This window comes from Phalacrocorax carbo, chromosome 5 (genome assembly GCF_963921805.1).
Source record: "Phalacrocorax carbo chromosome 5, bPhaCar2.1, whole genome shotgun sequence".
NCBI classification, from domain to species: domain Eukaryota; kingdom Metazoa; phylum Chordata; class Aves; order Suliformes; family Phalacrocoracidae; genus Phalacrocorax; species Phalacrocorax carbo.
The window spans coordinates 38,601,913-38,885,294 of NC_087517.1; the positions used below are offsets into that span (position 1 = coordinate 38,601,913).

Below are 283,382 nucleotides of genomic sequence, written 5' to 3' on the forward strand. Positions count from 1 at the left end.
ATCTGGTTAATTATGTCAGTGTATAGCTGAAAAGCCAATAAATTATTTAAGTAATAACTGAAAATAATAGTTGGAAACATTTGAACCATGCCTGGGGAAGTGACGTAAAAGAGCTGTTGAAAGCAAGTACTTCCACCCCAATGGACTTGTGTCTGATTAGAAAGTTGGTTAAGCGGCTAGATTTGTGTACGCACCACCGGTTTCACATCCTTTCCATCTGTTTGATACAGTATTATAGATATATATATATTTCTCTGTGGCCATTTGTGATATGCCCTCCTCATATACTTGAATATTCTACTTCTTTATCCACAGTATCTGTGTCTCTTGCACCCTTTGGTGTTGCAATTTTAGGTATGTAAAAGTAGATGTTAGCAGGGTTTTTTTTCCCTATTCGTAAGAATACATTTAAAAAAGATGAACATTTTAGCATGAAGTTGCTTTCTGTAACAACTAAAAGCCGTGACCCTGTTTTAGTGCCAGATGCAAGTCTCTTCTGTGATGCTAGAAAAAGGATTCCTTTCCTCTTCCCTTCCCTCCCTTTCTTCACAAAGGTATGATTTTTGTGGGGTCCAGACGTTTGTAAAAGGGTCTCCAAAGATGGCTGAGTTTGGATTCTGGATTTTTAAAAAATCCACGATAGTTTAGTTCTGGCTTTTTTTCTTTCTTTTTCTTTCTTTTTTTTTTTTTTTAAACTCCTGTAGTAACAGTGAATGTTAGTTTTATTTATTTTTTTTCTTTTGCTAAAGTTGAAACACATTAAAAAGTACTAAGATGTTTCCACTCCTTCAGTGATGTCTTATGTATACACTCAGGCACTCAGATAGCAGTGATAAATGCAACAGGGATGCCTGTAAATTATAGTACATGAATAAATAAAATGAGCTCCCTAGACTGGGTTGCCATAGCGATTCATCATCTTGAAATCTGAGCAAAGTGGGATTATAATGACTATAAAAAGTATAAGAAAAAGTATGCATAAAAGATAAAGGGCAGAGACGTATAAACAACCAATCTAACGGAGTGACGTGTGAGAGCTCCAATACTGTCTTATGGACACTAAGAGAACACTGAAGGTAATATGGTAGTATTACTCATCAGCAGATAATAATCTGCTGATACTATATGTACAGTAGACGTTATGAAATGACCAGTTTACATTCTTGCAGATTCTTTGATCTTTTCCTTTTGAAATCTATTAACTAAACTTTGCACTGTCGGTTGAGCTATACTTGATACATGTATTAGGTTAACATTGTGTGTTGGAAGCTTTTGATTTGTTCTCTTTCCTTAATTTGTATGTGTGCGTGTGTGTGTTGGGGTTTGATCTGAAAAGACTCATAGGGAAGATTTTTATGTTTGTGGAGAAGGATTCTAATAATAGCACAGGATTCCCCATCATTAAATTCAGGTAGTAAATGCACAGTTACTAGAGAGTAAATGTTCAGTGGACCAAAGGGGGATTTTGGCTAAGCTGTCACAGCAGTACAGAGACAAAACAAAATGGTTACATCACTAAAAATGTTACTGAAGATGAACTCCTAACAGCCCCACACATGACATTTCAGCTCTGCAGAAAGCTTTTTCACACTATAAAGTACCTAATACTGTTAGTAAGTCGGTTGTTTTATACAAAGGACAGTGAGTTTAGAACCATGCTAAGTGCATCTGGAGGATTCTGATTTCTGCCTTGTGTTTATTATACTTCTGCTTAGAGCAATCCTAAGAATTCACATGGAAACAGAGTCGAGTGAGGTGCATTAAAAGCCTCTTCCCATTTTTCCAGAAAAACAACAGACATAAAGAAAAAAAAAAAACAAACCAGTGTTTATATCATGTTGCTCTGATCATACTATCAATTAATATAAATTAGTCTTGCAGTAGGTTTTTTTTTAATGCCTTTTGCCAGTGTGGGAGAGAGTCTATGGTACTGCTGAACCTCAGCTTCTCTGAAGCTGAACACCAGCTAGTGAGAACAGTGTTAACCTGAGACTCAAGTTTTTTTATTCTGCTTTTAAAATTGAAATACTCTTGAAAATGAAGCTTAATTAATCCACCTATGAGTCCAAAGTTAGAGTAGTGTAACACACCAAGTCATTTATTTCATGCATTAAAATGAGCTTTCTTGTCTTGATTCAAGCAAAGACCTTTGTAATCATAATCTTCCTTCCATAGAAAGAACCCTAGAATGCTGTGGAGATGAATGAAAAGAAATCAAGGGTATTGTGCTGTTAAATAATAAAAAAAACCCCACAAAACAAGTTATGTTACATGACTCTAGATGTTCACTGAAAAAGCTCATATTAATCTTAACTTCTCAAGAAGAGTGTTGGTTTTAAAAACAATGGTTTTGTAAATATGTAATGCCCACTAAAGAAGATAGAGCCAGCTTCCTGGAAACTGCATCCGTTGTGTTCCTTTTCCACAGGCATGTTGAGCCAGCAGGTATGTTGGGTGCCTGAGACCCAACTCTGTAACAAAGCAGAGATAATCTAGACAAAAAGAATGGTGAAACCTTGTTTGGATAGTAGGGGAGAGCCCCGAATTAATAATCCATCATGTTGTAGAGACCAAAAAAAAAGTGCTTCTGCCCCATCTGCAGAGTTCTGTTTCCATGTAACCACAAGCAGAAAGAAATCAAAGTTGAGCAAACATCTGTCCAGCAACAATAAAGGAAAAATTAATACCGATGAGGGAAATTGTGCGCCCACAAGGGCTATGTATATTTTCACTGTACAGCAGTAAATGGTATTATTCATTCAATGCTCTGCTAAGGTACAGTAGTAACCTCATCATGACTGCTTGCAAATCTAAGTCTGCCTTATATACACGACCCAAAGGGAGTCGAAAGGCAACCTGTGTGGCCTGCCACATGTGAGCAGAAGTTTTTCCCATGCTGGGCCAAATACTGTTTGAAACCCAAGTACAAATGTCCCTTCAAAGGCAAGCGCCTTGAAGAGTAGATCACGTTTGCTATGAAAATCGACGCAGGTAGATTTCTAGCCTAGGTGTGTGTCGAGTTTACTCACTAGTCAGATTGCTAAAGCAACTCCCTCTACAACTCCAGCAATTCCCACTGCAGGAAGGTAAATTAGTTTCACACTTGGAAAAGTCAAGCGTATAAAAGCCACTTCAACTTTAGCAAAGAGAAAAAGCCAACAAATAAACATGCTGTATGCTGGGATGTCAAGGAATACAGTCTGCTGTTACAAACCTGTGTTTTTTCTGATAATTCTAGAGCCTGTTACCATAAAAGGCATTTCTTGAATGGCTGGTGGTAGGTAGTTCATGTTTTTCAATCCGATTTGCAATTGTATTTGTTGCTGTATAGTGATTGTTTTGCAAAATAAAATCGCTTGTCATCTAATTGCTTGTGTTGGTTCCCACTGTTTGTGATACAGCTCCTCCTGCATTCAACCACTGAGTATCACTGCCCTGCATGGAAAAAAAAGTATAATACATCTGCTGGTATTGCACAGTCAGGCTTGCCAGAAGTCAGAGCAGATTACATCGTATTTCTCAGCTAGTCTCTGTTACTTCTTGCCAAAAGAATCAGTTTTTACAGTTAGCGTCCTCTTCTGCAGGGTAATATTTCTCTGCTTTGTGTGAATACATTGTTCTGTCCTTCGTGCTAGGGTCCCAGCCTGGAGGTAAGGTTTAGCATCACCCCACACTGAGCAGCTGAGCCCTCCAGGCAGAGGAGGCCCACAAACGAGCCAGCTTCCCCTCTCTTGGCACAGTGTTCCCTTCGGCTGCCTTCAGCGCAGAGGCATGCCAAGGTGTCACCAAAGGCTGGAGCCATCCCTTTGTCATGAGCTGGGCCGCCAGCAGGGACTTGTCACAGTTTTGGATCACGGCTCTACCACTGGTAGAAGAGCTGCTGCCCTCGACAGGCCTGATGCCACCCCATTCCCCAGAGCATCCTTCATCAGGGAAATGGCGGCCACCACCCCCTACCCTACTGCCCAGCACGGCTCACGCAGCCCATGGCCTCCTCGCGGTGGTTTGGCATCGTGAGGTGTCGGCGCAGCACCCCCTCCCCTCACAGCCATAGGGAGCGCCCTCGCCTGCCATGAGGGACTCAGCCCAGCCAGCAGCGATGGATGACCGCGGTCAGGACCGGCTTCCTGCAGCCTGTCAATGATGGTGGGGGGTGGGGTGTGGACCAAAGGCAAAGGGAGCTGTGGGCAATGAGCTCTTGAGGTCATCCTGGAAACTGCCCAAAGTTTGAGGGATGCTTGAAGCAGTTTTTGCTTTTTTTGGATCTATTGGTGGGTGCTTAAACCCCTGCCTTAGCTCAGGTCAGGGAGAAAGTGCAGCTCTGTGTTGCAGGTGGAACGAATAAATACTCCAGAAAATGTTTGTGTGCTGGCCCAAACCACCTGTGTGGACCAGGTGCCTTCTCAGCATGGGGCTGTGGTGTGGGGAAACAGGGAAGCCTCACCTCTCAGGCTTTCCTTGCACTGTGGGCTCTGGGCCTGCTCAAGCAAGCCTTCTTCTGATGCCTCCTCCTGCTCTGATGCCTGCCCTGGAGGGGTTTCAAGCCTGTGCCATGCAAATGTAGATGCAGTGACACAGGTGAAATGAAAGCTTGAGTGTCAGCTCCTGTGTGAGCTCTGCAGAGTTGGATAGCAGCAGTGGGTCTTGCTAACAGAAGAATCCTCTGAATATGGCTGGGACCCTGAGCAGTAGGAGGGAGATACAAGTGAGCAGGCTGCCTGAAGTTTCCTAGGCCCTGAGCAAGCAGGGCTTTTCACATAATGCTGCAGTATTCATAAAAAATGCAGTCAAATTACCTGGAGGAATAATTAAGTGCTGTTAATTATCCATTAGAAGCACCCTCCTAAGGGTGCTTAGGCATAAGGCAGAACTAATGTATCACCTGCTAAAAGGAAAAGGATTAAGTGGTTGAGAACAAAAGGGTAAACCCTGACTTAAGCATTCACCGCTAGGACAATGGTTGAGGACAGCTGGTAAGAACCTGTTTCCTCCTTTCAAAGTGAACAAAGAAGAGGTGATATTTCTATGATTGTTGTGTCTTATTAGCAGTATCTGGCAGGGGATGTATTTTGTAATTTGCTAGCAGATTGTGATGTTGGAGCGCTGAGGTGAGTACATGCTGTGAATAAAACCTTGATTAACTACAGTGTTGCTGAAAGCATGGGAAGCCCAGGATCCTGCGACAATGTTTGCTAGACGTACAGAGGATCTGTCCCTCCTGTGCCTATCATAGCTCACAGGGTATTCCTTGCATTGTACAGGAATATGGTAGAAAACCAGGTGGGTGAGACAGTGAAACAGACCAGATCAGAGTGGCAGGCAGAAAGCCTCCCACCTAGAGGTGTGTGGCCATGCAGAAGTCCCAGATGCTGCTTGGAAGGTAAATGACAGTGTGGCCCTGATGGAGGGGCTCCCAAACCTGGCTTGTGTGAGTGCCCCTGTTCTGGTAGGAGAAGCATGTGGCGGAGGCAGTTCTCTGCTCTCTTCTGAGCAATGGAGAGGAAGACACGTTTGGTAACTCAGTGGAACAAGAGATCCCCACTCTCTTCTGCAGGAAGAAGGTGAAAAAGGTGTGTGGGGGAGAAGGTTTGTTATCTTTTCCCCCCAAAAGGACGCAAAAGTTTTGCAGCTACTACCAAAACAGTCACATCCCAGAGCTTGGAGAGTCCTGATCCAAGGGGTGGTGTGATACCCTGACAGTGAAAGCTGGATTTTTAATTCCCCCCCCCCACCCAGTCTTGCCCAGAGACCCCCCCATGTCATCTCTAGGATTTTGTTGCATCTCTCCCTGCCTTATCTAGTTGGAGCATAACCTGTACCTATCATGTATTTAATTGCAATTAGATAGCTCTGTGAATATGATTTGTTGCTTGAACATCATGCAAAGGCAATAACTCTCTGTGGTGACTGTGGAGGATGTGTGTTTCTGCACTGTTTCAAAATAGGATTCTCAGATGCATGAGTGCTATGCCACCCCTACTGATTCCAGCTAAACATGGCCCAAGGATTAAATATCTGATTGTCCTTATGGGATCTGATCCAGCTAGACTACAGCCTGCTCCTGCCCAAATTCATGTAGCAACAGTAGTAAATCTGGTAGTTTTAGGGGTTCATTGCATAGTTTTAGGGGCTCATTTATAATTGTTTCTGTAAGCATAGTTGTGTTGTGTTTGAGCAGCGCTGGCAAGAAGAGCTGTGAATGAGACTTCTGAAGAACTTCAGTTGAAATATTTTCATGTGGAGTTTAAAAGCCCTTAAAGAAAAAACAGAGCGTTCCTAGGTTTCTTTAACTTTTACAAAACACCTGGGAAGGAGAGAATCAGGCCTTTGTTTTAATCTCCCCTGTACTTCTATCTTGTGTAGTTCATGTTAGTGCAAAGAGGGTGCATAAGGTTGCTGTGCTGAACCAGCAGCCTTTGACCCACTCTTTACACTGATGTAAATGACAGTGTATACGATACTGCCGATGAAATAGGCCACTCTCTGCTGATGCTCTTGCTGTGTTCCAGTGTAGTTACATAAGACAGTCCAAAGACTTCCCAGGAAGAGAAATGGATAAATGAAGGAATAACTTTTGCTTCTACCTGACAGACCCATATGAGAAAGGGTAAAATGAGTGGCATCCATCAGTGCTGACTTTCTGTGGTTGTCACAAGAGAGAAAGGGTCTTCAGCATGGGTCACAGAACCATAGAATCGCTAAGGTTGGAAAAGACCCTCAAGATCATTGAGTCCAACCACCATCCCATCACTGCCAAGTCCACCACTAAACCATATCCTTAAGCACCACATCCACCCTTCTTTTAAATGCCTCCAGGGGGGAGATTCCACCACCTCCCTGGGCAGCCTGTTCCAATGCCTGACAACCCTTTCGGTGAAGAAGTTTTTCCTAATGTCCAACCTAAACTTCCCCTGGCGCAGCTTGAGGCCGTTTCCTCTCGTCCTATTGCTTGTTACTAAGGAGAAGAGACCGACCCCTGCCTCACTACAACCTCCTTTCAGGTAGTTGTAGGGAGCGATAAGGTCTCCCATCAGCCTCCTCTTCTCTGGACTAAACAACCCCAGCTCCCTCAGCCGCTCCTCCTAAGTCTTGTTCTCTAAACCCTTCACCAACTTCGTTGCCCTTCTCTGGACACACTCCAGCACCTCAGTGTCCTTTTGGCCAAGGACAAAAGCCTGCTGGCAGCTTATGGAAGACTAAGCTCTCAGAAGTGTGCCAAACAATGGCACACTGTTTACAGCTTTGCTCTTGGAAAGGCTGCTGCACAACAGAATGGCTCCAGATACTCCTGAGAGTTTGGATTCTAGTTCTTTCTGCACAAAGAGAATAACAGATAAATTAAAGGTATGAATACATAGGAGCGTGTGTGGCAGGGATTGAGGCTGAGGACTTGGAGACCATCAGCCTGAAAACAAGTACAAGATGGTGAGGCTTAGAGCAGTTCCCTCTGGGCACTCCTGTGTGGAGTGGGGCTTCGTGCTCAGGTTCTTCTCAGTGTTCCCACTCTGTGGCATACTGCCAGCTTTGACTGTTTCTGGATTAAGGCTGAATTGTACTGTGATGGATGTGTAAACACAACTGTGCGATGAATAAAGCAGTGATGAAGCAGAATCAAGTGATTTGGGGAGATGTCAGGCTGATGCTGCCTGTAGTAAGAGAAGAAATGGAAAAAGTCACAGGCATCTTTTGCACCCAAGCACTTGGGTGGGCTGGGAATTGCTGGAGTACAGCAGAACTAATGATGCCATCTGTGTTCTCCCCCACACTTGCTTCCTGAAAGCAGTGACTTCTTGCACTAGTTTTGATCTTTTTGCAGGCAGACAGACCTGTGTTTCTGTGCCAGCCCAATATGCCAGCGTTGCCTAGAGAGAACAAAGCATAAGTGAATTTTCAGGACATCTTGTTGTTGGCCTACTGTAACGACCTCCCTGAAGAGTTTGCTTGCTTCCTGTCTATCCCCTCTGTAAGGGAAAGCGGGGGACTGAGCTGGAAGATTTTAGATTTGCAGCACCCACTGCAGTGTTAGTATTTAGGTACAGTCAAAAGCTGACTGCAAATCTGAAAGCCTCTGCTTCAAGCAGAAGTTCAGTAGACCGATAAGTAATATCTTCCAGGTTGTAGAGTTCCTGCTTCTCTTACACATGCAGTTCCCAAGTTGCAAGCTGTTTCACTTATGTAAGTACAGATCACTTCAGCTTTATGTGCCCTTTGTGGTGGGTGGATATGTTGTCTCCAAAACAAGGCAAGAACAAAATTGGTCTCTAGCCACTGTCAAACTAATATAAACCATTTTTGCTACCTCCTGGGTTTAGTGCTGGTCACAGCCCGGCTGAACTGGAGAATCTGCACCTTTGTGACTGCAGTTCTTATGACAGTGCCAGCTGTTGATAATCTCTTTTTTTTGCTCTCTGATATGTTTTGCATCATAAGTTCTGTAACATCAAACCTCTGTACAAACAGAGGGATTTAGTTGTCTTTTATGCCTGCATGTTTTTGGAGAGCAATAGTCTGGACTCAAAATGGCAAGTTTGACTAGAACTGCAACTTGCAGTTACATTTTCAGTCACTACGAGGTAGTAGCTATGCAGGTTCCTCTCAGTGTCTGTTGGACTACCCAATCTCCACTTGCTAATGGCTGTGTGACAGGGCAAGGTGCTGGCTCCTCACAAAGAAAGAGTAAGGAAAATAATACTGTACATCAAAGCTATTTGTTTCTCCTAAAGAGTCCTTCAAGGATGTAACAGAAAACCAGGCAGAGGTACTAGTATATTGTCCTGCTTTCTGAGTGATAGCTGACACTGACAGACATGGAGCTAGCATGCAGTTGCCTTGTGTGTGCTCCACTCCTGCTCCTCGTCTGACTGAAGAGAGGGCATTTGGATTCCCCTTTAGATGCTCAGTGAAGGGCTCTCTAGTTCAGGGGCAGCAATGATGTTTACGTGGGTAGGTTTGAAACCAATGGATGCCATTGTTTTCCTACTACACTTGGGTTTTTTGTGGAGCTTGGTGTTCACATTTTCATCCTTGTCTTTACCCCTAAGCAGCTGCCCTCGACTGACCACACCAAGTGCCTCTGGTGTCCCTGTCAATCAGGAGAATTTGTAGGAGATTTTGGCTGTAGTCTGCAAGCAAGCTGCAGTGCTTTTTTTTCTTTTTGCTCTTGTGTTTCCTGTTGTGTAGCAGAGCATGGGAATAATAAGCTTAGGCTTAGAGCAGCAAACTGGAAGGTATTGTAAATGACTGTTTCTTGAATGCAGGAATAAGGAGAGGTACCCCTTTGAAAAAAAAGGGGGGGAAAAAAAAACAAAAACACCAAACCAACCAAAACTCAGCTCTGAACTGTGTTTACCCGTTACTGAGAGATAACAAGTGTCTTAAACTCAAACCAGTTCAATATTATAACTGACTAAAATGCCCGAGGGCACCTAACTTTGAGGGTGAGACTATACGACACTTAAAATAATATCCACATAAACCATCCCTAGCCTGCAATCCTCGTCCCCGGCTGAGGGTTAGCAACCCTCTTAACTGTGGTGAGTCTCCTAGTTCTAGTTATTCATATTGTGAATGTCCATGAGGAAGACATTGACCTTGCACTTTCTGAGGCCTTAACAGATCGGTTCAGCTAATTTTTTTCTTTAATTGCAAATAACATGAAAACTTTCCTTAGTCCTCATACTTTTCTTGGAAGAAGAGTGATTCTCCTCCTTGATAATTACTAAAACTCCAAATAAAATTAGACTTCAGATTTGGTGCTAACTGAGGTTATGCTTTATTCAATAATTTCATAGCGCGCTACAGGACTGGAAAAAACAATTCTTTAGAAATAAATTTATCACTCCTACTGCATTGTGTTTCACTCCTGACTGTCAAGAGGCATGCTGGCTGGAATTAAAATTCAAATTTGCTTTCCAAACAAGAAGACTTTGCATAAAGGGTCCTAGATCCATTGAGGAGATGTGGAGTAGGGAAACTTCTTTCATACATACCTTGCATTTAGAAGAATTTGTTTTAACCATTTTCTCTCTGTAGGTAGTTCTTATGAGATTTTAGAAATCAAGATTTTCTTTTTTCCCTGTCTGCCTCACTTAATTGAAGGAAAGAAAATAATAATTTAAAACTTTCCTGTCTGAGCAAGCTAATACTATGAATAAAAAGGCCTGACTTCTGTGCACCAGCAGAGAAAGTTACTGCTAGCGAAGAACCCAGTCAAAGAAGGCAAACAAAACCACCTAGTTTATAATTTCAGCATTCAGGTAGATTAGTGATTTTAATTATTTAAAACTTTTTGGTTGTAAGCATATTGTTTAGGTTTTATTTAACAGGTTACCTTCTAATCAACTGTCTTAATACTCCTTTCGTGCAAGAGGGGGATTTTAGCAAAATGTAGACAACACAGGGCCCTGTTCTCCATGAGTGGGGTCCAGACCAGCCTAAATCACTGCAAGGAAGAATTGGGTTGGGCATGAGAAAAAACTTTATCCCAAGTGGAAGTAAATGCAGATTATCAAATTATTGGGACTGGGTTTCCAGAGAACCTGTTTCTCAAAGTACCCATAAGGAAGGAAATAGCTGGTGCTGGTCAATTCAGCTCCTATTCCAGGAAGGAATGACCTCAGTGAGTCTTTAAGTGCCTAATATTAAGTAGGAAGACTGAAAGACAAGAAGAAATGTGGCCTTGCTTGTTGGAGCATCTGTCTTTAAACTTGCCATTTTTTATATAAGCGATGGAATATTGCAATTCTTTTGTGAAAAAGTAAGTGATAAAGGTGGTCTTGCATTCATCTTTCATTTTATTGTACTAATTATTTGCACTCATATACTGTCTTCTGATATCCTGAGGTACATAAGGAGAGCTAATCTAACAGTGACTGAGAAATATTTCCAGCAAACCTGACTCAAATATATCTTTGTACTAGGCAAATCGGTCTGGTGTCTACTTGGAAACACAAGTAAATCTGCTCTGGTATTCACCATCCTCTCCACCTGTTTGTCTCAACTCTTTCTGGGTAAGAAAAACCCATGGAATAACTGCCCCAAGCTTCCCCTCCTCCTACCACCAACCTTTACTTTCAGGGAGGGTTTGTCACTTGCTTCCCTTCTCTCCCCACTCTCGAGATAAACGAGTATCTCCCCACTTAACAGCCTTGCTCCATGCTGTATCAGACGCTGCGAGGGCTCCTGCCTTTGTAAATGCGAGGAGGGGAACTTGGCTTTATAAACCATTACCGAGCTCCTCAGCACCTCGAAAAGCTCTCTTTCAGTTCTGCTCGTCTGCCCTCGCAGGGGAGCTCGGTAAGACTCCACCCCATGTGCAGGAGCATCCTAGCTGGCCTTCTCCCCGCTGCAGGCGGGGAGGGAGGGCAAGAGACCTCCCGTCGCCCCACCGGTTCTGTGCTGCATCTTCCCTCGCTGCGGACTGGCGTGGCTTGGGCTCTTTCCCGCGGTGCGGTGCGCGCCGCAGGGAGGGGAGGCAGCAGAGACCCTGTTGCTCCGGGCCCGGCGGGAAAAGCAACCCGCGCCCCTTCCCGGGCGTGGAAGTTTTGCGGGAGGCCCGGGGGCGGGGCGGGGCGGGGCGGGGCGTGGCGGGGCGTGGCGGGGCGTGGCCTGCCGCGCCCCCCGCCGCCCTCCCCCGTCCGTCCCCGCCTGCCGGCGCGGCTCCCGGAGCTGGGAGCTGTCCACAGAGGGAGGTGCTGAAGGCAGGGAGGAAGCGGAGGGACGCGGACATCTTCGCTCCCCTAATTTCCTCCCTGCCTCCTGCAGCCATTTTGCACCAGCAAGGCTGAAGGGAGGTGTTAGAGGGGAGGGAGGGGGTGGGCTGCGGAGGATGAGGGGAAGAGGGTAAAGAGTTACGGAGAGCGAAGAGGCAGCCATGGGGGATCCCAGCTGGTACGTCTGCTAAGACTGGCTCACAGCAGCAGCTGTCATCAGCACCATGGTGAAAAGGAAAAGCTCAGAGGGCCAGGAGCAGGAAAGCGGCCGTGGCATCCCTCTGCCCATCCAGACCTTCCTATGGAGGCAAACCAGGTAAGAACAGCAAGCCCTGGCGACTTGGGATACAGCTGCAACAGGGCAGTGGGGGGGGGGGGGGGGGCAGGCCAGCTGCCCAGTGGCGGGGACGAAGCGGTTACTGCAGCTACAACATGAAGGCATGAAACAGGCTGCTCTCCTTGCACTCAATATAGAGCAATCTGTGTGTATCAGGGATGCAGGGATGGGGGAAAGACTAGAGGCAGCTTAACCTAGTGGCGGTCCCAGGCAGCCTCTTGATTTGACTTTAGAACATCCATGTGTATGCGTGTCTATGCACCTCTCCCCTCCTCCCTGTTGTCTGTTCCCCCACCCCCACTTCTAAGAGGACTCCTGGAGCCCTGGTATCATAAGCAGCATCCCTCAGTGCTGCACCAGACTTGCACCTTTGCTTGTATCTATATTTGCAGCCATTCTAGAAGTGTAATCTATGCTTTGAGAGGCCAGCATACAAACAGATATGCCAAAGCCTCACCTTATTTCATTGGATTAGGGAGTAATGATGTATGAGGGGCAGGCTGGACATATGGCTGGGACTGTATGTTCCTTGTGAAGCCTGTCTTAACAGAATTCTAACCTGAAAACATTGCAGGGGCTGTGAGGGGAGGTTGGAAGGTTTGAAGGTTGTGACTGTAATTTAAGGCCTTGTTCACAAAATCCCTTTATTCCACAGGTTCACTGTCCTTAAAAAAAAAAAAAAAAAAAAACAAAAAACAGAACACACCAAACGTGCTGTAATAAGGTGACCTGATTAATTTTTAAAATATTTAGCTCTGATCCCATTCTGGAGGCGAATGGCAGTAGGGGGTGGGTGTTTTCTACCTGCAAGGTACAGGCCTGCATTTCATCATTAGCCTTCCACATCAGCAGTTGTGGAGGAAAATACGTAATACAAAACTGGCAAATAGATCTCTGGCTTAAAATAGAGGCAAGGCACAGTTCAGTAATATTTAACACATTTTAAATGTATTCTATTCAAAATCTTTCACTGAGGTAAAACTGCTGAAAACTGTCTGATGGAAGATTTTATCCATGGGGAACAGGACTTTTCTGGAGGGTAGATCAAGTACCTCTTGGCATGTCAGTGTGGGTGCTTTTGTCTTCTGGAAAAGGTAACAGCATTTTATCAGATGTCATCAACAGGTATCCGAACATTGTTTTGGCCTTCCCTTGCGTTAAGTTTCTCAGCCTTTTGCCAGCCTTCTGACATGAGAAGTATCCTAATAATAACTAAGCAAAAGCCATACTTGAAGTACTGTGTATCTAACACTTTTTCTCCCTTCCTTCAGTGCATTTTTAAGACCTAAACTGGGGAAACAATATGAAGCTTCCTGTGTGGTATGTACATCTTTCTCTTTCTTTCTCTTTTTCAACTCTTACTAGTAACTAACTTTTCATGCAACTTCATCTGACCATGGTGGCTGATCAGCACGCTTCTCAGCTTACGCCAGAAGTGGATTTAGTCCATTCAGCTTAATTTTGTGCTTTTATCACAAGAGGGTTCGAAACCTTTTCCCATCTAGAGAATCTGGATATTATGTGCATCTAGACACAACAAAAATACATTGACTGGGGCATTAGTAATTGAACTAATTAGTAATTAAAGTTAATAATGGTATAGGCAGACTGAGATATGACAATCTGGGTCTAAACTTGCAGTTCATCATGTGTGTATGTGCGTCCAGATGAGATTGCTGTCAATTCAGTTTGCAATTACTGGAGTTTTTCCAGACTTAAAATATTGAAAATCTAAGCATTACTAACTGATTTATGAACAATACTTTTACCATGGTGTGAGATGAAAAATACATCCTCTACTGGAAAATAGAGGCAGCATGTCTTAGCAGCATAATTAAAGAGAGGCTATTATGCAGACACTAATAACTCTTATTTCTAACTGTATTTTGAATGAAACTTCAATCTACTGTCTAAAGGGAGGAGGAAGGGAAGGCATGCAGCAAGTTCAAATAAGGTTATCTAGGGAATTTCAGAATTCCTTGAACTGTTGCTGATCTTTGGATGGCTTAAAGTACATTAAGCAGTTGCAGCCAGACTTGACAGACTGGAAAAACTTGGTCTGGACATGTATCTTAATAGTTTAAAGTACTTAGGTCTCTTTGCAGCGATTTTCCGGCTTCCTTCTCACAAGATATTAAGCTGGAGAAGCCCTAGCTGCTGCTGACTAATTTTCTTCTAAGAAATCCATAAATTTTTCAAGTTATTGCTAGATACAAAATGCTGATAGAGGGCTGCTGGCTTAGAGTGTTTGTGAGTAAAATGTGTTGTAATTCTGGCACATGGACCAAAAAGCATCATCACTCGTTTATGCCATTGACTGTTCCTTGTTGTTCAGAGGCTAGAAAACGGAGCTTGTTGGCTATGTCCTTTACCAGCAGTCTCGGCAGGGTGCAGGAGCCATGCTTTAAAGCACCTATAATCTGATCCCACCTGTGAGCTAATGTCTCTTGCTGTTGCGTAGAGGCAGAGCTTCCTTCTCTGTGAATTTGCCATGAGGTACCTACCTGTCTATGGCTTCCTTGTGCTTCATGCTGTGCTGTTGGCGTCTGGTCTTCCTCTATGACCCCCAGGCTGATTCTATAGCACCTTTCTTCTGTGAGGACTTATCAGAAAAGCCAAACCAAATAAACAAACCCACTGCAAAACAACATAAATTGCACGCTTCAGCTAAGGGAAAGGGAGCTCTGGAAAAATGTATTTCATGAAGAGCCAATCTATTTCCACCCCTTGGGTGAAGGAGAACTTAATTCTTCTCCAATTCCTAACATAATCATTAAATTATGGTAGAAGGCTTTCAAAGGTGGGGCTTAGTTTTTCAGCAATTGATGGGCTACAGCCTGAGCTGCTGCATCTGCCATCTTCTTTTGCTTATCAGTTTGCAAGCCCTGCCAATGCACATGAATGTCTGCCCACATCAGCACCTTCTGTATTATCCAGCGGGGTAGCAGAGTGCTGTGTGCATGGGTCAGACAGGGTTTCTGGAACTTGACAGGCAGTTGGCTTGTCTCTGAAACATCAAGTTGACTATCTAACACCATTGCATTGACTAGTGTGCCTAAAAATACTATGCACCCGTTACATGATCTGTTCTTTTAAAATTCTCTAGCCAGACGTATTCTAGGCATGTCTATAAGCTGTTAACTGCCTGACAATTCATATGACACAACATTGTGCAGTATTCTATTATTATTATTGGCTCTAAACTTGCTGCAGTAGAATTTGCTGCATATTGTGCCTTGAGGAAGTAGATGCTAGAGGCCTAGATTTGGTGAGTACAGCATCTGGTCTGCAAGAGCAGATTGCATTGCTTCTTTGAGCTTTGCTTTATACTTTAATACTTGAGGAAAAGCCTGGCCCTTTTGTAGCCTTGTTTTCATTATGTGAACAATCACGCTGACTTCAATTGCCCTATAAATAATAGCCTTTAATCTGAAGATAGATACTCCACCCTCGGCATTGTCTTACATTGTCTAAATGCTCTTGTAGCTCAGTATGGATTTAATGTTCTTCCTTCTCCCCATTCTGAAGTAGTTCTGCCCTGACACAATGTCATTCCTAATGTGCAAAGCTGTAAATGACCTCACAGGAATGTGTGTGAGTGCTGTATAAAGCTAACACTTTTTTTAGGTGAGGGTAAGGGACTCAAGGATATGTTTTAAATTCTTTTACCTTGGATTGCATTGGGCATGGAAGAACCCAAATATTTTCTGGAGAATCCTGCAAATTAAAAGTTTACCTCTTTTCTGTTTTTTTTACTTGTTTTTGCAAATGTAGTAATACGTTTTGTTGTTATGAATGATTAAAGGATAGATATGGAACAAAGTTTTAAAAGAGGCCACCTTTATTTTATCTAGCCAATGGACATGGTAGCAGAAAGCTGAAGTTTTGAACACAGGAATTTTCTGTAAATAATGTGTTTGTCATCTGTGTTTCTTTGCTTGTCAATGGTTGTACTGTTACTATATTTAGTAAACAATAGAGCCTTACCATCCCTTGTGCTATGAACAACTTGATTAATGTTTTAGATGTTTCTAGGAACTCTTCCCTACTCAAAGGACCTTCCACAGACTGACAATACTGTCTGCCTACATTTCAAGTTCGTTCTAGTCAGTCTGAAGTGACTTCAGCAATGGTCTCTGCTTTCCACCATGATGCAGTCTGAGCTTTGGAAGAACAGGGCAGTAAGGCTCTCTCCAAGGACAGAAGCCTGGTTCAAGAAGCACTAGTAGTTTCTCTGTGTCTCTGCCAGGGTCGTCCTGTACATACACTAGGCTAAGCACTGGGCCCTGCTCTCTGAGCTTACTGCTTTTTTTTTTTTTCTTTTTCCCCCAAGTGAAATCCTCTAGGGCTACCTCCCTGGAGGAGACCTGTAGCTCATCTGGCATTCCTGAGAGGATGGCACAGTGGGGTGCTGAGCTTCCCAAGGTCCTGGCTGTCTAGTGGGGGCTAGGGACCTGGCTGAGACCTTGCTGCTTAATGCATTTCACTGCAAGTACAGCTCCCCTGGGCTTAGGACAGGGGAATTTCATGCGACTTGAGCAAAGCTGTATAGGAAACCATGGCAAAGCCCAGCCAGAATCTGCTCTGTCCTGTACTGTTTGTCTAGGCTTCTTCAGGCAGCTGCCTGTTCCCATTCCAGCAGAAAAGTGACACACAAGCTGACTGTGGTCACAAGGTATTTGACAGTCCCTTTGGTTCTTGATGGAGAAGAAGGTAAACGGAGAACAGCAGCAGTGGGAAGGCAGCCAGATGAGACTGACTGCCACTCCCTGTGAAAACAGATGGCATCACCAGGCTAAAAGGAAAAATGCTTGTGTAAGTGGCCCTGAGGGAGCTGAACTCCTACACACAGAGCACTGCTGAAAGGGGCTGCCCTTTCTCCAGCCAAGGCATAACACTGACTTCCTTCACTACCACCCTGACAGATGTTCTTTATCCTCCTTTGGCATGTGGGGTGTTGCATGGACAAGCCTGCTATAAGTATGTAACTGTTTTCTTGTCTCAGCCAAGTAGCAGCCCTGAGGCTGCAGCTTCAGACATACCCATAGCATGACAATATCTCTCTTCTGACTGACTTACAGGGAGCTTACTTCAGACATTCTCATTCAGCCTTCTCACTGAAGCATGTAACTCCTCTCAGCTGTAGCAGCAGTTGCTTAGTTCACGTAGGGTGAAAATTAGATCTTTCATCTTAATGTCTGTATATTCTCTGTAGCAGGTCCTGAGAGTAAGAGTAGAGCCATAGCAGACCAAAAGGGAGGCTCTGCAGGAGCAAATGCTAAGCCAGGGCCTTGCATCTTGAACGTCAGTTGTAGGCAAACACTGCTGTGAGCTGGACCTTTATGGAGAGCGCCAGGCAAAGTCCATGGGACCACTTGTCCAAAGAACTGCATGTTCTTGTTGGGCTGCTTATGCTTATGCTGAGAGTTATGAGTGTGGGGACTGATGCCAGCTAGGTCCTGTGCTGACAGTACAGGCACAGTGGCAATTGTGTACTAGCCAGTGCCCATAGCACACAGGGACACTCAGTGGTTTGCATACAGTAGCCTTTGTGTTAGCATTTTTCTGGCAACATATAGTACTTCTGTCTCAGATGCCTGTGATCACATATGCTGTTCCAGAAGCTAATCTTTCATTGTGGTACAGAAATATATCTAGCTTTCTGCTCAGGCCAGGAAAAAATGGAGGAATCTTGTGGCTAACCATGTAGGAAAAGCTTCATATGTCTCAGAAACCCAAAATGTTGAGGTGAATACAAGCCTAATTTAAAGACATAATTGCAGACTCCTTGGCTTCCTCTTGAGTCTCTGAATTATGCAGAATGTGGTCCAGAGCTTCCAGAAGGCAGTTGTTGGAGGACTTTCTCCCTGATGCCATTGACGTACCAATGAATGAGACCTTGACTGGTGAGCCAGAGAGACACAATGTGTCTTCCATCACATTTCAGAATAGTGTTGCTGCTCACAGTGATTTTTTTTTTACCTCCCCTTGCTCTGTAAAATTCATAGCTTTTTCACTGTACTGAAGTGTGAGCTTATGGTTTGTCTTTTCTACTGGAGATGAGGAGATCATTTCTTTTGATAAGCCTAGGTGGGCACTGGTGCTTGGCAGGCCTTTCAGTGAGCAAATTCAGCTCACTAACCTGGTAGAAACTACTTACCTCTACGCTGAGCTTCATTTTGGCTTGTGTAAAGACTTGACTTAGCTGAATGAAGGCTTCAGTGATCCCCAGAGTTGATGCACGAATAGAGGTGGGAGTGTGTGGCTGGAGCAACAAATAAGGATTAGCACTCTGTCCCCTTTTGACAAAAATAAATAAAATCTCATGTTTTACACTGGCTTTTTCAGACTTTGTGTTGTTTGTGGCCATGGATTAACCCTGCACCTCTTGTCTTGCTTCTGGGGATACTCTGCTGCTTTGTTCCCTCCTTCTGTTAGATACGAGAGAGCGGCTCACTCCCTTGGTGGATAAAGGAGGAACAATTGTTATCATCTACCTTGATTTGTGTGAGGCCTTTGACACGGTGCCACACAACATCCTTGTCTTTGAATTAGAGAGGTTTGAGAGTTTGATGGATGGATGAGGAATTGGCTGGATGGCTGCAGCCAAAGTGTTGCAGTCAATAGCTCTATGTCCAGCTGGAACAGGTTGCCTAGAGAAATTGTGGATGCCTCATGCCTAGAAGTGTTCATGGTCAGGATGGATGGTGCTTTAGGCAACTTGATCTGTGGTGAGAGGTGTCCTCTGCAGGGGGCATTGGACTAGATGATCTTTAAAGGCCCCTTCCAACCCAAACCATTCTATCATCTTATATAACCTTGTCTGGGATAATTGTTCTAGACCTCTGTTGTCTTTATACTACTGTGCTCTGGACTGCTACTGTGGTTCAATGACTTTGTAGTTCCTGAATGGAACAAAATACTCAGACCTTACAATGAGTACTTTGTTCCCCTGCCTGCCAGGGCTTTCCAAGTGTCAGCTATCTTGTCATGTTCCCCCCATTCCTGAACTGATAGGAATGAATGGCAGGAGACCGTTTCCCTTTGCAGACAATGTGGCTCCCAGCAGATCTCTGTAAGAGTGATCTGAGGTATCCTTTCCCTGGTAGACATGTTATCCTGTTCTGGTGCTAAGAAATACAGGTTCCTGACAACCTAATCCACAGCAAGTTATTTTTGACTAACGCCCAGGAAGCCAGCATTTTTGTCCACATATTACAACTAATGTCCTCCAATTTCAGCCATTGCTACATAAAGAAAGTCTGTTGAGTTTTCTGACGCGAACTTGGGGCTTTCTGGTAGGTGGGCAGTGTGACTTTCACACACTTATGTTTGTTTGCAGCTCTGATGTTTATTGTCAGTATTTCCTCAGGTTCAATTTGTGTTGCTACAGGCTTGGTCCTCTATAAGCATACTCAGTTCTGAATACACCACCCCCCCCAATATATCTGTTTAAATCATGCAGTCCATCTTCTCTTCTCTTTGTCTATGCCTGGTGCTATTGAGGAGTTTCTGTCGTAGGTTGTGAGTACAAATAGATGTGCGTTTCCCTGTCTCCATGCTGGCCAGAGTGGAGCTGTTACGAGGATGCTGCAAAACCATGACGGTGCAGCTCTATACTGGCACCAGGGCGTCCTGCCTCTCAGTGGAGGAGCTCATGTCTGGCAGATATCGCCACACCTGAGAGAACGAATGTGCACAGCTGGTGGGCTACGCAGAAGAGGGCACGTTGCCGCTGATTGACATACCACACCTGGAAGTGGCTGGTCATTTAGGAGAGCTGGGTTACCACTGCTGCCCCTTTTTACTTTTCTTCTTTGTAATTAAGTCTATTCTTATTACCACCCCCATCCTCCACCTCCCACCCAATTTTACAGGAAAAATCAGTATGACTAGTGTTGAAGGGTAAGCTTTATGAATCTGGAGTGAGGGCATCTGAAGCATCCGTTAGGTCATGAATGCCAACAGTTACTTGTTTGCCCAGAGCCCAATAAAACTGGTGAAACAGCTTGTGAACAAATAGGTAGCCAGGAGGCTAAGCTGGTATGTGGCAAGGACATGCATTACCAGTAACGTATTTCTTTGCTTTAGCAACTTCAGTGAAGGAATATAACTGCTTTTGTGACCTATAATGAGATCTTTGTGTCTGGTCAGAGGAAGGACTTATGGAAATGGTTGGAGCAACTGGCAGTAAGGAAATTCCTCGGGGATTTCAAAGGCAGATAGTCTTATTTTTTTTGCTTGAGGTGGAAATAATGAACTTGTTGCAGCCATCAGCTCTTTTAAATGTCCACAAAACCATTACATCATGGCTCAGCAAAAAATTTTGTACACTGATTATTTTTTGTGGCAGGGTGCGAAAACATTTCCTAAAGCCCATATAACGTTAATGGGTTGCCCTTTACATTACACTAATCTGAAAGAGCGTGTGTGAGAGGAATATCCAGCTCTCAGCTTCACAAATACAGGCTTCATTAGTTCCTGTGACTTCCAGCAGGGTTACTGGCATGCCAGATTAATACATAGCACAACTGTAAGTCTGGCTTGATGTCGACATTTAACTAATAAACGCAATACTAGCTTTAATTGTTTTTTATTACAGAAAATATGTTTAGTGGCCCATTCACTTCTTAGCCAAGTGTGTCCATATGTCTGGTGAGCTTTAGCTACAGTCTGCGTCTTTCAGGAAAAATATTCTAAGGTGTGCTTTAGTTATATAATGAAAACTTAAGATCACAGGTTTTTAAAAGAGAATGTTGTATGTACTAGAAGGTATGTGCAGAAATAGATATACAGTGTCTTTTTTTTCTTTGTTTTTACTTCTAGTCTTTTGAAAGAGTTTTAGTAGAGAACAAGCTGCATGGCCTTTCTCCAGCTCTCTCTGAAGCCATCCAGAGCATTTCTCGCTGGGAACTTGTCCAAGCTGCGCTCCCACATGTGCTGCACTGCACCGCAACATTGCTCTCCAATCGAAACAAGCTAGGTGAGTGCTCATGTCAGTTTGTTTTTCCATTACTGAAGTTATCAGTCAAAATACAACAGATTGATGCTCTGGGTGCCAACATATTTTAAATCCTAGTGTCCCAGCTAGTTCATTCTGTGGATTGCTTTTCTTGATCTGTTCTCATGTATAGCAGGGTACCTGTGAGAGCTTCCCCAGTGACGATAATGGTCTGATGAGCTGAAGAGTCAAAGTAGTTCAGTAATATTTTCCTAGTTATTTTCCAGAGATAATAGAACTAGCTTTAGGAAAAGCCTTACCACCCAGCAGGCATGGGCTCCTTGAGGGAATATATATTTTTTTAAAGCCATGGTGCAGTGCCCAATGGCAGTAGGTACTTTTAATATCTTCAGTTCTTGGTTGTTTTTTTTTTCTTCTTCTTTTCTTTTCATTCAGACTAATGTGTTTGATTCTCACCAGATAAGTCAATCAGATAATAAGGATAGGACCAGGACCAAATACAACTTACTTTACTAGTCTTTTACTGATTTCAGCAGGAATTTGCTTCATGAGATGTGCCATTTAATAAAGTCAAACAGACAAGACTGTCAAGCTGGCATCTTTTGGGAGCACTCAATGTTCATGCATTCAGTTGCTCCGCAACTGACATTTCAGGGACTGAACTGCAAATGCTGTGAAGTAAACGGAGAATTGTGAATTAGGTTTCAGACATAATGAAACAGAATGCTGATACTTTTAATGGTAGAATTTTAATTTTCAAATGCTTATCAGGATGTTGGATGCCCAGTTTCCTGTGCAGCTCTGAAAGTCTCAGCAGTGCCATTAAAGGAAACCCTGTGAGATACTGTGATGTATTTTTCTATCCAGGACATCAGGATAAGCTTGGAGTAGCTGAAACAAAGCTTCTTCACACTCTTCACTGGATGCTGCTGGAGGCGCCTCAGGACTGCAGCAATGACCGATTTGGAGGAGACAGAGGTTCTAGCTGGGGAGGGAGCAGTAGTGCCTTTATCCACCAGGCTGAAAACCAAGGATCACCAGGACATCCCCGGCCTAGCGCCATGAATGAGGAGGAGGAGAATAACAGAAGGAAGTTCTTCCAGAACTCCATGGCCACAGTAGAGCTCTTTGTGTTCCTTTTTGCTCCCCTTGTCCACAGGATTAAAGTAAGTGGAACACTGGTGGTGTACTTGTGTAGAGTCATCTCTGAACAGGAAAAGAATGATTCTGCCTTTGTGATTGTTAGTTAATTCAGCGTACAGTGCACACTGCGTGACCACTGAAATGTTTTAAGAAGCTGGCAGAATGCCACTGCCATCAGGAAAAAATACTTCCAGTGACATGAACATTCACCACAGCATCAGGCAGACACAAAGGGAAATAAATCAGAAGCGAGCCATTTTCAGCTTTTGGGAATGTTAAAGATTTGTGGCCCTTGTGAAGTCTTTGGGACCCATTGCTCAGAAAGGCCTTGCTAGCCTTTCAGGGATTCCACCGTGGGGCTGCCACTGGGATTTGTTGTTGTCATTACTGATCACCTGGACGCTAGTGACCGGGAATGTGCGGTAGTGGTATAGGAATGGCAGTGGCAAAGGCAATTGAACATTCCTTTGTTCTGAAGTTGGAAGCAGGCTGCAGCCTTCCTGTCTGGCGGGGTCCCTCTGTTGGCTTTGTGCTGAGTGTATCAGCTTTGCAGAGTGGTGTGATGAGGAGACATTTTCTGCATGCTCTGACTCCTGCCTCTTTTCTTTAGTCTCCCTGGGAGGGCTGCTGTTTAGCCTTTCCATTTCAAGCTAGGTCTCAGAAGAGAAACGCTCTGGAGAGTAGGTGCTTGGAAAAGGTCTATAAAGTCATGAAGTGATGGAGTCTGTTGTCTGTTCTAATCCAGCCTTGTATGCTGCAACAGTTGAAGATAAGAAAGTACAGGAGATAAAGGATAATCTTTTGGTTAAGACAGGTGAAAGCATAGATTCTTTCCTTACTTCTGCTATTGAGTTCTTGTACAGTAGTTCTCAATATATTTAGCCTGAATTTTTCATACCTGTTTACTAGTTCCATATTTTCTCTGTAAGCTACTGAGACACAACAGGAAGGAATGCTGAATTCTTCTCAGGGCTATACAGAAAAATAAGGGCTGCCCTTTAAATAAATGAAATGAGACTGGAGGTAGACCCTGGCTATTAGAGATTAGGTTTCCAACTTTTTTGTATTAATCTTTCTGGGATGTAGTTTCCCTTTTGCAAGATGGGGTTAATAACAATATCTCAGGTTTACCTTGAAAATTTCTGATATCTCCAAGACACTGTACTGATGAACATTGAAAAGCCCACGAAAACATGCATGTTTGTGTCAGCAAAGCAAAACTCAAAAAAGGTGAGCTAAATGAGGCATGTAACTGTCTCACTAAGTCAACATTGTCCCTTCTGTGTTTCACAGAGGTAGAGGTCTCAGGGGAAGAACGCTATCTGATCAGATAGATAACTAAAGTAATACCTGTGCTCATGGAAGACGATACGTGTTTGCACAGGCAGACCTAAATGATAGAATTCCTAAGTTCTGAAAGGATTGGTGTGTTTAGCAATGTGTTTTTACATGAGGCTTTTGGGGGTGAGTGGGATGCATGCAATCCTGTAACTTAACAACTGTAGATAAAAGTGTTGGCATGTCACCAAAAGCTAGCAGTGCAAAGAAAAATGCAACACATGTTACTGCTACCACTTCCAAAAGCCTTGCAAGGTGCTCCTTAGTAAAAATAGTAATTAAAAACAAGCGTAGTTTATAACAAAGCTTGTGAGCTCATTATGACAAGACAGCACTAATGAAGAGTAGGGAATAGAAGGGCTGGAGTGCTATGAGCAGTCAGCCCCTGCCATTCCAAAATTCCATTGATTTCAACCGCTAAGGCATGTGGAGCTATGTCAACAGGAGGCAGCAGTGTGTCTGTAATTATGCTGTCAAACCTGCTATTACCATGTTTGTTTGCCTTAGGGGATAGCTGGACTATACCAAAATCAGTGTTTCCTAATGTCGGAGAGGTCCTTAGGTCAAGTAAATGCATAGTTACACCTTGATCCTGCTAAGATTTATTTGTATACTAATTTACATGATTTCAACTACTTGCATATGTAAAACAATGATGACACAAGTGTAAGTAGTACCAATGTCTCTCTGTTGACATAGCTCAGGTACTAACAGTGCTAATAATAGCATTATTGTATATTGCTATTTTATAGTAATTTGTTACATTTCCTGTTTCCTGAATTTCTAAGTAATCTTTTAGTATTTAGTATTCATATTCTTTTGAGACAAGAAGTTCAAGTCTTGGAGTGTGAATCCTAAGGTGGAGATTGAACACTAAATGTGAAGTGGTTAATATGGTCAGAAGGTATGCTTTCTGTCACAGGAATAGCCTTTTCTTTTATAGCTTAATGTCCTGGAAAAAATGGGGTTCATTAACTAGAATAGAAATTTTATTTGGAAAAAAACGATGTATATTTTTGTATTGAGATTTGCCTATTATTTGTTAATAGCTATACTTGAAATGTATTAATGTCTGCTCAGTAGTGTCAGTGGCCTCTGAGTTAGCACAATCTGACCACAGAACTGCAGATGGTATCACTTGTTTCTTCCAAGATCTGTGCATCAGGGAAATGACAACCCTTTTAGACTAGAAACAGCTTTCTTTTGTATGAGCTCGTGTGACACAATCTCTGTTTGTCTCTGTAGGAGTCTGACCTGACATTTCGGTTGGCTAGTGGCCTTGTTATTTGGCAGCCTATGTGGGAACACAGGCAGCCTGAAGTTTCTGCCTTCAATGCCCTTGTAAAACCAATCAGGAACATCATTACAGGTCTGTGACTTTGCTGCGGTAATGTAGCTCCTGAGAGGTGGGAAACCTTTCCTTTGTTTGCCTGATGCCGCCTTACGTTCTGTAGCCATCATATTTTAATGAATCTGTTAATCCTGCAGGAACTAGTCAAACTTTTGAGAGTACCTTAAGGTTGTTTCCTCTCAGAGGTAACTGATGTTTCCATAATAATTAAATAAATGAGCGAGAAGTCACAAATAGGAATGAGAAACTCGGACACAGCGTGTGTGGGGACAAGAGCAAAGGTGGCAGTTTCAAACCCAGCGTACCCGCCATTTCAGCGAAGCCACCAAGGCGAAGGGTTCCGGAGCGGAGGGTCGCACTGGGGGATCCTTCCTAAAGTGGCAAAACTGTGGCAAAAGCGCAAAGGCAAAAGCGCAGGGAGAGGGAGGGTAGCCCAGCCCCAGTCTCACGCCCCCCCGAGTGGGAATGAGTGAGCTTCTGATGAGAGGCAGCTCTGACTCAGTGTGGGCCTGACGCGAGTGACGGTGGCCAAACCCCCTCACGCACAAAAGCAGCCCGCAGGGAGTGCGAGCGACCAGGGGCGCGTCGTGTCAGAAGGGTGTGGCGCGGCCGTTCGCCCAGGGAAGGCAAAGTGTCTCTTGCAGCTCAAGAGGTGAATTCAGCAAGTTCAGCTGGTGAGAGGGAGCATAGCCATGGCATCAGAAAGATGGGGAAAGAGGGTCTTTGCTCAGGAGCTTGCAGGGCTCATTGACAGGGCTTTAAACTAGAGGCAAAGAGGGAGGGGGAACACGTCACGCTTGCCTGTGACAAACTGTGGGAAGATACACAATGGTTAGAGGGATGGGCTGCTAGTACGAACCCTCAACCTGTTGCCCAGAGGCATGCTGAGGACACTGCAGCACAGTTGAAGTCTTGCGGAGATAGGCTGGGGGCTCCTGAGGAATTAGGAGCCAACAAGGAAACTCCTGTGAAACACCTTAGGGGAATCAAGGTGTGTTTTGCTAAGAAGGCGACAAGGCCCACAGACCGGATGAAATGCCTCTACATGAACGCACACAGCATGGGAAACAAACAGCAGGAGTTGGGAACTACCATGCTGGTAGAAAGCTACAACCTCGTTGCCATTACTGAAACTTGGTGGGAAGAATCCTGTGATTGGAATGTGGCTATTGATGGCTACAGGCTGTTCTGAAGGGACAGGCGAGGAAGGAGGGGTGGAAGCGTTACCCTCTACGTCAAGAAATCAATAGAGCGTGAAGAGCTGTTCCTGAAGAATAACCATGAACAGGTTGATACCTTATGGGTAAGAATCAGAGACAGAGGCAACAAAGGGAACCTTGTGGTTCATGTCTACTACAGGCCACCTGATCAAGGGGAGCCTACTGACAAAGTCTTCCTCCAACTCCAGGAGGGTTTGCACTTGCAGGCTCTTGTCCTACTGGGGGACTTCAACCACCTGGACATCTGCTGGAAAAGTAGCATGGTGAGCTGTAGGCAATCCAGGAGATTCCTAGAATGGATTGAGGATAACTTCTTGAGCCAGGTAATAGACAGCCCTACCCAAGGGGTTGCAACACTAGACCTCATGGTAACCAATATAAGTGAGCTTATTGGTGACATCAAGATTGGAGGCAGCCTGGGCTGCAGTGATCATGCATTGATGGAGTTCACAATCCTGAGGGATATGGGAAAAGTGAGGAGTATAGTCAGGACCCTAAATTTTAGGAAAGCAAAATTCCAGCTCTTCAAGGAGTTAGTCAGATGGACGCACTGGGAAATGGTCCTCAGGGGCAAGGGAACAGAAGAGAGCTGGCAGACCTTTAAGGATGCGTTCCATACAGCACAAGAGCTCTCAGTTCCAAGGTGTAAGAAATCAGGCAAGGAAGGGAAGAGACCAGCATGGCTGTGTCGAGACATGCTGGTCAAACTGAAGAGCAAGAGGGAACTGCACAGGCAGTGGAAGCAGGGACAGGTATCCTGGGAAGAGTATAGGGACACAGCCCGGTTGTGTAGGGATGGGGTCAGGAGGGCCGAGGTGCAGCTGGAGCTGAATTTGGCAAGGGATGCAAAGAATAACAAGAAGGGCTTCTACAGGTATTTCAACTAGGAAAGGTAAGTTAAAGAAAGAGTACCACCTGATGAACAAGTATGGTGGCCTAGTATCAGCATATGAGGAGAAGGCTGAGGTACTCAACAACTTTTTTCCCTCAGTCTTCACTGGTAACATCTCTCCTCACCCCTCCCAAGCCAATGGACCACAGGATAGAGACCAGGGGGATAAAGCCCCTCCCACTGTAAGGGAAGACCAGGTTTGTGACCACCTGAGGAACATGCATATACACAAATCTATGGGACCTGATGAGATGCATCCCAGAGTCCTGAGGGAATTGGCTGATGTAGTCATCAAGCCACTCTCCATGATATTTGAAAAGTTATGGCAGTCAGGTGAAGTCCCTGGGGACTGGAAAAAGGGAAACATTGTGCCCATCTTTAAAAGAGGTAGAAAGGAGGACCTGGGGAACTACCTTCCTGTCAGCCTCACCTCTGTGCCTGGGAAGATCATGGAACAGATCCTCCTAGAAGCTATGCTAAGGCACATGGAGGACAAGGAGGTGATTCGAGGCATCCAGCATGCCTTCACCAAGGCCAAGTCCTGCCTGACCAACCTAGTGGCCGTCTGTGATGGAGTGTCTACATCAGTGGACAAGGGAAGGACTATGGATGTCATCTATCTAGATTTCTGTAAGGCCTTTGACATGGTCTCCCACAGCATCCTTCTCTCTAAACTGGGGAGATATGGATTTGTTGGGTGGACTGTTCAGCAGACAAGGAACTGGCTGGATGGTTACATCCAGAGGGTAGTGGTCAATGGCATAATGTCCGGATGGAGAAGGGTGATGAGTGGTATCCCTCAAGGGTCCGTACTGGGACCAGTGCTGTTTAATATCTTCATCAATGACATAGACAGTGGGATCAAGTGCACCCTCAGCAAGTTTGCAGATGACACCAAGCTGAGCGGTGCAGTTGATGTGCCAGAAGGATGGGATGTCATCCAAAGAGACCTGGACAGGCTGGAGAGGTGGGCCTGTGAGTTTCAACAAGGCCAAGTGCAAGGTCCTGCACCCGGGTCGGGGCAACCCTCGATATCAATACAGGCTGGGGGATGAAGAGATTCAGAGCAGTCCTGTGGAGAAGGAATTGGGGCACTGGTGGATGAAAAGCTGGACATGAGATGACAATGTGCACTTGCAGCCCAGAGGCCAACCGTATCCTGGGCTGCATCAAAAGCAGCGTGGCCAGCAGGTCGAGGGAGGTGATTCTGCCCCTCTACTCCACTCTGGTGAGACCTGGAGTACTACATCCAGCTCTTGAGCCCTCAGCACAAGGACATGCAACTTTTGCAGCAGGTCCAGAGGAGGCCACAAAAATGATCCAAGGACTGGAGCAGCTCTCCTACGAGGACAGGCTGAGAGATCTGGGGTTGTTCAGACTGGAGAAGCGAAGGCTGCGGGGAGACCTTATTGCAGCCTTTCAGTACTTGAAGGGGGACTATAGGAAAGATGGGGGCAACCTCTTCAGCAAGGCCTGTTGTGACAGGATAAGGGGTAATAGTTTTAAACTAAAGTAGGGTAGATTTAGCTTGGATATAAGGAAGAAATTTTTCACAATGAGGGTGGTGAAACACTGGAACGGGTTGCCCAGAGAGGTTGTGGAGGCCCTGTCCCTAGAGACATTCAAAGTCAGGTTGGACGGGGCTCTGAGCAACCTGATCTAGCTGAAGATGTCCCTGCTCACTGCAGGGTGTTTGGACTAGATGGCCTCTGAAGGTCCCTTCCAACCCAAACCATTCTGTGATTCTATGAAATTCATCTGTAGTGTTAGCATTTCCTGTCAGCCTCAGTTTCTGTTTCACCATACCTTCCTTAGTTGCTAAGAAGGGGAAACACAGTATCTAGCAGCAGTCTGACATGGGTGGGAAGGCTTTTCCAGACTAGCGCTGGACAAAAATTAACATTGAAGAGTGCACAGTTGGCACTGTATGTTCTCCTGTCTAAAATTTGAATGTTTGAATGTTATGAAATTAAACAAAGTAGTTTCAAGAGACTCCCAAGAAGGCTTAGGTTTTGAATTCGCTTTTGCTTACTGGAAGGGGTTGTTCCTCCTTTGTACTTCAGCCATAATGAGACTAGAGTTGGGTGCTTAGGCTTCCAAGCCTTTGTGTCTGGCCTAGTTCTAAAAAAAAACCTTTTTAACGTCTATGTTTTTAGACATTAGTCTTGCATAATTTCTACAAGGTAGTGAATTGAAAGTGTTCTGGGTATATTGATGTAGCATTGCTTGTTTGTTCTCAAAAGCATGAAACTTTAATTTTCACAGTAGTGAAAATATATTTCTCTAAACCAGATTTTTCTGATGACAGGACATTTTAGATGTCCTGTTTTGTTCTGAAGGCTTTGTAGGTCTCTGGGATGGTCCAAAACTGAAAAGATTCAAGTCTTCCAAATGATTTTAAACCATCTGTGACATCTAGATCTTCCACCCTCTGCTTCAACTTCTGGAATTAAGAAATAAGATTTCAGCCCCGGAACTAACAAAAGCAATTAGTCTTAAGTTTTCTTTGACTGCTGGAATTTTTTTCCATAGGTCTGGAGTGTGGTCAGAAAATCCCTAAAGAATAACTTCAGGACTAAAGTCTGAAAGGAAAATACTCTGTTATGTTTTGAAAATGTTTTCAGCAAAACAGAAATAGAAATTGGAATAAGGCTCTTTATATCAAGGAAGATTCTGCTATCTTAGCATTGTTGTCTCAAATTGGGACAAAAAAATTTACTTAAATTTTCCTTCGAACAATAAATGAAGAAAATTCTACTGAAGAAGTTTTGCAATGTTTTGTTTGGAGTCAGTCTGATATTAAGTCACATCTGCAGCAGAGAGATCCTGCTTTGGGTTTGTTTTTGTTTTCTGGTTTATCCTTTCAGTGGTACATTTTAATATTAGATGTGATTCCTGAAATCTCCTCCTTTGACTTCTTTTCTCAGCTAAGAGAAGTTCTCCCACCAACAATCAGAGCATGACTTGTGAATCCCCTAATCTGGACAGTGGACATACTGAGGTAAGTTCTATGCTAAGGTTAGGCAAGCTTGAAAAAAGAGCTGAGAGAGGGGGGTGATTAATATTGAAAGAGCATTTGCAGTTACCACCCTAAAGTATTCCATCTCCAGAAATTACAGTTCTTCACAGTTCTTCCAAAGGCTCACAACCTTGTCTGCAGTGGAACTAAAGCAGTATAGCTGTCAGGTTCTCCTTGGTTTTATGCTATCTTATAGGGTGGAAGCCTGAGTTTATGTATTTTCTTGGGCAAGAGCCCTGTCTTATCCTTTGCCTGGACAATGCCTAGTACTGAGAAGCCCCAGGCGTAATCAGTTTCTCCATGGTATTACCATGGTATTATGGCATAAGTAATAGTCATGTCTAAGCACAAATTGCAGTAAGAAAACTAATATGGGGGAGATAAATATGTTTATATACCTATTTGCTTTTATTAAAACCATCCAAAGGGACTACAGGTGGTCTGTGAGACAAGCCAGCCAGATTCTGTACCTCCAAAGGCCACTGTTTCAGCATGTCATCGTGGAAATTCCTTGGATGGAAGCGTATCCTCCCAAACCTCTCAGGAGAGAGGTACCGCACATCCCAGGTACAGACCCCTTCAGCAGAAAGTTAGGCTGGTGTGGCTCAATGGTGGAGGTCACAGAAGTCCTTTATCTTGAATCTGCTGTTGTCCATACACGCTGAGGGTGCTGGATGTTTATCTCAAACTCTTAATTCAAAAAATCTCTGTTCTGGGTGATGAACAAGATGGTGACACTTGATATTCAATGCCACTTTCATTGGAGAAATCTCTAGCTGGCCTGTTGGGGCGGTTTCTTTGGTCTTTTCTAATACGTTGGTTTCTTATAATTAAAGACACTAACAAGTAACCTGCAGGTTCAACCCTCCATAGCTAGACTTAGCCTCAGGCAGCTGGTGTCTTTTCTGGCTTCTTTCTGATCAAATTTTCTTTGCCTTTAGCAAAGGATTTTTGCAAGCCTCTCTCCATTGCCTTCATTATGCCTTCTCTGCATCCTGCTGCTTAGCTTGCTTTAGACTATTGACCCAAAGGAACAGACTAAAAAAGAAGCATAGCCACATAAGCATCCTCCCAGCTTGCCCTGCGGAGCTCAGGCCATGGGTTTCCAGCATGGCACTGATAAATTTACTTCTTTTAATCTAGATGTGGGCAGGTAAAGATAGAACCAGATTTTCAGTAGTGCTGGACACTTTGTAGTGCCATAAAGTAAGTGAAGCTATTGAGTTTTTTCAGGGGGTGGAGAGGGAGGGAAGCCTAGCTCTATTTTTAGGTCTCTCTGGATTTAGGAGTGTGACTTAAACGCCTGAAAATTTTGGTCCTGTTGCTTCTCTATTTTGGGAAATGTCATATCCAAAACATTGCGGTGTTTTAAGAAATTGCTTCAATACAGAGACAGAAGAACTGTGGGATGGAGGGTGTTTCTGGATATAATCTAGGAATGGCTCTGATTTCTCAAAAAGGGGTTTGATGCACCCTTTCACTGGTGGAAAGGGCAAAGCTATTCTCTAGGGTTCTGATCCCATCAGGAAGCTTCCCTCGGGATTTTGTATCAAGCCTGCTGTCAGTTCTGGGTCTTTATTTTATTTCTATTAATGTGAGCCAGCAAAACTGAAGTTGGGGACAGAACTGCCTTTCTATGTATGAACACTACTGCTCAGAGAGAGTGTCATATACAAATAAGCAGCCTGTTCAGAAGACAGCATCAGATGATCAATTTGTCAGGCTGGTCTGCTGGTTGCTATGGGGATGAAGCTTCAGACAGGCTTTGAAGAAAGCATCATTATGTCTCCTCATTTGCAGGACTCATTGATCAGTTAAAACTGTACAGGGAGCTTTGGTTGCCGAGCAACAGACAACTGGGGAACAAATGTTGTTTACTCTATGTACCAACAGCCGCAGTATTCCTTTGTCCTTGGGCCGGGTTGAAGGAAGGCTGCCTTTCTACTCCCCCTGCAGTCACAGGCAACCAAGAGCTGATTATACGAACACTAGGTTTCCTTCTAAATGAAGCACAGAGTTTAATTTCTGGTTCCTCAGATACTTCTTGAGAAAATGTCTTGTTCCTCTGATCCTGGATAATTATCCTTGCTCCACTCAGTGAAATTCTCCATTTACAGACGATCATTTAACACTGAAGCAAATAATACCACAGCCCTTTATCCAGCTGCTGCCTTGCGCACACTACCTGGGAACTAGACTTTGCAGGAAGGACTTTAGTGACAAATATTTCATAAGGAGAACGTACCCCAAGCTGTGTCGTGCCTCAGGTTGGCCTATGCCACATACAGGAGAGCACGAAAGACTGTTTGGAGTCAGACACTGATCTGGGTACTGCCAAGTGACCAGGGAGCAATGCATCACCCTTTGCATTTGCCACTGAGGTGATGGGCTTTATTTCCTTTGCTGGGAAGCTTTGAGTATCCCAGCTGTACTTATGTTTTTTACAGGCTGCATCTATGTGACACAACATTGACTGTGACAACAGCAGCCTTCACTTCAGGTTTATGGGGAAAACTTGGTAGCATATTGCCATTTTTAATTATTTTCTCCTTCCTAATTCAGTTTTTCAGGTTTTTATAACAGCTCATTTTAAAGTCGTCAAACGTAACATTTTTACCTTGAATACTGCACTAGGGGAGAAGCTTTGAATCCTTAGATTGCATATAGTGACATATGCTGACACAGACAGGCTGGTCTGCAGTCACCAAGTGCCTTCAACATTGGCCTGTGGGGCTGGCAGCAAACCAGCTCCTGCAGGTTTGAGTTCTAGATGCACGCATTGCTCCAAGCCCAGCCTTGCCACCTGCCCCCCATTTCCAAGTGTGTAACATGGAGCAGGGTTCACGTGATTCCAAGTGGTGTCAACGTTTACTGCACACTTCTTCCCCCCTTGCCAGTCCTATATCTGCCTTGGATGCATAGGGCAGTTTTGTGGCACTGGGCAGCGATCCAGCAAAGCACTTTAAGCGTGCACTTCACTTTAAGCACTTAGAGGCACTGGGCAGTATTACAGCTTGTTCCCTAACGCTTTGCTGGACGCTCTGTGGCCTCAGATGCCCCTCTTCAGAATGTGGGGGTGTCCTGACAATGTTGCCTGCATGTTTTTTAGCAGAATTGATAATATAATTTTTTAAAAAAAAAAAAAGTAGGTGTTCGTGTGACAATTCCCAAATGCCTGAGAATACAGTTCATGGGAGTGCTGTTGATTTTTATAGAATCCAAAAATCACAGAAGTATTCAGTTCATGGAGGTGTGTTTCTAACACTTAGTGGAAGCATTCAAATTGTGTACTTCTGCAGGCAAAAAGGATAGACAGAGCTTCAGAGTTCCTGCCCCCACCCCCAGCATTTCACACCTTCTTTTGCCATGTGATTCTCATTCCCCTGTCTCCCTTTCACTGCTTCTTTTCTGACGGGTTGTCTCCTAACAGCTAGTGACTGTACAGAGGGTAGATCAGGACAATTGTACTCTGCTGGGAGAGAAGTCGTGTAAAAAACAAATAATAAAAAGTTGGGGCATTTTATTGCAATAAGATTGGCTCTGAAAACAGACATGAGCTGTTTGAAATCTGAAATCTCTGGAGTCTTATTTCTGAGGCTTACTACAGAGATCTTGCTTTTGCGTGCACTGAGTTCTCCAAAACTCAGGAAATTCCATACTAAAACCCATCAGGAAATGACACCACCTGAAAGGCAGGAAGAGCACAATGAAGGCTAAAAATGGCCCTTTTCTCTAGCACACCTTGGCAAAGAGTGTCCGTAAGAGTAACTTTTACTTGTATAAGAATCAATTTAATTGGCTTAAAGGGTTAACTAACTTAGCTGCTCTGCCTGCTCCTTTTTAAGTAAGGCCTGATGTGTACAAATGTAAACTGTTTCTAAATATATGTTACTAGTATCTGAACAGCAGATGCTCAAGGCTTGTCTGTTTCCAGATGAACAAATTATTCAGTTAGTGCAGGTGCTGGAGGCTTATCTTTAGACTGCAGTTTAAGAAAGCAGTACTATGCAAGAAAACACCAAACAAAGCATGTACTTGAGTCCGATAGGGAGCTGAAAGCTAAATATCCCCTTACGTGTCTTCAGTAATGCTTTCCTCATTCAGGCCCTTAGTCCCAAAGGGTCAGTGTCAAATGTCCCTGCAAGATCAAGCGCAAGCTGCATGCAAATCCTGGTGGTTTCTGCAGATGGCAGGAGAATGAGAATGGCTTACAGCTCTTAATGAACGGCTAAATTTTAGGCCCTTTAGTAGAGGCCTTGGGTCTTTTGGGGTGGACTAGCAGGTATGCTAGGACACAACTAGTCTCCAGTTATCAAAGAAAACTTTGTGGTATCGGGTGACCCCTTCAGAGCAGTTGAACATAGGGACTTGACAGACCACCATTGAGTGGTTCTTTATTTAGAGAGCTGAAGGAGGACCAAGGAGCCTGATGACTTACATTTCTACTCCTACTTTTGGAACAGGGTGTCCTTGGTGATCCCACCATGCCAGAAGTCTCGCTATGCCACATACTTTGATGTGGCGGTGCTGCGCTGCCTGCTGCAGCCGCATTGGTCCGAGGAGGGCACACAGTGGTCACTAATGTACTACCTGCAGAGGCTGAGGCATATGCTACAGGAAAAACCGGAGAAACCACCTGAGCCAGAGATCACCCCTTTACCAAGACCTCGCAGCAGCTCCATGGTGGCTGCTGCACCCTCTCTGGTGAATACCCACAAAACTCAGGTAAGCAGTTGCCATCACTTAGAAAATAGCAACTGTTGTGCTGATGCTGGGAAATGGTGGCTGGACAACTAGTGAAAAGCACAGCTCTGGGGCTGGTTAAACTGCCCAGAGGTCAGATATGTGTGTCGATTCAGAAAGAGGTCCTAAGAACGGTGAGGGTTTTGGAGGCAGAATCTGATGCAGAGTCAGAGCTGGTGACTGCTGAAAGCTTGAGGATTGATTTGGGATAATTAATCTAGGGTAAACTGTGATAACATTTTTTAATGTGAGAATATACTAATGTAGTTGTCAGAAGAAATCAGACTGTCTTTATGGTACAGTGTAATGCTTAGGACTCACTGAGTTTCTTTGGTATAACCCCTAAAAAGAGAGAAAAAGAATTGCACTCGGTACAGCACTGCATGCTCCAGGTGAACACTCAGTTAAAATATTGGAGTAGACTTTGCAAACAGTGTCAGTGAGCAAAAGTTCCCCATGTTGTTACCTCTTCTCCTGCTGTTATTGCATAACATTTACCTTTGTATTTGCCAACAAAACCTCAGTAGGCAAACTGTCCTAACAGGTGTCAAGACTTGCTCCCTGTTTTGCTGAAAAGGAACCCCAGACTCCTGACCTTGGTGCAGTAAAGATCTTTGTGTTAGAGCTTAAATGTTTTTTCTTTTGGGTAGCTCACTGTTGTTCCAGGGATAAAAAGGGGATGCTGCTGCAGTTTCAGTTAATCTCTTTGTTGATTTGTGCTACTTTTAGGTTGTGCACTCTCGTCCTGTCATGTGGGCTTTAAACAGCAAATTCTGATTTACTAAGCTAATGGAACTGCCTAACAAAATTTAACGCAGATTCTATTTTTGCAATCCAATTTTATGACACACCTCAAGTAAAAGGCCTGGTCTTCTATTAATGTTGCCATCAAATATCTTTTTTGAGTCACAACTCCCAGAGTTTTTGGTGGTTTTTTCCTAAAATCCTTGCTTTCAGTATGGTAGAGCTCTGGCAGGTTTTGACCTGTCATTTTGTAAGGGAGAAGGGTGAAATATCTTTCCTCCTGTACAGACCAGATGCTCATAAGCCAGAAGACAAGCCTAAACAATATAAATATTAGTATTGTTATTGTTATATCTCAGGATTTTATAGCCATTCTTATGATTTTTGTGAGGGCTGGTGGTTACTTGTGGTTTTAATGGATCAGCAGCAGGAGTATTGTTTAAACTGTATTATACTTCAGTGTCATTTCTATAAAATGTTGCCTGTTTCATCCCTGTAAAAGCTTGACATGTCTCCATAGAGGCCAGGTGATATGAATTACTATTCAGTCTTAATCTACATTTGCTTGGGGATTTTATAGGATTGCTGTGCATGTACAGAAAATCCTCCTTAATATCATCTCCTGGAGGGAGAACTGGAAGATACCACTGTTGGTGTGGTTCACTGTTTCGATGCATATACTGTTCCTTTGCCTTTGCTCATAACAACCTCATTATTTTGCACATTAACAAGTTCAGCTACTAGTGCAACTGGGAGTGCAGTCAGTGGTTCTCAGCATGAATGGGGTTGTCTTCCATAGTATTGTGCTGGTTCTTCTCTATACAGCGTAACACTTCTTTCACACACTTGGCTGTTTCTTGCTTTTCCAGGCTGTTTCTTGTGCAGAAGATTCCTTTGCTCAGTTGCTCTTCACTAACATTTTCCTGTTAAATCCATTTGGCAATTCCACTGGGTACTTTCTAGTTGTTAATGTGAGGACTCTGTCCAGGGCATTCTTCCCTCCAGGGCTAGGTTTGATTGCTTTTGGTAACCTCTGTGTCAGTCCTGTGTATTTTTACTGTACTTCATCAAATTGGAATCCTGTTTAAAAAGGTTTCCAATTTGTTAGCAGAACAGCTGTGGTGGAGGAGGTGAAATAGTCTTCCAGGCAGTGAAAGTTTCAGCTCCTGTCCCTCTTCTCTACAACTCTGAGGACTGAAATCTGTGCAATGCACAGGGATACCTGGGCTCTATTTCATCCCAGCTAACTGTAGGGGCTTAACTGCTGTTCTTAAATTCAGAGTCTCATCACTTAAGGCTCTCTGCTTGTCAGAGGAGAGAATGCCACCTCCAGAGGGCTAAGATTTGTCATTTCTATCCACACAAGAGGTTGTATGCTGAGACTTCACCAGCTTATCAGACACAGGGATATGCTCAAAGCCTGCTCTTTCGGTCTAGTTCTTAAATTCCTAACATAGTGTCATCATTTCTGCTCGCAGGTTGATCAATGAATTCTCAAAAGTATTGGCACTCTGTGTTTCAGTGGGATAGATTTGAAGTGGCAGGCAGAAACTGATTAAAGACCAAAAACAGATGCCTGCAAATCACATCAGGGACCAGTAGATTTTTCTGGTAAATCCACATTCTTTCTATTGTTCTGCAGTTATCAGGGTAACTTCCTGCATCTCCCTAAGCCTCAGCAAAACTCTCACACTGCCGGTTGGTTTCTGTGCGCCTGAAATCACATTTTAAGTATAAGCTTGGGTTAAAGCAGTTGGGATTGCGTGAATGTGAGAAACATCCTCCGTGTATTGCCTAGTAAACTGAAAGTAGGAAAGTAGAAAAAGATAGAATGCAGCGTGCCAGCACTCCTTGTTGCACAAGAAAAAGGTTACTGGATCGTATGTGAATAAAATGAATACTAGCTTCCTCTAGAAAGTGTCCTTAGTCTAAACATGTTTCAGGCCTGGTAACATGTGACAAAGAAAACCTGCATTGCATCTGTATGCAGTGAATTCAGTATAAGGACAGGTCCAGGAAATGAAACCTTCAGAGGCTCACAAGTCTCTACAGTCTTGCAGTAATGTTGCAGGGGCAAAGAGCCAAAGCTTAGATTAAGCATAAGACCAATGCAGCTGTGGTGCTCGCTGCAAGGCTACTATAAAGCCAGGCGTTTGAAGTGTAATATCTTGAGAGATGAGAGAACTACTAATGAGCTGGTAGCCATACAGTCAGGCAGAAGGAAGGCAATAGAAAACAGAAACAACAAAATCTAGAGTAGCAGCACCAAAACTATTTTGCTTTCTTATCCATCTTGTGCGTATCATAATTGCCACATAGCCTACCACAGAGAATAGCCACGTTTTTAATCAGTCTTCAATAGGAGTGCTAGCTTGATTCATTAAAATACATCATATACCACACTGTACATTTAAGGTGCCTGTAATTTGGTTTTCTAATGTTGTTTGCTTGATGCCTACCCTAAGCAGATTTCAGAACTGAGACTGTGTCTTTCTGTGTGTTTCTATGGCTTGTATCACGTAGACCCTGATCCTCTCGCTGTTCTTTTGGTGACCATAAGCCACCTAATAAAACACTGATTTAGTAACTAATAGACAAAGATAATGAGTCTGAAATAAATTCCTATTATGTTTTCCAGCCAGATGAGGCCAGAAAGCTGTAAAAGGTGAGAATCAAGCCACGTGAAATACTGGCCTCACTGTTGAGAGGACTTAGGGTTGAATCCTGATTTGCTGTCTATTTGATTTTACATATAACTCCTCCCCTGAATCTGTAATCATATATGCAAAATGGTTTAAAAGCATACCTTGATGGAATGTGATTCAAAGCTGTGAAGAGGAATCTTTCTGTTGTGTGTCCCCTTCATTCTTGCACTGATAAAATCAACAGGAAGGATTCAAGGGTAGTCTTTGAATAGCCTGAAAAGTCTCTGAAGAATGTGTGGTCCCCAGTAGCCCGGTACTGCAAACGCTGCAACTGGTTCTTAACACTTCAGTTGCAGATTGTCACTGGCTTCTGCTGGACTTTCACATGATGCATAAAACTGCACACTTGTGTGTGCAGAGCTCACTAGCTCTGCAGTATCCAGTCTGGCTAGCCAGACTCTAAACCGCCTATAGCATAAGAGTCACTTCATCTATCGTTGGCATGTGGCTATCTCTGGATTGAAAGCAAAAAAGTATTTTAACATGACCCAATTGTTTAGCAGAACCTAAATGGTTCTGGAAGGGAAAGCAAGGAAAAACAGCACCTCCATTGGAAACAAGCTGGTATTTAGGCAGAAGAAAATTATCCTGAGGGAATTTGGTCAGGTCAGCTGCACAAACATCTCTTAAAAAGTGGCATCAGATCTTTAATGAGAACAGATGGCCAGGAGCTTAGCTTATGCCACCTTCTGTAGCAAAGCCTTTCTTTACAGTAGGCAGCTGTAATGTGTGTGGCTCAGTGCAGAGGGGGCGTAGAGTGCCCTCTACTGAGCTGTCAGTGAGTGAGTCTTAAGGTTTTCACTGTCGTGGGGCATTCTGTGCTACAGCTACAGGGGCTTTCACAAACATGAACTATGATGGACAGATCTTGGAGCACTGTTACGACAAGTGAAGGATGCTTACTGACACAGAATTCTTAAGTTTCTTTAGTAAGTAAAGGAATTTTTACAAATTAAATCTCTTGAAGGGACAGTGCTGCTTAGTGCAGTCCAGTTCCAAAATAGATGTTCAAGGGCATATGTAATTGAGGGCATATTCTCTTAGATCTTAAATAAAACACTTCAAAAAGGGTAGCCATTGTGATTGCTCACAATGTAAACCAAAGCCTCAAGAAGACTGCCAACTACCCAGAGTCATACCTGGGATCAGAATGCGAGTATAACAGAATATGAGTCTTCCATGCTACTAGACCACACTGACAGCCACACCTGAGGCTTTCTGTGGCAGCACAATGTGCTGTACCATTTTTCTGTGGTGGCAGAAATGATAGACAAGGTCAATTATTCTAGGAGTTTCTAAATTTTGTTTGGGTTTTTTGTTTTGTTTTGTTTTTCTTTAAATATATGAATAGCGTTTTGTGTAATGAATAGAAGGTCCTTTTCCTCTACAGTGCTCCTATGACAGTTCTTGAAAGTAGCTCTCTTTTTTTTAAGCTGGTTATCCTCTATTTCATCTTGTACTTTTTGTCTTCTTTGGGGAGCTGCAGGATCTTACAATGAAATGTAATGAGGAAGAAAAATCACTAAGCACAGAGGCATTTTCCAAGGTTTCACTGACCAACTTGCGTAGACCAGCAGTTCCAGATCTCTCCACAGACCTGGGGATGAATATCTTCAAAAAGGTGAGTGGGAAAAAATTGTACTTTAATTTACCTATGATTCAGCACCTCAGTGCCCAGCTAAATAGCAGCTGAAGGTCTGCATGGATTATATATTCATGCCATATGTGAGATTGACATTTCTTTTCATTGGAACTGATTCTGTATGTTACAACATCAGTTTTTATATGCACATTCCAAATGCAATATCGAAATCTTTATACACATAACTGTCCTGCTGAAACTGCAAGAGCGGAGGGTACTCAAACAGTACTGATTTTTAAGTGCTAGTGCTCACTGTAGTTCCAGCTAATTCAGGGGCTTTTTCAATTTATTTTTTTTTTTCCATCATGAAGCTCTGGGTTTGCAACCATCCAAGATACTCAACAGAGTTTTGTGGATTCTACAAATCTAGCTCATCGTCTGAGAATGTTATAAAATTATCCAAGGGCATCCATCCCAGCCTCAGGCAAGACTGAGTTCCTTTAAATATTCACATGGTCCCAGAGTGCAGATAGTTGCTATCACGGTAAATGGTCAAGATAAAAAGCTCAGAGTGGAAGGTTACACTTGGGCTGCATATCATGTTATGTTTTTCCCTCAGATGGCAGTTTGACATGCTTCAAAGCCTCTACCTGCTCTTGTATTTGCTCCTCTTCCTCCTGCAGTTTAAGAGCCGCAAGGAGGACAGGGAGCGTGAGCGCAAAGGGTCAATTCCTTTCCACCATACTGGGAAGAAGCGGCAACGAAGGATGGGAGTGCCCTTCCTCCTCCATGAGGATCATTTGGATGTCTCGCCCACTCGCAGCACTTTCTCCTTTGGTAGTTTCTCTGGAATCGGAGAGGACCGGCGTGGCATTGAGAGAGGAGGATGGCAAACCACCATATTAGGTGAGATATTATCTCTGTCCCACGTTCTGTGTCATTCCTGTCCTAAATGTTCAGAGAACAACAGAGGCTCTTTATATCTTCATCCATCCTATTGCCACGTTATGTCCTTGGCTCTGTTTGCAGTATTACACACCTATTTATAGAAGTGGCAACTGTGGCAACTTGAACAACTTATGCTTTAGTTCACTTTTTCTCCGAAAACTACCATCTTTACTGGAATAATAGCTACTGTAGCAACATGTAGCCCTGTCTGTACCACTTCAATACACTCTCCCTGAGTGGTAGCAAGCATTGCGCAACTGCAGCTTCAAACAGATTCAAGGAATGGTCACATCCTTTTCTTTCAAAGAGAAATCTCTGGAGAGGCAGCAGTAAGGTCAGTAGGAGTATGGCAAAAATATTCGCAGACTTCCTCAAGTGGATACAAAATAAATAGGGTATTGCCTCGGATAGTGAAGACTACACTATCTGATATTGCAAAGATACAGTGTTTAAATCTAAATAGTGGCTTCTTCAGGCTTCTAAATTCACTGAACGGTATCTAGGCGTGGTTTCTGTTTCACAAATTTGCTCCCAATGTCATAGATTTTCATCCTGGCACCCTTTCTTGGACATGATAGGCAGAGAAATGACTGCCTAAGGCCATGCCAGAGCCTTCTTATTTTCACCGGCTTAGATGGTGTCATTTGGTAAGCTCTCCATTATAAACATGTCCCTCTTTGGGATATGGGACAATGAGCTTAGCCAAGCGAATTCTTAAAGATTCACATGTATTTTGTCAACGGTTAATACACGAACACCTACAGATTTGTACAAGAGTAACAAACCTAGTATCCAAATCCTCTGTTCTATATCTTCAGTAGCTCAGAAGTTTGTTATATTTTGATCTCAGGGGCTCCAGATTCTTGTCCTGGCTTAACCTACAGTTCTTTTGTTCTGATATCTCAGTGAAATAATATATTTCAGATCCAATGATCAACAGATCCTTTGCTTTAGCACTCCCCATCCCAATATATATATTTCTTTTGGATAAGGGGAGAAGAAGCCAAATTCCTATAACTTGCCCCAAAGGGTGGAGTCTTTCAGTGCTGACCATCTTGTTTTCCTGAAGTTGCGGGAGGGTGACAGCTAAATCAGTACGTGCTGAGGGGAAGAGCCTTGCAGAGAGTTTGTACATTTGGTCTTTATGAACGCCTGTGAGATTTCCCACTACAATGTTTGGTTCTGCTTCACAGGGTCCTGGAAGGCCTTGACTTTTGCTGACTCCAATCTTTCAACTGCTAACCTCAGTTGCCTCCAGGCACCTCTTGGCTGAGTAAACTAAATACCCATTTTCTTGCATCACCCTAGGAAAGTTTACCAGACGGGGGAGCTCTGACACAGCAACGGAGATGGAGAGCCTGAGCGCCAGGCATTCACACTCCCATCACACGCTGGTCTCTGATCTGCCCGACCACTCCAACAGCCATGGAGAGAACACAGTCAAAGAAGGTAAATTTAACACGTCAGGAAAGAAACGTTTCACTGAAATTTAACTCCAAGAAGCTGAGGAAGTGTTACTGTTTCCATGTATGAGTATATGACTAATCGTTTTTCCTTTTATTTTTTTCCACATCTCCTGAGTTTTTTTTTTTGTTCTGTGTAGAAAAATGTTCTAAACCTTTCATGTTTATCTGCTGCAGTTTGTAAAAAAAAAAATTGGCAGCCGTCAGCAGGGAGAAGACAGGTTTGGGGGTTTTTTCACCTTACTACAACACAGTACGGAAGTTTGGGCAGAAACTTGGTATTGCTAACTTTAGTGGTTTCATGGGGAATCATGTGGTATTTAATGCCCCTTCGCAGTCCCCAGGTTCTGGATTATGATCAGAATCACAGGGTTTTTTTCCTTAATTCCCCTGGTTCCAAATAGAAACCTGGCTTTTAAATTTCCTTGAAGTCTCCCTGGGACCCATCTGTCTTGGAGCCCTCTGCAGAAATAGCAATGCCAGGGTGACCAGATGGGAGACCCTCTGGTAGGATGAAGTCTGCTCCAGAAGGAAAAGTCTTTCTATTGGCAGGACAACACCATCTTTGTCAAACAATGTTAGCCAAGCAGAGGAAAGCCCTACAGTGTCGGCAGGGCTGTCTGCACCAAAGCACTTTGCTGGCACTGCTCCTACTGTCTAAACACAGTGAATTTTTCACCCTCATGCATAGTGCCACTGGCAAAACCTGGTCATAGAGATGGGGACCTCACTTATGGCAAGTGCAACCTTAAACCTTCATGAAGAAACAGGATACCGCATACCCCATAGAGCAGGGCATAGTCTATCCCTGCACAAGCTGCTCAGGCAGCATACCTAGGAGTCTGCAGATGAACTCACATGGTATGTGCTGTTGCCTCGGAGCTCTCAATGATCCATGCTTTTTTAGCACAGCAAATCTGAATAGTCTCAGAGAGGATGGATTTGCGTCAGTTCTAATCCAGTGTGGGCACATCTCCTTCATCTCTGCTCTGTGTCTCCTGGGCAAAGCTTTTCTCCTGGATCAATTTTGTGAAGGCTGTCTTCCGACCTCATTTGTGCTATAGGACAGTAATCCCACTCACTACACCAGCTTCCTAGCCAAATATTTCTAAAAGGCAGCTATATGCAATGCTTGCTTTTCTGATCGTACCCCAGGTACAACTGTGCAGGAACTATATAAATAATAGGACAAATCGTACTATTTCTAGTGGTAGCATATGATTTTGAATGAACTGTTTTGTAGTTAGAAAATAAGTACAAATATTACCTTTTTCTTTTGTTTTCCATGACCAACTAGATCCAAGCATAGTGATCATTCATAATTTCCCATCTGTTGTCTACTTTCCCTGGCCAGGAGGCATTTGCTAACAAACTCATTTCTTCTGACACACTGAAAAGCAGAGATAAAGAATCAGTTATGTCCTAAGTAGCTGCTCAAGAGGAGTCAGGGGCACACGGGCACATGCTGCCCCCATGCATGAATGTAAATGAAGAGTCCTTAGTCCTCCTTCCCTGCCTGTGTGAGTCCCATCCAGCAGTCAGCCCTATCAGCGATAATGAAATAAAGATACAACACAGGAAAAGTTGCTTTATGTAGGATTTTGATATAGATTTTTGTTACCTATTTCGAAGCAAACTAAGCAAAACCTCAGTGAAATAAAAAATACCTACCCTTGGATAATCATCAAACTTGGTAGCTCAGGAACAAAATTTCCTAATTCTGTCTTTATTGCTACCTTTACCATGTGAATTTCAGTGAATGCCTTTAAAAAGTCACACTTGCCAGCAAGTAATCCCATGATTACAGGCAGCTAATTCCTGCCCTGGTCATTGACCAAATTGTAGCCTAGTTCAAGGTACTGCCATCGGCCTTAGAACATTTCTCGTAATAAATAGTGCTAGTTCAGTGCTGGCGGGGTTGCACAGGCTATGAGGAAATGTAGTCACCACTCTGACGAGTTATTTGCATAATATAACCAGTCCATCACTGAGAGAGTGCTTGAAGATTCTTATCAGATGTATGCTATTTTATTCATTAGAACACATTAAATAGCCTTAGGTAGAGGTTCTTTGTTATTCCACAGTCCTGTTACCATACTGTCTTGCCAAAGGTGGTGCAGTCAACACTGTGGGACACATAGTGTCTTTCTACACTACAGGGTGTTTAAACCTACTTACAAGGCACTAAGTGTGGGACATTACTAACATCATGGCCTGGAGTTCAGCATGAGTTATAAAACTGTGGTGAATCCTTGATAAAAATTGGCCTGTGTAGGCAAAATGCTACCTGAGCTAACCAATTGAAAGTTAAGCTTGGCTACGTCATGAGGTCTCTCCTCTGAGCACTGTGAACTTTGACACCACATTGCCTTTCTCATCAGTCAGCTTTTCAGTTTGGAGATGGTTTAGACTGTCACAGGTACTGTTAGGAACACACTGCTCCATTATTTTTCAACTGGTGTGATGAAATATTTCAAACTGGTATGACTTAGAAAGCTGTTCCGAATTGGTGCCGTTGTTACCCTACCTTCACTCCTGCATCCAGCTGCAGAGTCCTTCCTCTTTCCCTTGTAGGAGCAGGGCTGCCTTTAAGACCAGGCACTGGACCAATACAGGAAGCAAAGCTAGCCAAACTCTAATCCCCCATTTTGGATTAGATTTATGATGGCTGAGGTCCCTGATCTACTTAACTGCCTAGTTGACTGAGATCAACTTAAGCTGCCATGGAACTCTTCTGCTAGAGCAAGCTTGGGGTTGTTCTAAGTTACACTGGCTTACACTGGAAGAAATAAATCTATGCTTTCACCCCTGTACCCATGGTAGGAATTAGGAACCTGTCTTGTCTTTCGGCATTACAAACTGCATTAAGAGTTGCTCCCTTCTTGTAAACAAGGACATCCTCAGTTTGCCATTTCATAACTCCAGAGACGGAAATTTACAGGTTGCCATTTCCCTCCCTGCAGTGCGGTCCCAGATCTCCACCATCACTGTGGCCACCTTCAACACTACCCTGGCCTCATTCAATGTGGGATACGCCGATTTCTTCAGTGAGCACATGAGGAAGCTTTGCAACCAGGTGCCTATCCCTGAGATGCCCCATGAGCCGCTTGCATGTGCCAACCTCCCACGGAGCCTGACAGACTCCTGCATCAATTACAGTTGCTTGGAGGATACGGATCACATTGATGGAACCAACAACTTTGTCCACAAGAACGGCATGCTGGATCTCTCGGTAATTGGCAAGGAATGAGGAAAGCCAGGTCCCTGTTCTGTCAATATAGCTGTACCATTGAGATCAGGGTTTTGATGGGCTTTTCCTCCACCTCTTTATATGACTTCTCTCAGCAGTACATAAAGGTCAGTCAGATACATTTGTGAATATCATAAAAGTCTCCTCTGAGCTACTGCAACTCCTATTACTCCTTGCAAGGAGTGCATGTGCATGTGGAATGCACACATCAAATCTTAAGTGATATTATTTAATGACTATGTTCCTGGGGCATGCACCAAGTTCCCTATAAAATAGTATAAAACTGAATAGCACCTTTCTTCTAATGGCACCTTAAAACTCACTTTTTCTGACCTGACAGCTCCTGGTGCACTGAAGCAGTGTTCTCAGGCTCACAGATGTCATCTCGTGGTTTCCTTTTCTGCCTGACTGTGCCGAGCCTGTGGTTTCTTGTCTTACACCTAGACTGTAGGCTCTTGGGGTTGAGGGTTGTGTGTACTTCATTCTGAGTCTGTACTGTGCCTGCTATGATGAGTCTCTGGTCTGTGACTAGAATTTCCAGGCACTAAATAGTACTAGAAGAGAAAATAAGTCTGACTTCAGATACGATGTTTGAATCTCCCAGGTGGTCCTGAAGGCTGTGTACTTGGTCCTGAACCATGACATCAGTTCCCGGATTTGTGATGTGGCACTGAACATTGTGGAGTGCTTACTTCAGCTTGGTGTGGTGCCCTGTGTTGAGAAGGTTCGGAGGAAGAGTGAGAACAAAGAAAATGAGGCCCCTGAAAAGAGACCAAGTGAAGGATCCTTCCAGCTCAAAGGGGCTGCTTCTGGTGGTTCAGCTTGTGGATTTGGGCCTCCCCCTGCTAGTGGAGCTGGAGATGGAGGAGAAGAAGGAGGTGGTGGAAGTGGTGGAGGAGGTGGAGGTGGAAATGATGGAGGTGGTGGAGGAGGAGGAGGGCCATATGAGAAGAATGACAAAAAACAAGAAAAGGTTTGTCTTGCTTCCCTTTCTGCAATTCCTGAATGTACTGTAAGATCTGTTAAGATTGAATATGCGTGTGTATGCAACTTCCCTTCTGTTTTCCCTCCTTTTTTTTTTTTTTTCCCTACAATCACAAATTAATGTGTTTTGATCTGGTGCTCACTTGGTGTTCCACTGAAGAAACAAGATTGGGAATTCAAGCACTGTAACTATGCCAGCAAAGCAGATGCCAAAAGCAGAGTGTGTGAGCCTTGCACGGTCATTAGTAGACAGAAAGAAAAAGGGGCTTGGATTATGGCTGGAGTAAAGAGCTGTCTGCCGTCATGAGCCAGCATCCAAGACTGTGAAAAGCATTCTATGATTTTCAATATCTTTTCAAAGTGTCTGAAAACATCAATCACAATGATGTTTTTCAGGTTTATTATTCATAATTTATAAGGAAAACCAGAACCCAGTGTGTGAGCACAGTTTGTTTTCTTTGATGGCCAGAAATCATGAATTTTTCAGTATTGCTATGAGAATTGGCCGAGAGATGCTGTTGCTGACCTCCGAAGTTGCAATTCATAGTAGCATAATACTTAGGACGTTTTTAAAAGATGCTTGTTTTTCTGCTGAAGCAAGCCAGCTCTCTGTTTCTCAGGCAGAGTTTTTTGAAGGGCTGAATGGTATTCATAGCAGCATGTAGGGGGCTTTGCACTTACAGCATGATCTTTTGAGGGGAGCTGAAAGGGAAGGGGCTGGTCCCTAAACTTGAAAAATAATTGGAGTAAACATTTCAAGAGTGACAACTCGGTAATGGAGTGTCTGAGAGGAGAAACGGACAACAATGTGTTAAAAGTAAATTGCTAACAAAATGACAGTGGTTGTGCCAGGGTTTCACACCATCTTTCCCTCTGTGACTCTCAGGATGAAGGCCCATCTATCAGCACCCATAGGCTGGCACTCACAATGCTGATCAAAATTGTGAAGTCACTGGGTTGTGCCTATGGTTGTGGAGAAGGACACCGAGGGCTCTCTGGAGATCGCCTGAGACACCAGGTATTCCGGGAGAATGTAAGAGAATTAAAGCTCATTAAAGCGTCCCCCTTGTACTTTTGACATCAGCTGCTGAGATTGCTGTCTGCCCCCTCTGTAGCTTTCTCTGTTTTGACAGTAAATGTGTTGCTCTTTGCCCCAGCTCACAGACTGTGTTGCAGCCCAGCCGTAGCATATTTTCAGTTGTTGTGTGGCTTCCTAGACCCTGGGGCTTGCTAAGAGCACACTTGAGACCCAGGGTGCTTCTGAGTACCCCAATGGATGGGTTGTCCGGGAAGGGACAAATACAGGGGAGCAAATCCCTTGTGTGAGCTGGTGTAAGTAATTTTTCACATTGACGGTACCCCAATAGAGTACACTGTTTAAAAGAGGTGCAGCTATCTTGGGTTGCATACCTGAATCCAGAAGTCTAAAGTGTAGTTATGTCCACCTTTCCTAATGGTGACTGTGACTAGTTGCTGCTGGGCTGCTTCATCAGCTCCTGATGGTTGGAGTGCACTGTGCTTGCAGGCATGTTAGTGTGCTGCAAGGAAGTAGAAGACTCATGCCCTATTGAAGGGCAGTGTGGACAGTTGCTGTTGAATCCTTACGTTTTTGGTTCTGCCCCAAGTTGAAGCAGTGGAAAGTGCCCAGGATGTAGCCCAGACATCTGACTTCGTCTAGTAGAGTTTGACTCCCTGAGATCAGTCCAATGTCCTGTCAAATGTGAGCCTTTCAAAAGCTTTCTCCAGCACACACCTCCTCCTTGCATCCTGTGCTTGCAGCAGAGAGCATTTTTGATGACTCTCATAAGAATTTACCCAGTGCCCATCCATGGGGTGGGTGGGAGCCAGGTGCTTCTCCATGGCTTTGGTTAGCCTGAGCTATGCCAACAGAGTTACTACATGGTTCTGGGATCTGAACTAGATGGCTTAGAGATGGATTGGCTGCCTCTGTATCATGCAGCATTCTTCTGTTAGCTAGGCTCCTGGGTACTGAGGAGACTGCAGCAGTAACGTCAGTTCTGGACACAATGGGACAAGATGGGGTAAAAGAGTCCCTGTGGTAACAGTAGAAAGGTTCTGCACAGAGCACTGGTTGAACATATACCATATTCATCAAGATGTCAGTTACGCTTTTAGGTTGTGTTGGAGCCGAGCCAGCAGAACATTTAGGCCTATGCATAACATTAAGCATAAATGAATAGGTCTTTTGGAGCCAAGGTTCCTATCAGACTCATTGAATTGAGGTCTTTATGGGAAGAGATTTTCCTACACGTCTAAGTCTGCTGCGTTTTCTGTGCGTTTGTCTGGCCAAACTGCTTTGCATGCACCATTTGTGTTAACTGCATGGACAATATCACGTCTAAGTTCACTGGAAAGTTAAGCACCCTAGTGTAGATAGCAAGAGAGTTCATGTTTCCCATGGAGCTGATATTTCAGATTCTCTAACTCCAACCTGCATGGGGTCCCAGTAGGATGGATAATTTTGTGAGACGAAGTTGGCAATTAATAGCTTTTAAATAAAAAGCTAATGTTTTGCATGATATAAATTGGTCACTGTTTACAGGTGCATCAAATGGGTTGGGTCTGAGCCAGAGGCTGAAAATCAGATGCCGGAGGGTAAGAACCTGTTTCACCAAGGCAATAAGCCTTGACTGAGGTGGTACATTCCTACTTCATTCATATCCAGTGAGATTTTACCTTGGGACGGGGGACAGGAGGAGAGGCCTTGAGGCAGAGCTGGCAGTGATTTTACCACCACCTCCAACCAGTGGCACCCATACTGGTGCACTGTCTCCTTGTGCTGAACTTCATGTTTGCTTCAGAGGCGAACCTGTCTTCTGTTACAGTACCTGAACCTTCTGGCTCCTAGGGGAGGTTCCTTTAGAGAGCACAGCAGACCACTGGCTAAGCAAGAACAAAAAATATCCTGCTTCTATGAGCACAACTCGAACACGTACTTTGATGTGATGTGATTTGATGGATATCGTTGCAGGCTCAGAACTGCCTCACAAAGCTGTACAAACTGGATAAAATGCAGTTCCGGCAGACCATGAGGGATTATGTGAACAGGGATTCTCTCAATAATGTGGTGGATTTCCTGCATGCTTTACTGGGATTCTGCATGGAGCCAGTCACTGACAGTAAGTATAGCTGGCATCAGAAATTGAATATTCCTAAACTGTATCATCAGAAAGAAGCCATGCCTTTTTCTTTTCCTTTAAAAAAGAACAAAATTGTGAATTACTATCCTCAGAATATACAGACCATATCTTCAGTCAGTGCAAGTCAGGGGAGTTAGATCTCTTTTGATTTGACCGCTCAGTGATCTCACCTAGTGATCTTGCATCACCCATCACTGAAATTGAAAACCTGTCTTTTGAGTCATCCTACCTGTTGTTCATGGATCTTCAGAGAAAATACTTTCATTCAGCTGTGCCTCAGGCAGGAAATTTTCTGCTTCATGACATGACCAGGCGCCAGCCTGGAATGCCCTGTTTAATCCAGGGTTTATCCTGAATGGAGATATAATTCAGCATTAAAACCCTCTGTGGTGCCTTAGGTGAGGCAGTAAATGGCAAGAACAGATTGAACAAACAAGAACATGAACACACAAATGCATATGACTGCAGTTACAAGTGTGAGTGCATGTGTGTCTATGTATATGTGTATATGGGGTTTTTTTAAGTTAGGAAAATTGTTACAGTTGCTATTAGAATGACCAAACATTTATGTTTGGTCACTGCATGCAACAACAGTTAACAATGAGTGTTCACAGAGTAGGAATAGGTGCTCTGAAGCACCCGGGGAGTCTGACTAGTCTATTAGCCTCCCTCTGATCCCAGGCATTTCAGAGGAAACATCAAAAAATATTTTATATCAGGCTTTTGTAAAGAAGATGCCCATAGGGAGTCTCCACAAGTATTCCTCAATTATTGGCTGGCTCATGCTTTGAAGCATGCAGCTCATGCAGCTTTTGAAAGTCTTTTCTCTCACCTAATGAAACTGGGATGTTTCTTGTTATACATGTAAATGTGTAATTCTTTTTTGACTGAGAGCTTGTGCACTTTTCATAAGCAGCATTCCTGTACTTCAGAAGATTTTCCTTTGATGGGTGTTGTCACTTTCCAGCTTAATCAAACATCTCTTGTCCTTTAGAACAGTAAATAGAAAAGCTGGAGGTATTATTCAAATGTTATGCCTCATTCTGTACATCTCTAAATAAAAGATGTGGATAAAAGGAAGCCAGAGTGGTCCTGATCTTTTCAATCCTTTTTCATACTACAACTATTTCTGGAAAGATTTAATCCTTCTCATTTATTTTACCCTTTCCTTCTGCTTTATTTCTGTGGGTTCGAATTGAGAAAACTGAACATAGGATGTTAGGTGGGGACTTGCCCTTGTCTCATGTATCTGAATCCCTTTATATATGTCTTTAAGCCATCTTTTTTAAACCTCTCCTAACAAGGGGGCTTGCTTGTACTTGAATTTCACAGACAAGGCTGGATTTGGTAATAACTTCACCACAGTGGACAACAAGTCTACAGCCCAGAGTGTAGAAGGTATTATTGTCAGTGCCATGTTCAAGTCGTTGATCACTCGCTGTGCTTCCACTACACATGAGCTGCACAGCCCAGAAAACCTGGTAAGCACTTGATTTCACATTAATAAAGTTACTTTTCACTTAGGTGTCACCAGTGAGACTTTACAGTGAAGAATTAATTCAGTTTAGCCAAATCTCTTGAGCATAGCAAGCTATGCAGTCACTGTTGAAATGTGATATAAATGTGATGCTCTCCTTGCACGCTGGGACCTGGGGACTCAGCCACGATAAAAGCTGTGCGCTCTGAATTGCGTTTTCCTCTCTGATCAAGAAGCTTCTGTGGGTTTTGTTGTGGTTTGGTTTTTTTGTTTTGTTTTGTTTTGTGTTGGTTTGTTTTTTCCAAACAGATTAATAGCATAGTCTGGAGCAAGGGTTTAATGAACAAGACCACAGCCAGTATAAATCAACTTTCAGCAAAGTTAAAGCCAGTTTACTTGGTTAAGAAAGTGGCCCACCCATGGCAGAGTATGTGAATTACTGAACAGCAATTTGGTAGGTCTTCCCAAGGGTTAGACAAACATTCAGTTTACCAAACGCCTGGAGGAAAGTAAGGTGCTGCTGGTTGTTGCCTATGTGCTATCTCCCCAAAGCAGTCAGTAGAATGGATGACATGAGCTCTCTTCTCCCAGATTGGTAAAGAATTTAGCAGCTAATCTCAAACCACCTCCTTTATTATCAGAAATTAGGGTTTTTCATGGAAGGCACCAAGAAGCACTTTTGTGCTCTGTCCTTACAGCAGAGCTGTAGAGGCACTGAAGTCCAGATAAAGGGCCAGTAATCCTCTGCGAGGGGAAGAGAGAGTGAGCAGGAAAAGCACAGTAACATCTTAAACCAGTAGCAGTCTGTCTATTTCCAAGTCCTCTTGTTCTTATGGATATTCCTCTTTTGGAATGTTTCTCAGCAGAGATTAAGTGGTGGGATGCAGAAAAACATGTGCCATTGCTGGACCAAGATTAGGTTCACCAAGGGTAAAATTTCCTTATAAATTGTATGTCTTTCTGGACCCTATTTTAGCTATGAAAAGGTGAAACTTATCTTTAGGTATAGCACCATTAATTTTGCCTTTATGGAGAACATAGTACGCAGAGTATATATGATGATTTCCTGTTGCATCACTCTTTGAAGTCAATCTTGAGTTCAATGTCTTAGGAAAAAGAGCCTTAATCAGTGTACAGATCCAATTACTTGTTTGTTTGGGTTTTTTGTTGAAAGCTGGCTATGCAGTTCCCAGCTAGGAGTTTTCAGAATAATCCAAGATCTTTCAGGAAAGTTCACATATCAAAAATCAGGTCCTGTAAAACTGTTCCCTCCATCCCCTTGCCCTCAGATGTAGAGATGATTTGTCACATCACAGATGTTTATGAATGCTCAAAACTAAAAAAAGCCATGAGTATAGGAGTAGGTTGGGGAATGAGTGAGTCATTCCTCCCTCTTCCCATGATGTAAAGCTCTAAAATAATTAAGAAAAATCCCAGGACACCCACTGGTTTTGAAACAAAACATGCAATTTTTTGCACTCTACCTCCCCCCCACCCCTTCATTTAGCTTTTTCAGGCCTTTTAAGATTATGGGCTAGATGAATGGGATAAAATGGGCTTTTACTCATATTTGCAGCTCCCTCATCTTGCAGCTGTTTTAGCCTCTCATACCTCTACATCTGCTTTAGCCCATTGCAGAGCATGTTCCATAACAATAATGCTCCTCATTGTCTGCTTCTTCTGAGTGCACTAAATGGAGTTTCCAGCTTTTGATCCCAGCCAGAAAACATAAGCCCTGAACATGGAGAGTATATCAGACAACAGCCAGATGAAATAATGGCCTGCTGAAGTACCTTAGAAACTATTGATCCTCACTCTGTTTTCACAGATAGCGGACTGAATTCTTTCATTTTTCTTGCTACTCAGGGCTTGTACTGCGATATCCGACAGCTGGTCCAGTTTATCAAGGAGGCTCATGGGAATGTCTTTCGGAGAGTGGCACTCAGTGCCCTCCTAGACAGCGCTGAAAAGTTAATACCAGGAAAAAAACTGGAGGAAACGGAGCAAGAGCCAAAGCCTTCTGGGAGCAAAAGGTGGGTGTCTAGGAGGGAGAAGGCAAATGACTGACTTGCATATCACTGAATGACTACATGTGCTGAACACAAATGCAGAAAGTTCAGGGGCTTGCGTGTTTTATCTTGATAGCATATGTCAGTTCCTGATGTACAGAACTGTACTGTGGCAGCAGTCTCCTGAGACAGTAATAGATTTGCAGCAAAAAGTGTTAACCCTCTCACACAAGAGGCCTAGAGAACAGTACAATGGAAACACTGGGAGGAGGAAAGGTTAAAAGGTTAAAAGAAGGAGGAAAGGTTAAAAGAAGAAGCATAGTATCAGTCCCAAAACACTGTGTGGACATATCTTTGAATGTGCTTCACATCCTTAATGTTTATCTGACAGGTAAACCCTGGTATGCAAAACAAGTCCCAGAAGAAATCTAATCCTGACATGCTGCTTCATCAAAAAGAAATTTTCTCTGGTGCTTTGAGGCTTGTCATATTAAAATATTGGGAAGAAGGATTAAGGAAGTTGAAAAACTCCTAAAAACCTTGGCTTTGCTTCTAAGAGCTGATGCTTTTTTCCTGAATGATGTATATAGAGGCAGAAAGTTGCTAAAGCTGCTTTGTTGCTCAGCAGCTCTGGTTTCCTTGTCATGTAGCTATGTGACAACCATGAGATGGGCCATCCATTCACTTTAGCTGATGATTTATATTGTCTCTATAGATCTGAGGTGGGAAGCGTCATCATTGACAAAGGCCAAGCATCAGCTGCCCCTGATGAATGCCGTAGTTACATCTCAAGCCGCCCAATGCAAACTCCAGAACAGTAAGTAAACATTGAATTGTTTCATGCGTTATTGCCAACAGCTTCCTTCTGGAGATAGTACAAATGGGCAGGACATCAAGGATTTATCTCTTTGGATGGTATAACAAACGCATTGACTGTCTGTTCAGGAGGTGCTCATAACATCCAGGTAATGCCTATTTTCAATGCTGCCAACTAGACCCACCCTGATTTTGATGGGAAACCACTAGAGATTTTCAAATGACAGTGCAGTAGATTTGTCAATATTGCATACTATCGTATCCATGAATAGAGTGTTCGTTCCTCAGAGACGTCATCACAGCTGTTCTCCATGCTTTGTACTTCTAGGGGATGCGTTGATTAATTTTCAGCTTCCAAGTTGTTGCTAAGGGTCATTAATCCTTTACTGCCTCCCAAGAGCCAGCCCACTCCTGACCTGTCTTGGGGATGTAGTCTCAGAAGATTGTTGCATTTCCCTTATCAGCTCAGGTGCCCTACCTGCTATTAGGGATTGCATGTTTGAAGTCTGCTGTCCAAATAATTCTTTCATTAAATATTGAAGTAAATTTAATCAATACTCTTAGGAATTGTAGAAAATGTTATAAATGGCCACTGGTTCCTAAGTAACTTTGGACAAGTCATTTAACTTCTCTGTGCCTCTGAATACCCAACTGTCTTTTTAAAGTGGAGTTGCACTGTACGAAGACATTGCTTGCACAAGGGTCCAGAGCTCTATATTATGCATTCTTCTGCATTAACTGAGCCTGCAAAGTCTTGTTGTTGCTGAGACTGCAAGGATACCACAAAGCCCTTTACTGCTCTGCAGAACTGCAGCAAGCTGCTCTGCTCTGAGCCCTGCCACAGTCACAGTTGTTCTCAAGAGTACAGCAAAATATGCTGTCCCCATTCCAATATGTTAATTAGAACTATGACTCCAGCAGGTTCAGAAATGGCTACCGTGATGTCCAAAAGCTCTCCAGTACACATGCTTGAGAAATCACCATGTAGTCTTATCAATATGGGTCATTTTGACCTAAAGAAGATGTGTTTTTTTTTCATGTGTAGGAACTAAAAATTGGAATGACCTGTTCAGTGGACAAGCCTCTCAGGGTAGAAAAGATGGTTATTTTGTGCCTTGAACTGTATCGAGCATGTTGTCAAACTTGAATCTGTCCCACTGAGAAGAGTACCTTTGACATTCATAATGAAACAACCTCAAAGAATACAGAGGTCAGGAGGGAAGCCTCACTCCCCTGAGCATCCAATCTGCACTGAAATGCAGCTCATGGTCTGTGTCCCTTCTCTTCCAGTGATGAGCAAATCCAAGGGGCTGTTCTGGGACGCAAGGACTTCTGGAGAAAAATGTTCAAGTCACAGAGTGCAGCAAGTGATACCAGTAGCCAGTCTGAGCAAGACACCTCTGAGTGCACCACCGCTCACTCTGGGACCACCACAGACAGGCGCTCCCGCTCCCGTTCCCGACGAATCTCCCTTCGAAAGAAACTCAAACTCCCCATAGGTAAATGTATGTCTCTTCCTGTTCTATATACATATTGCATGTGCAGAGAAACATGATAGATATGTCTGTCTTAAGAAATATTGCAACACAGTTCCTTATTGTCTAAGTACATTGTATACTCTCCCAAGGGAAGCTGGAAAATGCTGCTCTCTCCATTTTACAGATGGGGAACAGGCAAAGGCAAACATAAGCAATTTGCCAAAGATAACAGAGGGTATATGTGGCAAAACAGAATATTGATTCCACGTCTCCAAAGTAGTAGGCTAATACCTTAATGTCACAGGCATTGTCCCTCTCTGTAGAAAAGAAATATTCCAAATAGCATTTGGTAGACAAAGAATATAGCCTTTACAAGTCTCAAGACCCAACTTTGCACGGTAGTTAATGTATGTAACATGAAAAGGTTGCCTTCCCCTTTCCTCCCATTTTCCCGTACCCTGGCATGGCCACTCTGGAGAAACAGGCTGCAATTGCTAATAAATAGATTCTGCTTGGAAGCACTTTCAGAATTGTCCTGAGTGGCTTATTCTGCAACAGGGAACTGGTTGAAGCGCTCCTCCCTCTCTGGCCTGGCTGATGGGGTGGAAGATCTCCTAGATATCAGCTCTGTCGACCGCCTGTCTTTCATCAGGCAGAGTTCCAAGGTAAATCTGTCAGGTGGGATTACAGAGAGCTTGGAAGGACGGGATCTGGCTGGTTTTAGCTGTCTGTCCAGGGAAACATTCTATTCAACATGGACATTGCAGCCAATGAGACTTGGTCACAGAAGTCTTCAGAGTAGATACCATGGGAATTTGGTACTGGACTTTTGTGTCTCACAGTGAAGACTACGTTAAACCTACACTGTACTTGTCAGTCTGCCTCGGTTCACTGAGAGAGAAATGCAGGCTCTGTCAACACACTTAAGATTTAATTGTTGGTTACACTTCTTCCTTCTTTGTGCCTTTGCAGCCTCTCGTGAAAGACCAATCCTTTAAGCAGAAAGCTTAAAAGATGAAGTACTTCAGCGTATGTAAATCTGTGCAGACCCGCTTGTATTGCTATGGTGATCCACTGTGTTACAGCCCTTCTGCAGATGCTTCATGTCTAAACAACAAAGACCAAGAGACAGTTGTACGGCACAGCCTGACCTGGCCCTCTGTCTTTGCACAGGTGAAGTTTACCAGTGCAGTGAAGCTGTCAGAAGGAGGGGGGCCAGGAGGTGGCCTGGACAACGGGCGAGAAGAAGAGGAGAATTTCTTCAAGCGTCTTGGTAAATGGCGCACCTGCCGAAGACACCCATCCAAGCTTCATCACACAGAAGAAAAAGATGGTTAGAAATCAGGGTTCTCGTCTCCTTTTTTTTCTTTTTTTTCTTCTTTATTTTAATCTCTTCCTTTCTGTATTTTACCCCTTTCCCTTTTTTCCTGCTTTCTTCATAGTTTTTGTATCCATTCTAGCCTTCTCCAACTTTTTAGTCTTTGTAACTGTTTTCTTTCCCTTCCTTCTTTCTTTTGTTTTGATTTAGAAAAATACTCTAGTAAAGTTGATTTTTTTAAAAATCAAGACTAACCAAATAAATTATACAAATACAACATTTGGGCTTTTAAAATCAAATTGAATTTGATCAACACACTTGAAAAATTAATGCTTGCTTCAAAGCACTTATTCAGTTCAAAATTAGGTGGGTAAATATTTTGTTACCTAATACAACAATGGGTGTTCCATCAGGTATTTTGGTTTTTGGTTGGTTTTTTTTCCCCAATTTGTGACCATTTGACAGTTTTAGCAAAGATCAGCACCAATGAAATGGAAAACCCTGCACAAACCTTGTTATAATTATCTCTTTTCTTCTGTGTTTGCATGTCTAGTGTCTGCATACCATTCGTTAGGGATGCTGTCCCTTTTTCTTAGCACACAACGTAACAACAACACTACTTTTCCATGAAAGTATATTTAATTGCAATGCATTTTCAAAATCAGCAATGTTTGAAAAGTGCCTTTATGAATAATACAAGGTCATGATATATTCTGTTTTAAAATATCATGCAGTCATTCACATGCTCATGTCCTCAGCTCAGAGATCATTCTTGTTGTCAAGGATACAACCTCGTATCTTGAGGTTCTGTTACTGTTTTTTCAAGAAAACCCAACCCAACTCCCAAAAACACACAAAAAGTAGTAGATTTTATTTTTCACCATGATTTCTGTAGCTTTACAGTATATGACATTCTTCGGCATTATATGTTTTATTTTCTGACATTACACTTTGACACTGCGTTGTATGTATTTCACCATCATCTGTCCCAGACCTGCAGTGCAATGCATGTAAGGCATTGTTTAGGCAAGTGATACGAGCAAAGTATGAGTATATCTTGCCAGTGTAAACTGGTTATCATTCTACCACTGCAGAAACACTTCTGGTGGTTTTCAACTACCTCGTAGGTGAAAAGTATCCTTCCTTTAGAAGGAGAATGCACAAGCCAGGCAACTTCCTATAGCTTGGTACCCCCAAAACGGAAGGAACTGCCTTGTTTTCTTCATCCACTACTTTGTGCTGAAGTAGGTGTGAAATGCTTCCGCATATTTTCTCCCAGCTCTTACTGGGAACAAACAACTGAGCAGCAGTTTGATCTTCATAGACTGCCACAGCTGTTTCCACAGGGCTTATGTGAGATGTCCTTCATATTTTCTTGTTGGAAATATATTTTTTTCATCTTGCTAAGGCTGATTTTATGCCACTGTGAGTTTGCTTCTGCCTAGAGTGCCAATATTCTTGATTTAACGGCAGAGATTTAGTCTTGGCCCTGTGAGCGTCAAAAGCCTTGTTTGGTATATGGGGCACATCTTATGTCTATACAAAACCCAGATGGTATATTACTATTGGCTTTTTGAACTTTGGAAGTGTTGTCCGTACCTCAGCCTTCTGTGAGTAACACCAGAATTTATGTAATTAATGAAGAGAACTTGAAATGTCTTTTACATGCCTGTGAGAGAAGAGATATACACCATACATGCTTAGCTTTGACATATGCTTGCATTAGAAATACCATCATAAAAGTGATGCAATGGGTTAAAGACAGAGACCTTTGCATGTTAGTATGAAAGACCTGCAAATCGTCCAGTAATGTTGATGGGCAGAGTTGGGCTGTAGCCTGATCACTAACTGAAGCAAAGGGAGGGTATTTGAAGTTTATAAGGCAAAAGTTGTACATGCCTGTATGTGTATGTACTTGTATGCGCATAGTGAAATTTTTGTGAGGCCTTTTCAGAGTGGGACAGTTTATAACAGAGTAGAACAGAATGTTACAGAGGGCCTTCAAATTTCCAGTGCTTCTGTATCTTCCATAAAGATCAGCAGGTTTTATGTGCTTATGGAGAAGAGAATAAAAGCTTGTTGAGGGTGGATGGTCATACTATTAAATTCCTCAAGGCCTGACCCTAAAGCATTGTTTTGGAACCTATTTCTGCTTTCCCATTCTTGTCATTCATGATGCTATGCCATTACTTTGCTCATGCTTTTTCCATGTGGTGTTTCCTCTTGTGTTTTTGGGTTTTTTAACATAGTAACCAAATTTAAAAGAAAATGGAGAGAGAAGAAATACTTTACAGTAAAAAAATATAGAATAATTTGTCACATAGTTTATGAATTTTGATCTTCATTGTGATATGTCATCTAGACCACTGGAAATTCTGTGTTGGATGTGTATGTAAGCATATGTATGTGTGTGTGTATGTCTGCATATGTATACATATATATACACATAAATTGATGCACATTCATGCATAAAAAAATGTTTATTTTAATGATCTTTTTACCGGTACTAAGAACACAGCATATATCAGAAGTGAGTTACAGTATGTCTACATGAGACCCTTAACATTCCTTTGGGAACTTACTTGTTAGTGACCATAGAATTTGCCAGGGTGTTCAAGGCATACGGCCCAGGTGAACCACAGCACATGTTTGCTCCGAGGGGTGATCTCACATTTGCACAGGAAGCAACTGTGGGGGCAGGACCTTGGGCAGCCAGTGTCCTCCTGTGTTAGGAAATGGTCTCTGCTCTCTGGGTGAGATTTTATACAGGGATTAGTCATGTTAACATTAAGCCAGTGAGGACTCCCCTGCTTACAGCAAGGCTACTCCAGGGTGGGCGTAATGGAGGACAGTCATGAGCTGCCTCTGAAGGATTCTCTTGCAAAGCCTCAACAAAGTGCGAGGCTGGGACTGCAAAGGATGCAAAGGGCTGTAGTGATAGACTGTAGTTAGTACCACTGAGCCCAGATGGACAAAGCCTCTGCTAGATCTTTATAGTGGGGGTTAGGGAGATGGCTTAGGCATGCCTTTCCATATCAGAAAGTCAAGTTTCTGTTCTTTATCTCATATAGGCATTGCCCTAACAGGGCCCTGAATAGGAAACATTTGTTTGTACCTCAAATGAGTTAGTGTTACAACAGCCATAGTAGGAAGGCTAAGATAGTATGCTACAGGCTATATGGAAACAGGAGGAGTTGGAAGAAAAGGGGGTTTGTGCCTGCTCATTTATGTAAGTGTTCTACCTGTTCTTTCTACTTTATTTGTTTGTTTGTTCCATTTTGATGAAATATTTCCCAACATAGGAACATTTTGTTTACTGGAAAACTATGCTTCACTGGAGAGAGAAAAGCCTCAGATGTCCTAAAGAAGTCCCTTGAAATTTTATATACCTCTGTCTTCAGGGGAAAAGTGAAGATCTACATTGTTATTTTCTGTTGTGACTATTGTTTGTGGTACATAAGTGCTTTCCAAGTAACTCTGGGGAGTACAATCTCAAAGGGCCTTTCAGTTTCAGCCATTCTTCTTTCTTGAGGAAGGAAAAGTTAGAAAGTCCTGTAGAGCTGACTTTTGTCTCTTGTCTTTCAAATCCATGTTTAAAGCCAATCTTGAATCCTCTACCTGGTGTTCTCTTGTTCAGTGCTTTATCCTTCAGTGTTCTGTAAACTTTTGTACTTTCACATGTGAACAGGGACAGTATTATGGATAAAGAAAAAAAGCCCAAGAGCTGACTGTTCTTGTTTTGACTGGCCACCTTGGCCTTGAAACTACTTTTCTGATTTCTCATCTGTGTCTTTCTACTGCTCTCTTAACTCTGGCTACTGACTGCATAATGATCTTCTGCATTCAGAAGTGTTCATTCCAATCGGCAATGGGATTAAACTCTATACATGGAGTTTAAAATAGTGCATGAAAGAAGCCCTGGAGGGGGGTGGTATCTTCATTTTCAAAAGGAACTCTTGTTAGGGACCTTTGAGTCCCAAAGAGTGCAAGACACTTCAAGGGAGAGAGACTGGAATGATGATGATACCTAGGAATTGAGTCCAGTATCACTTTGGGTGTTCTGGTAATTGCAGAAGATGTATACCTAAAAAAATAGGGGGGACAGTACTTGATTTCCACATAGAACATTTCCAATATTTGCTAATGATTTTTCTGTCCTAGTACATGATATATTACTAAACTGATACATAAGGAATAAGGTTTATGCATGCGCCACTTTAAGGTAAACTTAGAGGCAATAGAAAAGTAAGATAAGAGATTATTCAGGAAAACCAGACAGTAAGCGTGACGTTCTGTGTTAAAGAGGTGGGGAAGAAGGGCCATATTCTGGTTCACCTACACTGAAGTAGATCCTGAGCTTCCACACTGAGTATGGTGGAATTGATTTGGGCAGACATCAGTATGACAAAGACCAGAATCTGGCTCACTGTACACCTGTTTCACAGAAGTCATGAATATTGTAAAAAATGCCCATTATCTTCATGACAGCACATCAAGGTGAGGAAGGCATGTAGACCAAAACTGTGTTCATCAGGGGGTTTGTACGACTTTTTTTTATTGGTGAGAGATTGTGTTCCCTTCTTCCTACCCCTCCCTGCATCCCCTCTGTACTCTCTACCTCTTTAGGTTGCCATAGCTTTGATGATCACTTGACCTCCAACCAAGAAGGAGGAAAATCCAAGAATGTTGTGAACCTGGGAGCAATCCGCCAAGGCATGAAGCGCTTTCAGTTTCTCCTGAACTGCTGTGAACCAGGCACTATCCCCGATGCCTCCATTTTGGCAGCAGCCCTAGATCTTGTAAGTCATACGTTGGTGTATTTTTACCCACTGAGTGAGAGCATGTGCATACGTGGTGGTTCATCATCATTTACTAATACTGTTCATGCCCGCATAGGAAGCAGGAAAAACCATCACAGCAATACCAGCTGGCATTGCTGTTATTAGGTAGAGTTTTAGCATCTGTGACTGAATGAGTATGCAGACAAAATGGATCCTTTTTTATTACATGGCTCCCTGTAACTAGATCATTGCCGGTGCAAAGCTTTTATTGTCAGACTTCAAATTTTGCTCACAGCCATTCTGCTTCTGCTCCTAGTGTCAATAACAACCTACAGAATAAGGACTGAAGACTGGATAACTACCTGGAGAGGCATAGTAATTCCACTCAGGAGTTCTGACAGAGTTATAAATACATTAGGCAACACTGAACTATTAGTCATCAGAGCCAGTCAGTGGGACAAAAACTTCAAATGTCAGTGTGTGCATGCTTTTAAATGCAGATATTGCTAATTTGCAGATCCAAATCACAGAAGTCCCTCCTTCCTGACATTGAGGGTCTCGTCTGTATCTTCCTCCTTCCTTTCCTTGCAGATGCTGTTTTTTTAACAGTGCCTTCCATTTCTAAAGCAGTGGCCTTCAGCCTGTGGTTCATGGGCCAGTGGGGCTCCGTGAGATGCTTATGTGCGTGACAAGTGCGTGACAAAGACAGCTATGAAAAGCCAGCCAATTATTAGTAACTTCTCTGCACAGTGCTCTTCTATTTCCTCCCATAAGTGTTTGGATGACTGCAAACTTAAAAAGATTGAAAGCCACTGCTCTCAAAGCACCCACATCCTCTCTATCCCTTTGTCTTCCTATTCCTTACCACTTGCCTCTTTGACTGTCATGCCGTTTGTGCTTATATTCAGTTTTTTTGCTCACTGCTGGAGATGTCAGGCTTATGGACTCTCCCATTCTGCTAGTGCTGCGCCCTGAGCTTTGCTGCCTTGTCTGCTCCATAGTTGTAGGGATGATACACTCTGTGCACCATGCCTCTATATGTTCTTCTTAACCTTGCCTCCTTAGGCTGCAGATTCAAGCAAGCCTGCATTAATATTGGCCCAAAGTTTCTATTGCTATCAGTTTGCACCTAGCACTACTGTTTGGACTGGTCCCTATCCATCTTCCAATAGACAAGTGACTTCTTCGCTAGGTCCCACTTTTTCTGCTGGAGATTGTTGGCCTTCTGGCTGGAAGCTATGGAAGCAGTGGCTGATAGGGATGCCTGCCTCATGCTCTCACAGTCAGAAGTGGTTCCTACCAGTCAGGGTTGCAGTGCGCTCAGAAGGAGGCTTGGGGAGATAGTCAGTCCTGTCTGCTGCACAAAGACAACTTCATTCTTTGAGGCTGCCAAGCTGCCACCCCCCGTGAATTCTAAACTAACACAGGGAAGGTAAGGTGCGTGGGCAGGGAGGAGCTCATTGCTGTCAAGTATGTCACTAAGGTCCTTATGGGGATGTGCTATTCTGTGTGCTAATCAGACGATAAAACAGGGGTTTGGCAATTACGTCCCTATTGCCTGTAAATGTCTTACTTATTTTTTAAACTTGCCAAACGCTTAAGCCACAGACCAATTTACTCTGTGCCTGTGTATGAAGTCAACTGAAAACTACTGGTCAGAGTGAACTGTTTGAAGATATCTGTTCTGACTTCCAGAGCTGGCTTTTACAAAATAGAGTTTGGCTCTGTTTCCTTTCCACTGAATGATGCAGAGTCTTTGGTATCAGAATTTCTAGAAGGTCTGCAGCTAAAAGTGAATTAAGCCTTATTCTAATTACAGACTTGTGAGACTCCTTACAAGTACCTGCTCAGCTGGCATTTTGTCTACAAAGTATTTGAGATGTATGGAAGTTAAGAAGTCACATGCACTGCAGGTTTCAAAAGCTGACAGCTTGTCATCTCACTGGACTGCTTAATGGCAATGTATCCTGTTATGGAAAATCCCCACATTTTACGTGAATAGACCACACCAAACAGAAAACATTCTGGTTTTTTAACTTCTGTTTTCAGGCTTTTGAAGTAATAGTTTGAATAAGTTTAAATGCAAATTAAAAGCTTCTTAAGTCATTTTATCCAGCCTAGTTTCTATGGCAACCTTTAAAGAATAAAAGGCAAACAGCTCCAGTCTAAGTTCTTTTATAAACTTTTTCAGTGTGCTTTTTAATGCGGATTTTCAAAATTCCATTCTTACACTGACTTCAAGATCTTTGATCAGCCTGGATGTTTATACAGGTTTGTCACAGTGATTTAAAGAAATTAGAACAATGAAATAAAGGCTGCATCCTTACGGAGGTAGAGTTATTTATATATTGAGAGTTGCCTTATTTTTAGAAAAGATGTAGTTAACATATTTTCCCAGAAGCAGCATCCATCCTAGGCTGAATTTTATAAAGCTACAAACAATTTGTGGCTTTGCAAACATTCAATGACAATTGATAATATGTTGCAGGCAGCTTCATCCTTATGTCACCAGCTTAAATCCAGACTTGGCAATAATAAAATTTATTTTCTTTCCCTTTTTAAGAAACTTTGGAAGTTGAAAGCCAAGTAGTATGATATTTCAGTCTGCGGTCAAGTTTCTGCAGAGGGTTCCAATAAACCACTGTCTAGCATTGAATAAAGATGTTACCTAAAGTGTCCTAATTAGACTAGTATAAATAACTCAGGTGGGGAAATATAAGGTTCCTTTGACCATTTTAGCAATGTGCAACACATATCACCGTTACACTTGTCCAATAAGATGTGTGAGCTGATCTGTTCGAACATGTAAATCTCATCCTTGTTGAAATGCCATAATGGCACTGCTTTATGGCAGGATTGTGTTTGAGAGGACCTACCAAGTATTGGGGGGGCAGAAGCAAAGTCTAAACTGCAGGAATTCTTGCCAGTATCCTGACTCCATGTCACCAGGGGTTTCAGGCAGGCTCTGATGTTCCCATGTCCCTGTTTCCAGTGGAGAAATATTTGTCCATAGGAGGGCATATAGCCTGGAAGGAAATCAGAGATTGCTCCAAACAAGTACCCCGAACAGATGACTAGGAACAGAAAGAGAGCGCTGAGTCACTGGTTGTACTTGACCATTTTTAGATATAATCAAAGATATTTGAACTAACATGTTCAAGGCAATTCTCCTAGACACTGGTTAATAACTTACTCACCTGTCTTCATATTCCTGCTAAGCTACTTCTCATGCCACACATATCTTGTGGCTAGACAAAGCAGAGCTATCCCTTCAGCATCTTTTGACAGTACTTGAATTTACTTTATTTACTGTAAAAGTAGATTGTTGCTATTTTGCTTATTTATTTCCTTGAAGAGACCAGTGAAAATGAATTCTTGCTCAAAGTGCCTGGCAGAGTATAAGAAAGGGTACAAGAAAATTACCACTGGTTGATTAGTCTTATAAAATTCATCGTCCTTGAAAACAAAACTGGACCTAAACACTCTGCAGTCATAAAACTCTGCAGAATCAGCTGTACTTGAACAGTAACGTGATGCTGTAAAACTCCAAATCCATTCTGTAGTTGCTCCCTCCCACCCAGGTCATTGTTTTTGCTGTTATTAGTACAAATCAGGGTATCTGTTGAAACGCTCCCGTGGGAGTACTTGAAATTTTGTTAAGAAAATGGTGCATTCTTATTCATGTCAATTTCTACAGTACAAGAACAGTTTTCAAAAGGCAAAGCAATATAATAGATCTGATGTTAAAAGTGGACTTGTAAACAGTTTCGCAGACACGGGCAGGCTTGTGAGAGTATTGCTGCTGTGTTAAGTTTTGAGAGTGACCATGGTAACTTGTGTTCTTTTCAGCTATGCATCGCCTGCCTGATTAATTTCTCTCCATTTGTGATGTGTTTCTCTGTGGTGTGAATCCATCCTTGTCCATTCTGTCACATCTTCATCTTTCTCTTGCTGCTGCTTCAGGTTTCTCTGAGCCTCAGGTAAGCAATCACAGGGAGCTTGTGCCCTGTGATGTTCAGAAAGTCCTCCTTCATGCAGGAGGTCTTTTCAGTAATTTTTAATTTGTAACTCCTGCTCCAGGACACATACCTCTTCACCCCCATCATATATATCCTCCTTTTGTTACAGTAGTTCGGTACTTTCATAACATTTACAACATGTATCTTTACAAGATTCCTATATGCTAAGAAATTGTGACTTCACCAGTGGTGAACTAAAACAGGAGGAGACTAAGGCTGCGACTTCATATTTTCATATATGTCTCCATGGTTAAGGCTTTACTCTGCCAGAATAAAAGAATAAAATCATCACCTATTCTGTGTTCTGTATTGCATGTGGGCAACAAGTAATTTGTAATGTTTTTTCCCAGGTGCTAGATATTAGGTTTTTTTCTGGTCGTCAATGACTGTCTGGCTTCAGATTTCTGCATTCCTCATCAGAACATTGGGCCAGCTTTAACATTCTTATTCAAGAGATTTGCTAAAAGATTGCTATTTTCTACCAACATTTGCATAAAATATGAGCAAAAAGCTGCAACAGGCTGTTGTGTCAGGAAGCAATTAACATGTTTTCTTCTTAATGTAGCCAAAACATAAGCACTATTGGAGGCATTATTTAATAAAATTCCACAGACCATCTTCCATGTTCTCAGGGTCAGTCTGTTATTTACAGACCACACATGAGGAGCCTCACCCTATAAGTAGATGCTGATCTGTTGAAATTATCTCATTGAAGATGTCAGCATCTAAATGTGTGTAATAAATATTTGTGCTCTGCAAAACACCTCTGTTAAGGAGCCTTTCAAAGCCGGCTTGTGAATTGTGGACATTGTTGTATTCTTAGTTTCACAACCTGCTGGCCACAGGAGTTTTTGCTTGTGAAAACTGCAGGAAGAGAGGGGGGAAATTAAATGGAAATGAGGTGACCCATTTGCTTTTAGCCACTTTCCATGTCTGTAAAGATGTTATTTTTGCAGAGTTTTAGACTGCTGGAAAGAAATCTCCTTCCTGAGTCTCAGCTACCGTTTAGGAAACAAATTACAGTGTCTATTTTTAAACACATTTGAGAGCTTCAGAAGCACTTTATAGGTCTAACATGGGTCCAGCTGGGCAATTTAATACAAACTAAGATACACTCAATATAATTTCTCCCATTAAAGAAAAGTGCTCTTCCAAGCTGGGGCCAGGAGGATTTTCCTCTGGAAAATAGTCAAGCACTTCAAAACTCAGCTGCCTGATGTTAAGTTTCAGTACTCAATTGTCTGACGCTTGCTAAGGCCATTGAAGTTAGGCCAGTGAAATTTCATTGATTTATGCGAGTAATGGATATCTGCTTGTTTTAAGTGCAAAATAGCACTCTTCCTACTTTCATCAAGCCCCCATTCATGCTTCCATCCCACGATATGTGCAAGCAGAAGTTAACATGACAAATGCTAGGATTCACGTGGCCGTGCTGCTATTTGCACTTGCAATATTTGCAGCCTTACTAATGAAGGTGAAAAGAAAACTTTACTCATTCCTCCAGTAAAAGTGTCAGATGCACCCTTCTGCTTTTTGGCAGTTACATGGTTTCTGAAAGAAAGGATTACAGGGTGGGACTGAAACAAGGTTGTTTAGAAGCTTATAATGTGGCTCTTTCCGCCCCTCTAGTGGTTGGACTAAGCATAACTGGTGAGTGTTCATACGCCTTGGTTTTATTAGCTCAAGAGGTGTGACTCAAGGCAGAGATCCTGTTTTCAGACCGGTGGAGAGATTGCTCAGTCTATGTGGCTCCGGGGCAAACTTGCAAAGCAATTGATTAAAGCACAAAATCCTCTAATGTTGAGAGAGTTTTTCTAATGTATTTGTATTTAAGGTGGGTTTTTGCAAACATTTCAGGAAGCTCCTGTAGTGGCGAGAGCAGCTCTGTTCCTCGAGTGTGCACGCTTCGTTCACCGCTGTAATCGTGGAAACTGGCCCGAGTGGATGAAGGGCCACCATGTGAACATTACTAAGAAAGGCCTGTCCCGTGGGCGTTCTCCTATCGTGGGCAACAAAAGGAACCAGAAGCTGCAGTGGAATGCAGCTAAGCTCTTCTACCAGTGGGGAGATGTAAGTGTTTGTTTCTTTTCTACTTAATTAAGAAATATACCAAAATGTAAAGGTAATTGGACCCTATGCAGAATTTCAGTTCCATAAAATGGGGACTCATCAGCCTATCTTCCAAATCGCACCTCGCAGCCTGCCAGGATCAGCTCTTCTCCTAATGGAAACGGACTTTGTTAGGATGTAACGGTTCCCCCTTTCCATCCTCTACCCCTGTCATGTTCCCTCTGAGGATCCATTTCACCCACCCTCCTGTTTCCAGCCCTTGTCATATGTGAATGTCTAAGGAAAAGTAAGAGCAGGGTGTGTGATACTACGTGCTTTTTTCTAGCTTCCAAATATTTTTAGCCCAGGGCTGCTTGAGCTAGCTCTGGTGCTGTATATTTAGTAATGGATTTCTCTTTGATGTACTTGTTCAGTCTCTCTTATTAGTTAGAGAGACTTGTTAGTCTCTCTAATGTACAAACTGTTAGCACTCATCATTCTTTGGCAAGGAATTATACGGGTCTACTACATGTCATCTGAAGAACTGTCTCTGTTTTGAGCTTGGCTCCTTCAAGGTCTATGTGACTGTGATCTCTTACCACGTATGAAGTAGGCAATTGCCCTGTCTGTCCCTGTCAGTGCCACCTGTAATTTCTTTGGAAGCCCACCAGGGTATACCTGCTGAAGGGCTGATGCTTATTGCAAGTCATTTCACACTACTCAATACAGTGGGAGAAGTTCATTTGACCTCTGTGGTGCCTGTTACATATGCATATCTGGAAGTGAGCTTTGTGCTTCTCATCTTTGTTCACAAAACCAGACATTTTTACAGTGAACATCAAACAAACAAACAAAAAAAGAGAAACAAAAAATGACATAAAATCCAAGGCTCAGGGGAACTTGAAAACCATGTATTCTGCAGTCTTGGGGTACTTACATAAGCCATGCCAAAAAAGCCTTGCTGATCCATATTCTCCTAGGTTAAACCAACACACGCTTCTCAGTGGAGCACATTGTAGGGAACCTTGAGCTAGCGCTCAGTACATTCCCACCACAAAACATAGGCCAGGGGAGAACCTAGCTTGCTTCTGAGCACCCAAGCTGATCAGCTTTGTCTCTTGGCAGGTGTCCTCCTTCCATTTCTGAAACTAATTCAGGGAATGCTACCTGGGCACCCTACTCTCTGTTAAGTCTTATACACAGGTGACTATCCTAATAACCACACAGACACCAAAGTTCCTTGAAAAAGTATATAGCGTTCCCTGAGGTCATCACCTCACCCCTTTGAGGAATCATCCCACGCAGACAACACACGATTACATAGTTCTTGTATTTTTCATGCATTGCTGACAGCCAGGACTATCCATCTCTTTGTGGACTCTATGCCTCTAGACATTCCTTTTCCTCATATTCTGACAAAATGGAAGCAGGCAAGTCAATAACCATTAGAAGCCAGTTAGAGTCCCCATCAGCTGCCATTTTTAGAAACTGAAATAGTCTGACCTGGAAAAAGTCCAGGAAAGTTTTCTTTTAGAAATGTTAAAGTACCACCATATAATGCAACGACACAAGCAGGGAGCCAGGGAAATGTGATGGCAAGCAACTTAGCACCATTCTCTTCCCCTTAACTTTAATAGCATTGTAAGGCATATCTGGATGCTTTCTCCATGCTAGGAATAGCACGGTTTCTGGCTGCTTAGGAACATCCTAGAAGGGAAAAGCATTACTGTAAGGCAGGAGAAGATTTGGAGAGTAGTCTTTACCATGCAAATTTCTTCTCTTTTTACTGCAAGGTGTCCTGCCACCCATGAATATTTCTGTTTCTTCTCACTGGAGGCTAGGACAGTATAGTTACCCGCAGCATGACTAACCCCCAAACAGACTCACGCTTTAGGATTGGTCTGCACCTAGCACTGCTGAGGTACGGTTTCTTTAAGTCCTTTACATTGAAGGCTGGGCAAGGCTGGTCCTCTGGCACTGCTTTTACCTCCTAGAAGCTGTTTCAGGTGAAGGTGGCTGCAAGCAGAAGCGGCAGCCACCAGCCAAGCCTGTAGGGCTGGGACCCTGCAAGCTGTGCTCCTTAGACAGCTGCTTTTGTTGGCTCTGACCGGATTCCAACCAGATAGGCTGAACCATGAGGAGAAACAGCTTTCTGTTGCAGTAGTACGGGCACCTGCTATAGAACACGGTGCCATTTCTGTGTGTTAACCTGCCCGTTTCACCATGGGCAATATCAGCAAGAATGGTGGAATGACTGTGCACTCACACAGCTCTTAAGCAGCTCCAGTACCAAAAGGATGGGATACCTCCCCCAGCCCATCTCTGCCTCCATGCTACTAGATCCTTGTCAACACTACAGCGCACCATTCTTGCTGCTTGGATGTATGATTACTTTAATATTAGGGCGGACAGCACAGCATAAATAATATGTAATAAACTACTGCTTTGTGGAGAGGGAAAAAAATTGTGAGAGATGTGGAGTTTATTTAGCAATGTGCAGGCTTACTGATAGCCAAGATTGGCAACTATTTGCATCAGCTTACCAACCACAACAATACCACCTTATTCTCTTCATGTAGCAGAGTCTATGCTCTTTGTTGCTGGATTTCATAGGAACTGCTTAGTAGCAAGGAAGAAGAGCCATACTAATACCTGTTTGTGACTGTTTATCTATTTCTGCTTTGCTTCAGTTGAGACAGGAAAGTTATGTAGTGCTGGCATGACCACCAGTGCTGACTTATAGAAGATTCAGAAATCCTCTGTAGTATCTTTCTCTGAAACTATCCCAAAATGAAGGACGCCAAATGGCAAAGGCTGATACTCAGTAAACTCAGTAATTAAACACATTTCCTCCTTTGCAAAGTGATGATATCACAGGGTAAAGTTTTACCTACTTGTCTGTGTTCTCTTCACCTACCTGCAGCAAAGAAAATGAAGAAAATCCTTATAGGCTCTGAAGTACCTTAGCATGAAGACATTCTTCTTGCTAACACACCCTCCTCTGTAGCTTTGCTGACAGCATCATGAGGGCTGTTTCCATGCTGATAATGATGCTGGCAAACGGCCATAAATAAACGATCAATACCTTTCTGAAGAATGTAACAGTATTCAGTAGAAATCTGCTGCTGTGTCCTCCACATGGATCCCCTCTACACCGTTACTCATTCACCTTCCCAGCTTTTATACGCATATTGTCAGCTCATTTTTGGAAAGTGCATTAGGCAGTCTCTCTTTTAAAGATGGAGGCAGGCTTGCCCATTGGAATTCAACAGTTTGGTGGAGGAAAGAGGGACTGTTACTGGATTCCTAAGTCACAGGATAGTTTCTTAACGGGAGTTTAAGTTCTTAAACAGTTTCTTAAATGTTCTCAGTATTCTCACACTTAGCAAACACCTGGCATGCATATATCAAGGGAGGGGAGAAATAAAAGTGGGAGAAATTAATAGAAAATGATGACCTAATCTTCTCCAGCCTATCATGTGCTGGTTTGGGGATTTCTTTATTATTTAACCAAATCTGCAAAATTTTTTCAGCCTGCAATTTGACTCCATTTGCAAATTTTAGTTGAAAAAAAGGGGAAAATAAATTTTGGTAAATTTTGGTAGCAATTAATCTTCTGTCATCCCTTTCCATACTGCATTTTGTAGATAATAAAAATAAAGTCAGGACATTCTGTTTTGGCTGGAACATCTCCACAGCCTGCATGGGGCAGAGCCCTTGACCACCATGAACTGGGCTGAAATTCTCACCTCCTTGTGCTTTCTCTTTCTTCCTGTCTGCAGGCAATCGGTGTCCGCCTCAATGAGCTGTGCCATGCTGAGAGTGAGAGCCCTGCCAACCTCCTGGGCCTCATTTATGATGAGGAGACCAAGAGGCGCCTGAGAAAGGAGGATGAGGAAGAAGACTTTTTAGATGACAGTAAGGAGACTCCCTTTACTACAAGAACCCCCGCTTGTAAGAACCTCTGTTTTAGGAGCACTTAATTTTTCTTCTCTTTCCATCCTCTTGCCACCCAGCTATATTTCCCGGTCCCTCACCTTCACCCCAGCTTCCTCCCCTGTTCTTTCCGTGCCTGGATGTACAACAGGACAGATGGGTAGCAGCACTGAGACACTTGGAAGGAAAAGGGGTAAAACCAGGCAGTGTGTTGCAATTCCTGTATACTGGCAACTGCAATTATAAGCAGGGTACTAATTTCTTGAGTCTTGCTGTCACCTGAGTGCCAAAAGTGGTTCAGACTCCCATTCTACCCACTTATTTCTGCCAAAATATTTGTGTCAGATCAGCTGCTTTTCTATTTCTTAACGTTGAAGAGTCATTTCCTCACCTGATGTGAATTGGCACAGCTCTACCAAAGGCTTTTAAATCTTGACTTCGGTATGTTTGCCTGATTCTCAGTGACAAATACAGCACGGTGGTATAAAAAGTATCATTAAAAACCTGTAAACAATAAGATGACTAAAACACACACATTTGTGCATGTGGGTACACAAGGGTGTGTGGGGGTGTCACAGATCACTGATTCTGAAAGTCTAGATAGGCATGCAAATTATAACACACCCTGTGAATCAAAGTAAATTAAGTCAAAACACATACTGTTGCAGGTGTAGGTGAAGGTGGTAACAAACATGTCCATTCCAGAAACCATTTGTATATACAAGTGTGCTGTAACGTACTGGTTCCTGTGTACCTGTACTGTTGTTTGCCATTGGATGTAGTGTGCTAGTACTGTTTATGTATCTTCTGTTTTCTTTTTCTGTGGTTCTGGATTTGTTCTTATCACTGCATAAAGGCCAGCTTTGGAGTAGAGAGGAGTAGGTGGGAGCACTGAAATGGCATTTGTGGGAAATGATGTCAAGAGAAGGTATTGGCCCTAAGCTAGACCTTCACATGTGCTACTGTGTGGTATGGCAGCGCTAGCATGTGGGTGGATGTTCTGCATATTTTATTGGCCCTTTAAGCGATATATCCAAAGCAGGAGAGTGGATGCAAAATTTTCCCTCTCCTGCACCCTGAATGACTTTTGAAAGGTGAACAACTGCTTTCCCATGATCAAGTGACAAAATAGTCTTTCCTGTCCCTGTTCAGCCCCTGCTAAGGCACTCATAAGGGGATGTGAAGCTGCTTTAAAAGAGTGGTCTAAGACAAGCAAACAGAGAGAATAAGTTGTAGCTAGAAAGCCATGTAAAGGCTCAAGTACTCTCCTGAAAACCTGGGTCTAAAAATAACTGATTTGCAGTCTTGTTTAAGGCAGAGATTTTTCAAAAACAGCCTTGTATGCCGTAGGGAGCAGGCTGAGGAACATAAAATATGCGTTTGGGTATTCCATTACACTGTACGCCTCATCTGTATTTGATAGTTCAGATTATTTTAGTCCCTACAAAGTCCACAATTTGTTACTGGTAATGTGTACAGAGGAATTAGCAAGCATCTCAGAATTAATCTGGTTTTATCTGATACTTGCAGCATCCTCTCTCGTACAGTTTGGACTGTTTCTTTGCAAAAAGTAATTAGATCGTACACGGAGGAAAGCAAGTGAAAACATAAATCTCTCTGAAATGGGTGTAGAAGGTAATATCAGGCATTATTTAGAAATGGGTGTGGTTAGCTGTTGTCACAACTAATTTTTTTATTTACATTTTTTGCTGTCCATTGTCCTAAATAGTTTTTTTCAAATTGATCAAGCACTGAAAGATCCTTCATACTTTTGAAGCTTTGAATGGCATTAGATGGCCAGTCAAGTGTAGTGCTTTTGAAGCTGATTGTTTAGACTCAGTTGAGACAAAACTTCAAGTATTCTGATAATCCCTCTTCCCTTTCCCACTTTGTTTTAGGTTAAGCATTTGAATGCATAATTTCACTAAGAAGTTTGATTTTTTTTTTTAATTTATTATCTCTAAATAGCACTTTGATTCTGTGCACATATAAAGAAGCCTGATTTCAAAGGAGGCTGTCTTTTCTGGTTATCAGGGTAGTAAATAATAGTAGGCACTGTACCTCTTTGCTGGCTAGTCATAACTCCATTATTTTGAGAAATTTTCCTATATTTTAAAGTTGTTCTTTTCTAGAACTGCAGAAGATTTGGCTGAATGCAAAACTCTAAAGGGGAAGAAGGGTATCTACTTACTTAACCTGTATTTACTTTAAATGAGGTGTATACAAAATGCTGTAAGATCACATCAGTTTAGTAGATACTTCACCATAATATACTATAATATATATTATAGTACAGTATAGTGTGTTAGTAGTATTGCATGTGCTGGTAAATACATGGATTGATATTGTTTGACTGTGTTCCTTTTAGTGTAGGAAGACTATAGATAGAAGTCTGTGTTTTCCTCTTTTTTAGTGCAGCTTGCATTGTGCACCATATGTGAAAAAGTCCATCACCTCTTGGCTCCAGACTTTGTATCATCTCCTTGCTCACCACTGAAATATTTTCTCCTAGGCACTGTGAATCCTACCAAATGTTGTTGTCCTTTTGCACTGAAAATGGCAGCCTGTCAGCTTCTCCTGGAGATAACCACTTTCCTTCGGGAGACCTTTCCCTACATGCCCAGGCCACGTACTGAGCCTCTTGTGGTAAGTGGACAATACCCACTGGAGAGGGAGGTACGCCCACAGAAGTCACTGGGCTCTGTGCCTGTCTGAGGAGAGGCAGGGTGAGGTAATAGTGCCAGTGGATCTCTGATGCAGGGAAAAAGAAAAGGTTGCCTAGCGAATAGAAGATGGGCAGGGCACATCAAATGGGTTGATTAAGAAGGTAAGACTGTAGAAGCACAACATGTACTGGAAGTACAACAAAGTTTCAAAATAGAGAAGAGGACAGCAGAAGTATTAAGGAAGTGAGTGTGGGGAACCTGAGAGGTGTGGGAGATGGACTGTGGGAGTTGACAGCTCACAAGCTACCTAGCTGATTAGGGAGGGCCAGTTGACAGAGAACTGAACAGAGCAGCTAGGAGAAAGGGAAGAGAACGGTTTACAGAGAATTTGCTGAAGCTTAAAAGTTCCAGATTTTTGGCTTGGGTAAGACAACAGAATTGAAGGGACTGAGGGAAGAAAGGAAGGAAAGACAGAGAGACAAAGAAGCAAGGAAAGAAATAAGCCTCCATGACACTGAGAGGGGCACAGCAAATGAATAGTAAACTAAATGAGTGATTAGATGACAACTAATTTAGTGAATAGCAGGACCCATGAAACCTGATTTCCAGTGGTATAGTCTTGTGTGGCTTCTCTTACGACTACTAATGTGGTTTAACTTCGCCTTCAGCCTGTTGTTTCACAAAATACATAGGCACTCGGTTATATTTTGTCAAATTGGGTTGAAGGTGACCGTCAGCTTCAGAGGTGGTTAACATGGAGTGAGATGGGAATTGAATGGCAGACATGCAGTTTCATCTTTTAGGCCTAATTTCTTTAGGAAATCAGAATAAAAATTATAAAGAAAGAATTAGAAGTTTCCAAGAGTACACGAAGGCTATAGCCCTACTGTTTTGGTTTTTTTGTTAATTGTAGACTGAGATCAAATTTTGCTGATGACAATTGTGCTTGACAGGCTGATTTGGCTGGGCATTGTTGTAATTAGGTTCTGAAATTGGTTTCAAAGGCTGTAGATGACCTATGCTGAAGTGACTCAGCCCCCAGGTATGCAAGAAGGGCAATTTTAAAAAGCAGGGATAAATTCAGCAGGAGTCTTCATAAACACTTTGTTGATATTTTTACTACGTAATAACTGACTGCATCCAAGAGCAGGATAATACCAGGGTTTAGAATTAATCTCAGTAAAGTAGTTAGGCTTGGAACTAAGAATATGTTGGGTAATGAAGGTCAACAGAAATTTGTGCTTTTATGCTAGATAGAAATGCAACTGATTAATAGTTTTTCAGACTTGTATATGGGAGAGAAGTAGGAGGAATTATTCTGTGATGCGTAGGCAGAAGAAACCTTAAGGTTACATTATGCAAGAGCCTGTTAAAGAAAATGGCCATAGAGTGCTTCTCTTAACTTTGTATGGGGGGGACAAAAAGAGCCAACAACACTCCAGATGAAAACATTAAGTCTCTGTTTTTATGGAGTGATGCTTCCTTTCCAAAAGAATCAGGTACATAATGTTATGGTCTATAAAGCTGAAATTCCAGTAAAGCAAATTTCACTTCCATTGGTGTTTGCAGGAGTTCCATATATATGAGCACAGACTTAGCAGCCTTGAAGAACTGAAGCATTTGCAAGTGAACTAGTTGTGGTGAACCAGTTTAACTACCTTCAGTCCAACCAGACTTTCCAGGCTTGAGGGGCATAAGAACCCTTGCCTATGTTTGCGTGAGGTAGGCAGTCCTGACTGAAGTTTCAATCAAAGCCTTTTACAGAAGCTGGTGGAGAAGATACAAGCTCACTTTGCAAATGGCTGGGAGTGATGAATACATTCTCTTGAAGCCTACTGCTGCCACAGCAGAGCCAGAGAACTGGAACCTGCCATTTGCTGTGGTGGAAAGTCATTCATTTTAGTTTAGCATTTGCTGAAGATAGAGTCAGACTCTGTGATAAAAGGATGTATTTCATTCTGTCAGTTAATTTGTGGAGGCAGCAATTTCCAATGTAAACATGTTGACAAACAGCTGGGAGGAGTAATGTGTTTATACACTCCGCAGATGGGAACTCTGACCGTGCCCTAGGAATATACCTGTACTGCTATCGTGGCTCAGTTTATGAATGCTGTTTTATGCAGCCGCTGTAATTCAGACAGATTTGATCACAGATTTTTATCCTGAAATGCTTTTGCCTTTGTTTCATACCCTGAACTGTGATAGATATGTTTTAAATTATTTACATGGAAGTTTTCAGCATTAGAGATGCTATACATCATTACTTTAGGCTCCCATCTTTTTATATCACAGGGTTTGGTATTGAGCAAAGTCAAAATATTTCCCTTATGGCAATCAACAGTTAGCTTTTCTGACAATCATTTATGATAATTTTCCCTGGAGATTCAAAGCTGACTGCAAATGGTTTGGCACCTGTGGCTGGTGTTAGATAGGCTAGTTAACCCGTTTCAGCAGAGCTCAGTCTAGAACATATGTTTGAGAGAACCTTTTTTGGTTTTTTTAAACGAACGCTTAGAGTAGCACACTTTGTAACTACCCAAGTAGGTCCCAGTAACTTCTATAGGAGTTTTGTGTCCAAGTTCCCAAATAAGTTCCCTTGAGTCTACAGAATTTTATCTGGAATAACTATTTTGGATAATTTCAGTGATGTTATTCACGTTCATCAGCCGTTTACTCACAGCAGGGAGCTTTGCATCATCTTAGATTTCAGCTAGTTACATTTTGGGTGGGGAGGTCTCAAAGCTGATGAGATCCCCGCTCAAAAGGCACAAATGACGTTCTTAAAGAGCCCAACATCTTAACTGTGTCTGCCAGCGTGGGTGTTCACAGTCTTTCTTTCACTTCTTCTAGCTGTGGTTAGAGAAGGAAGATGATAATTCATAGCCTGTGGAATCTTAGGACTTTTGCTTTTTTGGCCCAAACTGGTAGCCAGTAGGTGGCACAAATGGTGCTATTTCTGTTAATAGAAAATGATAGTGCAAACTAGATTCTGTCTGGTGCAATGCTGTTTATTTTCCAGAATTTAAGTGCAGCCATCATTTTTATTAATCCCTGTTTTCCACTGTGTCCTTTCCTGTACACAGAAAGCTTGCTCTGGGCCATGCTGTCGCAGCTGTCACACTGTCAGCAGCTTCCTCTCAGCTTTTCTGCCTCTGATGAGTACAGTGGCAACACGTTCCCTAATCAACCACCGGGAGCCTTTTGGAGTAGAGACCTAGCCATCCACCCAGCATCTTGGGCAACAGCCACCTTTTATTGCCACCTATCCATTAGGGACCATGTATGTGTTTTCCCCCCCGTGAGCGTGCAGACAGGGTGCCAATTCACTCAGCAGTGTTAACCAGACACGTGCATTAACGCTTGTTAACTCTTCCATCCGGACAGTGTGGCTCAGTGTGCTGCAAGCCCAAAAAGTACTTGGATTAGAAAGTACGAGGGTATATGGATGGTATATGGTGATTGAAATAAATTTCCATCTGAAGCAGTTCTTCCTGAAGCTTCTGTAGTTGCAGTAAAAAGCACGGGGGCTTATACTGCTTGCATATCTGTGTGGCCTACATTCTGCTACAGGATCTGGAGAGCTGCAGGCTGCGCCTGGACCCTGAGATGGACCGGCACAGGTATGAAAGAAAGATCAGCTTTGCTGGGGTTCTGGATGAAAATGAAGATTCAAAGGATTCCCTGCACAGCAGCAGCCACACCCTCAAATCTGAGGCTGGCTTCGAGGAGAAAAAAGGTTTGTCAGCAAAATAAGGCTTCTGTATTCTCAGGGCTTGTGAAGTGGCGCTTGATTTTATGTTTTCATTTGCATAGACTGTGTTAAAAAGCAGGCAGCCATGGAATCACGTGGCTTTGAATCATTTCTGAGACGCTTCTGGCCTTTAGGGTTCAATATAACAAATGTGAGAAGCAAAGATGTTAAATTTTATAAAACACTGCTATGACTGAAACCTACTGAGAACATTGCAATATTTCTAAAAAGGAGGATGCCTTGTTTGAAACTGTCTCTCAGTGGGATACTGAGAGAAGCATCACTATTTGATTCACTTTAAAAATAAAGACCAAAAGTGTTCTTGTTTGGTTTTTGTTCTGATTACAATATTTCATGTTGGGAAAACCACAGATAGGGAAGATTGGGATTTCATGTGAAAATCTGTACTGGTTTGGAAGTCATGGCATCTCACAGAATTAGTGGTCGATCAATTGATCTCTTGAATTCTTTGCTACCACATGAAAAACACACACTATGTGGCTTTTGATGGCTAGCAGATTAATGTTACCAACTTACTGTATACTGTACAAGCAAACCTCAAGCTCACTGTGTTTGCTGAGAACAGCAGATTGTTTCCATTTTTGAGCCATCTCATGCAAAACTCACATACTATCTGATGGTACAAGTGTTGCAATACAATATACAGTCATCGTGCGTATTTGCAATTAGAGGCTAAACTGCCAGACAGTTCCCTGTAAATGATTCTCCCTCTAACAAGTTTTCTAGAACTGTTTAAATTCTGTCTCATAATACCCATATAAAGGTGCAGATGTTTGAATGATACTTTTGATGATTGTTTAAAAGGGATAAATGTTTGATGATTGTTTGAAAAGGGTGGAGTCTGTGGCTGGTAATCTCTAGGAACTGTAATGTGTATTAATGATTCAGGGAGCTTTTATTGACTTCAGGGGGCTTTGGATAATTTTTTGCATTGTCTTCAGCTGTGACCCTGCCACAATTACTGGAGAAAATATTAGAACTGCTTCCAAGACTTACATGGTGTAAAATTGCCTCCAAAATTGTGTCAGGTGGGACAGTTACTCCTGTGAAGACAGCTAGGTATCCACCTAAGAAAGTTGAGCTGGAAAAATTCATGCTCAACCTCCTTTTTTGTACCTGTGGCATACTGGCAGCCCAGAGAAGCACACAGCCTTATCATCTGTCTGATAGTCTAAGATCAGTGGGATGTCTCTATTTAGATGAGGAAAAGCTTGTGTTTGGGGTTGTCTGGTTTTTTGGCTTTTTTTAAGATAGTCACGACAATTACTTGAAACCACTTTTCAGCCTCTCAGGCAGCAGTCCCATCCACTGGGATGTTACCTGAGTGGGAAAATGCCTACAAGCACGCAGTCCTGCTGGAAAATGCTGATGGCCAGTCTCTGACTATACTATTTTTCTTAGAGACAATGCTGACATAGGTCTTCCTTCATGTGTTACTGTGCTACAGGCATAATGCAGAACTGAGTTATTTTTGCAAAGACAGTATTAACTTTCTGCATCCTTTACTCTGTTAAACTATATTTTCCCTGCAGTTTCAGTGGTTTTTTTTCTATTCTCCCTTTTCCCTAAGCTGTCATGTAGTTTTCCTTTACTAAAGCTACCTCTTTACTACATTTTAGAGATGGGAAAAATGACGATGGTAGGAAGGCTGAATCCTAATATAGTAATATACTCTAGCAAAAATGTATTTGCAGTGTTTTGGAAGCTAAATCAATGCAAGATAATGTTATATTTTAAAATTACAATAATTATGTTCTTTTCTCTGGCCACAGCATATTCTTCTGGGGATCCACCTGGGCCAAATATAACAGATGCAGAAGCATCTTTCTTAACCTACATATTTCTAGACAAGAAAATGTTGTTGTGTGAATGTAACTAAATTTTTCTCACCTGTGGTGACAAGTTTCTTTATCTCAACCTCTTTCCTGAGTACTAATCTGTTTCCTTTCATTTTTTCCGGAGTGTTAAAACTTTGCTCTCATTGCTCACCCCAGGCGTGGCTTAACAGCTATCCAAAGCTACAAGTTTACTGTATAGAATCTGCTCCAGGTAGGTCTGAAACACAGACACTAAAGCTAGGTAGATGCAGGCTCTCAGAGGCTCATATGTACTGTTTGGGTGCTAAAATGGGATTCTGCAGACTTCATGAAATGCAGTTACAAGTGCTTAAGTGGTTTGGCGTTTGGGGCAACTGAGCCACTGTACTGAGGCTGATCTCAACAGAACTCAAGCAGTAGTGATTGCTAAGGAACTCAGCATGGTCACTTGGAGGGAGAGTCTCTGGTCACTCAACAGTGATTTGCCCAGCTGATTCATGAGGACTGAGGAGTAGCTCTCAAAAACTATCCAGCTGTCTTCGGCCAGAACGTTAGCCACTGGAAATGGGAGTGGGAATTGGGTTCTGGAGGAATTAGGGGCATTCTCAGGAGTAAAGGTGCGTTTGATTTTTCCTGAAGCCAAAATGCAAATCTAGTAAAATATTTTGCTTACCTGTGGTATCCAAAAAGCTGTATCCTGTTTATTCTCAACAACACCCCAAAAGGTAATCAATCACACACGGCCTTGCTTGATTATATCTGCAGAAAAATGACTGAGTGTTGCAACATTTGGACTGACATACTGCCATGTACTGCCTTTGAACTAAGAGGAGAATGAAAGCGCAAACGGTTGGTGCTTTGAACATTGAACCATTTCATGTCTGTGCTCATCAAAAATGCAGAGTGTCAATGGATGTTGTTAATGCCTGAAAGCTGCTGATTTGTCTGAAGGAGAGGATCTACGTGCTCCCATTTCCTCTAAGGCATTCTAATGATGAAGAGTAACATGCAGAGACACGGATTTATGCAAATCTTACTTCAAAGAAGTCTTGAGTGCTAACCTCGTGAAGCAGACTACCCTTCTGCAGTCACATGTGCTGTATGAATAAATAATTTATCCTACTGCCGAGCTCAGTGAGGTTTACAGAACCCAGGCCCACAGGAAAATAGGTTTGTCCATGGCGCCTTGTTCATGCTTGGGATTCAGCCATCTATCCCTAGCAAGAGGTGAATCTGCACTAATGTAAACCCCGGGGTCTGGCAAAGAAAACTACAATTTACATCCATTGGGCAGATCCTGTTTCCTGGCAGGAATTTATTCAAATTGGTGTAAATCGTAGGTTTTCCTTGTCCACATTTTGGGTTTCTGTTAGAGCAGCTGACTCTACTTGCTGGTGGTCGAATGAGGGCTAATTCCAAATACAGACAAGGCCTGAGGTGGCGTACAAGGTCTCCAGGAAATGACATGCTGAACACATTTCCGTAAAGCATCTTTACTGCCTGATTGACAGAGCTGCATTGGCGGTGGCTTTGGAGGGAGCCTCTGGCCCCACATTCCTTGGTAGAAGAAAAGGCGCTGCAATACAGGATGGCAGCAAAGGGTCGGGAGGGAGGGGAGGGCCAGGATATCTTTCTTTTTTAAATGGGGAAAAATTAAGGGGAAAAAAGTCCTCTTTTATTCTTTTAATACAGTTCCCATCAGGAAGATCAGGATAGGAGGCTCCCGCTTGCTCCAGATTAAAGGAACCCGCAGTTTCCGGGTGAAGAAGGGGGGTTCCCTTTCCAGCATTCGCCGGGCCGGCAGCCTAAAGAGCACCAAGTTATCACGACAGGACTCAGAGTCTGAGAATGAGGAGCTGCAGCTGTCCCACAGCAGGGACACTGTCACTGATATAGGTAACTTAGACGAGTGGGTGGAAAGGGAGGGGACAATAGGCAGGACCTAAACTCTTGATGTGATTGCAGCAGAGCTAGAAATTACAAGAGACGCCCCCACCCCAGCAGGCTAGGAAAAACCTAGAGTCCTCTTCAGGGACTGACTGAACTAGGGCCTGGGAGGAACACGGTTCAAATCCTGGGTGCAGGGTCAGCTCCATGCACAGGCTGTCAATTCAGAGCTCCGTGTTAGAGCATGAACTCTTGGAATGCTGGTGCCTGCCAGCCAAATGCATGCTGTCTTTAGGGGAGCCCATCCACGTGTGTATACGCACATACACACACCCCTAAATCATATGCTATAACAAATACATTAGGTCATATGCATTCATGATATTTTATTGTTCCTATTAACAGGTAGGATATATATATACACACAGACATGCACCTCATATTCTATGTAGCATGTGATGTCATAGGCATGTCGTATGGCATGTAATATATATATTCCTATATGTAGAACATAACATGTACATGCTACATACTACATTTCTACATATTGGCGTATACATATATTTTTACAGTTTACAGATGCCTTAGTCTTCAAAAGATGGATCCCCAAATATTTCTTATGGAAAACAAACGTGCATCCTACCATGAGAAATCTCCATCACAGCTGAACTAAAGGGGCCCCCTCTGCTAGGGGTATTAACAAAAACTATGGTTTAGATACATTCAGAGATGAAATAACCTCCCACACTAATGGACATTTTTATGTTCCCCAAAAGATGCTTCAGGTGGTGAACATGGAAAGTGGGATTGCCTGTTCTGTAGACTTTGGCAAGTCACAGTTCACTTCAAGAGGAGAAAGGATTAACCAGAGTTTGTCCCCAGCCATCTCTTAACAGCATTAATGTTAGTATTATAGGAGGCCCATAGAATATGAAATGGCTAGAGGAAACACAGGGATTGGTGAAGTACCCACAGAAAACTCTCCCTTGCCTGAGTGTTTCAGAATTAGTGTGCTAGAATCAGGATTTTTTTCCCCTTTTATCCCCATAACATTAGAAGTTTCCATGGGCAATTAGTTGTGACTTTGCCTACTGGCATTTCCAGTTGGATGCCACTTCTGGTTGGATTTTTGTTGACATTTTTAACCACAGAGCCCAGTCAATGCAGATCACTAAAACAATCATTTGCAGCATCTGAATGGTGCAAAGAATTTGTTTCTGGTGTTTTTCATTTACATTCTCCCCTTCCATTAAAGAAAAAAGTGGGGAGGGAGCAGTGTTTGCTGCTAACAAGATGGCCTGTGAGCTGTGTCTAAATGGTTCTTGTAATTGTCAAGCCAGCATGATACAAGGATCGGGGAGGGGTGTCCAAATGCAGTCCTTCCAGTGTGGCATATTCTGTGTACTCTGGTCTGTTCCCACAAGGCTGGCCTGGCTTACAAGTGCTGTCCCTAGTCTTTAAGCACATAGGGAGCAATAAAAACAACCACCTTTTGGGTATTTTTCTTTTGAAGAAGGGAGCCCTTGGAGCGCGAGTGAACCTAGCATTGAGCCCGAGGTGCTGAGCAACACAGGCACGGAGGAGAACTATCATCGGAACATGTCGTGGCTGCATGTAAGTATGACACAAGCAGTGCTCTCAAGGATGGCATTTTCAGTAAGAGAACCTTTGTGCTGGCAATAACCATATCACAGTCTGTGCTTTCTCCATGTAGCATCAAGGATCTCAAGTGTAAGTAAGCTGTGACCTTTGGAAATTGTCTGTTTGCCATTTCTAAAATGGACTAAAACCAGAAAGTTTTTGTCTTGCTCCCTCTGTCCATTCCATATATTTAGTTTGTAAGGGAAAAGGAACTATTTCTCTCCAGGCATGCAGGGACAGCCAGGCTACCTCAGCTGAAAAATCCACTAGCTCAGTATCTTATCTCCAGCATGGCTAGTTGTGGGTAGTTCAGGAAGAGTAACAGAGTGGGCTACAGTGTGAGATGGGTCCCATCTTCTGGAAAAGGGCATTTGAGAAGCTACTTGAGCTGGAGGTTCTTCTGTGACCACTATGTTTACTAACTACCAGAAGATTTTTTTCCCTCAGGGAGTTTTTCCAACCCCTTTTTAAGCCAATTTATATATTTTTGTCTCCATTAACTCTATAGCAATGAGCTTAATTATGCACCTTTTGGGGAAAAAAATACTTTTGGAACATTTTCTTTGATTCCATTAGATGCATTCTATCACAATGTCTAACCCAACAAGGCCTTCTGTAGTTTTGACTCTATCCAACAGATGGGGAGTGCAACAGGGCAAATGTGGTTTGGTCATGAATTTTGGTCATCTCTGTACCCATGATATAGACATGCTAAAAGTCAGCTGGGAAAGTCTACTCTGTTCAATCCACTGATATCCGAGGACTGTACACCTCTACCTCTGTTGCCTCACGACACTCTGTGATGGTGCAGTATGGTCAGCATGCCTGTGTGCGCGTGCTCTGCAAAAAAGTTGGATTGACTCCCTGTGCACAGATTGACTGTATCCTGCATGTATGTATGAGGACAGATGCTCTTTGACTTCTGAATTGCCTTTGGGAAGGACAGCTGCCAATAATGAGTTGACCTCCTCCTCTTTCCCCCAAGTATTTCACACAGTCTGCTCTCAACTGCCCCATTCCTATGGGGTGTGGACCAGAACAAGATTAATCTAAATCTGTGATGTCCAAAGCAGTTCTTGATTTGAAAAGCAGTCTCTTTTGGAAGAGAGTGGCAGGGCAGGGAACTTGAATGTCATGTCTTCCAAACTAGGACCTCAATCCCTGGACTACTGCACTTCTCTGTCAGATTTGGAAATTCCAGTGTCCTCAACTGAGTATGTTAGACATGAGAGTGTGTACTAGGCAATGAATTGCTAGAGGATAAAGGCATCTCCCTAGCTAGCTGCTTAGGATAAATCATGGTGCCTTTGCTCAATGTGGGAGAATGCATGGACTCATAAATACAAGGCATAAACTGTAGGGAACTAGAGATGTTTGTCTCACTTTACATGTGATTAGCCTGCATAGGAGAAAGGAAGATTTGAAAAATCACCTGTTCCAGTTAATGACACGCAAGTACCAATATCACATGAGAACTTTCTCGTTTTGTTTGTTGGAAAGAAGGTGTGGTAAATGGTGACTAAAACTACAGGCAAAACAAAAACCTGCTTTACTTAATGGTCATGAGAAAACTACTCAAAAGGATCACGGGTTCCAGTTACTTCTGTGCATGCACCAGCATTTCCTTTACCCATCCTTTACAGGCAGCCCAGGGCATGATGTTCTCACTCTATGTCAGTGTACTGTAACTAAAAGTTGTAACAGTGGACCAGAGGCTGGGCAGATGCTATACAATGCCGATCAGATTTATATCATTTGCATATTGACACAACACTAGTGGCTTGAGTTATTCCTAGTTGACCCCAAAATAACATGAGGCCAGAACAGGCAGGCAAAGACAAGACTCCCACATACACAGCACAGATTTAAATTTTTTAAATAAATAAATAAAGGTCTTAAATAAATAAATAAATAAAGGTTTTAAATAAAGGTCCTGACCTTTTGGAAGCCTAAATATTTGAGGGTTGAGAGTGATATGGCTGCCTTACTTAAGAGAGCCAGTGGACTGCAGCTGCACAGACAATAAATGGATGGAAAAGGTGGAGTAGCCTCTTTCTGGTAGTTTGGGGTATTTCTGCACTAGGTTGTGGGACGAAGAGAAGGATTCATAAAGGCAGCTCTGACCTACAGGGTGAATGGCTTGGGGATGCCTGTGTGTTTTCCTCAGCGTGCTACTAAGTGGCTGGGTTTGTGTGACATGAAGACCAATGTACAAAGAGCTGCTGGACTGAGCTCTGCTCCTCCTGGAAGAAGCCCTCCAAACTACACCAGAGAGCAGTCACTCAAGCATACACTTACCCAAGGCTGTCTTTTTAATTAGTTTAGGGACTAATAGAAGTGTTGCTGCAGCAAAGCAGGGCTCAGAACAGCTAAATGCCCAAATATTTACTCTGTTTCTTAGACAGGTTTTACAGCTTCTTGCTGCCATATGGCAGCACCACTAGAAATAGTAACTGAGCCAGCTAACAAACCACGGCTGGATGGGCCTACCCAAGCACAGTGAGGGAAGCATATGCAGAACAACTGGCCCAGTTCATTCCTACTTGAGAGCATACTGAGACACTTCCTTTCCCATTCCTTGAAAGACACTAACCCCTAAACCCGGTGGGTTTGCAGCTTTAATGATGATTGAGTAGTTGACAATTTCTAGTCTAAGCACTCACCTCAGAGTAGCGGTACAACAGCTGTTCTGCAAGCTGAGAGAATACTGTTTTCCTCAGACTTAATATTGCCACCAGCCAAACATACACATCTGCAGCAGCTCAGTCTCTTTGCTTTGTTAACACTGATGTTTCTTAGCCATGCCTAGCGAGTTTGTAAATCAGTTGCAAGTATGGAGCTCTGCACAGACGCACATACCTTTTCAAATGGCTGTGTTGAGCTTCATGCCTCCCCAGCTAAGCTGTGGAAAACTTAATTTGACTGTCCCCACCACTGGCTGCCCTATGCTTTTCTCCATGTAACTCCCTTTTCTATAGGTAACTAGCTTCTTTTTTTTCTTTTCAAGGTTATGATCCTATTATGCAACCAACAAAGTTTCATATGTACCCACATTGACTACTGTCACCCACACTGCTACCTCCATCACAGCCGCTCCTGTGCTCGCCTTGTCCGGGCCATCAAACTCTTGTATGGTGACACAGTGGACTCTCTGCGAGAAAACAGCACATTGAACAGTGTGGCAAGAGGCAAAAAGCAAAAGGAAGTGAGTAGATGGAAAAAGCAGAATGTTTGGGGGTTTGTCAGGGCAGGTCATAATTACCTGCAAGGACTGCATGATGTACTCAAACAATTCTTTCATGACAAAATGAACACAGCCCTTCCTAAACACAGATCTGCTGTAAAAAAAAAACCTATTAAGTCATTTAGCGTTATGGAAGGAATGTAATCTGTATTGATTGGGAAGAATCTTAGTTGCTGATAAGGTCAGTTTAAGGCTTATAACCTGACTTTAATTTTAATGTTCTGTTATGGCCTCTGTTTATCATCCCCTGGCGTCTAGTCACCTTTTTTCATGTTTCTTCTCAACTGTTGATAAGAATCTTGAATCTTTTTCATGAAGAAGTTTTTTTTCAAAACCTCTTGAAATTCTTGTAAAATCTTGCATTGTTTCTTTCTTTGAGGTCTGAGCCCTCAGAGCTGTTCCAAGAATTGTATACATTAGTCCTTAATGTTACAGTCTCCTTAGCGACACAATTTTAATGACTAGTTCAGCAGGATATTCAAACAAGATTGTGCCTTTTTAGCCATATCAGTGGTGCCTTTAAATTCAGTGGAAATACATTTCTGCTTTTGGTAAAGTGCCCACCCAGGTACCAACCGAATCATGTCAATGGTTAACACTTTCATATTCCTGACCATAGCAGACAGACTACAGTTATACTGAATACTTGTAATGGAAGAGTCATTCAAATACTTTGCAGTAATATTGAAAACAAAAGTGTTCATGAAAGTCTCATCAAGATTTCAGTTGGGTAACATGGCTATCACCCCTGTAAGTGGAAAATGAAGGAGGTGGGAGAGAAGTTCATAATGTTTCTTCATCAATCAGCAGATTGTTTCCTGTCAAGTTAGAAAGTCGAAGGGTATTTGTATGGAACAAAGCACAGAGCAGATGAAACAAGAAAGAATGGTTCTGCTTTCCTGGAAACTGTAACCCCATATATTTCCTCTGATACAGAAAAGTAGTGTATCACTTGGTTATTTAGGAAGACAGTCAGTCATTTCCTCTACAGAAGGCAGGCTTGAGGTGAGCAGCTGGCAGTGTTCATGAAAGGTAGCAAAAGAACACTGTGCATTACTGTGTGTTGTTTCATCTCCAACCTTGAATTGCAAGGCAAAATTATACACATTTCAACATCCATCAAACCACCAAAGACTTTCAGCAACATCAAGGAAAAAAGAGGTTGGGGGACCACAAAGTTTCCTACAAACACATGCACCATGTTTTGTATAGACCTCACTGCAGGAGAGCAATTGATAACTTTTGAATTTTATATAACGGTAATCTTTTCATAGTGGTTCCTCATGCTCTGGTATTCTTGAAGTGTTATTCTCTGACTGCATGGGCACCATTACCACATTTATCTGGGTTCTAGAGAAGCCTCTCTTTTACTCTCACGGCATGCAGAATGAAAGGCTGGAGGTAGCTGCAATATGCATACCTGGCTGTGTGCTCAACAGGGCTTGTGAGCTCTCTGATAAATGAAGACCACTGTGTTAATCAGCAGGCTGGAGGAGAAGAGCCTGTGGCAACCTAGCATTCTGGGAAAAGTCCCTGGTATTGTGAATAACTAACAAAAAAAAGAACTTGTAATTATCACTGTCATTGGGAAGCTGCTAGGGACAACTCTCAGGCAGGCATGAGCTCAAGTCCTGAAAGAGATGTGTTCTCCCTTAGGCTCTCTGAGGAAGAAAAGATACATGTAGCTGAGAGTAATCAGTGTTGTGCACACTAAACACCTTCACTGGTAATTTTTTAGAAGGAAGCTACAGACTTTTTACCTCTACCCTGCTTAAAGCACTGTTCTCTTGAAATACATGCTGTGCTAGCTGTGAAGATTACACAGAGCACATTCACATTCCACATTTGGTTTGCTGGCCTCTGCCTGAAGATTTTATTGGGAAAAGCAGTGTTAAAAAGAGAAGAAAATTGGATGAGATATGTCATCTCACTGATACTAGGCTTGTTACCAGCAAAGAAAAAGGCTTTGTGCTACGCCTCTGGTACTAGACAACTTCTACTGTATGGAAATTCCTCTTGTACATGATTTCCTCCCTTTCCACATTTGGAAATGTAAATGTGAACTCCACTTTTTTTTTTTTTTTTTCCAGTGCTCAGACAAGTCATGCTTGAGGACTCCTTCTCTAAAAAAGAGAGTGATCGATATCAACTTGGAAGGGAAGAAGGACTCCGGAATGTTAAAATACATCAGGCACCAGGTATTGATTAGGCCATATGCTAGTAAGGGAGGTTGATACATAGATGTCAGGCTAGACTGCTACAAGAAGGAAAATATATATGGATCTCTAAGTCCATGTGAAGACCTATTGGTTCTGAACATCAATCAGTTTAGCCCTGCATGTTTTTCCCAGCTCAGTAATGCTAAATTTAAGCCTCTTAAGGTGACCCCATCAAAGAATCTTTAAAACAGATAGCTCCATTAAATCGCAGGCTGCATCTCTGGCCTCCCATAGTGATGCATCAAAACTGGGGATACAAAAATTTAAAATAGAAAATTTTCTTTTAAATCCACAAATGTGTTTAAATATTCCTCAGTTTACAGCGATAGTTTTCTTTGTTCTTTCTTGTTCAGTGTTCCTGAAGAAGCAACAGACTCCTCACAGGCCTGTTCTTGGCAGTCTGTGAGATTTTCATGGATCCGCGTCACTGTTTGTGCACCACCTTGGGAGAGTTTTGCTTTCCTTTTGTCCTCTTTACCAGTGTTTTGGTGACATGAATGACTAATGACAGACGCAGGGAACTAGCTTGCAAACACTGCGTTATTCTATAGAGCATTATGTGAAATGGCTGAAACCAGAGGTTATCAGTGGGTAATCTGCAGACCAAAACTAGGATAAAATTACTGAGTGTGTTGTTCACTGCGCATAGTTTGCACACCTCAGCTGTAAGGCATGGCTTGGTTTTTTGCAGGTAATGAGCCTCTCCCCTGCACCTTTGTCACTGCTAATCAAGGCAGCTCCTATCCTCACAGAAGAGATGTATGGGGACATCCAGCCAGCAGCATGGGAGCTCCTGCTCAGTGTGGATGAGCACATGGCTGGAGCAGCAGGTAAGAGAACAAAACCATGTAGTGTGGCTACCCTGGCTGCACAACTCACAGTAGATCACTGGGCCTTGCAAGACAGCTTTGTAGTGGAGGAATCCTAATGACACGAAGGGTTTCCTGGGGGCTGGTTGGTTTTTATAGACCTTCGTGTGGTTTTGTACTCTGTGCAAAAGAGGCGATCCAAAGTATCAGGAAGGCAACCTCTCAGATCCTGGCTGAGATGAGAGCATCAAAATTAGTATTTGTATTTAGCTGGGTTTCTACACAGAGGAAACACAGTGATTTAGTCTGTCCAGAATTTACTGAAGAATTTTGTATGTTGCCTCATGGAAATCGTTAGCACCAGTTGAGGGCTGATACAAAAACTGAGAAAGGGGGCGAGAGTGGAACTGTCATAGCTCTTCTGTTGTGCTGAAAGGAAAATTCTCACATTGCATGGAGACAGCAGCATTGGTCAATAAGTAGTCTTATGGTATGGTATTTATCTAAATTTTCCATTTCCACTTGGTATTAAACTGTGCAGATGGCATTTGCTGATGACACATAGTTGAGAGACATCTTTAACACAGAAGAAGATTAGAACATCATATACCTGTGAGAGCATTACCTTGAAAAAGGAATTCCAGATATGAGATTGTGCTGGTTTTGGCTGAGAAGGGGTTAATTCTCCTCACTGTGGGGGTCGGCTACCTTTCCAGCTTCCCACGCTCTGCCGTGTGGTGGTGGGGGGGGTGGAGGGGCTGGGAGGGGCAGGGCCATGGTGGGGGCGACTGACCCCGACTGGCCAATGGCACGTTCATTCCATACCATGTGACACCATGACCAGTATATGAAGGGGGGCAGTTCGCAGCTTGGGGGTGGTGAGGGGTTGTGGTGTGTGTGGTTTATTTTGGCGGTTCGTTCCCCCCTCCCGTCCCCCGGGGCTTTGCGCCTCTCGTTGTTCTCCTTTACATTGCATTTCTGTTGTTATTTCTCTTAATTTTAATTATTAAACTGTTCTTATCCCAACCCACGAGCGTTACCCTTCTGATTCTCTCCCCCATCTACCGGTGGGGGAGTGAGCGAGCGACTGTGTGGGGCTGAGCTGCCGCTAAACCACGACAGAGATGAAATTTATTACTACAAAGTGTAAGATTATGTCCTTGCAAACTAATAGGAATTGCTCTGTTATGAGCTTGGATCTTCCCCCAGGGAACTGATATAGGTTTGCAGGAATTCAGGGTATATCAGTTCATCAGAAGATGATTGACTCACTGAGTAGAATTCAGCTGTGGAAGCAATTAGTACGGCCAGGGTGTGTCAGAAGAGATTTCATTTGAGACGGTTACCTAGAACACAGCACATCCATGCATAATTCTAGTCACTGAAGAAAGAGACATTTACATAGGGACAGGTACAGTGAAAGACTGTTAGGACAGGAGGAAGAATGAAGAGTGTACATGATGAGGATACTTATTTAATGGATTCAGGTGAAGACTGAGAGGGGATACTGTTGCTTTCCATAAATACAGCAGATCAGGCAAAGAGGAAAAATTATTTAAACCATGGTAGCATAAAGATGAGTCTGAACTTTTTATGACTTCTTTCATCCTGCAAACAGAAGATTTCTAACCACCAGAAAAGAGAGCAAATGCACTTAAGTCTAAGAGCTTGTGAAAAGGATTACATGATGTGACTCAGGAGGTCCTTTCTAGTCTTATTGTCCTGTCTAAACATTCATAGCCAGTATGTGCTAATGCCAGATGTACAGAAACCATGAGCCACAACACTAGAAACAATGAACATCCCTCACAGACAACACACAGATTGCTTAAATAAAGCATAAATTAAAGCAATCAAATTTGTTTGTAAGCTAATCTCCCACAACTTTCAAATTCTACCTTTTTCCTCCCCCAGCATCCAAGGAAATGCCTTAAAGATTGACATCTTCCCCAGATTTGTGAACCTAAGGGATCCATCGTGGGTGTTCTCGCACTGAAGATGTTTTTATCCAAAGCTGCTAACAATGCAACTGTTCTGAAGTGTTCCTTGGACATCACCCCTCTTTTAGTCACACTTCAGTCTAGCTTGCCAGTCCTTCATTTTCCACAGCTGGCAACAAATTCTGCCCTGAAGTCCATTGTTTGACTCTCCATGTCATGTTCTTCATGCTTCTCTCAGTTTCTGTCTGCTCCACCAGTGCACAGTCACTTAAGCCCAGAGGTCTTCTATGTGCTCTCCCCTTCACCTTTGCCTTTTCCAGGCCAAATGTGCAGACAAGAAGAGAAAGGAGCAAAATAAAGAAGAGAAACAAGCTGCCTGAAACTGCACTCCTTTCTCCCCTTCAAGTCACTTTTTGGGGGAATAATTTTGGATGCACTTTCTCTCTTATAGAAAAATCACCATGGCTCACAGGGAAGGGAACAAAGCTTTGTGGCTCTCTTGAGATATATCCTCCTCCTTCTCCCCTTCCTGAAGGGAGGACTTAAATCCATTTGAGGGTCTGTAGTAGCTTTTTTAGCAGAGAGTGATTTCAGCCCCAGTATAAATTTCCTTCATCAAGGTCGAAACCTGAAAGATCATCATGTTGCTATCTACAAGCTAGATAAAAAGAACTCGTGTGTTAGTGTACAACAGCACCATCTACTGACCTCTTCCAAGGCTGGATTTCTTTTTTTGGTTATGTCAGTATGAGCTCACACTTTTAAATCAGTCCTACTGACTTGACATAGTTACACTGAAAACACCAAAAAGTAGACTATTCTCCAACCTGGTGAAACAGGATGGTCCCCACAGACTTGGAGCAGGACCGGGAGCCTTTGCAGTGCAAGGCAGGACCTAGGCTGTCAAAGAGCAGCTTTGTTTTTCTGCAGATGTTCAGACCGCCATCGATCAGCACAGCTCTCATGTCTGGCACCTTCTGAATAAATGTTGAGGCAAAAACAAGGTCAAATGTCCTCTTTCTGCTGTGGAGGAACAACCAACAAATATAGAGAAGTTGTCTCCAGTGGTCTGTGGTGAGCTACTGCTCAGAGAAGCCAAGGACTCTCTGACACCCACTGAACTCCCACAGCAACACTGTCCTCCCTGCTTTTGTTTCCTCCTCAGCGCCCCTCAGACACTCATCTAAATTACTTGGCCTCCATCGGTCTGGAGTTGGACTATGTTTATATTCAAATATCCTCCAAGGAAACAACTATGGGCCAGCTCAACTTCTATTGTGCTGTTTTCCATTTTGATCTGGTCCTTTGTCTCAATCCACAGCAACTCCATTTTCTCTTGGAAGCAGATTGTGAGCATTGCATGGTGCTCATTTGACTAAGAACCTTTCTTTTTAGTTTTATCCATTAAAATAGGCAGGCTGGGGCACTGCCTCCTGCCCTGAGGGGAAGGCTGATCTGTTAAACCAGCCTTTATTAATCATCACGGAAATCACTTGGACGTGGAATCTTTGAAAGCCAAACTGAATGAGTCCTGTTTCTTCAAGAGATGCTTCTTAGTTTAAACCAGTCATGACTGAGATTTTAGTGAGAAGAGCAAAACTATGTTATACTTTAAAAGCAGGTTTTCCAGAACCCCTTTACAAGCATCAGATGGAACGCTGTGTGGCTCCAAAAGGTAGAATCATACGTGCTTGGTTTCATGAATCAGTACAATTTTCTCTAGGTCTGGTAGACTGCCGATCTCATTTCTGGATCCAAGAGTAGGTTTCTTTTGGTGGGGGTTTGTAGAGCTGTGTTTTTGCTGTGCCAAATAAACAAATTATTAAGGAAAACAGATGATCAGATGTTCTCTCCCTGCAGCTGCCATGTTCCTGCTGTGTGCTGTGAAAGTGCCAGATGCTGTTTCTGACATGCTGATGTCCGAATTTCATCACCCAGAGACAGTGCAAAGACTGAACGCCATTCTCAAATTTCACACACTCTGGAGGTTTAGGTATCAAGTCTGGCCAAGGATGGAAGAGGGAGCACAGCAGATCTTTAAGGTAGCGAGGGCACATGAAACACAATGTTGTCACTCACAGCTTGCCTTGTGGGATAGATGTGTAATGACACTCTGCCATGAAATTGCCTGAAAATCTGTTTAGAGAAAAAAATGGTTGTGTAAGTCACGCTAGTGGGGGAGGTGATGTGTACAACTCCTGTATAAAACAGGGAGAATGTAACGGGGACACAGGTCAGGGAAAACATCAGAGGAAGAAAGAAACCTGTGTCATATATGGTGTTACAGTGTAGTGAGATATGGAGTTGGGGAAAAATTAGCAGAGGTAATTAATATCTTGGGTAATTGTGTTCATGTTTAATTAGCAGTACCGTCATCAATAGCGGGCTAATGTAACAAAATGTCTTTTGTGTTTTTGTTAGATCCCTCCTCCAAGTATAAACTTCACTCTGCCTTCTCCTGTCCTGGGGATGCCATCTGTGCCAATGTTTGACCCACCCTGGGTCCCTCAGTGCAGCGGGAGTGTGCAAGATCCTATAAATGAAGATCAGTCGGTAAGCAGAGACATCGTGAGAGTAAGCAGTGTTTTTATTCTGTAGCAGCATGGGGGAAGCCAAAGCCAAAAGATGTGGGCTAAACTCTGAGTTTTCTTGTCTTTCTCAGCTGGGAAAAATCTAGTACACTGTCTGTGTAGGGCACATAGAATTTTCTACACAGTCATAAGTCTTTTCTGTTTGTTCACTGGGTGCTGTACTGCCTATCATATTCCTGCGAGAGACAGTAACTCGGATCTTAGGAGCACACAGCTCCTCTCTCCAGAAGATTAGTTCTCTTGAACTGTCTGACAGACAATTTTTTCTACACTGGTTCATGTGGTGTCTCTTGGGAGAAGTCTGCACCAAGGCTTATTGTAGACATAGCTCCAAGAGGAGTGTCCTGGTGAATCTCTGTTCAGCTAGCTCTAGACTGATTTGTACTTAGAAACTGAGTTACTGAATGTCGCTGAAGTCTCTGGCAGAAAACGCAGGATGTGTGCATCTTAGCTAACAGCTTCAGGCTGTGTTTCTTCTCTCTTCTTTCTGACAGAAGTCATTTTCAGCCAGAGCTGTATCGCGCTCGCATCAACGAGCAGAGCACATCCTGAAGAACCTGCAGCAGGAGGAAGAGAAGAAGCGCCTGGGCCGGGAAGCCAGTCTCATCACTGCCATTCCCATCACTCAGGAGGCCTGCTATGAGCCAACCTGCACACCAACCTCAGAGCAGGAAGAAGAAGGTGTGCTCCAGGGCCAGGAACTGCATTCCAGGAACCTGAGAGCACCTGCCAAGTACTGCTTAGGGGTGTGACGCCCAGGGACATTGATTGTTAGTGTTAGGAAAGTCCCTGCTTTGGTGCACTCAGGAATGAAATTTGTCTTTCCTAACTTTAATCCTTTAATAATTTAAGAGTAGGAGGAGTCACCCTTTGGCAGTATCTGTCTTAAAATGCACAGCTTAGGACAGGCTGAATTGTCTGTGGAGTTTTCTACCTTTATGGTGACTAGTGGGGGACCCTAGATGACCAGCTGAACTTCAGTACCAAACTTTGAGATGGCCAAAGTTACACGACATGAGTCATGAAAAGCTTAGTCTTTAAGTGAAGTTTTTCAGTGGTCCAGGCTAACAGAGCACAAAGACTTCATTAAAGGCATTCCAAGGTATGTGCCATTAGATGAGTACAGTGATTTTCAGATCTAAACATACATTGGGATATCTGTGAGCAGAAATCCCAATTCTTAGGAAAAACTAAGCACCAGCAACCACGATGGTTCACAGGATGTAGATGAAAAGAAGTATAGGGCCGATTCAGTTACAATGTGACTCACCAAAGTGCTGAACACTCTTACAGAACAATGCTCTGCTGTTTCCCAAAGCATGACCAAATAACCTATCTGACTGATCTTTATAGATTTTAAATTGTGCCTTTTAAGTGTTACCTGACTTAGACTTTCAATGTTCCAATTTCGTCATAAGCGCCATCCTTTAGAAAGTTCCCTAAAGTCTGTCAGTTGGATCTGGATTGACATTTCCTGTTCCCTTTGTCAGTAGAAGAAGTTGCCAACCTGGCCTCCCGCCGTCTCTCTGTGAGTCCTTCCTGCACCTCCAGTACATCTCATAGGAACTATTCTTTCCGCCGTGGCTCTGTCTGGTCAGTGCGGTCAGCAGTCAGTGCAGAAGGTGGGTTGACTTCACTATGGAGTATCCTTTCCTAGGATTTCATTCACAGGAAGCCTTTCCTGTTGACCCATAAGGGCAGTGGCATCTTCTTTTGCTGAATGTATTCCCAAGCTTGAGCCACTTTATAATAAATTACTGCCCTGCATTATTTTATTCACTCCTGCTGTCACAATGTCTATCCCTACTTCTCATGTTTCATTTGCAGAGTAGTGCCATGGAGAGTACATTGGCTGAAAAAAATGGCAATGAAATGGGATTTCATCAAAAAGAAAATGGGTTCTGTACAAGAAGATAAATGTAAATTGAAAAAAATATATATTAACAATGAAAATTCTTGATCAAGAAGTTAGCTGGAGGCTCAGTACAGCATCTAACATAAATGTTTATCTTAACCTGCTTTCGTAATACCATGGCTTATTTACTAACACTCACCTTCTACTCTTCTTACTGCTCCAGATGAAGAACACACTACAGAGCACACTCCAAACCATCACGTGCCACAGCCGCCTCAGGCTGTGTTTCCAGCATGCATCTGTGCAGCAGTGCTCCCCATCGTCCATTTGATGGAAGATGGAGAAGTCCGGGAGGATGGAGTAGCTGGTACTGACCTACATTAAACTTCACATGATTCTTGCTTAAGGCTGGCAGAACCTGCCAGCACTTTGAACAATGGCTTACATTTTAGGTGCCATAACTGAAGTGGAGAAGAGGTGTAACACAACCTTGTACTCACAGTTCATGTTTCCAAGAAGTAGTATGTGCTATATATTGTTATGAGTATATATGTTTGTTATAAACTTATAAATAATCTATTAAATCTTCACAAGCTATTTGAAAGTAGATTCACAACAGAAATGTGACTTTCTAGGATTATTCCTTTTCTTATCCATTATTTGTGTTTTATTTTGAGGGGTTTTTGCTCTTTAGGGGCCCTAAAAATGTTCCAAATTCAAGATAGATGTTGAGAAGCTGGAAGGGGTCTAGTGGAGGGATGCCAGGATGTTAAGAGGCCTAAAACAGGTGTTCCGTGAGAATTGATTGCAAAAACTGGACTTCTTTGGTGTGATGAAAAGGAAACAAAGAGTTAGAGGAACTCTGACTTAGAGGATGCAACTTGGGAGGTTCAGGTTAGAAATCTGGAAGGAACTTTATAACTAGGAACACAGTGCGGTCTGTGGATTCCCCATCACAGCGGTTATCAAGCCTTGGCTAGTCAAAGCTATGGCTGACACAATCTGGTGTTGGTGGCAGTCCTGCTCTAAGCAGGGCTTGGACTAGAGACCTCCAGAGGTCTATTCCCAACAACTTTTCTTTGATCCTATGACAAATGGAAAACCACATCTACACAGCTTGAACATTTTGTTTCTGGTCTGTGATGTATTTGTAAAGTAATAATGTGGGTTTTTCTTTCTGTATGTGTTTCTCTAAAATGTTTATATATGGTGGACTGTTGCCCTTCCTTTCTCATCACTCATCATCTCAGCTGACTGCACATTTAATTTTTAATTTTCTGTTACATTTTGTGTTCAGTTTTGGGTGGGTGTAGTCAGCCACCTAAATAATGTATGTGTCATTTTGTGATCAGGGACTGAGTACTGAAAAAAACCTAATGAATAATTCTTTGATGTTGTTAATCTTCACAGGATTGCAATTAATTACACTTTGGGGAGTTGATCATCAACACAATTCCCTGCTGACTAATGCTGTTCACCAATACCAGATAAAATTACTCAATGAATCACCATGAAATTTAACTTCTATGCATGAACAAAAAAGTATATGAATTTTTGTTTTTAAATCGCCAGATTTGTCCATCTGCAGTTGTGAATCCAAATAGTTATTTATTATTCCTCTAACTGCAGTGGTGAAGTGCTTCCTGCCATATCACCAGTAGCCAGGGAAGGTTCAAATATTAAACCTATTGTTATTGCTTGAGATGACTGCACTGGTAACCAGGAATCCTAGTGCCTCATAGAGGCTCCTGTGTGTTTCAGTACAAAAATGACAATCATGGCAGAAGGTTAGGAACTTATGCATCTAAATGTACCAGTTCAAGGCTTTTCCAAGTGAGACAGTTTTGACTTTTTCTTCCTCTTTTACAGTAAGCGCTGTTGCTCAGCAAGTCCTGTGGAACTGCTTAATTGAAGACCCCTCTACAGTTTTGCGCCATTTCCTTGAGAAGCTCACAATCAGCAACCGACAGGTAAACTCTTCCTCTCCCCAGGGGGTGCACATATTGCTTAGAGCAGGGGAGCACAGCTGCAAGCAGAATCATTCTGTGGGCATCACTGGAGAAGAACGTTGACTATTATAATGTATCTCAAAGTCTTTTAGGCCATATCATCAGTTGGCTTCAATCTCTGTCCACTAATGGAAATGGAACATAGCTGATTTACCACCACTAAGGATCTAACTTGCTCTAAGCCAAGCTTTGAAGAGCTCTTAGCAAAGCACAACCCTTTCTAACACAGGCAATGTTGCATCACCCAGGCCACACTGTTCAGCTTTCTCTGAAAGATGGGGGTGCCCTTGTCTCTCCCTGGCTATTAGACTGTTTTCTAGTGCCATGGTTAAGCTTTATGAAAGAAAGGCATACCAGTTCTGACTGCATGAAAGGCAGTGAGACTCTCCATACCACTGTCTCAACTGCCACTTAGTGTACAATATCAATATCACTGTCCTCATCTTCCAAGCCACCACCTAAGAACTAACTACAAAATTAATATTAAACCTCAAGTAAGGCCACGAAAGGCTGCTTTTTGGTTCTTTGAGTAATCAGGTCTCAGTGGCCTCACTATTCCTGAGACTTCTCAGCCACAGTCCCCAAAGCTTTCCTTTAAGTTCAGAGGGTTGGTTGGTTGTTAAGTCCCTTTGAGAAGGAAGCTATACGCTGTCCAGCCTCAGTGGCCTTGAGCTAGCATAGTCCGCTGTTTTACCATCTCTTCATAAGCCTACTACAACCATGAGTACAGAACACAGAGAACAGGTGTATTCCCATGGAAGCTTCCAGCAGATATATCATTGTCATGGGTTGTCCTATGCATATTCATACTACTAACACTAGCTCAAATCTGCTGTGGGTTAAGAGGATGAGGGCCATAGAAGAAATCTGTGATATGGTCTGTCATTACCTGACAGTGAGCTTCCTTCCCCTCTAATGGCCCCCCCCCACCATAAGAAATGTATTAGTCCACATTTAAAGCAGGCAGCCTCTAAAGGAAGAAAATTTAGATTCTGCCCCCACCTCCTACCCTGCAGCCACAGCTATTGAGTTAAGCTGGATCGAACCAGATTTCACAGATCATCTAGGTAGTCATTTGTTGTGATAAGCAACACAGGGATTGTCATAGGGAGAGGTGTGCAAAGTCAGGATGCTACGGTCAGTACAAATTGCAATAAGAGGTACTGGCCTCTCTCAGATAGAAAAAAAAGGCATTGGCCTGGGTGCTGTGCCCGGGGCTTTATTTTGGGAAATGTGGGAGCAGTCACAAGCATATAGTTCTACTTCATGCACCAAGAGACAGAGCTGAACAAGGGAGTATGGAAAAATGGGAAGAAACAAAATCAGGGACAACAAAAGGGAGAAATCCATTCTCCATTTTGTGAGAAAAAGAAAACCATTTGCTCTTCTTCCAGGATGAGCTGATGTATATGTTAAGGAAGCTTTTATTGAACATTGGAGACTTCCCTGCCCAGACATCTCATATCCTCTTTAACTACTTGGTGAGTAGCTTGTGGGTCCACTGTGCAGCTCAGAATCTCACCTGTGCCTGTATGTGTCCTAAGAAGTTAATGTCACAGTCTGCAAGGAAATGAATGCTTTTAACTTTGCCTTTATAGCTCATACCTGCTTCTGGCTGTGGGTGCAAGTCACCAGGCTTACACCAGCCTTTCATCCCTTCTAGGAAGAGGAAAAGGAACCTTTAACTTTTTGGTAAACCCCTAAGCAACCTGTCATGGATTTCTGAATTGAACCATGGGCACTGAGTTGTAGACCGACAGAAGGATCCCAGTGCCAGAAACCTTTAATTATTTTACTTAATTTTGATTCAGAAAGTGCTTTGTTCTTGGACAGTCCTATTGGAGCAAATCTTTCTAGTCTGTGGAAGATGCATTTGCTGCAGTTCTTTCAGTTAGGAAATTAAAAAAAAAGATAAGATGTATGCTATTCCAGGAGCTCTCTGTTGTTTGTGAGTTGTCTATGTGGCAGCACATCAGAGCAGAAGGCACAAGAATTCTCTTACTGCAAAGGTTCTCACTTTTCCTCATCTACAATGTCTTTTAAGGCTGGGCTGCAGCAGTACTTTTTTGCCCCCACCCCTCATCCTCTCTAGAAAAAGGAAAATTAGTACAGGCAGATTGTTCTGTAGTATGTATAAACTTTCCGGATGCAAATTTCATGAGTTTATCCCTCTGAGTAAAGAAAGGTAGAAGAACAATATTCTTGTTCTGTGTTTATACTATGCTCTGCACAGTTAAGAGTATGTATAACCTGATATTCCTCTTATTTATTATCGGCAGGTAGGACTGATAATGTATTTTGTACGCACTCCCTGTGAATGGGGCATGGATGCCATTTCCGCCACACTTACCTTCCTTTGGGAAGTGGTGGGTTATGTAGAAGGACTGTTCTTCAAGGATCTCAAACAGACTATGAAGAAGGAACAATGTGAAGTGAAGCTGCTAGTGACGGCCTCAATGCCAGGTAGAAAAAATAAGTTTTAAACCTACTTCACTTCCAAGTTCATGACCCCCTCCACCAAAAAGGAGATCCATCAGAACTGGATCAGAAAAAGAACCACTACAAATGGCTGCGTATCTTGTCAGTTTTCCTTGAGTTGAGGATTCTGTCAGTAACTCTACCTCTAATTCCCTGAGATTCAGAAAGCCACTTTAAGAGCTCTGAAAGAAGCAAACAGAAAGTGAATTAGAACAGTCTTTTCAACCCAGAGCTTTGTGCCAGTTGGGCTGTGAAAGGCTGGCAGGATGATCATTGTTAGGCTCCACCATTCAAACTCAGTTTGATTTGATGCAACCTCTCATTTAAGTCTTGAGAGAGAGCCCGAGAAGAGCATGCTGTGAGCCTAGGATGTCATGAGTGAGGCAAGAGATATCTTGCTGAAAAACAGACTTGACCCTTTTAGGTTTGTTTCCTCCTCAGAGTGATAGCTGCTGCTAAAGCCAGCTCAATCCTTTAGGAACAGATCAATTTCTCATTGACTGTACAAGTGTGAGACTATGCTAACACTACATAACAGATTCCAGCCAGGACCAGCATTGTCTGTCTGCCCAGGAATGCATTTTAACTATCACTTTTCGCCCATGGGAAGTTTTCTGAAATTGAATTAATTAAAGAGGCTAGGGAGAATGCAACTGCTTTTCTTCCTTTAGGCACAAAGACCCTTGTTGTGCATGGACAGAATGAGTGTGACATCCCCACTCAGTTACCAGTCCACGAGGACACACAGTTTGAGGCTCTTCTGAAGGTAGGTGTGAGTTTTTCATCTGGAAAAGCTGCTTACTAGTACACGTACCTGCCATACCTGTATGCCTGATCATCCTATTTCAGTGTGAGAGAGAAGCTTTGCTGTAACAGCCATTTCTGTCTCTGTATGAGGAGAGCCTGGTTGCAAGAAACAGGATCCCATAGTAAAGATAGTAGAAATGCCCTGTAGCCAAAATCCCACACATGCAACTACATTTGAAGACACTGTAGTTTGTTGAGTATTTGCTGTATACTATCCTTGGATAAATAAATAAATAATTTAAATATTTGGTTTTACCAACACTAAAGACTAAACAGAATGGTCAATATCAGAGCAGAAGTGATGGTTCAGTAGCCATGATGGTATCTTGGGATCTGGGAGATGTGAAGTCAGTTCCCCCTTCTGCCAGAGATTTCCTGCATGGTCTTAACTGAGCCACAGAGGAAACAGATTTCTAAAAGCCTTCAGTTTGTCCAACTATGTTGCATTTTAATGGGAATCATACGTCTCAGTGCTTTGAAGGATCTGAACTTTAGTGTCTCTGTACATTGCCTATCACTAAATCTTGATAAATACATAATATGGAAACGGCACCTGCAATACCCATGTGGCTTATATAGCCAGACAAATATCTGCAATATGAAGACACTGAAATAAATAACATCTGTCTTCAGGACTGTGATATCAGCAAGTCTTGACAATCACAAACATATTCATGTACTTTATGTTTAAAAAAAGCAATTAAGAATTAATGCCAGAAGACTGTACCAGCCTGACTGAGGCATGCAAGTTTGTGCCTTTATATATTATTAGCTGCATATTCTTCTTTTGGATGTTGTGGTCTTCGTACAAGACAGGTAATAAGTAACAGGATATTTTTCTTTCTTCCACTTCAGGAGTGTTTGGAGTTTTTTAACATACCTGAAACACAGTCTTCTCATTACTTTTTAATGGATAAGCGATGGAATCTTATTCATTACAACAAGGTAAGGCATAGGTCAGGTCCAGGTGACTTTGTTCTTTCCACCTCATCCCTTTTTAAACATTGGGGTTATCTAAAGGAGAACAAGCAGCCCATAAATAGACAGAATTCTGTCCTGTGGGCAGTACATCTTGCGTGTTTAGTTGTGTGTGGTGAAAGTTTGGAGTTTGACAGAAGACTGAAGAAGCAGCAGTGCAGTCCCTTGCTCCTAGGTCTTAAATGTCTAGCTTTCTTAGAGAAGAGCAATTTCTCTTCCATTTATGCTCTTCCATGATGCCTGACACTGTCTGAAAGTCCCAAAAGCTTCAGAAAGGGCTGAAGGGCCTTTTATTCAGTTCTGTTGAGTGATGCTGTTATGATTACATTTGTTTAAAATACATTTGTTTCCCTTCCTAACAGACCTATGTTCGTGACATTTATCCTTTCCGGAGGTCAGTTTCTCCCCAGCTCAACCTGGTGCAGATGCATCCAGAAAAAGGTCAAGAGCTTATTCAGAAGCAGGTATCTCATGGTTACCAAATACCTCTGCCTAGAAACAAACCTTCCTTTTTCCTTTAAAGGCCTTCGCTCATGCTGCATACAGATAGAGAGCTTTGCTGGAGAAGTAGCAATTGGCATGAAATCTGTCCTGGTGCCATTGGACAGGTGCATGGTATTTTAAGAAGAGTCAAAGAATGCAATGTGAATTCCTTCCCGCTCTCTCCAGAGAGCTTCTTTTAGGCAGACCATTTTGCATTCTCCTACACTTGGCTAGACGAGTTCCAGTTGCCTCAGCTTCAAAAGTTGCTTATTTCTTTCTTTAACATGACCTCTGTCTCTTTAGGAACACATTTAAGACCTTTTCTTCTCAAGCCTGTCTGGCTGTGGAGCAGGAATTATCTGTTCTACGTTCCTCTCTGTCCTCTCACTGTAAATAATATTACTGCCTCTCTTCCTTGTCCTGCTCTCATATGCTAGTCTTAGCATAACCACTCCCAGAGGCACAGCAGTAGTGATTTCATCAGGGGATTATCTGCCCTCAGAAGAGCACTGTCCTCCCTATCTCCCACCTCATGACCTGATAATCTGTTTGATCCTGCCAATGTTCTGCAGCTCCCAGGATCTCTCACTTAGGAACTAAACCCTAACTGAAATGGCAGGGCAGTGCCTTTAATGTGCTACAAGCCCCTACAAGTATAATTTCTTTAGTGAGTAAGACAATGGTATTGAGCTCACTCTACCTGTAGAAGCCACATGCTCTGTTTTCCACAAAACCAAATTTGTCTCAATAGCACAGGGTTGAGTATTTACAGAAAAGTTGTTGTAGCTGTATCTGCAAAGGATGATAATAAGCAGGAAAGAGGGGGAATGTGGATAAGCTGTATGAGTTTGGTATTAACAGTTGTATTATTCTAGCCAAAAAGCAGCTACTGTAGTTGTGCCCCTGGCAATGTGAATGCAGTGATAAGAAAATATCATCAGGAATGGTTACAAAAAGCAGCTATAATAACAGAGAATATAGTTCATGCTCTCTCATATGTGTACGGTACAGAATAGGGAAATATTACATGTGCTGCATCTGTCAGTAGAAAGTCTATAAAAATCTGAAATTACTTGTGATCATTTTGTTGCTTCTCTGGCAGAAATTATTCTCACTGTGGTTCTAGATGTGTCTGACATATCAAATAAATGAGCTTGACACCAGAAGATTAAAATGGCCTGTCCAGTTTTGTCAGGGCATTATTTTATGCTCCACATTTTTTTATTTAAAGTACTTAGAGACCAAACTACGTCTAAGCTAAAACTTAAATCAAGCATCTACCAGCCTCTCTCTAGTCATGCTAGAAGTTGCTGGACAACATCCAGCTTCAGCAAAGAAAACAGCACTGTAGAGTCTGCCCACAGAGCAGCAAGCCATGGAAAAGTACTTTCTTTACTGTTGATTGATTGAGCACCCAGTTCTAAGCTGAGTGCACTTCAGAGCAAGGTCATAGCAACTGCAGGACATGGGAAGCTGAGCTTTGTCACATGTTAAGCCACATGCTTCAAATTTTGGCTTCATCCCAGTAGCTAAGAGCTGTCTCAAAACCGCTTCCAAAGACAGTTGCTTCTACTACTGAGCATCACTGTGCCCTATGGTTACTTTTAGCATCAAAATAAAATAGCTAGCCTGACTAGTCCTACCAGTCAGAAGTTCAAAGCAGACTAGTAGAATGAAACTCGGTTTCCCAGTTGGTGTAAACCAAAAATAATAAAGTCAGCAGTACTTTGCTTGCTTACAGTAACTCAGAATCTGTTCTCCTTTGTTTTATTGACTACTTTTCTTTTGCAACTATACATACACTTTCTATGGCCAGACACGAGCCAGCCTCAACCCAGAAGGTAAATAACTATTCCAACCTCATGTTGACTATAGTCTAAGATCTTGCAGAGAGCAACTGCAACTGTTTGACTTTCAGTTTGGAGCTGGTTTGCCTCTGAATGCCTTGTGGCTCACAGTGGCGAAGCTTACATTAATCTATAAAAGATGGCATGTCATGTTGCAAAGTGTTTGACAACCATTCAGGGTCCTCCACAAGACTGAAATAGAAAGCATTGTTAAAACCTCGCTTACAAACATGATCCATCTTTGCTGAGCTGGGCTGAAGAACAGTTGTCACACAAATTCTAGCAAAAGGGTGCAGCACTAGCCCTGTGAATTAAACAGGTTCCTCTGGACCATGAGTGCAGCATCCCTCCCATCAGAGAAAGTCATGGAAGCTCACCTAGAAAAGTGTATATATGTTGTAAAGAACTTTTTGATCAGACTGATTCTGATCCTTGTCTCTCTTTCTCTCAGGTGTTTACCCGCAAACTAGAAGAGGTGGGGCGGGTGCTATTCCTCATATCTCTGACACAGAAAATCCCCACTGCCCACAAACAGTCCCATGTATCTATGCTTCAGGAAGACCTCCTCCGCTTGCCTTCATTTCCCCGAAGTGCCATTGATGCTGAGTTCTCACTCTTCAGTGATCCCCAAGGTATGGCCTTTTGATAGCTTTCTCTGGTAGTTGTATAGAGCCCAGAAGGTTTCTCTGAGGCACTTCATTTGCCTTAAAAACATATAGACTGAAAGCTGATAAATCTCCTCCTAGGGAGAATGATACATAGTTGTTGGTTTGTAAGCACAGCAGCAGAAAGGGCTTTGCTGTTAGAGGTCTCCAGACAAAGCTACTTTGTTTGGACCCAAATAAGAATAAGTTATAATTATGTATTAAAATTATGCATGAAACTACAGCCGGAATACTGTGTCCGGTAGGATAACTACACTAAAAAGGATTGCTCAGAGTCCTTTGCCATCTACTTCAAGGATGGCAATGGAGAGGACTTTCAATGAAGATTGGGCAAATTCTGCAGTGGCGATGTAGAAACAGACCTCTTTTTAGAAACTTTGCTCTGAAAGTCAAGTAGGTTTTCCAGACTTACTTGGGGATTAAACAGACCACTGATGCAGGATGGTAAGCATTGGCAAGTTCTGTAACAGGCCCTAAAGGCACTTGCTTTCAGAAGCATTATTGTAACTCTGCATCAATGTCTTGTAATGTGGTGGACACCTGAAGGATAAAAATTCAGCATAAATCCACACAGCCATTCAGGTTGTGTGGGGCAGATGATGCATGTACAAGCTCACATCTGCTTTTGCTTTTTAAGAGAACTTCCAACCAGTGGGGATCAGATTTAATGAGCTGTGTGATAATCATCATTCTTCATCTTCATGTGTGTTGCATGTGTGTGGGCACTTCCAGAAGTACAGGATGAGTGAAATAATTTTAAAAAGGCAGGTGATGGTCAGCATTGTGGGATGGTTCTTTGGAGAGGCCTTTGGGCTCTGGGAATATTGAGAGGGTGGCTGTGGTGGACAGAGTTGATTGCTGTTGCCTCTTCCCCCCTGCAGCTGGAAAAGAGCTCTTTGGTCTGGACACTCTTCAGAAAAGCTTGTGGATTAAGCTGCTGGAGGAGATGTTCCTTGGCATGCCCAGTGAGTTCCCCTGGGGGGATGAGATCATGCTGTTCTTGAACGTCTTCAATGGTGCCCTGATCCTGCACCCTGAGGACAGTGCCTTGTTGAGGCAGTACGCTGCCACAGTCATCAACACAGCTGTGCATTTTAACCACCTCTTCTCCCTCAGCGGGTACCAGTGGGTCCTCCCCAGCATGTTGCAGGTGAGCTGTTTCCATGAACAATACACGGGAAGACTTCAGAGCAAGCACTTTTTTATAGAACTGACTATTAATGGAGAAACATTAAATTGCTGAGTCCTGGCGAGGTCACAGATTAGGGGGGCCCCAAGAAGACAAACAACAGATCAGGGTGGTACAGCCCAAATCAGCATTCGGAGACTATGTTGCTTTTTCTTCTTGATTAAATGACTACATTTTCTTTTCTTCTTTATGTTAAATAAATGAATGAATGTTTCCCTTACTGTGTGCTTCCACACAGAAATGTGAAATTTCTGGAAAATTTTTGGATCTTGGGTCTCCCTCAGTGTTTTTTCCTCCAGGGATGGCTGAAATTTGGGCAATAGTTGAAACATCTGTGTTTGCTACTTGCTGATTGAAACTAAATTATATTCACTTCTTAAAAATGATAATTGCATTCTCTGCAATTTAATTAGCAACCTAAAATGACACTACGTGTTTATGAAAAACAGTATGTTGTCTTTCCATGTCAGTGATGACAAATATTGCAAGTATTAGAGGTGGAGTTTCTCTTCACTTTGAGCTGTACAAGTATGCCTTTTTTCCTGTTGGCATTTGGGAAAAATCAGATATTGAAAAAAAATAGTTCTTTTACAGACAGACTCAAAGGCTTGAAGACATTCTTTAAATAGAGATTTAGTAATGTAATGCAAATAGAAAAACCCCTATTGTTTCTGTAAAAGAAACAATGACCACAACATCCCTATGTATGTTCATTGTAACATAGACAGCAGAGCACAATAATTTGGACCAGTGATGAATTTAGCTATCTAAACAAACTCTTTAGTAACTGGAAACTCTAATATCATGCCTTACATGGTTAGGTAGGTATGTATTAGGTCCAGGTCATAGGTTTATTCATTAGAAACAAGACATTTTGAAATAATATAACTTAGTAACTTAATTTGAAGTGCTTGGCAATAACCATTCAGTCCTGTGACGGACTCTCCTTTCATTTTCATTTTTCATATTGAGAGAAATTAGTTTTGTAAGTCTTTCCACCTTGCCCTCCTTACCAATTATTGTCAGCTACTAATTTAATAAAATACCACTCATGGGAGGCAAAAGAAAACCCAAGGGTTGCTGAGCTTGTTTGTTTTTGCAGACCCTCACATTTCTGTTCCAGGCACCCAAGATCAGCTGGTTTGTTTATGCTCAACACAAACAAATTCTTCTACTACTCCTGGGCTTGAACCATCCATTAATAACTTAATTCCTGATGCATACATGCACATATCCCCACAGGGCTCTTTTTGTTGCGGTTTCTTCAGCTTTCCTTGGTGAAATGCATATACAGTTAATTATTTTATCTCAAGGAAATGAGATACTGCAAGTGTAACAGGCCATGGTGATGAACTGTATTCATAAGCATGCTAGAGGCTTCTCATTGTCCTAAAGACATCCTTATCTCTTCAGCCTACTAGGCTACTGAGAATTGGATACATCTCTGTGGAGGTCTCGCACACTAATAATTTTTTAGAAACCTTCAAGCACCCTGTTCTGTAAAGTGAATTTTGCACTGCCAAACAATCTCAGCATTACCTGTTGCAGTATCAAGAAAATCCTGCCCACCCCAATCCCAAACCTCCCACAGACTTGTACCAGGAGAGAAGTGCAGACAGGCAATTGAAAAGGACAGAAGAAGGAAGCACAATGAAGTTGTTCCTAGCAATTTATAGTGTTTACATAACTGAGAAACAAATCCCACATGTTTGTTAACACATTGGCTGCATGGTTCAGTGGCCAGCCCTGAATGAAATGCCACTCTAAAAACCTTAAAATATCTTAAAAGTGGGTGGAACTGTCAGTGTGTTGGAGGACAGGCTAGGAGTTCAAATTAACTTGAGAAACTGGAGATGCCATCTGAAAGAAGGAAAAAATCACAGATGATGTTGATCAGGTTGGACAAGCGTAGATCCTTACTGATGAATAATCAGCCAGATAAATATGGAAGGGAAAGCAGCTGATTCAGTAGCACTTCTGCAGAACAGTGTATTGGAGTTGTTATAGATCCGAAGCTAAACATGAATCAACAGTGAACATGAATCAGAATGAATCATCCAGTTGAAGGATAAAAAAGAAAGAGAAGAGATCTCAAATGCCATTCTGGGGTGACTATACAGGTTTCTACCTTGTGAAAGAAACATGGAATAATTCTGCTGTTTCAATCAGCACCACTCCTGGCTTGAAGTGCTGGCTCTGTCCAGCTGTGGGCACTGCACAAAAAACATCAGTTAACTGAAGAGACTGCAGACTGGAGACTGGAACAGGGATGTACTTCTAGAAAACATGTCATATGAGAAAGGACTAAAAGAGCCAGGATTTTATTAACTGAAAAAGATGAAGACTGAGGAAGAAAGCACTAACTAGCTTCAAACAAATCAAGTGCTTCTAGGAAGGGGAAGGGAGGAATCTACCTCTGATACAGAGAACAAAAAATAACGGACTAAAGCTGTGACAAAGAAGGTTCAATAGTGACAAGCAAACCTTTTTTCTAAGGATGGTTTGTCCCTGAAATGCATTGCCAAGGAGGGTGGACAAGTCTCCATCTTTAAAAACATTAAGCAAACATATCAGGAATGACAAGGCTGTAGTTGGCCCAGTCTGGGGTTAGGAGACAAAGAGCCCTTTCACTGGAGTAGTACTTCCATGTCCTTTCTCATTTGCTCAGGTATACGCTGACTATGAAAGCAACCCACAGTTACGCCAAGCGATTGAGTTTGCATGCCGCCAGTTCTACGTTCTGCATCGCAAGCCCTTTATTCTGCAGCTGTTTGCAAGTGTGGCCCCTCTCCTGGAGTTCCCTGTGAGTAAAAGCCATTCCCCAGTCTCAGCGTGGGGAAGCCTGTGTGTGCAGCCAGACCCCCAACAGAGATCACAAAGAGAAAACTGCTGGAGCAGCAGCACCGTTCTTACTGAACATGTGCTTACTGCACTTGGTACTGCTCAGAACCAGATCCTGAATTTATTTCTGCATGCTTCTGTTCATCAGCTGATTGAGCAGTGTGCTGAGATAATGGGCCACTGCTATCTGGGCTAGTAAATGCGGCCTCATTTTAAATTTCTGTGTATAAGTAGGTTGTAAAAGGACAATAATGATTTGTAACTCTTTAAATGCAAATCCTTTCTTAGAATCAAGCAATAGGAACTAAAAGCATAACGCCAGTGTTAGTACATGTGAACTCTAAGACTGGATTAACCATGTTTCAAAATATTTACTACTTACTTTTCAACACTTCAGTGAGGTAAAACAAGTTAATGGAATTTTAATTTGAAGCAGGACTGCCAAATCTAATTGCACATCCACTGTAAGCACACACACCTTTCTCCTTCACAGGGGAGCAAAGATCTACTGTTTCTGGGAAGTAAAGCTGTGTGCAATTTTCAGATCATGTAGCATCAACCTGTTGAGTCAGGCAAGGCTTATTGTTTCATAGCAGTACACTGCCCTTTGTCCAAAAAACCCCAGTGTTGCACACAGGCCCTCAGAAAATCAGCCATGAATGTCTGTTGTCGAAACAGGATGCTACAAACAATGGAACCAGCAAAGGAGTGTCAGCTCAGTGCCTGTTTGACCTGCTGCAGTCTTTAGAGGGTGATACTCCAGACATTTTGGACATCTTAGAGCTCGTGAAAGCAGAAAAGCCTCTCAAGTCATTAGGTAACAGCAAAGCACCCTTTATTCAGTAATTCTGGTTTGCTTGTTTATTGATTCAACACGTGTTTGATGCAGCATGATTTGTTCAGGGCCCTTTTCTTCTCCCAGAATGCAGTCATATCTGTCTCTTATGCCCCATAAGGCTTTTAAGGTTGGCTTCATCACCACCATCCTTTTGATATTTTCTGCAGGAGGGCAATTATTAATTTATTTTATTCCAAAGCTACTTTTTCTGCATTGAGCTTGCCAGTCTGAGACTAGCCCCTGGCATTTTGAATTTTATCATGTGTGGGTGAAGAATAAAGATGCCGAATAAACTGTATCATGCCAACAAGATCAGTGTCATCCTCTCCTCTTCTCCATGTGGACAGGAAATAAAAGCATCCTCTCCCGTGGGCAGACTATGACTATTAAATGATGGATGCTACTCAGACATTCAACAGTGCTGAGTTTTAAGGGGGGTTGTTGATTTATCACAAAGCAGAATATATACAGCTGTATGATGCATCCAAGACACTGTGTCTCTTGATAGTTATCCACGCAATGCAGGATCTGGCTGCTTTGTGGTTTGCAGGGAAATAATTTTTGCTGATTTTTATAAGGATCTTCAACTTATTTTCCAAATTTGCACTTCCCCTAAGCAATACTGATTCTGATGGACTGTGAAACCTGTCTAGCCTTAGAGTTAAAGCTTTTGTTATATCCTGGGATTTTATAATACTGCACAATTATATCACAAGTTATAATATAAAACAGTACAGAAACAGATTTTCCTCTTTGTGGATTGTACTAAACATTTATATAAAAGCTTTGGGTTTTCTGTGGAGGTTGAGTCAAGGCATCTCTGAAAACTCCCAAAGGTGTGTTAATGATGAGAATGTAGATGAGTATGTTGTGTACTTGGTATTTTCCCCATAAAGATCAGAATTATCTAAGTCATCTGACTTCCAAGTTCCATTGTTTAAAGTGATTTACATGCTTTGGGAACATAACTTTGTCTTGGGCTCCTGTATATCAAAGTCACTTCTGAAATGGGGCTATAGTTGTATTTCAAACATTGTTCTTTGGATATTATCCAAATTACACTAATTATCCCTGAAGTAATATTTGTAGTATGCAACTTAAATGCTTTTGAAAACTTTTTCTGAAATCACTAGCAAACCAGACTCACTTTTGTGCTGGCACCCATGTGGCTACCAGTGTAGAACGGGCTTGGATTTTTAGAAGTAAAACTATCTTCTGCCATCAGTAGTGTATCAGCATCATTTTTAGTGCAGTGGAAACACCTAGGAAAAAGCAGAGAGAGCATAAAAATTGCCATTAAGTTGCATGTGTCCTTGTCATGTATGAGCTTAAGATTTTGCTTGTTATGGGTGATGTTTGAAATGGGACTCCAATAGTGGCTGCAGGGCTTATGCTCAGCAGTGATTTGACCTACATAGGACTGCTTCTTCCCTACCGAGTTCTTGGACAGCAGGATTTTTTTGTCAAAAATCAAGAGCTTGTTGTGGATTGTTAACATGAGAAACGAGCAATTGACGTGGGGAAAAAAGGAAGAAGTGTGCTAGCTCCTTTCATATTCGGTATGTCTGTGATAGTCTTCTCATATTACTTTACTCCCTCAGACTTCTGCTATGGGAATGAAGACTTGACCTTTTCAATCAGTGAAGCCATCAAGCTGTGTGTGACAGTGGTGGCCTATGCTCCTGAATCGTTCAGAAGGTGCTAATCTGTTTTCTTGGTTTGTGCAGACTCAGAAAAGGCATAAAAGCTGCATATGGCATGTTAAAGCAAGGCTAACAAATGAAGGCAGAGGATATAGAAATGCATTCCAAACACGGGGCTTCTCTGTGAGGCCAAGCCTCTGCATGTTGATACCTTTCTTAGGGCACCGGCTCCAAATCCTGCCAGCTGCAGCACTAAGGTGGATGGCAGCCTAAGTGGCAACATGTAAGCTGTATTTCCAAGTGGGGATCACACTGCGTCTGCAGGTTTCAGTTGTCAGAGAAGCAATGGAGAGGGAACTGGAAGGGAGAAACAGGCAGCTGAAAAGAACTAGAAGATACAGAGAGAGGGAAGGTAAACTGGTAAAGCAAAAAGTTTAGTTTCCAAGAGGGAACCAGAGAAGAAGGTCTTTGGAAGGGAAAATTAATGTCTTCAAATGGTTGACATATTCAGAAGATACCCAGCAGTTCAGGTTGCTTTTATTGTTATTGTTTCATGCATCAGCTAATTTTCCCCCTGAAGTCCCTGATCCAAGAGTTTCTTTGGCCCAGGACTGCTTATCTAGTGAGAAGCAATGAAATCACAAGGCTAGTGAGAGATCCAGGGGTCTTCAGATAGAAACTTAAGCCTCTGCCTGATACGAGTTTCAGGAGCAACAAAGTAATACTGACCAAGTATTTCTTATTTTTCCAGCCTCCAGATGCTGATGGTCTTGGAAGCGCTGGTTCCCTGTTACCTGCAGAAACTGAAGCGACAAACCTCTCAAGTGGAGACTGTGACAGCAGCTCGTGAGGAGATTGCTGCTATGGCTGCCCTTGCCACCTCTTTGCAGGCCCTCTTGTACAGTGTAGAAGTTCTCACCAGGTAACTGACACGGTTCAAAGGTCTGAGCCTGAGTTTGGTTATTGGTGTGGGGAGAGGGAATGCACAGGAGGTCACGATATGCAGCTTGTCTTGAACAATGGTTGAGTTTTAGACATAGTAAAATTAGTGCCAAGCTTCACCAGATCACAAGCAGAATTTCAGTGCACTTGGTAGATTTAGTCTTTAGTGTGCTATTCACCTTCCTTTTGCCAGGCCTATGACAGCCCCACAGATGAGTAGATGTGACCAAGGCCATAAAGGGACCACAACAGCAAACCACACCATGTCAGCAGGTGTGAACACCAGGTAAGTCATGGGCTTTTCCTTCGTTCTCATTTTTCTGAACAGCTGCTTTTTTTTTTTTTTTTTTTTTTTTTGAGAAAGGTAAGATGTGATTGCTCACAGTGCTTGGAGCACTTCCTTAGCTGTCTGAAAACAGTCAGATGAAAGGAGCACATAGCCCAGGACTACATTTCTGACAGTAAACAAAATCCCTGAGACTAGCATTTCTAGTTTGAAACCATGTGACTAAATAGAAGACCAGAATATCAAAATGGAGGACACCCATCATAAATGTCTCTTTCTTTGTTTTCCTTTTTGCACTCTAGAAATATATTGACAATGCAACTATGTCCCTCAGTTCTCTGCTTTGCTTCCTTCTGAGTCCACTGTCAAAGCGACCACCGGGCAGAACGGACTTGGATAGCAGAAGGGTCAGATCCTTCTGGCCTTGTTCCGAGAGACTGAACAGCAGTACAAGCTCAAACCGCATGTCAGTTGAGACTGGCACCTCCTCTAGTTTTCTTTTCTTCCCTTTCCCATTTACTTCTACTTTTTCTATGGTCTCTTTCTGTCACCTTTACCTCCACATTGGTCTGGGATTTTTTTTTTTTGCAGTTACAGGTAGCAAAGGAGTGGGTGGCAGAGAATTTGAGAGAAAGGGAATATTTTTGTCTTCCTTAAAAAAAAAACCACAGAAAACCCACAAAAAACTTCACACAGAAGATGGAAATAAAGAAGGAGATGGCGCCAGCAGACTAATACTGCTCCTTGGCCATACTGGCCATCCCAATTAGGCTGCTGCAAATTGGACAAGGCCACTGGACAATTTACTCAGTCATAGAGCAAGTGCTTAAGAAATCTTGTTACAAAATGCACCCACAAGCATTTGGGATTATGAAGGTTTTCTCTGCAGTACTGATTACTCTTTTGGGCAGCCCTGCCTTCTCCTGGCCAGGCCTATGCCTTGCTGTGCTTAAAATCTGAATGTTTGTGCTGACCTGGAAAGGGAATTCTCTCCTAGCAAAAGCTGGAGTAGTTGCTCTTCCAGAGCAGAGTATTTCCTCTGGATTTCTCTTTTGTCTGTAACAGCTGATAGTAAGTCTGCACACAGCCAATAGCCTAGTACAATACCATGGGCTGTATAGGACTGTAAATCAGGAACACCCTTCTGGCAAGACATGCTTTCCAAGTTATTCCCTTCATTTTTTGTATTGAAGGGAGAGGAAAATCACTCTCTGCATGGATCATCAAAGGGCTATTATGTCAATTTATAGAAGTGTAGTGTACACATCTTGGTTGGTAACTCCGGGAATCAGTCTGTTATTCTTTAAGACTGATTCAGGCATGGATGAAACACAGCTTTGACTTTCAGTCCTGTGTCTGAGAAGCAGAAAAACCCCTTCATGCTCAAGTGTAAAGTGGATATATGCCATTTACTTCCATTACAAGATTGCCCAGTCTAAGGAAAATAAGGTGTAATGGAAAGTAGTGCTTTATTATTTGTCTGCTGCTTTTGGAGAGCCGTTAATATGTGTTTGCTGACAGGCAGTGTAGAGACTGCTGATGCTGTGTTACTCAGACATCTTGGTTTACATTTCCAGATCTTTCTGATTATCAAGCGTTCAGTCTCTGATTCAAAATATTTTTACACTGCTCCAGGTTTCCTGACCTTGTTTCTTCTGTTGCAACAGACATCTGCTAGCAACAGCAGGAGTCTCATGATGGCAGAATGATCACTGTTCCAGTCTTGGATGTGTTAGCCAAGTGGCGCAGGGTTCATTAATGCTTTCTCAGCAAGTAGCAAGAGAAAATGACAATAAAACAAACAAACAAAAAAAAACCACACTGAGGTATTCTTTACACTAGGTGAGCTCTGGCTTCATGAAACAGATGGAGCACAGGGGTGAAAATCAGTAAGAGAAATTACTTGAAAGAGGGCTACGTTTTTTAAGCCTGAAGTTTTTCATTTCCTAACAAGGGTAATAACTGTAGGCATCTGTTGTTTGCTGCCAATTGGGAGGTAAAGGCTATTCAGTGTGGTCACTAACTGTGGGCAACCATTGTTCCAGTGACACAAGATACCATCCTGCTCATGGCAAGTACACCTCTGGGCTAGGACAGTGTCACCTTCTTTCAGAAAAGCACAGTTTAGGCATTACTAAATTGCTGTTTACAACTGCATTGTTTCTGTTTTCCCAGGTACCCAGAACAGGGAGCCAAACTGCACTTTATCAGGTACAGTAAAATCTTCGCCCAATGCTCCCTAACAATGTGATGAACTGTTCCCCAGCAGTTTCCAGGTTCACCGGGTCCCACACATTGTTGCTGTGACAAGCAGCCTTTTCTCAGGGGAGGGTAGCAAAGGATAGTTCATACAGAAAATATTTACATTTTTAACAAGACTTTGCAGATTATAATTCCCCCCTTTTTTTTTATTGCAGATGCAACTATCTTTCTTCTCAATTGCAGCGGAAAGCATCTGTTGCAATTACAAGTTGGAAAGGTTGTTATAATCTGTCCCTGCTGTCCCACTGCATATGACACTTCCTACTTCTTCTCATGTTATATCCTCCAGGGAGAACCTTCACTTGCTGGAGGAGGGCCAGGGTCTTCCCCGAGAGGAGCTGGATGAACGAATTGCCAGAGAGGAGTTCAGGAGACCGCGGGAGTCATTGCTGAATATCTGCACAGAGTTTTACAAGCACTGTGGTCCAAGGCTGAAGATTTTGCAGAATCTGGCTGGTGAGCCCCGAGTGACTTCTCTGGAGCTGCTGGATGTGAAGTCCCACATGAGGTATTCCACAGGCATTCTGCTTTTGCTTGTTCATTTCATGGGGATTCCTTTCTTTTAGCTCTTTGTTTTTCATTATAGCAGATGGAATCACTTTTTGGTAGCATAGTTGCTTGTTGCTGTCTGAAACATACAGAGCTTGTTTTGGATGTTCCTTAGATTGTACCTGACACTGCTTGTGTATAAGGAAGGTTTCATGTGCTCTCCTCTGGCACCATTCAGACTCCCATCTCCAGTGGACGAAATAGTTCCATGGAAGCCCATCTGATACATCACTATAAGCTGCAGTGAGGATCACATCAGATAAGGCTGCTTCTGCAGGGCAAGGGCTGGGGAAGCTGCCTAGCTAGCTGAATACGACTGTTATCCTCTCTTTTGACATTGTGCATCAGAACCAGCTGCTAAAAAGCAAGAAGGGCAGAGCAACCACTGCAGTGTATTGCATAAATGCCTGAAATAAGGGCGGGGAGAGGATGGGGCAGGAGGCATTTACAGGAGCACCACCTCAGCATGTGATACAGCAAGCGCACAAGTCGTTTATTAAGGTGCAGCACTGAGCCCAGCTTGCTGGTTGGATGGTCACTGCAAACCGTTTCACGTGATCCTGACCTAGAGGAAGCTGGGGATAGGGCCTTCTAAGCACTTTAGACCTGATTCTTGTCTCTGTGTTTGCTGTTCATGGTAAACACAGAATACCATAAGTTGCTACTGAGAAGTTTGTCCAGATGTAAAAGACAACACACAAAAAAAAAAAAGAACTGGGAGAAGAGGGAATGGACCTGATTCTGTTTTCAGTTTCTCATTCATTTTCAGGGGAAACCCCTTTCTCACATAGTATTCCCTCAGGAAACAGAAAGCCATTAGAGTTGTTTCATGGTAAGATGTGTCTCAATGAAAACAGCACAGATACTTTCCGAGTGAGCCACAGCTAGCACTGTTCTGACTGGCACTCGCCAGAAGGAAAACTGGGATTAATATGAGGGGGTCCTAGTGTATCCCTTGGCAGGCAGGTCACAGGGAGACAGCTATCTGAATTCTTTGTGAGACAGAGAATACTTCAAGATCATTCTTGGAATACTGAACAGCTAAATACCAAGAGGCATTTTTTTATGGCCTAAGCCAAATGGTGCTCGGTAGAGTATTAAACAGGAAAGATAGCAAAGATATCTTAAGCTGTTTGGGCCTGGCCTCAAAAGTGAGTCAGGACCACCTGAACAGTTATTTATGTTGCTCCCTGAATGACAAGAGGTGCATTCTGGCTGTGAATTATTCGTCTCCTTTAGTGCTACACCTTTTTCCTCAGGAGCACTCTGTAAAGGAAGCTGAAGGGTGACAGATCATAGCAATGCACTGAGCCAGCTCTGTTCCTGCCCCTGGACCAAGGAAAACACTCTAAAAGTTCTTCTACCTTCTACACGCATGCTCTGAAAAAAATGACAAAGCCCTTTAGCTGGCAGACTGTCACAAAAACATCATCTTTGGATTCAGGCTGTCTCTGTAGAACACAAAATTGTGTTTGACATTAATTTAGCTCTTGTTTAATAAATGTCCCAAATTCCTTTGGGAATTGGGAGGTGCTTTATGTTTGGTTTGTATGTTTGCATATGAATTGAATGTTGCTGTTTCCCCTCTCCTTTTATACGTATGTACAGAAGGTGTTATTGGTATATTTTCTGGAAAGATACTTTCTTGTGAGAAGATTTCCATGAAGCAGAGTCACAGTACACAGTAGTAGCTGGCAAATACTGCATTCTTTTCAAGAGAGAAAGTCTTTCATGGTCAAAGGTTACAGCAGTAAAACTAAGGGATTGATTTGCAGAAGATAATCTGTTGTGCTCCGGTTCTTTTATGTCTCCTGGAAATTGCTAGAAATAACTGCTTTATTGGGGTTGGAACCTGAACTGCTTTATCATTGTGAGCCCTAAATAAAAGTGATCATCATCTTGATTCTTACATAAATTCATTTCACAAGTATCAGTGAAATGACTGACAGGATTTAACTGCTGTAAGAAAAAACCTTTTCTAAGTAGAGAGCAGATTTACCGGAATGTAATGTGGCAGCCACGGTCTTGGGAGGCTGACAGATGCCATTTAGAGACTTCAGAAAACAAGATAATGTTAGTCAATTCAGACAGTATTCAACTCACCCAATTTTAGCTGTTTAAAAGTTAAATGTTTAGTCTGCAAAAGTCATACAGATCTTTTTGGACCCAATGAAATAGCAGATGCACATCCAATGAGCTGTTTATCACAGTATTTCAGGAAAATAAGAATTTCCCAGGTTGTTTATTTCTGCATGAACAGAGCTAGCAGATCAATTGAGATTGACGTCTCAAGTTGGATGAGATGGATCTCACACTTTATAATGCATAAGGAAGTTTTCATATACCATTATGTGCCATCAATATTGTATTGCCAGAAAGAATTGTAACTTTATAATTTAAACTTCACAGTGTTTAAGAAAACAGACCTACTCCATATTAGGACAAAGTAGTTGTAAAAAGTAATAGCAAAGAAATGCTGGATAAAGAAATCCTTTTATAGCACTTTGGTTAATCTGAGGAACTTGTGGCCCTTGATATTGCTAGGCAGGTTTTAAAGAAACTAGAAATATGTTCCATTAGTTGAAGTCGTTTCAGAAGAAGCCCAATGCGAATGGGGTTGTACTGTAATAGGCCACTACAAAGTCTATTGATGTTTCAGGGAGTATACACGTTTCTATCCCTTTTATTAGTAGATGTAGCTTTATTACTTGTCTTTGTCTACTGCAAATATTCAAGTATTTCAGCAGGTCTTGTCAAACTGCAAGTGTAAGTTAAATGTTGCCATGGTGTTTCACAGTCAATGCAGAAAATGCCATCAGCAAGGCCATCTGGGAGGGCTAGAAGAAGCAACAGCAACACAGTTGTAGAGGTGATAGGAGAAACAAATCAAAGCTGCAGGGGGTATTCATACAAAGTACTTGCTGTGTAAACCTATGGGAAGGCACATTATTTTAAAATTTACCACCTGAATATTGTACAGTGAGACCACTTAATGTGATGACACTGTAAAACAAGCACAAAACCAAACCAAATCACTCCTTAATTGACATATAATTGTCAATAAATGTTCCACAGGCGTTTGCAATGTTGTAATCTTACTAACTGCTCAGGTGCTTTGTTTTCAGCTACACAAATCCACGATTCCTGATGTTCCTTTGGTGTATTTAATATCAATGTAAAAATACTCTTTAGACCATTCACGTGTACATAAATATAAGCAGTGATTCCAGAAAAACAGTCTTAACAAACCAGGAACTGTGGTATCGGGTTTCACAGAATCACAGACTGGTAGGGGTTGGGAGGGACCCCTGGAGATCATCTTGTCCAACCCCCCTGCTTGAGCAGGGACACCCAGAGCAGGGGGCACAGGAACACGTCCAGGCGGGGTTTGAATGTCTCCAGGGAAGGAGACTCCACAACCTCCCTGGGCAGCCTGTGCCGCTGCTCTGGCACCCTCACAGGAAAGACCTTTTTTCTCATATTGAGGTGGAACTTCCTGTGTTCCCACTTGTGCCCATTGCCCCTTGTCCTGTCGTTGGGCACCACTGAAAAGAGTCTGGCCCCATTGTCCTGACACCCACCCTTCAGATATTTATAGGTATCGATGAAATCCCTCCTAAGCCTTCTCTTCTCCAGGCTGAACAAATCCAGGTCTCTCAGCCTTTCCTCATAAGGGAGACGCTCCAGTCCCCTGATCATCTTGGTAGCTCTCCGCTGGACTTGCTCAAGCAGTTCCCTGTCCTTCTTGAACTGGGTGACCCAAAACTGGACACAGCACTCCAATGTGGCCTCACTAGGGCAGAGTAGAGGGAGAGGATAACCTCTCCTTTTAATGCACCCCAGGATACCGTTGGCCTTCTTGGGCACAGGGCACAGTGCTGGCTCAGGGTCAGCTTGCTGTCCACCAGCACTCCCAGGTCCTTCTCAGCAGAGCAGCTTTTCAGTGGTTCAGCCCCCAGCCTGTACTGGTGCATGGGGTTGTTCCTCCCCAGGTGCAGGACCTTGCACTTGCTTTTGCTGAATTTCATCAGGTTCCCCTCGGCCCAGCTCTCCAGCCTGTCCAGGTCTCGCTGGATGGCAGCACAGCCTTCTGGTGTATCAGCCACTCCTCCCAGCTTGGTATCATCAGCGAACTTGCTGAGGTTACGCTCTATCCCATCACCCAGGTCATTGCTGAATATATTAAACAAGACTGGACTGAGCACAGATCCCTGGGGAACACCACTAGTTACAGGCCTCCATCCAGACTCTGCCCCAGTGTTGCTATTTAAACCCTGTTTAAGAGTTTAAATAGCAGCACATTTGACTTTTGCATCTTTTTCTTTTCACTAGACTACTGAAGATTTATCTGTTAGTTCATTGGCATGTGTGGTGAATGCAAGTTGTATTTGATTTTCCACTTAACAAACCTTGGTTTTAGATTGGCAGAAATTGCACATTCCCTGCTGAAACTGGCGCCTTATGACACACAGACGATGGAAAGCCGAGGTCTCCGGCGCTACATCATGGAGATGCTGCCCATCACTGACTGGACAGCTGAGGCGGTGAGACCTGCCCTTATCCTCATCTTAAAGAGATTGGATCGTATGTTCAATAAAATTCACAAGATGCCTACTCTGAGGTGAGCAGGTATAATGGAAACCCTCTGGGGTCCATTTCTGATGTTGCAAGCCTTAAAGTGCGGGTATGTCATCTAACTAAAACTGTCATGTTGTAGTGAACCTTTACAACATATCAAAAAATGAACAGATGTTTTTACCTCTGTAAGTGTGCATTTATGTTGACATTTCTGTTGTGTCTTCCGGTAGCAAAAGAAGAAATGTATGGTTATTAAGAACTACAAAGAGATCGTCCAGAAATCTTGTTTTTCTTTCTCTAGAATAAGTCTTCAGATTTGTACCATCTCACTACCCTCTTTATTTATTTTAGTTGTGAGTTGAGGAGAGAAATTTTATTTTTTAAGGGAAGTTAAACTGTAGTAAGAGTATTTCTAGCATGCCTTCTCAGGAAAATACTGTTATGTTCGCTGTAAAGATAAAAATAGTCTGGAGCTGTGCAGTAGCTTCTGAATGCTCCTTAGTAAAGGGAAGAGAACTGTATCGTTTTATGTGTGCATTTAGTCAGTGGCTAGTGAAAGCCTGGTGCATTACATAGTAGCATTATGGTGCAGTCTTTGGTGACTTCAGGAAGTATTCAATATGGAGCGTTCCCACCCCAGAGGAAGTGATACAAATCCGGTCTGGGTAGTGTAAAACCTCTCAGCCCTGTGGATTTTCCAGTGATCTGAGTAAAAAGAATCATTGTTTGCAGTCACCCTCATGGACATATGTCCTCAACTGCTTGAATCAGTCACTTTGTTGGCAGTCTCAGCTGAGAAACCAAATGATATTAGAGAATTTCAGACTCAGACACAAAACTTTAGGTTCCAATGGGAATCATATGTACCCAGCTAAGATGGGTACCTAACAGGGACGTGATCTCTTCTTTCTGGCATCACTACCTATCACTTTCCTTTGGCTAACAGTCTGCTTTAAGAAACTCCTGCCCTTGTAGGGAATTTAGAGGCAGAAATTTGGGTGCTTCTCCTTCCTGGTTTTTTTGCATTCCTTGCCATGTCTTGCCTGCTTCTCGCTCATTCTTTCTTTTCTCGCTCATACTTTCTTCTGCCTCAAAGGCAGCTTAGGGGTCTTCCTGTTCCTGAAGATCTTTCCTCTTTGTGTAAGCTGAATGAATGCTCATAAATTAAAATGCCCCTCATATTCTCTCTGTCTGTGCCTGTACCTATGCCTGGCTGAAACTGCTCTTCCATACACAAAGGAACAGAGCGAGCAAAGCCACTGGACCAAATGCAGCAACTACATTTAAGGGTCATTGGGCCAATAAGCCTCTTAGACATGGGGCTGGGTGCCAGGCCCTAGGAGCCATCCATTGGGCTACCCACATCAGAATCTTACACTCTGCCTCCTGCAGCACCCCGCTCCAAAACCAGTGTCTCATAGGAGTAGTATGTGTGTAAGAACAAGTACAAGAACAAACTACTATTCTGGAGATTTAGGAACAGTGGATGGTGGAAGACAAGATGTATGTTGGTCTGCATAAGAACTTACATAGTGAACAGTTGATTCCCCACGTGTCTCTAAAAGTCTACTGAGGAGCTTGACTAGGGTATTTTTTAGTCTTGAGCTAACAAGTTACGCAAGCCTTGTCTTTCTGTCCCAATAAGTGCACAGTCAGATGTTGGCTTGAGAGCTATACTTACTCCAAAGTCAGACCCTGAGATGAAGGACACAAACCACTTTGATGTTACCTATGCTGTGTCTGCTTACAGTTAGGAATGACTCCATTTAGCATCTGTCATGAGCCCTGGAAGCTGTTTTGGTGAAAAAAGCAAAGTGTTAGGGAAGAAAGGATCCTGGAATGAAGGACTTTGGTGCTGGTAGGGAATGAATCAGCCCTCCTGCACAGGGTGAAGAAGGTAAAGATTGTACTGCTTGGCCAGTTTAAGTTCAGGGCAGACTGTCTGGGATTCACTCTGGCAGAGCAGACTGGACTGCAAAATAGCTTACAGAAGGCAGTCACAGCTGATGGGGTTTGTTCCCTTCCATGAGAACATCCACAAGTCACAAGAAACATAGGAGTCGCTCTCAGTTGGGAGCATGGCACAGCAGACTGCTTTCCCCACACAGGCACACCTGAGAGAGCTGTCTGGTGGCTCCCTTTCATTCACCACCTGTCAGAGGGAAGTGTCAGGGAGTGAAACACAGCTCATCCACCACTGCTGTCATGAGGGGGTTTGTGTCATTAGCACAGACCCTGCGCTACGTTTCTCGTCTCTCTCAAATGCCCAGTTGTGCTCTGTGGCTCTGTGCTTTCCTGAGCTGCGTGGGTAAAAAAACTTTTCTCTGTTGCGCACTTTGTGCTCATCTTGGACGTCATTGCTGTCTGAAACGTTTCCTCTGTGGGCATGACTGTGTGTCGGTCACCGTGTTTGCGAGCGTCTGGTGGGAGGCAGGAGGCCCGTGGCTAATGGCACCTACTGTTGTATTGCAGGCGCCAGGTTGAGTGGGAGCCTGCCAGCAATTTGATTGAAGGGGTTTGTTTGACACTTCAGAGGCAGCCAATCATATCCTTCCTGCCTCACCTTAGGTCTCTGATCAATGTGTGTGTCAATCTGGTGAGTAGCTGAGCGGCAATCCCGTGAACCTTTGCTAAACCTCCCCCTCCTGTTGGCTTCTCTGGACTGAAGATGACAGTTCATTGCCATTCCTGTCATTTTACCTGTTCCCCTTACCCCTTGCAAGGGGACTTCGCAAGTGACACTAGAGATAGCAAGGTTCATTTTTGAAGTGGTGCACGGGGAGATACAGTGACCGGTAGCAGTGGTCAAGCGATTTATTTCCGTTACTTCCCACGCACCACTTTGAAGATCCACCTTTGCCAGATTGAGCTGAGAGTTGAGGGCTGCAAGTTGGAGAGTGGGGTGGTGGAGACTGCACACACCTGGTAGAGACGGGGAGAGGGGGGCACTGGGGATACCTACCGTCTCCAGTGAGGAAGGACCCTGATGGCCCTGCCAGAGGCCATCAGGTGTTGGCTAGTTAGAAGGGTTTACATGGGTGGATTCACTCCACCGTTCGCAATGTCCCTGGCTTGATCTAGTACAGGTTTGCATTGTACAATGTTCAGATCCCACTCTTAGCAGAATTTATGCTCCTTGGTGTGTTACAACAGAGAGATGATACAGGCGGACCCGGTCTGGTCATTCAGTGATAGACTGTAGTGCTTCTGCAGCTGTTACACTGGGGGCAAACTCTCAATTTGATATCAGTGTAACTCCAGCCATTTGGACAAACATGCATGCTTACATTCCATGTAGAAAAAATACAAATAAAGGGGGAAAGGCTGCACTAGTGTTTTTATTATTACGGGGTTTTATAACTTTTTTTTCTTAGAACATAAATGCTGTAACTTTTTCTAGCAATAACAGAAAACATCCTAGAGCTCACCAGTGCTCTGAGGAGCTTTAAAAACAATGATTATCAGTTAAAATGCAGTATCAATTTTTGCCAGGTTCCTGTCCTTCAAGTCCATAAAGCACTCATTGCTGCAAGGACAGGGAAGCTCCAACCTGTCAGAGTCTATAAGACTTCTCCCTTGTTCAAGAAGATGTAGCTATTTGGAGGCACTGCAAATCCAGGCCCGCAGACTACTTAGGGTTGCTACATGGGAAGGTTGCTACAGAGTTAGCTCACATACAAGTTTAGAACAGACTTGCAGTTTGGCAAGCAGGCATGGCAGAGCGAATCCCACCAACAAGCTCTCCAAAGGGCCTGCATTAAGAATTAACCAGTGCTCTAAAAGTAGCAGAAAGCCCCACAGTGCTGAAGTGCAGTCATCACGCTTACATTCAGCTGGCTGGGAACATCAGGGACAGCTACCACAAAAAGATATACTTTTACTATTAGGAGTAGTTTACCTTTAGCTATCAGAACTATGGCAACTGTGAGCTGTGGGAGTACCCCTGACTACATGCTGTATCATGTGTAGACCAGTTGCATCATGAAGCCCAAAAAAAGATCAGCCAGGAAGGCAGGGAAATGTCTAAATGACAATCTATGGTGGTATAAAGGAAGGGCTCTGCCTCTTCCCCCTCTAAATTGTCCTTTGGTTTTCTGGCAGAAAACTGGTTACTGCCTTTCTCTCCAGGCTGAATTTGGATTAATCTCCCCTAAGTTTAGGTGTCTTCCAGGTAGCTTTTCCATGCTCCCATCACCTAGATGTGTCTAGTCATGGAGAAACACAGGCATATGTAGGCCTGTGGTTCAATTCCTCCTGAGGGACACATCCAAAATGGTTCAAATAACTCCCCCCTAGAAGTGCTGTTTTCTTGTGCTGGTATTTCAAGGAGTTCCAGACAACCAGGCCACAGGCAGGTGACTCTGCTTCAGACATCTGGGGTCAGGTGAGATGAATCACTTAGAGCTGCTGAGAACAGACTGTGTTGGAGAGGGATCTGAATATTGTACAAAACCCGGCTTGGGTCAGACTTAGGACATTATTTTTCAAGTAGATCAGCAAGAGACGGGAAAAGATGTCCAGTTGCAATGCAGACTTCTTGCTTTGATGACATATTTTTATTTGTAACAGTCGTTACATGACATATCCTCCAACTCTAACTGTTCCACCAGTCCAGTGCTGGTCATTCAGGGCTGGTACTGGGTACATTTATAAATGTACCAGGTAACATGTGCACTCCTCCCATCCTTGCTGGTTCCCACTTCTCCCCTCCCTTTCCCTGCTAGAACTCCTTCTCCTCACTGGCCTCAGCTCCCACAAGGACCACTGCGTGGGTTGGTTCTCCTAGAGCCACCCCAACTCAGTGCTCGATGGAATGCCCCTCCATTTCACTGACATTGGAGGATATGGCATGGATGAAACTACAAGTAGTCAGTTGTGGTGATGTGCTCTGTTTGTATTGCAGGTGATGGGAGTGGTAGGACCCTCCAGTGTGGCTGACGGATTACCCCTTCTTCATCTCAGCCCTTATCTCTCGCCACCTCTGCCCTTCAGCACAGCTGTTGTCCGGCTTGTAGCATTGCAGATACAGGTGTGTCTGCCCTGGCCTGTGGCCAGGCCTGTTATAGTTTCTGGTTGAGACACCAACTCATCGGTGCTCTGTTTTCTTTCTGCAAAAGCTGGGCAAAAACTGTGGAACATACACCAAAAAATGAAAGAGAAGCAACATGTAAATTCTCCCTTCCTTTTTAAAGGCTTGAACTGAGCTCAGAATTCACCTGTTGGTACCAAGTGCACAGCAAGCACCCATCACCTTAACACTGCCATTGAAGTCCAGGGAGTTTGCCTGATTGATGCTGATTAAGGCTCTGACAAGCACGTTAGGATTCTCTGCAGGCTCTAAGGAGTTAGCATAAGTGTCCTGCCATGGGGAGATGCGCCCCAGCATGGGTCATGTCCATGCAACCCTACCTCTTCCTGTGGGACCATGTGTGCAACTGAGAGTGGAGTTTGTGGTCTTCTGCTCTTACCTGAGCTGGTCACAGAGTGTGCCAGCTCAAAAAAGCAGGGCAACTTGGCTTTTCCACTGCTGACTCAATAGCATCCTTGTTGTCCAGAATAAAAAAAACCATCCTGCACTTTTTGGAGAATTTCATCACTATTCCTCTCTCATAGCAGTACCATAACTATGACAGAGTCTTTCTGCCTCTGTATCCCTTTCTCTCCCCATTGGCATGAAATCAGGCAGAATGGTGACCAAAGAAGGGGCAAATTTCCTAATCTAGCTCCAACTCGCATTTTTAAATAGGCATTGGCACATCCAGTTGACTACTTCAGCAGGTATTTCTGAGCAGCAGGGCAACTTAGGAAGGAAGGCTTATAGGGACCAAAACACAGTGCCGTCCCTTAGAGCATGAGGCACAACTGACACAGAAAGAGGACAGATTTCTTCTAGCTCTGAGGTAATGGTTCTTTAATCAAAAGGAAAAAAAGGGTCACCTTCACTTTCTCTGAAATGTTTTATCTTTTTTAAAACCAGATACCAAATTATAATTTTTTTTAAGTATTGGGAGTTTTTACTTTCATTATCCTCTTCTCCCTGTTCACTCATTCATGGGCTTTAAATATAATGAAAACCAAACACATCAGAAAAACACGAGTAGTCATAATTCCTAATACATCCAGCAGGATATGAAACAGCAGTACTTCACACCCCATCAGAAAACATCTTCTCCTGGAATTTCCCAGCCCAGGTCTGCAAGCTTGAGGGGCTGCAAGGTTCAGTTGCATTTCACAGCTAAGCCTGCAGCAACTGGAAGTTGTAAATGAGCAGACTTTCTATTGACAGTCATTAGTATTACCTCCTCTAAAGAGGAAAGACCTTTCAATTTAGTCTTGACTATGTGTCAAGAAGTAAACGTGCATTTTGTTTATTTTTCAGGAGTTCATTCTTTGCGTTAGGGAGGATGATAGGGCAGCACAAAGCAAGGCAGAACAAAAAATATGTTCAGAAATAACCTCCATGTTCAGACAGCAGAATATTTAGATTATGTCATTTGTGCAATTTCCTCTGTTCCAGTTTTTTATTCCCCATAGTCTGGGTCAGATCCTGATGCCATTCACAGCAGTGCAGAGCTTAGGACTAACACTTAGCTGACTCCTGTGGGGTACATCTGATTTTGTTAATGATATCTGTGAGTTAGGAATCTGGGCTTCTTACCTTTTGACTATGACAAGAGCAGGTGATGCCTGTGTTACTCTGTGAATTCCTTTACTCCTGACTAAGTGGTCTCAGGGCTTCTAATTCAATCAGGTCATCAATGCTGGTGTTGTACTGTGTAAACAGGGTGCCTGGGGGATCATCATTCCCTGCAGTAACTTGCGTGCGTGATCTGCTGATGAAATCGTTTAATCCTTTCTTATTATTACTGCACAGGCTTTGAAAGAAGATTTTCCCCTAAGCCATGTCGTCTCCCCATTCACCAATCAGGAAAGAAGGGAAGGAATGCTTTTAAACCTACTGATTCCATTTGTGCTCACAGTAGGATCTGGAAGCAAAGGTCTGATTAATTTAACAAAAAGAATTTTTCTCCCCCTTTCCTGACAACTGATGTTTGCACTTCCCTGCTCTCTGTTGATTTTTATTTTTTTTTAATTTTGTTTTCTGTCACTGGCAGTGTGTCAGCTAAGTGCCCTTTGGGTCCGAGACTGAAAAGAACCCTACCGGGAGAAGTTGTTGTTGTTTCTTCTCTTTGTTGCAGCTGTGCCATGGTTCTTGAGTCAGGTCTTACACAGACGTACTCCTTCTTTTGAAACTGGAGTGCAGGGCAAGACAAATCTGTTGTAGCAGAAGCCACAGAGGGGAGCAGAGGTCACAGAAATTGTGTGCCCCTGTGGATCACAGTCTGCCCAATCCATGCCACTTTTCTGCTACAAGTCCTGCTCCTTGCTTTCTTCTATAGAGGGTGATCACTGGTAAATCCCTAAACAAAAGCAAAGAGTAAAAGGGAGAGGGGAATGTCAAAAGGAAATGGGATCGGGAGACCACTGAACGGGACACTTCTTTGTGCTGTGTAGCTCTGTGTTTGTGTGTGTTTGTATTGGTGCTAAACTTTGCCTTTGCTTGCAGGAGGAGAATCAGCATAACAAGGTGTGGGGGACGGAGTTTTGGCTTAGGGGACATTTGAGATTGCACCCCATTTTGGAACTGGACAGGGACTGGATCTTTTGGGTATCTTTGATGGAATGTAGCCTGATCTTTCTCTCTCTCTCCCCTCCCAACGCATCTCAGACAGCCCCTGGCTGGAGCAGCCTGAGGTCCTGCTGCTGCTCCAGACTGTTATCAATATTCTCCTACCACCTCGCATCATCAGCACTTCCCGCAGCAAGAATTTTATGCTGGAGAGCTCCCCTGCCCATTGCTCCACCCCAGGGGATGCAGGGAAGGACCTGCGGCGGGAAGGGCTCGCAGAATCCACCAGCCAGGCTGCCTACCTGGGTGAGTGATGGTTCTGCTCACCACTGGGAAGAGACAGAGATAAAATGAGTGTGTCAAGACTGTAGCTAGCACCAAAGAAAACCATTTCAGGCAGGCTTGAGCTCTTTAGAGCTGCTTTAGGTCTTGTCCCAGACAAGGGCCCAGGCCAGAGCATGAAGCCAGGAGTATCTCTGGAACGTATTGCAACGTGAGCAGTATCTACGCTGCAGCTGAAGGAGATTGCAGCACAGCCAGAAGTCGCTCAGTTTTCATACTGCCAGGATATAGCAGTGAAGCCACAACAGGCAAGTCAGCCTGCCCACCAGCCGCTATATATCACAACTGCACTGGCCCTTGGCTAGCTAGGGTGAAATGTGATGCAGTCGGTCTGCCTGCTAGCCCTGTGCACACACCGTCCTTACTGACTGGTATTCCCTCTGCTCACTGTATGCTGCTGCAAGGTAGTACTCTTATTTTCTCACAGGTGAAAGAAAAAAAAAATCAAATTGAAGATGCAGCAGCACTGCAGGTTATCAGGGCTATATGGGGGGAGTTTTGTCTCAAAGATCTCACTCCTTCAAACAGCGTCTCTGTTTCTGATTTTGTGAGGGCATTTATCCAAAGACTTATATTCACATCTTTGTTAACCCATACCTGAGGTATGGGGTAATGCTGATAAAAAAAATGGTAATGCACCACTGATTTAGCCCCTCACCCCAATGAACCTGGACACAGATGTGTTATGGCTGAGATGTCTTGGCCAGCCCATCAAGACAGATGGAGTAGTCAACCTTCCCCAAAAAATTCCCAGGCCTCCCTGTTTGTTCCAGAGCAGGGGAGCATGGAAAGCGGAAGATTCCTTGTCTCTCCTCTGAACTAACTGTTGGTCACTGCCCATTTTAATAGAGAAAATTGTTTTGAACCTCATCACTGCTCATCCCCATTTGTAAAGCAGTGCTTTTGTGAATTACGGCCCTTGGCTTACTGGACCGTATTTTTCTTTAGACTACAGTTTAGCTGTGACTCATGCAGCTGCACTGCTAGAAAGGTTCTTTTCATTACCCCATAAATAACGTGGAGGTTATTGTGCTTGCAGGGTGACTCTGTGTGGATATGCTTGATCAAGTTTTCTGAGGTTGTCTAATCAGCCAGGGCTGTATTCCCCCCTGAGCTGCTTTCAAAACATCTGAACTCCGGGAAGACAAAAGAACTCTGCAAGAATGGAGAGGGGAAGCTAGAGCAAGAAAATAGAGAGGAACTTAGGTGTGAAGTAGGAAAATTTCTCTGGAAATGGGACTCTCAGTCCTGATCCTGAGGCCTTTATTATAAGAAGGTTCCCCTCCTTCCCTGCAGCATTTGGAGACTGATAAAAAAAGGCACTTGTGACTTTGAGGTGTGTGGGTGTGCATGTGCATGTGCATGCATGCATGCCTGTGCAGGCTTGTGCCCACCGTGGCCCCCCGTTCCTCCCTCAATGCTTGCAAGGGACACTGATAACCTCTCTGACTGCCATTTGCTGCTGTGTGTTCCCCTGTAGCCCTGAAGGTGATCCTTGTTTGCTTTGAACGCCAGCTGGACAGCCAGTGGTACTGGCTGAGCCTGCAAGTCAAAGAGATGGCACTGCGGAAGGTGGGAGGGCTGGCCCTGTGGGATTTCCTCGACTTTATCGTACGAACACGGATCCCTATCTTTGTGCTCCTTCGGCCCTTCATCCAGTGCAAGGTAACAGTTGCTTTGGCTCCTGCTAGATCACTCCCTGAAGGCAAGATATCCTTTATTTCCCTGCTGAGAACAGAGGAACAGCATTCCTGGAAGAACGGTGTGTTCATGTAGGGAGTGACTTTTCAGAAGTTAGTAGGCCTGTGAATCCTTTGAAACTAAATCACAGGGCTTGTTCCTAGATATCACTAAAAAGTATGCCAGTCATACAAGAGCTCTGATCCACCTTGTACAGCTACTCTTAGTTCCCCTGGGTGGGCAAGTACTATCAGGCTCGACCAAGAGGATTTGCATGTGGACTTAGTTTTGCAAAAAAAGACACTCAAAGCACTTAGTAGTAGCATGGATGCTCTGAACCTAGGAGGGGGTTGGTATGGTTGGCAGAAGTCTTCCAGAAATCCCTCTTCTGTACAGAGTTGGGCAATGCAGCTAACAGCCAGGAAGGACCACTCCACTTTCCATCTCTTGGGTGAAGGTTCTGAGAAGGCTCTTGTGAATGAACAGACAGCTGCTAGGCTGGGGCGGACAGGGCTTAAGTTAATCATGGCTCTTCCTTGCTTACCAGGCAGACCAGCACATGGTACTCCATCTTATTTAGCCTACCACGTCTCACCTCCTGGTCAGACTAAATCATCTTAGAGGAAGGAGCTGTCTCATGTCTGAGGGTAGGGCTTAGCATAAGGAAGCCCTCATCCCCATGTACCAATGTCAGTGAGATTTTGATATCTGTTCAGTCACACATAAGGTTGTCCCTGAAAGACAGGCAAAAACCTCATAGCTGGCATCAAAACCTCAAGCCTTCAAAGAGGACAGTCTGCTGGCTGCACGCTCTTGCTGGTCTGGAGACTAGTCCCGGTTCCCTGGGCATCATTTCCCTACAGTGCTAACGTGTCCCAATTTTGCAGCTGCTGGCCCAGCCAGCTGAGAACCACGAAGAGCTGACTGCCCGACAGCACATTGCTGACCAGCTGGAGAGAAGGTTCATACCACGGCCGCTCTGCAAGAGCTCCCTCATTGCTGAATTCAATAACGAGCTGAAGATCCTGAAGGAGGCAGTGCACAGCGGGTCTGGTAAGGAGGGAAGAGCTAAGGGCCACCAGTCCTATCTGGCCAGCTGGCTCACCTGTAAATTAACTTGTGAGGCAGACCTGCCCACTGCCTAGGAGGATGATGGGGCAATCCACCCAGTGCCTGACAGCCTGCCCCTGGATCAGGCCCTATACCCAGCCCACTCTTGCCACTGGACAACAGAAGTCTGGCTTAGTTGTGAAATGTACCTTGCCATGCCCATTCTTTTCCACTAAGTCTGCGTCCCATTTCCCAGCAGCCGCCTGTCACTGTCACAGCTGGCTTGTGCAGCCCCAACCCACAACACAGCAAACTGCTACCTACAGCTCTGTAAATCCAAAGCTGCTCATGTAGAAACGTCTGTCTGTCAGCAGCAGATCCGTCTCCTCCTTTCTCTTCTTGGCCTCTTTTTGACTTCTCTCTACTCTTACCAGGTCGGTGCAGATCAGCACCTCCAAGCTGACAGTGCACTGAATTCTTTTTTGCATGAGGGGACAATTTTCTCCTGTAATAGTCACCCTTGTTGCCACGAGATGGCAGCCACTGCTTACACACAGCAAGAGATTTTATGTGCTTTGTTCTTAAGAAAGGAAAACAAATTCAAAAGAAAATGCCTCAGCCTCTTTTTCCTTGGTAATAATTTGCCTTCTTCCTAAATGTTTAAGCTGATCTGGGAAGTATGGCACTAAGATTGAGGGAGAAAAACAGACTGCATAAGAAAAACAGGCAGATTTTGGAGAGATGAGGTGAGCCAGGGCAGCTGTGTCTGTCTCTTTTATCACCTCTGCCAGCCCCTGCCCCACTAGTCCAGGCAGAATCAGGTGCCCGACGTGACAGGAATGCTTGGCTGGTTATTGTTTTCCAGTGCCATCACTGACTTGGATTTTCCCACTCTTGCACAGCTTACCAAGGGAAGACGTCTGTCAGCACTGTGGGCACCTCCACCTCTGCTTACCGCCTGAGCCTGGCCACCATGTCCCGCTCCAACACCGGCACTGGCACGGTCTGGGAGCAGGACAGCGAGCCTTCCCAGCAGGCCTCACAGGACACACTGAGCCGCACTGATGAGGAAGATGAAGAAAGTACGTGGCCACTGATTCGAGCTAAGCCCCTAGTATTGAAGATGTTTTCTTGATGCCCCAGGGGATGGCTGGGAGGGGAAGGCAGTTGTCCCTGTCCCAGTGTGAACAAAAGGCCCACAGAGGCATGAGGCTAAGGCACTGGTGTGGTTGCTACACAGTTCACAGTGTTAAAGCTTGGGTTGTTACATACCTCCTTGTTCCCTCCTGAGCTCTGGGAGGGAAAAGGGAAGGGCATAGGCAGATTTTTACTGCACGAGACATCGGCTGACATGCAATCCTCACAGTGCTGACAAGGCATTTGGCAATCAGTTCTCTCTTTGACCTTCATCATGACTGTAGGCAGGGGCTGTGGCTGGCTCGTTAGTTAGGATCCTATTGCTGCAGGATTTTAATACTTACTGCTCATCACTTCTGTCGTGGAATTCCGATGTAGAATATGTTGTCCTTGTGCTGCATGGGATCCAGCTGTGGCTCTCCACAGGGTGGAATGTCTGCGTGCTTGTGTCACTTGATTAACAAAGAGGAAATTAAGCCTTAAACTTACTGACAGCAAAAGCTTGATCTCCGATTTGGGCAGCTGGCAGGTTCTGGGGTTGCCAGGCTTTCTGGTGCCAGTTTAAAAGGAATGGGATGGTGAATCTTTTGGTGGCTAATTTGCAATGACTTGAATGTTGCTTTGTCATTTCAGCTGAGTTTCATGTTATTCTTGGAAATTTGCCTTCTTTCTGCTTCTGAGCTGTCCATCTGCTTCTGAGTTGTCCATCACTGAAAGCCAGGGTAGAAAACTGCTCATATGTCATCAGGCTTGGGCTTTCCCCTACTTTAGCAGCGATACTGTCTTCTGGTGCTGCAACGGTTGGTTGCCCCAATGCCTGAAACTCAGGTGCTTCGCTGTTGCATTTGAGGACTGCTGACTATTCCCCAAAGACATTAAACAAAAGGAGTGAAAATGGGTGGCTCAAAAGAAAGGCCCGTGCAGTTATGGCAGAATTGCCTTTTGGGAAAGAACAGTTAGTCTGAAACCTTCCAGGCTCAGCCCAACTTTATTTTAGCTGGGTTCACGACTGAACATTGTACAATCCACCCAGTATTGTATTGCTGATACATTGCTTAGATACTCACTGTGGCAAATTCTGGTTTCAGCTTCAGACTAATTATGAGCCACTGTGTGGAACAATGAGTGCTATCTTCCTAGATTACCTCAGCCCTGCCTTGGCTTAATGCTGCCATAAAATAATTCAGTCTATCTATCAAAACTGGAAAAGGTGAAAAAGAAAGGAGAAAATTACACAGAACTTCCCCTTTATTCATTTATAACTGGAAGTTGTGGTAAAAACCACAACAGAGTGATTTCTTTCCAGGTACTTTATATAATTTGAAACAGCACAGAAAATTTCAAGCAGTCCTGATCACAGTCCAACTCTCTGCATAATTCAGTTGCAGTAGGATGTATCTGAGTCATTTTATCCAATTTTTTGGTGACATTTTAAAATGCATGACCCAAAGGGCATTAAAGGGTGTCAGTTCTGTTATGCTGTTATGTATTTTCTTTTGTAACAATGCTTTGCTGTATCACACCAGTAAAATGTCCAGTTACAACTTCTATGTTCAAAAACACTGTGTGTTAAGAAACAATTCATTAATCACAGGAATTAAGCCCTCGTGGAAGCTGAATTCCCCAAACACATTTTCCTGAGAGCCATATAAGCTGAAAGTGTACGTAAATCCCTGCCTCTTGTGCTCGGTTCCTCATCCTGCAGGGCTTTATGCATACGTCTTTCTGAACCATGATTGTAAAATCTAATGGAAGAATTCAATTTTGCAGGCTTGGGTGCTTGGTAAGTAAATGATGGGTACACCTCTGGCATCCCATTATCTCTTGACAACTGTACACATGTAGGCGGGGCTTGGGGTGGTTGTTTCCTCTCCTGTCCTGTTTTTCCTTTCTTTCTAGATGACTCCTTGAGCATGCCCAGTGTGGTAAGTGAACAAGAAGCATACCTTATGGGTGCCATTGGGAGGAGGCGGTTCTCCAGCCATCTCTCCAGCGTGTCTGCACCTCAGGCTGAGGTGGGCATGTTACCCAGCCAAAGGTAACAACATGGGCTTTTCACCTTTCCCATTATATTCATGAGAGCAGAAATGGCACAGGTATATTATGTGTACATGAGAGATGTGGGATAGTACCCCACAGATATGAGATCCAGAATCAGTACCAGCACAGTGATGCTAAATTTATTCACCTTGAAACAGTGTTGGACCAAGGGTGCAGGGTTCCAAATAAAGATTTCCCAGGAGGATCTGTGTTGCAAAAGGGCCATAAGAACAAGCAGTCATCCATAGAAACCTTCCTTTTAAACAGTTTCAAAAATCCTATTATTTTCCTCTGCTATTACCATGGATAGCAAAAAGAAAACACATGATTTTGGGGTTATGCATTGAACCAGGGGACTATACACAATCTGTGTAGAGAGCAGGGATGAATCCTAAGAATCTGGGAAGGGGGGCAGAGGCATCCTGTTTGATTTACTTCATTTTCTTCCACGTAGTCTTTGTTCCTCCTAGAACAGTAACTAGCTCATCATAGAAACTGAACGTCAAGTTCAAAGATGGGATTTAATACTGTTTAAAACCAGAAATATACTTGTTGATAGAAATAACTTTGAATGCCTTATTCCTGGTTAACATGGAGTGGTGAGAAAGAGACTGGAATTTGGCAAATGTACATCTTTAGAACATGTAGAGAGAAGTTTTGCATTTAATTTTTTTCTACACAAGCAATGTTTAATGCTTTATTTGTCTGCAACATAGTTATCCAAGGATATCTGACAATAGACAGATTAATTTATGTTATTTCCTTTGAACTTTTAATGAATAAATTCTACATTATCTCTTGACCAGCCTTGTAAGATCAAACAACACTGTTCCCTCCCCAGTCTTGCTTGGAATTAAAGAAATAACCTTGATACGTGAAGGAAAAGTAACAGCTGTGGGACATACCAGCAGAGATAGGAGAAGTGATTTACTAGAGAGAAGTTACACACATTTTATCCGGGAGTTTTCACAAAAGGGCTACAGGAGCTCATTTGACTTTTGAACTCAATTGATTCAGTCACTTTGTTTCTTGAAAAATTAATATGCAAGACTGCATTTTCCTCAATCTTCCACTACCATCTTCAATGCATAAACTTTATAAGAGTCACAGCTGACTGATAGCAATGTTTGCTTTGTGCAATCCCTAGTCACGGTGATGCTGAGAAAAAAAACTACTTTAATTACAACTGAGCTTTGCTCTCTACTTTTCAAGTACATGGTATACCAGGAGAATTGCTTTTCATCTGTGTAGGGGAAGTACAAGCTCAGCAAGCATAATCATAGTCCACGACATCATGCCCATTTTAGTTATGGATGGTCTCTGGGCTTTCAGACTGCCTCACAAATGTAAACTAATTAATGTTAAGTAATATTATCATTGCTTTCCTGGTGGTAACTCAGCAGACTGCATTCTTTCTTTCATGTTTTTTGTATGGGCTGAGAAGCTTGCTCCTGCCCGAATGGCTGAAGCATAGAAAAGCAATGTGATTGTGTACTTGTTTGCTAGGATCAATCCACGCCAGCTGTTTACTTACAGTTTCATTGCACTACAAGACCTTGTTTTCCAGATGTTTGTCTTTAGAGTCGTACCAGGAGAGTGGTCTATAGCTCACTGGAGATAGATTAGCCCTCCCTCAGGAAGAAGTGGTTCATGGGGAAGGGGGAAGAAAAAAAAAGTCTTCTATGAAGCTGGAAGTAAATAGAACTTAAATAAATGAAAAAAGCTGCAGGAAAATCGCTTTGGAAACAATTCCCTGTCCTTATTTCCTGTGGAAACACATCCTACCAAACTCCTCAACTCCCCAGTTCTCAGCAGATATGTAGAAGTCTCCATGTAGTATAAACTCCCTCTAAAGGCTGCTCCTGTTACCAGCTGTTCTTTCAGCTCCTCTGAGTCATGTATGTGCTGTTGAGCGTGCGAGACCAATTAATGTTACGGTCCTTTTTTTTACCTTTTTATTCCGTTGATATTTTTTTCCCTTGAAAACAGAGACAATCGCATGCTTTTTGCATTTTCTTTCCCTAAATTCTTAATCTCCCTGCCCCTCCTGCAGTGAACCTAATGTCCTCGATGACTCCCCGAGCCTGGCCACTGAGGGCAGCCTCTCTAGGTACAGTGTTAACACTACCTGTCTGTCAGTGTGTGTGCTGGGAAACGAGACGTTTCCAATCTCCTCTGTCTCTTCCCCTCACCTTTTGTCACTCTTTCCATCTCTGTCTCTTGTGGCTCATCGATATTCAGGCCTGCAAGTCAAAGGTGTAGCAACCCACCTTCAGTTTTCAGCTTTGATTGCCAATACCTTTGAGGAGGCTAAGGGTAAGGAGAAAGAAAAAGCTGTAGCAAGTGAAATAGCAGGCTGGCTGGCTAGCCTCAGGGTTTTCCCCTCGTTTAGCAATTGCTTGAAAGGCATGAGAAAGATTATCCATGAGGCATTAGCTGTAGCCTGTTATAAGCATTAGTCTGGAGGCTTATATAAAACAGAGACATCTGTTTTTCCATTCATCTCACAGTGCTGTCGCCACAAAAGACTTAATAACAATATTGAGCTGTGTTCTTTAACATTCACTAATAAAACTAATTATGATAACTCCTGTGGAATATATAGTTCTCTGTGGGTGCTTTACAGTAATTCTCATTATTTTTACAAAGTGTTTCCAATTCTCCAATGATGAATTTAGAAAGCTTGCAGGTGAATAACATTAATACATATTTCAAATTGCCCTGTCAGTGATGAAGTTCAGGTCTAGCTGTTCCCCATTACCCATGGACAGGGGAGTTCATGTGCAACCGGTTACAGCTGTGCCTGTCAAATGGGTCAGGAGTGAGCTTAGATGAGAGGTCTGCACCTTTAACAGCCAGCTCAGCTGTGTTAATCATCCTTACTGTCCTGCTGCTGTGCTCGCACGTCTCAACCCATCCTCGTGAGGTCGGAGAGCTCTCGTTAGTCCCAAGGGCATCCCTGTTTTCTTCTAGAAGAACACGGCCCCTTACGTTGGCAACATGGAGGGTAACATGCTATTTCATTACTTTACCACACCAGCTGAAGATGTGGATATATTGAGAGGCGTTTGCGTGAATGGTTTTTATTTTGTTAGCTCGGTTTTAGATGTCAGTAGTGGCTTTTCAGGGTGGGGACAGGCTGTTTTGTTCATTTGTCCATCCTCCTCAGCTGACAAATGAGAGTTTATCATTGGTGGTGTCACTGAGATCATCCCAAGTTTCCTGGTGTCCTTTGTGTGAGAGAATCCTGCTTTGGCAGATCGGTCTCTCATTGGTGCTACTGTAGGAGTGACGTTAGGAAAAGATATCAGCTTGTTCGCAGAGGCAGGAATATTGTTATCTGGTTTTGCAACAAAGCAAAATGGATGGCACAGTCAGCTGAGCATGTTTTGGGGCCTAAAGAGAACAGAAGTCATTCAACCAAAGAGGTTAAGCGCTCTCCCTTAAGTAGAGCTACAGTTGAGGAGGATGAGGAAGGACAAGGTCTGTATCTGAGTTAAAGCCATAATGACCTGATAGCAGGTTACATTAGTGTTCAATATGAAATGTTTTGATCTTGTTAAGTGGGTGGGAGTCATTCCTAATAACAGTGGTGAGGTTGAGGATTATAAGATAGCTACGTCAACAGGTGAGCTCAAATACAATAATTTATTTTGAACCCTGAAATGTTATCAGCTATACAGTGGGTTCCTACTAATTTCTGTCACACCAGTTTTCACAAAGGACCAGGACACTGTATCCTCCACTCTGCCCTATGGTTCAGAGATTTACGTAGGCAAAGAGGTTAAGAGATGTACTTGGGAGTCAGTTCTGTTGAGGGTTATTATTCTTTTCAAGGAGCAGGCACTAACACCTGAAGGAAGGGCATCAGGGCTGCTAAGTCTTAGAAAGAATGAAGACAGGGAAATACTGCAAGTCCTTATAAAAAGGCTAGGTTACAGTTCTGTAAGGAAGAAAAGATGTTTCAATTGTATTGTTAAATGTGCAAATTGGATTTCTCCTCTAAAGGACAGAGGAATAACGCAGACGTTGTAGGAGCTTATTGTGCTGTGGGGATCATAGGACAGAATCAATGTGGTTTTATATCCAGGAACATTAGTTTTGAATAAAGCAGGCTTGAGTTTTTCTTACATAACTTTAATTTTGGCTGGAGCACAATGATAGCAACTGTTTAGGATTGCCTTCTGAATTCAAAAGCTGATGTTCAGTCATAACTGACATAAAGAAATAAATCATATGGAGACTAGACCCTTATGGAAGTTGGGAGTTTTAAATAAATAGTGACAAACACAAAAAAGAATAAAATCTTCTTCCCTTTGTTCTATAGCAATTAGAGCCAGCCATGTAGAAAAGCAGGGGAGACAGGAAGAGAATAGCATTTAAGTGCTCAGACGTAAGCAGATAACATGGGGTACAGGGCTGAGGAGCATATGTGTCCAGCATTGCACTGCGATTCGTTGTGGCTGTAAGCTGAGAGGAGAGGATGTTGTCCCAAATCAGAAAGGAAGAAGAATGAGAAGTCACTGTAATGGAAATCTGTTGCACAAACACATTCCCCTTTTATGTTCGTTGTTATGCCTGTCTTAGCTTAATGGCGCCTAATAGGGAAAACTGGAGTGAACTCACACTGCCTAGGCAGGCACAGCAGATCTAACACTGACCGGGCTAGGATGTGCCTGGGAACACAAGAGCTGGAGTTCATCTACCTTTTAACCCATTCTCCACTGGCCTTTGTCCACCAACCCTCTCATTCTGATGTCTTGGGACACAAAGGGTGTCCATTCTACCATAACAGCGTGGCAAGCATGCACACCTCTTTAACAGACATTTAAGCCCCTTGCTTCCTTTGTCGCTGTTTGGTTCTTTCTTTTTTTTTTTCTTTCTTTTCTTCTCTTTTTGGCTGCATGGTTTCTTGTAATTCATGAACATCACTTATTATAATTGCCAACCTGATAAAGTTTCTTTTAACCCTCACTGTGTGACTGCGCTGGCTGTCATTTCTTGTAGTGCTGTCGACATGCTTCCACGAAGCTGGGTTTGTTTGATCTTTTGCTCATCTGTCTCTGCCCTAACTATGTAATGGGAGTGACATTACTGGGAAGTTAAAACCCCTGACAGAGATACTCAGAGAGTGACCGAGCATCTTTGTGATGGGCAGGGAATAAAATCTGTTTTGTTATTCCCAAATAAATATTGTTTATGTACTGCAGAAAAACCCTTCTTATTGATCACATTGCCACAGGAGGGAAACGTACTGCCAGCTGAAATGGCATTTGATTCAGTGTTCCTTGACTGGGTCCCACGGGCTGCCAGAAAAACAGTATACTCCTGGTCAGGTCTGGTAAACAAGGAGAGACAGAAAAGGAGGGAGGGCGGGCTACACAGAGCCAACAGTCTGCCTGCCACACTAATTTTCACGGAAACAAGATCAGCAGTGCTGTTCTTTGATGTGAAAATAAAACCCTCACAAACCCTCATGAACTGAAAGGTTATATCTGAAAATTCAGTCACTCATCTGAAATTTGTGGTCTTTATGATTCTCTCTCTCTTTCCTTCCCTTCTTCAAAATTGGGGATAGAAGGCACAGCAGGACTGCGCTATGTGCAGGCAGCTCTGCAAGACTTGGCTTCTGTCTGGTCCTCCATTTGCCTGCAATAGATATCTGCAATTTCAGTTCATAAGATCATCCCAAATTATACCAATTTGTGTAATGATTCAGTAGTGGAAATAAACATCCACCAGCTCACTAAACTCATTTCACTTATGATATAAGCCAGGCTAAAAATTCCAGACTCCAGTGGGAAGACACAAAGTCCATCCTTTCTTTTGCTCACCTATTGTTTGTCTTCAGTGCACAGATTACTCCATGGAACAGGGTTTTTTTTCCTCATGTATAGCCTCTGAGCCCTCATGTGGTCCATGTACTCCTTTTACCTAATGACTTTTTCAAAGTGTTTTTATGAGGCATGTGAAATGAGTTTGTTTCACCACTATGAACAGTTTCGTACCAAATATAACTGTAGTCTTTCTGCTACAGATATTTGTCTCCTCACTCATAGAACTAAGAGTTACTGTCCCTTCATCAGAAATTGTAAGAGTATTCTCAAAAGCTAGTCCAATAGAAAATTATTTTTTCAAAACCTTCTCCAGCTAATTCCTACTTAATTCACATACTGGTAACTAAAAACTTCTTAAAATTCAGAGGAATAAATTTTTATGTAATCCTCTAAACAGAAGATTAAGAAAATTATACGGGCTGTAATTTCAGGTAATTTGGACCACAGATCTAAAGACTAGTTTAAGCGCAGCCTCTTTGCTTTAATAAGGAATGATGCGTTGCTCCTGGGCCTAGCAGTCACATGTGCTGCAGTCATTGTCTGGGTCAAGAACACAGTCCTACTAACAGGAAGCAACTCTGAGGGCTCTGCTTATTCATAGGCGGTGTTTGCATGATGTTTAGGATGTTTTGTATGTAAATCATGTCAATACCCTGCATAAAAGCTGGAAAATATGTTCCAGAGACTGGTGATCTCATTTGGAAGAGCTATCTGAGGGACAAAAGGACTCAAATATATCTTGTTTGTTCTGGCTTTGAGCTTGCAGAAGCTTTTCCTTCTTTTTCCAAACCACTGCAGCTGTGGTGAGATTGCCGAGGGCGTGCCTAGGATTATTAGGCTGTGGTCAGACAATCAGAAGAGGAACAGCTTCAGGGTCTTAAGATATCACTCTCCTTGAAGTTGCCCACTGTGTCCCCAGTAGAGCTGGTAGAAACACACACATACGGTTTAGTGCAAAGTCTGTCTTTAGTTTAAACTGATAAGGGAGGAAGGAATAGGACTTTCAAGTCAGGTAACCAGACTTTGACCTGAAGCAGACCAGGAAGCTCTCATGTTTTGTTCCACCAAACCTTCTAAGGGCGACAACTTCTGCCAAAGTGAGAATGAGTTGTTCATGAGACAGAACTTTTTAAGCCTCTCCATGGACATCCTCCATGTCTTGTCTGACCAAATTTGTCTTCTTCCTCTGCTCCTGTAAGGTCAGGCGATAAACCTTCACTCTCTTGGTGGTGCAGAGCTCCTCCAGGGAGATCCAAGGAAAACATCTAGAGAAAAGAATGTTGTTTTCCTTTAGATTAATGCAGGCCAAAGGCAAAATGGATTGTAATAGTGAATCTTCAACGATGTGTACCAGATATAGCTGGACGTTGCTTAAATAGGACATGTAGCTCAGTGGATTCCAGTCTGTCCCACATAAGCAGCTGCCTGATTTAAAAGAAGTCCATCTTCAATTTTAGTTGCTATTGTAACCATATGTCTCTCAGACGTAGTTCATTCAGCTAAAATGGTTTGTGACTGCTGTCTGCTAAATGACCAATTTTTAACTGTTTGGATGAATACAGTGCTTTGTTAAAAATGAGGGGAGGGTGGAATTTTTATATTAAGCAGATTAAATGGTCAGTTGAATGGTAGAATGAGATGGTATGTAGCCGGGTATGTTTTATTGCTAAAGATTCTTTTACTGTAGATTTTCAGATATTTTGTGCCAAGATATTAAAAAATAAAAAGCTGTGTTTCTATATATATACATATATATAATCTACATTTACTTGTCTTTTTCGTTTGTTAGCCACAAAAAGACTTAAGGCTGCAAGTGTTGAGTGTGGGGCCTTGTTCACATAACTCATGCATCCATTATGTGAATGGATCCTTTGTCACTTTGTGTTTGTTTTTTGTTTGTTGACTTAAATTGAAATTAAAACCAGATGACAAAATTGTGATGAGGCTGTGGAGTCTATTTGGGAGGAAAAAAAAAAGCTTTTAAAACATTGTCCTTGAAAAAGGAAAAGCAAACAAGAAGGCTTTTGAGCTAGGAAGCTGATATTCTTGCCTTTATTGATGTGGCAAAGGATGCAGAGAAGTGAGTGTTGCTCAGTGGGATGCATCAATCAATGACTGAAAACTGAAATCTACAGTTATTTATATTTAGATGCTACCTGTGCGTGGCCAAGTCCTGAATGCCATGACTCCACCTCCCACCCTTTCCTAAGCCCCAGAAGCCACAACCCAACAGACACGTCCCCCCCATCCTTCAAAGACAGTATTGATCTTTGAAGTGACTGTGCCATTAGTGGTTGGTTGGTTGGTTTATTTATTTATTGATTTAGTTAAGTCACAATTGCCAGGACACCTGCTAGTTATACAGGGTGCTTCTGTGCTTGGCCTAATGCTGTCAACATCTAACAGGGTGGCAAGTGTGCAGAGTGAGCCAGGACAGCAGAACCTCCTTCTGCAGCAGCCCCTGGGGCGGAAGAGAGGCCTACGGCAGGTGAGAACATGGGGACCGAACACACCTTCTCTCCTTCTCTATGAGTTGGTTTGTTTTTTTCTCATCTGTGTCTGGCTTGAAATGATTTGTGGATGTGACGTGTCCCTTTTACATAATTTGTGATATACTAGTGCAGTCTGCTGAGTTAGCAGGAACTGTGGCACAGGTCGTAGCTGTGAGGCCTGACAAATCCCTAAGAGAGGAAGTGCACTTTGTTTTGAATTCCCCAATACTCTCCTCTGCAGGCTTTTTTTTTTTTTAATAAACAATAGTTACATAAACTGCATTGCATTACATTTGGTATTGAAACTGAAAAGGCACAAACCCCCAAAGTTCATATGAAAGAGATGTCTGAGCCATGGAAACCTTAGAACATGTATCTGCTAAAAGTAGGGTGAATGGACGTCTAGAGGAATAGACAATGATGATCTATTCTCCTTACAGATGAGAAGTTGTGCAATATGTGAGCATACATCAGCCTAACTCTTTCTTCCAACGTTTAGCTTCGACGACCACTGCTGTCACGTCAGAAAACTCAAACCGAACCTCGTAGCCGTCATGGAGCTCGACTTTCAACCACACGACGGAGCATCCAGCCAAAACCAAAGCCTAGTGGTAGGGCACTGCTGCATTTCCAGACCAGTACTTCTTATTTGAAAGTAGAAAATACTATGTTGTTGTTTTAGCTTAAAGGAAAAGACAGTATGTCGTTAGTAGCCTATATTAAAGTGAAGTCCCAGCAGTTTTATCCTTTCTCCCAGTAAGTGGATATCCTATCAAAAAATCCTCCCCACAAAACACTTTGATGGTTTCCCCAAAGTCTTTCAAGGTGAAACTGGAAATGGACAGTGAATTACCATTCTTCCTAAAGAGGTGGAGAATTTAGGGGACAGGTGTCCTCTTTCAGGAAGCCTTGTCCGAAACCTCCAGATGTGCAAATTTTGAAGCTGCTATTGAGAGTAGTTGAAAGGGAATTTCCCATCATTTGTAAGCTTAGCAGTGCAGAGCTTCAAGAGTTATATATGGAAATTGATATAGGACTGTTCTTGTCCGCACTATGTTTCCAGGGGTCAGCACTGCCAAGCAGAGCAGGGGGCTGTATTCTGTTCCATTTGAAGTGAGCTGGTAACTTTGGAGGGAACACCTGGAAGAGCAGAGGTTGCTTGGGAACTTTCTGGGTTTCTAACCACTCAGCCAGGACTGTGCTGAGGCAACAGTGCTGCCAGAGATGTTTGAAACATAAATATTTAAAAGCAGTGGCAGGGATATCAGTTTTACTGTTAAGTTTTAGTCTAGCTGTCTTCACTCTGTGCTGTTCTATTATTCCCAGATTGCGGATTCAGTCTGCAGGAATGGGGGCAATCAGCTGCCCTCTTTCCTTTGTCAGATTTCCTGTAAAACCTTGGGCAATTCCCTTATATCTTTGCATCTCACTTTTCTTTTTTTCAGTTGAGGGCAGAAATGCCTAACTCACACGGGAATTCTATTCAGTATATTACTCTAGGATGGAAAGATGTCATGGGTGGCATTTATCTCACCAAGCCATGACAAAGATAGGTCGGGTGACTAGTCTTCACGAGATCCCTGTCTCTTGCTATGGCTTTAGAGGAAGCCCAGGGTAAAACGTTTTTAGATTAGACTCCAATTAGACAGCTTATAAAGATGGAATGAATCACAAATCCTGTTTTAGTTCTAAAAACTCCAGGGATCCTCTCTTTTTTTCTTGTCGCATTTTCCTTCCCAAATTGTAGCATTTTAATACTCAGTCTTCTGGGCTTTGTACCCTTCAGCAGAGCAGAAGCGGTCGGTGACTTTCACTGAAGCCCAGCCTGAGACAGCAGCTGCCTCCCCAGGGGACCCATCGGCTCCAGCAGCCCAGCAGCAGGGCTGCAGCCGCAGCAGCCCCCAGGCGACCAGCAAGCAGGAACCGCTAAGCAAACCTGTGCTGACTTCCTCACCTGCCATCGTTGTAGCTGATCTCCACAGCCAGACCACTGGCCAGGTAACGTGACTGATGGTTTTATCACGTGCACCTGTCTGCTGCCGCTTCAGAGTTGCAGGGCAAATTTATCGGGAAATGCCTGATGCATTACAGTGCAATAACAGAAGCTGGCGGGTGAGTGAAGACAGCAAACTCTTCTGCATGTCCGCTCTTCAGACTGAGTTGGCTGTCCAACCCTCTACTTTGGTAAAGCATTCACTTCCAGATCTATGCAACCTTTCCATCCTCCTGTCACATACAGTAGTAGTCCTTCCAGACCTGCTCACCAGTGCAAGTTTTCATCAACAGGTTTTTACAGCTTGAGAAATGCATCCTTAAGGAAGGACTCTTTCAAAACCTGAGGATTGTTTTAGCAAAAGATTCATATTTCAAAAAGAAATTGCTTGTCCAACATTTTTCTGTGTTGGACACTGCTGAGGACAGTGCAGGGACAATCACATTCATCCATCCCTTCAACACATCAGTGACACTGAGATAACTTTTGTGTGCCCGATATCTAGTGTCTTTTGGGGGTTATGTCCTTTGTCATGAACAAATGAAAGACACCTGTCTTGAGAACACACTAAAAAAAAAACAAAATGAGGAAGCGTTAATGACTGAAATCAGATAACCTTTCTGATCGTTGCTACAAATTTGGTTCGCCAGCAAAAATATATCGTTATGGCAAAAAGTTAGAGATCTTTAATCTGCAAGTGCCTGGCCCTTTATAGAAAAAGTATTTCCAAATGAGAAAATATTTTATAGATGTTCCCTTGATTTTTTTTTTTTTCCCCTCCCCCTCCCGCTTTCTCCGAGCCTGACCATCGGCTCTCCTCAATTGCAGAGTGAGGCACTTTCTGCTGAGAAGGAGAAGGAAAAAGAGGAGGGCTTGGAGTCCCGGCCAACAACAGCACAAAGCACCCCACCCACCCAGCTCTCTGACACCGAGGACTACGCTGGCCTCGAGACCACCAGCCTGCTGCAGCACGGGGACACTGTCCTGCACATCAGTGAGGACAACGGGATGGAGAACCCCTTGCTGGCCACTCATTTCAGCTTCACACACGTGGAGCTTGGGGAGACGGATGTCGATTTAGATGAATCTCATGTTTAACTCTTGGGGAAGTGCACTAATGAGAGGAGGAAGAGAAAGCATAGCTTCTCCTTTGAGTTCCCTGCTAACTAGCAACTAATTAAAAGAAAGAGCACTTTATTATCCAAAAGTAGAAAATAGCTAACAGCCGGTTGCTATAGACTGGCAAATTTCTGTTTAAGAAATCTCTTTCAGTTCAGGAAGACCACAGGAACAGAGAATTTTTAGAAAATTCTCAGGGTAGGGGTGTGTGGGCAAACTGGCAGCCATGTACTGTGCTCAGCGGCCTCGTTGGGTAAGCAGGCTGTTGTGCTGTGTGAGACAGAGAAGCCTCTTTTGAGATTGTGCCCAAGATTTATTTTTGTAGCATTTTTGCAAGGAGAGCTATATAGTAGCTGAATCCAAGGCTCTTACACCTTGGTACTGTCAGTGAAAACACTGACAAAAAGTACCAATCTAAAGCTTGATTTTCACAAGCCTAGGACCATTGTTTCTAACTTGCAGAGCAATGATAAGCACCGTGGAGCAATTACTTTTTTTTTTTTTTTTTTTTTTTGGCACCACAGACTTTAGTTAAGTTTACTTTCGTCTGTTGGTTCCATTCCACTCTGTAAGATATTGCTCTTGTGCTACAAAAATATTTGCTCTGTAAAACTAAATACAGTACATACCGTAAGAAGGAATGCACGTGCTGTGCACAGATATAGATGGGCAGGGGGTGAGTGGTCTGCAGATGGTATAAATAGCCCACGCTGTCCTGCTTAAATGTACTGAGTAATTCATCTCCACAGCTTAAAAAAACCCCAAGAAACCACATCTGGAATGTGTGGACCTTCTGGTACCTAGCAACTGGTCCACTGATGCTGTCATATGTACTTAGATATAATGATTTAAAGTAAATATTTCTATATGGTATTTTCATGTTCCTATCTATATAAATATAAATATATATGTACATTGTAAACAAAAGATGGATATTGCAGGGCAGAAACTTGATGAAAGAATCTATTTTTGGCATGTTGAGATTGTATTTAAAAAGGTGCCATTTTATGTATGTAATGTTCATGGCTGCAAGTATTAGAGAGATATATATGTAACATTTATACATAGGTGGAGATCCCTGTGGGGGATCAGCTGAAGTCACCACTGAGTTATGGGCTACGCTGCAGCATTATGGAATTACACTGAAATGTGAATTTAGCCATTAGCTGCTTACGGGCAAACTGCAAAACAGCTGTGAAACAAACCATGAAATCATAAGCAACGCCCAAAGTTACCCTGTGCTTTGGGAATCATATGCTGCCTTTTTCAGCTTACACTAGGAGAACTAGAGTTTATAATCATGGCATTATTGTGCAGAGATGAAAAATGTTTTAGATCATCCTGAAAGTCTGTAAAATGTGCTAATTACCAGTTTGGCTCCTGAGGGCTTGTAATTTGGATGCACGCGTCATAAAACAGCCTTACTGAGGAGACAGACAATATCCTCCTATCCATCTCCAAAGAAAGGACTCGCATCTCTCTTCAACAGCTCTGAAATAGCTGTTTAAAATACTGCCACACAAACGACTGCCTCGCTGCTGTAGTGCAGCATGCGGTTTTTAAAGTTGCATGGAAAATTAACCATATACCTGACAGCAGGTTTCAACCTGCTGAAACCCACAGAGCCTTCAGGCTGTGCTGCCTGGTATCTGCCAAATGCTCAAATTTGACGGGGGCTGTGCACACCAATCTGAGGAGGGAATGCATGCACATTAAACCTCTGAAGATAGCAAAAGCCATCCTTCTCCCTGGTTCACGGGTGTTGAGCATGCTCTGCTTCTACTGCATTGCTGAGAGGTAGAGCCTCTCAGCACCTCTTGGGAAAAGCAGGGCTGAAAAGGCAAATATTTTTATAGTACACCACATATATATATGTATATATATATACATGTGGTTCACTAATGCAACTTTAAAACGAACACAATTTTGTAAGAGAGGTGGTTGGGTGACGATTGCAGTGTCTCGATCCGCTACTCAGTGGGCGTCCTGAATGACACACTGCTTACTCTGCTGGCCAAAACATGCTGTCCCACTTCTTATCTCCTCAGAGCATGGGAGCCAGCACCAGCTACCTATAGGAGTCTGCTTTGGATTAGCTCTTAGCTTGGAGGTCACTCAAAGAATTGCTAAATTCCAGATGCTAAGTTTTATTATTAACAGTGACGCACAAACGAGAAAAAACACAGCTTCACTTTCAGATCCCAAGGTAGGCTGGGTTACTGGCAGTCGGGTGGGGGAGGAGAGTTTTAGACGTGAGCTGAGTAAACGGCTGGGACATAGCATGTACAGAATTCATGGTGCATTTTACAGAGTGACCTTTTCTGCTGAAAATGAGAAGGAAGCATCTTTCTTAATGAAAAGTAGATGCCTCACCATGGTTCTCCACTCTAACAATGAGAAAATGACTGTGATTTCCTTCATTTAATTCAGTATATGTATAAATGTTTCCGTTCAGGTTTCCCGCTGTCACCGGTGAACCCACAGTAGTAAGCCATAGCAAGGAGTAAAATGCCTCTTTTTAATGTCTACCCTGCTAGAAATCAATGCAGCTTTTAACTGATGTAATCCGCAATTTAGTTTTATTCAGGTGGCTGGGCAGATGGCTTTTGAGTTTTGTTGGATGGTTGTTGAGATTTGGAACAGACAGGCAGACCAGTCAGTCTGTTTTTCTCACGTGTTTTACTTTCGTATCGGTTGCACTTAATACTGTACTAATGAGGTGCATACGATGTACTTTAGCTGGTTTGTGCTTTCCTCCGTTATCTCTGTAACAGAACTGGTATACTTCTGCTGTGAAGACAACCAATGCTGCTTAGCGTTAGAGGCCTTAAGTGCATGTCACGTCCAACACACGTCTGGGCTGTGCGAGTCTTGTCAGTGTGTCAGTCCCGTTGCCTCAGCATTTTATGCAAATGTTATCCCAAGGACTAAATACAGAGGAGTCTGACAGCAAAAGGACAGAGTTCTGTGTTTAAGCCTGTTGCGCAACGCTGCGTCAGTCTTCCTTTCTAAAAGGCTTTGATACCTTTGATTTGAGATTATTTTATGCCAGGATACAGGCAGCTTCGCCTCATGCCTCGCCCCAGCTGGCCAGGCACCTGCCGGCCCCCAGCCTGCGGGAGAGTACGGTGCGGCAGGGCGCGAAGTAACACGGCTGCCTGGAAGCGTGCTTCGAGGGTGACAAAATACACTTGGTTGCGGAGTTAAAAAAAAAAAAAGAAGTCTGTCCAAACCAGACGGAACAGCCGGGCTCCCCGGCCTCAGCGCGGCGCGATGCCCTCCCACAGCCGAAGATGGCGCGGTAGGGCGGGGAGCGGGCGCGCGCCCATCCCGTCAGGCCGCGCGGCGGCGCATGCGCGGGTCGAGGGGCGGCAGCGATGGCGTCGGGGTGCCGGATCGGACCGTCCGTCCTCAACAGCGACCTGGCGGCGCTGGGCGCCGAGTGCAGCCGCATGCTGGACTGCGGGGCCGACTACCTCCACCTGGATGTAATGGACGGGTAACGGCCGGGGGCGGGCGGGGCGGGGGACGCGGGGGGCGGCCGCCCCGGGGGCGCGGGAGGGCGGCCCGTCCCGCCCGGCCGGCTGTAACCTGCGGGCGGGCGCGTCTCTCTCTTGGACCCCCAAGACACTTTGTCCCGAACATCACCTTCGGCCACCCTGTCGTGGAGAGCCTGCGCAAGCAGCTGGGCCAGGAGCCCTTCTTCGGTAAGGGGGCGGCAGGCGGCGGGCTACGGCCGGGGGCGCGGCGGGAGGCGCTTGCGGGGCGTTGCGGGAGCGGCCCCGGTGTTCGCCCCCCCTGCTGGGAGCGGGCACCCGGCGGGGGCCGGCCCGTCCTGCTGCCTCACGGGCTTAGGGCTCTTCGCTCCACTCCCCTCTTCCAGACATGCACATGATGGTTGCCAGACCAGAGCAGTGGGTGAAACCGATGGCTGTCGCTGGTGCGAACCAATACACCTTTCATCTAGAAGCTACGGACAATCCAGGGGCATTGATAAAAGACATTCGGGAGAATGGGATGAAGGTGAGGGGAGCGTAGGCTTGGAGTAGCGTGCTGCGCTCAGCTGAACTAACCACCCTGTTTCTGGCAGCAAAAAACCCATCGTTGCAGTTTCAGGTGGTCGGAGATTGGTGCGTCCAGCCCTAACCATCTTTGTGCACAAAGTCAGCCTTCGTTTTAAGAAAATCAGGAGCCTTTATTTAAAGCAGGCTGTTCTTACCATGCTTACGCAACCACGTAATTATTTTCCTAGGAGTTTGTACCCAGCTCCAGCCAATCTTGCTGCGGTTGTCATCCTAAGGTACGCTTGGATTTGTCTTGCCTCTCCTGCAGGTTGGCTTGGCCATCAAGCCTGGCACTACAGTTGAACACTTGGCACCTTGGGCTAATCAGATAGACATGGCTCTGGTGATGACAGTAGAACCTGGATTTGGAGGGCAGAAATTTATGGAAGACATGATGCCAAAGGTAAGTTTCTCTTTCCTTATTTATTGAGCATAAAGCCACTTAACAGTATGGACTGTAGCAGTAAGGTGAATAAACCTTGTCCAGGTGCGTAAGAAGCTATAGGTAACGGTAGCAGCTGAACATGGATCTCTGTGCCAACCTTTTTATACTGTGGCTCAGGTTCAGTGGCTGAGGACACAGTTTCCCTCGTTGGATATTGAAGTGGATGGAGGAGTTGGGCCTGACACCATCCATAAGTGTGCAGAGGTAAGAGGCTGAAGCGGAGCGGCATTCTCAGTCACTGTGCTGAGGCTTAGTTGTCCCTCAGAAAATACAGCTTAGGAGGAATTGCATTTTGGCTGTTAGTTTCCAGTGGAAACAGCACATTTAATAACCTTTTAAAGACCTACTTGAGGTTTAATCTTGTGCCTTTTTTAACAGTGGCTACTGAAGCCTCCTGTAAGCTAGAGAAGCTGTTTGCTTCTTGTACGTTCGGGTAAATGGGAGCAATGATTAAGAAATTACCTATTTGGGGAGGAGCTGTCTTTTGAACTCGATTTGTGGTTGTAGTTAGAAGTACGTTACCTGTGTCCCACAAACAGCGCTTGTTCGCCCACCAGCCTAGAATTCACTACCTCCTTAGGTGTGTTTACAGCAAGAAAACTTTCAGAAGTGGATGTGTTCTGTGTTATTGAGTGGGTGTTTGATGTCTTTCAGGCAGGTGCAAATATGATTGTGTCTGGCAGCGCTATTATGAAGAGCGCAGATCCGAGATCTGTGATCAATCTTCTAAGGAATGTGTGTTCAGAAGCAGCTCAAAAGCGCTGTCTGGATCGATGAGACCTACCCAAGCAGTGTTCAAGAAGGCTCTGTGCATGCAGGAGAACCCTTGTTTCTCGTGCGTAAGGGAGAGCTGGATGAGCATTAATTACGGAAACTTGTTGCTGCTGAACAGAGGAATCATTCCTTCGCTGCAATGAAGCAAGCAGCAGTGAAAAACATTCTGGCTGTCTTTCAGGGTTGGAAATGCAATGGTTTGAACCTGTCTCTTGATTCTGTAGAGGCTAATTTTATGACACGTTACAACGCTGACTGGGTTGAACTAAACTTCAGTCAGATTTTTGCTTGCTAGAAGAGTGTAGCATCACCACAAGCAGTCTCTCTTGTGGAAGACTCAGTCAAGCTGCCTTCTGCTGTCTGTATTTTGTCATTTGATCTGTGCATTCCTACCAAATTTTTCCAATATCTGCATTAAATGCCCCTCCCTTGGTGTAGTAAGTCTCCTTTAAGCTGTCAAAAATATATGGGTTTGGGAGTAAGTTTGGGAAAAATGCAGTTTAAGGGGACTAAAAAAATCCCATGGATGCTAGAAATGTTCCTGTGTTTTGCTTTTAATGCATAGAAGTGCTTGACCTACATAAGTCAGGCACAAAACAAGTCAGTGCAGTGTCTTTACCAGGTCACAAACTGGAAAGTATCTTCTCATTTACCTTTCAAAGAGCCAGTTAAGACAGCTGTATCTGTCATTCCTGGAAATGACAGGATTCCGTGGAAGAATGTTGTTTAAAAACCCTACAGAGAGTTAAAAACCTTTTATCTTAACCAACAGCCTCCTTGGTTTGTAGATCTGCCTGAGTAAACAATTAAGATAGCAACATACAGCAGTGTTATCTACCGCAGTGATTTCAGTGTATGTAGGTCGAAATGCTCTGCGTGGAGATGGCTCTGTAAAATGCCTTAATGCTCCTCTTAGTTATGGAGCCAAATATTTCTCATACCTTCACTTTGCTCCTGCTGACTTCCCAGCCTGGCCTGTTCGGGCATGTGAAAGGTGAGAGTTACAACCCGCTAGAGGGAGTCTCCTTCCCTGGAGACATTCAAAACCCGCCTGGATGCGTTCCTGTGCCCCCTGCTCTGGGTGTCCCTGCTCAAGCAGGGGGGTTGGACAAGATGATCTCCAGAGGTCCCTTCCAACCCCTACCAGTCTGTGATTCTGTGAGACCTGAGCAGGTCATTTTAGTTAGATCTGCCTCCTGTGGCTCTGATTAGTATTGATGACTCCTTTCGTATTTCATGGTATTGTGTGGTTTTTTCCCCCTTTAGGTTGTAACTACAGAAGGGCTGCAAACAGTCTGCTGCCCCAGGGGAACAGGCCAGAAGCCTCTAGAACTGCAGCCAGTCCCTTTCCACAAGGCCAAAGTCAAATCTGTTGTCCTTGCAGCAAGGCTGGGCATGTGTCACCTACAAAGTGCTGACACAGCGTGACAGTTGATGCACCCCCCTTTCTTCTAAGCCCAGGACCTGTGAGGTGTCCCACAGATAGGCCTCTGCTCGGTGGCTGGGGAAGGAGACAGCTGTGGTACAGTGTGCGTCACTGCCATTCTTCCGTAGGAGGAGCTACAACTAGTGCAAACAGTCCAGACAAGCGTTTGAAATGGCTAACCTAGTACTTTTTCCTGCGTGGTTAATTGTGGTTTAGGTTAACTAATGTCTTTGCTTCCTGTTTCTACTTGCAACCCCATCTGAGAGCTAGCAAAAGAAAAACAGAGTCAACTGGACCGAGTGCACTGAAGACATCTTCCAGAAGAGGTTTGCCAAAAGAAAGCTTGGCTAGCAAAGGCAATAGTCCAAATGGCCGATAGAGTTGTTAAAGCAGCTTATTTGTACTTCTTGAAAGAACCTGCATGGAGGCTAATACAGCATGCACAGAGGAACAGTCATGGCTCTCATTTAAAATTCAGGCCAAGCAGCCATGAACAGGCTATGAAAATGCTAGTTTAGGATTTGGAAGGGTAGATTTTCATGCTGTTGAAGGCAGTGGGACAACAGCTGTAGTATCCTTGCCTCCTGCAGTTGGGCATAAGCTGGTTTGAGAGGGTGATCAAACAATTTCTGCTTTCTTCCTAATTCATTTGGGGGGGATGGATTGTCCCAGAGTCATGCTAATTAACTGATGCTTTGTTCTGAGCATGGAGTCGTACTGTACGTTTTCTTTCACAGGTTGTAGTCACTTCATCATTGTTTTAAATCTGATAGTTTGCACGTCCATTGACTCTCAGATTGGGAGTGTTGTGGGAGAGGGAAATGACACACACAGTAAAATTACTCAATTGTTTCTTTCCAACTAAATCCCCCGCCCCGGGTGGGTTTATGGAGCTACTGGCTGCTATTGCAGCAGCTTTTTACACATCTAAGGTTAAATCTATTAATGACCACAGAGCATCCAGGGAAGTAAGTCATGATATTTGTCCTTTTAAATGCTTAAGACTGTTCCAGTTTCTTGCCTCTGTACATTGACAGAAGTAATGTTGGGCTCTACTTAGGCCTGTTCTCAGTAACCCCACTGCGGAAGCGCCACAGCCGCAGGACTTGAACCGAACACTGACGTGAAAACCAAAAGAGCTGCCTGCATGGTATCCACGAGGCCAAACAAACCCCAGGACCGTTACATGTTGCAATACTCTGATAAAGCAGAGTTTCAGCAACAAGGGAGAGCACAGTCTGGTGATCCTAAGTCACATGGTCTAGAGCGGTCCAGGTTGATCTGACAGAGCAAAGGCTCTGTCTGCATGAAAAACAGGATAAAAGAAACTCTGATACAGCTGAGTAAGGCTGAGTTTGGACATGTGCTCCACAGGGTGGTACAGCGCACATCCCTAAGCAAGATTAAAAAAAAAAAACTGCAGTAGACACACAGAGTTTAATTTTAATAGGGCTTAGAATTTTGTATTTGTACTTACATTCCATTAAGGTCCTGGATGCAGAGATGAAGCATTTAAACCCTCATAGCAGCAGGGAGCAGAACATAAGTGGCCTTAAAAAAATGTCTCAATTGAAAATGGTAAACAAAGCGCATGAGAAATGGCTTTCTTTGTGAAGCTGCAACAACCCAGTTCATGCATGGTGGGCCCTTGCTGCATTATGTTTAAGCTGATATTTCACAGTCAGAATTTGTAATGCCTTCAGCCACAACATTAGGAGCAGTACTGACAGCTGTTTTCATCGCTTAACAGCCAAAAGACTAACAGGTGTTTGGGTTCTTTTTCCTGTTGTGTAAAACTCTGAAAGGCAAAGAAAACAAGCAGGCGTTTCTTACACAGTTTATGGCTTCAAGCATGTACCTGGCCTTGAGCTCTCAGCCCACTCCCACCACCAGCAGCTTCCTCACGACCCCAACATTCATGCAAAAACTGAACTGTCTGGAGGTGGGAGTCCAGCTCCGCAGGGAAAAGGGCTGCAGGCAATAAACGAGAGTACTAGTGCTGACTGCAGCTGCATGCAGCACAGCAAAAGAAGAAGAAAGGAGAGCTGGTCCTGTGACCACATTCAGTTCAGCAGGTTTTCTAAGCTTGTCCCAGTAGTGAAATGGGGCTACAGAAAAACTGTGTGCCTCTTGGCTGGAGCAAAGATGCACAGAGTAGAGACAGAGGGCAGGGCACAGGGCCTGGTCTGCTGCAAGAAGGTGGCAAATGATGAGAGGTGCTGTGGCTGAGGAGCAGCCTGGGGCTTCCCAAAAAGCATCTCACACTTGACATGTGCACAGCGTTCCCTGCCTGCCCCGCCAGATGAAGGGCTGCTGGAGGTAGGTGATGTGAGAAAAGCAAATGCAGCCTGTTCTTGGTCACCTCTCCCTGCTAGCCTCTGTATGTGCTGCTCGCCTGATGGCAGAACCTGCGCACCACTAACACTTGGAGAGCAGCCCTGTGGCATGGCCTGGGGAGGAAGAAATGCTCTGGCACAGCTCTCTGGCCGTGCAGTTGCTCAGGCAGCTCTTTGTGCGAAGGCAGTTGCGGTCTGCTGTCACAAGTCTAGCCAGCTGAGAGGCAGATGTTAGAGAAGAGACTTCTGATGGTGATGGGGTGGGGTTATGACCAAATAGACATTTTTATAGTTTCTCCAAGGATTTTTTTTCAGTCTCCTGGCTGCCCGGCCTTTCTTTGGCTAGCTTTTTTTATTGCTGCCTTATGAGGCACTAGCTGGTTCCCACAATGGCTGACAAGAACATCTAAAGAGGGGACAAAGAAAATGCCCTTACCCTTGCTCATATTGATAACCAATCGTGCAGCACCTGCAGCTGGCAAGGTAACAAGCAGCTGCTTTAGGACGCTGGAGACTGACCCGAAAGCAACACAATGGCTCAACAGAACACCACAGCTGGGAACTGAACAGCAGTGCAGGAACAGCTTTACAGTCCACCAGACTGACCAAACTTGGTCAATCCAGCTCCTTTCATGCAGGGTTTTTTTTTTTTTTGGCCTCATTTTAACACCCTTCCCTTCCTGCCCCCCAGTCCAGAAAAACACTCTCCTCTTGCTCCTTCCCGTAAAATGCTGGATTGCATTTCCATTTCCTGATGGCACCTTCAGGACATGTAAGGCAGCTAGCCAGCTGGTATACTTGGTCTGTCCCATCTCTTAAATTGCAGAAACTCCTCACGCTGCCCCAGGCATCAGACAGAGCAGGAAGCCCTGACCTTACAACAAAGCTGGTGAGAGCTGGTAGGATCAGATGTCTTAATGAATGGATACGGGTACGGAAAAGACCTGCAAAGCATTTGAGGCATGTCACTTTCAGGAACCTTTTCCTAGCAGCATATGCACATGCAGGACATGAGATGGACAATCCACCTCTGTGTTCAGACGCTGGGGGGACCCAAGCCTCACAGCACCAGTGCAGCTTCAGTACGACAGCAAAGCTTTGTGCTGCTGCCACTTCAGTGTTTGCAAAGCCATTCTTGGGCCAAGCAGGTCTCTGTTCCGAGACGAAGCATCACTGTTATTTCTTCTCTTCTAAAAGGCCATCAAATTCAGACTATATACAACATATATAGAAATAACTTTTAATTAAAAAAACAACCTTGCATCAAAGATTATTGTATCAGACATTGAGGCAAGATTCAAGTTTAAGACAAACCAGTGTTAAAAAAGTGTTTAAAAAATAATCAGAATGTGCAATAAACTACAATGTAGCAATAGGTTGTAGTGTTGAAACTTCACTGAACTATTTTCAGATGCCCAGTGCGTAATTCCTGTCATTTTGGGAAAAAAAAAAACAACCAACCAAAAACAAAAAACCAAGAAAAAACCACTAAAACTGGGTCATCTGTCCAGTGCCATTCCAGATATTACAGGTGGAAGAAAATTTTGCACAAAAACAGAGACTCCTATAAAATTGCCTTCAACTGTCCTACACAGAAAAACTTCCTGTTGATGGATTATACCTACATTCAATGTTTAATCTTTGTTAATACCTCTTGAGATTGCAGATACATTCCAAACTATGCTATTTAGATAGATGCAAGTTTAAACAGCTTGCTTTTGTTTCCTCACTGTGACCTTGCTGGGAAATTAAAAACCTATCTGGAATCAGGATGGAAAGCTTTGGGGCTTTTTTCTTTATTGGTCTTCTAGACACCAATCATCTTTTCCTTTTTAGCTAGTCACCAAATGTTGGCATACTTATCAGACTCTTACAAGGCACTGTACAGAAGTTTGAACAAGACTTTGTCTTTAATATATTAAAGCAAAATATCAGGAGCCTCATTAGCTACTGAAGGACTAAGGAAGTAAGATGACCCAAAACACAACATTCAAAGAGCCACGTCACTGATTTGACTTGACTCCTCTTTCCTTCCCTTTCTCTATACCCACACGACTGAAGCAGAAACCCTACTCTCTGAGTAGCAGATATATCGACTATTGAAATGCAGTGGTCTACTTCTATCTTATTGCTTGAGGACATCTATATGAAACATGCCCTGGCACTACTGAGAGCTGAGTACAGATTTTAAGCTAGATGCAAGGCTTCTAGAATGCCTGCTGTGAAACTGCTGGTTCTCACCTACCCTTATCTTACACAGGGGTTACACGCATGCATTTATAGAGGCAGATTTTTGCCCCGTGGTCATGCCACACAGGAAAACAATCTGAGGCTATCACTTCTCCGTGCTATTTTTTCCAAGTAGTTTTTCTGTGTTCAGTTGAAGTTGTTTGTTAAGGTAGACAGCATATCCTGCTGCACCAGAATCCACTAGAACCAGAAATGAGTTTGAAAACAAACAAAACAGAAAAGGATGATTATTAACAAATGTGGCAATATGACAACAGAAAGTGAATGGTGCCAGCAATTTATGTGCGCCCACTCCCGACACTGGGAATATTAGACTTCCAGCTTGAAATAATTACTTTCTCTTGGGGTTCAGGAAGAAGAAAGTGTTGTCTTTGGGATTTATCCTGCCTGTTACAAAGCAAGAAAGAAAATATATTATATGCAGCTAACGTACAGGTTTTGAATTGTGCTGTCATATGCTGTGTGAACAAGAGAGATTTTACCTTACACTTTTCTCCACCTTAACTGGCTTTCTTAATGAACCACATTATTCCCTGTCACCTTTGTTTTCTTGGATTGTTGACTCCCAGGCAAACATTTTCGCAGTCTTCTGACTCTTCGGCAGATTGTTTTCTTGGTGGATGGCCATTGTCTGGCAAACCAATGGGTGTGCATGAAGTACAGAGAGAGTCGCTGGGAAAAGCCGCACTTGACATTTCAGTCTGATTCGTTATTTGATCTTGGCACAGTAAAGCTTCTACCTCTTCATCTTTTAGTGGAAAAACTCGAAGTTCCCACAGCCCAGACTGAAAGGAATCAGAAGGGTAGGAGTGAGGGTGGAAAAAGAGAAAAGGAGGGAAAAAGGGATTTCGGTTGAGTCTGAACTGATTAGCTATGTGCAGAATGATCTGCTATCAAGTAACAAATGAGTGTCTTTCTTTACAATGTTTGCAGGGCTCTTCAGATAAAGAATACAGCACTGCTAGGCACCAGCTGTCAATGTAAGCTGGCTTCATGCGGTTTTGAACTAGTAACAGCTACAATTCAACAGGCACAGCACAGGAAGGGGGAAGCTCCTTTCCATGGTGCCAGACCATCAGGATATCTGATCCCATAACAATCAGCCCCATCTGGAACCCTGGCCAACATCCCTGAGAGAAGATCCATCATCCCTGAACCCAGGCCTGCCATACTTGCCTCTAAAACATGTGCCGTGTGTGCTGAGCAATGAAATTTTTGCCTGTCAACAAATCTTGGGCTTAATTCATAAAGCATAGCGATCTAGTTCTAAACAGGAGCGCTACATTCAGTCTGCATAAACTAGGGTGACAGCCTGATATTCTGACCAGTGAGATGGGAGGAAATGTTCAGGTTCTTTCTTTTAGATTAGAGATAGTGGTCACTGAAGACCTGACCTGGAAGCTATTGGAAGCACCCACCTTTGCTTCCTGGCTCTCCCTGCAGAGTTGTGCAATCCCTGAACAAACAGAGCTGTGGGCTTCTGAAGTCAAGTCAGCAACAGGTTCAGCAGCGCAATGCAGTGAGGCATAGGAGCTGCCGTTGTGGTCTTTCTGCACCGAATCTTGGCTGTGTCGTCCATCAGCATTTTTGCTGTAAGATCTAGTGCAGGATGAGAGACAAGAGTCTTAAGAGCTACCCCTTTCACATCACCAGGAACAGTTTAGATTTTCTTTTCAAAGTGTTCAATTTCTCCATACGTGCTACCTACGTTCTACTTATTTAAATTAAAAGAGCAGATGAAAACATAGATGGTTCTTGACAACCTCATTGTCACGAGCCAAAGTGAGGAGCACTATGTGGAGGAGCTAACCAGATAAAACAGGGCTGGAATAGGCACACTGTGGCTGCAGAACAGCTGGTGCCCAGTCCCACTCCTGTGCCTTGCTCCACATGCTCACCAGAACGATAATTTTGGGCAGAAGTTAGTGAGCTGTGGGCTGTTCCCACTTGGAGGAACATGGCATCATGCCCAGGAGCCTGTGGAGTCCAAACTGCACTGTCAGCAGACCGTGCCAATGTAACTTGAGAAGAAACAGCAGGTCCTTGGGCTCCCCCTTCCCACCTCTGCTCTGGACTCATCTCTAAAGCAGTCAAAATAAATCACTATGATTAAAAGTTTTCACCTCACCTTTAATGCAAATTTGAACTAGTTACAAAATACTGGCGTGCATCTTAAATGCCAGGTGGAAGTCTGACATTGTTCACATCAACAGCAGTTTTACTTCTGAATTCAAATAGCACTAATATCTCACCAAGAACTTCATAGAGTTTCAAAGTCAGGGGTACATATAGGACTTGTATTTTACAGTACACTTTCTAAAGTTTTTTTTATGTTCAAAATGGCTTACAATATAATTCTCTTTAACACCGTTCAGCTCTAATTTTATCCTGCATTAAAAGAAGCTATCTTTGCATATGTATATATTCATAGTGTCATGGTTCACTTTCAGCCAAGAGTAGACACAAGCATATGATAAATAGCAGAAAAGTTATCCCAGCACTTATGGGATGCTTTTTGTCCTGGCAGATTCTGAAGCGATTTTTTTTTCCCAGAGCCAAATTGGAGATACAAGTTTACGATGTTTGCTCTTATATGCACTACATTTTGCAAGACTTTTAAGGGTTATATTTAATTCTGATGAGTTTTGCACCAGACAGCAAGCCTGTGACAATTAAACTTTTTCAAATGATGACTTTTTAAAGCATAAAGTCCCTGGCACTGCCCAGGACCCTTCACTAACACATCTCTGCAGTGGACTTTCATCTAAGTCAGGTGAGTGAAGATGGCTCATGTTACACTCAGTGGCCAAAGTCATAATAACTGGGAGTGGCACAAACTAGCAGAGCTGTGTTCAGTATGGGAGTAAGAATTTTATTATTTATATTTATTTTTCATTATTCATTATTTATATTGAATACCAGTTCACTAACATGCCAACTTTGTATGAATGCTTCAGAACTGTATGGCCTTCCCTTTCCAGCCACAAAACCAAACATACCTGATACTGTCCCTGATGAGTTAATTAATGAGGAGTGCCCTCATTTTCAAAGTTCTCTGTGACAGCATTTCTGAAACTGCTGCACCAACAGCTGACACCAGTGTTTCAACAGGAACACTCTTATCAAAGTCAATACACCTGCCTGCTATTCCTTCTGGGCCAGCGGCTCTGTTCCCACAGCGACCACCTTGCTCTCTCTCTTTTTTCATACTTTGTATGACGTAAGGAAAAAACTTCATCTGACAGATCTTCTATCTGTAACGAAATACAGGTATAGCTGCTGCCATAATTATGAACATCACTGGAAACAAAGGCAGCCAATATTATACATAATGCTGCGACGGTCTGTTCACCAAACAAGAGGAGGCAACACAATGCATGCTTACAGCATAAAGGCACATCAAAACACATGCATTCAGCTTACACTTCACCAGAGCTCTGGATATGGGATGCTGTCACTTTCACTTTATTCCTTTACATGTCTGTGGTTGATCTGAATGAGCATAGAAATTATACTGCCATGCAACTAACACATTTTTCTCTATAGTGAGAGGCAGAAAATTAAGAGGACAAGTATTCATTTGCAAATCAAGGCAGTACTAGAAGCACATAATAAAGACAAGCAAAAATTCCAGGAGTTTCCAGAGACTGCTTTAGGAAGAGGCTGAGAGGCAGCAGGATTTGCTAGGTGCTTTTAAGCATGGAGAAATAGGTCTGAGATCACCAAAGACTTTGATAGCTCCACGTTAACAGGAGCTCAGCAAACCTGAGGTGCTGCATTCCTTGTACAAAACGAAGCAGAAAATGGTTTCTGCTTTGAACAGACTATTTCTTAGCAAATGATTTGCATGACCCCAGTACAGCTTAAAATGGCCCTAATGTGAGTACTTTAACCGCTCATAGTCAAACAAGAACCATCTTTTTAGGTAAAATTCCTCACATGTAGCTAATGCATCCAACCTTCACTTTGAAAGAGCCATCTTCATTTTTCCGTTGGCAGCACACCAAGAAGTTTGCTCCTTAGACATGGCTGCCCGAGGTGCACTTTGCTGCCTTTCCCCCTCACTCCCCAGATGGCGGGGCGAGCTCTTGGCTGGACCCCTCCAGCACAGCTCAGAGTTATTTCAAAGTGCTCGAAACCATTCAACCTCTTCAAAGTTCACCTAAAAAGCTACAGTTGCTGAGAGCATACAAGTGCTGCAGCCATGGGTTTTATGCCAGCTGCTCCCAACTCAGTAGCAGAGAAATTGTAGGAAAGAACAATTCCTGGTCACAGAAGCTGTGAAGCTGCACTGCCAGATCAGGCCTGGAAAAAACTATACGAAAAATCATGGTCATGGAAAATAAATTGAATTTTTCCTATAAAGCAAAATCCTCAGTGGTGTTATACAAGTAACAGCATTTATCTTCCAACTGAGTCTGATAAAATACAGAACTAAATGCAGAGTCCTGGCTGCAGTGCCAGATAGGTTACATTGTCAGCTGGAAGTACTCCACTCCAGACAACTAACAGCCCTGAGGTTTTCTACAGAAGCCATTCTATCAAGTCTTGCAGCACTTTGGTAGTTCATGACCATTATCGGTACAAATGCAAAGTATTACACTGCATTTACGCTGCTGTAAGCACACCTGGTGTAGCACTCAGCTTACCAGAGAGCACATTTCCAACCTAGGTGGCTGGTCATGAGCTACTGCCCCACGACGAAGTTTAACTAGGCCAATGAAAAGTATCCCAAAGTCTTCAGTTGCGATCTGAAACAGCCACACGACCTGCTTGCTAAAATTCTTACTGCCCGGTTCCTCTTCAGCCCCGCACTTAACAGGAACCTTTGGAAAAACAGGCCTGCTTTGTTTGCCCATCTCATGACTGCTTTTTGAAGACTCCTCACTGCTTTTATTTATTTATGTTAAACACAAACCACTTTGTTAGCTGCTGGTTTCCTTTCATGCAAGCCAACTTAATGTGTTTCCTCCTCTCTCTGGAATTCACCAGCTCTGTCACTTGGATGGCACCAGTATGAGGCTGCATCTCAGTTCAGATTCTGTCTTTCAAAGGTCAATGAAGTATAGCGTGAAAGTGAGAATTTTATGAACTACAAAAGTGCTATTCCCTCAGGGAAAATTCAGGATTTTTCTGTGTGCTCAGATTTCCTTTGAAGTGGAAACAAAAGATAATTTTGAAAGAAAAACTTAGACTTTGAAAATACTTTTCTTAGCAAATTGCCAAAACTTTTCATGCTGGGAAGAAACTTCATTTTTAACAAGCTTCCTTTCAAAAATCAAAGTCCACACTCCTCTCCAAGCACAGCGTTTTGAAAAATACAGAAGTAAGCCTTACTGCTCCTTTTCCATAGTTGATGATAGCAGATTTAACTACTTGCTTATTTAAAATCAGTTATACCCTACTCCATTGAAGACTAACAGGTAAAAACATTTTCTTATTTAAAAATTATTCTTTGTTCTATGGGTAAAATCACATTACACCAGAGTAAATGGTCTCTACTTGGTTCAATACCACCTCTGCCCCTCTCCAGCTTTGTAACACATATCTCTCCTCCACCAACTTTAGGTTAATTTAAAGTTACTGTAACTGGAGAAATTTTATATTCCCCTTGCCCCAGGTTAGTTTGAAAAAGGTTCACTCAAAGAAAAAGACTTAACACAAACTAAGATTTGGATCCCCCCATCGCATCTAGTTAAGCTGTGCATTAATGTTCAATAGCACCAGGAATATTTCTGAAAGGTTCTCAAAACAGCAAGTCTGTGTTTCAGTCTTTGGCTTCATGGGAAACACTGAGTCATAAGGCACGAAAACACTTATGCAAAACTAATTACACACAGAATTATTCAAAAGTATTTGCCATTACTAAAACAACTACAGAATAAACTTGAACATTACTTTACAACCATGCCTCGCCAGAAACTTTAACCTGGACAAAATAAAACCAAACAGGAAAACCTGTGCCACACCTTCCCATTCCTTAAAGTAGTAACAGACTGCAAATTCATACATGCAAACCAGGAAACACAAACGCTCTATTTCCAAAAATGAAGTATTTTTAGAGCAAGTAATAGAGCAGACATAGATAGTAGATTCACTTTTGCATTGCCCAACGGTTATGTTTGTCCTTGTAAGGCAAAATTTCCAGAAATAAAAATTAGGTACCCAAAAAAGGTAAGCTTTTTGTACTCAAATAAAGGCACGATGAATAGGCCTGATTTTCAGATAGTGCTGAGCTCCCATCCGTGGAAGTGTGGCTCCTGTAGAACATAACACATTCAGGACCCCATTTGTTTTTTTTGCAACTTGTAGAAGCTTTGGGTGCAAGTCTATTGCATGGATACAGGTTGTTGCATTGAAAACCTTTAAATGAAGAAGAGAGAGAAGGTGGTAGGGGGAAGACATCAAGTGGAAGAAATCCCTAACTGCTGTTTGACAGGACGACTCCAGAAGTTTTAAACTTAGCCATGCAGAAGATGGGCAGAAAATAAACTATTATACAGTACCACCACAGGCTGCTGTGGAGTGGAAAGCAAAGAAAAAGCTTACTTTATATAAAGCAGAAAGTACATTTTGCTCTCTTGTGCTTAACAAATGATCTGCTGAAGCTTACCTTGATTTCAGTGCAAGGAACAACTTCAAGAGTGTTTGGAGTGTGAGTGCAGAAAATGTGAAAAGGTAACGCTGCTGTTTTCTCGTGTCTTTTTTCAAGCCTACTCTAGCCTACTACTACAAGTAACAAATCTAACTCGGCCTAAAACCTAAAGCAAGGAAGTGATCAGACAACCACCTTTTCCCAGTACTCTGAAAAACATCCAAGCCAATTAACATGATCCCAAAACAACGAGGGGGGAGGGGACGACTGGCAAAGGATGATTTAGATAAACAAGATCTTTAGCATTTTTCTCTTGTCTGACATCTCTCTCATTCTTCCGGGCAGTTGACAGACAATACAGAAGCAGTGGGTCACAGCAGGAGGCAAAGCTGCTTTATTGTTAACTCAAGTTATTTCCTGGCCAAAGGATGAATCATACAGGATCAGCTAGTCATGCCAAATTCAAACGTACTGGGAGGGCTAGTAAACGAGCAATTAGCCCATGAACTTCACAGAGACACACCTTGAAGTCCATTCAGCAAAATATGCTAAAAGTACATGAGACAGGTCATCTGTATGGGATCTGAAATCTAAACAAGAAATCCAGTCTCCTCCAAGCAAGTCTCTTGAAGCCCTGAAGGCAAATCACTGTTGAAATGCTTCCCCACCCCCAGATACCGGGACAAAGAGAGAGCAATGAACAGTAGGTTCTCAAGGGACAGCGTGCCCTTGCTGCCTTATTAGTTATTCTCCAAACGGTTTAATTAAATATCCTTGCAGGAGAGTTCTCCTGTGTATGTAATTTGACCTTCTCACTACAAAAGAAGATCAGGCATATTTCCTGCTAGCAGAGCCAGTACCAAACCAAAAGATGGTGGTGGAGGTGACATAAATCTGACCACCAAATTTCACAGGAATTTCTCAAGTCCATGAGAAAAGGCAGGGACAGAGCAAGTATTTTCTTCTCTTCCTTCCGACCCAAGAGTATGGTGCCAAGTGAGTGCAGCTACACCAGGTAGGGAGCTGAGACTATGATGCTCTCCGAAAGGAAAGGTTTGTTTCCATGGAGCAGGCAGCTACAAACCTGGTAAAACCCTGCACAAGCTAGCACCTTTGTGGAGAGTGTTTTCTCTATCCTAAGGGAGTGGCATCATGATTTAATTTGTTTCATGTGTTTAGCATAACTTTCTGTACTGCTACCCAAATGCAATTGTTTTCTACTACTAAGGCACTTAAACCCCAGTTGAAGATTCTCTGAAAAAGGAGCTCAAGAACAGATATTGTGGATGAAGGTGTGAATACAAGTCCTACATTACAATGGTTGACACTGGCCTATAGCAGGGACTGAAGGGAGACTAGAGATGTCCAACGGACAGCAAAGCTGGCAGGTTTCTGGAAAAGGAGCCACAAAAAGACTGGAAGAACATAAAAGCAGCCTAGCAACTAGACCTGCTGGTACATTCACACTGGAGCTAGGAAATGCCTTGGACCCCTGAATAGGGGAGAAAGGAATCCCCAGCTGCAAAGTCCATTACATTCCCTGGAAGAAAAAGGTAGATTCTTATGTCTGGAGGAAGCAACAGTAGCACATGATGTGCGAACTTAGCTCAACAGGCAAGCAGGAAATGCTGATGGTTATGTCGTTCCTGACAAAGCTGAAAGAAGGAAAGTTTGCTCCCATCAGGAGGGTCACGGGAAAACGAACACTGAGAGAAAACTGAGGAAACCTGCTGTGCCCATGGGCAAAATGCCAAACTACCTCCTGAAGAGCAACAAGCCATGGGAACTGGCCATGAAAGATGATGATGAGAGAGGACAGATATTATTACAGCACAGGTAGCCCTGAAGAGACAGTCACACTGGAAGACCCAGCACCACAGCGCCCAAAAGCAGGGGAGGCGGAGGCCTGACCAAAGGGGACCTTTTGGGAGTGCTGACTATGCTGACAGTGAGGGACGGAAAAGCCAAACAAGTGAACAATGGTTATTAATGGAGATATATTTCTGTCATCCACCACAGCATTGAGTAGGTTGGGATAAGACACATTTTCACAATCTGATACTTAATACTTTATTTTTGAAACTTGAAACTTAGCAGGATTTGCACGAAGTCAGTGACTTTGGAAAATATATACCGATTATCCCAATTATGTATTATATCTAGTTTAATAAAAACTGGCAGTTTAATTAAAATACAGCCTACCTCTTCTTCATCTGTATAAGATCTTTCTAAAGGCTGAAATTCAACAACTCTCCAACTAGAAAAGAGACAAGGAAAGTCAAATTAACTTAGCTAAATGCTGTTTGATTATACTGTTAGTTACTCCTTCAACACTGCTTGGCTTCAAAACTTTCAAATAAAATAATTTCAAATTTAAGATACTGATAACAGATGACCAAAACTTAATTTGCCTTTCTCAACCCAATATCTAACCTTTCCTTTTCCCAACACAGTCTTTAAGCTATCCAACAGTCTTAGTAATATTTTTAGCTTTAAAGACAATATAAAATACAAATTAGAGATTTAAAATATGGGACAATTGCATTTAACTATTTCAGGCAATTTGCTAGTAAGCCACAGCACAGGAGATCAATTACCCTGTCTTAGTGATCTAAAGATGATCTTTTTCTAAAAAAAAAAAAAAAAAAAAAAAAAAAGCCTTTAGAATAACGGATTCTAGGTTTAAATTGTATGGAAAAAAGTAAGCTTATTCTAATGTATCAGAAGAGATAAATTTTTAAAATCTACGCTAAAACCATTTCTGTGTCATTCACTGAAAATAGTTAACTATTTTCTTATGAACTGTAACACAGAAAAAAGACAGCAACCTCCAAATAACTGTTCAGAGCACGTCAGCCTTACAGCACATTCAAGGCCATGAATATCACCACAATTAAGATGATATAAACCCACTTCTATTTTTAGCCAGTCTGTGCATCTGCCACCTCCCCGTGGGTATCAGACTATTTCCCTTGTGCTATCAGCTGTCCAGTTTCCCCACCACTCAAGTCATACTAATTGAAGTGCACAGAAAAAAAAACCTGAGCGCATGAAAAGATCATCTTAATATTATAAAATTCTCTAACTACATGTTAACAATATTCTTAGTTAATGTTCTCATGTTCATTTTGATACCTTCACAACTAAGGAGATCATGAACAAACCTTGGCGTAAGGATCTCTTTGTATTGTAGTTTCTCCAACTTCGATGGTGCCACCAGTGACATCGGAATAACAATGTTGTCTATATCATAGGAGCTCTCACTTCTCAACCTCCTTCTGGAGTTATGCTGTGTAATATAACCAATACAAGAAGAAATTAATCAGCTAAATCATAGGAACTACATGTTAGCTGAGAAATATTAGAACTGCACGAGGAGAAAGTCTGTAACTTGAACACATTTTCTAGTGGCTTAATGACTTCCAACTTCTGCCCTGCCCCTCAATGGAATCTCAACAAGTCTTAAAACTATCTCATCTCTAAAATTTACTTCTTGCTGACATAACTCTCGCTGAAATCAGTGGGAGTTTCCCTCCCTTGATTTCAATTACAGTTAATACTGAATACTTATGAGAGCTTTGAAGGTAATGCTGCCTTCTTCATAATGTTCAGTCTACAAAGACAACCTTCTATAATCTATCTACAAACCTGTAACCCAAGTGGTTCTTCAGCATGATACAATTAAGAATTGAAAAGAATGAAGCTACATTTAGCAGTCAAGAACAGCCTACATTGAAAGTGGTTTTCTGAAAGACGTGCAAAAGACAGAAACTGAATTTCTTTGTTGTGATCAGAGTAGGATTCCTGGTGGTGTTCTCTGCCCACTAGTGCATGGGACCTACACAGGCCAAAACCCGAAGTTCCTAGATTACCAGAGAAAGTTTAGTTTTAAAACATGACACATTATGTATTTCAAGATCTCAATTTTTAGCTGAACTCAGCTCTCCAGGAGTCATCACCAGATTGAAACACGAAGACTTACAGAGCACCAGTGCACCACTAGGCTTAGCAGAACTGTGGGACTGAAATCTGAATATTGTGAAATTCTCAATGAATTCCAGTCAAAGTGTGTTTCTGCAGGGACTTCCAGAGCTGTGCTGCTCCTCAGCAAATTTATATACCAGAGACATTGCCTGTAGTATTGCACAAAAGGTTTTAAACAGTGAAGCTGAAAGTTAACGAATTCTGTGACTATATTTGCACTCTGAGGGTATTTTATGTAGCAGTGCCAAGAAAAAAGGGTCATAAGAGCCCTTGTGTGAAACTGGGAACATAAATCATAGTGTATGTCATAGAATTTGGAGGAAACTAAACTTACATTTCAGTTATATGATGTGCAAAATTCTTTTACAAGCAAGTATCTGTTTTAGGAACACCACGTACTCAATCTGGAATAAATAACTTAATGTAATCCACAACTGTAAAAATGCTCTGTACTGTAATTTAACACTAAATTAGATGTAAAAGTTATGTGGTTTTTCGATTGTTAATTTGCAATACTCTTTGTTGATATTTCAGTTAAACAGTGATACATTTTTGGTTTACCTGTGATGAAGTGCTGTGTGTGGGCCTAGACATCGCATTGACATTGGTCACAGCAGCAAAACTGCTATGGGGTTCTGGTTCTGCATGTTGAAAGGAGAATGTCTCAAACCTAGCATTACGTTCGCCTGTCACAAAAGATAAGAATAAAAAAAAAAAGCATACCGTCTGTTGTCTATTAGACTAAAGATATTTTTCCATACAGTAATAGTAAAGTCATTTCTAGAGGCCCAAAGCTAACCATTTATGATTTAACGAATACTAAAAAAAGCCATCTAAATAAACGCTTGTTACTCATCCTGTCATTGTTGTTCCACAAAGCTCATCCCTCTCCTTCTACGAATGATTTCTTCTCATGGAACCAGCTTCATATGGGCAAATCCTGCTTCCTTTTTCAGAAGCTGCCATAGCAAATGCAATCAGACTTACAGGAACACTCCTCAGTGTTCCCTAACAGTGCTTCATCTCACTAATGTACCAGTCCTCTAAGCTCTCACTGACAGTTCTTGCTGAATGATAAAACAAAACTGGCAGCAAGGGTCTCCATGTGGTCCACTGCTTCAGACAAATTGTAATTTTTGTTTATTCTTAGTCAGTCCCAGTGTAAGCAGCATTTAGGGGGATTCAGAATTTAACCACCTATGTTCTGCTTTCCTTCTACCTTAATTTCCAGTAAAACAAGATAACTCAGATTTAACATCCCAGCGAATAAAAGAATCAGTGTGTTCCAACATGGGAAAAGAGGTAAGACTGATCCTAAAGACTGTATTGCACATGCTGGGTCAAGGACATGAACTCTCATATCCCAGGCAGCTCTGCAGCTAGCTCCCTGGCACACAGCTTTATTTTTGGCCTTGTTCATCAGGCTGACCTTCCCCATGGATAATTTCTCCTAGACAGAGCCCAAATTAGGAATAAATATGTAGTACTACACCCGTAGCACTAATAAGCTAGAACTTCTGCTGCTGCTCACGAATACACCACATAGCAGTCTTCTGGCATTGGGAAACTATGATCCTTATGATATAAGGTTACTTTTTTTTATTCCATTAACTCAAAGAACTAAATACTATTGGCAGCAGACTAAATGCAACTTCAACAGGTTTATAGCAAGAGGTTTTCGCTCTTATTAGTGCTCCCAAGTAACTCCAATTGTTGATCTCAGTGTGCATGAGTGTACACTTAAGGAAACAATGTGGTTGCAAGGAACACTGTGCCAACATCCACGTTTTGGGAACCAGAGACTGGTTAGGGGAGTGGTTGGCATAGAAAAAAGGATCGCTGATGGCAAGAGGGGACAGGGCACAACACTCCCCTGCAGAGACAGGCACAGAGCGTAACAGAAGACTGTACAGCAGAGGGGAAGACTGTAATGCACAAGGGGAATGATGCAGAGAAAAAGAACTTCATCTAAATTAGAGACAGTTTTCAGTCTGTCCAAAACCACCTTTTACTCTCTCCTGTAATTTTCTAATCAAAAGGGTTTTTAGGTTTGGGGTTTGTTTTTTTTTTTAGACCATAATTTTTCTTAAATTATCTCTGCAGTAATTCCCATATCTCCAGCTCTACTGCAAGACTACACTAGCAGTTTTACCTGGATATGCAACAGAAGTGTATTTTTCCACAATGTTAAGCGATCATTTATATCTTTTAATTCTTTCTTAGGGGAAATTTTAAACTAATATAGTTTGTTCTCTTACTCAGTAATTAATTTTCTTCACCTGCCTTGTGAGGAATTTTGCCAAAAGTTTTCCAAAAGTTCACATAAATGAATCTGTAATAGAATGTTAGTTTTTAAATTCTAATAGCCTAGAGAGGTAAGATGTTATTTATCTCTACAATAGTACGCTTAATTATCACATTATTCTACAGAACTTTCAGAGCATTTTCTGTTAACTTACCAAGTGCTGAAGCAGAGATTCAATGGCTTAAAATATAAAGATAACAAGGGTGAAAACACTAATTATAAGCACTGGCTACCCACAAGTCCTCTTAAAAGTCTGGAAGGAAACCAGAACCACAGATGACAGTATAAAACAAATGAAACGTAGCTGACCAAAGATGCCAGGAATAGTAAATGTTTGGTTGGGCACATGATTTGACAGATAACTTTGCAATTCAGTCTGTTTCACTGACTACTATTAAAAAAAACCCTTCATATTAAGAATAATGACACCCAGTATTAGAAAAACACAGCTGGACTGCTGAGCAGTTTCCTTTAAGAGTATTCCAAAAATAAAATACAGAAGCTTGTCTCATTTTGTAATATATATTCAAGAAGAAAGAGAAAGATTATTATGCTTTAAAATAGCACATTATTTTCATGGTGTCATAAGTCCATTTCTTCATTCCTGTACGGCTGCATACAGTATCCATTTTGGACACAATTCTTGAAGCCCAGTGATAACAAACTAATTTATACACAACATATTTCTAAAGAAGTAGTTCCATCTTAAACAATACCATTTTTCTCTTACCTACTGCTGTCTCACTTAGATGTCTTTTCTTTCTTCCTTCCGACAGCTGGTCAGATGTTCCTGACACTGACTGAGATTTGGAATTAGATAAACAACCAGTGCTCCACTGTTTGACAGAAACGTTATGTTGATTACAGTCTACAACAGAAAAAGCATGTATCAGGTTGAAAATGTATCTTCCACTGGTGTAATTTACAGGTAATTTCAACTGCTGAAGTATTTAGAATGGAAAAAACAGACTTCTGATAGGACTCCAAATAGTAAACAGTACGGTGGTCAGGCACCTGTGTCTGCAGAGAAACCATGGTCCAATCGCCCCCCACTTGTGCTACTGCCCTTCTATGGCTCTGATGGGATCATTTCAGTGCCACCAAGGAGAACCTGACACTGTGGTCTGGGAAAAGATTCCTCTTGCACCTAAAGCTTTAGCCAGTTACCTTCTTTGGTAACCTGCTTTGCGGTAAGTTTATGAATTGAACCTCTTCAGGGTAGAAAGTGCTGGCAAATGAACAAAGAATGGTCTTGTAAATATTAAAATATTTTGCTTTACATACCATTGTCTGGAGATACTTTAAACTCCACTCCCAAAGATGAGGTATCAACTGGTTCTCCTTTGACGTCATCCTTCCTTAATAATGTTTCAAAGTATATGTGAAGAGGAATATCTAATAAAAAAAATAAATCCAAAGGGAATGCAGTCTGTACCAGAAAGATGGCAACCTATGAGCCAATGCATTATGCATCATCACTAAAGGTCTAGGAATCAATTGCACAACACTATGTAATATAATCTATAAGCAATACTGCTGCCTTAAGTCCTTCAACCCATGAAGAACAGCAGTGCTGAGTACCTCCTGCGAGGACCAATCGCTTGTCTATATAGCAGCAGTGTCTTCAAACAGTCAAGCCAAAGACAATATAGGAAAAGATGTCCTGAAACTGGTGAGAGCCAAAGGAAAACTCAATGACAATATCCCGAAAAAGTCCATTCAGACATTTCAAAGAAGTGATTCTTGCATGTCTAAATATGAAAATTTGAGGCAAGGTAATTCTCAGCAAGACAGTTATTGTATGAGTGCTATCATCCACTATGGGCAAAGACCTGTAGTCTTTTCCATCAGTTATCTAAGTAATATACAAGATAATATCGAGTAATTGCCTGGAGGTAAGATCTCAAGGTATCTGTCTTTCTATTAACAAGAAGTGAGAGTTATGCCATGGTAAAAACAAATCCATTTTTACCTGTGAAAGTACACTGCCATACATGCTGACCAAGGCAGTATGCTTAAGTGCTTCCAAGCTCTCTAGCACTAAGAGCTCCCAAACGCTGACAAGACAACTCAGATCAAGGTAGGACTCGTAACTAAGGAATGGTCCTGAACAAATCCCAGTGCAGGCGCACACACTTAGAAGATTAACAGCACTTTTTTTGGTGTTCAAAGTCAAAGTAAGAAAGAACAAGGTTGTCTCACTCTGGAATAAACTATGTCTGTACTTGGAATTGCTCCAGAATTGTTCTTCATGAAAACAAGCTCTGGAGGGTATCAAGTGAGAGTAAGACTGGGGTCTTCCCCTCTTGACTAACTCCTGCACAAAACCCTGTGTGGTGGAGAGCACACAGTGCACTTCTCTTGTAATCTGAAAAGCCTTCAGTTCAGCCTTTTTAAGGTTGAATTAAAATTCAGGTAATTAATGCTTTTGGAAATTGTTACTGCTGGGACCCTAAAGGTGATTTCAAGTTACATTCATTCTTTCTTTCTCTGGCAAAGGCTACAGCAGGGCAATGTAACTCATTTCCCAAGGGAGTTCTAACCAAGAATTAGCCTGCAAAAGATCTCAAGTAGTAAGGAATTTACCCACTGATGTGAGGCAGGAAGGCTTAAGAGAAATAGGTCTCTGTCTCAAAAGCCTTTCCGGAAACAGCATTACAAGAAAGAAGAGAAATTAAGTAGAAACAAATATGTCAACATAAGGAGCAGGCTTGAACTGTTATGTTCAGAATGAGAGGAGGTCTGAGGGCACAGCCAAAGCGGAGGCATTAAACTATTTTTATTTACATACAAACCTTAGCCTCATGTGCCTTCGGGACTTACCTGGCAAAAGCTCTCCACATATTGTGCTAGCTAGAAAGAATAATTTATTCCAATTTGATACAGATCTAACTAGATATTTTGTCAAAAGACTAAAGGTGACCTGTAAAAGGTTTTAAACCCCAAGGTTTTTGCTGTGTTTCTGGTATCTGAGTAAAACAAAGTAGGTCTGAAAGGTTTATTAGTCACAACATTTAAGTAAAGAAACAAACAAAATGTTTCTCCTGGTTTTTGTTTGTTTTTTTTTTTTTTTTTTTTTCTTCTTGGGGAATCACCTGCATGTCTCGGATTTTTTTATTATGTACTCCCATATCTTAATTAAAAGGGCAGGAGCATTTGTTATGGTTTATCCGCAGGCTAGGTGCAGAAATACCAGAAGCCCGAACTTCTTAGATGCAAACTACAATTTTCCAGTTATCGGGGTGCAAGTTTAAAGAGGCACTTTTGTGCTGAAGGTATGCTACAACCACTGACATACTTCTGATCAAGACCCTGGGTAATACGGAAACTGTGAAAGCAAGACTTAGAACTGTAAGGACAATTGTACTTCAGAAGCCTGTACGCGAGCGAGCCAGTCCCACTGCGCGATATTACTATGTGGCTTGCAAATTATGATTCTCCTTTGAAAGTAAAAATACATACAAGAGAGAAAAGATCTGAATCTTGAATTTGAATCCCTCCTCACACACACTGAAAAATCAAATTCCCAGAGTTCCAAAATGAAACAAATGCCTATAATATTAAAAAAAAAAAACAAAACAACAAAAAAACCCGAGGAAATTAAAGCGAGAACCTTTTCTTCTACACTGCTGAAAAACTTTTTCTATTCAGAAGAAAGTGTTAAAAGATGTGAGCACACCACAAGTAGTATTTTAAGAAACGTTATTCCTCTGGAAAGGGATAACTAAGGAAGCTGCAAAGAAAACATGAAACTGAAATCAGGCTACCTGACCAAGTTGGAAGATTTCTAGCATGCATTTATTCATGGTAATTCTTTCATATGAAAGAAAATGACAAATAGACTAGTGGTCTTCATGAGGAGGTAGAGACAACGAAGTACACAAAGCACAGACTAGACCATGAATCTAGACTCCCTCAAAAGCAAGGACTGCCTCTGAGCAGGAGATAGTAGGTCTAGCACTTTTCTTCCTGTCTCAAGTATTCCTAGCAAGGCTAAGGCTGCTTGAAAGGAGATGAAATATTCCTCAAAAGAAAGACATTCTTGGTATCAGAAGGAAGCTAAATAACATTTTTCCTCCTCTGTCCTGGCAAAGTGACCAACAGTAGCCACAGTGCAATCCAGAGCCTTTCAGTTTTTTTCTTTTCATGATGATTAGTCTTTTATTCAAGGAAAGAATATTTCAATATTCTTGTTAAACTTCCTAGTCTCCCTTAAAAGTAAGGTAGGAATAAATGCAAGGGACATGGCCTTATATGACCACCCTTGAACAAACTTCTAAAGAAACACTTAAAAAAACTGCCCCAAAACATATACACTGTAGTACAGTGAACTTCGCATATAAGCAGAAACAAGGAAACAATCTGATTAGTGAGACAAGCTGACAGTTACCCAGGAAGTGTGTGGGGACAGCTCTCTGCAGGGATTTGGGAACTACTGTCTAACCCCCCTGGCTCCTGTCCAGCTGGGCTGTCAGAGTCACAGAGTAGGTGATGGAGAGCGTGTATAAAGAAAGATTTAGGAAGTGTTTTTCTCTCTTCTCCACAACAGAGTCCTAATGACTGGGATAATTGCTGTTGCATTGCTGGAGTGAATGTTTTCTTCCCCCTATCTGGTCCTCAGAATAAACTCCTCTTAATTCCATACGTGGGACGTAAACCCATGTAAACCTGCAAGAGTTGAGACCTTCTCAGGATTCTATGTCCACACTTGGAGAACTTGTCACTGGCCAGCAGAGAAGACCCAAATCCAACACTTTAATCCTTGATTTCCTAATACCAGGCTGGAGTATATACACTGTCATTCTGGGAAGACAGTGGATTTGATTAAAGACTCTAGCAGTTCCAGGAAGTCCCAGCCTCACACTCAGGATTTTTTTTGTGGCAAAGCAGCCCCCCCTAACACCAGAATTCCTATACTGGTCAGCAATTACCTGGCAACAGGTTTTTCCTAAAAATAAAAAACAAGAACAAACAAACCAACAAACACCCCCACCCCCCCCCAACAACAACAAACCAAACACACAAAAAAACCCAAACAAAATCCAACAGTATTTGCTGGTATCCAATCCCTTCTGCTGGTAACAGCACTTAATATGCTATTTTTAAACATGAAGTGTTGTCAAGTTGTACCTGCACTAGTTTCAGGGCTAATAAGAGTCAGAAAAAACATATGCATTATTGTTCAAAAAGATTAAAGAATCAGATGACAGAAACCATACACTTCAAAGATCACCAAAAAGGCTGACTGTCACAAAAACAACTAGAAAAACTAATAAAAGCTTTTTCGGCCTAGTCCAAAGGGCCTGAATTGAAAGTGGCTCATGAAAACAACACAACCAAGGTATGGTAGTGTGTTGGCAAAAGCACCATCTAAAGGACTAACGCTGACTGAATCAGACACACCATAAAACACACAAAAACCGACTTAACGAAAAATACTCCCCTGACCATTTTTTCTTGGTTGTAATCACGTTACTGTTATAAAAAATCTAGAATGTCTATTTTTCAAATGTCAGGATGAAATTAAGATTTTCATTTAGTCTAAACCCATATATTTTTCCAGTGGGAGGCTTTCTGTAAGAGAACTAAGTTCTAAAAATCACTCAAAAGAAAAGTTAGTCCATAAACTCTACAGATCTCACAAAGGCAACCACCCTCTGTTAGAGGCATTGCATTTGAGTTACTTACCTGAAGGGAATGATAAGACTGGGTGGAAGGAAGAGTCCAGCTCTTGCACATAATCTAGTATTTTGGATTCCGCACTGTACTCACTACTGCTGAAAGTGGAGGCTGGCACCACACATGGTAACTGAGTTCTAGATGGAAAGGAGACATCTCTAGATGGTGAAATCTGCAAGGATACACAGAAACAAAGGTTAACTCTTCCTTTACTCACTTCCTTCAAATTAGGCCAGAAGGAAAAAAAGAAGAGTGACACTCTTCAATATGAGAAAGGGAAAATATTCCTACAAACTTCAGATAGTCTAAATATGACACGTCCACTTGTGATGGACTATGGCGCACAATACAAAGAATACAAAAATACACTTCAATTAGGGCCAGGAAACAGTTGTCAAGTTTCCAGAGAAAATATAACGGATATTAGTCTATAACATTAGTTATATATATATAATTATATATTATACAATATAATATTATTCTATTCTATATAAAATTATTCTGATATACCCTATGACAAACAAACACCGCTTAACATTCCATTCCAGCACAATATGCATGATATAGATGCACAAACAAAACTGACACCAGACTAAATACAGGGGTCTCTCTCATTAATCCCCTTAGTCATGGTAAGATTCTTAGTATTGATATCATAAGACAGCTTGAGTTTGTACATTTTATTGCAAGACACAATATGAAATGTTCTGAGCACACTATGTACTTATACAACGCAAGAGGACAGAGTCCTTGCCTTGTTATGATTTAAATATCAGATAAGCAACACAAACAAAAGATACAAAGCAATAAATACAGACAGGGATGCACTGAGGATTGATTAATAGGAAGTAAGAGGAATTGCTAGAGAGAGGAGAGCTGCAGAGAAATATTAATTTAGCTGCTTATTTGCAAGACTTGTTAAAGCACGGAAGGTAAAATGATGGATTGCACAGAAGCGGTAGGTGTGAGGAAGCAGGACACTAAGGCAAAAGGCAGGGTGAAATGGACAGGAATAAGCAGCAGAGTGCTGGCAATATACTGAGCTCTGAAAGACAGAAGGAAAGAACTGAATTTGATACTACAGGGCAGCAGTCAACAGCAGTCTGTGCTTCAGAATAAAGCTGCAGAAACACTGCAGGGAAAAAGTGTTGTTTATGCCACTTTCTGCCTTATTGGATACTAGCACTAGTAACCCGAAAGGTACCGACATTTTTAAGAGCTTCCATTGGTTTTTGATACTCTGCCAAATGCTGCAGAATCCTCTAAAGGGGAAGGGAGGGAAGAGGGGCACTGGGGTAATTTGAGGTTCTCAGCCTGATGCTGAGCAAATTGCCAAATTTATGATCTCCTGGAAAAGGATTTCAACATTAAAAAAAGCCTGTAAGAATTAATATAACAGTGGTCGTCTTGATTGTCTTATGGATTCTTATGGAATGAAAGAAAAACATCCAGCAGTTGCATCAGAGGAAAGATGATCAAACGAACATTACTTGTATGTTTAGTACTTCGGCCTTCTGAATCCAAGAAATCTCTGTCTGCTGTTTCCACCCATCTGAAATGTATTCCTAACAGCATCCTGGCTTGTTTCAGGAATAGTGTGGCCAGCAGGAGTAGGGAAGCGATCGTGCCCCTGTACTCAGCACTGGTGAGGCCACACCTCAAATGGTGTGTTCAGTTTTGGGCCCCTCACTACAAGGACATCGAGGTGCTGGGGCGTGTCCAAAGAAGGGCAACGAAGTTGGTGAAGGGTCTGGAGAACAAGTCTTATGAGGAGCGGCTGAGGGAACTGGGGTTGTTTAGTCTGGAGAAGAGGAGGCTGAAGAGAGACCTTATCGCTCTCTACAACTACCTGAAGGGAGGTTGTAGTGAGGTGGGGGTCAGTCTCTTCTCCCTAGTAACAAGCAATAGGACGAGAGGAAATGGCTTCAAGTTGCATCAGGGGAGGTTCAGATTGGATATTAGGAAAAATTTCATTACTGAAAGAGCAGTCAAGCATTGGAACAGGCTGCTCAGAGAGGTGGTAGAGTCACCATTCCTGGAGGTGTTCAAAAAATGTTTAGACGTGGCACTTCAGGGCATGGTTTAGGAAGCATGGTGGTGTTGGGTTGACGGTTGGACTTGATGATCCTAGGAGTCTTTTCCAACCTTAATGATCCTATTCTATGATTGTATGATTCCAGACTGTATTCTAGCAGTGTCACTCATCTGCTAGTGGTACAGTGATTATGTCTACCACATAAAATTCCGCTCCACTTACTGAAGTCAGTTCTACTGTCAGGTAGCATCAGTATTCACAACCCACACTAAGGCAGAAAATATCCCATCAAAAACTTCTCTTTTCCATCTCTTCCCTTCTTCTCCATCAACAAATTCCCTATGCTGGTATTGTATTGTAGGGACTATTAAAATCATGTAAGCATGTTATGATGCAGGAGCAGAGGAGACCCTGTGGTAGTGATGGTGCGGGTGGCTGTCTTTCACATTTTCTTTCCCACAGGAAAACATCAACAGTCCTAAATCCACCTTGATCTCCATACACAGGTGTATGTAGAAGTACTTTCAACTTAATTTGGAAATAATTCTTTTCTAGCCCAGGACTCCTTCAAATCAATGTTTTGTTATTTCCCCATGACACACATATGGGACTCTTCATCTGTCAAACTTCAAATGTCCATGAAGTGTTAGCAGAACTGGGACCTGTGTTTGGAAACACCAGAGGGATAAATGCTAAAGCAAATTTAATGTTTCCTATTATATGGACCATTAAACTAAAGCTTAAAGAGCTTTTAGGTAGTTGATCTACCTTTGATGCAATAAGAGCTTGCTTTTCAAAAATGCACAAAAGTGCATTTTCTCTTGATATTCAGTTTTTAGAAATGAACTAGTTTCCTGAATCTCCACTATTTAAGCTGCCACTGCACCCCCTCTGCTTGCATTTATGTATTTTTTACAGAAATGAATCCACATTACAGTAAACGATAAATCTCTCATTCTTTAAAAAGAAATCCCCAAACACTGATCACTAAAATTACTTAGAAAATATATAGGTAAGACCAACACATATGAACATCCAGTTCTTTAGTCCCAACTCTCTTTAATTCACTTTGGTCCCAAACATATTTAGAATATAGCTTAAAGCTAGCCTGCTCAAAAATACACATACATAGTCAAATAACCTCCACAACCTCTGTCTATTTAGAAACAGTATTAAAATCCAATTGCCAACATTGGTAAATGCCAAATTCTTTCCTCATCTTGTCTGTGGTAAGGGTTACAACACCTTGTGCCTAAATTTGTGCCTCATTTCCTTGAATGCTCTGGCATCAACACCTAAATAATTAAATCTTTCCTTAAGTCAGTTTGCAATTCAAAAGAAAATAGGGACATATATAGAAGCAAGAATAATTTTATTTAAATGCTTGTGAAGCTACTGGAAAAAAGCTGAAAAACTGGCAGCGCCTGTGTTCCCAGCTACTAGATATGGTTTAAATCCCTGATGGACTAGTCTTCCACTGGAAAATGCTGAATCAGTGAACTCATTATGTTTGTCAGGAATGTCAATTTAATCAACTCTTGATGAAAAATTTTCTGAAGCCCTTCATTCTGGAATGAAAGTGTGTTGCTCAAAGAAAGTGCTTCAACTTTATTGAAAGAAAACTGAAGAACTGTTTATTGGAAAACAAAACTCTCCCCCCTTCCAATTCAGTCTAGGACAGAGTCTACAACCCAACTGGCTTTTCCAGCAGTTAATTATTGAGTTTGTAACACAACAACAACAAAATCCACCAAAACTCATCTAAACACAACCCCACAAATAAAACCATTCAGCCACAGCAATGACAAGTGGTTTAATGAAAACCAAGGCATACAGCTTTTAGAAGAGAGGCCTCTACAGCAAGCCTGACTACAATGAAAACCCTTGAGAAAGCGAGATGACTAAACTCTTATCAATTTCCCACCGCTATACTCTATCTCGTACATCTCCTGAAACATTTTTCTTCATTACTAAAATACAAAACCTCATGCTTCCTGAGCAAAAGTAGATATGAAGAATAATATTAATTAAATTGATTCTGTTAAGGAAAAGAAAATGTGCTGTATTGAAGAGGAAATAAGAAGTGTGCAAGCTTTAAATCTTCAACTAAAACAGCAGCTCTGTTTTAAACTTCATAAGAAATGGTGTCACCAACAGAATCTAATTTTCTAGAGTATTATGAATTTTAATCTTCTTGGATTTTTTTTCCCTATTTCTGTTTTATTGGGTCACAGAAAATCTAGTGAGCAATTTATTTTGACATTTAAAACAATTCTTGCACTTGCTTGTGATAAATTGATGCATTAGACAAAGCACGACTGGCTCATGCCTCTATGCTAGAAGGGTCAGAAAGCTGAACAGTACTGGCCAACCATCCTTCTGCAGAGAATAAAGTTTGAGTCTATGAAGCATGTCATAATTGAAAAGAAAAATGTTTTGTGCTTCCAGTTAAAAATTCTGAAGTGAATACTTGCTTCATGGTTTCAGCTACTGATCACTAAAATTCCTACCATTTTTGGAAGCATGCCTAAGTGTAACAGTACAGAGAGCCACAGCTCAATTATGCCAATGTGTATGAATCCAGTAAGTTAATTAAGTTAGCTCAAATACACTCTGCTGAATACCTGTCACGTCTGCTTCTGATTACTCTTATAAGCCTGAAAAAGGCAAGGAAAAAGCATTTATTCCCCTACACACACACACACACTTGGAACTTTTCAGCAATATCAAAGAAGAGATATCCCCCTCAATATTAAAAGCTGTTCTTCAGTAAATGAGCAGCCAACTAAATTGCAGACACTTTATGGGATACAAGAGAACCACCCTGTGAGTGGCTGATGCCTCCTCTTCAAACACCAAACACACTGCTAACTTTAAATACTCCAGGCACGCTATGTACGTCTCAAACCACCAGAGAACTGTCAGCTGCTTCCTTCTGTGTTTTAGCATCTGCCTTAAAGGCCAGCCCACTTCTCAGTGGCCTCCCTCTTCTGCACACAGTGACCTGCTCTTAGCAGAGCTATGCCCCTCTGGCAGAACATACAGTTCAATGAAATGCCTTATTTCACAAGCTGAACATCAGGAATTCCCCAAGCAGGACTTCACTGCAGAGTGCTTTTTGAAAACAGAATACATGGATAGTGAAAGATTGATCTGAAAGCCCCAAATACCTCCTCTCTTAACAGGTAGTGGAGGAGAAGGTTAGACAAAGCATCTAAGACACCTCTACATGGGAAGGCACACAACAGATGGTGTTGATGTACGTACTACATGACAGACCCTCCCTTCAAGTTTCTGTAGACGTCAAATGGATGGACCTTTCCCATACACTAGCCTGCAATCTATACGCAGGTCAGGTACAGCGGAGCAAGCGGCCCTGGGATGTAAAAGAATCTGTCTGCCCCTGGCCCCTCTGAAGCTATCACTAAGGATAAAGTGGCAGACCCTGTGACAGAGATCAGTTTTTCCAGGAAGAAAACTGAGACTTTCATAAAACACTAACAACAACTTACTCAGCATCCGGCTTGTCTCAAATTCAGATTTTTGGTCACTGTCATAAAAGGAGTGGTAGCTTCTACTGCTCTCAGAGACCACCCACCTCTCATACAGATACATGGAATTTAGTTTCTTTAATCCTGTTATAAGCCAATGGGAGATAGACTTTCACCTGCCCTGTGGGAAACGTGAGCTGTCCTCAATATCCTGAAACAACAACCTGTTGTTCAACTAGCAAATCAATTGAAAAAATCAAGGTTAGTGCTTAATCTTTGACCAGTTAAACCAAAAGAAGGAAAGACATGTTAACCCACAACGACATCTTTAAAAATGCCATATAGAAATTAAGAGTAGATGCGATTGGTAAAACACTACAGAAATATCATAAGCTAAAGGTGCAGGACTGTGAAAAGCACACTTCAGGTTTTTCATTCTGGAAAAGAAGAGTTCACAGGCTGACTGGCTTGCCATAAGCCTCACAAAGGATGGATTTAGTTCCACTGGCAGTATCACTGTATCGCAAAGCTAAAGGTGTTCTCCCTTCCTTCTTCCCCAGTAGACAACAGTCTTGTCACACACTCAGAATAGCTGAATGCATAGGAATACTTCTTTTTTTCCCATGCAGGTTTTGCTGATTTTTAGCTAATAGAAGACATTCTTTTTAAACTTCCAGTGTTAAAATAGTAATTTTATCAACTATTATTTTCACTAACTTGGTAATCATAACCAAGGGGTTCTCCTCCCCATATCAGAAGACCAATATACCTACAGAGGTACTACACTGTTTTCACTGAAGCAGGATACATCCTCTTCTTGAAACCAGTTTGCGGGAGGCTCGGCAACACAAAAACATTCCCTGTGTTCATGGCTTTTTAGAAGGCAGCAATGCCAGGAAGCTGTGCAGAAGCAGGCAGTGGAGCCAATATCTAGGGATACCAAGGAGGGGAATGACAACCAGTAGACTCTTCAATACAACTAAGGGGAAATGACTACTTCGCTGTGTGAAAAGCAAAACGTCTAGCTGGCTACTCAATAATATGCTTGATAGTTACTGCTGTAGACAGTACTGCTTCTTTAAATTTGCAGACCAAGGGAGCCAGAGAAAGCAGTAATTGGTAAGTCACAAAGAATTCACCTGTATCTCCTTAAAACGCAAGTAAGCCACAACACAGGACACTATGGTAGAGGAAATGCGATTGTATTCTAGGAAGCAGGTGTTAAAATATTCATCCCCAGACAAACATATCACCTGGCAGAAAACAGGGTACAACTTACACACTATATGCAATATTCTGATTAAGCACCATGTCCGCACACACACCCTTCTCCCTGTCCCTTATTGTCCTTTCCTCCTAGCTACAGACCACTTGCAGATAGCAGACATTTAGCAAGTAAGATAAAGGCTCTGCATGCTAGGTATAATACAAATTATGAAAGTGTGTATATATGTATTCTTCCCTAAATACTGCAAATTAACAAGACTTGGTGAAAGTCTCATATGTATTTATCAAGTGACATCTACAAAAAGTATCATGGGCCCTAAATGGACTGGGAAAGGAGCAGGACACAAAAATCATAGCACTGGCAGGAGAACTATCTTAAAATAAGAAACCCACACCCTAGAATTTAAATACTTTGTTCTTGTCTGTTTCAGAGCCTTCTGGAGAGGCACTTGCTTTTTTCTTCTTCCGTCCTTTTTTTTTTTTAAACCACTAAACGAAAGCAGATATTCTTTGGCTCTCACATAACTCCTGTTTGAGGATGAAGAAAAAAAAAATGTGATGATACTCAACTAAAAGTGCTAGCAACATTATACCAACTGTTTGCTTGTGGTATCTAAAATGTAAGCTTTTGCACCTCAGTTCCCAACTTTTGGAGTGTTGGCACCTTTGCAAATTTGAATTCTAGTTTTCTCCATGTCCCTCAGTCCACACAACTGCCTCCTCCTCCAGCAGGTGGAGATACAAATACAATGAGAATTTTCAGGTTAAAAAAAACCCCACTGTGTTCTACAACCCTGCAAAGTTTATAGTACTTGGACCTCACTCCTCTATTGCCTCTTACCTTTATTAATAGCTGTATAAAGTTTTAATAGATTAAAACACTACCTAGCCTCAATGACATCTCTTGCTGAAGCATGACTTGACAAAAAGAAGTGAAACTAATGTAATTAGTTAGGGTATTAAATGAGACACTAACAGAATGCACTGGCAAAACAAATTCCTTGTTACTAAAAAAAAAACCTTGCAACAAGTCATACAGATAAAATACTAGAAAAGAGAACATCAGGACGTGTCAGGTAAGCAAAAACCTCTCTGAGAGTACCTGACTAGGAACAACACTTCTCTGCTTTTAAACAAACTTAACAGAACTTATGCTATCTTACCCATAATTCAAGTACCTTCAAGTTCAGGCAAAAAATAGCCAGAGACATGGTCCTCACTTAGGAAAAGCATTTGCAGGAGCACCCAGGCATTAGACTTCGGAGAACTGGCTGGGAGGGGGTGGGGGGGCATGAGGGAAGCAGTTTTAGGTACAACCACCACTGGAAATTATTCAGTAGGAGCTCGTGTCTTAAATTCCTGACACCAATCTGCTACTTACCGACTTTATCGGTTTCAATGTTTGGATACTCTTTGCCTCCTTTCTTAGTGTTAAAAACTACATTATGTGCATTTTATAGGAGTGGACAATGACCCAGAGATTGTTTGACTTGCCAGCTGTAACAGTGCAAACGAGCGGCAGACCCAGCGTTTTGAAAAAAGCCTTCTCAGACTTCCATCCCCTGCCTGCAAGCACGTGTCCTCCCACCAGACCATGCCTGCAGTTCACTCCTTTGTGCTATCCTGCATACAAGTTTTAATATCCATTCAAAAATCAGACTGAAGAAATGCACCACTGCAATGACATCTCTTTCAATGAAGCAGAGACTACAGTCCCAGGATTTACTGTGCATTTGGATTACTCTGAAGGGCTTGTGCACTGACTCACAATCAAGAAATGGCCTAAGCTCCTACCAATCTATTTAGATAATGAAAGAAGACAGACATAAAACAGATTCCACTGCCAAAGAAATGACTCACAGATATTCTGTGGTACTCAGTCATTCTGAACTAGGGGACAAGCAGGTTTGGCCCCCAAAAATGTTTCAAGTTCCTCAGGATACTGGATGGTGACAGATAAACCAAACATGCTGCATCCTGTTTTATGCAGTTAGACCCTGCAGTCTAACTATCTTGTAGATCTGGCAGGTTTTCTACAGTTCCATAGAGTTTTTTGTTTTCTTTTACACACTACTCTGTGCAAGGATTATTTAATACCAGAGAAGGCGAAGGTGTAGTCCTCTTCAGTGAAGAAATAGAGCAAAGCAGAAGGCAATACAGAGCATCTCTCAACAGGCACCAGGAGGCTACTAGGTCACTAAATACTCAAACTTTTGTCAGTATTGTAAATATATATGGCATGGCAGTAGCTAAGAGAAAAAATGCGGCTGTATTCCCAGTGACCTTATGAACTGACAGATGGGAGAGCAGTTCACAGTTTCATACTTTTCTTTTCCTAACATGGATGTTGGGCAGTGGAGAGGGGGATGAACTTCCCAAAAGAATCCGAAGAGATGTGAAGGACAACACTCTGAATGCCATTCCATGCACAAAGGGTACAACCAGACATCCCCCCCAAAAAACCCAAATTCCTCAAAGTTATCCCAGCATTTCTTAATTTGCTACACATGGGAATTCTGCATTTTACTGGGATTCTCTGGTCAGAATTCTTTAGTCACCACCTGCTCAGATTACTCTGCAGAGCAGAATCACCCATCAGCACTGCCAGGCGCTCGCTCACCGGCTGTTTGAATCAGGCACCGTGAGGAAGCTGGCGCAGGAGCTGTGATGTTCAGAAGATTCAGTCCTCTCAGACTTTGCCAAGCTGGTCTCTGCTAACTCCACATCTGCTGCAGGGAGGTGGCAGCAAGTCTTCCCTAGCTCCAGCTTGCTCTCAGGCCAGCGACCTTAAAGAAATGGGCATCCTCACAGACCACGGTACCAGGGGCTATATATGTAAAACTTGAAGAAATATGGAAGAAACACTTACTAGAGATAGCACAGTAACATTACATTAAAAATCCAACTACTTTCCATGCTGCTAAGTAACTCCTTTTTCTATGGAAGACCAGAGGACATTTGCTGGATTACTATTGGGAATACAAATGCATTTCCAGAGAAAACTAGCTATCAATCCCAGAGGCCATTCCCCATTTTGCATCCTTACCCTTAGACATCTGCCTAAGCTAGCAGTCAGCCTGAGCTGATAGCCAGTGTTCTTCCGTTACACGTTCAGCAATCTTATCAACAGCTGGGTAACAAAGTGTGGCAAGTGCAGGATTAAGAAAGTGGCAGGGCCTGTTAGAATAAGATTTCTTGAATGAAATGATACACTGATGACGGCTCTTAATTCAGATACTCGACACTCTTTTAGGTTTGATTGTCAGAATGTGCTGGAAATGTTCAGTCCAATTTTATCACTTACTTTTCTGGCAGGATCCCTGATACTGTTTTTTACCAACATTCCGTAAGAGGCTTTGTTCACTGCTTTACCTTAATTTTGAAAACTTTGAGTTTGGCGCTTACATGAAGTCTGAAGCTGATGTATTGATTGCTGCCACCATCTCTTATTTTCTCCAGGAACACGAGCCAAATCTCTCTGTAGCACATGACCTAGTTCTCCACATGGCATCTCGGGTAACTTCCCCATGGAGACGCCATTAGAAGGCAGAGCCTAAACACAGGTTTTTCAGCCGAGAGCTGCAGTAAGCATAAACAGCGTTCCCTATGGGGGTTCTCCCCGTGCTGTCTTTGGGACACCTCTGCCATTTTGGTACAGACACTGGAGATGGGTTAGTATACAGTAACCCAGCACCAGAAATGTCAAGAGCATGGAGCAGACACACAGTTGCACCGGCTCCAATATTTGAAGCCTTAACTAGTAATTTAAAAATGCGCTTTTTAATTGCAGTCCACAGTCAAAGGTAAACTACAAATTTATCTTTTTAGTCTACAAGTCAAGGTAAACTGTTGAGCATGCAAAGCAGCTCAGCTGTATGGCTGGCTGAAGATAAAAATGTAAACTCTGCTTTGAACACCTGCTGCACAGCTGCAGAAATGAAGTTGCCGTTCACGAGTTTCTACAGTTATTCTCTGAACTGCACTAACTCTGACCCAGTTAGACAACATAGGCAGCACTCATAAAAATATGAGATACTTGAGCCTGCAAGATGCAGGCTTCTAGAAGAGACTGTTATTTAGAAGTGGCATCTGGAGTGGAAACCCCTCATGTTTAAGTACAAGGAAGGGAAAGTCCTGGAGTCCCTTGCTGAGGAACAATCTCCACAGCTGCAAGAATCACTTGTGGTATTGGCAGGGTCAGTCTGGGAACGAGGCCTCCAATCTCTTTATCAGGAAATGGACTGGATTGAATGGGGAACAAGGAAGTCCAAGTCAGCACCAGTCTCCTTAGTTAATGCAAGGAAGATGAAAAACCTAAGTGACTAGGACGTAGAGCTCCCAAACTGTAACCCTCCAGCCTCATCCCCCACCATTGACCCTCCAGGCAGGCTGCCCAGGTCTTTAAGCCCCACTGCCAGGAAACTGGGAAGTCAAGCTAATTAGAAACTGGACAGTTTTTCAATAAAATATCTTGCTAAAACTAGGACACCTTTGCAATTTTGCAGAGGATGCTGTATCAGCACACTCACACAGAACATCCTTGCAGGGGAAACTTCTCCCCAGACCACTGGTACACTTAGTAAATCCTAGACAGTGAACCGTGGAGACATGGAGATTTCTCTCAACATAACACACTTTTAAAAGGCAAAGTAAAATCAAGAAATTAAACCACTTGGGATTAACACTGCTCTAAAGAATGAGTTCATACTGTCTCTGCTCCCAACTGTTACTTTAAGCACCACAGCTAAATTCATTATATATTCTTACCAGCAATATGCTCTTAATAACAGATATGCCTTGCCCTGCACAACAATGGTTTTCTTCCCCATTTTAAAATATTAATTCCTTCGTAATGCGGAAGACTTTAAGAGTTTTAAAGCATTCATAAAGTGTCATGAAAAAGGCAATATAACTCATCAGGAACTGCAAAAACGGAAACAAGATATTGCAATTTCATTTCCTAGAAAATAATGTGCCACCAGCTGTGTAAACTTTCTTGTAGCTAAAACAAATATTCTGAAAACATGCAGGCAGCTGATTTACACTGTAGCATGTTTCCTTACCAGTCAAGCCTCCCAAGGAAGCTCTCAAGCTGTCTCTTAGACTGTACAAAGGCTTTAAAGATAGATGTACAACAAACTGATTTGATAAGCAGGATTCTGAGCAATCTTTAATTTTTATGTTCAACTCATTAACTCCGAGCTCCTGCTGACACATCTAGTACTCCTGCCACATATACTACATGCTCCCTGAACATAACAAATAACCAGCACAGCATGCAATATTCTTCTGACATACCAGACAAGACACATGCAGACTCTAGCAGCTGGACTCTGGTTTTGTCTCCTGAAGAGAGAAGCAACGGCCTACCTGCCGATTCCAGTAACAGGCACCATGCATTCTGTAGAGTTTCCTCTTCTGGAAACTATGGAGTGGCCTTGTTCTGGCAGATGTGCTCACATTAGCCACGGAGAGAGACCTTAGTCTTGTCCTGTCTCTCCTTCTTTTCTTGATGTGCTGATGATCAAGCAACCAGCTGCTCGAAGAGGATATCTCTCTGTTGTCTGAAGCTCTGCAATTTCATGATTAATGGGGGGAGGAAATACAAAAAGTTACATATGCTCCACATGCACAGGCCAAGATTTCATACACTGATTAGCATTAGCTGTCTAATTCTAAGAGAATTTTATAAACACTAAAATGTTTCCGCAGACTGTTTCAGGAAACCATGTATGTGCTTTGTTTGCTCTTTGATTAATTCTCTGTTAGGTCATGAAAGGAAGTTTATCATTCTTGTTCGCTTTTCTGCTCACGGAAACAAATGTCAAAATGAAGTTAAGCTCTTGAGCATATGAAGGGCTTCGTTTTTTCCAAATTCAAGAATTATCTTTCTAACACTCCTAACACCTACGAGTTTTAAGTTACATTTAGTATTTCCCTACAGACTTACATTCCATTCAAGATAGCAGTCACGCTAACACAAAGGAGACCTAGAGTCCTCCCTAATACTTTTGAGATTTTCTAGTTTTGCTCAAGAAATGAACCTTAAGTAAAGCTTTACAAACAACGTCCATTCAGCATAGGAGTTGCAACTCACTGTGAAGCATTTGTAACAAAATTAGAAACTCTGCACACTTAGTTTAGCTAACACAAGGCCACTAAACTTCAGCTCCAGGCACATACTAGCAGAGCTCCCCAAGAGAGTCCAAGCCCAGCCTGAGGGAAGCTCTCTAGGATGATGGAAAGCCTAGTCTGTTTCTCTGTCTTTAACACCTAGAAGCTGGTTAGGCCCAGCTGATTTGGAAGAATGCAAACTTGGTGCCAGTCACAATGTGACAGGGTCTACATGGACACACGGAAAGCTTCATTTTACATTAAATCTCAGTCTTTGCTGCATTTCCCCAAGCCTATCCCTTTCAAATCCCCCTCAGTGTTATAGCATCATCCCTCCACAACCGTACCTACACGCACACTTGTGGTATTCATGTCTTTAGTAATACTGTATGCAATCACAAAAGTTATGTGACAGCACAGGGCCAAGCGCGGTAGAAAAACCTATGCGTAACAACCTTGGATCACTCTCACCAATCTACAGACTGACTACTCTCCAGAACAGGGAACACTATAAAGAATTCAAAACACCCTCCGTTCGGGTGGGAATAACTCAATGGGAAGAACACATTTCACTTTTATTGGTACCCTGATCTTATTTTGTTGCTGTAGCAACATCTGCCTGCAAAGCTGAAGGCTTGCTGCAAAAAGCTCTCAAGTATGCATTTATTTTTACAATACTGAAGACCTTCACTGCAACTCTAAACTGCCCGAGAAGTGCAAGTATATGAGATATTTTGGCCTTGGTTCATAGCAGGTCATCTATCTGCACAAATGATTATTATAGCTTATGAAAGTTATCTTGCAAGTCACAGCCTTATTAGCAAAGTTATAACACAATAAAACAAGAAAATTAATTTATTATAAGGCCATTTATTGATCTTTTTTGACATGTAGCATTCTTCTAACGGTACATTTTATTAAATAGAAGTGCTTGTTATGAAAGTGTGATTAAACACCATCACATGCTGTGCTGGTGTAATAAGGCTTTATGGGCACCAATTTGAGCTGTCCTTCTGACACATCAGAACAATCCCAATAAGCAACACAGACTCAATGAAAAAAATGTGCTAATTAAGAGAGGGATGGCACAACGTATTTAAAGGAACATTTTAGTAAGTGCCAAGAAAAAGCCCTAAAACACTGAGGCAGGACATTCTTAATGCTAACATCAAATTTTTAAGGGTTGAGAAAGAAATACAATGTTTAAAGTCCATACAAAAGTTTTCTTAAAATACTTTATCTGAATTCTCAAAAACATTGTAATTATCTGCCTTGAAGTCAGATGGTGCCAAGCCCAACTTCTGGACTCCCACATACTTCACTCTTACATGAAAGACAACTTGGACAGGTAAATTAGAACAAAAAGCTCCTCAGTCTGGCTCTTCAACTTCTGTGATTCTTGCCTGTGTTCTGGTGGTCTGCCCTGGTCTTTGATAATCTCTCTTCAGTCTCTGCCAGCTGCTGTATTTACCCTCCTGTGTCTTACAGTAGTGCATGGCTCCATTTTCAGATGAAGCACAGATCTTAGCTCTGTGGCTTGGAGCTCTAGCACACAGCCATACAGTTCTCCCACCACTTGTGTAAATAGGCCAAGACCCAGCCAAGGTTCAAGTTATCTGTGTATTTTGATCTTAGTTTGGGTGTTTTTTTCAAAATATGATTCTATGGAAAAGTGGAGATGAACCACCACCAGATGTAAAATTCATGAATTTGCTGAAATGCTTGTTTCAAAGCTCATAGGTTGGCCTTTCTTGCACTGTAGCCTAGCTAAAGAGCAGAGACTTTACTCCTAGATACACAGCAAGCCATCAGACAGGCACTGTCTGTACTGAAGTAATGAACTTTTTCATTCCTCTCTCCTGATAAGAAGGTGGTTATCACTAGCTTAGGGAACTGCTTCTGTGAACATTTACCTTCAATGCATGTGGCTAATCTTGGCATCTAGATTGAACTGGGCAAAGAAAAGCTACATAGAAAAAGGAAGCCACTAATGAAATTAGACCTTGACAAATGGCAATTCAAGGTTACCCACATTTCATCAACCAGGAACTATACATGCACCACCACTTCCACTGGGTATAGCCCACGTAACCAACTGTACTGCAACACCATGATTACCAACCTCAAAGCATCTTACAATTAGCCTGCTTTTAATATGGACTATTATATCTTTCACATCGAGAGCCTACAACTAATTTCAAGAATTTACTTAAGTAAAATCGCTATTGTGGTTTTTTTCCCCCTCTTCAAAACCAGAAAATCACCTTACTTTCCATTTAATTTTGATTTCTACTTTCTCAAGTACTTAATACATTCAGGGTGAGCTCTAGGCAGAATGAGGGGAGAAGCAGCCAAGAAATCAAGTTAACCGTAGTATGTAGCTGTCTCAATTAATTGCACACAAAACTACTACAATAACAAAACACAACAAAAAACTGAAACATGCTCAAAAAACCAAGAAGTAGGAGGCAGTGAATTTCTCTGCAGGATTCTCATAATAACCACTCTATAAGTGCTTAATTGCCATCTTTAACATACTGTATATATTTGCAGACTTCAAATCACTTCACAGGAAGTGAAAAATTAAAATTACTATTTAACTGACTTTTAAGATGACATCTAGAAAGATCTCTCTCAGATTCCCTTCCAACACCTAACTCACCAGCTCCAGTTCAGAGCTATGAGAAAATCTTCCAAGTCTTCCCATTCTTCTTTGGGCTTTTATAGGTCATAAGTAGTGAACAACCAGCCTTAGAGAAAGTGCTCTGTAAGCAAACAACTGTGTTCCTCATAAAATGGAAAGAGGACTAATTTTGGATAGTATCTGATAAATCAGAAGAGAAGTGGCTTGAATTTACATCATTAGAGTCCCTCATCATGAAGTCAACTTCATACATTCCTACCAACATTTTTAAAAGCAGGAACCTTTCCTCATCTGTATCGTGAAAAAGTCACAGACTCCAGACACAGCCTTCTAACAGCCTAAATTACTCTCTTCTTCCACATGCCCACCTCTATTAGCAACTCCTGTTTCAGGGCTATTTTTATTCCAAAACTCAGAGGAATCTTCTGATTTTCCCCTACATTATTTGTAAACAACTGATACATCAGGAGTACGAATGCTACAAGGCAGGACCCCTTCATCATTAAATTTAGGGCACAGTCCCACAATTGCTTTGGAACAGACGGAAGTTAAAGAAGCTGCCCATCCAAGCTGCTCATTATAATCTCTTTGTGGGAGGCTACAGCCTCTGCAGCAAAAGTGCTGAAACAGGCGGCGTGGCCAGCTCTTCTTGGAGCCAAGGAATTACGTTCTGCTGCAGACACTGCCATAAACCCCCCAGCTCTAGTAAGGAACACTTTCTTCATGCACCTAATCTTAATTAAGACCTATGAATAAAAGCAACCCCTCCATCCTCAAAAATTACATTACTGGTATCTCAGGAGAAATATTCTAGATACCTAGGTCTTTTGTAAGACAGGACTACAGCCAATTACCTTAATGCTGTTTTGAGACTGATTACAGCCTGTTCTATATTTTTAAATCTTGGAATAAAAGACGGAGTTACTAAGAAGTATGGAGTAATACTGAGAAACATTTTTCTACACTATTAATTTCAAGCTGCTACAGTCATCCTGGAAGGTATATCCCTCCAGAACAAAAGACCGCAAATGGAAAAATATTAACCCCAAATTCCTGAAAAAGTAGCTGGCAAAGAAAAATTTGGTCTTGTATTGAAGACTGATCAGCTTAAAATTAATGAAGCTGTCACAAAAAACACTGACCCATGCTGAGGCACAGGTGACATTGCTTACGTATTCTACTAATCTAGTAAAGTCTAGTTCATCGCTTTTCCAGAAATGATATTGCAGTCATATAACAGAATGTCATTCTGAAATAATCAGTAGCGTGTTATTTACTGTATCCTTTCACTACTTTACAGATATATTCCTCTTCCCGGTACTTAAATGTACTTACAGTGATGGCACAATTTTATTATGTTTTTAAGAACAATACAAAACCCTACTATTTTCAGCCTTACAAGCAAGACTTAACTTCTCCTGAGGCTTGCAGAAAGCAGCTCTCTTCCTGACTTACTACTGTAATCATTATCAGTTCCATCTACATTACTTTACCAAAGGTTATTTAAAAAAAAAAAGAAAATGCTACCATACTGTCACCTACCTGAAGGAGATGCCATTGACCAGCTGTTTGTGCCTACAGGTCTTGGATGAAAGAGATGAAGAAGCTGGGGACAGATTGAGTGGAGCAATTAGGCTGCTGATGATTTCACTCAGCTGTGCACTCTGGAAAAAAATAAAGAAAATAAAAGGTAGTCAGACTTTTACACAGACTCAACAGCCAAAAGGTCCTGCATTTTTGTTGGTTTCCTACTTAAGAGTCCAGCAGCATCCATCATGGAATAATCATATTTAGTTTCTTCTTGTGATTAATCAAGAGTGGCATGCTTTTTCTTTCACAAGTAGTATGTTCAACCATGCCCCCCACCCCAAACCCCAAATACAAACACAAAAAACCAACACAACCCTGAACAACCGGCCAAGGACATTATTTATACATTTTAATAATTCATACACAAAACACATTAGTGATTTTAGTACTTTAAACAAAGGTTTTTAAAGAGGCAAAAGCAACCAGAACACTTTACAGCTGATGTGCCAACAGCTGCAGCCCAGAGCTGTTAACTGGCCATTCAACAAGTATTTCAAACGGGGAGGGGGGAGGGAAAGAAAGTCTGCTGTCTACTCCTTGTAAATATTGTTCATTCAAAGTATTTTTATTGTTAAAAGAATCCTCTTCATTGCTCACTATAGTTTGACAAAGGTGTTTTTACAAAAGGAAGTGTAACTACAGAAGGACTATTGTAACTACAGACAGAATGGCTAAAATCATCTGCTATCCTCAAAAATAGCAACAAGCAGCCCCCACCCCACCAAAACCCGGACTTTCAGAACTGCCCCAAAACAAATGCAGCTAATTTGTTAAGACTAAGAATTACTTCTTATAAAGCAATGAATTGTGGACTGACTCCAGATAACATTTCACAATGATTTTTTTGTTTTAAATGTCAAACCTTAAAGGCTATTCTGACAATAAATGTAGCTTTCTTAGAGGAAGCTGCGTGCTGCACACTGAACAGAAATGAAACATATCTGAAATAGCATACCATTTTTTCTGAACATTTAAATTACTTTGTAGGATTTTCATTGAGAACTAAGATTGTTTAAAACAAGAATTGCTAAAGGTTACCCAGTAAGTTTTCTTTACATTTTGAGGCACTACCATTTATGCAGAAAGACGCAGAAAAAATTATTTTCCATTTTATTACAACTCATGTCTTTCCTGTTAATGTTTAAGTGATGCAGTCGAGTAAAAATTTTGTGTCAGAATAAAATATTCAGGGATGGATATTAAAGCACAGAAATAGCAAGTTAACTATAAAAGGTCTTGACAAAGCAAACAAGATGCCAGTAAAATATTTAGCAGATTGATTTAAAAATCTCAACAGAATTCAATCTATAAGGAGCAAAGTCTCTACTGAATATAAAAGTACCAAAACAACTGCAGACTTCCAAAACAAAAGGAGAAACATTTATGTTTTTAAAACATTGCATAGCTGTGAAAATGACTTGAAAACAGCATTATTTGCCAGGTTCAGTCACTTTGTATTCTTTATGAATTTTTTTTGTTCACAAGTAAAATTATTCTTTTTTAACAAAGAAGTACTTTAACGTAGGACTGAATTCTGCGGGAATATCTGTGGATGTACTTCAGCCTACAGCATCACTACTCCTGACACCGAACAAGAAGAAACTCAGACCTTCAGAGTCAAGGTTGATGTACAGAACTGATACTCAAAAAGCAACTCGAACCCCATTTAAAAAAATACACGTATGACCAAGAATTTATGTACAGCAGCAGAGCAACTTAATAACGTACCATACTGCCTTTGCCAGGTTTGCTTCACACTAACTGCATACATTTATCTTGAAAACAAATCCTGTATCTCCTTCAGCAACGTGATCCTACCACATTCTTGGTGTACTTTCTAGCAAAAAAAAAAAACCCTGCTGGAGTATAGATCGTATTTCCTGGAATTAACCTTGGGAATGACTGTTTTGAACACCATGAACCGAAACTCCGCTCACAGCTATGCCTATGCTATGCCATTAAGTACCTGGAATTCCTCAGTTCCCTAACTGGAGTCTTGTGATGCTTGAAAAGGCAGACCAACAATTATATTGTGTTGGGGCTTTTTTTTTTTGTTTCAAGTGCAACATACCTCCATCTTCAGCTGTACTCTTTCATCTCTCATAAGTATTTCCTGAAACAATCTGTGGCAACTCTACACTGAACCTAACTATAAAGGTGAGGCAGGTTTGTGAATACCTATTAGAAGTGGTTATGTGGCCACTTTGATGGAAACAAAGCAGTAACACAGACATGTAAGAAACAAAAGGTTAATTTGTAAACCTGGTGTACAATGTGGTTATTTAAGTTCTTCAATTCATCAGCACCCTCTCTCAGGACTGCGAAATATCTTCCTTTTTGGAAGCCATCACCATGGAACCTGCCCTATTTCTGAAGTAAATCATTCGGCTCCATTGACCAATCAGTTCTTATTTTACTTTACCTGTTTTTCTATGTTTCGTAAAAGCAGGGTAGGACTGCTGGGTGACATTTCAAAGTCATGCTCCGGCAAAGAATCCTGTCTCTCAACGGCAGCTTGCGAATTCCCTGTGGTGTTTAATAAAGCTTCTTGGTCTGTCAATTGTATTTGCTTCTTCAAAATGTCTTTTGGAAATGGGAATTCTTCTAAGATCACCATCCCCTAGACAACAGCAATTGAACACAGTTGGTTGACAACAGATTAACCCTCCTAAATAATTTTTAAAGGGGCAGTCAAACCTGACACATCCCCCTTAAATCCTCCCGCAACTCTTTGGAGCCCTTAAACTATGTTTTAAATGCACTTAACAGCTAAAACATAAATATAGTAGATATTTTCACTAATAAAAAGCTGCACCATTTATGTTACTCCTTATAACAGTAATCACTCTAGTGTTACACCACCGCTTAAATATCTGTGCCAAAATTAAAATCATAAATTCATATTTATTAGAGCAACTATATGATCATTTTCCTGCTGATTTAAGAAGAGGTTTTTCTGTAGGAAACAACCACCCTTTGATTTGAAGTTGGCTATAGTCTTTGCAACCAATACATTTTGCGGAGACATTTTGAAGTGCTCTGTTTCCTTACTCCTATCCATATTCTAAGCAAAATATCAAGGCTGTTATTTTTTATGTAGCAGAGATGGATAAAATTCAAAACAAAAGCCTCTTACAATTTAATAATTTGTTTTATTAAGGTGAGCATTTTTAGTGTTTCATAATTACAGAGGTAACTATCCTAAATGTTCTAGTTATCTCATTGCTTTTCAAGACAGTCTGCATAAATGTGGTATCAGATGTGGTCTGTCGTCTAGAATGTCACCTAGTAAGATAAAAATAACTTTATATGGTAGGGAAATAACCGAGCTTCATAAATGGAACTAGGCAAAGAATATCCCCATTGTGTTTTCCACATGACATTAAAAAAATAGAAGTGTCAAATACAATCCTAGGTACCATCTCAGTTGGTTTAACAACACATTAAAAAAAAAAAAATAACTTTGTAACAGTCAAAAGCAGTCCCTCAAATAGTCCCTTGATTTGTCATTATCTTGAGCAAATAAATTTAATACTCAGAAAAGGCTATCAAACCTCTGCAGGCTTCTTCCGAAGAGAAAGGGAAATAACTTTCTTTTAAGTACTGTTACTCAAATATCAAGCAGATATTGAAAGAACTGGACCATTCAATTACACTGCCTCTTTTTTTTTTTTCTAGTGATGCTATTCCACTAAAAAGCAAGGGAAGACTACCATCATGTGAACACAAGGAACCCCAGCATAATTTCTTTTAGCAAGACAGACTTCACCCAGGTTGCAGCTGTGGAAAATTAAGGAACCTGTAGTTTTACTCAAACCTTGACCCCTGCCTCAGCAGCAACTTGCCCTAAAACATTAAAGAAAGCCTCCAAGAGACTTTAAAGAGACCAGGAGAAAACACAAAATTGTCCTGTTCTCATTGTGTCCTAACTTCTTCCCCTGTTTGAATAATAAATTCAAAGCTGAGGACAAAGATATTATCTAAAAACAAATGTAGGTGCTTGAAAACTTGCTTTAGTGCTCAAAATGGGCAGAGAGATTCTGAATTTCTATCAAGTCAACACTACATCTTCTACATTCATTATCAGGTAGTAGCCCATTATCTGTGCTTTTCCATTTACAGCAGATGGAAACGAATCCAGACGGTATCATACTGCAAACTGCAGACCAAGAGCAGTTACAAAGCAGGCAGTACGTTCAAGGAAATTCAAATATAGATCTGATTTCTGTGTGCCACAAGAGGACAAGCTAGCTCAACAGCTTTAGACTCTTTTGGAATTTAGAACTGTTAGATCTTTTTAGTAAAAGAATCATAGGTCATGACCACAGAGAGAGCAAAAAAATAACTCATAAAAGTCTAAAACACAAATGCTGGAGCCCAAGCAATAGGAAGACACACAGGAAAAGTGGTGAAAAGAGGGGGGAACATCCCCCCCCCCCCGAATTATATTTTTTCAAGTTGCAAAATCCTGTTGGCAACCACAGAAAGAGGGAAGCAGAAAAGGAAGGAGAATATTGGCAGACTGTATGAAAACAAAGAGATGGAATACGCACAGAAGGAAAGAGGAAGAGTAAAAAAGTAGAAGACTAATGGTCTTCTAATAGACTAATACTGACTACACAGGAATTATAAGTTAAATGGGTTACAACTAGTAGGTTTTGGCAATTAACTCCCTCTTCCCTGTCCTTATTGCGCCCCCTGCCTCTCCCCCCACCCCCAAATGGAGTTGTTTTGTTTTGCAGATATACTTTTTTTTAAAATGGAAGGACTGCCAAAGGCTCAGAGGGGCTACTGTGTGCATAGAGATGGAGGAGACAAATGCAGTAGGGTAGGAAACTGCCCAAGTTAACCATCTCCCTTCCTATTGCGTTACGGTGTTAAGAGGAATGGCATTTTGCTTGAAATCATTGTTCACTGGCTATAAATCACATTTTTTTCCACTCAAAATACAAGGAAGCCACTCTGAAACCATTAAACACAGCATGCAAATTCTAATGATATTGTGCAACTACTTTGCAGCCACTAAATGAAAACAAAGAGCTCTTCTATCAGCCCACACATCCTTCTGTAGCTGCTGCACTGGTGTACTACAAACATGTATACAAAAAAATCACAGCCGAAGAAAATGTGTGTCTACCTTCACTATTGGACACAATGCAAAATACTGATAATATTAAATTATTAAAATATTTTTTTAAAAAAACAAACTTAATACCACAGCTGGTAAAAGGGGCATGAAGTTTGCAAAAAGGAATGTCACTAAAGATCTCCACCAGGAAGATGACTAGGCTCCAAGCCAACATACCACCTAATGTGAAGAAAATGCATGACTAAAAGAATGTTCTTTCTCTCATTTCTCTGTTACTTATTTCTCTGTGTTCTGCAGCTCATGAGACCTATGCCACCATAAAGGCTGATAGCTTTTGGGTGTAACAGTGTGCATGTCCTGGTATTTAGGACAACACTAAAATGTGGGCATTCTTGCCCTTCACCAAAACACAAAATTTCCTTTCACCTCCATGGGTAGGACAGACCCTCAGACAAAGGCTCTTCAATTATTTTTTACAGAAAAACATGACTGGGGAAAAGTGAGCAGGAGAGACAAAGTTGGATATGAAAAGAAGGGCTTTGAGGGTGAAAGAAGAGGGACTAATTTTTCTTTATGTGATCAGAGGGAAATGCTCTCTGGGGGGATTTCCCTCTCCTTTTTAACTGCTTCTACATCTCACATTCAGCCCCATAAAGTCTAAAGCATCTTCTGGCTCCTCTCCACCTGTGCTTATCTGAACCTAGCACAGATCAGACAACCTACATGAAGCTCATCAATGGAGAGTCAAAGAGCCCTCCTAAAAAAAACCCTCACTATCCACCACCAGAATTATCAAGGTTTTGGCCTCTTGCACATGAAAATGACCTGGGGAACCCATTAAATTGATAGATTATTCATGTTTTAGGAATGTGACTTTCCCACTGTCTAGCCAGTTTGATTTACAAAAACTAGTACATGAGTTACACACATTGGAATTTTAGTAATAATTAATCCTTGAACTGTTCAAAGTGCTGAACAAACATTAACTAGCTAATCCTCAGAATAAACATGCACTGTAAATAACAAAAAAACCCACCCTGAAACCCCACAACACAAAAATGAATAACCAACCCACCCACCTGAAAACACAATCTTGCCTCTTCTGCAGAGGGAGAAACTAGTGTGATAAATGCAGTACCTTGTGCTGGGCCCCTGAAAGTCACTAACAAAGTCACTAACTATCACAGATAGCAAGACAAAAGTTCTGGACTCCCAGTCCTGTATTGATGCCTCTAGGGTACAATACTTTTTAGCTCCCAATGTCTTTCTCATTAACCTTTGCATGTGATAGCCTGCATGGATACAAGAACTCTAGGGCAAAACAAACAAACAACAACAACAAGGAACAAAATAAATAAATGTTACAAGAAACACTGTCAAAAGATTATTTGAAAAGCCCATTTATGAGCTTACAGACAATACCTTGGTGGCACGTATCTGCCTGTGAAGGTCAGTTAGTTGTTGGATTTTGTATTCTAGCTCTGAAATCTGGGCTTGAAGCCATGTCCAACGGCTGCCAATTCTAGCTCTGTCTGCAAGCCACTTCCATTCAGAAGTATAGCTGCTGTGAAGACAAAATGCTGGTTAGTCCAAAAATAAAAGATAACCACATTTGCACAAGAACATTTTTGACAGCTGCTCTGCCTCATGTTGCAAGCATCTCAGTTGCTTTCAGGATATATCTGATTATACCCATCCAGTTTCACATCAACTTATTTGTGTAACTACAGAACTTGCCCAAACGAGTACAGTTGATGTTCACTGGCTATTCCCAGGCTAAGCTGGTTTTCTGTTCTGTATTATAAAACTCAGAGCCAGAGAAACTACCAAACTATATCAGTTAATGCAGATTACAGATTTCTAAAGAATCCCAGTAACTCCACCACCAAGAATCCAAATTCTTACACCACACTTCCTCCCGCGAGCTTCCACCAATATAATTTGCTAACAACTGGAATTTAATAAAACACCATCCAGCAATAACCAGCTAGATATCAAGTCACTGCCCATAAAACCAACTAAGTAGTTTAGGTTTCTTTTATTCAAGCTATTTTATAAATATAGCTGTATCAGTATAGTATAGTTAGGTCACTCTTACGGCTGTTTACAAACAGGTGTATTTTGTGACGCTAAGGATATGCCTCCCAGTACTTGACACTGTGATTAGCTTAACTTTAGTATGTTAAATTCATAACTTGCTTCAGCAAACTATACTCAGACTACATATTAAATAAATGAATGACATAATGGTACCATCAACAAATAATCTTAATATCCAGTAAGTTTAAGCAACAGAGACAACACAATGCAATATTTTAGTATGCAACTTCCATGAGTATCCTACCATTAACTGAGTTAACTTTTTTAAAGAAAACGGCTGATGTTTTTTTCCCCACTGAAGTTGTCAAGTAGTTTGCCACAGCTAACTTAAAAGAACCATAAAAACAAAATCAAACTACTTCTGGAAAAGAAGTTTTTACTCAAGTTATTGGGATAACTGCTGGATCTAAGTCCTGGATGAGACTGTATAGCTAGTTTTGCACAGGCAGAATACTTGATCCCCAGTTCCCCAGGCAATGAAGAGTACTGAAGTACCACAAGAGACACAAGAAAAAGCAGATGCCAGTGAATTGGCATAGGAACATCAAACAAGTGCAATTGTTTCATGCAGAATTTTGTGTCAGCTACCTTGACAACGAAAGGTAATACATCACCCTGCAGAAGATGCTAGACATTTCCTGGCATGAATAGAGAATCACCAAATTTGAGCATCCTAATATTTTCAGGGTAAAGATTGTAAAACATAACTCAAAATCTCAGAACTTTCAGTCTACTTTAGCTATCATGAAGAGTAAGAATAGACACAGTCTCCATTAGGTTACTTCTAAAATACATAAGTTCTGTTAAAAAGGGGGAAATTATCTGCCCACATAACTTACAGCCAGCTTACACTCTCTCCTACACAGACAAAATGAACATATGAAACTAGATAGAAGATTGAAATGTTCTGTTTAAACCCAAATTCTACGTGCAAGCATATAAAGTGGATTACCAACAAAAAGAAACTCAAAGAACTCTATAAATATATACCATAGTAAATTGTTTACATTTTATATATTCTGTTAGTGATTTTGTCCTAGGAAAAAAGGCATATGAGGTCACCTTGTGAATATCCATTTTTCTGACAACCCTTTCTTATTTTTCTTTGTTCTCCCATTATCACCAGCACATAGTAAATAGCCCTGGTTACTTATGCTTTTACCATGTCTTCTTGCCAACAATTTCTCTGTGATTGATGCTTTTGCACATTTGTGTCTCTGGGAATCACAAAATACAGTTTGCAGGGAAAGGGGGGGATACGAACTCCTAGTTGGCCCAAGTCAGAGTTCAGTTAAATAATGCATTCACACAAGTGTGGTGGCTGGAATAGTTAGGATTTGTCTCAGGACCCTGGGAAGGCAAGACACTAGTCCTCAGAGAGAGCTCTTGGTGAAGCTGTAACAAATCCTTTAGTTAATCATTTTAACAAAAAAAAAAGTTAAATAGGAATAAAGAGGAGAACCGAGAAAAAACCAACAGGAGCATTCAGGTGCTTGTTTCTATTCCTTTCTCAAAAGACAACTGAACAAACAACAAAACCCCACAAACCAGGACATTATAACAAGAAAGCCCAGGTGAAAGAAAATAAATCATGCTGACAGAATTACGTCCCAAGCTGGACACAGCAGTTTTGGGAGAAAGGTGAGCTATCCTCAAACAGACTGAGGAGGAAGGGGGAGCAAATCAGAAAAATAAAAAGTGCCCACGCAGCTGGGAAACAAGAAGTGGAATGGGAAGGGCCAGAGCTGGTCTTATGTCACATACACTGTACCAAATCAGCAGGTCAGTAAGGGAATCCATAATCAATGCCAGACCACAGCAGGTAACAGAACAGCTAAATATTGTAACCTTAAGACAAACAAATTGTATCCCCTGTATATTACTGACTTGCATATAAAAAAAAATCCTGTGCACAGCTACATCACAAGTTATTTTTCAAAAACATGTTTTCAGTTGTTTTCCTTAAACACAATATTAAATCTTGAATTAATTCCATTCACTGTTAAATATAGTATGTATATTTTTGCTTCATTCTAAAATAACATGCAAGTATTTCTTAAGGCTTTAAAGTGTACTACAAAATTCAACTAACAGCATTTAATTATACTGTAATAATGATGTCCTTAGGCTCTTCTGCAGGGAAGAGTTTCCACTGAACTAAGCACAATCGTTTTAAGCTCATGCCAGAGGAAGCAATTTTAGCTTCTCTGCCCTGCCAGCCCAGGGTGCCCCATGCCCAGCACCTGCACAAGCTGCACAGGCAGCTACACGGTGACGTGGATTAGAGTTGCTCATGGTTAATTTTAACTTCGGAGGCAGGGTGAATGAAGCCAGTTTAAGTCTAGATCCCTTTCCCAGTTTTGATGCCTTGCAGACAGACACACACTTTTGCACTGTCACAGGGAAGGGCCAGGAAGCTCAGGGCAAGGCAGCAAGCATGAGCTCGCATTTACAGGATAGGAGGCGAGAGCATTGCTAAATTCTGTTCCCATCTGTCACTCACACTTGTTTCATCTTACATTATTTATTTACCATCTTTGCCTCTACATCTATTTCTCTACAAACTATTTACTAAACCTTGTAACTCCTCAGAGGAAGGTAAAATCACTATAAGCTATCCTCACACTCTACATGCAAAGTAGTATGGTCATTCAAGTGACAAATGATAACCTAGTATTGCAATTTAAAAAAAAATAATAAATCTGTAAATCTGTTCCTGGCATGTTAGAGAGTACAGTATAACATTCACTCAGTAAAGAAAGCTGCTTCAAGGTGGCACTAGTGAATTAATTAATTCTGCAAACCCTAACCACAAAGCGTTACAAAAATAACCAGGCCTGTTACGGAAGGAGGAAGTCAGAGCAGGTGCTGAAGTAGAAGCTCCTGCTCTGGTTCTCTGTTGGGAATGAGACAAGAAAATAAAAAGTTTCTGTCTGTCCTGCTTCCTGTGTGCTCCTTTTGCAAAGCATCTTTACTTGGTTTCCCTGCTTTCGACTATAACATCGTACATCCTCCACAGGAATTTCAAATTCATTCCTCTGCTGGCAACTCAATATAAGCCATGTTATATTTGCAAAAGTTTCTAATGTTCAGTACTGTACTACAGTAAAATTCTAAACTTACTGCTCTTGCAATGACTAAATCTGAAGATGACCTCCTGCACCCATCTAGGGCTATTAGAATTGGAAGAGAACAGAGCAATATTGAGTTTGTATGAATAATACATCTCATTTAGATTTCCCTAGAAAAGCATGCTGGAATTGCATCAGAGGCAAAATTTCTTTCCATGTGAGATACTGTCTTGCATTTCCCCTGGTTTGATTGAACTGCAGGATGTCAGTCCCGCACAACTTGCAAGAGAAGAAAGAAATACAGAAGAACAAACAAGCCACAAGAAGCACACACACAAATGCAGACAGTTGAAGTATGATCAAAAATATAACTAGGAAGCAGACATACAGGCTGTGCTGTGTCACCCCAAAGCATGGGAAAGAATTCAGCTGGGGATTGTCAGCACCAGCAGAGGCAGCGTAAGCATTTCATCAAAGCTACTTGCATCTCCTGAGACCAAAGAGGCAAGTGACAAGCACTAAATAATCTACCGCTATTACTGTCAATACTATTGCTTGAACTGAAAGAAGTTTTTAGCCATGATCTATGGACAGAATGTATGGAAGAACCCCTCAGCGCTCTCACCTTCCCCAAAAGACAAAAGAGAATTGAGAACAAACCATGTTTTTATGTAATCAAACCAACATCGGAGAATACAACAGGACTATGAGAAGCATTTCCAGTGCCTCCATTATGTTGAGGGTGAGATTTATGTTTTCCCAATAGCTAAGATCAGTCTGTGTTGTGTGTGTGTGTCCCCCGCCCCCCCCCCAAAAAAAAAAGCAGGCAGCCTGAGTGGAAAGGGGAACTGGTAATGAAAATAAAATTGCTACGCTAAACACACACAATCAATGCTGTTTGGGTTTTGGGCATGGGGTTTTTTTTTTCCTCGTTTACAGGGGAGGAGAAGGGGTGGAATTTAAACCTTGTAGGCATATTTTTTTTTTAATAAGAAAACAAAACAAGATGACTGAAAACAGTTCATAAATAATGAAGGAGAAACAGTGGTGTTTAAAAAGCACAAAAGATACAGAACCTGGGACTAATGGTAAGTATCCAGGAAGGTTGATTCAAATAAGTTATGGTGAGCAGAGGGAAAAGTATTTTATAGCATGCAGCCCTGTGCCCAAGGCAAGATTCTCCACAAGTATCTTATGTCCTGAAAATTAAAAGGAAACTGAGGCCTTCCAGCCTCCTAACTCCCAGTAAGAACAAATAACATGCCCCTACCATGACATGTCTGGAGGGAAAATGGACAGGATGCTTCCTACTGAACAGGAAAGGAGGATGCTCGCAAGAGACCCACATCAAAACTCCAAAACACAGGTTTGCCAACCAAAAACAGTCTCCTTCCAAAAAGTTTGTTTCAAAGACACCAAAGTTTTCAAGTTACAACATCCTTAAACACAAACAAACCAGAGAGCAAGGCACTTGCGTAGCGTGGGTGGGAAAAACTTCACCAATTCCAAAATTCTGCATTAAACATAAGAACAGCAGATGTTTCTGACATACCCTCACACTTAAATTTCCATTCAGTTTCCTAACAGTGTATTTTGCTCTCTCTGCCAGGCCCTGTCCCCTTCAGTTTAATCCACATTGTCCTGGCATCCAGTTTTCAGATTATTTAGTCCTGAAGTGACCCCGTGATCCTGACCTCAGCCATCCCTGCTGATTCATCTCCTCCTCTCGCTGGGAACTCCCGGGTTATCAGAAGCAAATTGCCAGTCATGCAACAGTGAAGTATTTGGGAGCAAAAATCAGCTCATAAACTACAGACCGACTACCCATAGGATAAAGAGCTCATCACCTTCCTTGGTGAGGGTCACTGAAAACAATGGCAGAAGTTTATAATTTTGATGAAGGACTCAACTCCAGAAACTGAAAAGCAAAAACTCAGGAAGTTCTTCAGATCTTTAAATCTCATCCAGGTATGATATGACACATGATGAAATTCATGTGACTTAACACACTGGAAAAAAAAAAAATTCATACATTCCCCAATTCTCTTGGGAAGCTCACTTGGTTGTTCAGCAATACAAAATAGTTCATATTCACCACATGGCATTCTATCACAAATGCTTAACAGCACACTAGTATGGTGGGGGTCCCCCAGGACCGGAGCTACAAGCCTGTGAACTTCCTCAACTACACCTAATTTTACATCAGCACTACAGTCAGTTTTCCTGTGACAACCCATGGCAATGCTCAAAAAGCAGCTGGCCTGAATACAAGCATTCTCTTGCAAGCCATTAAGGTGAGCACAGGGCTTCTGCTACATTCTGACAACGTGGTGGTGAAATTTAGCATGCCCACTTTTCTTCTCTCTTCAGACACTAACAGTTAATATGCAATTATCTATGAAAACTAGGAGATGGTATCATCTAAAACATTTAAAGTAGGTGAATTCAGATATGTAGTGCATTTATGTTAGATAATCTTACTAGATTTTACTCATGAAATAAAAACGCCCACTCCCAACAAAAATGTCCAACACGTGTAATGGCTGAACAAACACGTCCAACTATGAAATGACCCGTAAATGCTTTCTCAAGGACTAATTCTTCCAGCACACCTACTTAATGTTTGTTTTCAGAATGAACTAACTCCAGTTGCTATTTAAGTATTAATTTCCCTGGACCAGTTAACCGTTAAATCCATAATAACTACATAATTAAAAACCAGTGAATGCTGTTTTATAAACTCAACCTCTTCTATGTATTCCAGAGTGCAAACAAGATTAAAACAAACGGCAACAAATATTATCCTCTGGTATCATACCCAATCAACGCTACACAACCAAATACTATTATTTACTCTGACAGTTCACTATCAGCCTTTGCTCAGATCACCCAGGGGCGCTCGCCGCAGACTGACTGTGGAGAGCAACATGCCGCTGTTTTGTGACAACCAGCAAACTAAGCTATGCACCAAAAAAGAAAATCAATCAGTTCAGGGAAGCTCGCCGGTACTTGAAATTATGCTGCAGTATCTGCGAAGATCTGCAATCAGGTCATCCTTCTGGAGCCTCTGGGGTTGCTATCTTCTTTGATGTTTAACAGAAATTTTTACCTGGCAGAGATTTTCCTCTGAAACACTATACGGCTTCAGAACAGATGGGTTACAGTTCTCCCTATCATCTACAGACATCGGCAACTGCTTATCACAACAATTTCTGGCACCCACGCCTGGTCCCACCATCTCTGACATACTGTTGCCATTTAATACTTTCAGAATTGCATCCAATAACATATGTTGATACTAACACATAATACATGTCTTATCTTCCCACACCAAAAAACTTTATCCAGCTGAACATTTCTGCTAAGCCAGCAGGCCTGAGGATTTATGCAGTAACACCTGAAATTATGAACCATAGCTGAGATTTTCCCTTGAAAATTCATGGTACAGAACTAGAGTGGGATAAAAATTAAGTAGCAACAGAGTAAGATTTTTCACATCTTCCACAAATAAGTTTAGAAGGGCCAGTGAGAAGGGGAGAAGAGGAAAATCGATATTCAGGGAAAAAAGACGGCAGAAGAAAACTGAAAATATTAAAAGGGAAAGTCTCTGCGCTTGGAATCCCTAGCAAAGGAGAAATTTCATAAGAATTTCACACTGGAGCTCTATATGCTCCCTCATCTCAGAAATCACATCTTCCAAACTGCCACTGGCTGCCACAGCCAGTACTTGCCTGCAACAGGGTTGCTGCAAAGAATCACACCATTACTACAGGTTTTATATTAGAAACGGAACTGTTATGCTTGCACTGAATTCTTAACTCAATTTAGGGCTCAACAAAAGAAGTTAAAAATTCAGCTTCTTAAAGCAGTGTTGTCTGTTACAGTGCTTAACCTTTCCAATGGCTGGCTTCACAACTGGGTAGGTGCTTTTAATTTTCAATTCTGTTTACAAAATGCTTTAGTGATGATAGCAATAAAAGGCCAAATTGGTTGGTGGAGGTGGGATCAGTTAGAATATTAACTGCCCAAGATGTAAAAACCTGCAAAAGGTAAAACAACCAGCACCATTTCCTCATCGAATAAAATAAAAAATACACTGCAAAATGTTTATCTGCTAATGCCTTTTGTTAAAAATATTCTAAAATGAATTTTTAAGATCCCACTGGCTCCCCCAGCACCCCAGCTTCTTCCACTAAACCTCAGCACGCTGTAGATCAGACCAGCATGGAGAAGAAAAGCAGGTAGTGCTAACATGCAAAGAAAGAAATTTCAGGAACACCAGGGCTGCCTGGAAACAAGCTGCTTTTCTTGTCTTTGAAATGGCACAACATCAATAGACTAACAACAAAACACCAGGAACACAGTCCTAGAAATTCTCTGTAAGTATTACACAACTGCCCTTGAAAAAGAAATCAAGAAAGTAGTGCTATGTCTGGATCCCATGCTCAGCATAAGATAGAGCTTACAATATATTCCTTTAAAGATATGTGCAAATGGAACATTCTTACAGCATACAAGCAGCATATCAGTGCTGTCCAGTCACTGAAGTTGATCTCAAAATTTGTACATCTTTTCTTACAAGGATTAGATGGGTATGGTATTCGTGTAACATCTAACTCCAGCTTATAACTAATTTCATTCTAGCTGCATAGAGTATCAGATTTGAATGTAAAAATGGATATGAAGCATATTCTTTTTTGAGACTTTTTGGATAAACAACTAACAGTTGATCCAGAACTTACACGCCAGATGCACTGGGAATCATCAGCAGGTTTTTGGTAGCAGAGGGGCTGCAGCCCTGCAGAACAGGGAAAGATTGCCCAGGCAGGGACTGAGAGGAGACACAGAAGGAGCCATGGCTGGTGGGGAAGCCCGTGTCAGAGCAGCCAGGTAAGAACTGAGGAGTACCAGCAAAGTTACCACCATGCACGGACCTCGACCTCCACCTCCTGCCACCCCTTGCCTCACCAAAGTGAATGTGCCTTGCTGTAAGGTGCTGTGAGCAGTGTACACACCAGATGTGGGGCGTGCTGCGGGGAATGGGCTAACAGGAGAGCTTGAAGGATCCCAGAGCGCTGCTCCAAGTGGGAGGGCAGCTGGGCAGAGCTTGGACAGGTCCTGTTACAAGCCCTGAGGCCTGGACCCAGCCCACTGGCAGGACCCAAAGGAAGGTGCAGAGGGGCTGTGCTAAGCCTGAACCCCTCGCTGGGGGCGAGCCCCTAGCAGCGCAGCCAGAAACCAGCCTGAGAGGTGCCCCGGCTGGGATGCTGGCACCTGCCCCGGGGATGCAGGAAACCCTGGCACATCAGAAGCGGAGTCCTTTGGGCCCTCCGCAGTTGCTGTAAGCATGCTATGATTAAGTAATAGAGGAGTAACCACATAGTATGTGGCTCTCTGCTTTGCAGGGCGGGGATGGAGTGTGTTACGAGGTTAAACCCTACAGTCCAGCCTGCATGGGCAAGGGGTGGAAAGCGCAGTAAACGTAGGTTTGAACAGTTGCAACCTGCTTGATTTGGGGTTTTGTACGAGCTTGGGGTGAAGTTTCACCGAGTATTATTGCTGACAGGTCCACCCCCATGGACTGGGAGGAAGGGGAGTTCATAACGCACATATATTCAAACATGCGTGTTCAGGTTTGTTTTCAATACCAGAAGCAGTAATTAAAAGCTTGCTAACTGGAAATTAAATTTATTTCAATTCCCTCACAGAAAACTTTTTCTCACCCACAACAGCTAGGTAAAATGTTTGGATGAAAACGAAATCATTTACAGCTATTTCAGTTTCAATAAAAAAGAGCACAGGTCAATATATTTAAATCCAACATCTAAAGTTACATTCCTAACCCATATTTAGCAGTATGAATGAAACCCTGTTACAGGAGAGCATTCCCATTTGGGGAAGTCTTTATGCACACTTTTTATTTCATGTGAAAAGGAAAGCATTTAAATAATTTCCTGTATCAGGGGGCCACGTATGCTGATTTTCAAAGGCACTGGATATATCCCTTTGAAGTAGATTCTTATTAAATCAATGTTATCTATAAAATGAAATAATGCTGCCCTCACTTCACAAGATGTTATAAAGATGGTTCATTGTTGTTAGTAAACAAATCTTTTAGTTAAAACAAACACATTTCACAGCTTAGCACAAGAAAAAAAGCTAGCCATAAAACTAATCAGTAGTTGGCATCAAGCACCAAACTCTTCTTGATCTACCATTTAATTAAGCATGCACAGTTATCGTGTATACACATGTGTCTGATTATTAGCTGTTCTATTCTACTATACTACGTTCAGTGTGTATTAAGCTGTCATTCAGAAGACTAATGCCAAGTTTTTATTTAATATGCATTCAACACCTATCCAACTCAAAAGCGTTGACATTCCCGGCTCCAAGATTCCCTTGCATGTTACAACTTGTCAAACTTTCTGCCTTTCATTAAAACCTTTCAGTGTGCTTTCAGCAACTGCAAAAATATTAATTACAGGTTAGAAATCAGGATTCTCACTCACAAGAACATTACTCTGGTACTGTAAAGAAAGTCTTGCTCAAAAGCAAGTTATTATTGCTGTACATCAGATCTCTACAAGAAAAACAGTAGATGCATGTGGGACGCTAAAGAAGTTGTAAATCCATCTTATGGAAATCCAGCCAAGTTAGGTTGAATATATTCTGAAATAATGCATGTATCCTAGAGTGAAAACAGAAGGTAATACAAAACCTAGCTTTTCTTTCATTCCCTGGTAACAATTCTCCTCCCACATCCTAGTGACAAGGGCCAAGAATTGAGAATGGAATTCATGAAAAAGCAATGTATAAAACATTTTGAAAACAGCATATTATTAGCACCTATGAATTTAGACTTATTCCAAAGCCCTCACATTAATCTTCTATGCAAATAAGACATTTCACAGACTTGTAATCTAAAAAGGTCTTAAAAACTGGAAACAATTGGCATTTTGTGCTTAAGAAAAATGGAAAGCAGTATTTAGTCCTGGCAGACTCTCTTCCTCCCCTTCCCAAAACCAGAATTCAGTTCTGATATCAGGTATGAAGTAAAATTACAGCTCAGAGTGGAAAATTAGGAAGGTCCCAATCTTGCAAAAATAAACAGCTTCCCCTTATAATGTGGCTCAAAGACATGCAATAAACCCCAGCCCTCAAGCAGTGCCTTCTTTACTGAGGCCTGCAGGACTGCATTGATGTTGCTCAATTAGCCATGAGAGAAAATGCTAGGAAAAATGGAAAATAATCTAGAACAAACAGATTAGATCTGGAGATACTAGTAATAATATTTTCTTCCTTCCTGTCTTCTCTCTGCCTTACTGCTCCCTTCCCTACCAAGTATTTGTTGTAAAAGCAGACTTCCTATCCTCCCTCTTTCCAACTAGCAATCTAAGGGGGGGGGGGGGAAGAGGAGGAAAAAAAAAAGAGAACTATTTCCTATCTCTGCACATTCATTGTAAAAGTTTCCAGGCACAATAAACCCTGTGGGCATGGAAAAATACAACAGTGCTTCTTCGTCAGGCTTGAGGTTGCTGGAGGATAATCAGTAAAACATGTCTTTCAAAAATCATAGGAAAAGCATGAAAATATTTCAGAAGGAAAAAATCCCACCAAATGATGCAAAAGGACTGTATTTAGATGGGGGAAGGAGGATCGGGGAAACAGGGCCCAGGACTTTTCACGAGCAGACAGAGCTACTTATTTTGCAGAAAAATCTATTGTAAGCAGCTTTTCCCTATAATCAATTAGGCAGATGCATTACTATTAGATGGAATGAGCCGCTGTGCCTTTGAAGAACCCCAGCGATGTATCTTTTGATTCTGGAAGATCATTCACATAGTGCATGTAGAATTAAAAAACTCTGTACCCTGCAACTTTTAAAGGTTTCCCAAATAACCACTTCAGCACCAGATTTCATAGAATCATAGAATTTTTAAGGTTGGAAAAGACCCTTAATATCATCGAGTCCAACCGCTAACCTATCACTGCCAAGTCCACCACTAAACCATATCCTCAAGCACCACATCCACCCTTCTTTTAAATACCTCCAGGGATGGAGACTCCACCACCTCCCTGGGCAGCCTGTTCCAATGTTTGACAACCCTTTCGGTGAAGAAATTTTTCCTAATATCCAACCTAAACTTCCCCTGGCGCAGCTTGAGGCCATTTCCTCTCGTCCTATCGCTTGTTACTAGGGAGAAGAGACCGAGCACCGCCTCACTACAACCTCCTTTCAGGTAGTTGTAGAGAGTGATAAGGTCTCCCCTCAGCCTCCTCTTCTCCAGACTAAACAACCCCAGCTCCCTCAGCTGCTCCTCATAAGACTTGTTGTCTAGACCCTTCACCAGCTTCATTGCCCGCCTCTGGACACGCTCCAGCACCTCAGTGTCCTTCTTGTAGTGAGGGGCCCAAAACTGAACACAGCATTTGAGGTGTGGCCTCACCAGTGCCAAGTACAGGGGCACAATCACCTCCCTGCTCCTGCTGGCCACACTATTCCTGACACAAGCCAGGATGCTGTTGGCCTTCTTGGCCACCTGTGCACACTCCTGGCTCATGTTCTAGTGGCTGTCAACCAACTCCCCCAGGTCCTTTTCCTCCAGGCAGCTCTCCAGCCACTCCTCCCCAAGCCTGTAGCGTTGCATGGGGTTGTTGTGACCCAAGTGCAGGGCCCGGCACTTGGCCTTGTTGAATCTCATACTGTTGGCTCCGGCCCAATGATCCAGCCTGTCCAGGTCCCTTGTGGTACACTGTAAACAATCATAACTTCTAACCACATCAGGTACACACAAAAAATACATGGAGAAGGATGTAGAGTTCAGCTGTAAGGATACCATACATAGCTCCCAGAGCAGAGCTGTGGTGTTGAAAAAACTTCAAGTTCACATCCTTCTCCAAATCACCTTGTTTGAAATCGGTGACCATTTCTGTGGATAATCTCCCATCTTCATGAACCACAAAGGTGATCAACAAGTTCAAGTAAATTCAGATGGTGAAACACTCTCTATGTTCCATTTCAAGTGGTTGATGTCAGCTGTGAATTCCTGAAGGAATTATTTGTGCTTAGCTTTGTGATGTCCTTCTCAGGCCCTTCATTCACTTTGGTTGCTAATGCCTAACAGGGAGCTAGTGAACAGCACCTAACATCTGCCTTTGAGAAACCAGAGAGAAGTACTGCCATATCCCCTGTGTAGTGTCTTGGGAATTTCCTACACTCAAAGGCTGGAACAGTACTAGAATACACTACAAATTACTGATGGAGATTTGATGCTTTGCCTAAGAAACCTTCCATAAAAACTGACAGGTTAAAGATATTCATGACCTGACACTAGCAGCAAAACAACAAAATTCCTGAGAAGAGCCAACTGGTTTTTCACATTGCTTTTTAGCAAATACTCAAGGACTGAATGTGTTTTGATTAAGATCTGGAAATGGGATGAGGCCTTCCAATTACTCTATGAACTAGGGAAGTTCAGTAAGTACTGTGAATTGTCAACTAGAACTGCCTTCACCAGCAGACCAAGGATCTTTCTTGTCTTAAGGACAGCACCTGTGTAACGCACAAGGGCTGAACAATGGTCTAATATCTTATAACAGCTATTTGCAACTAAACAACAAAGGTATTGAAATAGACGGATAAAGACAATCTTACTTGAGACACAAAGCATTGAGATACAGCTCAGAAGAGCTTATGTCAACACTCATTGGGCAAAACTCTTTTCAGGATAATGAGAATGAACAGGTTCAAAATGCTAAAAATAGCTTCAGGTTTTTTCCTACCATGAAGAATCGGAGCAGGAATCAACTTCTCCCTCCTGATGGGAAACACTGTTCTCAGCTAAACACAGCAACTGCAGGTTCCTGCCCCCTTGCACATTGGATTGACAACTCCTCCACCCCGCCCAAAAAGGGTAAAAGCACCGCAGTCAGGACAATGACCAGCCACCAGCACGATTACACCCTCAAGTTAAATGCAATCAGTATATTGTGTTACAGGCAAAACCAAAACATTTTTCCCATTCATCACTGCATTAATAGAGCCTTTTAACATCGACAGTTAAGTATTGTGAAGTATATCACAGAGGAAGAGTCTTTCCAGGTCAGTAGAAGTCTTCACTATGAAAAATAAGTCACAGGCAAAGAGACGAGTATCCTCTCACCCACATGACCATATTATTTCTGGAAAGCACTAAGAGCCAATTCCCTAGGAGAGAAAGGCATTTCAAAGAATGTAAATCCACTTAGCAGACATAAAAATGGATGTTAACTTTGTTTGTTTCTTTTGTCCAGATTAAAGGCAATCCAAAGAGCCTTAAAGTGGTAAAGCTCAGGAAACAGCAAATCTCAGCAGCTGCATGGGTGAATAACTGATTTACCTTTATCACCTAGAAGAAAAAGTGCAGCCTTTTAGTCAGAAAGACAAATCTCAGTAAAGTTGGAGAAATGAAGAAAACCATTCCAAGCTGAAGATAATGATAAATTCAAATAAGAGACAGCCTGTCCTCACTGCGATGTTAATTCAAGCATTGCCTCAGCCTGTGCACACAGGCAGGAGTTTTTCTGCTTAAATTAGGTAGTACTTTTAACTCTGAGCTTACTGGCCCAGCAGCACAGTTCAAACACCAGCGATCCTTGCACTGTCAATGCAGCAAGGCCTTACTAATGCACATTGCTAACCTCATCACTGCTGCTGCTTGTCTGCTGTTAAGAGCAAGAACATAAAAAAGGGAGGGGAAAAAAACCAACCCACAAATAAAGGGTTGCTCTGAGTCAGAGTAGAGATGATCTACCCAGTTTCCTGTCTCCTGCAGTGGCCAAGGTAACAGTCTTATAACAGGGCAGGCATGGAGGGAGCAGTGCTTCCCCAGAACACTCCTTCAGCTGCCAACAACAGCAGCTTGGGGATTTCCTGAGCCAAAGGTGGTGTCTTTGTACTTCATTCTCTGTGGATTTTTTCATCAGTGCAACAAAACAAACTGAATAAGCCTTAAGTGAAAAGATAACTTAAGGAATTCAAAAGCGGTACGAAGAAATAAAGGTAAAGGACGGGCAGGCAGAGTTAGAAACTCAACTGTCCCTGGCAAGAAGAAAAAAAGAAAACCCTTGCACAGAACTTCGGTCCAAGTATTACATTATCTGCTACCCTTCGAGAATCAAGAGTTTCTCATCAGTTTTTCTTTTTCAGTTCATGTAATCACAAGATAAGAATCCTAGAGGCAGAGCTATTACTCAGAAGTTCAAACATATCAGCTAGGAAAAGAATGCAGATTCTCCCACACTGGGAAGGGCCAAAAATGCTGTTTTTTCATTAATATATTTCAAAAGGAATATAATTCTTTTGCAAACTCAAATATTTAAGGTGACCCTAACTTAGTTAGCAAGTCATTATGCTTTAGTTGGGCTTTAGTACAGAATTTACCATTCTGACAATACACAAAAGGAAATGAAAAGCAGTTTTTACTTCATACTTTTTTCTCCTCTCTGTTTTCCAGGCCTGCAGAGCTTAACAAAACACAGCAGCGATTTGTCACAACCATGCTATAATTGAAGGCTCCCTAACTGAACCTATAAGCATGTAAAAGGGCACAGCTCTTTTCCAATTTAATATGAAGCTTACTTGATTTCTTTTGAACATTATGCTTTTCAAAAAACAGACAAAGAAATAAATATTTTAAAACCTATTTTTCCTCAAACACCAGTGTCACTCAATGCTTTCTAGACGCTCCCTAACAGGAGAGAGCATAAGAAGAGACCAGGAAACACAAAACCCGTTCTGACTTCAAGTGCTAGAAATGTAGGTGCCATGAAGATCCTACCAATCTGCTGTGTTTGTGTGAAGCTCTATTCGGTGTGTTAGGTTACATCCTAACAGACCTTAAGATATACTCTGTTCTCTCCAGCTGTAAGAAGGGGAAAGCAGCTGTCTTTTCACTGTTTTCTAAAATTTTTTGACCAAAAAGATTGTGTTAATAGTGTAGCAAGGTAGGAGGGAAAAAAAAACAACCAACAAACAAAAGAAAAAAGAGGCTGTACCACCATTGGGGACCAATTTTACTATCTACTTCTCTCACCCACCATTGATTTCCAAAGCTACAATAATTTGTACTGACAGGATCCCTGTCAGTTCCACAGTATTAATTAATTATATTAACTTCCCCCTGGTTCTTCTTGAAAAAGATACCAGCAACAATAAAACCACCACTGCTATCTTCATTCACAATAGCAGAACAACTTCAGTAAGTAATTTAACATTTTTAAAATTCAAAGAACCAAAATTTTTCAATATAAAACCCCCAAATACTGTATGGCTTCACACCTGCATCAGATGATAATTTTTACTCTTTAGCACATCGTAGTGGATTTCAAGATACTAACACTGACTAACTCTTAATAACTCCAGAACAAAATTAAAATTATTTTCATACGGGCCAAAAATATAATTTACAGTGCTACTATCATTATTTGACTTACAGCACCATCTGAGTATTGAATAACTAACAGTACTAATGTAATGCAAACTGATAGACTGCAGTACAAAATCTAGCTCTCTACAGTCTAGTAAAGCAACTGTTCCTTAATGCTGTCAGAAGTTCTTACTTTCTGCCTGGCCCCTGCCAAACCTAGCTCACACAGGCAGTCCTGCTGATTTCAGGACTACCTATTGAGTGAGGTTACGCACACAAGAAGGAATCTGCAGGTTTAGACCCTTCCATCTTGATTTATAATCATGAAGCACATGAATCTAGCAGGAATTTAACACTTACGCTTCCACAGTTGTTCTTACAGTCTGTTCCTCACCATCTTCATCTGAGCTGCTACATGTTGCATCAGAGTCCAGATCCTTCTCCACGCGAGACAGCAGCCCTCCAGTAGAAAGTGCAAACCCCCGGATTTCACCTGGTGCAATGCTAACTCCATTCTGTACGTCTGTACTCGAACTACTCTCCAAAGTAGTTGCGTTGTTTTCTAGCCAACCTTCAGTGCACCTGAGGGAGCTACTGCTCAAAAATCTGGTTGGCTCATGGAAAACCTTCATCCTTTGTAACTTATGTTTCACAAAGCATTTCAGCTGCTGATCACAGTGTTTGATAACATGCTTTGCCAGGAGCATTTGTAAACGTTTCTGAGTTCTTTTGGCACGACTGATTTCCATTTGTTGCTTAGTGACACACTGGAGTAAGCGAGCATACACCTCCTCCGGGGTGCAGCTCAAAATCCCTTCAGAAGGCCCGTGAAGAATTTGGTGTAATAAATCCCCTTTTATTGTTTCAGCGCAGACTTCCAAAGCCCTACCCAAAAAACCATTCTTCTTGTACCATTTAGCATTTAAAAGCTGCATTTCTTCTGCGTTATTGGATTCAGTTACATTTGAATCCGAAAGTGGCTGTGTTTCCACCAAATTCGGAGATGTGGTCTCTGAAAATGTTTCCCCTTTGACCTGTTCCTCAGGTTCTGAATGACTAATCTGACCAAATGATGTGTCAGCACCATTATGTAATGAATTTCTCATCATGGAGCAGTGCGGCTCTGTTGCTTTCATTTGCTTACCGGTTTTGTTGTTAAACGCAGAATTTGTACTCATTAACAAGACAGACTGATAGCACTTGGAGGATGGTGGAGAACCAAAATGCTGCACACTGAAGATATCATTCCTGAGGCTGGGCTCAGCAGTGGGGAACCCCAGGACTGAGCAAGTAATCTGTGCGATGGAGTCCTCTTTTATCTTCTCTTCCACTGCTCTGGAATTTTCCATGCACAAAGCTGTATCAGACTCCATAGCTCTAGAGGACAAAGAAGGTGACAAGTGGATACCATGACCTTTTGTTGCTGCCTCTCTGAGGGCTGGTGTCATTATAGCTACGGTAGGTAGTTTACAGCAAACCTGAAAATAACATGGGCCATGTAAATTTTCTCATTTTTATGACACAGTACAAACAAACAACTCTTGTCAGATATTTTGTTCTTCCAACATTTCAACATTATTCAAAGATTCCATAAAAAATGATATTATCTAAAGAACACTGATAGACTATGGTCCCTCCCAAGTCAAACAAGAACACTCTCTGTTCTTTATTTCATTCAGAGGTTGTTCCATGTGCAATTAAAGCCTTTACCTCTCAGGGGAGTAAGTGTTCATACCTCACTGCATTTCTGATCCTACCAGTCTGAGAAATAAGGCTCACAAAGTTCAAGACTGTCATCTAACCTTGCCCAAACTGAGAAACGTGACCATAAGCCACGTGACTGGAAGGATAAATTTTAAAATACGTGTGCGAGTGTATGTATACGTATACGCACACACACAGAGACACACATCTACGCATTCCCACCCCAAAACTCTGCCTGGATTTCATCTTAATCTGCTCTGGATATAAGCTACTCTGAGTTGCATTTGGGTTTCCTTCAAGTAATTCTTTTATGGTTAAATGAGTCAACATCAACAGTATCACAGAACTGGGAGCCATGCAGCTACCCACTACAAGTTCAGCAAAGCAGAACACCTACACATGATGAAACACTGAAATAAACTGAGATGCACTATTGGGAGAAATATATTTAATGTAAATCTATATGAAGTGAGCATTTGATTAGTTACTTTATTATATAGTCTCACAAATGCACTGTAGAAACCACTCATCAAGGCTAATGCTTTAGAAACAGAGAACTTTAAGTTCTAAAAAATCTAAATGTTTCCTAAAAAAATCTTTCCTGTGCCTTTGTATCCAGTTGTTCTTTATTCACCAGGCACCACCTGTATAATACGAACATAATATTCTCTGTGAGTAAACGCAGTTTTCCTTTACAAACCCTTTTGCCTGTGGCTTGCCATAACTTTGACGAAGGGTTCCCAAGCTTTGGGATCAAAAGACCAGTGTCAACCTTCACCACTTCTTGTCAGCAGCTATGCCATATCATACTCTACCTATGCCACAGCCTACAGGGCAGGAATCACTGCCTTACACTGTACTTTCAGCTTTGTTTAGGAGATGGTTAAATAAACCCAATGAAAGATTTAATTGAACATGGCCTGCAGAAGCCTGAAAGATAAGCTACTGTCAGTTCTTTGTTAAGAAGCTAGAGACAAAACCAGAAACAGTAAGAGAGTAGGAAGAACAGTGAGCGTAGCACAGTAATTCCACAGTAAATTCTCTGTTTAACCGGTGTACTAGTTGAGCAGCATTTCCATTGCCCTCCTTTTAATGTCTTCAGTTTCTTTGATCTCCACAGCAACTGCCTAGCTCAGCAATTTTCAATGCACAAATCCCATAAGGGGTCAATGACTCTGAGACTGCCATGTACGGATCTTAAGAAAAGCAAACTCCCTGTCTGAAGCCTTAGCTCCTTTATAACTACAAGTTTTATGCCGAAGGTGCAAATGTTAAAGGGAGATGTGGAAACCTAAGGATCTGAGAAGTACCAGTCTGGATACTTTCTCCTAACCCTTAAAACACAAAATAAAACATCAAGAGCCACATGCTACAGTACTGCCTTAACACCCTCCGTATGCTTTATTCATTGTTCCACGTATACTTCAACCGCAAGGTTTTCACCTCCGTACTACCACCTAACCAGCATCAGAGGGACCAGGTTTGATGGTCCTAATGCTAATCCTAAACAATGCTACTAAAATCCCCAGGATTTTAACCTTTATCAGCAAGCCAATAACTTCAGACTACAGAGGAATTCAGCACAAAGTCCTCCACAGTGGACAGCCATTCAGTAAGAGCCCCGTTACTAGGACTGGACAGGGAAATGCACTGTTGTGAGTTGGACCCCCAGATCGCCAAAGCTCTGGTGACTCAGCATCTGGCTGACTGGTGGCTTTCCGACTTTCCACTCTTGTAAGAGATAGCAGGCACAAGAATTTTTAAATCTAAAGCAGTACAGATTCAGACACCTATGCCTTCCCCCCCCTCAGCATATGGCAAATAACTATAGTAAGTCAAAGTGATTTAGCGTGGCTAAAATATGAAGGGGAGAAAACTGAAGCCCACGCTTTGTCCGTGGGGTTACTACGAACTCAAGGGACTCCTCATGTTAGATCTGTCCCTGGGAACTCCAAGAAGCTCCCTCAGAACACCACCATCAGCCTGATACGTACATATACTGGGCAATGAGTTTATAACTGTTCCAACTTGACCATATTCCCTCAAATACTACATATCCTTCTGGTACAGTTTCAAATTTCCTACACTGCAATGAATACCATTAGAAAATTATTTTAAGGGGGTTTTTGAGTTTGGGAGGCTTCCCCCCCCCTTTTAGGGGAAAGATGGGAAGAAACCAAAGTACCCTCAAATTGAACCACAAACATCAAACTAAAAAGCACTAACAAGCCATTAACTAATTAGGAGTTCCTGACAGAAGATGCTTAAATTTCAATACAGCTGAAAAAATAAATAAAATGCTTTTGGAGAGAGAAATCGCTCGGTTAACCCCTTACCCAGCAACCTGCAAACTTCACACAATGTTTCTGCCCTGAAGACAGTCATGTGAGACACTTCAGGTGTGTTCCTCTCATTTCAGTGACATGAAAAAGACTTATAAAGCTGGAACTGTCCCAGTCTCCAGTCCTTAGCATTTCTCCAAGAAGGTCACACATACACACACACCACCACACCACCCCCAAAAGTCATTGGTATATGAGCCAAAGTATCAGCTGCAAAAAAATTAAAACCAAATTTTAGTACAAGTACTTGGCTCAACAAGAATTGTACAATTTTCTTTTTCACACATTTTGTTTCATTTTGGGAGAAAGCAGCAAAAATAACTTCACCCTTATTGGAAGTGAGTTTCTACAGCCAAATCTATTATCTTCTCTGGAGGAAAAAAAATAGTGCAGAGGGAGGGAGGGCAGACAAGTACTGCAACATGGTATTCAGGAAGAGCCTGTATTTTCATTCTGAGAAAAGCTTTTTTGTCATAGGTAAACCATTTCAAGGATTTTTTCCATTGTGTACTACTGATTTTGAAACTTCAAGAACAGCTGAAATGCTACTAAACTGGCAAACAGTTTGCTTTTCATCTGCCGAATACACACTCCACTTGAAAAACTAAAAAGTATTGTAAAAAGAAAAGCTGACGTAAAATAAGTATCAGGGAAGGGAAGAAACGAGTACCAGACATGCACAGTACAGCAACTGATGTTTAAAGTGAATTTGTGCTTATCCTCCCAATACCTTCATTACCCAGGAGGACATTGCTGGGACATGAGCAGTTCACCACAGCCCAAGTGTTCCCCTGACCTGCACCCTGCTTCCTTCTCTCACTGCAGCGATGGGTCCCTCATCGCCCCATGACCCTGCACCTCTACAGCTCCTCTCCTCCCGCTACCTCTACTTATTTCTTAGTCCTCACTCAACATTTCTGCGTTATACCCTTCCCTACCAGGCTTACTCATGGAACTTGTCTAAATCCTGAACTACCGCCTTCATGTTGGTAATCAGAAGCACCCTATTAAAATAAACACAACAAAACCCAACCACAAACCTGCCAGCCCACAGGGTGGCATCCCCTTCCCAGCTTTTGTTTACAGTCCTTTCACTTTATGACTCTTCCCAGCCTTGCATAACACTATCACTTTTGTTACACTTCGGACAATGTTTTGGGGGATTTTTGCTTGGGGGAGGATTGTTTTGTCTTTTAGTGGGTTTTTCTTTGTGATCTTTTCGTTTTCAATGACAATAAAACTCTATTTGCATGAGGGTTTGTAAGGCTCCTGTGTACCAGCCTTATCTCCTTGTAAATTGAGTCACCTGAAACTTTCTTGTTAATGATGAGATTCCTGGAGACCAAGAGAAGACTTTTACGTTTACTATTTTCTGTTGCTTTCAAATTCAGGGCCCTACAAGTAACATTTCCAATTAATACAGCTGTTTCCAGTTTATTCACAGATTAACAGTGTTTCAGATAAGTGAACTTCCAATGTTTATTCCTTGTCTAGAAGGCATTTCAAAAGCAAAGCAAAGTCACTGGCAGCAGACAGCATCTGGTGAAACACCCAAAATTAAGCTCAGCAAGAATGCTCAAAACCCAAACTGACAGGAGCTGCTTTAAGGCCTCTTAGAGAAAACCTGCAGAAAAGACGGCAGCTACACGAGCAAGCTTGATCTGCCTACAACACAACTGACAAAACCTGGTTTCCTACAGCTTTGTGTTGTTTGCCCCATAATCCCTAGCTCCTCTTGGACAGCCTTCCTGATAATCGCTGGACAAAAATAAAGCGGTGCTCTGGCAGACAGGCACTACCGCGGCACCGCCTGAGCTGCACTGCCAGGACCGAGACCCACCGCCAAGTTGAGCCTGCAGGAGCTGACTTTGGCCGGCTTGGTAGGACACATCCACTTGGGTGTACTTTACCCACCTCTCCCAGTTTTCTCAAAGCTTCCAGGATCATCATAATTTCTAAGAATAGAGAGAACAGCTCAACAGCATAATATGCATTTTCTCACAGAATAGTTTGCAGCAATGACTGCAAGAGAGAGATTGGTCCCACTGGGTATGTCCTGGTTAGGAGTATGAAAGAAAAAGGAAGGAAGTCCATATGTAACACACCTGGGACTAGCCTTTAAGAAAAAAAATCATCCCAGTAGGCAACTTTTGTTTTCAGTTCAAAAGCAGCCCAGTTACTCATGATGAGTATTTAAGCATTTTAGTATTTTGTTCTATTAATAGATCTGAAAAAAAAAAAACGTAAACCTCAAACAGGATTATGTGGGGAGTCTCAGCTTTCAGCAGCACTCACTGCGCAGCAGTGCTATATAGATAAAACTGCAAACTCCAGTGTTTTGCACGCCCCAGAAAATATAAGCACAAATTCTGCCTCTTTGGAAAAAAAACAAACCACCAACAAAACACACACACCCCCCTAAAAAGGATCTCTTTTTGAACAGTAAGAGAACTCAGTTGAAGACAGACCACCCAAACAGTTTTAATCATAAAGAACATCAAAAAGGACATACTTCAAGTGGAACTCATTAGTATTCATTTATGATAAAATCCATGACTCATTAAAATCTCTGAAGAGGGTTATTTTTCTCCTTGTTCATAACTGCTTCTGAACAGAGAATCATATATTATTTCCAAGTTTATTACCCTGCAACCAACTAATTCTTCTTCAGCCTATAATATCATGTATTTGTAACATAACACCGGAAGTAATTTTTAACATACGCTAAACTTAAACACTTTTTGTAGTATGTGACAGGTGCCTCTGTAAGTAGGTTGTACATATGCCTCTAATATGGATATCTGTAATACTTTTAGATTCATTGTATGGTCCATACCAACATTTCAGTTATCCTTTTGAATTTCAGTCTTTGAAGAGAGGGCCATAAAACCTGGTCTTAAACAAGACTCATTCAACTCTTAGGCACTAATTAAGATGACTGGAATTTAAACTCCCCAAAACATTTACAAGATTTCACAATGTGGACCAATAGGGAAGGAGAGCCCTAAGGCACACAGACTAGCTTTCTGAGTCGGTAGACCTACCAGCATTATAAACATGCTTTATCCCATTTAATTTTTAATATTTCGTTTTTACAAAATTAAGCACAAAAAGAAAATATCTACCCTTTGTTGAAAAGCTGACTTTATTAATTTCGATTTTTTAAAAAAACTGGTTACTTTGCTCCTCGTAGCTGAGGAGTATCGAATACCTCAGTTAGTGCTACGTTTTATTTTGGGAAACGCTTCAGCATTTTGCAACCTGGGAGCTGATGCACAAGGTGGATTAAAAGACTTGCTCAAGACCACAGAGGAAATCTTAACGGAGGCTGAGGGATGCACCTGGACCCGAGCTGCTGCCCAGAGCTTTGCTATCTACTTATCTAAAGTATTCAGGTTTATGAGTAAGTGGTCTGTAGCCTGGGAAGCCAAGCTGGTCAGGGTCACTCGAAGGCAAAGGAATCTGTGGCAATCTGTTCCGCTTGATTATCAGAGGGAAGTTTTAACCCAGGAGTTAGAAGAATATATATAAAAAGATGGAGGTGCAGGCTAAAGCTTTTCACCCATCTACTGGCCCAGACATGAAAAGCAGCAGCAGCAGCACAACACCGGGCACCGACCCCGCCGCCCTGCTGGGAGGCACCACCGCACGCACCCCGCGCCCCCGGGCCTGGCGGATCCGGAGGCCAGGAGCCCCACGGGAACTGCACGGGGACCCGGTGGAAGCGGGAACAGCGGCGGGGGAGGGAGGAGGCCCTGCCCGCCGCGCCCCCGCCCCGCGCCCCGCGCCCCGCCCAGACCGTTAGCCCCCCCCGCCCCGCCCCCACACCAGTCTCCTCCTCGCGCATGCGCGCCAGGGCCCGGCGGTACCACCGCCGCTCCCGCCGCGGGAACCAACCGCCGCCCGGCCCCGCTTCCCCCCCCACACACACCGCCGCGCCTCAGTGCGGCGCTCCCCGCCGCCCGCCCCCGGCCACCCTGCCGAGCCCCGCGCTTGCCTTCGCCCGCCGGCTTCTCCACAGCGGCGCTGCCGCCTCCAGCCCGCGCGGCACTGCGCAGCGCAGCTCGGCGCCCGGCGCGACTCCCACTGCCGCTGTTGAACAGTCCGCGCCCAGCTAAAGCGCAGCTCGGCGGGCGGGGCGGGGAGGGGCGGGACCTCGGCAGCCGCCCCGCCCCGGGGAGGAGCGCGGCCGCCCGCCATTGGCGAGGCGCTTGAGGCGGGGACGGCCCGCCTGCCGCGCGCGCCCCCGCGGGGTGCGTCCTTTCTCCCCGCCGGTGTGCTGAGGGGGGTCGTTGCCCTGAGGAGGGAGGTGAAGGCAGAACTCCCGGTGTGCATAAATAGTAATATAAAGAAAAACAAAAAAAAACCCCAAACAAACAAAAAACCCACCCCAAAATATTTTTTTACGAGGGGAAATAGCTGAAAAAAATTCAACAGCACCACCTTCCCTTTCTCAAAAACTCCCCCTCACAGCCCTGAGGTGAGTAGGAGCACAGAGGAAGTACCCTGGTTCTCCCTGGGCCTTTAGAAGTAATGCAGACAGCCATCAGAGTGCATAGAAATGCTTTATGATATTTATTTGAACAAAGTAAAGTAAGGCATTCTGGGTTACATGTAAACATAGAGATCAGACCCACATTCCCGCCTGCTACAGCAATGGCTGCCGGGCACCAGGCAGGTGTAGAGTCACAGTAGCAAAAGTTGCAAGTTCTGCTTTGACACACTAATATTTGTCAAGTGGAAATACAAATTCAAAGTTATAGTAACACTTTTGTTCATTTGTTAAGAACGTGGCTTCTCTGATGATTTGATTCTGAAAAGCAAGGGTTGGATTCCATATAATGCCATCAAGTCTAAAAGATTGAGCTACACAATGTTTCAGACACCAAAATTGCCTTTCACTATCAGAACTTTTGGAACCCAGAGAATTACTGTGTTGTCCAAGTATATTTAAATTGGAAGTTCATTAAATATTAGATATCCTGCATATGAGCACACTGTTGTTACTAACACTTTTTTAGAAATAGTGTCACTTCCTTGAAAGAATACAATCCACCATTTATTTTACTTACATTCTGTTGTCTGACTTTATGCCATATATTAATATAAAAGGATTCCAGAAGACTGTCCACAGTAGTGAGCATCTGCCCTACTTGTCACTGACAATGTCTCTAGCAATAAGCTCTTTCATTATTTCATTGGTACCACCATAGATTGGCTGAACACGGGCATCCACAAAAGCTCTGAGGGGGGAAAAACAACAAAACCAAAATTAAGATTAAAAACAACTCCTCAGAATAGACATATGATCAAAAGAAAAAGATAAAGTTTTATCTCTGAAGATCCCTCTTTTCAAAGTACATTATTCCCCTTTTTAATAAAGAGGTTCACATTTTCAAAGAGGTTTCAACTACCTAAAATATTTCACCTTTACAAGATACTGTGCCAAACCAGGAACTTGTTCAGTATTTCTTCCCTGTTTGTTTTTTTTACACTGTAAAGCCTCCACCATCCCCCCTAATTAAACAAAAATAAAATAAAGCTCTATAAAGCCAGACTCTTAACACTCACCCCTCCCATTCTTGTTCCCTCCTTTCCTCACATCACCTGAGCACTAACTCAACTCCAGACACCAAAGCCCCCATTCACCACATGCAGCCTGCAGAACAGCACACCTGCATGAATTGCAAGACCCAGGTGCCTCCTTGTTGTGAAAAAAACAACTCCTGCAGAGCCAAACTGATAGTTATCATGGTAATTTGCTCTAATGCCCTGGGCCTGTCTGGTCCTGTCAAGAGGACTGCTAACGGTGCTCTCAGTTCTTTCTTTGAGGTGGGACTCAAAACACTTTGGGAGGAAAATAAAGTGCCAACTGGTTTCACATCAGCTGGCTACAGCTTCTACTGACACCAGCTCCAGTTCCATTTGGGCCAGCAGCCGAAAAGCTGCACACAGCCAAACCATTTCCATCTCTGTGCTGGAACGTGCAGCACATGCACAGTTAATGACAGCATAGAGGACGATGACAGTGTGCTTTTCCATCTTAATTCTGCTTCATTATACAGAGCAGCCCAGCAGCAATGTGGCATTCTCTGGAAACATGCATGTTGCTGAACCACAGGAATAATAAAACCCTGTATGGACAACTACTGCACACACAGATAAGCAGGGGTTCAAGGACACCCTGAACAGGGCTTGCTGGCCTTCCTAAGTAGTAAGATAGGGTGCAGAACACTCAAAGAATTGCACTTCTTAAAAACACGCAGGAAAAAGTTATTTTAAAGCAACATTTCATACCCAATGTATTTAGAATAAAGAAATCTAAACCTTGTCAGTTAAAAAAATTAGTTGATGTTATCTACTTATAACTGCACAGCAGTCCTGTTTTTGCTATTTCTACTATCAGATTACCCCCTTTAAAAAATAAACAGAACAACCAACAAAAAAACCCAAACATCACCAAACACCAAAAGCTCTACTTATATTAGGTTGGTAAATGGCATGTGCATGAGAGGAAACAAATCTTCACAAATAATACACAAGGAAATAAGAAGACTCCGTAAGTGTCCCTAAATTCATAAAATAAGCAAAAAATTTGGAATGGTTAATTCCTCTTTACATATAAATCTCTTAGCTTTTTCATTTTAAAAGGTGTAAAAAGCTGGATGTAGCCAGTCATGCTGTTGATTAGGCTATTTGTTATTTTGTGGTATTACAAAAGATTTAGGTTGACCAACACCTTTTCTTTCCTTCATATATGTGCATTTAATTTCAGATAAAACATATAAACTAGCTCCCCTTATTTTTACATTGCTTCTCTAGTTTTCCAATTAACATTTTCTTCTAGAAAAGCAACTTCTATTTCGGAAAAAGTAGATAAAAATTGCTCAACAGCTTACAAATTTGGAGAATCAAAAGAAAGCCTTCCTGAAGACATCTGTACAGTGGATTGCCTTTCAATAAACACGATGGAAAAAGGAACAGTAAATCAGTACTAACACAAAACAACTGACAAGTAGACGTAAAGGAAGTGCCTCATTTTACTTTGCTGGTAATCTTTCATCATTCAAGTCTGAAATGTTACACTTACTTTGCAATTGGATACTCCCACATGTACCCCCATCCTCCATGCAGTTGCACACACTGAGTAGCTATGCTGTTTTGGAGATCAGAAGACCTTAAATGGTCAAAAAGAAATTTGTCTTTTAGAAGGGTGTTATGCTGTGAAACATTACTGAAGATACAGATGAGTTAGCACAACAAAAATATAACCAAACTTTTTACTCTATGTAACTGATGTTAAATGATGGCCCTGGAAATACTTCATCTTATGAGGGACTTTTTTTTCTTCCTGCATGATTGATAAGAAATTAATACACTAAATTGAACAGTATTTAAGATGTGTTCTGCTTGAAGAGCTTTTGGAGATTGAAAGCTTTCAAAACAGACAAGGTTGTTTACCTTTCTCACAGGGCAAGAGATTTCTTTTGTACAGCAGGTTGATATAGTCTCTTTTCTTCTCAAATCCCCCAGCTGTGTCATAAAAATTAACAGCATCCCAGACTTCCCCCCGTGCTAGCAACACACCAGGATGCTCTTTGGATATAACCATCACCTGGGGATAATTTATTTTCTTCAGTAGATTTTATAGTTTTCAATTCTAAGAAATACTGCAATTCTTAAACAGGATTGCCCGCTGCAAAATATTCAATTATTTCATGATCTTAAAAAAGCATTTTGTTTTGTGAAACTTCCCTCTAGAACATGACAGGTAACACGTCATTTACAGTTGATGTCTCAGCTTTTGGAAAGCTACATACTTGATGTCATTTCAAGCACTTGATGAAAATTAGATGAAAGAACCTGCAGGATTTTAACTGTGCTGGAAGTTCAAGCTGAAGTTGGGAGACAGGAAAGCCACCTTCAAAACGTACAACTTTCAGAGTGGCAACAGAGGTAAAGAAAATGACATTTCAAGTCAATTGCTTCTCATGGAATATTGTAAGCATCCTTTTCTCCAACTACACCCTGGCCCTTTCCAGTTAAATCCTTACAGTTTATCATACCAACTTTAAATCTGCATCAGCAAGTTACTACAACTGGCTTTCCTAAATATATCTGCAGATTAATTTAGCTACATAATACAACCTGTCACCACAGAAATAAGACCTACAGACCTTTTACCAGATAGCAGAAAAAAGATGCACAAACTGAGTTTTTAAAGTTCTTCAAAGCTCAAGTCAAGTAACTGACTGTATAAAAGGTTTGAAGCAAAATTCACTGGAGATAGCCTCCTGAAACAGTAGGGAATAAAACAATTGAACACTCAATCATTTTCTAGGCGATATAAGAGAGTTCTATGGAACTAAGCCACAGGGACTCCATTTGGGAAAGGTGAAATCCACAAAGTGCTGCTCTAGCATTTCAGAGTGTGGGGGTGTTTCAAATGCCTCGCTCTGGGAAATTTATTGAGGAAGTAAGTCTACATCTGAGCTGGCACTACTAGTTGTTCCGTCCTCCTCAAAAGAGAATGCCTCTGCTTATGTACCTGGTACTTCTAGGTAATCAGTGCCAGGAATGGCGCTCAATCAAAATCCCTCCTTTCATTGCAAATATTCTCTGGGTCCCCAAACCAAATCCCAAAGAATCTCTGGATTCCTTTGGTATGCTCTGCTTGTTCCCCTCTATATTTAATTTTAAAAGTCTAGAATCTGCAAACCTGTGCATCTTCCATAAAATTATTTGTTCATGCCTGGTGTGCTTTTTTTCCTCACGTCTTTACAAGGGAAATAAAACCACAAATGTATGTGCCACTATCTTGGACGCTTCTACTCATCCAGCTTTCTCTGGTTAAACCTAAGTTAACAGATAACACCACCAAGCATGGGGAGAGGGAGGAGGAGTTCTGGCCAATAAAGGAAAGCACTGTTTACTCTCAGTTACAGCAATAGCTGTAGCCAACTATTTCTTCCCCAAACCAGATAGCTTCAAAACCCGGCTGGACCAAACAGCTACTGCTAAGTAACATTAACGAAAGTATCATATGAGCATCGTACGAGCTTCAAATAAACCTGTGTTTTTAAAAAAAGCCAAACACCCCCATTAAAAAAAAAAAAAACCACACAAAAACCAAAACCACAGTCAAAACCAATTTGCTACAGTAAAACGTAAATGTTTCTCTAAATACCAATGAAGTACTCACTTTTACTTGAAGCTAAAGCTGAGTCCTGATCTTGTTTATTATTTGTAGCCTATTTTAAAAGCACGCTGTTATTTTGAAATTGTGTGAATAGTGGTCTCTTTTAGAAGCTAACAATGTTATTAATCAGACAGTAATTTTATCTTTTCATTAGATCTAAACAGTCCAGTGTTTTTATCATTAGGCTCCTGTCAAGATCATGCAAGTAACACTTCCAAATTACTTCAACCACATACCAATACTTTGCCATAGAAGCTGTGGAGGAGTCCAGACGTTTATCTGCATGCAGCTGCAAACAGTTGTCCATAAAAGCTCGGCCCACACAAATCTGCGTTTTCATTTCTGCCAGCTTGTGCTGTACCGTCTTATTTTGGAAGTGGAGAGAGGAGGCAGAGGAAAGAAAGAGCAGTTTTTAAGTGATATTTGGAGTTGGAGTGTTTCTAAAAGGATTTATTTTAGAAAGACATCAGAAGACAACTTACTTTCCATATGATTATATCTTTACCAGTCTTATTACAGAAAAATACTACCCTTTATGCCTCAAACCAACTCCAAACATTACCTTAAGAGAAAAAAAACCCAAGAGCCTGAAAACATAGATTCCTCGATAGCGCAGAGTAGGTGGCACTAGCTGCTTTGTCACTCTCAGCTCCCCCTTGTGGGGGAACGTCCCTGCACTCTGTAGACCACTGATTTCCCCACTTATTAATTACATTTCACCATCTATTGGATGCATTTCCTATGTATTCAGTTCTTCAGAGCTTTAGTGATATGCAGAGACACAAGCAATACTAAAGGAAATAGTATCCTGACTATCAGAAAGGTTTCCACAACTTGAGGTCTGTTGCTTTGGAAAAGTTTCTAGATAGGAGAGGTAAAATCCATTGCTAAGGTTATATAAAACCATACGAGGCAAGCATTCGACAGTCGTCTTGTAATCCTGGTAGGGAGGGGATAAAAAACACCACCCAGAAACAGAAGTTTCTTCTGACCTTGCAATTCTAAAATTGTATATACAAAGTCTTCTTGCTTCTCTTGACAATAAATATAATTGACCAGTCTACTATTATTACGAAGAAAAGATTTGATTTCAAACACAGTACTGTGACATGACTAAATGAATTGGGTACAACGGAGCTCTAATTAGAAAGGATTTTTGACTATATGCACTTTCTAGTCATCAGCAACAAAAAGGAAACTGAAAAGGTACGCAAGAATGGATTATTTTGGCAAAAATAATACACTAGAAGTTTATTGGCCACCTGGTGACTGGCAGTGGGTTAGCCTAAAAGATTATCTTGGTGGTCTCTGCACAGTGAGCTACTACAGTTAGGAAGCATCCCTTACCTATGTGAAAAAAAGGTAAAATGTATTTGTTCTGTTAAAGCCGCACACTGCACATACTAAATCCCATCTGGAATTATGGGCTTCTGAATCTTAACTTTAAAAACAGATGAAGAACACAATTTCCTGAAAGATGCCTAGCATTCCAGCCTCTAAAGAGCCCAATTCTGCTGCTATTCACAACAACTAAAGATTTGATTTTGACAAAGGCAGTCTCAGGACTCTGAAATGAATTTTTTTTTTAATTATTTCAAAAGTATATACAAAAAAAGGTGGCCACCATCCTTTAACCCATATGAGTCACTTCTATCCCATAAACCAAACATGCATGAGCTTGGTCTGCTTCAGCCCTAACAGCTAATGTGGTTTTCAGGAAAACTGTAACATCGCAATACTGCGGAAAGCAACAGTTGTTTTACAGCTGCAGCTGAAGAGTGCAGGCATAAACGTCTCAAAACACGATTAACTACCACTGCTAGGAGTGAGGTATGCTCACAGAGAATGACCCAATGGTTTTATATGCAGTTCACTTAAATACCCAGCTAGCTGGCAGCTGAGGAATTCATTACAATACCCATAAAGCTGAACACAAACACCTCTGCACGCATTCAGGCAGCAAGGTCACTGCCTGGGAGCCCCCACTAGCATCAGCCCCAAAGTTCATTTCTTTGCAATGCATCATGTGCAGAGGAACATGGTACATGCACTAAGCTCTTCTGCAGCCTGTAGGATTCTGATTTAGAGAAGCTGATGCTTTTCAGATTCAGAAATACATGCAGGTGGAACAGACCTTGTAATTAGGACCTCTGACAGTAAAATGCAAGCCTAAGAGCAACAAGATAATTTTTCTTCATCAGCAGCAAAAAGCCAGTATAGTTTCTCCCTGCATATCTCACTTCCAAAAGGAGCACTGCTGGGAAGTATCCAACTGAATCATAAAGCAGATAGAGTAAGGCTTTTGTGGTGTTGGGTGTTTATTATTTTTGTTTTTCAAAAATGAACGACAGGCATGGAGGCAAACAGCAGCCACAGTCCAACAGTGAAACCTGTGCAAACAGTCCTTTCATTTGCTGTTCATTTGCTAGCTATTTGACATACACAGATGTAAAGCCAATGCACAGTGGAATCTCTATACAAGTCTCTCAGTTCACACTCACCTGCAAGTGTGCAATTGTCTTCCCAAAAGCTTTTCTTTGCTTCACATAATTCCTTGTTTCTTCAAACATGAATTCACAACTAGCAAGAGCCATATCAGCAATTAGCAGTCTTTCCTTTTGAAACACAAATTACGGAATCCAGTTGAATTAGTCCTACATTTATCCATATCAGATGCACAATTGGGACACAGATGTTCAGTGTTGTTCATTGAGGGGGGCAGAAGTCACACTATCAAACCTGACACACTGCATTACTGAAATGAGTGGGGCAAATGCCTTGCTGCCTAAAGCTCATTCTTAAGTCTCCTCCAGGGTAACATTCTATGACAACTGACTCAAAAAATAGCTACGGATCAACCAGGGGACTCTTACTGAGTGAAAAATTCACATTAATTTCCATTTCATTTATTGCTTTTCACTGCTCAGTTTAAACAACAACTGTATTTCACAGTTTCAGTAGGACATCTCTGGAAAAACGAAATCCACAAAAAAATATGGCTTTTTTTCCTTCCTCATAGCATGCTGAAAACCAAAAACTAAGTATAGAGCAATTATTTTGAGCACCATTGAAACCATCTGATGCATCATATTGAACCTGTTCATGAGTGCATCTATTTCTTTAAAGCAGCAAAAGCTTTCCTTTGATCAGGTTTCATATTTACTCACAGTATAAAATTAAATAAACATGATCCCTACCAGATGAGGCAAACGCATAGTTTTGACAAAGCACAGCCACCTTTTGAAAAGCCACATTGCCTCTTTGTCCTCATAAATAATTGCAAAACTTCGTGAAGTCATAACTGTTATTTCCACTAGCATGGTATTTTGGCAACTAAACAATTACTTTACTTTGCTATATGGACAAAGAGTTCCTTATACCTTCAATATGCTTCTACTGTTAGAAGATCTAGAACAACAAGTGCTTGCTTGTTTCTTCAAAGAGAATGCCAAATGCAGAGACCTCCAATCTATATTTAGCTTACTAAACAAAGTGGTTCCATGCTAAAGTATACAAGAAAACTATGGTATGTTCTTTTAAACACACTACCCTAATCTCAGTTTCTTCAATAGCAGAGTTGTTGATTAAGAGATCTGGCTTTGAGATGGTGGGATATCAACATTTTTGCCAATGCCCAAAGAATTGCACTTTTAGCACCAGGAACGGTGTACTTCAGTTAAAAAGCAGCAGTATCAACCCAATGTTGCCTGCAGACATCCAGATACTGACCAAAGTTGGCTCCCCCCCCAATACATAATCTCCAAGACTAAAGCAGATTCTTGCAATGATGAGAATTGTCTCTGTGTTCTTCCTACAGACAGAAAACACTCACGCTCCTCCTACCTGAGGGAGCTCTGCCATCAGGTAATAGAAGCCTTTGTTCTCTTCTCCAAGCAAGGCACTGGCTGGCAACCGCACATCTTCAAAAAACAGCTCTGCTGTGTCCTAAGAGGATTTTAAATGCAACAGTTTATAGCCTGACATTCTCATCTCCTCATATCACTTCTTTTGCCCCAGTTTTTTCTTGTTATTGTACACTTTAACTTGAAATCATAGAATCATTCAGGTTGAAAGGGTCCTCCAAAGGTTATCTAGTTCATCTCCTACTCAAAGCAACTCCAGCAAAGCAAGCCACTGAGGACCTTGTCCAGTTATGCTTTCCAAAGCCCAAAGACAAAGGCTCCACAACCTCTCTGGGCCCCTGTTCCAGTATGTGATCACTTTTATAGTTAATTATTTTTTCTCAATACCTACTTAGAATTTTCCTTAGTGTAACTTGTGTCCCTTGCCACTGTCCCTTTCACTGTGCTCCTCCAAGAAGAGTCTGGCTTAGCCTTCTCTACAGCCAATTATTGGGTAGCTAAAGGCACCAATAAGATCTTGTCCTTCCAGGCTTCTTCAGAGTGAAGAAATGCAGCTTCCTCAGCCTGTCCTGGCACATCACATGCTTCAGACTTCCATAGGCAAACTCAGCATACATACTTTGTGCTCTAAAGCCTAAAAACTAGAATAGCACCACAGTTCCATTTTATATTTATTTAGCTAATGCTAGGCATGGAGTGGTTTTAGGTTTCTTCTAAGTCTATTACGTGTTAGCGGATGTATGAGCTCACCTGAGCTTTCAGGCCAATTTTTTTCAGCTTGCGTCCTTTGATGAAACCTTTTGTTCCATTTTCCACCAGAAAAAGGCTGATCCCATGAGCAGGAGATCGGGCCTCACGGTTTGTAACCGCAACCACGATCACTACATCGCTCAACCAACCATTAGTGATGAATACCTGTAAAAAAATGCAACTTGGAATAAAGCAACGAGTTAGGTGGATAGAAGTTAGAAGAGATCATCTAGCAGCAGAAGAAAAAATGGCATTGAGACTTTCACAGGTGAACTGAAAGGCAAAGTTTAAGTGTCCAGAAGAATTTTAAGCTTTAAGCTTTCTGAATTAAGTGTTTTGGAACAAGGTCTATTAAAGTAGGAATTAGTTTGAGAAGTATTGTGTGGGACAGAAGTGTGAAGTTAAAGCATGCACAGATCTGTTTCTTTTGTCTATCCCATGATAAAGGAGGAATACGGTATCAAATGTAGATATGACATGAACACAGAGGTTCTCTTTTCTAGGAATTAAACTAGCAAGGTATAACATGCAAAACTATCAATGGCTTCTTGTCACAACTGTTCACCATAATCCTGTAAAATGATGCATGAACCTGCCAAAATGATCCAGCTTAACGCAAGCAAAAGAAATGAGCTGTCTGGTCTGCTTGGCTTCAACTGCACAGCATGAGCAAGTATCCCTTTGAACACCTGTACATACATATTTGCCTACACACATTCTCACCACTTGAAATTCTGCTAAGGACAAAAGTCTCTATCAGTACCACATTATCAGCAGCAGAACAAAAGAAGCAGGGAAGAAAGAAGATTAAAACATTTCATAGTTTTTAAAAAAAAAAAAAAAAACAAAAAACCAAACCTGTTGAACCCACACCTCCACTGAACACTTCATTTCTGCCTTCTTGTTTTTTTATTATGGCATGAAAAGAGGTTAACACTGCTGTCTTTGTAACAGCTTGACAACACACACGGATCATGTGATGCTGTTGAGTTTTTTTCTCCTAACATGACCAGCAGGCTCCTGAATAAAGACTCCAGCTTGCATTGTGGCAACTCAAGTTTTTGCTCAGGCCACAGAAGATTTCACAGGAGCAGTATATATATTTTGTTGTTTGACCTCAGTACTAAAAAACAACCCTGGTCCTGCTTATACTATGCAGGCCTTCCCCTCACCCTGCCTTTTCTTCCCAGTTTAAGGGAAAATAGGTCTTTTGATAGGGTTATTTAAAAGCTACAAAAAGAACCTACTCAAGCCCTTCCATGAATTGGTCTGTAGATTGCCAGCAACGGAAATATCCTAAGTCCTATAAAAAAAAAGAAACTGGGGCAAAAAAACCCAACCCAAAACCACAACATAACCCACCAAAAAAAAAAGTGAAAGGACTGGGGGGAGATACTAACAGTAGCATACATCCTTCACTGCTTAAATGCATTCAGTTCCCAAAGCCAATGAGCGGCATATGTCTGTTCACTTACCTTACTCCCATTAAGAATCCAATCACTTCCATCCTTTTTTGCATATGTTCGTATTCCCTGCAAGTCACTAAAACAAAATTCAAGAGGTCCTTCAAGAAACCATTCCAGAAGCTGCAATTTGTATCTTGAATTCTACCCAGTATAAATTAAGGTAGACTTTATACCGGCCAGGCACAGCCTCAGTGAAAATGCACGTGAGGATAACAAAACACAGTGAAAAGGCTGAGAGCATAACAGAAACCACAAGCATGCTGTAGCAAGGGATGATAAACTATGCAATTGTACAAGAGCATGAGGTCCCATTTTAATGTGGAAGGTGGTGTAATACAAGCACTGACATCAACAGGTCAGTATCCCCTTATGTCATCATTCTTTAGATGACAAACGTTAGACAAAATCACATCCTCTAAGCAGGCTCAACCCTGAGGAAGAGGCGCTGTAAAAAGCCACTGGCAACATCTACCACCTATAGGATCACAGAATGGTTTGGGTTGGAAGGGGCCTTAAAGATCATCTAGAAGCATGACACCAACAGGTTTTGCTCTTCACCTGTCCCTCTCTGTTTTGGATACTGGCCAGATCAGCTGTGTCTACTCCAAACATGTGTTGTCTGCCCTTCAGTAATGACGGGCAAGGACGGACATTCCTTTGTCTAAAAGGATTCAGAGGAAAGAAAATAAGGTGTTCTGTTCCACAACAAAACTTAATAGCAAAGTCAAGCCCTCTTTACCAAGGCATGTAATCTTCTCCTGACTGTGTTTCATATTAAAAGTATGTTCACATGACAACCAAGTTAGTAACTATAAAAGCAAATACAAAGCATATTTTCCCACAGTGGGAGGATACTGAAATGGATTCTGAGCTATAATGGATTCTGACAAAGCTGTAATAAAGTTTTTGAGGTGCTACCTGATCTAGGATACCATCTAGTCACTAAGATGACCATACAAACAGGAGGGTCAGGAATTTTCACTGATAATATTATGTGCTGTCTACTGATTTAAGTCCACTGTTTTAGTATTTAGCTTACCTGCCAGCCCCTGGTTCTGTCATGGCGATAGCTCCGATACACTTGCCTGCAACCATTTCAGGGATAAAGCGTTTAACCTGTTCTTCAGAGCCATAGTTTGCAATGTAGGGCATGACTATATCTGAATGAAGGCTGAATCCTGGGCCAGTACAGTTAACATACATTCTTGGGGGGAGGCCAAAAAAGAAAAGAAAGTTCAAACAGAAGTACTACTAAGATTTAAACATTCAACTTTGTACAGTTACAACAGACACAACAATGAAGAAAGCCCCACCACACAGATGTCTCGGACATGATCTGAGCTTGTGACACTTGTACCATTATTTATAGAATGTACTTTCACAGCCAAATGAGCGTACAACCTACCAGACTAAAATGCTTCCCCCAGTCATGAAGTCTTAACAATGGGGCACAATGACATTTGTTACTTAACCAATCATTGAGAATACTTAAAACAGGAAGGGTTACATATATCTGAACTATCCTTTCCGTGAGAAAGATAACACCATCTTCTGTATTCCAAAATGAGGACATCTTATGGAAAAACATAGTCTCTTGATAGTATCAATGAAATTGTTCCTGAAGCATCTAGTACTTACTGCTCCTCCCAGACCACGGCTGAAGAGAGAATATCCGCTCCAATGCCTCCATGTTTCTCAGCGATAGCAACACCCAGTAAACCCTGCTGTCCAGCCTTTTCCCAGAGCTCCTTGCTCACCTGGCCGTCGTCTTCCCATCTGCAAAACGAACACAAGAATGGAGTCACACATTGAATCTCACACATGCTGCTGTTTGTCATGGCTGCCACTTCACACTAGAGCACCTGCAGCTAGGTTTCACTGCATAGGAAGAGACTTTCGGTCTCCCTAGGTACATGGTATAGGGTACATAGAGAATTATCCCAGCGAAGAAGCAGTGGCTTAATAATAGGTTTTCTATTCTTCATGTCCACAGATGCTACTGGCATTACAGGGGTGCCAACTGTGTTACAAGTTTGAACTCCTGCTTCCAACATATAACCTGACATCTCTTTAAGCCTTGTTATGAAAGGCAGTGCTGCCTATTGGTCTGAGCACCAGACCAGGATTTAGGACATTTAGCCACAACCATCTGGATAATTACAAGCAGGTCTTTACCTTCCTGACATCCCCTCTTCCTCACATGCAAAACGGGTGTAACGCATCTGTACCTTATGTGAAAGATCTCAACTCTACCAGTGACAACTGCTTTGTAAGAACCAAGCATTACATATTACTAACTTTTACACAAAAATCAGTCCCTGTGCACTTATAACAAGTTAGTACTGTATCTTGGTAAATTACTGCTGTAAGGTGGTTTCAAGTTTGTAAGTAGACAGTTGAGGCTTACCTGCCGACAGCTTGCAGACTTCAACACCACAGGAATAACTTATTCTTGGAAAAAATAATGCCTCCTTATGGAGTTTGCCAACTCAACAGAAAGTTGGATGGCCATTAATGGCACAGCATAGCTTTTTTTTAACACTAATTTTAAAATTATACGGTAAACAGATTACATCAGAGACTCCCCTCTGACACACCTGTGTGCAGCAGAGCTATACCATAGCACTTTATCCAGTTACTCAAGTATCTTATCCTGCCCATTTAAGCTCATTCCCAGAGCTTTTGATCCTACACTGGAAATCTTAAACAAATCTCTCTCGTGACTGTCTTTGCTTTGCACCCCCCCTTCAGGGCCATTCCTGCTCCTCCACCTATCATGAAAGCTTCTCCTCCTCACAATAATCCAGAACTGCATTCACTGATGCCACACTTGCCTCTTCTCATCAGCCCAGACAATTAATACACTATGCCTGAAGGCTGTTTACTTGAAAGGTATGAGAACAGAATGGTTCATAGGTTGCTGAAGTGACGCAAGAACACAAGTCCAACTTGTTGCAGTCTCTCTTGGAAATAGTTGTGTCAGCAAGCTAGCAAACCAGATCGTCTGTAACCTCGAGCACGGCCAGTACTCGTTCACAAACCTGCACTAGATGTCATTCTAACAAAAGATGAGGGAAAACATCTGGTTTTGTGAACAGAATATGACTGTACAGTAGAAAAGCATACTGCTTTGAGGTCATGGTTTGAGAATAAAAAACCAGCTGGCAACAACCTTGATGTAAGCTGTTTCCATTGCCTCCTGCTGTTCATTTCTGCCCCAGAGCCATGACACCCACCCACTCAATTGTGCCACCTCAACTGTTTGTGGATACACACTGTGAGCTGCATCAGGAAACTCACCTAGCAGCGTGATTTAAGAATGAGCCCTTCACCATCCCTCAAGTTTTCGCAGAAATGTTTTTCAAGTGAAGTAAAAGTTGCTTAAGACACTACTGCAGGTTAATGCCTTCTGTTCAAAAAGATGTTCCGAGTTAATTTATTTTTTTCTCCAACTATAATGCATTTGGATATAACTAAAATAAGGGTGAAAACCACCCTCCAGCTCTAGTTCAATGAAAGTACAACACTTCTACTCTGTCCAGGGGACTGCACATATTTCCACAGAAGCAAAAAAGACAGAAATTTAAACAAAGGTATTTTGTGCAAGTTTCTTGGTAACACATAATCCAGCTTACCATCCTCTGTGTATTTTATTTACAAAATCTACTGCAATGTAACTAGACACAGTGTTAATGCTTTTTGGATGACGGCAGATAGCCAACAGCGTGGCAACTGAATTGTCTCTCTAACCCGCAGACATCAGTGTCAGAGTTAATACCTACAAGCAGGGATACTTTTGCCACAACTCTACAAGCTGCATTTGCCTGCTCATAGGCCTAAGACAAAGATGCCAGATTGGCTACACCAGAGCTCCAAGAATGCAATGCATTTTGATTACATGTGATTTTTTTTCAAGTATTATTTTCATAGGCTGATTTGTTTTAATTGAGTAAATTTGAAATACAAAGCTTGTAAATGAAAACAATTATCATGTTTATCCTGTCATTTTGGGGAAAAAATGCACATTATTTGGCAAACGAGGATAGTTAAAGGGTATCTTACGCTGCATGAAAAGGCAGCACTTCTTCCTGAAAGAACTTCCTGGCACTCTCCCTGAAGATATCATGATCTGACGAGAAGATTCTCCGAGTTCCTATATCAGTCAAACTTTTAGCAGAAGACGGTTCTGGGCGCTTTGTGCCATGCTGTTCAGTTTGCAGAGGACTAAAAAAGACAAGTGAAAGCATCTCTTAGGACACAGGCACCTCCATTTACACAATCCTTTTAAAAGAAGGGAAACACCTGTGTTGCTAAACATAGTTCACATCCCAAATCTAGTACATTGTTAGGTCCAAAGGATACACATGATAAATATAAAGACTTAACATGCACTGTACTTCACTGGGTTGTGAAAGGAGGTAAAGCAAGACTGGTTTGTCCTTAATGATTCAAATAAATTAAAACAATAATGCACGTACATAGGTAAGAGGATGAAGTTTCTGTTCATTAGAGAGGCTAAAAATCATCACTGCCTTCTCCCCCACCACACAACCACCAAATGGCAAATCAGCACAATTTAAACCGAGGAGATAACTTTCTGAACAAGTAATCTTTTTGTGTGGGTTTTGTTCATTCCGTACATGGCCCCAAAAGCCCCAATATTGCAAATCCATGACACTGGAAGTTCACATACTCGAAAGGGAGTACAACATGGATTTGCATGCTCTGAGGGCATTATCACATACATCTGCATAGTTCTAACCTTGAAAATAATACTTTCTAATTTAGTATTTTTCTTGTACCAGAAGCCTAATCCTTCCAAAACTCTGATAAAAACATATGTAAAAATAAAATACTTCATTAACAAAGAATAAAAACTGAAAGAGTGGTAAATGTCAGTAGTTGAAATCACACAAGGGAAGTATAATTACAAAATTACATGGAAGAGTTTAAAACTTTTGTAGGGGTTTAGAATGTCAAGGGTGACTGACTACTTTAGGGCTTATATTTATGCATTGGGTTCTTTAACTTGCTTTTATTGTATTGCCCCAAAACATCAGAAATCATAAATACAGAGCTGAGCTATATTAAATGGAAAAGGCATTCACTGTTCCTTCCCCATACTATTCTGAACTTCTCAATTCCTCAGCACCAGCTTCCCAGCACAGTAATTGGGCATTATCGCACAGAGCTTAGCTGACCTAAGCGTACACTTTACTCCATTACCAAGACAATGGTCTTTATTTACTGCCACAAGAAGTTATTCACATTCTTCCTGGTGCAAAGGATTAAATGCCCCTGTAATACAGATTCTGTTTACTTCTAGTGATATTTGGAAGAGATGGGCTACTGCAACTTGCTTGTTCAACATTTTGTACTGTCAAACACAGGCTTCCCATGCTAGGCACACAATGTCTCTCCCAGAAGTTCCACCTTATTTTAAAGCTGTTGAAGATGATATTGAGCTCTATTTAAGACCACCCTTTTGTTTAATGGGTGGGCTCACAGCCCACATGGCACAGAGGGAAGGGTCGGGCTACTCCTTTACGCCTGCTAGAGCCCTGGGAGACACAACTCTAAGGTCAGAGGAGGCATGAGCACACTCCTGCATTTCTGCTCCCTGAAAACCCCCTTTCCCAAGCCCAAGCGCCCCACTGCCATGCTCCCACGGGTCACCGGGGTGCTCAGGCAAGGATGTGTCCAGCTCATCACCTGCTGCCACTGCAGGACTCCGTGTCCCCCGAGCGCAGGCGGGAAGTGGAGCAAAGGTCAGCCCCGTCACAGGGACGTGCGAGGCTCCCAGACCTGCCGGGCACTGGGGGCCACCAGACCTGCCGGGCACTGGGGGCCACCAGACCTGCCGGGCACTGGGGGCCACCAGACCTGCCGGGCACTGGGGGCCACCAGACCTGCCGGGCACTGGGGGCCACCAGACCTGCCGGGCACTGGGGGCCACCAGACCTGCCGGGCACAGGCTGCAGCCCCGAGCACTCAGAGGGCTCCCAGACCTGCGGAGCACCGGCCGCTCACCAAGACCCCAGCCACCTCCTGCAGTGGGGCCACTGGCACACACACACCCACCCACAGATATACACACATACGCCTGTACCTATAGCCTTCCCGCCACATATATACACAGCACACATTCATACCCCTCCAAATATACGCATAGGAGCACGCACCCACCACGTATGCATATATATTCATAAATGCGTGGGCATATAGCACCTGCCACCCCGTGAAAACCTACACACCCACGCAGATGGGCAAATACATACACCCTCTCCAGACGCGCCCAAGCGCGGGGACGCCCTCCCACCCTCACGGTGCGCCCCAGCGGGACCGCCAAACACAGGCGCCCGGGTGCCCCCTCGCCCGGCCCGGCGCACACCCACCTCCCCGCCCCGGCGATGCCCGCCGAGGGCGACCCCGCGCCCCGCTAACCTGGCCCGGGCAGAGAAGGGCCGGGGCCCGGCGGCCCGCAACCAGCCGCGCAGAGGTAGCAGCCGCGCCGCCATCTTACGCCGCGGGGCGGGTCAGGGCGGGAGGAGCAGCATTGCACCGTACCGCCGTTAAACCCGCGGCAGGGGGAGGGCGCTGTGCTCCTTGCCCCATCGCAGTGACCCATTCTAAGGCTGGGTGATGTTTATTTGTTTTTCTCGTTTTCTTTCCAGGTCGTTTAGCGGCAATTCCTCAGTTCCGTCAGCGTCGCTCCTTTTCCCCCATTTTGTGGCGAGTGGAAGGATTTCTGCTGTCCAGGGCTTCCCGCAACGCGCACCCCTGTAGTCATCCCTGTTCCCGCCTTCCTCCAGCTGTAAACCCCGCCTGACACACCCGGACTTACAATGGGGAAGGCAGCGCCGGGCCCAGCAGCACCCGTGAGGGTCCATTTTGGCGGCAGGATGGGCCCCCACGGCCTCTTGATGTCGATAGGTTTTAATTTGCAGAACCTGCGCGCCAGACTCTTTTAGCACTCTTTGGTTTTTTTTTTTTCCTTTTTTTTCTCTTTTTTTTTAAGGGGCCTGCTTTCTTTAAGAAGGTGTTTTATGATTATTATGTGCAGGGCATTTCCAAAGGGTGGAGAGAGCGTTACTTTCAAGAAGAGAAAACCACTGGAGGTGGAGGGAGGGACTAAGATTTAACAGTCTGCTCATAGTTCTTCCTCCCTTCAGCTAGTGTGGTCGCCCTGCTGCATGGCGCACAGCCCTGAGGGATCACACTCTCCCGAGTCAACCAGTTGGGAAAGTTCTGAGCTGTAAATGGGCATATTTCACTGAGAAGGGATCGCCTATCCACTTCTTTTCCCAACAAACCTCTGAGATACAAACTGGCTAGAAAATAGATGTTACCAATCGTCTTTGTGATGAGGATTGGGTTAAAACAATACACAGTCCCCATCAACAGGGTCTTATATGCTTTCCTCACCCCCTACACAGTGTTGGGGAACCTGCAGCTATTACCTCCAAGAGTCATGAGATGGAACAAAAGTTGGACACAAAAAGTCAGTTTTGAGCCTTGATGTTTGTTGAGAAATAAAACAAAAGCTGAAAAGCAAGGTTGTAATGGCTCAAAATGCAAAGCAGATAGGCCCAGAAAATATTTTTCAAAATCTTGTAATTTTAAAACTAATAATTTACTGGGAGGTGAATTGTACATAATGTGTTGAGAGAATTCCCATGGTTTGGGTGTTTCTGTATGTTGATCTAAACAACAGGTCTAAACCTAATGTAATGGTTTTTAACAGATAAATAGCTCTTTTTTTGATCAGTCCCACTTCCAGCTATAGTGTTCCTACACCCTAAGCCAGAAGATGGCACTACAGGAACAGCTATTCCTATAGATGGGCCTGCCTGAAAGGAGCCTTGCCTCTTGAAGGGTGTAAGTGTTTTCAGTATAACATACTGGTAATGCAGAGAGCTGTCTGTACTTACATCCAGAAACACCCATGTTCCAAAACCAGTTGCAGCCTAAAAACTTGTACTGTTTTTTCATTTGGGGGTCTGATCTTATTATATCAGAGTAGGCAGGATGGAACCATGCAGGGGCTGTTGAGAGGAAAGAAGTTTGGTGGGAATTACTGAACCTGGGTGCCCAGAGGTAAGATTTGGGCATGTCTACAAGGTCCTGTCAGGTAGAGCCTCCTAGGGAGTGCCCTGCTTGGGCTGGCATAGGCTCCAGGGTGAGCCCAGCACCTTGGTCTCAAGTCTTGTAGCAGGCAGGAGGCTGACAGGGAGATTGGCAGGGATGCCCTGGTTACCCAGTTTACAGTCTTGGAGGCTTTGTTGTAGCAAGAAGATCTGGCAGGACATATCCCATCACGCACACACAGGGTAAAGGGATAAGGGAGCTGAGAGATGGTAGATCCTGCCCTAAGCCACAGAAAAGCAAACTTTGTCCAGGCTTCATGTATCAGGATCAGGATCAGGAAATGCCTCAACAGACAGTGGCAAACAGATTGATAATTTTCATAACAGTTTTTTTGAGAAGAAGGGTGGTTGTAAAAAAATGGACATTAAGAACAATGGGTTTTTTTGCATTCACTTGCAGAAAAGAGTACTGCAGCAGGGCAGAGAGTATAAACGTGTTGTTGGTCTTCTAGGTGCTCTTTCCAGTTTGTGATCATGGTTTTCTTATAGCAGCCTAATGGGACTGTACAGAGACACACCATTGCCAGAGTTAAGTCACAGCAGTGTACCCCTTCCTAGCACCGTCTAGTCCCTGCACCTCCATTCCTCATGTGGGCATAGTCATAGCCTCTAACTCTGATTTTCCCCCTCTTCATGCTGATGCTTTCTCTTTGTATGGTCATGTCCCATACCAGTAAATGGCCTGTCCATCCTTCCTGATCTCTGGGTACAGATGTCTTGGGAGATGAATACGGTTTGCTGTATGTTATTGGGTGTAAATCTTCCTCAATTAGTAGCTCTCCTGCTCTCATATTATGTGATTAGTGGTAGACTTTTCTGTTTGAGACTCCAAACTGCTAGAGATCTCTGTATTACACTGGTAAACACGGTATCCCCCAGTCATACCTAGCACTAGCAATATCCACCCCTCTTGTATTGTCAAGTATATTCAAATGTATCAAAGTGTTGCCAGCCTGATGTAAAGACACCAAGTCAGTGGGCTCCCATACAGTGTGTTACTGCTCTGACCTGAGGACTCTGTGACGTTTGGGCTTTGTTACAAATTGGATTGGTTGAACAGTCTCTTTTAAGTCACCTGTTTGTGTTCTTTTTTATGTTTTCCAGTGTTAATAGATCATTGCTACAGCTGGAAAGGACCTGTAATCTCTTCAGTGCCTGCTTTGTTGGGAACAATGTCTAATGTGTTTACTACAGTGAATGTAATTTAAAGCATCATCTTGCTGAAAAAAGAAAAATGCACATGGCCTTGCCAGATACAAACTTAGCAAATAAGGGAGTTGTAGGTTACCTGGAGAAACTGTTCAAGTGAAACTCTGTGGGTAAGACAGGTTGAAATTATATTTGTTTTGGGTTTGGTCCAACTTAATGTTCCTGTTGTTCATCTGAAGAGTACCTGTTCTCCAGACACGAAGACTGTACACATATATTCAGGTCAGAACAGCCATATAAAAGGAATTATCTTTTTTTTAGAGGGATATTCTTTGCTGTCTTTCATTCCCACTGCAAGTAAAAGAAATGTTAAAGGAACTGAGCAAGCAAATACCATTGCATGCATTTTTTCTGTTAAATAGGTCACCTACAACTTTCCATGTGTTTTCCTGAGCTGGGACACCATCTGTTGCTGTGGAAGAGTGTTCTCCTCCAGGGCTAGGTGTGTGGGATTTGGTGTTGATAACAGACAACTTAATGTGAAAAAACTACCAGTTAATGCAGCCCTTGGATGCAAATGTCCTAACTTTTCTCAGAGCTTTTCCTGTGCCATTGGCATGTTCTTGGCTTTTAAATAATTTTTTAATATCCAAATTTGAAGTGGAAGAACTGCTTATAGGTGTGTTCTTCTTGGCTGATCAGTCATTCAGAAGAGATCTTCTGACAGCTGGTAAACACCATGTACAAGCCCTGAAGGTGATTTCTGCCAATTGGCTGTCTATGTATTTGGATAATAGAGACTCCTGTTAAAAGAACTATGGCTATGCGTGTTCCTCTGCCTTGCTACATGTGATGGTGATGCTGTCTGTAAAGCCGAGCTGTAGGATCTGGACAGAAGTTTTGAAAACACAGCAAGGGACAGCACTGACCCCTCTGACAAAGCACTTTATCCCCTTTTCAGACTTTTAGTCTGTGTTGCAAAAAGTGTGTCCAACTATTCATGTCTGATAAGAATAGCCTAGAGGTTTAGTTTCTGAGTAGGTTATTTAAAGCTTATGTCCTGTCTTCTTTCAAGAAGAACCCAGGTGCAAATTTAGCACGTCTGCCCATCGGGGACCTGCATGTTCTTCATCCAGCTTTTTTATGTTGGCATTATAGTGCAGGGCAAGCTGGGATAAGATGCAGAGCTCTCAGCTTACTTCTCCCTTGATATGTGACTCTCTTTAGTGTGCCTTTGCATGGGGTCACACAGTGTTAGTCATGTGGGTGGAAGATGATGTGACAGAGAGAGATGGGCTGCAGCTGATGCCCATGCCTTCAAAGTGGGCCTCTTCAGGGCATGGGCCTCTGGTAACAAGCTCTCATTCCTCCATCCTGGCAGAGCACCACAGTTTTGCTCTTGCCCTCTGACCACATGCGGCATATAGGCACGCTGCGACCAGGAGAGCTAGCTCCTTCGGCCTTGGAGCACTGGAGAGATGCCACAGTCCTTCAAGACCCGCATGTGAGGTCCAGCGATAGCTGGGTATCGGCTGGGAGAGGGAGATGGGAGTCAAGTGTGTGAGTCTCATGAGCTGAGAACATGACTTGGCAGGCCTAAAGATGGCGGTGGCAGGTGATCTCTCACCATGGGACAAGATTTTGTTTTCCCCAGGTCTTTTAATATGAAATTGAAACTATCATGTTTTAAGAGGGTAGTTAATCTAGGATGCTGGCTTGAAGTCTGTGCTGGCATGTCTTTGTCTGTTAGTTGGTTAGCTGTCAGCAGTTTTCAGCGTGCAGCAGTACTGATTTGGAGCAGGACTGTATGAGTTGCTCAGTAAATTGTTTAAAAATCACTTCTACCAAAGCTCAAAACCAGCAGCTCTTTCAGTGAAGATGGAAGTCATAGACTGAGGTCCTGGTTTCCTCTGTAGGGACAATTTAAGTCTGGTACCAAAGAAGGAAATTTCAGGTACTCAGGTGTTCATCAGTCCATGTTCACTTTACCATGTGGTACAGGCTAAAAGTTCTCAAAGATGACTATGAAGAATTCAAAATTTCAGCAAAGTTTGTCCCTTGATCAGAGCTGTTGTCTTATGTAGATCAGCCGCAGACCATTAAAAATGAACTTAATTTTCAAGTAACATAGATCAGAGCAGCAGGTTGTGAATATTGAAGGCACATTTGCTGAACACAGCAGACATTAATATATTTCAGGTATTGCTGAAGGTTGAAAGCATTGTGTGAAACAGGGCTGTGCAAGTATGGCTTAATCTCCCAGAACAGGGCTACTCCCTGTATGTGTAATCAGTATTGTATTTGTGTAAGGATGAAAATATACTTCTGTAGTTTTTATTCTATCAGAATCAAAATGAGTGGCATCCTGTGTGGTGGCAATAAGCACTTCCAATAGTGTTTTAAAGTGTCTCTGTTCAAGCATTACCAATGCGTACAATTTCAGACTTTGCGTTCATTAACTGTTTGGTACTTGGGAGAAAGCTGCTCGATTTGGCTGGTCTAACAGAGCTCAAATGATAAAGCTAACACTGAGATCCATCCTCATGAACCACTCTTTCTTTATAAATGTCAAGTAACTTTGATGCTATTGTTTCCTAATCCTAAATTCTGTAGCTTTTCTGCTCTTTTAACATAAGTTTTTTATGTGCAGAATACATATGTATCATTTAAACACTTTTTTGCAGTTAACAGTCTCCAGGGGTTTGGATGCAGTAGCTGTAACGAGCTGCTTGCCATTTCCTCCACAGGTCTTGAGCTGAAATCCAGCTTAACTGAGCCATTAACCACAAACATTCTCACCTATTCAGTGTTGGTGTTGTGAAAGGAGCTTGAGAGGTCTCAGTTTCAGCTTGTAGTATGAACTCATTCCCATGGTTTGTGCTATTTGTGTTAGAGAGACCAGGAGCTGGTGATCAGCCATGGACATACCTATTAGTCCAGGCAAATAGAAAAATAAGTTTCCTTATCTCCAGTTTAGTAAGGGGCTGGGAAAGAATTGTTCTGTATGTAAGAGAGTAGCACCAAATTTGGCAGAAGTGGTGTGATAAAAGCTACTAGTGAACTGGGCAAATTAATGTAATGGGTTTAATCTGTACTGAGGAAAAAGATTTCTTCAATGGATGCTTTGCTGTTTTCAAGAACTTGAAATAGCTGAGCACCACCCTTGTACAGGTGTAGGTGTTGGGGTCAGAGGATGTAGAAAGGTATGCTGTGATGATTAGCAAGGCTGCATTGTGATTGTAGGGCTGTACTCTGAGCTTGCATAGATACTGGCCTGTCTTCCTTGTGTGGCTTGTTTCACAGCCTTAGCAAATTTGCCAAGAAGGTAGGTAAGTCTTGCTCTTCTGAAAATGTGTTCTTACTATGTATGGTGTGGCCTATACAAGTCCAGCTAACTGCTGGGTTTTTATTCCATCGGGGGTGCACAAGAGATACAGCAATAACATCAATCCTTGCTCAGAAGATCAGATACATTCCGAATGACTAAGGAACAGACTAGAGGAAACCTTGTAAGTTAAATCAAAGGCAGAGGTGTTTTATTTGTTGTCTTCTAAAAACAAACTTAGCTTTTCAGATACACAGGAATGTTACTGATGAGAAACTCTGAATTGAAACCACTTTTTAAACTAATGAGGCAGTTAGTAAGTACTTTCATTTGCATGGAGGAGAACAACTTGAGAAATGGTAGTGTTCAGTATAGCATGGAATAAAAAATGGATCAGATTTTGTCTCACAAAGAGCCAAAGAAAATGTCTTCCTGAGCAAACACTATGGAGAACTGATACTTGGAAAGGTAAAAGAGAAAACTTATTTTGTTTTCATGTCTCTGAATTGATGATAGAGCTGAGGAGTGTAATAGCCTAAGGAGTGAGCATATAATGCCCATCCCCAATTTCCCCTGGGGTACCAGGTGTACCTGGCATGTTAACATGCACAGTGTTCCTGTTGTTGCTTGAATGACACCCACTTAAGATAGGTGCCTCTTCTGTAACAGGATGGTAGGAAGGAATTAATCCCTTTTACCTGGAAGGAGGTGTAGCTTTCTCTTGGTTTTGCCAGGGCTTTTGGGATTCGGGGGAGAATGTGTTTGCTTGAGCCCTGGAAAAGAGTTTAGTTAATGGGGGCCAAGAGCCTGGAAAGAGAAGCTTCTCCTCAGAGAAAAGAGACCTTTTATGAGTCCTGAGTACCAGGAACTCTGGAAAACAGCCTAGAAACTTTGTTTACTTACTTTGGGAAGTGGATCTCTACCCTTATTCAGCACTTCAATGGTGGGGTGAATGGCAGTTTCTTTTTTAGTAGCTATTTTAAGGCCTTATTCTGTCATAATTTCTTATAAGGCTTTAAAACTGACCAGAGGCACTTTGTAGCCTCCATCCAAGCATTTGATACTGTGTGGTGTCCCCAGACATGCTGAAATTACTTCAGGGTGGATGAAAGTCATGTTGTTATGACTACCTAATTAGCTAGGCTGTAGGAAACTAAATACAGCCATCCTCGCTGTAGCTGTGGGCAGAGACGATCACTGTTGTGCTTCTTTGAAGCATATGCAGAGGATGAGGAATAAAGGAGTAATCCAATAGGGGGTTTTGTGACAATAAGCTTAATATTTGAGGTTATGAATGCTGTGCTATACTGACCTTCCTACAAGCTATACCTGACTGCAGGGTTTCTTCAGTATTTTTTCTTTCTTTACATCTTGCTGTGAAAAGTTAAGCGTGGCTGTCGTGTAGAAAATTTTAACCAGAAGCTCATGCAGCTGTGCCAGTTCCAGAAAGGGCTTTGAATTAAATAATACTTTTATTCTGAAAATAAACTTTTTTTGAATTGGTCTTATCACAAGGCTCCTTCCCTTGCAGCACAAGCACTCTGTGGCTCCCAACTGCAAGTCTGCACGAAGTGTGAATCGAATTTCAAATCCTGAAGCCCCCAACTGTGATTGACATAAAGACGTAAGACTTGTTTTTCCCCAAATATAACGACTTATGGGTGCTTTGTTTCTGCATCTTCTCACTTTTAAGCCTGCTTCACAAGTTTCTTGGCAACCATGAGAGAGGGAGTTTTTTTATTCTTATTCCATGTGATGCCTGGGGTTTGCTTGTGATCTCTTAGTCCTGGTAGGAGAGACTTGGGAAAATAACCTCAAGTGTGGCCAGACTTGGTGAGGTGGAAGCAGTGTTATGCACTCCTACTCGCTTCTGATTCTCTTAAGGATCTGCCTTCATGGAAAATGGATGTGACCTGTACTACACAGCACTGTCCTGCTAGGTATACTCAAAAGGGGTTGGAAATTGTTCAAACTGATGTGCTCTGATGTAGACCAGAGGCACAGCAGACCACCCCTTTTGCTGCCTGGCATAAAACAGGGAGGTTTTAAAAGGTGAGAAAGGTGAGAAAGGAAAAGGTCAGCACAGAGAACAGTGCACCAAAGAGAAATGCTCCAGATGGCTGTAGAGAACATAACTGAGGAGCCACTGCCTTTGTTGCTGGCTTTCTCAAGACTTTGTGCTGTCTACCTGTCATGGTCCCTCTCTTAACATGCTCCTTGTTGCTCACTTTCACTCATGAGACCATGAAGAGGCCAAGTGAGCTTCAGCAGATGTTTGTGAGCTTGGGCAGGAGATGAATTCCCTTGGAGCCGTGCTGCTGGCTGAAATTTGCCCTGTGACATTTCTCTGTGCCTAAATGTCCTTCATCCAGCAGAATACTGTACACCCTTAAGGAAATAAACTATGTAAACTATGGAGACATGGTAAAAATTAGGTTTTTTCTGTTTAAAAATATAATGGCATATAATAATCATCACTGTTTCTTTTCACCAGCATGAACAGTACTTTTCATGCTGCTGGGGAAATACACACATGCATTTTTATTGCTTTTAAACAGTCTTATTTATTTCTTAGTGCGAGGCCTTTCCAGAGGATTGGCAATAGTCTTTCTTTTACTACAGACAATTTGATTGAGGAGTGTTGCTACCCATCACTGCTATATCAGTGGAGCAATGAAATGTGTATGAAGTAATCTATACTGCCCTCCCAAATCATAGATTTTGGTAATGGAAAGTTCAGTTTGACGCTCTACTAAACTGTGGTCTAAAATGTGTTGTGCCAATTAATCTAGAAGGTAGATGTAAGAGTGAAATTCTATATTTTCAGAAACATTTCAAATTTAATTTTGAAGTAAATGTGCCTGGTAAATGAGAAAGTATTTCATTTTTCATTCTAAAATAAATAAGAAATCGGTTACTAAGGAAGCACCTTTTTTTCATTACATATTTGAGCACTTCTTGTATCCCTATGAAAGTCAGTCTCACTGGCATAAGAAGGGTGTAGATTTAAAGCTGAAGCAGGACTGCATGGACAGTAAGATAGTACTTGGAAAAAGACTGAACATGTCATGTTTAAAGACTGAGATTGGGTTGAAAACCTGATGAAGTGGAACAGTTGTTCTTGTAATAATGGTATGAAATACCGTAAGAGGGGAGCTATGTGAAAATGGAAGATATTTCGGTGTGGAAGCAAGTTTACATCATTGGGAGGGTTACATTTGTGGAGTTTGTTCAGCCAGAAATAGTGTACATACTATGGCTTTATATTACCTCAATACTAATGTAGAGAAGATGGATATGAAGGCTGAAAGGGCGTAGTGATGTGAACAGCCAAGTTTGCCTGCCAGAAAGAGGATCTCTTTGCCAAACTTTCTCTTGGGTTTGCCATCATGGCATGAGGGTTGAGGCTAGCAGATCTGTGTGAAGGATGCATGTAATGTTACATAGTGATGTCAGGCACCTCAGTAATAGGTAATAATCACGTACATTGCTGTTGTGTAGAAGTGTTGGAGATGTCTCCAAATAGGTGGCAAATGTTCAGAGCCTTGGGCTGATGCTATGAGGTGGCAGTGAGTATATACGCTGGCTTCTGCGGTGTTTGTGTCAATTAGTGCACATTCTGTTCCTTCTTGCTGTAGGGAAGAATGACACAGCTGTTACTGTGCTTCCTTGATTTCTTAGTCTGTAGGTGGGAGGGAGAAATGACCAGTGTCTAGCAGGTCCTGGGATTGAGAAAAGAAAGCTACATAGAGAGGGCTGTGAGGAGACATGTCTGAACAGCCCTTGCCCAAATGAGGTTGGGGCACTGGGTGGGGCACATTGTGTACAACAGCCAAGTGCTGTTAAGACCAGTAAATAACTCCCGACACATCAAGCACACCTGACTGCTGTGCTTTGTTACCCTGGTAGATGACCCTTCCTGTCCATCTGTTCTCTATTTCTGCACAGAACTGCACCAACCACTGGCTGGACACAATTCTTCTAAAATAAATTAAAATCTAGTCCAAGACTAGTGAGAAGATTGATGGAGTGCAGAAACAGTTGTTCCTTTTAAGAGCCCAGTGTCCATGTTTTTGACACTAAACTCCTGCATGTAAGAGGAAAGCACCTGTAATGTCAGCAAGGCAATGGGGACAGGAGGCTGTGCCTGGCAGTCTTTTTGGCAGTTGTTGATACTGGGGATGGCTGTGCAAGCCCATTTGGGTCTGGGGTATGTCTAAAGCAAAGCACTGAGAGTAGTACAAAACAGCCTTTGCCTTTTCCTAGCAGAGGCTCTGGACCATCGAGTGGTGCTAGACAGAGAGGTGCTGCTCCTCTTGTAATTCCCTGCTGTCTGAAATCTGTGCTGCTCGGTGCATATGAATCCCCCTCTTGGAGGGGCTTCTCTGCTACCCCTGGCCTGGCATAAACAGTTGTGGAGGTGTCTTTGCTCATATGTGTGGTGGTAGCCCGCTCTCAATGAATGCAGCCTGTGTCAAGAGCAGAGCTGCATTCTTGGGCTCAGTGACCACCTCTTCTCAATCGTTCTGACCTTTCCACCTTTGTTTTATAGGGTGCCTGCTGCACAGTGCTGGTCACCACGTCTAGTGCTGCATGCCAAGGACCAGTGTTTTGCAGCTTGACCTTTCTCTGGGGATTTAGCCCCGCTCCCAAGAAGTTAAACTGTCAGTTGCATTGAGTAATGGAAAGTATGTTCATTAACAATGTTCTATTTAAAATACAAAGGAAATGTAATGATGCCAAGAGGTGTTGGATGACAGGGACTGAGAATTACTTTTTCTATTCAGAGCCCGAGCAGATGCAGGGTGGCCTTCTGCAGCTGCTGCCGTCGTCAGTCTCTCTGCGGGTAAAGGAGCTTGGTCGTGGTGCATCATGTGCCATACGGGAGTGCAGCAGTACTTCTCGTGGGAGTATTTCTTTCTTTAGGTGAACAAAAAATATAAGAGGAAGCAGCCTTTTTTGAGGAGCATTCACCAGGATCAGAGCTCGGAACAATGCTTATGTTACTTGTATGGAGGCAGTAGATTGAAACAAGTTCAACCTTTAAATGGTTTTGAGGCAAAGTAGGAGGTTTCCCTGCTCTCCTACAAATGAGGCACCAGAGCTGTTTTGGCATTTCCAAAGTGTGCTTTTGGGTTGGGTATCTTTTGGAGGGGATTTGGTGATGAAATTAAAGCTGACTGTAAGAGAAGGTTTGGTGTGTTTCTCAGTTAAAAAACACATGCCATTAAATTTCAAAAATATCTTATTTCTACATTTTTGAAAACAAAAAATTGTTTATGTTGAAGCTGTCACTAGCTGAAGGAGACTGGTATATAAGGAGTTTGCCTTTCTTTATAAATGAATTAATTATTTAAGGTCACCTCAATGTTCTTGTCTTATAAGAACATGAACATTTTTTTACATATTTGTCTCTATTTAAATTTGGGTGGGGATTTTTTAACATTTCTAAAACCTTTGGGTAGCAGAACAATCCATTCCCTGTGCAGCTCTATGAAATACTTTAAGACTCAGTCTCAGTTTAATGGGAGAGGAATATTCTCTTTGTTTTCATCTGTTTTATCTGTAAAAATTATTTCTGCTTTAATTTTTAAGGAGTAAGAGTAGTGTAGGTAATGTTACCTTGATTCCTTGCAGTTAGAGTTCAGAGGAATATTGTCGGGCTGGTTATGTCTCATGATCTGGCATTTTGTTTTAAACAAAAATACGAATGTGGTTTTTTAAAAATGGGTGGCTTAAAAAAATCTGTCTACTTTTGTTAGTTGTCTGGGCTTGGGCCCCAAGTATTTTAGAAATTAATAAAACTTGCAATTTCAGAAATGAAAATATGATGGAAATTTCAGCCTTTTCTTTAGGGCTGTGTCCAACCTCGGGCTAGGCTGGTTCTGTGACTACATGTCAATGCAGTGTGACAGGGCAGTGTAAAAAGGAGGCTGATGGCATATATGGTGAAATGTTGTGTTGTTTTTTGTTTGCTTTCACAGCAACTGAGATCTGCAGTTTTTTGGAAAGAGGAGCTGCATGGAGTGTGTGTTCATAGGCAGTATGTTGAGGAACAGCAGGGTGTCTAGCAGTCCCTCAAGAAACGCATTCTAGGCTGAGTCCCTATAAATACCGTGCTTTAATGCATCGCTCACTTTTTTTCTTGCCTTTTTTAGGATAAGATTAAATAACAACTTCCTTTTTTTTTTTTTTCTTCTCCTATGAAACATTTTTCCCATTGTGCACATAGTAACCGCAGTCCCCTGTAAACTACCTGCTGGCATAAGTCTCTGGCCAGGCTGTAATTCAGAGATTCATTTGGCTCTGTCTACCAGCGTGGTGAGGGTTTAAATGGGAGATTTTTTTGGGAAGCCTCAGAAAGGAGGCAGCTGCTCTTTCAACGGCTGTGGTTTATTCTGGGGCCAGCTGCCCCCGCTGTGCCCTCCCGCACCTGTTGGCATTTGAATTATGGTCATTTCGTGCGTAGTAACTTAATAAGGCAAAGTCAGATTTTAATAGAACAAGCTGACACTCAGATGGGGGTTAAAGCAGTTTTGTGAAGGCTTAAGGAAAAGAGAGAGGAGCTACATTTAAGGGCGGGGATGTTCAGGTAACAATACTTGCCTGAGCAATGGCTATTCGCACTGTCACTGTAGAAGGGGGAATTGGACTCTTCTTGCTATGGCCCAGGGAATGACTGCCCCAGGACTGCTCCCAGACACAGCCTTTCAGGGTGGCTGGTATTTCTGACTGCTTTTTCTGGTTGTCCATAAAGCTATAAATACAGGCAGTAGCTAGGATTCCTTCCTAATAGTGTTGTGGACCTGCTGTTGTAGCATTATGGAGATTTTGCTGGGAAGAGTGGATCTGTGTGCACCCCTGCAGCAGGGCCACCCTGGCTGGTTTTGGGTCTTGCCTGATGTGCCAAGGCAGGTGCCACCTTAGGAGATGTTCTGACACCAGCTACCAGGTTGTCTTCTCCCAAAAACGTGTAAGTGCTGATGTAGGTGGTAGTTCCCTAATTACTCCTTCTCCCAGTCCCCAAAGAAAACACTTTTCATTCAAATTTAGTAGAGTGACCTCCTGGAGATGTCTTTTTTTTTTTTTTTTTAATAAAACTTTATTTTGTGAAATACAATACACGGAGAAAATAAATTAAGTGCTGAGTGCTGCTTTGAGTGGATTTGAACAGCTTTAGAGGAAAAAAAGACTTTATAGCCGCAAAGTGACCACAGGAATTTATTGATGCTTTATTTTTCCAGGAGATTACATTGTTTCAGTGCAAACAACATGAAAAGAGATGTGGGATGGTTGGATCCTGGACAGTAGCAGTTTATTCCATCTAGCTTGCCTTGGTGAAAGTTCAGGGTTTTTTTAAATGAAAGTCTAGTTACCCAGAGGTAATACCTATGGATGCACTGCTAAAAAGTGGTGGGGTTAGAGGCACATCATCCAGTTCTATGCAGTTTCCATGTTGACGGTGACAGACTGAGCAAGAATTTCAGGCAAATCTTGAGTGCTATCTGGTGTTTCTGAATTTGACTTGTTCTGGGAAGGAATGGGAGAGTTGGACTAGAAGTCAACATTGGCTGAAGAAACACTTGCAAAATGACAAACTGAATACTTGATATCTGTTTTTGAGGTGTTGTTTCATACAGGAGTTGGGAATGAGTCTTTCCTGGGCTAAAATAACTAACAGTTCAAATAAGCCCACAGACCCATGATATTTTACATTTGCATTTTAAAGACAGGTGCTGGGATTTTCTTTGGAGAGAAAAGCAGCATATCAGGGTTGTGGACTTTTTGTTGTTTTTTTCCCTACTTGTAGAAGAACTGCTAAATGATTGGGTACTTTTGAAACCCTCTTGACTATTGATCATGACTGTTAGAATAATATTTTTCAGGTTATTATTTTGTTTGAAGAGCTGTTCTCAGTAGTTTGCACAAGTATTCAGGCTATTCTGTCTTTACAGAAATGTAAAAATTATCAGAAGGTATTTCTTTGATGCCCTTTTTTTTAAATCAAAATCTCAATGTGCTTTATATAATAAATGTCTCAGGCTGTCAGTTTGCATAGCTTAAACTCTAATTTTGTACAACAGAGATCTAAGGTAATATTTAAGCCTGAGCATTTCCATGCTCATGAATAAACTGAGCATTTCTTTTCACATTTTGAATATGTTTGAAAAAAACCACTAAACACAGTTTCCAGCCAGTTAAAGAGCTGTGAATAAGACCCAGGAATCCATACTTCTGTTTTCTTTGCTCTTGGTCAACAGCATCATTTTGTTTTGTTTGTATATTTGGGGACATACCGTGGGCATGTGGAAGCCTTTAAGCATAGCAAGCAGACAAGGTTAAGTGTGTAAATGAGAAGAACGTACCGTTTGGTGTCTGGGGAAGTCCACTTAGACAGACAAGATGTGCTTTACAAACGCTGTGGAAAAATACAGATACACTAGTTAGAAGGAGCAGCAAATGTTACTTTCGGAAATACCTTTAAGAACAACAGCTGTTAGTGAGCTGATGGCATTAAAACCACACATTTCTGATCAGATTTGACCCAACATTGTGATAGAAAGTTCTAAGTGTTTAGTGTTGTACAAACCAAATTCTCTTCCCACTTAAGTATGAGAAGACTAAACATATGACAAATAAAGCACAGGAAGCAATCCTGTAGCTGATGTTTAGACAATCACTGCAACTGCTCTAGAGAAAGTCTAGAGACCCGGCATTGATCAAAGTAGCCTTCTCTGCTGTGGCTAAATCTAGTCTTTTGAATAGTGTGACCGCAGGCTAAGCATACTGCAACTGTCGTTTTCATGCAAAAGCTTTTCAACCTAACTCGGTTGTAGCTTTGCCTGATTTGCCTGAGAGGCTAAAAGCCAACTGCAGTGAAACTCTGTGAGAGAGGGAAGAAATGTGGGATGAAGGGTGTTGAGCCCTTGCACCTACCCTCATAGTTGATGCATCCGTTGGAGTCTTCCTGACCTTTCATGAGTTCATCTACTTCCTCTTCTGTCATCTTCTCACCTGGACAGTGGGGAGAGCTTGGCTAATTCTTCCACAGACATGCAACTGAGGCTGAACCCTACAAGCTTTTCCAATGGCTTTCCTTGTTTTCTGAGTTAGTAACAAAGACATGTAACTGAACGGAGCTTTATTACTTTTAACTTTCTTTGGAAGTCTTGCATGTGCCTATAGGATTCTAGTTATTCCTACACAGTGAAGAAACTATGCAGTAAATCCTCTATCCTTGTCCCCATGCTTTATGTCAGTGAGGTGTACAGCCTTTTCTGTACAACTTCTTTACAACTTCCTCAACAGAGGCAATGGACAGGGAGGTGCTGATCTGATCTCTCTCTGGTGACCAGTAATAAGACACAAGGAAATGGTATAAAGCTGCAGCAGGGGACTGGACATCAGGAAAAGGTTCTTCACTGACAGGGTGGTCGGTCACTGGAACAGGCTCCCCAGGGAACTGGTTGCAGCACTAATGCTGTCAGAGTTCAAGGAGCACCTGGACAATATTCTTAGTCATATGGTTTAGTTTTAGGTAGTCCTGCAAGGAGCAGGGAGTTGGACTGGATTCTATGGGTCCCTTCCAACTGAGAGATGCTCTATGATTCCCTTTATTCCTCAAATAACAAGCACTCTTAAGACCTAGTGTGAATTTAGAAGTAATAAACCAAACCTTCTCCATTGGGCTTTCTACTGTGTTTTGTGCCTGCTTTGCTTGTGGATTCCCAGTTAGGAAACCCAGAGTCTTGTCTGGCTTTGTAGCCTCCTACCTTTCCAAACTGATCAGAATACCTTTCCTCCCTCTCTCATGCCTTTAAACAGCAGCAATTTTTAAAGTGCTCACAGAGGTGATAATCCCTTACCCAGAGTAGCCAGTACGTGGCGGAGTTCAGCCCCCATGACTGTGCCATTGCCTTCCTTGTCAAAGACACGCAGACCCTCAACAAAGTCTTCATAGGTACCCTGTTCCTTGTTGTTAGCAGCTGCTTGCAACATGGGCAGGAACTCTTCAAAAGTAATTTTCTTGGCATTCATCTCTGGAAAGAAAGCACCAGTTGCTACATGCTAGACACTTCTATGTGTGTTCTTTTGGGATATTCGCCCTCAAATGTGGAAGACCCTCACACCTTTTCTATCCTTTGCTCTAGTCTTTGCCTCAGGATTTGGCAGTTTCTTTGCAGAATCTGGATTCTCTTTATTGTGGGAGTTAATTTTCACATCCTTGCTCCACCCCTCTTCTCACATAACTTTGTATGCATATGTGCATGTTGTATTTTGCTTTCAGAAATGAAACTTGCTGTACAAGTTGATCTTTGAAAGGATCTTGGAAGTGGCGGAACTACAGAATACAGTAAAACAGAAACTTTGAGCTCCAAGCAGTGGGAAAAGGTAACCAGAGTGGGATGTTGCAACTTAGGCAAGCCCCTGAGGTTGCTGATAGCATATTACTAGCCTCTTTGGGGTCCCCCGGATGTGATAGCAGAGACTATTAGCAAAAGAATAAACTAATTAAAACCAAGAATGTCCAGTAGGGGTGGTGTCCAAATTTACTATTTAACATGTTCAGTGTGGAAGTTGAAGGACGCAGAAGCTTAATGCATCTAACCCCTTTGGTCTCATGAGCCAGAAGTTGTAGTTCTCAGTGAGGCCTTCCCCAGATGGTTTTTGCTGGAGCAAGGCTGCCAAATAAAAGGATTCCCCCCACCTAGATTTTTGCAAAGAGCAACCTTCATCTGGACAGCAATGAAATACAATAGATGAAAACATGGGAGAGACTTTTGAGTATACAGATGTTTACAGAAACTATTTTACTACCCAGCTACATAAAAGTGACTGTCAGTTATTGCTGTAGTCACTTAAAGTACTGTCAGTCTCACTTCTCTGTTAGTCCTCTGCTCAGTGCCTCCTGCTGGTGCTAATGCTTAACTCAAGTCTTCTGAATTGTTCTTCAAAGCGGCCTTTACCAGGCCTGAGGGTTTGGGTATAATGTAGCCTATCTTAATATGGTTCTGCATGACCGAAATCAGGGCTCACCTGCAGCCTAGGTCCTTGTTAGGAGGAGGTGACTACAGTATTTACCATTTCTTTTATCTCCAAGAGGGGAGAAAAGGAAGTGGAAAATGGCTGCTATAATAAATGGCCAACACATGCCTCAGCATGCGCAGGTTTGTAGGAGCTTTGAGCAGACCACCCCAGTCAGCAGAAATATACAGGTGGGTTTCCAGTCCCAGGGCATGTCTTGGCTTATGCAGAAGATCCTGCACTGGAAGGACCTGGAGAGCTGAGTGTCAGCTATTAGAAGTAGACTCTCAGCTCCTCAGCAAGGGCTGGGGCACAGATGGATTGTGAGCAGCAATAAGTTGGCATTACACCTACACCAAGTTAACACCAAAATGATCCCTACAGAGAATTCTCCATAGCCTAAGGAGAAGGTTTTCCTCTTTCTGAGCATTGTATCCCCCATCATCATCCTCTCAAAAGGAAATGGAGAAATTACATGTATTGTTGCTGCAGAGCTCCTTCCCCTGCCCCTCCTTGCTCTCCTATCAGAGCAAAAGTACCTCTCCCTCCTTCTGTGACTATTGATGTTGCCTAATTACAGCTCCCCAGCCTGATGAAAGACACGTGAGAGACTGTAGGGTACTTACCCTCTTTGCTAGGGTTGCCCAGGATCTTGTTGATCTCGGCATTTGTAGGGTTCTGTCCCAGTGCCCGGATGATATCGCCAACCTGGCTCAGGGTAATCTTGGCATCACCAGTCCTGTCAAAGAGGAGGAAGGCCTCCTTGAAGTCTGCAAGGGAAGAGCAACAGTTAAACTGAGCCGGGCAACTCCCTGTTGACAATTTGTGTTGACAAAGAGGTGAGCCTATTGTCTCCTGGCATTGTTCCACCAACTCCAGGGGGGTTATCCAAGGGGAACCTTTGTCCCACGATCCCAAGAAAAAACTCCTCCCCTCTGACACTTTGGTTTCACTGTTTTTAATCTTTCATATCTACCTTCATAGTTTTCCTGTCTCTAATAGCCATCAATGATTGACCCTGTAGTTGTTTTAAGCACAAAGAAAGATAAGCTTTCTACAAACATTGCTATTCAAGAACAGGTTTCTTTACAAGACACAGCAGCAGAAGGTAAAAATGTTATTATCCACTCCACCTTATCCCACCAGAGGACTGGGACTCTTCTGTCAAAGTACCTAGCAGTGCAAGACATCAGAGTGCAATCCCAGCATCTCAGCTACACAGTGCTAATGGGGAAGCTGAAGGTAGATTTCAAATGCTTCTACTTTTGTTTTCCCTTAATGTTCCCTTACAACGACATTTCTACTCCTGTTTGTTCCCTCCTTTGCCCTTTACAGTCTGTCCCTGCATCTTACAAATCCATGAATATCTGGCTTTTCCTGTAGTAATACTTGTGTGGTGCTTTATTTCAGTCCATGTCCAGTGTATACACTGAGACTTTGCTTCTTTCAGTGCTGCCAAGTGATCGATGTTGACTTATTTTCCCCTTGCTGCTGACCAAGGACTTGGGGTACAGACATTTTTCCTACAAAAATCAGCACAGATGGTCACCTTCGTTGCATTGCCAGTCACCTTCTCTTGCAAAGTTCCATGTTAATTATCTTAATATATTTTTCAGGCTTTTTAAAGTATTTGTTGCAATGAATAAAGAAATGTGTTTTTTAAAAAAGAGGAGGGGGCAAAAGTCAAGGGACTAGCTAAAAAGCTATCTTAGAACCTCATATGTCAGGAGCATCTTGGACTGTGCTGTTGATATTTTCTGCACTGCAGTGTCTGATGATGCTGTGTTTTAGCTCCAAGTAAACCAGGTGAAATGTCTTTCCCTTGGACGTGATGCACTTCCAGCAGCTAGAGAGGCTTTGTTATTTCACGGTGTGTGTAGGTGGAATGCTCTTTGTGCCTTGGGGCAGATTTAGGAGCAATAAACCACATCTCAAATCATGTCTTCATTTATCTTGTGCTGGGGACAGGTGACACAGAGGTATTTAAGTTCTTGTTTCAGCCATCCGTATACCGCCTTAGTAAAGGAGTTGCTGGCACCCAGTAAAACTGCTGATACAGGATGTCAGCCTGCTAGGCTGTAATCTAATACATCTGAAACTAATCCTCTTACTGTCTGATGTGAGAGACCTATAACCCTTTACTACTAACCCTCTCCCCTTACAGCTTTTATTGCAGGATATGAAATCAAGGCCTTCTGCACCTGTGTAGAGCTTCCCCTTAAAATATACCAACTTGATATTGGCTCCTGCTTTAGCAGCTGAGGTCGATGAGCTGTAGTGATTTATACCATATGATCTGATCTTTCATCTGGTGCATTAATGACATTTAGGCAGAGTGAGGTGCAAAACAATGCCAGTTTGCTATTAGCAAAGCCATCAGGAGACTTCTTTGTTTTGTAAATCCCGTGTTATGTTCACTAAGTTCTGAACGCTGCTCCCCAGCTTAGAGAAAAAGCCTGATTTTTAACTTATGTCTCTAAGGCATGCATTTCACTGCAATGTATCTTTGCTGTGGGGATTTTCTTTTTAGTTTGGGTTGTTTGTTTTGGTTTTTTTGTTTGTTTAGTTGGGTGTGGGGATATTTTTTGTTGGTGTTTTCTTTTTTTTTATATAGCTAGTCCTAGTTTATACCTCTGTTGGAATAAGCACGTCTAAAATCCCTCTCTGAGGAGGGTACTAGCGAGCTACTGGTGCGTCAGCCTGTATGGATGGAAATAGTTACTGAGGGTGGGACAGCTCTGTTCCTGGGAAATTATCCCTCTCTCAAGTAGCCTTTAATTGCTCCACTGCTTGGTTCAGTCATCACGGCATTACAGCAGCTGGATGATCTGAAATATGTACGGAAGCTGAAAGAAATATTTTGCTTCGTTGTGCATGCCAGCAGCTTTGAATTGATGGCATTTTTCCATAAACCCTCCCAACCCTTTTGGAAAAGTTTTAGAATTAAAAAGTGAGGAAGAGTCCAAATTATTTTCTTTGTGACCAGGGGTGTTTGGGCTGCAGGAAATGTTTCGAATCTCACTGCACTATACCTCTCCCTGCTGCTTTGATGGTGTAACCCAGAGCAGGCTGGTGTTCATAAAGTTTAGGGCTCTCTTAAGACCTGCTTCTAGCTATTCCTCTCCCTCTGGATCTCTAGTAAATCCTTGTGTCTTCCATTCTAAATACTTTGTTCACAGTAAGAAGTCTACTATATTTGCTACTGATTTTGACCTACATTATTTAATATAACCCAAATTAATCTCTTAGGATATTTAAAACACTCCAGCTTAGATTTCCAGTGCTTCAATGGGGATTTTTGTTCATGTCAGAATTTTTAATCAGATCTTAATAGCAGATTGAAAAAAACCAATTGGAACTTACTGGTGTCTTGTGAAACAGAGGATAAAGCAAGATGCTCAAGAACTGCAGCATATCCAGACTATTGTGTTTTATATGCAACAGTTTACACAAGTCACTTATTTGCTAACTATTTCCATGCTTCATTAACGTATTTACAGTAAAACAGCCTTTCTTCCTCCCCTTCCACAACACCTCCTGGCAAAAGTGACATGTAGGCCTCTTGCATCTTCTATTCATACAAAATTAGAATGTCACTGCCGCTAAGTTAAATTTTCAGCTCACTCTGTCCTTCTTTTGTCCCTTACCTGCCTGTTTCCCCCATGACTTTCAAATGAAAGACCTGTTTTCAGTATCCTTGTGGATGGCCAGTACAGGAGCACAACTGAAAAACGTTCAGTAGGTAGAGCTGGTAACACCAGCATATTTCCTCTTCATACCATGGCATAAACTTCTCAGTCTGGGCAGCACAAAAGCACCCAGATAAATTAATTGTAAATCTATGGTCAGGTTCTTGTTCAGCGTAAGTCAGCACTGCTCCTCTGAAGTCAAGAGTGTGGTGATTTATACCAGCTGAAGTCCTAGCTTGTCTTTTTTGTAAAGGTTAAACTTCTGAGCCTGTAGCTCCTCTCTGAACCCACATACATGTAAAACACATCGGCTCTTTTGTAACTTACCATCCTGTTGCGCCTGGGAGAACTCGATCTGTTGGAAGGAAATCAATCACAAAAAATAGCTTAGGAAGGAGGGGCTGGGGGAGAACCTGTTTGTTTTCTAAAGCATCCAGCTCAAGCCATGAGTCATCTTCCAAAACAGCAAAAATGTGGCCTGTCAGCTGTGCAGGAGTAATGCAGATAGCAAGAGCGCTGTTAAGACTAGTGAATATTTAGCATTTGGTAGCCATTATGTGTTCCCCCTCCTGCCCCCTGTTAAAGTTTAACTTTTATTTCACTTACCATTAATTTGGTCGGGAGTGAAGGACTGCAGTTGGGAAGAAAGAGAGAGAGAAAAAAGAGAACTAGTACTGCTGAAAATGCACTGAGAGAAAGTAAATAGCTCGAAGTAGCTGAGTGCTCTCACATCTGGCTTGCCTAATGTAATTAGGCCATATCAACCTAAACTAGCAACTGCCCTTGTAAAAATGCATCACCAGGTCTGTTCTTAAAGATTCCATTAAAATCTGCATCCCAGGGAAAGCCAGGGTTGTGGCTAGAAGCAACAAAAATCTGAAGTCTCTTAACTAAAAAAGAAGTTGTTAATGTATCATCAGGTCACTTACTGTTTTAGAATAGACCTGCTTTATTAAGACCACTTGAAGTAATATTGCTAAACAAGTAGGGTTTTTTTACGTTAACATAGAAATTAAACCAATCCCTTAAAGTTTGTTTCAAATTAGTTTTTTTACAGTATATTATTTCATAAAGTATTAAACTATTATATTTTCTTAGATAAAAATATTACTATTTTCCTTTGCCACTTTAGCAGGTTTCATCTGATTTTAAAAAAAAAATGCTTAGCAGACAGCACTAGCAAATTGTAACCCTTCTGTCTGAAGCTACAGGAGCCGCATGTCTACCATTGCCTGGTGCAGAACTTGAGGCTAACCGGAAAACCTCACGTAGTCCTTTAGGTTTAAGGAGGAAAGCCAAGCATACCTAAGCTGTCTTCTGGACTGTCCTTCCCCCACTAGCACAAGAGCAAGAAGCCTGATTTACTTATACAAAATATACTGTCTCACTGCTAATCAATAGCTTTCCAGTGGACCCACCATGGTTGAGAGTTGGAAAAGAAGAGCAGCAGACGGGCAGGAGGGATTAGCTGAGAGGTCTTGAGAGTGGTCCTGCTTTCCTGGCCTTTCTTCCCCTTATTTATCTGGCGGTGTTGACGGCATTGCCTGGATTAGGTGTCAGAAGGAAGCGGTCCCTCCCCTTGGCGAGTTCTTTAGCTTTCTTAGGGCAAAGTGACAGAAGGCTCCATGTCTTGATTGACATCTTATGATGGCTATTTTTAGGAGGCTGGAGAGGGATAGGGAGTGGCAAGCAGTAAGTTCGATTGATGTCAGCACTTTCTGGGTCCGTACTTCCAAGAGGAGATATTCCTTGTCCAGACCTACCAAGACTTCCTTATAGGGAAGGATTCTATTTCACCAATAAGCTATAAAGTCAGTGAGCAAGAAGCGTTGAGGGTGAGAGGTGCCACGTGTTTGCCCCGCTGGCTGGTTTTACATGTGGCTTGCAGGTCGTGTTAGATGCAGCTGGATGGTCCTCGTACCTTTGCTGGGCTTTGCTCAACCCCTTAGACAGACAATACAGCGCTCAACATTAGATGAGTGGTGCTGCTGCTTGTCTGCTCAGTGTGATCCAGTCATTGGCACTGAGCAGAAGATAAACCTGTTGGCGGAGGTGGTGTCTGACTGTGAAGCTCTTCCTTTGCACCGGTTGCATTTTCCAAATTTTGAACATTTTAAAGAGAAAAATTATCCATATGTTTTGGACCCAATTGTATCACTATGTTAGTGGCTCATGTGTAGATGTAACCTGCAGGGCAGTGGGAAATTTATATTCACAGTAGCCTGTGCTGTCTAGGACGTTCTTCTTCTAGGGCTGGGGCTAGGCAGGGCACCAGCATACCAGCTTCAGGGCTCACTGGTGCAATGAGAGGAGGTGTTGCCGAGATTTTTGGGATATGGAGGTAAGGGAGAAGCCGTGATAGAAGCTAAAAAGCCCAAAAGGCTTTTTGTCATCCTTCCAGGATGACTGTTCATGGTGGGAAAAGGCGTACTCGCTTTTTTGTGTTGCAGAGTGTAGGGATCATGGTGCAACTACAAGTGGGGAGTTTCTAGGTAGGCTGCAGGAGGTACAGGCCGCAGCTTCTTCAGTAGCAAAGGTCTAGTCCCACCATGTAACATCCTCCAAGCCCAGGTCAAATCTCCAAATTGATGCTGTGAGACATTGTAAAAGGAATAGAAAACTTTGCTCCAAACGCCTTCCTTTCCCCGTCACCTCAACTGGGTTAAGAGTGTCACGGAGCCGGGGTGGGAATGGTTGTGTGTCAACAACAGACTCTGTTGCAAACTCAGGTCCCCTCTCTAATTTCTATTGATTTCTTTCGAGCATTCACTGCTCCTGGTGTTCTAATGACAAAATGTGATTAGTGAGGGAAATTTTTTCCTGTCACTTTCTTAGTTACCCTGGAGATAAGAATAACCTTTGTGAATGTCTCTCTTCAGTATATTGAGGCTCTGAAAGAAAGAATAAAATCTAAGCAGACTTAATTTTACTCGTTTTTGGTTGTGGGTTTTTTGTGGGGTTTTGGGTTTTTTTGTGGTTTTTTGTTGTTGTTGGTGGTGGTTTGTTTTTTTTTTTAACTGAGCAATCAAAATAAGTCAGAATATTTGGTTGGATTTGAGACATTAGCCTCCTACCTCCTATTTTGAAAACTAAAAATACAACTGTAAAGAATTTTCTAAGCTTACCACTTTAGCTGGAAAACATTCTGTCCAAAAAGATTATTCACATTTTTTGAGAAACATCTAGAAAACATACTGAGTATGAAAACTGCTCCACCGCCAATCCTGCACTTGTGGTTTTTCTGCCATTTGTAATCTATTAGCCTGTGGGAGCACGGATGTATTCAGGGTGAAGTGTAGCTATGATCAGGTGTGGTAGCATAGAAAAGGGGGTTTGTGCTTTTGTCTGATTTAGCCAACATAAGTTTAGCACAGCACAGACCTCCTGGTTAATACTGGCTGGGGCTGGAACTCAGGCAGTGAGAAAGCTAATATAGATCTTGGCTATCAGTCTCAATGCATTAACAAGGAAGCTTTCTAAAGACTTTGGCAGAGCTGAAATGTTGCCTGGGTCAACGTAGTGTGTTGCCTTTTGTGGAATTTTCCTTCTGCCCTTAGCCTCTTGCTCTCCAGTGCTGGCAACTGGGAAATATTCCCCTGAAAACAGGATTTAAAAAAAAAAATTTAACACTTTGATTAATTTTCTTGAACATTTTTTCTTACTTCCAGATAAACTTTATGGTTGGCTGCAACAAAACTCATCCCCAAAGACTTTAGATGCCAAGCAGAAAATAATTGGGGCACGTTTGTCTTGGGCATGGAAAACTGATACCTGGATTAGCCATCTGGCTTGAATGGGCTATCAAATATCTATAAACTGAGTAGAGTCTACATATAAACTGATTGATCTTTTGACCATATGAAACTTTGGTCAGAGTTTAGATGAGGAATTACTAGTGCACCACATCAGCCCTTCATTTTATTACTGGTTCTTGAATAAAAGCACACTAGACGAGTTTTGCTGGGAGGAAATATTTTAGCATGGGCATGTTGCATTCACTTGAATCACCCTGCTTTAAGTCAATGGGTTTGTTGGGGGCTTAAAATGCTACTTGTGTTGCATAAGGGTGCCTACAAATGCCCTCGTATAGAAAATATTTCAAACACTCCTTAAAAGAAATTAAAGCTAACTTTTCTGATTCTGTAAGGAGCTTTCATAAACCTCAGAAGGCAGAAAGAAGTATTTTTCAGTTACCTGATCTTTCTTCTGATCCTGGTGGTGTTTTTTGCATTATCAGAGGACATGATGCGTTTCAGGAGCTTAAAGATGTTGAATTTTCAGGGAGTTTGGTTTAAAAAAAGTAAATGCCCCTTCCCTCCCCAATCCTCCAGCAAAAATAACAAAACATTGAAGGAACTGCAACACATGGTAAGACCCAAAGGGCCTGGATTTCTCTAACTTGGCTTAGCCCTTATTTATGGACAGAGTTATTATCCAGAAGGTTTTCTGTGCCAAAGAAAAAGGTGGTGTGTTTGGGGGTTTTCTGTTTGTTGTTTTGTTTTGAAGATTAAGGCTTTACCTTCTATAGTTTGTGACCACCTTCTATTCTTCTTGTTGCTAGATAGAGCATTTTGACCAGGTCCCAGTTAAATAGGCTAGGGTGGATAAGATGGTTCGCAACTCTCTGTCACCACCTAAGCCGAAGACTCAGTCCACACAAATCTTTATTTCCAAATTCTTGCTGAAGTTCCTAACTTCCCAACAAATCACCAGTTCCTGGGCCTTAGGGCCCTGACCTTTGCAGTGTGGTGCTGTGCTCACCTATTTAGGCTGCTGGGCACTGGGACTGAGTACAGCTGTGCTCAGTGACAGTCGCTTTGTGCTCACTGTAAATGTATAAGTGTCTGGACAGGGTGCAAAGCCCCGAGAAAAGATGCTGCTGGGATTTAAAGCATTCATGCTCCATCTGCTTGTTACCCTTTGGGTGAATTACAGCGAAGGGAATAATCTTTGGATTTTATTAAGAGAGTCACTAGATATTTTGAGGTACTGTCTCCATAGAAGAGATTGAGAACATATCAGATGTCTTGGAAAATCAGAGAGGAGAAAATTGGAAAGTCCCATAGGACTGTATATTTAACCTTCTATTCAGGACTGGACTGATTTTTTTATTTTTGGGTGGAGATAAGCTAGGATTGTGCCTATAGCACTTCATATGATATCTGCTCACCACTAATGCCTGCTCCTTGATTAATACAGCTGCACGTGTTTTCTGCTAGACATCACTGAGCGCAGGATTGCACAGCTCTCAAACGCTTCTGAAAAGCAGGCTGTCGTTCCTCCGTCCCTTACCCTAGTTCAATAGGTTGTGCGATCGATGCCGCAGATTTTGGAGAGGCTGCTTCTCATTTAAGTAAGAATCAGCAGCCTGATGGATTTAGCCTCATGTCTTTTATGAAGCAGAGAAACATTAGGAGCAGATGAGCTCTTGAGAAAGAGAGCTCTGATTTGAGAACAGAGCTGCCTAGAAATACAGTTGAAGAAAGAATAAAAATGACCACCATTAATATAGGAGAGAAAATTGCCTGTGTGAGATACCACGAGGTTTGGAAGAATAGCTCAGAATCTCTTTGAGTTTAATGGACTTAACTGCAGACAGATGAATTTGATTTTTTTCTAAGGATTCTGTGTAACTTTCCAGCTTGTTTACTTTTAAAGCTTGTAACTTCACACTTGCTTTACAGTTGTGCAAGAACTTTTGGATGAACCTTGCTGATTAATTAATGTGCCCTTCTGAAATATCTGGGAGTGAAATGTGCTCTAGGTGTGCTGTTGATCATACCATTTTGAACAGATTTCGTTAACTTCATGTGGGGAAATACATTCAGTTGCGCTGATTTTGGTGCTGAGCTCTTCCCCCTGGTATCCAGTGCTAGGATGTGTAGGAATGGTTCAAAGCTGTGCCGGGGAGGTTTAGACTGGACATTAGGAGGCATTTCTTTACCAAGAGTGTTAGGAGGCATTTCTTTACCAAGAGTGTGGTCAAACAGTGGAACAGGCTCCCTGGAGAGGTCAATGCCCCAAGACTGTCAGTGTTTAAGAGGCATTTGGACAATGCCCTAACAAGCTTTAACTTTTGCTCAGCCCTGAATTGGTCAGGCAGTTGGACTGGATGATCATTGTAGGTCCCTTCCAATTGAAATAGTATATTCTATTTATTTGTAAAAGTGTCCCTTTTCTAATTGCATTTAGTTTTGCATGAACGTGTATAATCAAGGATATGCAAGGAAATGTGAGGCTCTGGAGCCCTGCTCTTGGGTGGATTTGTTGTTCTAACATGCCTCCCAGCGGCAGTATCTGAGTATTAACATTATTTAAACTATTGCTACTTGACATTTAAGTGCTATGCAGTAAACCAGCCAGTTGAAAGTGCTTTTTGGCAATGGGTATAAGATGTAATAAAGTCTTAGTGAAGTGGGGGCAAATTTCCAGCTTGGTTGTTTCATATCTCCTTACAGACAAGTTCTTTCTTTACTTGTCACTTGCTAAATTAGTCATCTTCTTCTTGCCTTATGTAAGATAAACTCAAATGTCTTGTTACTATCTGTTACAGTCTCTCTGTGCTCTAAGGGGGTTTAAAACACTATTTTAGAAATATTTCAGGGTTGGTTTGATTTACTAGTTGATGGGAGAAAGGCTCTGGCACACAACCACTGTTAACACTTGAAATTACTCTGAGCTGTTGAAACGTTGCTATCTGTGTAATTTGCTTTAAATTCCACTGTTTCTACCAAAGTTTGTTGCTCCCCAGACCCTCCAAAGGCTATAGGTATCTTTTTAAAATGCTGCCAAAGGAGACATAAGAAAAAGTGTTTACTAGTATATATGGACAGTCCCTACTTTTGAGGGACTCCTTGCTTAGCAGTGCTTTAGGAAGAAAAGGAGGCAAAATTCTTCTGAAAACTTTGTAAAGAAAACTAAGTGGTGGCTTTTCTGTTTGTTTTCCTTTCTGGTTTTCAGCAGTGTCCCAAAGGGACTTCTTGGTCAGATCAGCTGAGTCTGATATCCAGGTTCCCTATCCTGGCACACCTTTATGCCATGCCTCACCTATGCAGTGACTTAGCAACTTCCAGCAAGGGGGGGTCTGGCATCAGTGGTGGGGTTCATAGGGGCAAGGATTTGGCTGGGGCTGTTCTGCTCCAGGGTGGACCCTGAATGCTGCAGTATCTCAGTGGTCAAAGTGGTAGGAACCTGGTCTGGATGGCATCAGATAGGCACCTTTACATCTCTTAAGGCTAAGTCATATTTATGCTTTTCCCCTTCCTACCTAAAAGGGCACTTGGGACCGGTGACTTTGTCCAATGGGTATATCAGTCCTAGGGGATCTTTCTGGCATTGTTGCTGGAGCTGGATCAGGCATAACCTGAAGTCCTGTGCCAAAACTTTCAGGCAAAAACCTGCCAGTTCCTAATAAAGCCCTTAGCATTACAAGCAAATCTACTGCTAATGCTCCTGTTCTCACTCCACAGCTTCGCATGAAGTTTGGCTGCTGTGTAATCACTCTCCAAGTGCTTCAGCTGACATTTGCAGTCCTGCTTGCCCTCCAGCCCAGAAGCTTTCTGTCAGTGCATTTTAGTGAGTTTATCTCTCTCTGGTTATATCCAATGCAATGTCTGTTCAGAGGTGACCTACTTGAGTAGTGAATGTAATAAAGAATTAAGGACACTTGGAGAAATGTTTTTTACTGCCTTAAGAGCTCTGTATTTAAAAGCAAATGATCACACAGGTTTGCTTCCATGCAGCAGGCTTCATCATGCATCACACAGTTACACAGGCCTTAGTAAGCCTTTACTAGTTGATAGCTTTTAACTACTTTTCCCCTAAAGATGTAGGTGGCTTATCTGCAGTTGGGCATGGCATAATTGGTGTCTTGGCATTCCAGTCTTGAAAACACCAGCATGGAAAGCCTTGTGTACCAAATGAGCATCACTTACACCATGGATACTTGCAAGAACCCAATCTCTGTCTCTGCTCAGGAGAGGATACTCAGGTATATCCTTGAAGTAAAGGGCCCACTGTGACAGTGGGTCAGGGTACCACACGTTCAGACCACCCTCTGCAGAGCAGAAGCCTATGGAGCACTGCACTCCACATCGCCAGTACCCAGATCCCAAAACATCACAGTTAATGTTGTGAGCCTGGGCTTGATCCAAGGGCTGGTTGCGTCCGCTGGGAAGAGCCCTTAGATTTCCAGTTAAAAAAAACAACACACTTTTCTTGTTGGGATAGAGTCTGAGTTAAACTGATTTGGGCAATATGAAGCTTATCCATTTCTCACTGCCTCTGTGGCAAAACCAAGCATGAGACATCCTCATGATTAATGTCTAATCCCAGTTTTGCAGGCTTAGACCCGTAGCCATGCTCTTTGTCAGCTCAGCATTTTTCTTCTCACTCAGGCTTGTGTGGGAGAAGGAAGTTGACAAAACAGATAAGCTATCTTTTTAGGAGTGTCTTTGGTCACAGTTTTAACTACAGAATTCTTGAGGGTCTCTTAAAAAAATGGTCATTTTGCTTTTAATCGTGGCTGATTCCTGGTGGTAACTCTCAGGTGCATCCATCACTCTGTTCTTCTCAGTTATGATTTAATTTTTAACCTTTTTATCTATGATTTAAATCCAGGCCACACTAGTGATAAGGAAAATTGGAAATATAAATTTGGGTTGGAAAGGCTTGTGCAAAGCAAATTGAGTTTTATGTTGTTTCCTGAGTAGTGGGTAAAAGGGTCTTTAAATTTCCACCTCAAAACAAATTCTTTCTCCCTGCCTTGACTCTCTTACTGGGGTTGTTGCACTGTAAGCTATGGTGAGCTGAGAAGGGGCTGAGTGTAGAGATTTGAGTCTTTAGCAGTTAGGTATTCCTGTTACACAGTTTTATAGTCAATAGATGGTGCTCAAAAATAGAAAATCCAATACCAACTGCTTTTAGTACTAGCAAATAACCAAATATTTGCTTCAATTGGGTTAATTTAAAGTGGGGAAAAAAGAACAGAAGAGGGTGAAAGGCCTGTCACAATTTCTGATGGTGACAGGCAATTTTGGGGTTCCTGCATTTGCAGGAACCCAGACCTCTTAAAAAGAATAATAAAAAAAGCCTGACTTTCAAAGCATGCACCCCAAAAGGCTCAGAAAAGCAGATTCCCTGAAGACGGGCCAAGCTGGGCATCTGGGAGGAGGGGTACCTCTAAAAGAATCACTAGCCATGTTTGTAAAACATGTTCTTGTTTGTTTTGGATAATATTACGGTCTCTGACATGAAATTAAAATTAAGTACACTGAAATGTGTGGGTTGTTTGGCTGCTGTAAACCCTTATTAGGCAGCTCTACCCTTACCTGCCCCAACTGTAACAGTTAGAAGGGGTTTGGATGTCTCTTTATAAAATCTATGAAAGGATTTCTCTGTGCGTGCCTGCTGTGTGGCTCCCCAAATCATCATGGGCACCGCAGCCTGATGTTCCCAGTCACCCCTCATTAGCAGCAGGCTCTGGCATGGCTGTTAATTCCCCTGAGGAGTGGAGGGGACCCCACTTGATGCCCTTGTTCAAAGTGTTGGAGGCTTTGACTCCATGCTTGGTAAGTCATTATAAAAAGCCCCAGGACAGGATCATTCACTGATTCCTGGACAAAAGCTTAGTTTTAAGTACTCCGTGGCTCCAAAGCTGTGCTGGAAATGGTGCTGTGCCTTTACCTGTGCTGAGACTTTGGTGGCTGAATGGAAGGATTCAGGATTAATTATTGCTAATTAAGGGACTGGGCTAAGACTCAGCAAATTTTGATTCCTGATTCTGACACATCTTCCAGGCAAATCACTTATAAGAAGATGTTGTTTCCCTTTGCTGCCTGAGCTTTCAAAGGGTGAAAAAGGATAACCCAGGGTGGCTGGTTGGGACCTTGGGAGGTTGTCCAGTCCCTGCCCCTGCTCAAGGTTGGATGAAAGGCACCATGGTTATTCCTGGTGCCTTCTCGAAGAGCCCACTTACTCGAAGGTGCTACAGTCTGCCTGGGCAGACCTTGACTGATGTGGGGTCTCAGGTGAGAGGGGAAGGTCAGGGATAGAGGAGATATGTCATCCTTGTGGACCGGAAGGGCCCTGTCCACCCTCGCAGCACCTATGAGGCACCCTGCTCCTTGCCTGATAAGGGCAAGATGAAGAGCGGAGGAGATACTTGTAGAAAGATGTATGCTTGTGATGAATGGGCAGGGCAGGAGCTGTGCCACCCACTGCATTGCAGGGTAGTCATGTAACCTCCATCACGCTGTTCATATCTTCACTTATTTGCAAATAGGAGTAGTAATGCTTACATGCTGCTGTTAGTGTTAAAAGAATAGTTTTGTCATACTAGCCCAGGTTTTTTTCCTCCCCTTCAAAGAGGAAAATATTTTGTCTGATATTATCTCTCAAAAGAAAAAGAATTTAGGCAGACTATCTTCTTTTATCAGTCTGAATATGACAAATCCCAGAGCGTTCTCTGTGCTACCAGTATGTGTTTCCTGCCACAATAGAGAGCTGTCTGGGTAAAGGAGTGAACTGCAGAGATGCCTCAGAGTGCAGTCTGCCATTTTTTAGCTGGTAATATACTATTAAGTCTATTTATGTAAAGATAGATTAGCTAGGATCACTGGAGTTGAAATTCTATTTTCTCCTAATGAACTGGACATAGAAAGCTATCAAATCATATTAAATTATTTAGAAGAAAATGTAGCTTGCATTCCCCTTCATCTCTGAGACAAGTGAAATGTTGAGGTCTAATGTAATTTTCAGACAGTATTCTCAAAAACAGTGGGCTTTTTGTGTAGCCTTCACTATGATTGCTCAAAGTATTTCAAAATACCTTTTTTTCCTCTTGCTTTTGTCTTGCTTTGCCAGTGGGTTCAGCTTCAGTGTTATGAGAAGCTACATACTGTTTTAAGAAAATACTGTATACTGATTGTGAAAATTAAAGCAAACTTCAATAAATTTCACTAAAGGGGTCATAATATTGGGATTATATATATTAAGATACCTGAAACAGAATTCATCATGAGATGGAAATGAGTAGGTCCTATTAGGATTCTTTGTATTCCTTCTTTTCTCCATAATAGGCATGATTCCTTATGCAGAATTTAGCAGATTGGTCCCAGGGCCAATCAGCTTGTCAGGTAGGTGGAGAATAACTATTTATAGTCCTACATGGAGAAACTGGTCTGTCTCTTTATCACTTTTAATCACTTAACCTCCCTCTCCTCTTTCCGAAGTAAAGAATTTCCCAACATGGAGGAGTTTTCTTTGAAGGGTCAAAGCAACAATCAGTGATGTTGGTTGGCATGCAAAGTTGAAAGACAGTATGAGATCAAATGGAGGTGCAGTCAGAGGGAAACCTCTGAAAGACTGTTTCTCTTTGTTGCTTTCAATTTGCAGCAAATTGCAAATTCTAAGCAAGTATGTAAAGGTGAGAGGAAATCACTTGAAATGCTCCCATCCATGGCTTTCCAGCCTATGGTTTCTGTCAATGTTTGTGGTACAATGCAAATGAAAAGAAAATAGATGAAACTGCCAAATCCCTCTTTTTAAAAAAAATCTGTGGTTTTGTTTCTGCTTTTAAAAATAAGCCATGCTGATCTCAAAACACAGGACTAAAGGGTCATCAGGTGGTTGCAAAAATTTGGAAAGGAATTTGAGGGGAAAGTGCAACGTAAGGTGTGGTTTCAGTACTGTGCTATGAGAAAACATTGCATTCCACATTTCAGTAACCCTTTCCTGTCCTCATGCACCTACTTTAGAGGTTGGGGGGGGAGGGGAGGGATGTTGGTTGGTTTATTTTAAATGGAGCTTTACCAAACAGATCACACTGATACTGGCTTGTTAAAAAGTTCTGAGGGCCACCCTCCAAAATACTTTTGAAATCACTAGGCTTCGCTCTTGTGTTAAATCATGCACCATGCCTTACACTCCTCCAGCTACTAAAACAATCAAAAGCTCAGGCAGGTCAACAAATCTGTTGCCAGAGGTTACTCATTCATTTCACTGCAATCCCCAAACCGGAACCAAACACACACAACATTTTGCTGCAGGTCTCAGCTGGGACTCTGCTAATTTTCCCCTTTGGGAGTGCTTTGGGTCCACAATCAGCACACGTTCATCCATTTACCTTGATGCTCTTGAGATCAATTGCGGGTTCTTTGGGTTTAGCTGGTGCGGGTGCTGGCGCTGGTGCGGGTGCTGGTGCTGCAGCTGCTGCTGGTTTCTTTACATCTTTCTTTGGTGCCATTTTGTGTTGCTTAAACTTGAAAGTAAAGGTGGCCCCCCAAAAAACCTTTAAAAAAAACCCCAAACCTTTAAAAGTAATTCCTGGGAGAGGAGCAGTGGTCAGAATGAGCTACAGCCTGTGCCCTGGAGGTGGACCCAATGTGCTAAACTCTATAAGGGCATATATATATTTCACTTAGTGCCTTGTACAGTCCTGACACATGCAGCTGGATTGGACAGCTTGCTAATCAAGGGGGATGTCATTCCAGCTCGAGCTATAAATGGAATGTAACAGTTCAGGGCTTCATAAGATCAAGGGACTTTGGTGGCTTCCCCCCCCGCCGCCCTTAAAAACCCCAACCACCTCCCCTGTATTTTTTTTTAATGCGTGCAAAGGAGAGGGAAATGTGACAAACCCAGTTTCAGATCTGCCGTTGACATTTGGGCATGGATTGGACAGTCCTTTTTCTCATTAGAATTTCAGTTCTGCTTAAGTAATAAATCTTCTTTCTTCCCTTCCCTCCCCTGTTCCCCCATGCCTCCGTAGCACTCCAGGGGGATTTGGTTTCAAGCAGGAATTTTGACTTTCATGGCTGGGAAGATCATCAATTTCCAACCTCATTTGCTTCTCTCTCCACAGCCCCTCACTCCTTCTCTGCTTCCTTCTTTTACAAGGAAGTGTTGACCAAGCAAAGGCTCTGGTTGTTTAAAAATAAAGCAGGCAGATATGGAAAACAGTGCAGTACCTTGAGGCAAGGTGTCTTTCCCAGACCCTCAGTGTCTTTCTGTTCTTACTATTCCTTTCTATCATGTTAAGACTGTGTTTAGAACTGAAAATTGTTTCCTTTAATCTTTTCCTTTGACCTTCTTTTTCCTCTCCTAGGGATAAGCTGAGCCCTGATAGAATAGAGATCAGCCGGATGTTATGTTTTTCCACACAAAAGCTTTCCTTTTGTAATGTAATAATGATTGGAAGCTAGCCATCAGGCAAAGGAGGCACTTCTGTTTCCACCTTTTTTCACCTGTTTGCCTGCTCATCCTGTGCCTCTTTCCACCCCTCTGTCTCTTGATGGACCTACCTGCCCCCCACTCTCTCCAGGAGACACAACTTTCAGGAGAAGATGGCTTTTCTGTTTTCAGTAGACTTTTTCTAGCACAGCAAAACAACTTCTTACTCTTTCAAACCTGATGGTTCCCCTGGGTCCATATGATTGAGATTTGCTGCAGAAAAATCCAGGCGTGCTGGTTGTTCCTCCCTTGTCCAGCAATCTCTCTCCCATTTACTCTCCAGACTCCTGAATGTCTGTGCTGTAAGTGCAAGGCTTTTGATGGGGCCCTTAATTCTGTCCCATGAACTATACTGCGGAGTGTTTTGTAATTAGAAATTTAGAGCCTGAAGGCCTGGACAGACTACTTTGCATCCAAAGTCTGGCAGGATATCCAAGCACTCTCATGTTAGATTAACGGGTTTTAAGGAAGATAAACTTACAAAAATGCACACCAGAAAAGGGGGTGGATAGAATGGCTAAAGATGTATATTCATGTAAGAAAACCTGTGCTCAGAGCTCTTTGCTACAGCCCATGACCTTGAGCAAGAGACTTTCTGGAAGTTGAGTCATCTCTTTTGAATGAATAGACCTATACTGATGCACACAGTTTGAAGCCTTGGCTCAGCCTCTGCTTTAGTGAACACAGACCGGGAGAGATTTTATTTCATTCATTCTGCCTTTAGTTTGGTGAATGCTTTGGGGCAAAGAGCCTGTGATTTATAAGCTCTGTTGTCTGCCCTCAAGGTGCTCTGCTGGCCTGCCTGAGAAGGTGATGGCATGGCCTCGCCTGCCCCACTGCAGGTTAGCAGGAGCCTGCAGGCTGTCATCCCGGAGGGGCCTGATGAGGGTATCTCCAGTGATGCTGATGTTTTATGTTGTGCGAACCAAACTTTAGCAAAATCCACCAGCAGAAATGGTTCCTGGAGGTATAACTTGGGTGGAAATAGTCTAAAATTATTTTTATGCATCTTTACACCTATGAGAACTTTAAGTAATTGCAGGAAAGAACCAGTGACGATCTAATCATCTCTATGGTCACCTGAGGTTTGCAATTAAATAAGTCTGAAAGCCACCATTTTAAAAGGAAGACAAGCTTTCAAAAATGAAGCATGAATTTAGTGCTGGCTCTGCACACTGTGGCCTGTCTAAAAATGCAGATGTGCCTGGACATGCTTCATGCTGCCAGAAAAGGAGGTTTTTGTGAGGAGCTGCCACAAAATACTTGTATATTGATCAGGTGAGAAGGTAAACTGGTGCAAAGGAGGAGGAGGGCAGGTCCTTATTTCAGTTACTGGATTAAGAATTTGGATCTGATCAGTTTTCTGGGCTTTGGACAGGACGCCATGGGTTTATCTACCTGGCAAGCTTGGATGCGTCCCAAGACATCTCTTGGATTGAATTTGGTCTGTCCCTAGGGAGCAAAGTCCCAGGTGATGCAGAGGCAACATGTCCCTGCGCTTTTGTATGAGAGCTGCTATTCACAGGTCTCTGGTGTCATACCCTGTCACCTTGGGCTGCAGAGCTGGTTCCAGGGGCTGCAGCAGGAAGGCTCCTCTTCCACTTTTAGCAGCAGTTTCATGCGAGCAGGAATACTAGAGCAAACCCCCAGCCTCTCCCTCATGCTTGCTGGAACTTGCTGAGACCCACTTCTAAGGGAAAGCAACAGCAGCTGGGGATGCAAATTATTGCTGGCATCTGCCTTGTCGGGTGCACAGCTTCTGGGGAGCGCATAGATGCCTCTGTCCTGCAGGAGAGAGGCGTGTTGAGGGGAGGCATAATGAATGGTGATGGAGCTTCAGACTTCACAAGGCCCCAGAAAATCCAGCAGTGAGAAAGCTGTTGGTTGGAAACCATGCCCTGTTAGTGCTGCTACTCACTGAAACAGGGGTCAGCTTGCTTGGGGCTTGCCTGGTTTTTACAGACAGTTTAATTGACGAGGATGCCGTTCTGGCCAACACAGAACTTCAATGTGTTTGGGCTGCATTTAGTTGAATTAATATAAGGGAAGTACGTTTTCCATCCAAAGCATTGACATGATTCATTCTGACACTTCTGAAATGGAATATGTTCCTTTTTTCAGGCTAAAGTGGCATTGATTGCAGCACCAGAACGGAAGTGGGAGCTTTTGTGCTAGGCTGCACTCCCTGTGCAATTACTCTGAAGTCTCTGCCTTTCTGGTCCAGTTTTAACAGAATGGCTCTGTCTTGGGGTTTTCTATACCTGAGGGAGTCAGGCCGTCCAGGAGGAAGGAGGTGATCATTTAAATCCATGCAGTGAAGTAGGATACTAGATCTCCCATATTTCAGGGCAGTGTGCAAGACACGGAGTTGTTGGGTGAAAGGGTGAGCACTGCTGCTTCTGTTCTGTTTCACAATTAACTCCCTTTGAGACTTCTGTCTTTTGCTGTCTGAAATGCCTGAAAATGCAATTAACTTCCCATTTTGCCAGTAACTTAAAAACAACGCAGTTGATTTTTCATTACCTGCGTAGGAAACTTATTTTCCTTTTACACTTTCAATATGTCCATCAAGCCACATTTGCTATCTTGACTGCCCAGGAGACATTTCTACTAGTTGCTGTTTATCTGCAGTGTTGTGCAGGGGTCAGAAGGTAAAGCATGCTTCTTCTAGGGTAAGTTTGCTCAGAAGAGCTTAGGCCAGTGGTTTCCTTCTGCTGCTTTACTCGGCTAAAGATAGCCGGGGCAGCCAGAGGGCTGGTTTAGGAGGCCACAGAGAAAGAGATCCTTTTTGGGCAAGGTGATGCTAATTTATATGCTACTACTCTATGACCAAAAGGGCCACTGCAAATTCAGTGCACCTCTGTTTGTGTGCCTGCTTCAAATGTCATTTCCTTGCTTTGTTCTGTGAAATTGTTGGTGAGTTCATCACAGGACACCAGATCAAGTGCTAGGGGAAGTGTTGTTGGTCACTCAGAAGGCTCTGGTGGGAGTTTGGTTTCACGTAAGGTGTGTAAGACTGAGAATATAAGACAGTGTTTACAAATACCTAAGGGTAGTCAACCTATTCCAGTCTCTTGGAGCATTTCTCATGTCCCGTGCACACTTATCTTCTATCATTTTGGCTGACTGACATGTCCCCTCGTTCCTGTGATCAACTCCTATCTGACAGCTGTTGCTGTTAAATATTTGCTGTGTTCCTTTTCTGAAGGTTGTGTGGCTGCAATGTCAGCAGGAAAAATTGCAAGCATACATGTACCATTTGGCAAACAATGAACTTCGGGAAAGATCGCAATGGTTTGGAACTGTGCCCTGGTATAACCACCTACTTCATTCAGCCCGTAAGTAGGAAGTGATTCCATTATCCAAAGTTACAAGAAGCACAGGGAAGTTCATGGAGAAGCCTTTTGAACACAAACAAGGGAGGTTCAGTGAAACTCAAAACTAACCTGTGGGAATGATGTTTTTTCCAACACCAGTTAGATTATGAAACTTGTTGCTGGGGGACTAGTTGAGGCCAAGAACTTAATGAGATGCAGAAAGGAACTGGGTGTTTGGGCATTTATCAAGAGTATCAGAGTTACTATAATTCATAACAAATTTGGAAGGAATGTATAATCCATTTCTTCACTGTCCTTAAGCAGTTCTTGAACTGATAAAGACTGGATGCATTCTTCCACATCAAGATGCTGCAGAGATCCTTGTGCTCTCTGTTACTTAAACTTGTGGTTTTGGCCATGAGAGAGAGATTACTGCCTTGGCTGGACTGCTTGTCTGGTTTGATTCTTGCACATTTCACCACAGGCTTAAAGTAGCAAGCCAGGGATCCGCTGCCAGCAAACTCTCTCAGGATCTCAGCTTCAGGCTGTATTGTTGACTGTGTGCAACAGGGTGCCTAATTAATCTACAGATGATTTAGTGTTGTCAGTGTTCACAATGTGCAAGGTACAGAAAAGCAAAGCCATTTGCTATTCAAGACACTCACAGCTGCAGGACACCCTGATAAGCTGTGGAAGCTTGTGCAGAAGAGAGTCAAGCCCGATAAATGGGTAGGTCAGCAAGTTTCAGGGGTCTTGGTCCAACAAGGGCACCCTGTCCTCCGGAATGCAGTCTGGGAGCAGGGCACAGCACAGGAGGAGACCTAGCAGTGACTGTGCAGGGATGTGACCAGCAGTCAGGGCTGGCACCATTGGATTTGCAGGTGGCGAGAAATAGGACAATGATGGATGAACTCTGGAGATGGCATTACATAATGGTGCAAAGGTTGGATTCTGTGCACAAATGAAGGGCTCTGTCAGCTCGAGAGAGGTGATGGGTGTGTTTTGGAGAGAGGATTTGGCCCTTGGCTCATCCAAGTGCTGCATAATGTGTTGGTAGCCTGAACACAGCCAGAGGCACACAGCAGTCACAGGGCAGTGTAGGCTGAAGTCAAGCCATGCTGAAGGAGCAGGCGAAAGAATGAGTAGCTGAAGGAGGGGAAGGAAGGCACCAACTGGTGCACCGCATATAGCCTACGGCTGACTTAGCACTTGTGCTGCATTGCCCTCCTGCTCAAGGTTTTCTAATTCTGTCCTAGATGATGTCAGCGTCCCCTAGCAACTGGCAGGGAGACATACAAGGCATTCCTTGGACAGCCTGTGAGCACCTCTGTCACACACACCCCCCCTCCCACCCAGCTCACCCCAGGAGGGCTGACAAGGCAGGGAGCAGCTTCCTGAAGGTGTGCCTGCTTCTCTCCTCTTACTGGATGACTTGGGGGCAGCCTTCAGCTCATGTTCAGGCTGCTCACCTTCACAATGCTGTCGTTCTCTGAGGAAGAAACTATGTCATCCAAGTGCTCTTTGCAGTTTGCTTTCCACTCTCCTGTAAAGCTTTTGATCATTTTTTTGGTGCCTCAGTTTCCTCTGCATGAGCATCAGTTTATAGACCACTGAGCAACCAGGTTCTGAAATGCAAGTGCCTGGCTAAATGTAACCAAAATATACATGAGCAGGGCTGCACCTGGCTCCCGTTGCCCAGCTCCTTTGGGAAAGGCTGTGGTTGAGGCAGAATACGTGCATCAAACCCCCCACCAGGCAGGAATCTTTACCAAGGAAAGCACTAGCTGATGGGCCTGGAGGGGTACTATGTAGTTTTAAATGGAAAGATTAGGCACTGCATAAGATGCTAATCTCAGCACACACTCTCATGCTGCATAGGATAAAATCCCCTTGGTGCTGCTTTGGGCAGTTGGGATTCCTGTGGCTTCAGGGCCCCACAGCCTGGGTGTGAGCTGCAGACATTCTCTGCCTTTCCCTTCCTCTCTTCTCCCTGGAGTGTGCAGCAGAGAAGTTAAATTACTGCCCATTTAAAATGAACTGTGTCTTTCTCAGGTCTCATTTTAACCTACTAGGAGATGGAGTGACTTCAGATTGGGAAGGCCATTAAGGGATAGCTAAGTATATGGCATATAGTCCCCACATGCCTGCATTGCCTGCAGAGTTTCAGTGTGACATATGGGACATCAATCTCTCTTCTTTCACTTTTTTCCTCCCTCTCATTTTTGATACAACGTGCTCCAGAAGGTCTTGAGTCAGCCCAGGATCTAAAGGTCAGACTGGCTAGTGGGGTAAATCACCAGGCTTAACATGATGTGGGTTAATTTTTGCTGATTTCTCTTAGGGATGGTCTGGACTTGAAGTCTGTCAAAACTCAAAGATTGTATCTTTTTTTAGGAAATCTGGCACTGTCACAATCTAGACCTCTTTTTCTCTTCAGCCATCAGTAAGACTACTTCTTGATGACGGGATGCCAAGCAGACGGTCTGCATTTGTTTAAATATCACTAAATGCCCAGACACTACAAAATATGTTGGAAACGTCGGAACACCCTGTTTTCTAATTGCATGCATGAGTCTTGCTGTTGTGTTAGCATTTAAGTATAGCTCAGTCATATGCAAACCTTGAGACAGTAAGAACAAAGCTTTAGGAACTAAAATTTTTTAGCGATTTCCATGTCTAACAGTAAATACTTTGGATTTGTGGAACCCATGTAGGTGTTGGATAATACTTGTGCATTTTGAATCATATCCATGAAGATCATATTCTTTGGGGAGAGAGGGCTATAACTACACTATCATATAAATGATTGCATTGTACATATCTCAGGAAACTGTTTAACGGCTCTAAGTAGCATTGTCAAGGCTTATTAAGCCCTGATAGAGATCCATACAAATATCTTGTATAAAATCTGTGCCATGGTTATCCAAGTGGACACAAAATAGCATAAAGCATTTGATGAGCTCCTCCTTTCTCATGAATCACCATGAGAGTGTTTGAGCATCCTGTGTACCTTCTTAATGAGCTTATTGCTACCTGTAAAAGTGGCTGTATGTGAAGAATTGACATGGAAAGATAGAGCTGACATTTTGCTTTGGAGGTTTGGGGGTTTGAGGCTACCGTATCTGGTGGCAGGGTGTTTCCCATGGCACTCCACGCTGTAGCACCCCTCTGTAGTCACACTAGAACCTTTGTTCTAGCCTCCCAGCCATCATGGAGCTCAGCTTGATGTTGTCTACGGACTTGTGTTCTTCCATAGCATTAACAGATTCTTTCTGATGGCACTGGGTCCTCTTACCCCAGCAGGATTTTTGTTCTCAGTGCCCGGCCCATGGCCAGAGAGGTGTCCTCCAACCAGCAGGCAAAAGAGGCTGCAGGCCGGGCCAGGCAGAGTTTCCTCACACTCCTCTAGCCAGTCAGAGCCTCCTTTTAGAAATGTCACAAGAAGGTGGTGTGGGTCCCTCTAATGCTTTTGGTGGGAGAAGGGAGGCTCACCAACCGGTTGTGCTGCAGTCTAATGGGCCAGAGCAGACAGTGAGCTGCCAGGTGCTTCTTACAGGAGGCAAGAAGGTCTCGCCACTGCCAGCAATAGACTGGATAAACCTGGCCAAGCTGTTTAAAACTAGTTGTGATGGAGCTTGGCCTTTTGTGTTGTGCTTGTAACAACTCTGCGTGTGAGAACATACCTTGGTAAAGCACTGTGAAATCCTCCCATTGAAGCTGCTCCTGGGTGCAAGCTTAGTTTTGGGGAGCAGTGATGCATATGCATGTAATGTCTCTCCTCCAGGATCTGTCAAGTAGCTATACTGACTTTCTTTAAATAGCACACTGCTTCTGCACCCCTTATTTAGTTGTAAGGAGGCAAGTGACATGGTGATGCTCAGAGAATGTAATTTTGCTTCTCATGTGACTTATGAGATCAGAGGTTGTTAGCAGGAGATACATGGTGACTCTCACAGAAAGTGCTGCTGGATCCAGGACCTGGAAATCCTGTGGGATCGTGTGGGTTGTCAGAGCGCAAGTGCTGAAGGGGACCCCCTGAGGGGGACACTCTGGCTGTAGGGGGTGTCTGAGCACCTTGAACACCTTATGAAAGCTTCATGTGCCTGGTGTTTGGCAGCCAGTGCAAGCTGCCTCTGCCTCCAACTGCAACTTTCTTAACTATTACATTTAAAATTGCTGTTTCATGTAAGATGCATGTAACTGGGGCTTTGGAGGTCCACCTACAGAGTACGATACTAGCAAGGCTTCAATTTCGGCCACTTCTGCTTGAACAGCCAGCCCTGAGGGTTTTTCTCCTGCTTGTTAAACTTCTGTCAAAGTCAGTTGCTTTGCAATATGAGATGATTTCAGAGCTGCCAGTGAGAGGCCAATGACATACTTTATGAAGACCGCTATCCCCAAAGGTAGTTCAGTTATTTTTATTAAATATTTTTGTCCCAAACTCATCTCTCCCAAGCAGCTCTCTTAAACCGATAGAACTGCAAGAGTTGGCTGCGGGCTGCTGCGTTTGTACGTGCAGGTGTGGCTTTTAACCTCTTTTGCTTATAAGGTCATTTCTACCTTTTTCCTTGAGAAATATTGGGTCATAGAAGTGAGAGCAGCAAGGGAAGCTGGACCCTAAGTGCCAAAGCTGATCTGGATAAATGTTTGTAGCAAGGACAGTTTAAATGACAGTGGTAAGTACAGTGGAAGAAGCCTTCACTTCTGCAGTTTTAGGGGCTCTGAAATAGGTGAGAGATCAGATCCTGAAAGGTGATGCTGCTGCTCAGGAGTCGCCTGACACAAACTCCAGACTTGTGACTTCTTTAAATGAATTGTGTGACCCTTTTTGTTTGGCAATGATCACATTTGAAATTTTTTACCCATTCATTTTGCCAAGTGAATTTTAGTTTCTGGGTTTGTCAAAGATGGGTAAACATAACTGTTTACAACTTGAAATCTGGACTGTCTTGATT

At 42.4% G+C, this 283,382-nt stretch overlaps 6 protein-coding genes across 40 annotated transcripts in view; 3 read left to right on the forward strand and 3 right to left on the reverse strand.

The window, feature by feature from the left end:
* MAP2 (microtubule associated protein 2) overlaps positions 1-3,367 on the forward strand; it is a 238,636-nt gene extending 235,269 nt beyond the window's left edge. For all 27 annotated transcript variants that reach the window (XM_064452055.1, XM_064452060.1, XM_064452063.1 and 24 more), the window contains one exon: positions 1-3,367. This exon is cut by the window's left edge and continues 806 nt beyond it. The gene's annotated coding sequence lies outside the window, so the exon portion shown is untranslated.
* An 8,479-nt stretch (positions 3,368-11,846) lies between these two features.
* UNC80 (unc-80 homolog, NALCN channel complex subunit) lies at positions 11,847-146,354 on the forward strand. Its single transcript, XM_064452092.1, has 65 exons — positions 11,847-12,027; positions 13,320-13,368; positions 20,875-21,031; positions 21,878-22,176; positions 24,737-24,860; positions 29,882-29,955; positions 30,401-30,540; positions 34,437-34,698; positions 39,652-39,786; positions 40,431-40,653; positions 42,004-42,144; positions 45,122-45,390; positions 46,013-46,381; positions 47,279-47,410; positions 49,385-49,532; positions 50,886-51,034; positions 52,897-53,063; positions 53,755-53,856; positions 55,146-55,360; positions 55,892-55,998; positions 56,507-56,666; positions 61,278-61,450; positions 67,309-67,521; positions 71,283-71,418; positions 73,949-74,082; positions 77,673-77,838; positions 81,384-81,587; positions 83,092-83,192; positions 86,227-86,424; positions 88,554-88,661; positions 89,374-89,512; positions 93,292-93,473; positions 93,853-93,984; positions 94,517-94,703; positions 95,513-95,644; positions 96,101-96,244; positions 97,747-97,847; positions 99,281-99,367; positions 100,166-100,349; positions 101,036-101,130; positions 102,027-102,116; positions 102,512-102,613; positions 104,931-105,111; positions 106,026-106,294; positions 109,002-109,136; positions 109,853-109,991; positions 111,614-111,710; positions 112,407-112,577; positions 112,791-112,883; positions 115,059-115,094; positions 115,435-115,653; positions 120,115-120,315; positions 122,745-122,868; positions 125,176-125,301; positions 127,147-127,270; positions 128,002-128,208; positions 129,725-129,909; positions 130,812-130,977; positions 131,877-132,056; positions 134,011-134,149; positions 136,205-136,261; positions 142,395-142,476; positions 142,980-143,091; positions 144,267-144,478; positions 145,302-146,354. The coding sequence occupies exons 1-65, from the start codon at positions 11,936-11,938 to the stop codon at positions 145,569-145,571; spliced, it is 10,047 nt and encodes a 3,348-aa protein (XP_064308162.1). The 5' UTR covers positions 11,847-11,935; the 3' UTR covers positions 145,572-146,354.
* A 2,578-nt stretch (positions 146,355-148,932) lies between these two features.
* On the forward strand, positions 148,933-151,312 carry RPE (ribulose-5-phosphate-3-epimerase). Of its 2 annotated transcripts, none has more exons than XM_064452091.1 (6): positions 148,933-149,091; positions 149,220-149,299; positions 149,476-149,615; positions 149,925-150,059; positions 150,219-150,305; positions 150,756-151,312. In XM_064452091.1, the coding sequence occupies exons 1-6, from the start codon at positions 148,970-148,972 to the stop codon at positions 150,876-150,878; spliced, it is 687 nt and encodes a 228-aa protein (XP_064308161.1). In that variant the 5' UTR covers positions 148,933-148,969; the 3' UTR covers positions 150,879-151,312. The 2 variants fall into 2 exon arrangements, with proteins under 2 accessions (XP_064308161.1, XP_064308159.1); XM_064452089.1 differs by having other exon boundaries at positions 148,936-149,080.
* Positions 151,313-155,863: 4,551 nt separating this feature from the next.
* KANSL1L (KAT8 regulatory NSL complex subunit 1 like) lies at positions 155,864-223,482 on the reverse strand. 6 transcript variants are annotated; one of them, XR_010373061.1, is made up of 16 exons: positions 223,265-223,482; positions 215,582-216,598; positions 199,063-199,201; positions 194,974-195,171; positions 192,504-192,625; positions 187,574-187,775; positions 175,460-175,622; positions 171,056-171,166; positions 170,502-170,639; positions 168,028-168,152; positions 166,647-166,771; positions 165,685-165,739; positions 160,029-160,141; positions 158,306-158,486; positions 157,370-157,672; positions 155,864-157,274 (listed from the first exon to the last, which is right to left on the reverse strand). XR_010373061.1 is itself a non-coding variant. In XM_064452087.1 (15 exons), the coding sequence occupies exons 1-15, from the start codon at positions 223,465-223,467 to the stop codon at positions 157,424-157,426; spliced, it is 3,144 nt and encodes a 1,047-aa protein (XP_064308157.1). In that variant the 5' UTR covers positions 223,468-223,482; the 3' UTR covers positions 155,864-157,423. The 6 variants fall into 6 exon arrangements, 2 of the variants coding, with proteins under 2 accessions (XP_064308157.1, XP_064308158.1); XR_010373060.1 differs by having other exon boundaries at positions 199,063-199,204; XR_010373062.1 differs by having other exon boundaries at positions 199,063-199,204; positions 215,582-216,699; positions 223,265-223,348.
* Positions 223,483-223,819: 337 nt separating this feature from the next.
* ACADL (acyl-CoA dehydrogenase long chain) lies at positions 223,820-241,145 on the reverse strand. The gene is made up of 11 exons (XM_064452093.1): positions 240,990-241,145; positions 238,608-238,769; positions 236,184-236,321; positions 235,585-235,749; positions 234,555-234,621; positions 233,080-233,244; positions 232,310-232,411; positions 230,968-231,081; positions 228,703-228,830; positions 226,358-226,444; positions 223,820-224,510 (listed from the first exon to the last, which is right to left on the reverse strand). Exons 1-11 carry the CDS (start codon positions 241,061-241,063, stop codon positions 224,417-224,419), a joined length of 1,296 nt encoding a protein of 431 aa, XP_064308163.1. The 5' UTR covers positions 241,064-241,145; the 3' UTR covers positions 223,820-224,416.
* Positions 241,146-254,374: 13,229 nt separating this feature from the next.
* On the reverse strand, positions 254,375-274,268 carry MYL1 (myosin light chain 1). Of its 3 annotated transcripts, none has more exons than XM_009503537.2 (7): positions 274,005-274,268; positions 262,208-262,235; positions 258,818-258,961; positions 257,033-257,206; positions 256,104-256,181; positions 255,533-255,585; positions 254,375-254,696 (listed from the first exon to the last, which is right to left on the reverse strand). In XM_009503537.2, exons 1-6 carry the CDS (start codon positions 274,122-274,124, stop codon positions 255,557-255,559), a joined length of 573 nt encoding a protein of 190 aa, XP_009501832.1. In that variant the 5' UTR covers positions 274,125-274,268; the 3' UTR covers positions 254,375-254,696; positions 255,533-255,556. The 3 variants fall into 3 exon arrangements, with proteins under 3 accessions (XP_009501832.1, XP_009501833.1, XP_064308164.1); XM_009503538.2 differs by lacking the exons at positions 262,208-262,235; positions 274,005-274,268 and adding exons at positions 262,487-262,511; positions 263,299-263,432; XM_064452094.1 differs by lacking the exon at positions 274,005-274,268 and adding an exon at positions 262,487-262,504.
* Between the last annotated feature and the right edge of the window lie 9,114 nt (positions 274,269-283,382).

What these genes read in the sequence shown, in the direction of transcription:
- UNC80 (XM_064452092.1), top strand. Translation starts at nt 11,936, where the DNA reads ATGGTGAAAAGGAAAAGCTCAGAGGGCCAGGAGCAGGAAAGCGGCCGT. An exon ending in CAGCCAGGCTGCCTACCTGG is followed by an intron (nt 128,209 to 129,724) that starts GTGAGTGATGGT and finishes GTTCCCCTGTAG; the next exon opens with CCCTGAAGGTGATCCTTGTT. An exon ending in ACTGAGGGCAGCCTCTCTAG is followed by an intron (nt 136,262 to 142,394) that starts GTACAGTGTTAA and finishes AACATCTAACAG; the next exon opens with GGTGGCAAGTGTGCAGAGTG.
- RPE (XM_064452091.1), top strand. Translation starts at nt 148,970, where the DNA reads ATGGCGTCGGGGTGCCGGATCGGACCGTCCGTCCTCAACAGCGACCTG. An exon ending in GGGCCAGGAGCCCTTCTTCG is followed by an intron (nt 149,300 to 149,475) that starts GTAAGGGGGCGG and finishes CCCCTCTTCCAG; the next exon opens with ACATGCACATGATGGTTGCC. An exon ending in CCATCCATAAGTGTGCAGAG is followed by an intron (nt 150,306 to 150,755) that starts GTAAGAGGCTGA and finishes GATGTCTTTCAG; the next exon opens with GCAGGTGCAAATATGATTGT.
- KANSL1L (XM_064452087.1), bottom strand. Translation starts at nt 223,467, where the DNA reads ATGGCGGGCGGCCGCGCTCCTCCCCGGGGCGGGGCGGCTGCCGAGGTC. An exon ending in GGAGAAGCCGGCGGGCGAAG is followed by an intron (nt 216,599 to 223,264) that starts GCAAGCGCGGGG and finishes TTTGTCCTCTAG; the next exon opens with AGCTATGGAGTCTGATACAG. An exon ending in CCTGTTACTGGAATCGGCAG is followed by an intron (nt 175,623 to 187,573) that starts GTAGGCCGTTGC and finishes GTATCCTTGCAG; the next exon opens with ATTTCACCATCTAGAGATGT.
- ACADL (XM_064452093.1), bottom strand. Translation starts at nt 241,063, where the DNA reads ATGGCGGCGCGGCTGCTACCTCTGCGCGGCTGGTTGCGGGCCGCCGGG. An exon ending in GCCGTGGTCTGGGAGGAGCA is followed by an intron (nt 235,750 to 236,183) that starts GTAAGTACTAGA and finishes CCTCCCCCCAAG; the next exon opens with AATGTATGTTAACTGTACTG. An exon ending in TGATGGCAGAGCTCCCTCAG is followed by an intron (nt 231,082 to 232,309) that starts GTAGGAGGAGCG and finishes GTGTTTCAAAAG; the next exon opens with GAAAGACTGCTAATTGCTGA.
- MYL1 (XM_009503537.2), bottom strand. Translation starts at nt 274,124, where the DNA reads ATGGCACCAAAGAAAGATGTAAAGAAACCAGCAGCAGCTGCAGCACCA. An exon ending in GGGCAACCCTAGCAAAGAGG is followed by an intron (nt 257,207 to 258,817) that starts GTAAGTACCCTA and finishes CTTTCTTTCCAG; the next exon opens with AGATGAATGCCAAGAAAATT. An exon ending in CCACGTACTGGCTACTCTGG is followed by an intron (nt 256,182 to 257,032) that starts GTAAGGGATTAT and finishes CCCACTGTCCAG; the next exon opens with GTGAGAAGATGACAGAAGAG.